General features: G+C 45.0%; 1 protein-coding gene across 1 annotated transcript; it reads right to left on the bottom strand.

Moving 5' to 3' along the window:
* Positions 1-7,562: 7,562 nt before the first annotated feature.
* On the bottom strand, positions 7,563-106,412 carry LOC119161570 (putative phosphorylase b kinase regulatory subunit alpha). The gene is made up of 30 exons (XM_037414110.2): positions 106,193-106,412; positions 105,707-105,865; positions 104,892-105,108; positions 101,564-101,646; positions 101,393-101,473; positions 99,523-99,621; positions 99,278-99,424; positions 99,028-99,081; positions 98,809-98,931; positions 98,480-98,575; positions 98,221-98,328; positions 98,057-98,135; positions 97,840-97,974; positions 97,640-97,749; positions 97,359-97,503; positions 96,798-96,870; positions 96,354-96,445; positions 95,912-96,112; positions 72,483-72,750; positions 32,254-32,335; positions 32,113-32,190; positions 27,778-27,854; positions 27,522-27,600; positions 20,476-20,605; positions 20,281-20,379; positions 18,614-18,657; positions 12,552-12,716; positions 12,398-12,451; positions 8,494-8,697; positions 7,563-8,251 (listed from the first exon to the last, which is right to left on the bottom strand). The coding sequence occupies exons 1-30, from the start codon at positions 106,268-106,270 to the stop codon at positions 8,048-8,050; spliced, it is 3,564 nt and encodes a 1,187-aa protein (XP_037270007.1). The 5' UTR covers positions 106,271-106,412; the 3' UTR covers positions 7,563-8,047.
* Between the last annotated feature and the right edge of the window lie 124,761 nt (positions 106,413-231,173).

Genomic DNA, 231,173 nt, shown 5'->3' with positions numbered 1-231,173 from the left:
ATCCTTTCCTTGACAATTTCCTGCTTAAATGTTCGATAAATCTATTGTGCGGACTTCTTAATCATGCCGATTCTCCACATGTCGGTCTCAGCTTCCTTCACCTTCTTCTTAACGGATAATTCTTTTTGGTTTGGCCCCCTGCTGTTTTCTAAGTATTTACCCCCTGCTAAGTATTGCTCCCTGCTGTTTTCTAAGAAAGTGTCGGTCGCGAGTGCCATCGCGCGGCGCTTGCTCAAAACTGAAGGCAGGTCAACTGCGCTGGGAGCGCGAGCCATTCCTCTGTTATCTTTCTCCAGGAGGCGTTGCTCGGGTTCAATACGATAATTCTGGAGCTTGGAATCCTCGCGATTCGTGACGTCGCGAATTAATTTTGCTTCGATCGACCTTTTGCAGAACAGTGATTCCGAAATGGACGCCGTTCCAAGCAGCACTGCAGAGGTGCCCGATGATGCTCGCTCCAGCCATTTTCGCTCGTGTGTCTCAGTTAGCTATGTTTGTGTGTTTTGGCGTGCAAAGCATTAGCTATCTCAAATGAGCATCAGCGGAGAAATAGAATACGTTTCCTGCTTGCCAGATTCCTTTTAGCGCCTCCATATGGTCCCAACTATCCAGCCTCTCGCGGTTAACACGATATTGCCACATTTACGTGAACGCTAAGTCTACAGATGAACTAAAATTCAACTATACCTGCGTGTTACTTGTTAGCAATGATATCTGACTATACGCTGTTCCACTTTTGATAGCTTGTGGTCGTGTTAATGTGTAACACATACGTGATATAAAAAGACACCCTCATTGCGCTTTTTCCGTGCTTCGAACTAGACGACTGCAACTTACCTGCAACGATTTCCCGACATGCTGACCGACAAGCACCCGTTTAATCATGCTCTTTTCTTTCGCCGTTGTTTTAAAAGTGGTTTTTATCTTCACAATTTCACGAAATCATTCAAATCAGACGCGACTAACGAGTGCGTTTCTGCGCTTCGGCGCCACGATAAGAACACTCGGATCGTACACGACATCGTTACTAGGGCATCGTCACTCAGGATCACGACCTCCTCTATAAACTTTATAGAGGAGGTCGTGCTCAGGATGGTATTTGTGGAATGTAGCACCGGTAGGTGTTCTGTGGTAGCACGCTGAACACGTAGCACTGGTGTCGATTTCGCAGGGCAGTCCATTTTCCGTTTTTTCTCCTAAGCTTTTCTACGCTGTTTGACATCGCGCCACGGATGCCGTTCAAATTTGGCTAAGAAGACCTATGCATACCAAGCGATCAAATGATGGGCACATCTCGATCTTGAAATTTGATGTCAGTGCTACTTAAAGAAAAAGCATAACCTTTACATATGCAAAAAACACACACACAATATTTTCAAAGGCCACAGGCCTTCCTTTGTTGCCAAAAATGCACCCAGTATCAAACTCGCTAAAATGGGATAAGTCCGGTGAAAAAATTGATCGAAGTCATTTCGGTACACCTTCTGCAGCAGCTGAAACCTCTTTGGAGCAGCATAACAGCCTCTGAAAACGTCTACCAAGCATACATTTTTAAACCCAGATATTTGTCTCAAAGCTAAAGTGGTTGTACCACAGGTTTAAAAAACCAATTCATGAGCACATGAACACCACAAAAGGTGAAATTAGGTTACTGCTCTCCGTTTTTTTCTGCAAAAATGACGAAGTTACCTAGGGCCCATGTACCTCGGAACACCTATCATTTTCCTGGAATCTACTGCATATTCGTAATCGAATATGACTTTCCCTTGCGCTCTAGAACTGGAAGCACAAGTTGTGAAAACTTTACATGCATTCTACTCTGTTCACGAACCAGAACTATTGTGACAGTGTTTACGCTTCCAGAACAACTTAACGCTGCATGGTGAAGTGCCTGATGTACTTGATGGAGAGGGTCATTATTATGATAATGGTTCATGGAAGAGAGAGAGGGAAAAAATGAGATGCGGAAAGGCAGGGAGGTTAACTGAAAGCAAGTATCTGGTTTGCTACACTACATTGAGTAAGGAGTAAGGGGGGGGGGGACGAAAAGCCAAGGAAGAGGGAAAAAGAGAAAGAAGGAGAGAACATTGCCAAAAACACCCCTGGCTACAGCCCTTCCTTCTTTTTCTAGACTTTTTTTTTTTGGCAGCATTGGTTGCGTCGGTGTACAAGCATTGACCCTTGTGTTCGCTCCGTCCTTATCTTATCTGCACGGCTCACTGGACAGCACTGCTTAGCTGCTGCTGCTGTATCCTCGGCACGTGCAACTACGTCACTGAATTTCAGCCGCTACGTTCGCCATCTACCGGACAAGGAGCCCTACAAATAGACCATCGTTTGCCATTGCTTGTCATTTTGGCAGCAGTGGTTGCGGCTGTGTACAACATTGACCATTCTGTTCGCTCCGTCCAGGTTCGTTGCTTCTCGGTGCACTCCTTTCTGTTTTGCGTTTTTTCTCGTTTCCACTGCTGCCTTTAATATAGTTTATATAGTTTATTTTCTTTTTTTATTTTGTGTCTTGTGTTCCGTATTTTGAGTTTACTTTTCTTCATTACTTATTTTGAGAATGCCGACTTGCGCGGAACTAGCAAAGGAATTACAGGCTCTTCGGCAGGAGGTCGCAGAGATGAAAACAAGCCTTGTGATGTTCAATGACCTCTGTGAACGTGTAAAGAATGACAATGAGGCACTAACTAAAGAAAACAAGGTCCTGAGGGATGAGAATAAGAAGCTCAGTAAACAAATGTGTGATCACACAAATGTGTGATCCCTTGCTTAAACATTCATTCTCTGTCATATGTTTATCTGAAACTTCGTTGTCTGGTAATGAGGATAACTTGTACGGATTGCCAGGTTATTATTCTGAATACTGTAATCGGGAGCTCTGTCGTGGTGGCGGTAGTGCCATACTTGTCAACTCATCCTTAACCTACACACGCCGTAGTGACATAACCTTCAACAATATTTTAAGTGAGTCTGTTTGGCTTGAATTCAACCATAGTGTTATACCATTGAATAGCCGTAGTACTATTATAGCTTCCATTCATCGGTCACCTTCATCGTCGTATTCCGATTTTTGTAATCAGTTAAGCATCATTCTTAATAACCTAGTGAGGGAAAATAAAAACGTCTTATGTGGTGATTTTAATATAAACATTATTGATCCTGATAGTGCATCATGCTTAGAATATATGAACTGTTTATACTGCTATGGCTTTACGTCGCATATCTCAGCACCAACTAGAAACGATTTACTAGGTTCGAATACCCTAATAGATCATATCATCTTCAACATTTCCACTGAACACGTTGCAGGTGTAATAGATCATAGCATTACAGACCATAATCCCGTATTTTTCATTCTGGGCTCCGAAAATACCAAGGCCAGTAACATCTTTACGAAACGCCGATTCGACGCGGACAAGTTTGTGCAAATAATTAGCACTGTAGATTGGACATCGGTGACTAATCTAGACTGCGCAGAAAAGGCTTTTGAGTCTTTCTCAGAAGTAATAGCTTCAGGTATAGATGCATGCACCACTTCCACCACTTTCACGAATTGGTATCGTTCACCTAGAAATCCATGGATAAGCAACTCGTTGTTGAAGTCCATTAGTAAAAAGAATAATCTTCATAAGAAACTGAAGTCGCAGCCTTATAACCTCGCATTAAAATGCTGCTTTCATAAATACTCAGCAACATTATCTTCCTTACTTAGGCGTGCTAAGTGCAATTACTACCGGAATCTCATTGTAAAAAATACAGGTAACGCTGCTGGGAAATCATTAAAAAATTTTTGAACATGAAAAACTGCTCAGAGCCCTCAATAAAAATAAAGCAAGGCAACGAAGTGTATACCGACCCTGTAAGAGTGGCCGCCATGTTCAGTGAGTATTTCTGCGCATCGGCGGTTACGCAGCAATCACCAGGTCATTTACGCAATATACCACGGTGTACTCATTCTTTTTATCTTCATTCCACGTCTGCAGATGAAGTCCTTCAGGTCATCACATCACTAAAGACCATAAGTGCTGGTTTAGATAATATTGATCCTTTTAAAGTAAAACTAGTTTCAAACTTAATATCATCACCTTTGGCAGTAATTATTAACAAGCTGTTTTCAGCGGGTGTGTTTCCGAGCTGCCTTAAGGCTGGTAAAATAGTTGCAGTTTTTAAAAAGGGTGATAAGACTTTTGTACAGAATTATAAGCCAATCTGTATCCTGCCTTTCTTCGGTAAGGTAATTGAAATGTTATTCCACATTAGATTAATGCGTTATCTGAAAAAAATTTAATCTTTTATCTCCACAACAATTCTGATTCCGTCAAGGATATTCAACTGAGCTGGCACTAATTACCTTAACGGAGGAAATTAAACAAGCTATTGATAGAGGGTTACTTGTGGGATCTGTGTTTATCGATTTGACGAAGGTTTTTGACACTATAAATCATCACATTCTACTTGCTAAAGTTGAATCATTTGGTATGTCTGGTCCGCCACTAAGTTTTATTCAGAGCTACCTCAGTAACCGGTCTCAAATGGTTCATGTTAATGGCCATCTTTCAACGCCCAAGTTAATTAACGTTGGTGTTCCACAGGGATCAATTTTAGGCCCACTTTTATTTTTGATGTTTATTAATGATCTACCTACCATTCTTACAAGGACCAAGTGCATACTTTACGCTGACGACACAACCATCTTTCAGTCATCTAAATCAGTTTCTTCACTCTAGTCTGACCTCAACACAGATTTACATAACATAACTATATGGTGCCAGGCCAATTATCTTCAGATCAATGCTACTAAAACCGTGTTTATGTTGTTCCATTCCCCGCGCATTTCACTTGACATACAACCTTCCCTTCACATTGGTAATACCGTCATAAACATTTCCAGTGAAGCGCGGTTTCTCGGCGTTATCTTAGATAGCAAACTAAAATTTCATAAACATGCAGTATCACTCGTTAAAAAGATTGCATTTGGTATTCACGTTATCATCAAGACACGAACTTATTTTCCGCCTCACATAGTACATACTTTGTATTTTGCTTATATTCATAGCCATATCTCGTATTGCGTATCATCTTGGGCCAACACATATTTCACGCACATCAAACGTTTGCAGAGACTTCAGAATCAAGCAGTTAGATTAATGACTTTCAGCCCATTTTACTTCTCCTGCAGCTCGTTGTTTCCTCAGCTTGACATACTCCCATTGAGACAATTATTTTGTCATAGAATGTCCATTGTCGCCTTTAGACTTATCACGCATGACATTTTTATTGCATGCATTGATCATCGTCACTTAACTAATGGTAACATCACCCGGTTTTCCCAATGCAATAATCTTCTTTTGCCGGCCGTAAGGACAAACTACGGAAAGTTCTCAACCTTATTTACTAGCATAGCCATTTGGAATTCATTGCCTTTCGAACTGAAATCATCGCATAACATCCATATTTTCACTTCGTACAGTAAGAAATATTACGTTCAGGAATTAATCAACTCATCCGATTTGTGTAATTAACTGTTGATAGCTCTCCACAGTTTTGTGCTATTTTACTACTTCAATTTGCCTTTGTATAATTGATAACACTGATAATGAAACTTGTTGCATTTGTCACGTAGAGTTCATTATATTGTTTTTTGTCTTCACTTGCTTTTGACTATTTTCTTGTTATTTTTCAATAGTGAGTATTACCATTATGTTGTGTATTGATCGTATTTTATTGTTAATCAAGATTATTCATTATTACTCACAAGTCCGTATACTATTGCTGTATTTTTTTTTTGAGTAATTACTCCATCCATGTAGCCATAGGAGGTCCCCCTGTCAGTTTCTCTGAAACTTTGGGACCTCCTGCTGTAATAACGCTAACCATGTAACTCAACTGAACTATTTAATAAACTTGACTTGACTTGACCATCACAGTATACACTGACACTGCCCTTTCTTTCTATCATCATGACAACACTGTAGTTGCAGAGGCTCTCTTGCTTGCCAAAATTTCTCGCTCCGTTCACTCATAACACAATAGCTCCAAAGAATGCTATGACATTGACTTTAATCTGGCCTCTGAAGGACAACAAAATAATTTTCAAATGCACTCAGTTGTAAAAACAGGCTTTTCCAGAAAACAAAGTCGATTTTTGCATCACTTGCCTTTGGCACAGCTTCTAAAAAAAGATGGCTGGCCCGAAAGCTTACTAGACTCACTGAAGTATGCAAGAGGGAGAAATGTCCTAAGGGCTCCCTTTCTGTATTATATGCAACTCATGAATCCAACAGACAATCAGGCCAAGGAAAGCATACAGGTAGTTATTTGTGACTTCTTGACTGTAGAGTAATGATTCTCAGATATACTAAGGGGAATTAAAGTGAATGAAAAACCACCCTTTTCTGCTGTTAGGATTCGAACCCAAAACCTTTGAATTGCATGCCCTTCATTGTCGCTCAAATAGTAAAGCATCAGATAGGTAATTCAAAGGTTCTCGGTTCACTTACTTAAATTCATTGTGATTGAGAATCATTAAACTAAAGTTAAGAAACCACAAATAATGTCCCCTGTGCTTTCCTTGCCATAATTCCTGTGTCATTAGTTGCACATAATGAAAGCAAGCTTCCCAGTATTTCAGCTGTTTTGTCTGCTGCTGCACCCTGCTGATCACTAAAACAATATCTACCAATATTACCTGTATAGTGTGTGCCTTCATACAAGTGGTTTGATTCAAGTGCAGGATACATGATGTTCTGAACAAAAAAATACATGAACCTTAATTCAACTTACAGACTGCAAAACTTCAGACAGACTAGAAAGAGTTCTGAATACACTTGAAGCTCACAATGTAAACAACCATAGTATTATTAAACATAGTATTATTAAGCAGGCATAAAATTTATGCCAAAAGTTATCAAAGTGCAGTACCTGCAAAAATGATAAATTTGTATAAACCTTGGGCCTATAGTTGTGACTCAGTATTTCTGGTACTGCATGCTATCAGCATCATCTTTGTTTTATTTAATGAATACACATCCAATTCTGCTTAGGAACGTTCCTTTCCCATGAAAGCTGAACAGCATAAACTTTTGGCACCTTCAGAGCATTTAGTAACCTCCTGGAGTCTTCAGAAAACTGAACCTTGCTTTTAAAAAGTTAATACATGCAACCTATTATTATACATTTTCACATAAGCTGATGTAAAGATTAGAGTAAAACAAAATGCTTTCTTCACAATGATCACAGAGCTACACTGTCAAGCAATAAAATCCAAATTTGCCCGGCCTTAATTTTGATAGTATAGCTATTGACCAGACCATCCTGGGAAAAGGTCTGTTGACTCAGGCACAAAAGAACTAGTACTTTTAGGATAAGGTATGTGTCACTCTATTAAAGGCCCTGCACTTCACGTTCAGAAGGTCCACAGCAATAAATTCTGGATTAAGTTGCGAAAAAGAGAGATTACTGTTCCTAAAACAGCTGAATGATGTTACACTACAAATTTTGGAGTATGTACAGTGGGAACACCACATGAATCAAGCAATAGTTAAAAAACACGTGACTAAAATACATGCATATATATTTCTGAAAAGTTTTTAAGCAGTGCTGCATATGTAAATAAGATTATTTAAGTTAATCTGTCGACAACAATACAACTTGCCAAAAACATTCTGCATAAGTACAGTGGGTTCACAATGTAGACATTCTATCAGGTCAAGTTTTTATTGTGTTGTTAATTGAGTGTATCGTAGTGACCCCCTTAGTTCTGGAAACAAAGGAATTAAGTGTGCTCTGCTCCAGAAAGAACTTAAGTTCCCATAAACACTCTGACATCATGTTGAAACAGGCTTTTTTCATTTGAACAATGCAGTGTAAACTTTTTTTCTTTTGCCAATTTCTTTCATTGCTTCAGTCTCTTTAATAAACTTTGTATATGCACATTCAACTTTTCTATATTTATATATACAATGTCAAATTATTCTTAGTACACGTAATGACACGAAGGATCAACACAGAGTGGTTAACATATTGTCTTACTGTAGTGAGTTTAACTAATTGTGCAGTCAAGGTTTGTGTTGGGTAGGTCGTCAACTGTCTGTGCCACAGCCTTTATGAGGTAGGTCATGGTACCATAACAACCACTAGGTGCAGAGTCATAGAAGTGCTGGCAAAGATTTGCCACTTTGTTGCAATGGGCTTTAGGGACACCATCTGTGGCACAACATAGGGTGGCATCACCATTGCAAAGTTTCTGAAAAAGAATGAATGTGAAATTAATTCCTATGCAGAAGAGGAGTGCATGTTCTTCATTCAACACTAGCCACGTGCATACACACACACGCGCGTGCGCGCACACACACATGCGCACACACACACACGCATGCACGCACACACACACACACACACACACACACACACACACACACACACACACACACACACACACACACACACACACACACACACACACACACACACACACAATGTGCTCACCTGATCATCCAAGAACACCTTGTAGGCATGCTGCACGAGGCCATCCACACTTATCACTTTGTTGATAAAAGTGACAACATTATGCTCAGCCAGAAGAGTAAGCACCATGATGGCTTCGACCATTAGCTGACGATACTCTGGCTGTGGGATGCAGTTCAGCACATGCTCAAACTCCAGGGCAAACTTGAGCTCACCCTGAGTCATCTGAAATTAAATGTATTTTACTAGGGATCATTAGGAAACATTTAACTCCTCATTCTAGAAAAATTAGGATTCAAAAGCACTGAACAGTGGTAAGAAAAGCAGAGTTTTGAATTCAAATACTGAATTCCTCTCTAATGGGCATCTGTATACGTTTATTTTAACAAAGCCAGCATTACTGTGCAGCTGAAATGGTTGGAGCATGTACATGTTACATAAGAAAGGAAACGGAAGCTGAACAGCCAGCCATTACTGGCCAGCACAAATGAAGTGCAGGTCTCACTTGATGAAGATTGTGCAAGTCCTAGGCACAAACAGCTTATCACACATATGACTGTCTATTTCAGCAACAAGTCAGCTCTCCAATCAAGATCCTGATGGCCGAACACCTTTGATCGACCATGAGTATTCACACAAGTTAATGCTAACATTTTTTCTCTCATAGCAGCTAAGCTGTGCCAGGTATCCCACCAGTGTGTTTGTAAATTGAGAATTTATTGTACTCTAGAAGGAATAAAGTATTGTGACTAGGCCAAATGCTACTCACATTATTTTCTTGCCTGCAAAAATTAATAATAGCATTTTGTTCAGGAAAGCTATACATATATGACTGGTCTCAAGCATCTTTTAAAGTGCCCCATGTAGTCGCAATCTGTTGAAATATAACAGTGGAGTAAAAACACTATGTTTCATAATCACGTCCAGATTTTAATTATTCTGGCAATCAGTATTAACATGTTTCTTGGATCCTGATGCCAAATCCACTTCAAAAATAACCCTTACATAAGATATAAAGAACATTCTTAATTCAAATGGCAACGTAAGCAACCCTTCTGCAACCCCCTCCTGTTCTGACCTTTTTCACTTAACCGGCCTGTGCAAGATGTAATTTTGTGAGTGCAGTCCACTAACTGAGCGAGTTTGAGACCTCCATGTTATTATAAAAGCTTGTATTTTTTTCAGAGACAATCGTAGCACTTCATGCCACCTAGTTATAACAGAATATAGCTGCCCCTTTCCAGGAGTGCTAAATAAAACTTACAAAAATGCATGATGAAATTCACTGTATGTTACATACCAGCATGGATGCTAGAGTAATGTAAAACATTTAGGTAAATGTGATAATATTTGGTAGCTTATATTTTTAGGGTTTAAAATCATCTACAATGTTTTGATGTGATCTAATTTTTGTGAAAGTTGTAATTTTACAGTAGAATTTAGAAAAACTAGTTGATATTTTCATTTCTGCTTAGTCTTGGCACACTCAAAAAATGGTTGGCAAAATTGAGCTACAGCACAGGAGTAGAAAAAATTTTCATCTCGCATAGAGACGAAATGACAAATGCACACACACACGCACAGAACAAGGGAGTGGGCAGGAGGAAGTGGATATGCTGACAAGGCATACGTAATTATAGGCTCGGTGTCTGTATTGGCTGCAAGATCAAGCACAGTAGCTGCCTGTTGGCTACTGGCTTAACAATGCACACAAAAATGCTTAAAATGCATACACAAAATGCTTAACAATGCATACACAAAATGCTTAACTTGACAATGACCTCCAGCATTGTCTGCTAGCTACAGTGTGTCTGCATGCATGCGCGCGTACATGATGCATGTCCTACAAGGGCAGTTTATTAATTTGTTTCAGCACCAAGTGAACTGCTTGTATGTATGCCTATCACAATGCACAGACGGATTTGGCTTTGTGGGCTATACATGCACTGTAATGAGATCAGTGAGTGCACTTGTCATAAAGCACCGTAAGGGATCCTTTCAATGCCTACTTTAACATATAAATACAGTAAACCATCATTAGAATGCCAGTGATTTATTCAAATTATCACTTTGATGGAAATTTTGGTCCATTCCAACTAAAATGCATGCATTATAAGCCACATTTGGCGAATCACATTAATCACTCACTATGATTACAGCAAACTGGTGAGATGCAGCCCCTGTGACAGTGGTCACACCGAGCCCTTTCTGCCTAATGTCTGTCACCATTGCTGGGGCGCACAAACGAGGAAGGGAAAAAAAAAGCAGCAGCGGACATGATGGAGAGACTTTAGCCCTAATGAGAGAAGTCTCAATCTGCCTCCCTCCATTCTGGGGATCCCTTTTCCTCCTTGCTAAACCCATGTTTGGGGTCAGGTGGCGTAGAGCAGGTGACCGGGGTAAAAAATAGTGCGCACAGAAATGGGCAGATACTACGGATATACTATAAATGACAGCATAGCACCAGAAAGATGGGACACGAAAGATGACATGATGGGCACTAACTGTTCTCTCACATCCCATCTTTTCAGAGCTATGGTGTCATTTATAAGAAAGAATCAACTGCGTAGCACAAAAACCTGCTCTCTTTAAGATGTATACAACTTTGCGAAGCATGCGTTGTGCTAGCTCAAGGTCACCCAACCACAACTCGCACTAATGGAGTTTGGCGGCACAGCCTGAGCAACGCGCTAGTTCTGCGGAAATGCCAGGGAATGTGACAATGATGACGAGACTTGAAGTGATCTCAAAGAGGCGGTGCATAGAATTGTCAGTGAAAAAGTGGAAGGCGACTTTGACTCATTAAAGTTGGCTTATGGTGCTGTTTCTCTTGTCGCTCCAGCTATGGATACAGGGAGAGTTCACAGTGACCATTCTTTGCGGCCCGACAGAGAGCCGATGGATGAGAAGCCAAATGAAATGTCCAGCATGGCGCAGACTATACAGTATCTCTGTCTGCTGCAGAACAAATTTTAAGGTGATTGATTAATTTGTGGGGTTTAACGTCCCAAAACCACCATATGATTATGAGAGACGCCGTAGTGGAGGGCTCCGGAAATTTCGACCACCTGGGGTTAACATGCACCCAAATCTGAGCACACGGGCCTACAACATTTCCGCCTCCATCGGAAATGCAGCCGGGATTCGATCCTGCGACCTGCGGGTCCGCAGCCGAGTAAACAAATTTAAAGGTGTGAATGGCAACTGTGACCTCGTGTAATGCATAATGCATGAGTAAAGGGGAGCAGGGAATCGCTTGCGCCTGGTGAAAACATGAGACAGACAAGGCTGACTGCCCTTTTTGTATTTCAATAAAAGTTTTCTTCTCCCAGTTATCTCACATTTAGACTTCCTCATAGTTGTGCGATTCGGGCACAATATATCTAGCTTTCATTTAGTTGTTGCTCTTATCAAATTAACACTTAGATATGGTATGGTATGGAAAACCGTTAGGTCCGTCGGGGATGTGAGCTAAAACGCAGTGGGCTGCTCTTATATTCATTTATTTATTTTATTTGTAAACAGTGCAGTTCTTTTAGGGGATTATAACAGGATGGGAATAACAGTCATGAGTATTGCAGGTAAACATGAATCTAAACATGAACAAAAATATGGAGACAAGATACAGTTCTAAGAGTTAAATCAAAATTTTTTTAATGTCCTGTTCACTTAATTATGCTAATGGTTTACTGTATGTAAATGTTTCATAATAGTTCGTAGGCATGTAATGAGGCATTCATACTCTGTAATGCATGCTCCATCCCACTACAAGCAATAGCATGGTGATAAAAGCCCAGTGATTGTATAAGATCATGCATTTAATAATAATGCAAGGCATCTACAGACTTAACAATGAAGCTAGTTAAGTTGAAACAGTAAAAAATAAAAGAAGCATAAAAATATCAAGAAATTAAATTTTACAAACCTCTCTCGTCAGGTGCTGAGAGAGAACTTTACCTTCTATAGAGAGGCCAACACACTGCAAGGAAAAAATGTTGGAATTTAACACCTGGAAAGTCTTATGTATCCCGTGACAAACCTAACAAAGATGACACCACAAGTGCCTGCTGTAGACTCACCCTCTCTAGCAACTTCCAGGCTCTTGGGTAAAAGCCCATAGGCACTCTATTAAGAGCACCATCTAGTCTTCGTCTACGGATCCACTGACCTTGGCGGTCAAAATTTTCATCCTGCTTCTTTGTACCTGTAGCCATACTATCTCTCATAGTATGCTGTAGGGCTTGCTGAAATTATAGATGAAAAAAAGGGGTGTTTTAATCAGCTAAAGAACTGATTAAACAACTTTCATCAAAGCAATAACATAGAGCTGGTTACAAGTACATACTAATCAGAGCTTGAAAGAAAAGAATAATTACTGTATTTACTTGATTGTACCGCGCCCTCGATTGTAACGCGCACTCAGTTTTCACGACGAAAAAAAAAGTAAGACATCGATTGCAACGCATTTTTCTCGTTGGCCCGCACGATCACACTACTCGGGAAAACGGCTCTTTTCGGGAGCGTCTTCCGTTTAAATATGAGGTACGGGGGAAGCTTGTGCCTATCTGACGTGCAACGGAGCATTGCCGTCACTCTTGTTTTACTGTGACCCCATGTCAGCATGCAAACTTGCTTCGCCCCTTTCTTCTCGACGGTTGTGGTGCCAGGCATGTCGAAGTAAAGAGGCGTCTGATCGGCATTCCCGATTTGCCCAAGCAGGTAGGCGTTGTTGTGCCGCAAGTTTAGGGCGAACCTCTGAAAACTGTGAAGCTTTTCTTCGTACTCCTCCGGCAAGTTTTGGCGCATGCCCGTTCGCTTTCGGAGGGAAAAGCCTTTCTTCTTCATAAAGTTAGTTACCCAGCACCTGCTCGCTTTGAACTGGCTCCGGGTTAGCCCTTTTTCTAAAGCCAGCTGCACCAACTGTATAGCCCGCACTTAGAGCAGTTCTGTCGTCACGGGCCGCTCGCTGCTCAAGCACATACTCGGCGAGCAGCTCTTCAATTTGCGGAAACCGACCCTGCTGTGGTCCACTGAAGCCTTTGCATGAATCTTTCACAATCTTCTGCTTTTGTTTTCGCCAGTCCCATACGCACATTTCGGAAACTCCGAACGACCGCGATGCAGCCCAATTTCCGTCTGTTTCGGCACATGCGATGACTTTTCTTTTAATAGCGGCATCGTGGTGCACTCGTCGAGTTTCTGGAGTCTGCCCTTCCATGCCGTCGATGCTAATGAACTACAAGATGACGAACTCCTCATCACACGTACGAAGTGCCGCACATGGGAAACACATAAGCAGAAATGGCCGACGCGCCATGCCGAAGCACGTAGGAGACGGCCATTTTGGAAATGCCGATGGCAATATAATGAGCGTATTCATTTTTTTTTGCACTCGATTTTAACGCGAATGCGATTTATGAACTCGCTTAACCGGAAAAAAGGTGCGCATTAGATTCGAGTAATTACGGTAAGCATCATCAAAGTTTGATTGATTTGCGGGGTTTAACATCCCAAAACCACCATATGATTATGAGAGACGCCGTAGTGGAGGGCTCCGTAAATTTCGACCACCTGGGGTTTTTTAACGTGCGCCCAAATCTGAGCACACGGGCCTACAACATTTCCGCCTACATCAGAAATGCAGCCGCCGCAGCCGCGAATCGAACCCGCGACCTGCGGGTCAGCAGTCGAGTACCTTAGCCACTAGACCACCGTGGCGGGGCCATCATCAATGTTTGTGCATTGTCTGTATGTGCACAGTTTCACTTGATCAAGCTCTCCGAATTCTTTCATGTTGCTCCAGAGCAATGTTCTAAAAATGTGAAGTGTTAATATAATGATACATTCAAGCACCGATATAAAAAATCAGTAAATGGAAAATTTATAAATGAGACTAACTATTGGATGTAATAAGTATTTTCATATCAGATTCAACTTTGTTTTAATGAGCTTTGACAGTACAAGCATTCTACAGTAAAAGCAAAATAAGAATTCCTGAAACTTCAGTTTCTATATATTTCATTTTTTTACTTCACACAATCCAGCCGATTTTCCACTTCAGATTTCTATCATAAAAGACTCGGCCACCAACCGTTTTATTTATTGATAATATTGACACAAGACTTTGAACACGTATAAGAAAAGTTATTTTTCACCTCATCATGTACCTTTCTGTGAGTTATGAACATCAGTACTCGTACCATAAATGTGGGACAAGGTTCTTATTTAATTACTGTCTACTCTACCAGCAAAAGCCAAGGTTGTACAGCAGACACACTCGAAACACCTATCTCGAAACGTTTTTTTCTTCCAAGGTTGTTGTACATTACTTTCGTTTTCTGCAGAATAATTTTAAGACCTAACCTTTCTGCTCCCCTTGTCTAGTTCAGTAATCATCAATAGCAATTCGTCCCCTGAGTTACTCAACAATGCAATGTCATCGGTGAAGCGCAGGTTACTAAGGTAATCTCCATTAACTCGTATCCCCAACTCTTCCTATTCTCAGCTTCTGAAAACCTCCTGTGAGCACATGGTAAATAGCATTGGGGAGATCGTATCCCCTTGTCTTACACCCTTCTTGATTGGTATACTGTCACTTTCTTTATAGAGCACTATAGTGGCAGTTGATCTGGTGTAGATTTCTTCCAGAATTTTTATATATGCTTTGTCGACACCCTGATTCTGCAGCATCTGCATGACTGCTGATATCTGTACTGAATCAAATGCCTTCTCATAATCTACGTAGGCTACAAAGAACAGATACTCGGCTCTTATCGAAACGGCAAAGCATGAAAGCCTCAATCATAACAGACAAAATAGAACTGGCAGAGCTTCCGAAGTTGATTAATAGTCGTAAGGTGTCCAATGTATGAAGGTATAACATAGAGAGGATTGAACATGCCACAAAAAACGGAGGAAATAAAGCGGTGAAGAGGATACTTCGAATAGGCGAAAACCAGGCGTATGCACTAAGGCAAAGTAAGTACCAATATGAATAGGATAGTTAAAATAACGGACTAGTTTTACAGAGATCTGCACAGTAGCCGGTACGATGACAACCATAATGTAAGAACGAGCATTAACCCAGATGACATCCCACCAGTAATGACAGAAAAAGTCAGTAAAGCCTTGGAAGGAATGCAAAGAGGCAAAGCTGCTGGCGTGGGTCAGGTAACATTTGATCTGCTTAAAAGATGGAGGGCAGATTGTGTTAGAAAAACTGACCACGCTTTTTATGAAGTGTCTGCTGACGGGGAGGGTACCAGAATCTCGCAAGAATGCTGACATCATCTTAATCCATAAGAAAGAAGGTGACAAGGACTTGGAAGAATTACGGGCCGATCAGCTTGCTCTCCGTCGTACATATGATACCCATATGAAGGTTAAGATACTTCCTTTTCCATCTCCCAACAGTGAGGGTCCTGATGATAGCATAGCTTCACGATAGAATCATTTCCAGCATTCTGAGGCCAAGTTTATGGGTCACATGAGCAGTGTTCCAGATGAGAATGGAGAGACTTCCAGACGAGTAAGCACGCAAGGGTATCTAGGAGAGAAATTAGATATCCTCAAAGGGCTTGTCTTCAATTTTTTGAAGTTTGTTTCGGGGTCGTCCGCATTTGGCCTTGTGTTGTACGCATTTTGTCTTTCGTCAATAGTGTCGGCTCTTCGCTGCAAGTCGTCGACAGATAATCTCTGCTTCCAAGTTTGAACAAGTCTGTTGTCTTTTCGCCTTGCCATGTTCAAATCATGGTTTATCGTCATTAGAACTTGCCGTTCGATGAGTTCGTCACCCATGCGTTTGTGGTCATTTTGGCATGGCAGTGCTATGGTCGTGCTACTGTGCCACAGTGTTTTTCCATGGTCGTTGATTATCTCAATGAGAAATGTCTGGAGGTAGACCGTGTTGTCTTTAGCTGGTTGGATGGTGTACAATGAATCTTGACATGAAGAAAGAATGTTTGAAGAAACACACACTGTGGCACTTCCTGCCGTCGAAACCCTCAAGTAATTGGGGTCGCACATGCTTGAAGCGTGTCTTCCGCCGCAGAAACTGCAGGTGAGCTTGACGTGGCATTCCTTCGCTTGGCGGCCTTTTGATGGGCAGTAGAAATACCGGTTGTCTTATTGCAGCTGCTCTTTCTTGACCACAAGAGGAATATCAGCGTTGCAGCTGCACATCCCTTGAGGATCAATACGGTGGAAGAAAATGTCAACATTGCGATATTCGCAATGTGCATCACGGATGCCCTAGGGACATCACTATGCACCTTATCCGTGCGAATGTTCGTGGCAGGTCTTTGACTTGAGAACGCATGCTGTTCTCTGCTTTCGAGCTCCTCCTGTATGAACAGTAATAGATCATTCAGCTAGGCGTCCGATGCAGCTGACACATCTGCTGGTGAAACTGACAAAGGAAGTAGAGCAGGACACACGTCAAATGACTGTGTCAAAGCGCGGTGCCGTTTTTCTCAAGTGAAGGAAAGACTGATGTCTTGCAGTAGAGCCTGTTGCAAGTGTTTGCAAGATGCTGACAAGAATAGCCAAATATATCAGTGTCAGCATGTTCAGGGCTCCAAGAAAGCGAATACTATTAAGCAGCGGAGCATTACACAATTTTCGTAAACCACGTTGTCGTTAGCCAAGGTCACCCTAGGGAGATTTCTCAGTGCCATCGGATGGTGCTGGATAATTGTCTCTTTATCGCCGAATCTTTCCTTCAACATACCTATGGTGTCGACGTAGCAAGATTCGGTCGTGCAAAAAAGCTGCAATCGCTGTTGCTGCAACACCAGACAGATAATTTCTAAGGTAGTGGAATTCAGAGGATAGCGTCAGGTCATTGTTCAGATGAATAAGCTGTTCAAATTGCTCCCAGAAGCCTGTCCGCTAGAGAAGTCACCTTTGAACGTTGGAATGTTCAGCTGCGGCAACCTGGGTGCCATAAACCTTGTGGGCGCCTCGTGCCTGAGAGCCATTAATTCTGTGTTTTCGCTACTGGCAGCTTGTGCATGGCCGGTCTGAGCTCGTTCCATTTGGGATATTCTGCTACCTATCTCGATGAGCATGCTGACTGCTTCAGCATCTTGGTATTCTGCTGTAGTTATATACTCCTCTTTGATACCTTCCATCGGGATAGACTGCTCATATTGCTCATTTATCTGCGAGAGCCCATCATGACTAGCAGAGAGTCGTTGCTTTAAAGATGCGAGCTTCGTGATGGCGACGCTAGTGGAGTCAAGCATGCTTCGTGAATAATCTTCGTGTTCTGAGCGCGTCGTGCAGATCACTTGATTTTCAGTCAATCCATTGGGAGAGCTCCACTGCTGGCTGACATCGTTGGCAACACTGATCCCCCCATTCACAATCCGCTGAGTTCTCGCCACTCCCGACACGAAGCGAGAGTAGAAGCCCTGTTCGCCGTGCGTAAAAGGAAGACTTGTCCACACGTGGGTTTCCAGCACCAAAAAATGTGAACTCTAAGAGGTTAAATGGTGCGGAAGAACTCAGCCAGAAGTTTATTATATCTTCAACATCCTGCCCTACCCCAAGAGCAGCAGGCATTCCTAGGTGATAAAGTTTCAATAGGCCTCTTGAGTACTACCACTAACAGATGGCACAGACAAAACACAAGCAGAACAGGTTAGTGTTCGCCCTATTACGCCCATGCAGTGCAATATTCCACCACATATATCAAGCTTCTACCAACTAGCCCACATGAGTGCTTTACTGAACTAGGAACCACTCCCCATCAAAACAGGACTACTGTTGCTAGAAGCAATCTTTGAATAAAGTAACAATCATTTTTTGTTTTCAAGGAACACGCTTATACAAAAGACAGAAACTTCAGACTTGAACTAGTGTTTCAAATTTGAAGTAGCGTTTCAAAGCTGCATTGGGAAGATAAATACTTTACTATAAAAGGTGAACTGCTCCAAATAGAGTAAATAAATAAATGATCAGCCAGGCATGTTGAATTTCACTGCTGGCATATTATGTACACTATAAGTCATAAATTTCTACATTTTACCTTTTTCAAGTGTGCTAGTACTTTCTTTAAATGCCTGAAAATTCTTTCATGTAGTTGCTTCATCAATGAAACAAGAATGCCAAATAGATTGAACAATAAATAGGCGCATACCTTATTTATTTTGCTGCCTTGCACAGAAACTATGCCATCGCTGCCTGAAAAAAATTGATACACAAATAAACCTTCCTTGTAACTTGAGTATGTACCAAAGCACTCGAACTAGCACAAACTGCAGGCCTGCTTGGCCAGCTATGCAAGAAAGATAACGAATACAAGAAAGATGGCAGCTATTCATTGTAATAAAAAAAAAACAATTCAAGGCGTTTAGTATTCTATAAGTGAAACCAAATTTAGATACTCTGGCTACCACAGTGATGCTGTTGCTGTGTTGGCCAGCAGAGGCATGTATAAACTCATTCTTGAATATAAACGGGGTCTGTTAGCACATTCGTTGATACACACGGTTTGCATGGAAAGTTGTAGGACTAAACTTTTTAGAAAAAAGTATTGACAATTTAGGCACATTAACTTAATATTTTTAAATGCCGATCCTGCATTAAAACAGCGCTTCCAGTGACTGTCAAAGATGAAAGGCTCCCTGGAATGCAGAAACAAAAATGCTCTTCAGCTCTCTCGCTACGACCTTTTGAATGGCCTAAACTGAGCCATGATGTTGTCCTTTGATGATCCTTTCAAGTTGGGAGAAGAGGAAAAAATTGAACTAGCGACATCTAGTCTGTAGGGTGCCTAGGGAAGCTGTGTGGTGCCATGCATGGCCAGGAAGTCCATCACAGGAATGGTGGTGTGGCTCGTGACTTTTAGTAACTGAAGGTTGTTCTGACCATTGCTAATTTTTAACTAGCTCTCTTCCACCCGGAAACAATTTGTCTCACTCTAATACACATTATTGGCGCACAGCAGTGCAACCATAAGCAGTCTTGATCATGCCATGGGTCTCACTAACAGTTTTGCCGAGTTTCATGCAAAACTTCACCGCACACGCTGCCCTGATAAACCATACATTGTCGAGATGACAAGGTACAATTAAAGGGGTTCACCTTAAACTCGATATACATTCCAGGCAGGCTATGAGACGACTAGTGCGCTGGTAGCTACGACCCCCACCACCCAACCAGCACAAGAACATCCCCCTCCTTCACCATGTATTTGCAGGGAGAAATCAGTCAGACTGCTTTCCGGACTAAACCAGTATATGCCACAATCTATATTCAATCTGAGATGAAACTGACATTGGATGACTATCCAGTACCCTTTTTTGTTATCATACGCTGTGCACATACATGAACCAGCTTTTTTTGCATACACAATTCCATGTAAGTTACCATTATTTCGCTTTATTTTTCCAACCATGCAGTCTGTAGTAAAAGCTATAGTATTTTCCATTCACTACTCGCTTTGTACTATCATACTTTGTTATTATAGTCTGGTTTGTTTATTATAAAAATACAGTTGCTTATTACCATAGTGAATGCTTTTTGCTTTTGTTCCTTTACCATTTCGATTTGCTCTTTTTTTACTCTGCTTGTAATCACTCCACAGCCTTCAGTTGCTTCTTGCATGCTACTGAGCAGCCAATTACAAAAGATTCCACACACGTTTTCAGCTCTTTTGTATGTCCACATGCAGTGTAAACTTTTATGGCTTTCTTCAATAATCAATGATACTATTAAAACCTCAACAACATCAATAAACTGAAACTGAAAGCTTCAAGACCAAGTCTTTATAGAGCACGCAATGAAATCAGCACAGGTACTCACTGTTGAATATGACAAACTCTTTGCCACTCAGAATTTGCCGCAAAAGCATTTTCATTTGAAATGGTCGCATGTTGAGAAGGTACTCGGATGCTTCATCAGCTGAAAAGAAAACACTGAGTGGTCAGACGAAGCCACACACTACACGAAGCCACACACTACACGAAGTCCTAAGCTATACTCGTACAAAACACTTACCAGAACACTGGAGTGAACGCCCAAGCTCAGTTACCATGACCTGAATGATGAGTCCCACACGAAGCCTCAACATCTCTTGAAAGAGCTCTGGTTCTGTTCGAATGAACATAGACAAATACACAAGCAGCTCCTGCAAAACAAGGCATAAAAATATGCAGTCACCCATTTGCAATGGTAACAACTATTGCAAATAAATTTAAACAAGTCACTGCCACAACATATAACTGAACTGCTTCATCAAGATTTGGTAATATGGCGCAGCTCTATATGCTAAGTACTATACTTAAGAACAGTGGCTGTTGCCAGCGCTTATTAATGAAATGATACATTATTTTAATGGACAGCAGCATTAGTATTAATTTTGGCAGTGAGAAAAACACTTATAATACATGTACAAGGTGCAAAAATAACTGCATCACTCTTCTACATTGCCCCGCCATGGTGTTCTAGTGGATTGATGATGATTGATATGTGGGGTTTAACGTCCCAAAACCACCATATGATTATGAGAGACGCTGTAGTGGAGGGCTTCGGAAATTTTGACCACCCTGGGTTCTTTAACGTGCACCCAAATCTGAGCACATGGGCCTACAACATTTCCGCCTCCATCAGAAATGCAGCCGCCGCAGCCGAGATTCGAACCCCCGACCTGCGGGTCAGCAGCCGAGTACCTTAGCCACTAGACCACCGCGGCGGGGCGGTGTTCTAGTGGTGAAGGTACTAGGCTGCCGACCCGCAAATCACGGGATCGAATCCCGGCTGCGGCGACTGCATTTTTGGAGGAGGTGAAAATGCTGTAAGCCCTTCTGCTCAAGTTTGGGTGCATGTTAAAGAACCCCAGGGGTTCAAAATTTCCGGAGCCCTCCACTACGCCGTCTCTCATAATCATATGGTGGTTTTAGGATGTTAAACCCCATGTATCAATCAATCAATCACTTTTCTACATTAACCTACAAATACAAAGGTACCAGTGCCTGGCACATTCTTTTTCTCTGTGCACCATACTTAGAATTCTGCAACTCTTTTTGGGGGTTACAGCAGGTTACGGCCAGTTATCGAGTGATAGGTCAGGTTCAAGGTATGAAATATTACGAAAGCTGTCAGAGATACCATAATGAAGACTTTGCATTAATTATGGCTACTTGAATTGCTTGAATGCGCATGTGAAGCTCAGCACATAGGCATTCTCATCCTGCCCAATCGCTGTTATAATGTGGCTGCAGTAACTGAGAAATCAATCCCACATTTCCCTGCTGAGCAGCAAGTGCATGTACCACAGAGCCACTACAGTGGGTATCACTCATTTACGCTGCTCTACAAAAACATCTGGGCTACAAATACTGCATGTTACCCCATCACACACATCACAGGATGTAGAACCCAGCTTAAATATTTACTTGTAATTTCCTGTTGGCGACTAAAATTCCTGCCATGCTTCCGGTGAAACGTTAACATATAAATGCTTTAGACCGCCGAATGGTTTTCTTCCACTGAAACGTCAACATATGAATGTTTTAGACTGCCGAATGGTTTTCTTCAACTACCACAGTGAACAAAACCTCATAAACAGCCCAAGCAACAGTGAGCAGAGCAGTGGTGAAAGCGTACCAAAGGGGAAAAAAAATTACCGCGGAGAAAACAAACCAAGTGAGAAATGAGCTGTGCACCTAAACCAGCCGTGGTTATCAAAGTACATAAGGAAATATAAGAAAACATAAAATCACAGCATGGCACCGAGAATTCCCGTTGTCATTGGAGAGGGGCAGCTTCCAGCATGCTAAGAACAGCAAAAGGTAAGAAACAGCCTTAACACCAGTGAAAGGCTACTGCTGGCTTTTCATCACTTTGTCAACCAGTCTGAAAAAATTCTGAGTGGAGAACATCAATAGGGCAGTGTTTTTTCCCAGATGAAATGTTTCAGCATCATTAGTTGGAAAATTCATAAAGGCGCTTTATTTATTGTGCTTCCCATTTTCCAAATTGCATAACCATTACAGATTTCACTTATTCATAAAAATCAAGTTATTGAAACACATCTCAAGTTCCTGTGAAAATACTTATTCTACATTTGCAGTCTGCTAAGGAACAAATATTTCACCAGCATTACATGGAATATATACTGCACCTTAAATTTTTTACCTTTTCCACGAAGCGATTATGAAGAAAGAACCTTTTGAGATAAAATAAAATGTTAACTGCAGTTTACCCTCATAACGGTTTTGTCACACAAGATGAGGTTTGCAGGCATACAAATTCTAATTTTAGTAACTACTAAATAAGTCAACCGTGCCACTAAGTACTCGTCACTGAAGTTACCGTAATTAAGTGAAAGTTGACTAGATCAAGAAAGGCATATCTGTTGCTTTCAAAGAACTAGTGAACAACAACGTTATAAAGTACTACAGCTTGCAAGACATAGGAATAAATGCACATGTTCAGTGCACACATAATAGCACTGATTAAACCTTCCTGCGCTAAGGACAGGTTTCACCAATTCAGGTGTGGGTCCAGTTTAAAAATTATGATCTTCAGTGTCTTTTATCTCTTTAATTTGGTGTACGAGCCATAGAACTGCATAAAGGAGAACAACCTGCTCTGCTCAAGATGCAACATGATGTTAAACTTAGTTTTATTGTCAGCACAAATGGTATCTGTTGATAAACAATTGTAATATTGATGTTGTTTTTGCTTTTTTTGTGTAGTGACATGAAATATAAAGTAATGGTGCTCATGTTAAATCTATGCATATATTTAGTGACCAATGCTTTGATGCATGTTTTTCTGTGCCACTTTACAAGGACCCCGGTCACTAGGTTTAGCAGCACTGCAAATAAAAAAAATTAATAAAAAGCATGCATACATTCCAAGAAACATCACCCTTTATATTGTTTCTGTAATCTTTCCTATATGATACTTTCAGACATGAGAAAATCCTTGACAGGAACATAAAATAAAGTAACAAATAAACTGGTAAGATTATAGTGTTAATGGACACAATACACTATAAATAATATATTAAAGATTTGCATTAATACTGATGGCTTTTGAAAAGAAATTTTTTCACAGAAAGGGTTAATGTAATGGACAATGAAAGGCTAAATGCAAGCGTGGTGCACAAGTAAAATTGAGTGTCGCTGCCAACGTATTCTACTTTCAAGTTTAAGTAACAATGGCTAAAGTTGAGGGCTTGACATAGTTCATGAAATAGAAAAAATTACTATTGCTAGGGTTTAATAGTGCAAAGGCTACAGCAACAACAAAGCACCAGGGCTATGAAATTACATGTACAAAACCATTAAAAATTTTGTTGTGAATAGATCGTTAGCACTCACATAACAATGTTATCATTAAAAATGTTAACAATGTTTTTTATAGGCCTGAGGAATATGGTGTATAACAACTCAACCCTATTAACATATTTGAGAAAGGCTTTTCATGAACTGAGGCTGCAGACTGAGGCTGCAAAGACACGGATAGCAGTACAGAGTCGCCGTTTTCTCCTCTCATGATTGATTTTTTCTCCTCTCATGATTGATGACACTTTATCTTCTGTTGGGTCACTGGCCCTTGCGATTGAAACGATAATCCTAGCCACACGGTGAAGGTAATCACAATGTTCTAGCAGGTACAGCTCTAGGATAGGCCTTGTTAAGATAAGGCTGCTCCTTGCTGTTTCCCCTTGCAAGAATGCAAGAATGGACATGACCATTTGACTTCTATAGATTTGACATCTAGACAGTACACTCAGTTGGACTTTGGTTTCGGCATTGTGCCTATTTGCTTATTAAAAATTGTTTACGAATTGGCTCAGCATTTCATCTATCGGGCATGTGACAAGTGTGTCTCAGAAATATAAAAGAACTATTACCTTTACATGATAAAAAAATTGCTGGAGTTGACCTTTAACAGGCTCAGTAAAATAAGGTCAAGTGTCATGTTGTCTTGATACCCTAAAACTACTTTATACTCTGATTGGAAGTCCTCATCAGAGATGATGATGCTCTCATTAAACATTTATCATGTCAACCTCAGCATAATTAATTTTAAGATTCTCGTAGATGGGGTCAAGCAGTTCATGCACCCTGGAGTCGTTAGAGGGAACTTGCCTCATTTAAGATTCAACTATTCGAGGATTGTCACAAAGCCTGCTTTGTTGTGTCAATTTTCATACAGGCAAGTTGTAGCCGTAAGTTGGTTTTTCTCGAGTTTTCCACTGTATTGTAGAATATCATTATATGGCATACAGTAGCTGCTGAATAACTTAATCCCATCAATATATTTGATAAACACATTTAGTTACACTCTCTGACGCTGTAAAGCTCATGCTAGAGGTCTAAAGTGCCGAATTTCTCTTGTGATTACCAACACTTCCTCTCTTGGTCAGGTGGCACTTCCAATAAAAACAACACCCCTCTATTTGCAACAGAGCAAGGTCCACTTTGAATTTGTAACTATGAAAGTGATCTGCCCTCAATGTTCTTCCTAAAAAACATTATATATAATTGTTAAAAAAAATACAACCAGCTCTACTCGGCAGATACCCATAAAACAGCAAAGCTAGCGTCCTTCACTACATCAGTCTAATGCATTTATGTTTTGCAAGTGTTGCAGATGTGTTGTATCACTGCTCTTAATTGAGCTCTCTTTGTTAAGCTTTTAGGTGGTAGTATAGCTTGTGGGGTTCTAACACCCCCTGTAGAGTTGTTTGTGCCTTGTGGCGCACGTATTTCGCACATAAGCCGCATTTCGGGTCCAAAACTATTGAGTGGTAGGTGGCGTTATGCTCGCGAGCGTTTTTACTACCATCATCATAATCATGGATAGCGCAGTTGCACCAGCAGTGACACCTGGCGGCAAGTCTGAGTGGCAGCACATGAGAGATGAGCGGTAAAGAGTTGCCAGTTCTGCTAATGGTAAGCAGACTTGGGCTTCTTTTTTCGTAGAGTCGCTTGTAGAATTTTCCAGCTGCTTGTCGCCCTTTTGAGGGCTTGTTTCCATTTCTCTAGCAAATATAGTTATTGAAGTGATCATTGTGTTCACTAATACACGTTTGTCATTCACTAGTAACGTCTTTGTTGATAACGAGTAGTTAAGTGCACCAGCGTACACATCAAGGGGGCGAATTTATTGCATCTTCCCCTTCCTTGTTAAGTTAATGTATGAGGCAGATTTTGTAAGTGAAGGGTGGAGGGGGCAGGGATACACTGATTTGCTCCCATGTGCACGCTGATGATTGAGTGCTGAAGTCACACGTACATCGGTTGAATCAACAAGCAACATTAATCATGCGCTGGCAAATGTGCCTTCATCCACATGAAAAGCTATCCTGGAGATATGCTAAAAAGTAGCCATGAGCTTTTGTTCATAGTTGTGCATATTTTAGCTTTACAAAATAATTAGGTGATTTTTTAAACTTACCTTAGTATCTGAGTGTCCTTTTTAAATCATAATTAAAAACATTGTCAAGAAGTAAGCGGCCGAACTCATTTAAAATAATGTTTATTCATTCAAGCATCGCATGGGAACATTCATTGCTTTCCCACTTCTTTTGGGCTTCTTTTGTAATTAGTATTAGCTTGTTTGATTAGTAGACTCTTGAAACACTGGGAGCGGTTCTCTATAGCACATTGGCAGTTAGCGCGAACAGTTGCATCTTGCGACGGGTCCACGGTGGATGGCACTGCGGGTCATCTGCCGTGGGCCCTCGTGACAAGTCGGGTTGTTGAGTGTTGTGGAATATTGTGTAAGGTTGCTTTAGCGTGTTGATCGTAAGTGATGTATTAATTTGGTTGGTGATATCGTCGTTCTAAAACTAATTGAATAAATGTGTCTTGTTTGCTTCGGTCCGACCACATCTGCTGTGTGTTTGTTCACTCCAAGAGCGTGTTGCCTCACTTAGAGACGCTACAAGTTTTACTGCATCTTGACTATACCACTCTTATGCAAAGGTTTATAAAAATGTTTCAACTGTTGCCTTCTTCATTTTTTGTGGACCAGTGGCGAGTAGTAAAATTTACCAGATTTCAGTGGCACATACCTGTTTGATGATGAGCTTTTTTTCTTCATTAATAGTGAACCAGTGGTGAGTAGCAGAATTGGCCCATTTAGTGTGGTGCATACATGCTTTTTTTCTTCATTTTTACTTAACCAGAGGCAAGTCACAGGATTCACCCAATTTCTGCGGCACATACCCACTTACGATCACCATTACGAAGGCCCCCTGACCTGAAATACTCAACTAAGAACAGCTTCACTGTTAAAAATAATGACACTCATTCCAACTACAACACCTTCAGATGCAAAAGCACTGCATCACCAGTGTGTAGCAATAATATTTCCGGAGATTTTTTTCTTCTATGCTGAACACATTTGACAAATTCAGATGTATATAACAGAGAGTTCTCATAAAGTTCCAACCTGTTCTTCAATTACTGCACATCCTTGTTAGACATTAAGGGCACAGGGTAGGACAAAGTTTGAAAATATCACTTTTTTTTCTTTTCAATTTCAAAAGGGTGTTTTTTCATGCATATTTTTCACATTCATGCCTTTTGTAAACAGCATTGACGAAACACCTTCACAATATGAAATGTTGGCCACAACACCAGCCACTGGACAAATCCTACACAAGTAGGTGAACTATAATAAGACTACTAATATGATTTCTTACAAGTGCACAGTAAACAAGATTGGTGAGAGTCTAACCAGACCTACCATGATGTTGCATTCAGGATACCCCTCCTTCTTCCTTAATCAAGCAAAATAAGTTATTTTACAGAGGAAAAAAAAACAAAAAATATACATATAACATAAGGCCATCAGTATAAAAAAATTAAAGAGCAGGCAAACATGCTGCACTTCTAACATAAAGAATAGCACTGGCAATAAGCTCCAGGACAAGGAGTGTGTGCCATTCAAGTGAATGATGGGGTGAGTACCATGCCATGCTTGAAAGAGTGCTTGCCACAGAAGAAGTGCCAGCAGGCAGGCAGGCAGGCAGGCAGTGGGAGCACACCTCAAGCTTCCAAGTGAACCAGATGCCTTACTTGGGTCAACATAGCCGCACTTTTATCAGCGCCATGGGCTTTGTAAATGATAATACGAAGCTGTTTCGCTGGCTGTGGCCTACAAACATCACAAAAATGTGTTAGTCCCTGAATCTGCCACCGTGAACACATTGAAATGCCACTAAAGAGCCCTGTATATGACAGATAAGGAAAAGCATAAAAGTGCATCTACTGCAACGTCAGAGAGAGAAATGTTAAGAGAGAGGCAAGCAGAGCACACCCACATGTAGCTTACCTAGTGATAGTGTATTCATTCAATGGTGGCATGCCTACTGTAACTTGCTTCTGCCGTACAAGCAGATCTGTCACCGCCTGTAGAGAAAAGCAATAGGACATAAAGGATGATGCTCGAGCGAGTTGGTCATCTATAATCATAATATGTATTAGCACAACACATATAAGAAAGAAACACGACACACACGTAAAGACAGGTATGCGTTAACTTAGGCTAGTGCCTGCCTGCCTCTACGTGAGTGTTGCGCTTATTTCTTACAAGCACCCAAATCAGTGCACACGGGCCTACAGCATTTTTGCCTCCATAGAAAATGCAGCCGCCGCAGCTGGAATTCAATTCTGCGACCTGCGAGTCAGCAGCCGGGTACCTTAGCCACCAGACCACTGCGTGAGGCAAGGTACTAGTTCTTACGGCTGAATCAAGACATCATGGTTTACACTTTTTAGTTACCCCTTCAGTCAGCAATTGAGCACTGTGCGGTTTGTTGTTGTGCGACGAGGCGCCGCATGAGAAAATTTCTCAGTTGTTTCATAGCTCTATGCATACAGCAGCTACTTTAACATCCATGCTACTAAAACCCATTCACAGGTTCAATTAATTGAGATAGGTTGACTTCATCAGAGAGCCTGGAATATTCTAAAAGAAGCCCTGTTTACAAAGCAAGCCTCGCAGTGGCTAGCTGGCACCACCATCCCATGCTTTTGCTACCCCCCCCCCCCCTTTTTTTTTCAGACGCAGCTCAGTGAGGCGTAAATTTGTTCAAGCTAGCTTATGCGTAAAACTCACTGTTGGGCTAGCTAGTTTGTGTATTTCTAAGAATCAATGGTCAATTTTGCACCAAATATAACCACCAGATGAACAGGAGAAGAAACACATAAATGTCCTGTCTATGTGTTTCCTCTCCTGCAAGTGCTGTCGTTATTTTTAACGTAAAATTGTCTATTGATTCCTAGCTTACGAGGTCAATTTTTAAATGTGCCGATATTTGGCAGAATAGCTGAGCACTACGTATCCGAATTTGACGCAGATTGTCACCTTTAGAAAAGGTATGCGATGGTGCATCGCGACCGATGATGGTGTTATGACAGCCTTCAGTGCAGCAGTAGCTGCATTTTTCCTTCTGCGACGACCAACGCTAGACTGTGGGAAAGCACGTGTCATACAAAGAGATAAATTTACTCAACTTTTCAGATGTACCACAATTGCAAGTGAGTAGTGCCGACAGAAATGAACAAGCACCGCAGTCCCCACGGCTGCTGCGGCCACGCGCACGTGGGTTGTCGCGACATATTGCATGCAGCTACTACTGACATTCGCTAGGGCGCTAGGCACAACTGAAAATCGCTGAAAAAAAATGTTGCTCGCCCCCCCCCCCCCCCTTTTTTTTTTCAAATCTATTTGTTGCATTTGTCATTTTTAGCAGATAGACCTTAATTCTGCCATGAAACACTGCCCTGCAAAGTTATCGCTCTGTATCATTTTAAAGTAATATTAATGAGAACTCACAGACAGTAATGCCAAAGAAAGTATAGGGAATGTTACTTGTAATAATTATGATGTAACTGTGAAGACAGTAAAGTGGGGGATGAGGTAACTTGCTGCTGGCAGACACCAAACTTGTAACCTACGAATTACGCCTCCGGTGCTCTATTGATTGGTTTATGATGGTGGTCATGCCCCTGTTAATTTCATTAGGTATATCTGTGCATTTAAACTTGGGAAGGTTCGTCAGTGCCAGCCATGACGGCAAGGGTGGAACACTTTTTCTGCCTGCTGGCGCCACGTAGCATTTGATGCTTTCACAACCTAGCAGCTGGCCAAAAATACCTTGCATAATACCTGAAGGCATCAAGTCTACCAAAATGAGACGCAATAAGTGAGATTTATATCGCTACAAAAAGTGCTAAATATATAAAAAATGCAAATTGGCAATGTGTGAAATAACATAATGCGAGCATATGATGTTCAACACATCCTATGCCAGACAAAAGCATACATCCCCAAGAGATAGACAAAAAGACACAAAACATTTACATCCAGCAACAATACATTAACAGGCCACAAGATTTGAAATTAAACTTAATTCCTGCTTAGACAGGGATGTGAACTTAAAAAGTTTTAGTCAGCAGTAGCTTTTGCGACCTACAGAGTCACGAAAAATTCCATTACATTTGCCAACTGTAACATGTGTCGTGAAGTTTTTTTACAAAGGTTACTGGAGAAAAATGCGGCACTTGTCCCCAAGACCTAAGAGCATGAATATTTAGCTAGCATGAGAATGGTGGATAGCACTTAAATTTGCCTCAACTTTGTTCTTTTGGCTTTTAGCCCTTCGAATGACTTGATCAAGTATGAAAACCTTTGACCATGCCAAAGTAAAACCATGTCAAATTTCCTGCAAACTCCCTACATTTCTTGAAATAATTAGAAATATCCAGTATCAAATATCCATACCCTAGCTATTCTAGCTACATAGAACTATACTTAACTATGACTGTTGGACAGCTTTGTTTTTATCGAACAGGTGATGTCCCAAAGTTAAGGCCGCTCAAATGTTCTTGCTTTGCACATAGTAGACTGGGGATAAAGGTGCTCATGCTGTTTAAGAAAATTCAATACTGTCTACAAACTCTCATTCAGTGGACATGATATTGATTGTAGGGCATCTTCAAATGATGATGAAAGTAACGAGGATACTCCTAGGCTAGTAGAACCCTAATATTATATTAATTAGTAAGCCTTAATTATTACAAGTTCTAATATTTCCTTGAATTATGAGAACAAAATGCTCAGCTAATGGTTAAGGAACATGCCACAAATAAATTGCATTTGAAGCTGAAACCCCTGCTTATGTTTTACACAAAGAATAAGTTTGTTTTGCTCTTGAAGGCCCTCTGGCACACAGTGCAAGAAAGCAACCCCAGCGACCACACTTTTGCCTGCAAACCCACACATTTCGTGACATGGGTGTCCCCACTGATGGTCACTTATATGCTTTTCCTCAGCACTTTCTTTCTCCTTGTCATAATTATTTCCCCCGAATTGAAAACTACCAAAATGCACCCTTTGCTTTCCTTGGGTTCATCTGTTGTCTTTATATGATTGTGTATAACAAAAAAAGGGGGCCCCTCTATCTGTGCTTCCCCCCCCCCCCCTCTTTTTTTTTTTTAAGGGCGAAGCTCCTTATGGCGTGGCTTGTGCGTACCCAGTAGTTGTGTGTAACCTGTGGCACATACCCCCCTACCAGTGGCACATACTCGCCCTCGGGCACATATCCGAAAGCGTTAGCACTAAGAGCATCGTTATTATGCTCTCGGTGTTAACAAAGCGCTGACAGCAGAAATGTGGTACATACTCCCGTTTAGTCCTTGAATTGTCCGCTAAATGGCGGTACTTGCATATGATGAATATATAATAAAAAGAAGCGAGATGGCAGTACTTGAAGTGTTCGCAAGATGGACGGATGGACTCACGAACAGACAGACAAACACATGATGAATAGATGAATAAACGTACAGACGGATGCACGAAAGGATGCACAAATGGGTGCACGTACGGATGGACTGATTCACGGACGGACGCACGCAAAGGTGCATGTACGGACGGACAGACGCAAAGAGGGATTGACAGACGCTTTGCCCCACACATCATCATTCATTCCGTAGATATGCTATAAATTTTATTTGTTCAGAATACTATACAAGCCACATTATCCACTACATTGTTAATTCTCTGCGCTACACCTCTCAAGTATGGTATGTCAGGACATTATCTAGTAAATGCCAATGACAGAGTGAGCAGACGATACCGCATGGGTATATTTGGAGGGGTGCTTGACTCCTGTTGCCTAAGAAGGCTGCAAGGCATTGCTGATGAAGATTACAGATTAATTGAAGCCTTACTGCTGTATACTTGTAAAAGCAGCTTACAGTTACAGTGCCAAACATTTGTTGCATCGCTTTATGGAAACTGGTACAGACTGGACAATAAGAAGATGCTGAGCAGATAACATGGCATAGATGAAAACATTCTGACAAGCTTTCACAGTTTCTAATGACCCCTGCAGATTATACAGGGCAGCAAAGGCCTACTGAGATAGAGAACCAGCCCCTGTCTCAACCATCCACATCATTGGTTCCTCAACCACGATTTTCTTACCTGCCTTACATGGCCTACAAGACGGTTGTCCTCTTAGTGAAGAAATAATGCTATTCTCACAGTGGTTTGTGTTTCTGCCAGATGGTGCAACAAAGGCAGAGTAGTTTTCAGGTAGCTTTAAGTGTTTCTGTTCATCCAATGAAATGTCCCATTCACTGATATTTCAAGAGGCTTTACCTTTGCCAGGTCTTCAACCTTCTTTCCCAGAAGGCCAGCAACATGTCTCACAAGACCCCACTTGTGTTCTTTGTATGCCTGAAACAATGACAACCTCTCTGAGTTAACAGTTCCATCTACAACAAATAAATCCTCTCCTACCTTTTCATACAGCTCCTTCAGAAGATGTCTTACTGTGATTACACGATTGCCATCACCCAGCTCTGTGTCCCACTTTAGGCCCCTGCAGAACATGAACCAAGAACAACTTCAGAGATAAAAAAAAAAAAAATTAAACCTATTATGCAATGAGCAGCAACTTTATGAAGTTGCAGGCAGTGGCGGATCCAGAGGAGGGGCAGTAGGGGCGATTGCCCTCCCCCAAATGTCTGTGTCAGCACCCCCCCCCCCTCTTCACTTCAGTGCTTTTGTCCACCTCCGATCACCAATTAGCACTAATGAGTGAAATACTGTGAGCAAACATTAACAGTATTTATGCTATGAAGGGGTATTTCTGCTAGAAAAAAACAAAAAAAAAGTCATGACCACGCCCCCCTTATCGGTGTTACTTCAGACAACCGCCCCCCCTCAAATGAGTGGCTAGATCCACCCATGGTTGCAGGTCAGTGTTACGACATGTTTATTAGCCATGCATGCGTCCATAGACACAAACATGCACACAAACTTAATGGGAAAGCCTAATGATTGGCTAACAATATCAACAGCCATCAAACCTTTAAAAACAGATATATGCTTCCAATACACATTCACAAAAATGTCAATCTGTAGCATGTACATTTTCAGGCATTTAGCATTCATATGGATTCAAGCTGGTAATTCAGAACAAAACAAGCTAACTTCTAAACGGTTAGTATTTGTCAGCATTAAGCAAGCTATACAATAAGGGCAAATTTAAGATCAAAATTAACAATTTCAATGGCCCCAGAGCTAAACAAGAAGTCTCCATCAACTATCCAAGAGCTAGAAACATGCTATCAGATAAATAAGAAAGTGATTGTAGCAAGTTTCACATGTACCACATAAGCACAACCCGAAAGAGGAAAGCCGAAAGAGGAACACAGGAGAAAGGTTGTAACAGCTGGAGCCACTGATGCTGTTTGTGATATTATACTTTTCTAACTACAAAGCTCCCCTCAGATCCTTCATTCTATAATCAGTCACACTGTTCAAAACTTGACCTGCACACATCTAAAAATACAATAAACAAACAGTATTCCTAGTACCAGTATACATATGAAGAAGCTTGATGGCATAGATTTTGCCATCATTGTTGTTTTGTTATGCTTTTATTGCTTCCATTTGATCTCTAACAAGCATCTACCTATTTCCCTGCCCCTTCTTCTAGTTTTGGTCTAACCACAGATCGTATTGACATGACAGGAAGGGGGGGGGGGGGGAAACACAGTTAGTTGTTTCACACAATAATTTCTATTTGGCTGCTCATTCTTCAATACATCTTAACGCATAAGCATTTCTTGGCATGTAGTCTGCTGGAAATTGCAGCAAAGACTATGTCCAAAACACGAAAAAGTATGATACCTTGTTTCCCATAGGAATACATAGGGCTTCATAGAAAATGCAAGGAAAAAGCATACATTGGGAGTGGGTAAACTTGAAATTTATGAAATTGGGGCTCACTTGAAAATTAGGAGCCAGGCCCATTGAAAAAAATTTGGGGGCAACTTGAGAAAATAGGGGGTGTGCCAATATTAAAAACATGGGCTTGAGTCAACTTGAAATTTGGGGGTGGGCTGACTTAAAAATTTGGGGTTGAGCTATAGCACATGTAATGATTGTAATATTGCAAGAAGTAACAGTAGATGACTGAAAAACAGCAGAGGTGTGTGAAAAAAAAAAAGGGTTGAGCTGTAGTTGCACCTCAGTTGATCAGTTTTAAAACATTCATATGCATTTGAGATTGAAAAACCCACTTGTACACGTGATGTCATATCACACGTGATACCACACATCACGCCATCATTCTGTGCTGTGTACAAGTGTGGTTGCACCACACGTGTCATACATAACATGTCATTGCTCATATTGCTGCATGGTTGCATTCCCTAGGACAGCTGCGACAATGTTTACACAACTTCTGCGAAAGCTCCGCGTAATATTCCACTCTTTAAGCACTTTACCACTAACTCACACACGCTCCACAATGAACCAGGTATTCAACTCATTTCTTCTGCCGATGTTCCTATTTTGATCTGTTGAGATGGTAGCCAAATCTACCAAGTCAGGCCAGGCGACGCGAAGGCAGTTCTTCTCTCCTGATCACTTCTCCCCTTGCATGGCCTAGCCTAGTGGTTGCGGCCATCACAGTTCCAAGGGCTTGTGTTCTACCTTTAGGAGCTATAGCCACAGTAGTACACCCACCAGTACTATCCAACCATAGCATTTATCCTGTTGTGTTCACCAAGCAGTCTAGTAGTAGTGTACAAAAGCATATACGAGAGTCAGAGACAATGCTAATAGCAGTTGGAATCTTGAAGAATGTTCAGGCAAGACAGACGTGCTGTGAAAACAGATGAGGAATGCTAACTGAATCAGACTGGGTGCAAGGAACACCAAGCCAGGCTGTCATAAGCAAACACGTGCAAGAGTCACAGAACCAAGGAACATCTGGTCAGATCATTCACCGGGAACATTTTTCCCATTGAGTTCAGCTGAAGCCTTATGTTCCTTTCTGACATCTATGAAATCTCGATTGTTAGCATAGAAATGCTTTCACAATAAGAATAAATAGGTGAGTACATTCTCTTTTAAATATAGTAATATAGAAAAAGATGCTGTTTTAGCATTGGTAACAAATTATGAGTAGAATTTTGCAATGAGAATTTATTAGGTGCTATTTCGACATCAAATCTTCGATATCTAAAGCTGCATAAACAAGTTTTAGAAATATGTTTAGTGTACTATCAGCGTCAAATGAAAGCCGCACAGCAGCAAGCCTTCACGATGGTATTGTGCATGCCACCCACTTATCACTATGAACAGACACGCACATATTCGTAGAGCTGCCAAACAAAATGTACGTGCCTGTCCATGGGGATAACTATGACAACACGCACTATACCATTACGAAGGCTCGCTGCTGTTCAGGGTTCGTTTGACGCTGATGGTAGATGAGCACATACCAGTCGTATTTGTATACATATTTGTATCAGTGATATGTAAAAGACCTCACACAGCAACAAATACCAATTGGTCCTATGTTTTTCAGAATAAGCATGCACACTGACTATCAGAATTTTACTTTCTTCCACAATCTACTGTCTCAATGCTTTCACTTTATTTTGTGCGTGAATGAACTAGTTATTGTTGCAGTGATTGGGGCGGTGTGACCTTTAACCTGGCAGCTGCTAAACAGAAGCAGGATTTCCTTGGCACATAATTGGAACGAGTTTGTGCTATAATGTACTGTTACATTAGCTAACTTGTAAGTTCCTGACGATTCCACATGTACCCAATGATTTTTTTATACCAAAGAGTTTAAATTCATTTTTTGCCTTAAATACCTGTCATCACTTTTTTGCAATAACTTGGTACAGCGGCGTGGCATTCGACTTGTCTGAAAAGTTTTTCCACATTTCTAGTGCACGAACGAATTCTTGGAAGCATATCTTTACTTTTTTTCTTCAGATAAAAAAATTCATACCACAAGAATTAATGGTTGAATACAGAGTTATACAGGGTTGTACTCTTGTCACATATTTATACAGAACTTCGATTTGGAAGACAGGTAGTATAGAAATGAATGCTGGAGCAGCACTATACACATTCCTCTAAACAGTAACAAAAGCTCATTCTTCGTTCCTTCTCAATTCTTAAAGAAGTTCCCTTCACAAGTTCCTGTTGGCGAAAAGTACTTGTTAAAATTACATTTAGAAAACAAGAATCTGTCACTTACATTATTGTTACATTTGAATTTTCATAAAGATATAGTGCCAGATAATCCGGAAGCTAGGTAAAGTGAGCAATTTAAAGCTCAGATCTAGCTACATATAATAAATGAATTTGACACTACTGACAGAAGCTTATACATAGATAAATGAAATAAAAGTAAACGCACCAAGATGAACTTTTCCCAGACCACTGGCAACACTACACATATCTAATTGCAACTTTCGTGCTCGTCTACTACAAGCCTAAGAATGAGGCACTTTTGTATGTCTCAGTTATATACTTAGTACAGACAGTGCGCTTCAGATATTCAAGCATAAATCTCCACACATGCACCAATATAATTAGTTTCCCGCATCGGAAAACCATATAGAAAAGAACAATACCTAGGTGTTTAGGGAGTGCTGATTCAATATTTTATTATGAGTAGAAAATGACGACTGGGATCCACATTTACAACTTTGTAAAGTTGCGAATGCTCCTGTACAATCAGTGAACATATTTTTTCTGTCTATCCTTTTCTCTCTTTCTTTCCTCTCTTTTTTTTTCTCTCACTTTATACTAGTTCTCCCCTACTCTTTTCTCTCCTCACTAACTTCTTTCCCACCCCCTTGCCATATATTATACGACACGAGGCTATGCTATGCTATACTCAGCTAGCGTGTGCACATGTTGCAGAAAAACGCACATTCTATAGTTCCCTCGACAACCCACTTTATTAGGATGGTCACTAAGTTAACAGATGTATACAAGCGAATGAAATGTTAGCCAGAATGGTATATTGCAATGGTGAGGTCTTCATTTTTACCATTGTTGTAATGTAGTATAATTGAAAAAGCCTGTTCCTTGATGTATTCACTTTAGAGTTGAATGCGAATTCTACAGTGCTGTGTGTTCATAATTGTGCCATGATACAAGCAGAATGAACATGTCAGTTCTCTGTCTGTATAGAATCGCTTCTAAGCGTCATATCTGTGTTGAACACCTTAAAAAAAGAAGAGAAAGAAAGAAAGAAACTAGATAGCCAAAGGGTTACGATGCTAACCTTTGGGCCATGGGTACACTGGTTTGAATCTTGCCCCACCTCACCGAGTAAAAACATATTTGAGGAACCCGACGACTGAGGACTGGCTTGATGGTCTGGCTCTAATGTCAATTCACTAGATACAAGTTAGTGCTGACAAACTTATCGCTATGTTTATGAATGACGCATGAAAATTCTAGCGTGAACCACTGTCTTCGACCAGGTTACATGTTTGTTTTTACAGCGAAAGCTGTATATGGCTAGAAGAAACGAAAAATTGTCTGGCAGCGCAGTCACAAGAGTTTTCCATTGAATGTATTATCAGTGACGATGTTCGCAGTATCGTTAACGAGCCCGTGCACCATTGGCTCCATTGCAAGTGACGTCGTCCATCCTGTCGCAGCCATGGTGCCGAGCACGCATGCATCAGTTCCTTCTGAAATAGTCCACATGGGTACGCCACGGACAACTCCAGAAGAGCACCGACAGTAAAAATGTTAAAGAACTCGCATTCGCCGGGCCGATGGTGCAGTCCGGGCATAAAAAACAGGCCCGGGAGGCCTAGTGCCGACAGCAACTGCGTACTGATGATCCCGCAGCCTTTCAAGCCGCGCTAAATCACGAATGGTAATGCAAGCGCCGGTGACGGGTGGATTCTGCAAACCATGCCGCCGAGTTGGCTCGCAATGTCAAATAAAAATGGCAACAACGCGGCGTTGCGGCGTCATTGTGATGATTGTGGGAGCGTGTTTGCTGGGACAAATGCCCGCTTTAGGCGGGAGTTTCTCCAGCAGCACACTGGCTTCAGTTGTGACGTCTTTGACCACCTGTGGTTTAAGAACAACCACTGTGATTAATGCATTGCAAAACGCATTTAACCACTCATTACACTCCTTCATGACCATGATCATGTGAGGCACAGTGTGCGGCATGTGGAATAAACACTGTAGTAAACCCAAGCCAAACGTGTTAAGAAGCATGAACATGTAACCAATAATTGTGAAAGGCATCAGTGCCATGTCGGGTTGAACCCACTGCTCAATACCGGGGCCGCACCTTTTAGCTTTTGCTGGTTAATCATATGTACGAAGTGCTTAGGCAGTCATTTTTTTCAGGAGCTTGCCCCTTAAGCTCCTGCCCTGTTCAGGGCCGCCAACGTGCACCCAGTGTTGCCAGTGCATGCTTCTCCAGTCACCACTCAAGGTCGCCTTTGGTTGCCTCTCTGGTGATTCCAACAATCCTCACTAAATGGCGTGCTGCCACCCAAGGCGTCATTTTACGATGGCCCTTGGGCTCAACTACTCGCAATTACGTGCACATCGTTGTCGTCGCTTCGTAGGCACGACAGCACGTGAGAAATTCCTACGATGAGTGTTATGCATGGGTACCGATATCCTCCCAAGCCGTCTCACCTGCCTGCTCGCAACCCTGCTGAAGAACGCCTGATAGTTCCATGTCTGCCATTTATGAGCGTAAGGCATTTGACTCATGACAGCGACCAATATGGCATTAAGGGGCAGGTGGTTAATTTGCCGATCGATGTGGCCAACACTGTGCAGTGACGGCCGCGGACCGTGCCCGACAACACTGCCTTCAACGTAAACATCAGGTGCCGGCTCGTTAACAAGCATTCCTACAAGAATGGTCTTGCCAATAAACGCCCCATGCACCTCCGAGCAAGCTCCTCTAAGATCATTCACTTTGTGAATATGGAGGCGATTTTTTTCTTTTGCACTGACCGTTATAAGGTAATACCATTGCACATGACATTCTTTAAAATTGCTTGCTAAAATGAATGTCAATGTTCTGTTTCTTTTGTGTCAGAAAAGCATCCAAGCTTTAGTTCTTTGTACGTAGTCCAATAAGATTGTTTTCCCGAATGTGTGGTGTGTTCTTTGTTTAAAAATTTATGCCATTAAATGGCTCCAGTTTTTCATTGTTTCACATGTTGTTCTAGCTGGTTGCGTACACTGAAGGCTTAAGAAATAAGTGCTGCAAGAGCAGCAGCGAAAAGATCATGCAGTGCACAGTTACTCAGCGTAGAGATATCAAAATACAATGAAATGGATGCTTACCCACAACTTGATTTTCGCGGGCTCACCTGACCGTGTTTACCTCGCCCTGTGACATCAGAAGGCTGCCCAATAAAATGAACTGAAAGCCCTACCGTACAGGAAGCTTGTGTGCCATATTGCCCGTTATGTCCAACGTATTGAGGACGCTGTTGCGATAGTAAGAAATAATGTGATACTTGAAGAGCGAACAGCAGCTCACGAATGCTTCTATAATGTTTTGTAGATTTACTAATCTTTCCTTTTGCAATGGTGTCTATATATCAATGCTCTTACATTTTTTCTTTTAGTTTCTTCAAACAACAGTGCCTGGAGTGTCCCCGGCGCATTTCCTCCTGCAGTGGCATTCGGCGCATTCTTTGACCGGCTTTGCAAAAAAAGAAATGCAATAGTAATCTTTATTTTGATGCAATGCCACGATAACATTTAACACTACATTTATCCAATCACAGGTCTGCCTCTTCAGTTGTCATTTCCGCTCGCAATAGTCCTGGCGAGCACCACCATGAGTTATGCAGTCAGCACCGATGTTTTGAAGCATTAGAGGGCCCCTTTAAGATAGAGTATGAGAAGTTCGGCAGAAAAAGCATCCAATATTTTTTTTTGCCACACATGCGTAAGTGGATGACCGGTTCTCTTGCATCCCGCCCCCCTCCCTTTTTCTTCTTTTTTTGTCACTCCATTTCCATCACTGACTCTGTATGGGGCTTCCTGGTCAAAATTATTTGCTAGGAAAGCATTCTTTCTGGTGACATGCACTAGCTTTACTGCAGCGTCAGAATTCGCCTTCCATCACTGATTAACTCGCCTCTTGTGCTGAATTCCACTTTGTTCTCATTTTCTTCTAACCATTAGGCACCTTCTATATTACTGGGCAACAATCTTTCTATTTGCCATGAAAAGACTTTCTTTCGAACATTTAAACCCTACTCCCCCCCCCCCCCCCTGAAAAGAAACTCTGGCTACGTGCCAGATTTTCAGTATATAAAATTAGAAGTTCTGTCTTCAAATAATGTTTACTGGTGTACAGTAGGACCTCGCTAATACGTTTCTGATTGATATGTGGGGTTTAACGTCCCAAAACCACCATATGATTATGAGAGACGCCGTAGTGGAGGGCTCCTGAAATTTAGACCACCTAAGGTTCTTTAACGTGTGCCCAAATCTGAGCACATGGGCCTACAACATTTCTGCCTCCATCAGAAATGCAGCTGCCGCAGCCGGGATTCGATCCTGCCACCTGCGAGTCAGCAGCCGAGTACTTTAGCTACCAGACTACCGCGGCGGGGCGCTAATACAATTCTGAAAAAAAAAAAAAAAAACGCGACAAATTAATGCATCTGGAAAAACGTATGATCCAAATCATAAGATCCAAATCGAGTTCATTTAATTCCCGCCATTGTAAGATTATATAATAAATTGCTGGCGTTTAACATCCCAAAACCACCATGTGATTATCAGAGATGCTGTAGTGGAGGGCTCTAAAAATTTCAACCATCTGGTGTTCTTTAACGTGAACCCAAATCTAAGCACACAGGCTTTAAACATTTTTGCCTTCATCGAAAATTCGGCCGTTGCGACCGGCATTCAATCCCGCAATCTGCGGGTTAGCAGCCGAGTGCCTTAGCCACTAGACTACTGTGGCAGGTGTGATTGTAAGCATAGGAGCCATGAAATCATATGAAGTGGAAACGTATTAACGAGGTTCTGCTGTATAATGCAGGATTGTATCATCGCTATAATTTCAGTGACTGCCTCACTTAAATTGCACTTGTGAACTGCAAAACACATTTCTGAATGCTAATTCTTCAAAAGTGACTTGCAGTCATGTAGTATATGCAGGCTGAAGTACAACTAATTACTATCCTAGGTTTGCTCTCTTTTAAATCACAACAGCCGTATTTGCCGTATTTTCTTTCTTTGTGACAACTAGTATATATAGGTTTTCTAGAATGACAAAAAAGCTAGTTGGTAGTTGGAATGACAAAAAACTAGTTGGTAGAAATTCATGATGAAGGAAAGTAAGGTGTGCAAAGATGGACCCATGAGAAAGGAATCAGACAACACAAGCAATATTTGTGTTGTCTGGTTTCCTTGTGTGTTTGTGTTTACATGTCTTACTTTATTACACTATGCGCACACTAGGCACTCTTTTTGTTGGCCGCAAGGGCATAGAGCCATGCCCGCAAGGGCCATGCACACACTAGTCACGGATCTGTTGGCCACAAGGGCATAAAAAATTACCTACTGATTTTACATCAAGCTCCAAAGAGTACGTTTAGAGTGACCTGAGCTACCAGCAGAACATTAAGAACCTCAACTTCCAAAAAAAGAGGGAGGAGGGGAGGAATCATAAACAACTGGAGCGCAGCAGTATTGGCACATACTGATGCATATAGCTAACTGAGCACAAGACAGCAAGCACTCTCCGCAGAATGTTTGCTTCTTGACCCTTCCTTCCCCCCCACCTGGCCTTATTGTGTTCCTTAATGCTCTGTCAAGCAGGGTGGGGTATCTCCTCTTTACTTCAATAGCAATCGACGGCAGGCCTTACACACGGCGTGGTGTTATCGCATGCCCCCTTCGTGAAACATGGATGGGTCGGCTTGTTCAATCTCTGCTTCAGTCACATTTGTCGCCCTCGCTTGTGTGCTTCTACCCGCAGGTAAAACGTGCAATGTGCGGGAGGATATCATTGATTTGTACTTTTTGTAGAACATGACAGTGATAGAAATGGCTATAAATAATAAAAAAAAACTGGGAGCGGCCATCTGGGAGCGGCCACACAAAACACAAACAATGCGTTCAATAGTGGGCATGCGAATCAACAGATGGCGCGACAATCTGCTCACTTCCGACAGAAGGGGCTAATGACGTGTCCGGATTTTGGTAAGAATCAAATGTGACTGGGATTTGTTGCAGGCTTCAAGTCTTTCTCTCTTCTTTCACCCAACAAGTGCACTGGAAGCTATACAGGAAGAGGTTACAAGAGGAAAGGAAGCTATATCAGTGCGTCCCATCGTCTTGAGCATTTCAGACTAGTGCCGTGCCAACACGTAGACAACCCATGACGGCCGCAGTATTTAGGTAGCACGAAAAGGCCGACTCTTAAGCTGAGGTATGGCCAAGCTCTGTGAGAACCTGCACTGGCTTTGTCCTGCATCAGCTGGACCGGTGGATAGTAGCCAAAGCCAGATTGCACATCTTCAAGCAGTTTCAATTGGCACAAGGCAATGTCTGCCAAAGCATCTAGCTCACAAGGCACACAGGAGAGTGCAAGTGTGGAAGAAACCTGGTAAACACACAAATGGCTTTGAAAAGAGACATAAATAAGTGCTGTCATAGTGGGTTAAGCACAAAGCAAGTAATCAGCTCGGGCATGAAGTGTTTGAAATAGCAACGGTGTACTACACCAGGTGCCACCTCACATGAATGTAGGAGAAAAAGAAGCAGTTAGCAAACGACTTTCGATCAAGACCAGAACGAAGAATATAAGACACTTTTCTGATGTTTTTATACATAGAGAAAGCATATTTTTATTCACTGAACTCAAAACAAAAAGAAGTAATAATAAGGATGTTTTCGCAATTACGAAATCGGCCAATGGCTGCGTCCATCCCTTCTGCTATACAGTCAGACTGTTTGGCTATGTACATAGTTTGCTGAGATGAGGGCAAGCGATTTTTGGCCACCTCTAAATCCAATGGTAAATTCCCTGCTTCATATAGTGCTACAATATTTGGCTCACATGTAGGAAGCTGCCTTGGCTACTGATTGGTGACTACATTCAAAATCTGTTGCAAGGCCCCTTTAAGACGCATGCTAGTGCTAGTTGTCTGTTACCGCCTTCTAGACACCCCCGTGACATTTCATGATGACCTTCATGAATCTATTAATTGCTTTGTGAATCACTATTGTTCATTACTATCTTGGCAGGTGATTCAGCTCTCCTGTACATATGTTGGAATGGCCTATTTCGTACCACCTTCATAAATTGACAAGGCACAAGGCTACAAAAAGAAGCACCTCGTCATTTCATGAAGCTATGCACCAACTGATTGATATGTGGGGTTTAATGTCCCAAAACCACCATATGATTATGAGAGACGCCGTAGTGGAGGGCTCCGGAAATTTTGACCACCTGGGGTTCTTTAACGTGCACGCAAATCTGAGCACACGGGCCTACAGCATTTCCGCCTCCATCGGAAATGCAGCCGCTGCAGCCGGGATCCGAACCCGCGACCTGCGGGTCAGCAGCCGAGTACCTTAGCCACTAGACCACCGTGGCGGGGCGAAGCTATGCATATATATGGCCCGACACAGCACACTGTTAACATATCTCCTTCCTCGAGGCAATGCTGTAGATTTCTAGAGCCTCACTCAGGCTTTTAACTCCCACAGCTTGTTAAAATACGAACTAGAACAGCTGCACAGTCTGCTAATACATTTGATCTAGTTAACACGATCTGCCCTCTTCATACTTACTTTGCCTGGGCCAAGTAATCATTCCACACAGCACTTAAACATATACTAAAAGAAGCCCCGCAACACCTTTTCAAGTAATCACCCAATAACCACACTCTTTAAGCTTAGTGCCCCACGAATCTTTTGCCCCAAAGATTATTTTTTTTGTCTATAAAGTAGAAGTGGAGTTTTCAATGATTTGTGAACACTTTTTCTCTTCTTTCATGTCGGAAACTACACAGAGATGATGAGGGGGCAGGAGGCGACCAAAGTGTGCACTATGGCCTTGAGCATTCCAGATTGTCACCATATGGCAGCCTCCCATAGTGGCTACAGTACCTATGTAGCACAAGAAGCATGCTTGTCCTGCTAGTCTGACCAAACTTTGCAAGAGCCTGGCACACACCAGCCTTGTTTGGCATCTCATTGATCCAATGAATAGTAGCTAAATCCAGAGAGTGCATATTGACGCCGTTTAAAAGAAGATGCGATTAAAAGAAAGTTATGTTAATGTGTAGCCTAGGCAAATAAAATTTTTGCTATATATATAGGCTTGTATATATAGATTTTTATGCTGATTTCAATTATGTAAGCAGCTTTACAGTAAGTTGCATAGTTCTTGCTTTGTACCATGAGAATGTGTAACGTTCATTTTAGACAAACATTTTATGCTACTACACTTTTATCGTTCTGAGCCATTAATGTCTCATATTGCTCTACATTGATTGTAGAATACAAATAACTATCACGAAAGCGTATAAAGGCGTATACAAGGCATTTTAATACACCAGAAAATTTGTAATTGATAATTCCTTGAATTCTCAGCCTATAATTATTCCTTACTTAGGGTTCATAATAATTATAAAGGCAGTTTCAAGTTTCAAAGAAGATACTTGGGTGATTCCATGTAAGATAGAACAAAGCTCGGCCGGTCGGCCTCTTAAATTTATTGTAAAATTTCATGCATTCTTGCCTAATGAGTGAAAAAACGAGATCCACTATTGGTTTTGCCAGAAAATATGTTTCTAAGCACAGTAAATCAATAATGACGAAAAGATGGAGTGTCATGCTTACCCACTTTTAATGTTTTTTCTGACTTTGGCGATAAATTATGCAAAATATATTACAGCTATGTTCTTAAAATTTGTTTAGCTAAATATATGCGTATTTGTGCTTACATTCCGTTATTTTTTGCTTCTCTGGGTAGAGCACATATTTTTATAAAAACTCTCAAAATCGAACCAGGAAACGTTTTTTTTTTGCCTGCTTTCCAGGCCTTTATTTTAAACAAAGCTTACGACAGAGCATTAAAAATTCCACAGTATTTTCTCAACATGCTTATTTATAAAACTGCCAAAGCTTAAATTATTAACAACTTTCAATAAAAAAGATACAGACATGCTAACTTTAAAAAAATAGCATGCAAAAGAAACTTCTGATGACAATTCAAAACAAAAAAAAAACCATTTTCGATTTTTCTTAAACTTTCTTCAGTTATTCTCTTGCACATCAGCTTTCACAATCAATAAAAACATTACATAATGTGGTTTCCCTTGCAGTTACGGCCGACAAAATGCCTTTGCGCAAGGATAGGCAACGGTAGATAGGACTTCCTGCCTGCTAAGTGTAGAATGCAGATCTATACATTAGTTTTTTAAAAGGCAAGCAGCACTGAAATAGCTGTAGACTGCAGTGAGGATGCCAATTTCGAAATGATTTGGTCACGGGAGTGGCTATGAGTGCTGAATTAGTGCTGAAGTGCATTAGTGCTGAAGTGCATTAGTGCTGAATTAGTGCTATGAGTGCTGAAGCTACAGACAGCGAATCTGTGACCTTGGCTGATGGCCTCTGTTCAGGCACCAAGCATGTGCGTTGGAATCCTGCCGTGCCCACCGTATAAACCGGAATATAAGTCGAGATATTTTCAATAAAACAACGAGCTAAAGTTGCCCCTCGTCTTATATAGCAGTGTCTAGCCGACAGTGCACCGCTGTGTGGTAACATGTTGCTTGCATGTGCATGAGAAACTGGACACGGCCATCTTCGCATTCAAATCCAATAGCAGGTTGTTGTTTTTTTCTCTCATCTGCTTTTTTGTGCTCGTAATTTGCCTCCGATCTGTTCTAAGTTCTCCCTCCACTTGACATTGTGTTTAACTTTTAGTGGTCTTTTTTTTTCGTTCACTGAATATGAGTAGCGGTATGAGAAGGCAGTACTCAGCTGCATTTAAACTAGAGGTTGCTGAGTTCGCTGAAGCCAATGGGAATATGGCTGCTCAGCACCGCTTTGGTGTATCAGAAAGAAGCGTGCGCTATTGGAGGGTGCAGAAAGGGAAGCTGCAGATGTGCAATCTTCGAAAAATGTCATTTCGTGGGCGAAGTGCGGTTCATCCACAGCTGGAGGGTACGCTAGCGAACTTTGTGTGGGAAGTTCATGCTTGCTCGCTGCCAGTGATCGTGGATACCATTCGCAAAAAAGCTGTGGAGCTCCCTCGAGAAGCTGGGCTCATGAGAGAATCGTGCACCAAACTCTTGGGTGCGTCGATTCATGGGCGCAAAAGATTTTCTTTTCGGTGGCACACATCCATGTGTCAGAAGTTTCCAGATGAGTTTGAGGACAAGCTTATAAACTTTCAAGGCTTCGTGAACCGGCTTCGGGAGCAAAACAACTACATGTTAGGGCAGATTGACAATGCCGATAAGACCCCCGTGTGGTTTCACATGCCTTCATCGACCATGATCATGCAGCGTGGCGCCAAGGATATGAAGCTGCTGTCCACTGGCAACGAGCACTCGCACTTCACCGTCATGCTGGCATGCATGGCAGATGGTAGAAAGCTTTTGCCCTTCATCATTTTCAAACGTAAGAGGGAAGTGTTCCCGCCCGGTGTTGTCGTTCGCGTCAACAAAAAGGGATACATGGACGAGGCCATGATGCTCGAATGGACACGAGTAGTCTGGAAACATCAGCCAGGTGCACTGCTTGGTCTTTGCAGCATGCTGGTGTTAGATGCGTTTTGTGGTAACTGAACCGACGCTGTGAAGTGCGCACTGGGCAATGGAAAAACGGACCTCGCCGTGATACCAGGTGGTATGACGTCCACCCTTCAACCGATCGACGTTGGGCTAAACAAGCAGTTCAAGAACCGAGTGCAGCTGGAGTACTAAAGTGGATGTCCACGACAACCCAAAGACACCGACGGTCCGCCTACAGAGGCCTCCGCTGGCGACTGTTTGTGGCTGGGTGCTTTCCACCTGGCGTTCCTTGCCAGATTCCATGGTGGAAAATTCTTTTAAAAAATGTTCCATCAGCAACTCACTGTATGGCATGGAAGACAACGCACTGTGCGAGGCGGCCAGCGACAAACTCTCGTCTTCAGAAGACAGTGGTGCTTGATCTAACGAATAGGAACAGTTGCGATGGTGATTGAGAGGAGCTCTGACGATCAGGGTGTGGTGTGCCCAATTTGCAAATAAATGTCGTTCGGCAATTTTGGGTTGTTTTCCTTTTTTTCTTTTTCGGTAACCTGAACTTGAGGGGGGTCTACCTATATTCCCACTTGACCTATAGTCCGGTTTATACGGTAAGTTACATCAGTCACCTCAAGATGCTTTTGTTTAAATATACAAGTACATATTGCAGACGTGCTTTTGTTTGCGTTCACTTCGAACACACAAATAGTGCGAACAATGTCTGCTACGTCTGCACTTCTCATGTGCAGTGTTAGCAGTGCGGGGCTGCGATGTGAGCAAAGAGCGCATGAAATAGTGACACTCCCACACGGGAGCATCGCTAACTTCCACATGCATGAAAGTTACTCTCGGCTGTATCGCAATCTATCCTTCGGAGGACATGAAAATGAGCCCTCTTTGCCTCAGAACACGCTGGACTGTGTGCACTTGCTTGCTTATTAATCCAGCCCTCATGGCCTCTCTCATGACTAAATCATTACGAAATTGGCGTCCTCACTGCAGTCGACTTCAGTGCTGCTTGCCTTTTAAGAAACTGAAGTATAGGCCCACATTGCATACTTAGCTGGTAGCAAGCCCGATATACAATTGCCTATTCTTGCATAAAGGCATTATCTCACGGGTCATAACTGTAAGGGAAACCACATTCAGCATTGTTTTTATTGATTGTAAAAGCTTATGTGCAAGAAAGTAACTAGGAAAAGTTTAAAAAATATCAAAAATGGTTTTTTTGTTTTTAATCGTCATCAGAAGTTTCTCTTGATACTGTTTTCTTCATGTTAGCGTGATTGTATCCTTTTATTAAAAAGCGTTATCAAATAAGCTTCGGCAGTTTTATGAATAAGCATGCTGAAAAAGTACTGCGGAAGAAGTTTAATTGCTCTGTCATAAGCCCTTTTTGAAATAAAGGCCTGCAAAGTGGGCAACAAAAATGTTTTCTGGGTCAATTTTGAAATTTTTTATAAAAATATGCATACACTCAGAGAAGCGAAAAAAAACTTAATGTAAGCACAAATATGCATCTATTTAGCTAAACAAATTTGAGTACATAGCTCTAATATATTTCGTGTAATTCATTGATTTGATTGATATGTGGGGTTTACGTTAAAAAAATATTAGTACTTATGTACACACATTCTTTTGTACATAAAATTCTTATGTACTTCCTGCCAAAAATAAGCCATATTTGCATAATGTTGTACAGTTTCACAAGCCGTCTAAACATAATGCTGTTCTGAAAAAAGCGTGTGAAATAGGTGAAAAATCGCCTATCTACGTAAATGAACATCTTTGCCCACAGCTAAAAAAGCTGCTTGAAATGACTGTGGCAAAAAAGAAAGAAATGAACTGGTTGCATGCGTGGACGAGAAATGGAAAGATATTAGCCTGGAAAACTGAGATATCTAGAGTGCTCCAGATAACGAGTAGCATTGATCTTGAAAATATCATTTAACATTCGCGAGATCTCAGCTGTGACGTCACTTTAGTTTTATTAGAACAGCCAGGCACCAGACGGAACGGCAAACATCGTCTTTACCGCTTGTCATAAAATTAGAAGAACGTTTATTGCTTACATATAAACGCTAAGTCCACTAGGAATGAAGAAGATGAATTAACAACATTGCTTGACGGTTTCACTTTCAAATTCTATGTGATTATGATCACTGAAACTTGGTACCAAGAAAATTCTGAAGCACTTCGCGTGTATGGCTATCGAACTTACAACATAAATTGAAATGGGAAGACAGGAGGCGGTGTAATGTTGCTCGTGAAGGATTCATTTGATTGTGACATAATTGACATTTTCGCTGTAATTACAGACGACTATGAAATACTAACTTTGCGATGCAATATAACTGTTTTTTGTATTGCATATTGTCCCCCCAAAAGTAGTCATAAAGCTTTTTTTTCGTTCTTTGATAGGTTCTGGGGTAGGTTAATGAAAACACTTACAAATTGATTCTTGGCGAAACTTGAACATTGATCTGCTACACTCCTACTCATCATGCAAAGAACTGCACTTTAGAAGCTAGTGCGTTTACTAACCTTATAGAACAACCTATTCGTGTACAACAAGGTACGTCAACACTCATAGATGTCTTTATCACAAACTCAACAAATGTGTCACTCAGTTCAGGCGTTCTTGAAACGCATATCAGCGACCATCTTCTCATATACGTAATACTTAGCAACAAAATGCTCCAATTAAAATACGTCAGACCAAATGTAGGCTAGAATCCATGGTGATAAGGGCTGCAGCGTGAGCACGAAAGTGCTAAAAGAAACGTGAAATGAAATGTAGGCACCTTTCGACAGATAAATGAAGGCACGTTAGAGGTTTTTTATAATTTACTTTCTAAGGTACCTTGAGAAAATGTTCTTACAACAAGAGATGCAGAAGAAGAGCACAACATCTTAGATAAATTTATAACTATTTATAATGACAGCTTTCCTTACAAAACTAAAAAGCAACCACGCAAAGCACACAAACCGTAGATTACCGTGCAGTGTTTGAAAGCTATAAAGCTAAAGAGGGTTCTTTATCAAACATTTTTGAAATCCAAGAACAAGGACGATCTAGATACATTCAGAAAAAGTAATAGGAACAAGACAAAAAGTCTTTTACAAAAAAACAAGAGAGTATTTTGAAAACCTGCTCTCGTGATATATGAAGCTAACACCAGAAATAATTTAAAAAAAGTTAAACACACTCCTAAATATATACCCCAGTGCAAATAAAAACCCCAGTGAAGCTAGTGTGAATGGTACAACTCACACGGGAGAGAATGTAGCTGTAGCTTTTAATGATCATTTCACATCCGTAGGAAATCGCCATCACGACCCGTACTGTCTCAATTTTATGGGCCCACCAATACAGAAAACGGCATTTTAATTACCACTAACTGCAGATGGGCTCGTGTCTACAATCATATCTCTAAGCAACATCACCTGTAGTGATGTAGATGGTCTGAAAACTCGGCCACTTACATACGTTGCTACTACCATAGCTCCTGTATTAGAGCACGTCATAAATCAAATATTTTCGTACGGCCAGTTTCCTCACCGACTTCAGGTCGCCAAAGTTATCACAATTTTCAAAGGTGGTGATAAATTTAACATGTCTAATTACAGGCCCATCTCGATACTCTGCAAAGTTGTCGAAAAACTATACACATACAAATGTCTATTCGTAAAGAAACACCCCATCATGACACCCTATCAATTTGGGTTTACAAAAAAAAAAAAACAACGTTCGACACAGAGCACTTTATTGATGCAAAAAGAAATAACCCTTAATGCCTTTGAACATGAGCGGTACGCGCTTGGAATTTTCATCAACTAATCAAAGACATTTCATCCCATAAATCATGTCACACTTTCAAAAAAGCTACAACATTACGGTTTCAGAGGTTGCTTCCTCTCTGTCATCAAGTCGTACCTACAGTACTGCCAGCAAAGCATGTATATTAACTACTTGCACTCATGTTTCAAACCTTTACTACATGGCGTTCCTCAAAGAAGATTTCTTGGTCCCCTGCTCTTCAACCTATATATAAATGATCTTGTCCATATACACATCAAATCATCATTTGTTATTTATACAGACGACACAAGCTTATTTTTGACATATCAGTCTCTCTGTGCTAGTGAAAAAAGCAAATGAGATACTCACTATATTAAGTACTTTCATCAGGTCAATTATTTAACTAAAAATGTTTCAAGGACAAAAGCAGATTTGTTTTGCCCTAAAAATAAGCCAATTAATTCATATATTATCTTGCACCTTGGTCTTTCAGTAATAGAACTGGTACCAGTAATAAAAACCTTGGGTATTCTTTTCAAAGAAAATATGCAATGAAACGCACACATTAGTGTTGTCCGCTCGAACCTTTCGCGGATAGTGGGTATTCTAACAGGCCTCCAATACTTTTTGTCGAAGCGCATCAAATTGCTTTCAGACATTTTCCTTTTCTCATCTAAATTAACATATGGATATCTGGTATGGAGAACAACGTCTAACTCAAACTTATCCAAAATCCATCGTCTACCGAAAAAGGCTGTGAGAATCATCTCAAACGAATCATATGTGCCCACATAAAGCCCTTATTTGAATATCTTGGTTACATCATTACCAAACTTGTTCAATGTACTTCTATTGAAACGATATCATGCACACCAAAAAATAATGACTCTTCTCTAGAAAAACTCACCACCCTGACTCCATTTGTAAAAACATATGCTACACGAAGCTGTCACACATGGAACATTTCCCTACACTCGTACAAATTATGGCCAAAAAATGCTTATTTACTTGCAGACACAGGCTCTTAACTCCTCCTTTAATATGATAAACTAAACAATTAAATAGGCTTCCATAGCTAGTGAAGTAAGTGCGATTTCTTCCACTGTGACTTTAGTTCTGTCACCCAAATGTGAATTGAAAAGTGTACCTATCAGTCATCCCTATGTTTATAGGCCTTTCCTTACAAGTGCATAATTCGTTGTTTACTGTTGTTTTTTTGCCTTGTGTAGCTTTGTAAACAGGGTGCTGGCCTTTGTCAAGTCGTTAGAGGCTTTTTGCTAGCCTCTGTAGCCTCACCAGTGTTGTTTTCCTTCCTATTGATGCTGAAAGAAAGTTATTATTAGTATTAAAACCACCATATAATTATGAGAGACACCGTAGTGGAGAGCTCTGGAAATCTCGACCATTTGGGTTTCTTTAACGTGCACCCAAATCTGAGCACACAGGCCTACAGCATTCTCGCCTCCATCAAAAATGTAGCCACGGCAGCCGAAATTCGATCCCGTGACCTGCACATCAGCAGTCGAGTACCTTAGCCACTAGACCACCGCAGCGCGGCTTAGTTTTTAGTAGCCAACATGTGCTATTTAAAAGCCATTTTAACGTACATGGAGTTTAATTAATATAATCAGTTATTTTGTCGCGAAAGTGGAGAAACTAAACTTATGAAAGCAAACAAAAACAAAAATTGTGCATTTTTAGAAATTCGAGTGTTTCGATTCCCATCTCCGCTTAAGTTCACTAAACACCAAGTGGTGTCTGTCAAGACATTCAATTTGTGGTCAGACGGTGCATAGGTAAGAATAGGCATCAGTTTTCAAACGTACCAGTGGTTTGGGAAGCAAACATGTGCACCGATAAGTACTGTCAAAATGGGATAAGTGCAAAACAAGTGACCAAATCAGGCACATACGGAGCTTGAAATAGAATGGTTGTAATATGCCGTGCACACATCCACACAAATGTAAAAGAAAACTAAACAATAAGCAGACGACTATCAAATGAGATTGAAAGTGCTACTATAAGGTACTAGTAGTGGATAGCGTTTTGGTATTTTTGAAGAAAGAGACTAATGTGTCTTTTTTATTCATTCAGCTCAAAATAAACAACAGAGGTATTACCGAAGATGTTTCTGTCATCATGAAATTAGCCAATATATATGTTTTCTTCCCTTCATCTACATACTCATTCCCTTTGACGAAATAGTTTGCCAAGAGGAGAGTAGGTGATTTTTGGCGGTCTTAAGAGTGAAATTGGATATTTCCTGCTGGATACAGCGCAATAATATTTTGCTCACATGTTCAAAGGCGCCTTGACTACTGATCAGCAGTATTTTCTGACTGTATCAAAAAAGCCTTGCGGGGCACCTTTATGTCACCCAACAAAAACTAAGATTGCTTGTGACTACACAAATAACTTTGATGGTATCATTATTGAAAAACTTCCGTTCATTCCAGAGCTTTTATTTAATAAAATTTGACCAGCAACCTGTGCAACAAAACTGGGATTTTCTCTCCACAAAGGTCAGAAACTTATCAACACCTATGTACCCTTATGGCATGTTCTCAGCGACACCAATGTGCCATGGTATAACAGAACACTCGCCCAGCTTTCTAATAATAAAAAAAAACCAATGGTTTCGTATAGCCTACATCTACAATGACACTTCTCAGTTGGAGTAAAAATTCCTGTTGTACGACAGTGGAATGTGCCAATTCAGTTAGTATAGCCAAATAGTGGCATCTAATGCAACTACCTAATGTGCTCCTGCATAACACAAGAAATTTTAGAGCATTGTTAATGTGAATGATGAGTCTGATAATTCTTTGTGTGATGGTTTTAGGGTGCTTATGTCACTAAATAAATCAATTAACACTCTCCTGTCCTGAATCAAGTGTTTACCAGTGCTTCATATGCTTTATCTTCAGAAAATCCTCTCCTTGATATTCTTGAGCTTGAATTTTGTTGGGGGTTTCTCTCATAATGATAGAGTCAAGTCAAATTAAAAAAATGACTGATTTATTAAAACTATTATCAGCACCTGGTCAATCTATTACATCCCATCTGTCAGCATGACAGTGGCATACAGTAACACAAATGGAAAATTATGGATGTGGTTCCATTGTGCAAGTTGGGTAACAAGAACTCACCTCTAAACTACTGGCCCATTTCACTAGCAAACATCTTCCACAAAATAAGAGAACTTGTAATACATCAACAAATGTTTGCTTTTTAGGTCTCAATCTATAGCTGAGCTTTGAGCAGTATTTTTTCTATTGTAAAATGTATCTGCTGTTCTTCATAAATTCCCAGCAAGTTAATATTGATATGAACCTCCAAGAAGAATTTGAAAAAGCGCTTAGCACAGGAAACTTTATATTACTCATGTTTAAATTATTCTACTATACTCTGGACCTAGCATCCTAGTCAGGCTTGAGTGCTTTCTAACCAAATTATTTCAATACATGACCACCAATGGCTAACAAACACCTATGCACTGGGTAAAAAACTGTTTCTCACAAGGCTAGACACAGGGTCCTTCATTTTGCTTAATATACATCAATGATTAGCCAAACAACTTATTCTTCTCGGTGTACTTATACAGGGTGTCCCACCTAACTTAGCCAGAGCTTAAAAATATGCCAGCACATGTAATTACGACACGACCAAATGCATGTTGCTCACTGTTGCCTAGAGTTAGACTATTTTTTGTGTTCTCAATTATTGTATAATTAGATCTGTTTAATTAACTAACATTGAAGGAACGAAGATGGATGAAAAATTTCAATGAGAAAGTTATAGATCAGTTTGCAAAATGTCCATATAGATAGTTTTGAACTTTATATCTGTTAAGTATTAGTCTTTTTCTGCGAATTACAAATGCTCACGAAATACAAAAAAATACCATGTGACAAACCCGCTCGCGCGTCAGTGCGTGCGATTATTCTAGCGCTCCCTAACCTCCCGCGTACGAACGACACGCTTCCCGCGCACCGGTTCATGACAGCGATAAGCAGTCACAGCGGTTATTGTTTTTGTGGCCGATAGCAAAATCTGTTCATCGTAAAGCCACCACCATCGTTGCGGCCCTGCCGAGACAGCGCAATGGGGCAACTGCTATAGTCCTTCGGACGTGGAACATTAGGGAGCACTAGAATCATTGTGCGCACTGGCGCACGAGCGAGTTTGTCACGTGGTATTTTTTGTATTTCGTGGGCATTTGTGATTAGCAGACAAACACTAATCCCTAACAGAGATAAAGTTCAAAATTGTCTAATCTACATTTTGCAAACCGATCTACAACTTTTCATTGAAATTTTTTATCCATCTTTGTTTCCAGAAATGTTGGTTAATTAAACATATCTAATTAAACAATACTTGAGAACACAAAAATATAGTCTGACTAACTCCAGGCAACGGTGAGCAATATGCATTTGGTTGCGTCATAATTACGTTTGCCTGCATATTTTTAAACTCTGGCTAAAGTTACCTGGGACACTCGGTATACAGACAACTGTCCATTACCATGCTATGTACAAGGTTAATGACATGATAATTTGGCATTGATATACAACATGGCTGACTGGTGGATGATATAAAAATGAAAGGCATACCTGCCAAGTTCAAGGATTCTGAACCCTGGAGATTTCCGCAATGGGGGGGGGGGGGGGGGTGCAATGAATTATTTGCCCCTATTTTTTTTTTTTGCACCAAAAAAGAAACCCGTGGACAAAAAAACGAAAAACACCGTGAAAAACAAGAGGGGTGGGGGAGGGGGTCTCATTCGCAAGCGCCAACATCAGTGATGCGGTTTTATACACAGTGTTCATGTGATGTCACTTCCGCCGTTGTCGCCATCTCCCGCCATGCCTGGGTACCTCGCTGGGTACCTACAGCAGTTTGCGTGCTGCAGCGCGGTTTCTTGAGGGCTCGTCATCTGTTGCTGTGCACGATGTTTGAAGAGAAGCCATATGGTTTTTGTTGTCATGCTTTAACGAGCTCATCGGGTCAGGAAGGCCTCGCTTGTTCACTCGATACAAGACCGGAAAATCAAAACGTGTGACACGTATACAAGCCACCGCGTACACCGGCTGCCGCCACGATCTACAAGGGCCTGTTATATCGCTTTCACTACAAATTGCGTGGTCTAAAAACAAGTGAAAGCTCAATCTCTCAAGCCGCAATTTTAAAAGTGGATGAGCGAAGCGCACAGCTCCTATTGAAAATGAGTCATCGTGCATAGCTAGGCAAGTTTACAGGAGATATATTATTAATACTAATTTTAATATGTTGCTGCAGCCCACACCACCAAAGCAGCAATGCGGCCTTCCGAGTGTTTTAAACAGTGATGATGTTGAGCATCTCTGACTGGAATTCATGGAAACAGCCAAAGAATATATTATGCAAGGTAGACAATTCGCGTGGTGCGTGCTGCGCTGATGCCTGTCACTTTTTTTTTTGCGTATGTTTTGACTAATTTTTTACCTTGTATATTACTTTTGTTATTGTGCACTAATGTACAGTATTGTCCCTGAAAATGATGCAGACCGTTTTAAGGAATCAATCGACCAATTTTCAAAAAACCTGACCCCCAACTTGAACCAATCATTTATATTTCAAATCACGAGTGAATGAATATTGTTTCACATCTATTTTCACACTTTATTTGAATGCAATACCCGAACTCCCGTGATGGCCTTCACAATTTTAACCGTCTCCCTGACACGCTGATTGTGCACGCAGCGGTCGCGGACAAGTTTGTATATACAGTACCTATCTCCGTTTGCAGGTACATGCTTCGGGTGTAACTTCATTACTTACCCGTAATGAAGTTACACCCGAAGCATGGAGATAGACAAGTTTGTATATACAGTACCTATCTCCGTTTGCAGGTACATGCTTCGGGTGTAACTTCATTACTTACCCGTAATGAAGTTACACCTGAAGACGCAAATATCATCGTTTATTCAAGTCGTTTTTGTTAATCTGTGTCAGCCTAACATGCCGGTGCTTTTCGGAAAATCGCAGTGTGCGTTCTCAATTTTAGGTAATAACTTTTGGCAAAAAGAACACCCGGACGCTCTGCTCGCTCTTCGTGTACTGTTATATCAACTGACCTCACCAGCAGCTAATAATTGCTCCAACTTGCATTGTTAGGCAAAACTGACCCTGACGCTCTGCTCGCTCTTCGTGGACTGTTATATCAACTGGCCTCACCAGCAGCTAATAATTGCTCCAACTTGCATTGTTAGGCAAAACTGAACGGGCGCATGCATGAGGAAACAACACCGCAGCGGTCGGCCATGGAGTCAGTGGGTACCCAGGCATATCGGTGGCGCATTTCGGAAGTGACGAATCTGCGCTGCGTGACGCACGTGCACACTATGTATAGTGGCTTAGAGTGGCCGAACATCCAAGGGTACGATTCCCACTAAGGTGAGAGTCTCAAAGGATCAACACAGGTAGCAGAATCTATTTCCTTCAATAAAACTCGTGTATGTCTTCCTGGGACACATGTGAACAGATAGGATGGCGCAGCTGGCTGCCGCAAAAGCGCAGGTCAAAGCTTTGCTCGCTACTAGATTCTTTTGACAGGAACGCCGAAAACACGTCTGGCCCCTTTTTATAGCGATAGCAATTATATGGACAGTCTAGGCTGGCGTTTTGCCGTCGCCGCCATCATTCACCGTATATGTATACATATCTATATACATATATATATATATGAGCGCTCAAGAAAAAAAAAAGCCGCCCGCACTCAGCGCTCAGCTCATCATAATGCGCCGAGGCGCGCTTATCTCTCGCGCGTACTATGCCCGCGAATGGGGGGAGGGGTAGGTGCTTGTGTACGCGTGCTTATCTTTTGTGGGGAGAATCGTGTGTCTTCAGCTTTCACTGGAACGATTGCGTTAGTTGCCCGGCCCAAAGGTCACTTCTGTCTCTGCACAGGTCCCCTCTGTAAAAAGAGCGCGCTTTTCATACACAGCGAGGTATAACTGGGACACTTGTTAGTTTGTGCTACTCATCTGTACTTGTGATTACGTGTCGTGCATCGTTTTTCTTTAAACAGCGCATTACGTGTCGAGCGGTAAATGTTGTTAGTTCGCTCTCGTCCTGCGTGTATCGTTTTCGTGCGTCACTTGTGAGTGAGCAGCGTGCCGCATGTTTCGATCTGCTTGCCAATCTCAGCGAGACCTTCTAAGTTGTTGCTGTCGCATTTATCGCTTCGCCCTTACGGTAAAACCGTGACTTTTTTTGACATATTTACAGCCTTTAATCTACCACTGCGTGTCCTCGGAGCTCGTAGATCGCTATTGAGTAGCCGCGACCGCGGTTTTGTGTGCAGCGGTTGCAGAAAACGGTAGTTCCTTTTACAATCCCAGTGTGCTTGGCTGCGCACGCGCCTTTAAAACTAAGTCGTTTTATGCCATCTACGATCGCATCTGTCGCCGTTTTGTCTGCAGAGTTTCCAGAAAGCAGCGTTGCTTGACTGGTCGAGCGCACACTTTCGGGGCTCTGTCAGTTCCGTGGTCGCCATACATGATTGCGTCAAGAGCGACCACGGTTTCGTCCACAGCGGTTGTGGCAACGACAATCACACGTACTGCAGAAGACAGTGCGAGCGGTGGTCGCACGCGTACTTCCGAAGCTTCGAGTATGCTGCTTTCGGCCTTCGTTCGACGATTTCCGTACTAAAGTCCATATCATCCGCCGCGATCAGGAAATGTGTTCGGAACATTCGAATTTAGGCCCAATAGACATACTAGAATTTGGCTGGGGAATTTCACGAATTCGTATCTGCCGTGGTTTCGCACAGCTGAGATTCTACTGTATGTTTAGATGAACACCTCTTAAACTCATTCGTAATAAAATGGGGTAGGTTAGAATAGCCTGCAGCGTTCCGAGCTGCTTTTTTGTCAATGCGGCCAGACCACGCACAGAAATTTCGATTTTCAGGAGATTTTCATGAAAACCGTACAAACGGAAGAAACGGTTCAAATCCAGGAGTCTCCCAACCAATCCGCGAGACTTGGCAGGTATGGAAAGGTACGTAATCCTAAATAAGTAGTTCAATATAAGGAGGGTTTTATGTCCCTGCACAATCCCACATGCATAGTGTCTTAAGGGGGCCCTGAAACACTTTTTTAAATAACCACAGAATGAATTCATTGGAAGAGCTTATTGCCTCATGAATACAACACCGCAAAAATTTTAAGAATACGTCCAGTGTGAGTAGAGTCACAAAGATTTGTTGCATGCTACAATTGCATTCTCTTTTCTCTCGTCACAACAAAAGTGCTGGAAGCTAAGCAGAGAGGAATGGAAGGGGCAAAAAAAAAGATCACACATGCCTCGTGACCTTGAGCACTTTTTTCTTTTTTTTCTTCGAATGCACGGTTTTTCCAGTGTAATCGCGCGCGCACGCATGGGCAAGTCGCGGTCTTCCACGACAATCTGTGTAACGACCGAGCGCGTCATGTTAATATCAGCACATGGCTGATAGATGGGCTTTTTTTTAGTGATTTTTGAGCGTCTTCCATCATTTGTTGAGAGAAGAGAACGCAATTTTTAGCTGACTTTGATAATTTATTGTGAATTTCAGGTCGTGCTGCTGCGCTATAGCATTTGGCTCGCATGTTGTCAGGAGGCTCTACTACCTATCGGTAGGGTTTTCTGACCATGCTCAAAAAGTGTTGCAGGGCTCCTTTAATAACGTTCCATTTGAAGCTGTAACCAGAAACTGCTATTTGGACCACCATACAACATCTAGGTCATTAACCTAACTTGGAAAGATATCTTCATGCTGAAAGGACTAACAGTGTGGTGGAATTCAATTTTGGGGTTTATAAATGGATGGTGTGGCAATGGTGACTGCAGTGGGATGAAATTTTCATATGTGGCACAATGCATTGAAGTCTTTGCAGGCTAAAGTCAGGATGCTTTCCAGAGCATGTTGTATATATGACCCGACTACAAGAATGGTCTCTACTGGTGACACGCGAAATAGTTGCACAAGAATCCCACATCTTCACTTCCAAAATGGGAATATTAAGGATCTGCTTTCAAGGCCAGCAGTGCCTGTGCACCAGGGTTGCCACGAACTTTTGGGTGAAATTCGCTAAACGGTGAGTGAAAAGTCGCTAAAAGTCACCATTTTGCTTTATATTTCACCAAAAATGTTGCCACTGTACATATGTGTGACTTGTCTAGCTATAAAAATTGCTAATTATGTGTAGTCAGTGCAGTACAATATATACCATTGGGCCTAAATTCGAATGTTCCGAACACATTCATAAACCCCTCAATTACATTGACGTTTTTCAGTCCCAGTCGCATCAGCCGCTTCACCATGGGAGCACAGAAAAAGGGCATGCATGTTCCAGCAGCGTTTAGCGCCTCATAATAAGTTTGGGGTGGTTTCAATTGTAGTGAATACAAAGAGCAGTATCTACAACAAGAGAGGGACGGCGTGCGTAGCCTTCCTGCAGATTTTGAAAATTTCGTTGCAGTGGAATCAAGTGTCCGATAATCGAACAACTTAATTACAGAACAACGAAAATAAATACATTCCAATGTATTGCGTACCCGTCACAATGCTCATACTATGACGAAGTGGCTTTGAAGAAAACAGAAAAAGAAGAGAAAAGTGCGTCATTGTGACATCTCTCTCTCATAGAAGTCACCTCAACAACGATGCACCAGGGGTGGGTAATAGGGGAGAGAAAGGCTCAAAAATGTGGGAAAAAGGGAAAGAGAAATAAATAAAAAGGAATAAGGAATGGGTCGATAGTGACTGCTATGGCCATGCATGGACGCGCGGTGCCCCCACACCCAGAGAGGAAAAAAATTGGTAGATCCCACGTACAGTGGAAATCGAAGATATGCTAAGCACAAGTGAGGAAGGTTGAATTTTCACATTAAAATCAGCACAACGTTATGGGGCACTTGTAAATTGTGTCATACATGACTTCCATGTAATGAACATCATGTTTGTGCCTGGAACTTGTGTCCATTCTTGTCGCATAATACCATGTTTAGTATATGTGAAGCTAGAGAAACAGTCGCGAGCGCTCTATGAGTGTAGTATGTAGTCCTCTTTTACGTGACATGCATGTCATGATTATCATGTTTGGATGTGTCATTTATCTTCGTCGTCTATTCACATAACATGATACCCAATTTGGTATATGCGAAGCTAGCGAAACGGCCGCGAGCGCATCATGAGCATGGTATGCAGTCATGTTCTTACATGATATTCATGTCATAATTATCATGTTTGGACGTGTCACTTACCTTCATCATCCGTTCGCATCACGCAATACCAAATTCGGTATATGTAAACCTAGCAAAATGGCCACGAGCGCATCATGAGCATGGCATGTAGTCATGTTCTTACATGATATGCATGTCATATTATGTTTGCACCAGTCACATACCTTTGTCATCCATTCACGTCACGTAATACTAAATTTGGTGTGTGGAGCCAGCGAAACGACCGCGAGCGCATTATGAGCGTGGCATGTAGCCATGTTCCTACATGTCACGCATACCATGATTGTCATGTTTGCACCCGTCATATACCTTCATCACCCATTCACGTCACGTAATGCCAAATTTGGTGTATGTGAAGCCAGTGAAACGACCGCAAATGAATCATGAGTGTGGCAGGTCGTCATGTTCTTGCATGACACATATGTCATGATTATCATGCTTAGACATGTTTTATACCTATGTCATGCATTCACATCAGGTGATACCAAATTTGGTATATGTAAAGCTGCCAAAACGACCGTGAGTGCATCATGAGTGTGGCATGTAGTCATGTTCTTACATGACATGCATGTCATGATTATCATGTTTCCACCAGTCATATACCTTCATCACCCATTCACGTCACGTAATACTAAATTTGGTGTGTGTGAAGCCAGCAAAACGATCGCGAGCGCATCATGAGCGTGTCATGTAGTCATGTTCTTACATGATACATATGTCATGATTATCATGTTTCCACTAGTCATATACCTTCATCATCCGTTTACGTCACGTAATGCCAAACTTGGTGTATGTGAAGCCAGCAAAACGGCCGCGAGCACATCATGACCGTGGCATGTAGTTACATGACACGCTTATGATTTCCACGTGAGGACCTGTCAGTTATGTTTGCCTTGCAATCATGTCATACTATACCATACCAGTTTTGCAATATGTCATGTGAACGAAACCACCTCAGGAGCGGCAAGACCCTGGCATGTAAATCATGACATTCATGACATACATGTAATGATTTTTATGTTATGACTAGTCACTTATGCTTGTTATACAGTCATGTTATGCAATACCAATTTTGGTATAGATCCCATTACCCAAACGGCCAGGACAGCTAAATGTCGTAGGCGGATAGATAGATAGACAGATAGATACGATCAAACTCTCCGAAGTTGGCTAAAAAATGCTTCGCATTTAAAAATAGCCGTCGGGCAGACTGACTGGGTGACAAGAATGTAAACACGGGAAGCTTACGGCTCTGCAGGAGGGAAAACAACTCACATATTCAGTGTGATCATGCTTACGCTACACATTCGCCTCAGTGCAGTTTCAGAAGGCTGCCTGAAGAACCCGATTTTGTGACCAGCCCAAAAAGTGTATTAATAACAAATTTAAACTCTACATACAAAATTGGTAGGTACTACAGTATTGGAGAAGACAACAAGCTATTCAGGACAGTTGGTGCTGTAGTCGGAACACGCAGCCTGTCACCTAGCCACCTAAGAAGTGAAGTATAAAGAAGCTTAAAGCTCTTAAAGCACCTGAAAAAGTTAGCATATACATCACCACCGCCTTACGGGACGCGAAGCAGTCCACTGACCTAAACTTTGCTAGGAGGTTGCTGGCAGACGCACCAGAGCATAAGTGTCTCCAGGACCTGGGTGAATTGAGGAGATACACAAGAAAAACAGGACAGATGTACTCAATTGTGCGTAAAGTGTGCCTTCTACTGGTGGGTCTCAAACTAAAAAAATGAAGAAAGATGATGTCACCCATTCGTTTTAAAGACACTGAGTATAGAATGCATAACTCAGTGATGACCTTAACCGAAAATCGCCAAAAATCCGTCATGTTGCCGTTCATAATTTCAGGTTGCCACGGGCCTCTGAAACTTGCCAATTTGGCAAAAAGTAGCCACCAGTGGCAACCCTGCTGTGCACCCAAGTTTATCAAGAAAGCTGGTTTGATGATGACTAGCGAGAATGAGTAGTCACTACAGTGATTATGTTTATAAATTTCTGTCATGGCTTGTGTGTTTTATTTATTTTGTTTCCTTTTTTGATGAGTGACATTGGAGGTTGACTTTTGTCCAAATTTATACCTTACGCATGTTCTAACAATACAAAACCCCCTTTTGGAAGGTTACTGTGAATAAGTGTACTCTAAATAAAGAAACTAACTACATCCAATAAGCTTTATGCTATCAAATGTATGTCCAATGACAAAAGTGGCATTATTTGAAACATTGAGTTCATGTGACTTAATTTCACAAAGGTGCATGTACCAAAACCATGCACCATTGTTTCCTAGAGCTAGCATATATTTACAACCACCAGGCCAAATATCTCACCAAGGACACAACACTCACACTTCTGAGCATGTGGAAGCAAAACAGAACGATCATTTAAAAACTCACAACATGTTACAACCCCATGCAAGCGCACTGGGCAGCCACAGCCAATGTGCCAACAGACACCATGCCAAAGGTACACAAACAATTTTGTACCTTCCCACACATTGTGTGCGGATGTAAGGGGAATACACTCAAGCCACGTTATACGTAACGGGATATAACAAAACAATGGATATAATGAAGTAACTGAAGTTCCCCTTGAAAGCTCCATTGGGAACCATGCATTTTAAAACTCGTAACAAAGTAAATTTGACCAGTAAATGGATATAACAAACTAAAATAGTCTGTCAAATAGTCTATAAAAAAAACGACCATAGTGTGTTAAGTATATAGTTTTCTGCGGAGTTTCACGCTCATTCGGCACAGCTCTTTCAAAACTCCCGCGCCGACCTTACAGCCACGCCCCACGCGGCCGAGAAAGCCGTCCTCACACAGCCAGCAGAGAGGATTGAGGAAGCGCTCAGTGGGTCGAATGACAGAGAAGTGGCACCGCGGTGCAAAGCGATTTCCCTCTCACGACGGCAACGACTGCGTCTCCGCTGTTACCATGGCTGCTACCCTCTGCACCGAGAAAAAAGGACTCTCTGTGACAGCTTTCTTTTTTAAAGATGATAGTCTTTCTTGGGGACCTTTAACGCAAAAAATTTGGTCTGTCTGTCTGTACTTTTGTCTGTTTGCCCCCCTTAACGGCACCCTAAAAGGCACCAGAGTGACCGGCCAATACCCCAAACGGCCGACCCCATCCTCAGCGCCCACCAATATTGCTCAATGTTCAGCGTTCATACTTGTGTGATTGTCAATTAAAAAGCAATTATTGCACATATCTGAGGCACCATAACAACACGTCAATATTTTGTATGTATATCTTTTACTAGACAAGGCATACATAAGCAATTCTAAGGACCGTAGCGTTTATCACGCTGCACTGACCATGCAACGCTTGCACGAAAGGCAAGTGTTTTTAACGCTTTGCTAAGATGACACGGTGGTGGCACCTACCCGTCGCCTTGCGTTCTACACCTTATCACCTCCGAGACGGGTGCGCACGCCATGCTCACGCTTCGTTTTCCAAGATGGTGCTCATGTCTCACGTTTGACGTGACTTGATGCGCTCGTGCGCCTCCGCTGCACGCTCAAGGCACTCTAACGCAGCGCCTCCAAAATACCATTTACCAATTTTCTTGCGCAGAACATCAAATAAACGTTTTGTTTACTCTATCTAGACGCAAGACTATCGTCTTTCGACGACATCTGCAGTGTAACATGCACATATGAGGCCGATTTTTTTCCCTCTCTCTTCGTGCACGGCCTTGAAAGGAGAAGGGTCTTTACTTGCAGAGATAGGAAAGGGAGAAGTGTGGCACAGGCGCTTTGCAGATCAACATTTGAGAGAGAGCAAACAATCTGCCAGTCTTTTCTTCCTCTTTCTTCTTTTCCTTCTTCGCGCGCAGCGTTGAGAGGCGCCGCCGCGGGATTGGGCATGGTGCTGAGAGCATTTTCGAAGCGTGGTATGTTCGAATTAACCGTCACAAGTGCTTGCGCGTTCGAATTATAGGGTGTTTTCGCTCATTGGAATGCACATAGCTTTGACGGGACCTTAGGATGAGTTCGAATTACCCAAAAGTTCGAATTAATAAGATTCGCCTGAGTTTATTTTGCGTAGCGGTACATCGGGCCGCGAGGTTTCCATCTTTGCATGCTTATCGGTGTGTGCCCATCTGAGCATACATTGCCACAAACTGTTATAATCGATATAACGAAATAACGGATATAGCGAAATAATTGTGGGTCCCCTTCAACTTCATTATAACAAGGTTTGAGTGTATATGCAAGTATGTGCAGGCAGTGGGAACAGTCAAAATTAGACAGCAGCAGCAAGAATAACCATGTGACCAGTCCTAGTGGAGAAGAGAGATTCCAAGTCCCAGCACTACCACTAACCAGTGTCTATAGGAAATACTTCGAAATTACAGAGGGCTGCTGGTTGTGAGCACACACTGGTGCATATTAAAGGACATTTAGAGCTCTTGAGCATCCTCTAGTGCATGGGCTTTTACTTATGCAGCGAGTCAATAACTGAGATTTGTTAACACCCATGTTATAGTTGTTGCGATGTAATCAGCTCAATTTGCACGAATATTAAGTGCTTGAAACTGCCTGAATTAAGAATAACAAATTTTTTCGTTTTGTCAACTCTGTGCTCTGACTTGGTCTTTGGACCACAACCAGCATTCCATGGCACATCAAAGGATCTACTCCAATTGTCTGTGTTTTCCTGGGGCATTTCTGAGGTAAGATACATAAGGCCCTGAAATTCACATGGTGATTGCATCTCATTGATACAGTGTTATACAAAATAATAATGAAAGAACAAATAAAACACACCACCTAAAAATTTACACCTAACTCACGAACTCTTGAATTCAGAATAATGGACATAAACATGAATACAAAAGCAAAGTTTAAAAGTTTAAAGTATCATTAGTATATTTAATTTGGGAAAAAAGATTTTATTAATCTACGTGTAAGCAAATAAATATTTACCAACAGTAAAATTCCGAGCACCGAGCAAGCACCCCCACTCATACAATCACCCCCTTCCACCTCCCCAACTTCACTGGCAATTTTAAATATCCGTGCCCTTCCAAGAAAGCCCCCCCCCCCCCCCCCCAAATCCAATCCAACTCAATCTTGCTTTGCACTGCAGCCTGATTGCTCTGCACATGCTCCACACCATTTGGTGCTTTGATCCTACTAATAAAATAACTGATCTTACTAATAAAAACACCAGGTTTACATACAACTCTAACTTCCTTTTAGCTGTCCTGTTGTACATACTAACTACAGTAAAATGACCTCCACATTAACTACCATAAAACTGTGGAATGATCTACCCCTGACCATCAAAACTTCATCATCTTTTTGTCAATTCAGATATGCCACCAAACGTTTTTATTTGCAAATGTAGATTTATATATTTGAGTATATCGCTACTTGTATAGGTTGTTTCTTTCTCATCATCACAATGAACCATTTGTGTTACATTAGTTTTGTTTGTTTGCTTTTTTTCTTAGTTATTGCATTTTGCCACTGTGTTTAGTCTATGTATTTAGTTTTGTGTATTACTTGTTTTTAATACCTTCTTTGTTGCTGTTCACCTGCTCGCAATTCTTTTCTTCTTTTTATACGTCTTGTTATCTATTATTAACCGAGGGTCCCGCTGCAGTATTCGACTATGGGACCCTTGTCTGTATATTTTTCTGTATGAACATTTTTGGATAAGAATAACAAATGAATTTGAATTTGAAGCTCAGTAATGAAACACCAGTGTTCAGCGAACACCTGGACGATGGATCTTCGAGTACCATGAGCGCGAAAGAAGTGCAGGACGTGCCGTCAGCAACCGATTTCTTTTCGAAGAGGCCGTCAAAATCGCCAACAGCATGCAGTTGGGAAACTTCAAAGCCTCCAGCCATTACATGAATTGGTGGAAACAGCGGTTCGGCATTGCAATGCGCTATGCTACGAACGAGAGCCAGAAGATGCCTGAGTAACTTTGGGAGGCAGCAAGTGCCTTTCGGTCTTCCGCGAACTCACTGCGACGGCGCAACAGCTACACCTTATATGACATGGCCAAAATAGATCTGATGATGGTGCAAATAGACAACCCCGCCGACAGGACGAACAACGTGGTCGATGAAAGCACAAACAGATTGGGAACACTGGATGTGCCCGACGGGGCTGCACGGTTTGCCTAGCTGCTTGCACAACCAGCCACAAGCTCCTGCCCTTCATTATCTTCATGGAGCGAAGCGGAAAATTTACAGCTAAGGCCTTTGCGAGACTTCGTATACCAGGTGAGCATAATTAAATTCTTTTGATGGAGGCGAGGGGTGACATTGTCGCCTAGTTCGTTTTATCACAACGCTGACTTTTTTTCTTATTCGTAGCAAATGTTCGTCTCACTGCCAAGAAAAATAGCTCGATGAAATCGGAGAGAATTCAAGAATGGCTGTTGAAAGTCTGGGGCCCAAATGTTAACGACGAGAATCACTTACAAGTGTTTCACCAGGCGCCCATCCATAAGAGATAAGCCACCACAAATTCCTCTGAGAAGTACGACACAGATGTGCTTTATGTGCCTGCGGGGTGCACAAGCATCCTGCAGCCTGCCGACGTGTATTGGAATAAGCCATTCAAGTCCACCTTGCGGCATTTGTGAGAGCAGTATACAGTCGATGTCCGATTTCCCGGACGCCCGAAATTCCGGACATGCCTGATTTCCCGGACTCATCTGTGGCACCGTCAAGTTCCCCATAGAGTCAATGTATTAAAAAGCCCAAAATTCCGGATGCTTATAGCCTACAGCATCCAATTTCCAGGACTTTTTACTGTTAACTTTCGACCCAAAGTCACGATCGCCGCCATTTTGGTTGTTTTCATATCCTCGAACTCGCCATACTCGCATCGCAGGTACGGCCAGCAGCACCACTGCGAACCGCTGCACCGCGCCGCGGCTGCCGTAACCTCGAAACCGCACATGTCAAATCCTTACCAGCCATAGCTTAGCGGCTTAGCTAAGCCAAACCTCACTGTGTTTGTTTACGTGTTGTTTTGCCAGCTCTGCGGTCGTGTCTGCGGTTGATCGTTTGCTGTTGCACGCTATCTTCAGTGATGACGTTTCCCAACCTTCAGCATCCAATGAGTTCCTAGCTGTCTTGCGCTGCGCTTTTTGTCGAGCGGATTTGCCATTTACAGCAATAGAACTGACTGCTTCTTCGTCCGTGCCTAAGAAGCGCACCAAGCCCCCTCGTAGCCCACAATGGAGAAGAAAGCCGCCATCATTGAAAAGGTCCAACGCGGTCAGTCGCAGGTAGAGATAAGGAGGGAGTTCGGAATTTCGAAGCAAACTGTTTTGGACTTCATCAAAAACAAGGCCAAGATCTTGGAAGTGGCTGCCAAATCAACTGGGGCTGGAAAGAATAGTGGGAGCCAGGGTGTTTACCTGAAGCTCGAGGAAGCAGTCGTCGCGTGGCTCGGTGCCATGATCGCTAAGAAAATCTTGGTGTCAGGCGACATCCTGAAGCAGAAGGCAGAGATTTTCGCGCTTCAGATGGGCGTGAAGGACTTCATGTTCAACAATGGATGGCTTCGCAATTTCAAGAGCCATAATGACTTGAAGTTCAAGAAGATGTGCTGGGAAAGCGGGGCCGTCGACGATTCCGTAGTCGCCAAATATCAGGATGAAAAGCTGCAGTCCCTCCTTCAGCAGTTTCCAGCTAATGATATTTTCAACTGCAACAAAACTGGACTGTTCTACAAGCTGCTGCCAGAGAAAATGCTTGCATTTGTTGGTGACCCCTGCCACCACGGCAAGCACAGCAAGAAGCGGCTCACTGTTCTTGTTGGCAACAACATGTCAGGCAGCGAGAAGCTTCCGTTACTACTAATAGGCAAGTCGAAGCATCCAAGATGTTTTAAGGGGGCAGTGACTCTGCCCGTTTTCTATGAAGCTAACAAGAAGGCGTGGGTAACGCAGCAGTTATTCGAAGCATACATGCGCAAGCTGGACAGAAGGTCCGAGCAGCAAAATCGAAGAGTTCTATTGTTTGTGGATAACTGCACTGCACATGGCAACATCAAGGACCTAAAAGGCTATACCGATTGAATTTCTGACGCCGAACACCACAGCTATCCTGCAGTCGACGAACCAAGGCTTGATTCGGAACTTGAAGAATCATTACATATCACGCATGCTCAGCCGCATGGTGCTCTGCTATGACAACAGGAAAAGCTACGCTGTTGACCTCAGGTCTGCCGTCGGCATGCTAGCGAGACCGTGGAAGGGGGTTATGCAAGAGACTCTCCGGAACTGTTTTCGCCACTTGGGCTTCACACTCGACGGCAAGACAGCCGTCTCGCCCCAAATGGACAGTGTGCGTGACGAACTGCCATTCGCGGATGTTGCCTTCGACGATATTCGTGCCTCCCACGTGTCGATTCCAGCCGGGATAACCTTTGAGGGCTTCGCCAGTGCTGACAAAGACCTCGAGCTGTGTGCGGAATTGACCGATGACGAAATCATTTGTCAAGTTACGGAGGATTCCGACGACTCCGACACTGAGAACGAAGCGCCATTTTCTACATAGCCAACGAGCTTCGAGTTGACGCGAGCACGAATGACACTGTCATCGGTGTACAGCGGCAACATATTGTTGACTGAAATTGAGGCAGACATGATCGTAGGCAAGCGGAATGCCGTGCAAAAGAAAACAGGTGACTTCCTTGAGCCCAAGTGCCGACCTATGAGGTAGTGCCGGCCACGTCAAATTTCTTTTTTTTTATATATAAATGGCTGCCACGTAAACGATACATTGGCTGAATTGCAATGGAGATCTTGTACTCTGGCCGTTACCCTCTCTGTCAGCAAAAAATACCTAAAAAAAAGGAGAGTTTTCACGTGTATTCGTTTTTCCGGACTGCCCGATTTTTCCGGACGTTTTCGCGGTTCCTTGAGGGTCTGGAAAATCAGACGTCGAATGTATGCCTGAGGAAGCACAAACACCGAAAAAAAAGTTGAGAAAGCTGTCACGGCAACATTTGCTCGATTTTGTTGCCGAGGCGCGGGCCGCTGTACCTGAGAAGACAGTGGCACGGTCTTTCAAGAGATGGGGCATTAGTAATGCGCCTCATGGCTCGGAGGACGGCGACCTGCAAAGTGGACTGGCTGATGTTGCAGTTGTGCCAGAAGACTACGGTGGACTTCAAGCGGAATGCTGCAACCTGTTTTTTGCAACTGACTTGGAGGAGTCTTCTGATGGTTTTGAAAGCGATTAAAAGCTACAACAAATCCTGGGTCCAAATAAAGTTCACTGTAATAAATTTTTATTTATGCGCAATGCATTTCTTTTTCTGGCGCGAAAATATTGCCGCCATCTAGAACTTTGCTGCCGTTCCGAGATAGCACCCCCCTCCCACACACACTTTGCCAGCAATTTTGACTTCGTTGGGGAGGCGGGGTGCTTGCTCGAAATTTCACGGTAGTTGCTGAACATACATATGGTCTGCCCTAGATTCCAGTAATAATGGCTTTAATTTCTTGGTAACATGCAGCTTGTCAGTGAAGAAACAATCATGAAGGGATGTGTCATTGCAGGCCAAGGTTTCATGAGACTGAACCATAAGGAAGACAGCAGGAATAAAAGTTGGCAAATTTTTATGGTGGTATGGTAATAAGCACTGAACCATAATGCACTCAATTCCCAGTTCAATGAACAACTGAAAAACTTGAGACGCACAAAAGGACACGTCATCTTCCTTATGCCCATGTCTTTTTCGTGTGCCGCAAGTTTTTATGATGTTTCAGCACTAACAAACCCATTCTTACATTCTTTCAATGAATGGCATACAAAGCTGACTGCTACTTATTCAACAAAAATGAGACTGTTGAAATTCATTGAATTATTCTGTGGGTCAAATTAAGCAAGAGGCACACAAAACAACAAAGCAGACCGCCAACTCATATGACAGCATTTGCCTTGACTGTAACATGCCAAATCAAACGTGCACCCATATATATTAGTCGTAGAAAGTAAAGAATTATAGTGCAAATGCCGATGTAGAAATCAAACACACAACTGAACTTTTATTTGAAAAAGCATAGCATCTCTCTCAATTTGGTGATAAGAAAAAAAAAAGATGAAACTTGTAAACTTGCCTTCCAAATAAGTTTTACTAGTTTAATCTGTCACCATAACTTTTAAGCAACACTTTATCACTCAAAAAAGCATGAATATGCTTTCATCCATGCACACAACAGCACATAAGCCCTTAATTTACCATCTGATCCCTAAATAATCTCAAGCGTTATTGTTGCCACCACACCTACACTGGTAACCACTTCACTAACCTGTAATACAATGTGATTGATTGATATCTGGGGTTTAACATCCCAAAACCACCATATTATGAGGGACGCCGTAGTGGAGGGCTCCGAAAATTTCGACCACCCGGGGTTCTTTATTGTGTGTACAAATCTGAGCACACGGGCCTGCACCTGTAATACAATGTGTGCAGCCCTCTAAAATCTCTGAAACATGCAGCACAATTTTTTAATGACAGCTTAGCAAATAAACTAACCCATTCAAATGTGCATTCGTTATCAGATTTAAAGCGGCATGTCATTATTGTCATGACATGCGTTCGAGCTTGTATTGTTACTACGCATGATTGCCAGTTTATTTTGCAAATGTCAATGCCACTAACCATAGTGACTCTGGCAATTGCGCTGCTATTTTGGAGCAATGCCTTCTGCTTCATTCTAGGCCCTCGCTGTTAACTTCTGTTCATGACAGGGTGATCACATTGATAACATGAGCGAGTCATGATACAGCTGTCTATGTTGTTACAAATGAGGGTTTAGCTGTAGTTTTGCATTTGATTTCACTACCTAAGCAACTTTTGTGTGCTTTAAAAAAAAGGATTACATTAAAATCAAGCATATACACTCTAACTAGATATAAAGAACCCAGATATAACAAAATATCCGTTATAACAAAGCAAATAAAGAATAGTCTTGCAACAGGTACAGTGCTAGGAATATGCCTGTATAACATATTTTCGGATATAATGAACCTACTTTTGTGTAAGATGCAATTTTGTTATAGTGAGGTTTGAGTGTAAAATATACAATAATTCATTGTGACCTGCCACTTTCATGTTAATATTTTGTGGGGGAAGGATGAGAAAGGGCGAGAGATTACGTCTGTTTGGCTTGTTCTCTGTACTTTAAGCACCACCAAAACAGATGCTGCCCATGATGAAATCCCCGCTAGAGTCACTACAGGAGTTGGAAACATGAAAGATGACCAGTCAAGTTTCAAGATTTAAGACTCATTTAAGGATCAAAATATTAATGGTTTGGCCATGTAGAATCGTATGACACCAATAAGCAACTCTTCTCATTATTATCTGTTCAACCAATAAATTGAATTAGTTGGAGTAAAGTAGCGTAAGTCTACTGTACCTATACCCGCTTCTGGCGCTGCAATAGTCCAATGTTCCCAGTTTTATTACAGCTAGGTTCTACTGAGCTGTAATTCATTATTAGTAACAGATTCGAAAATTTGATGTATATAGAATTTTCTAATTAATACAGATAAGTTAATCATGCCCAAGTGGAAATTGGGGAAAGTTGGCTATGCATAATAAGTTTTGCATAGGACAGCATAAATAAAGAAAGAAGAAAACAGGATGCACGATATACAATGCATCTTCTGTCCCCCTCCTTTCACAGCATAATATAGTGCTAAAATGTTCTGTTAAGTTAATCACTTCTTTCGTCTGGTAGGTCTGTACTTTAACAGCAGATACATTAGTGTGTAGAGTACCATTGTACACATTTGAAAGTCAAACTATAATAAATGGGTCGATGTGAGTAAGAGTGACCTACTTGTTAAGCACTAGGCAATGCAGTATGTCTCCATGTTCTTCAAGGGAGTCGCTCTCCTCAAGCAAGTCAAGCAATTCCTTCTCGGAAACCTTGTCTAGCTGAAGTTGGGAGAGACCCAAGATAGTGGCGTTGCTTGGCTGGTCCACCATCTCACACAGCTCTTCCTCATCTGTGTCGTAAGCTGGTGAGCCCGTATCCCCAACACCACCATACGAGTCCTCCGAGAGTGTTGGCAGCAGCTCCTCTGATTTTGCACTGCTTGGCTGGTCTGCACAACACAGAGAACTACAAATCACATAAAGACTATGCAAGTTAATGAGGCAAATATGGTTCATTGCAACAAAAAAGTGCCTGGCGACGTCTTCCCTTTCGAGAGCATTTCAGCCATCTACCAGTCATGTGCATAGCTGTCTTTTTCACCATTTATGGTACCCTCTTCATGAGGATGGCCACCAGGGGGCCAGGGAGTTCGGATGTGCCTCGCATCAGCTCCGCGGAAAGTTGTTTGGTCTGGTGGAAATTGTGCAGTTACAGCAAACAACTCCTATAATCTCCTGCCTGAAGTTCTCTGGACCATCTAGACCACGACTTCAGGACTGTGAGTACGTTTTGGGGCATTTTATGGCTATTTTGGCGTCGACTGCGTCTCCGCCCAGCAAAGCCTAACGCTAGCGGTGAACAAACGCGGCGGCTCGGCGGTGGCCAACGCCCCCGGCGTTCGCTTCAGAGCCCCGTTGTGGAGACGCAACGGCAATGGAGGTGACCGTGGAGGGTACTGAAATTACCCCTGAAGAATTGAGAACCGCTGACTGGATCACGAAAGTTGGAAAACATGTTAAAGAGCTGTGTGACGCCGCTAGAGGTGACAGACAGGGACGCCAAGATGGCAACGCCCGGGCAGAAAGTGGAGCCGAGCCCGGCGAAGACAGGAAGAAGACGGCGGCTGCGAACGCAGCATACAAAAAGCTGGGGCACAAGATCGCGGAGCGCTCGATTGCGTCGTACCTACCGCGGTGGCCGGCGAACGACTACAAGATAATCATTCGTCCGAAGTGCGGGCTGGCGCTCACAAAAATTCCGAACACCAGGCTCAGTGAGGCGGTGCGCATGGCAGCGCAAATTCCATGGTTTAAGGGACAAGAAAAGGAAGTGTTCATTGTTAACGACAAGCAAGGCACCCTGATTTTCAGCACTCCAGGCATAGACACTGTCTGGAAGGTGACCAGGATTAAGTCTATCAAGATTGAAGGCAAGAGCTATGACGTCACGGCGTACCTCGCGCCGCACGAGGATAGCGGGCGGGGTGTGGTGCGCGGCATCGACCCGAGATTGTCAGTAGAGGAACTGACAGAGGCTTTCGACAACTCAAGGAACCCACCGATACTTGGTGTTAGGAAGCTGGGGAACTCAAGTTCAGCGGTCATCATCTTCAAAAATGAGACAGTGCCCAGGTGGATGTACTCTTACGGCGTACCGCTGAAGTGCGTGCTTTATAAGAAACGATACGAGGTGTGCTACCGATGTGGCCAGCTAGGACACAGATCGGACGTGTGTATCAGCGACCATGTTCGCTGCCGGGGATGCGGAATGACAGCTCCACCCGAGGACCATGCATGTGAGCCCAAGTGTAAGCTGTGTGGCAAAGGTCATCTGACAGCAGATCGGAAATGCAAGGAAGCTTTCAGGACCCCTTATACAATAAAGAAGAGACAGTGGGAGGCCTGGCGGCAAATGGAAGGAGAAGAGCGGAAGGCGAAAGACGCCGATCCACAAACGTGCAGAATGGAAGAGATCAAAGAACGGTCCAGGAGCCGATCGAAGCATCGAAGAGGGTCAAGAGGAAGAGCAGGTTCCTTCCCAAGACTACCGGAAAGACAAGAAGGAGATCTGCCACCAATGACTGGTCCAGTAAACGAGGGGACTTCCGGCAGTGCTGTCCTCAACAGTGGGAGACCCACGTCGCCGAACCGCAAGGTGGGTTGGGGAGATAGGGCTTCCCAGGATAAACGCGATGAAGAAATGTTAGCCATTAAGGAAGAGAATCGCATGCTTAAAGAGCAGCTAGCAATGATGAGTAGGCAAATAGAGGAGCTTCAAATAGCTATTAAGTCGTCTAACACAACACCGGTTTCCCTACCACGAATGCCACAGAATCAAAATATAAAAATGCCGGAGGAGCAGAGCGCTACTCCACCTACAGCGAAAAAGAGGGCAAAAGAAGCGGAAAAGCCCGTAATAGAGGAGAACGTAGCGACAGTGATAGACATGAAAATAGCGCAACTGGAGGCAAACATTGAAGCCAAATCTACCCAGGACGATGAATGGCGTAAGGCCTTCGAGAAACGAATGTTTGAGATGTTTCAAAATCTGAATCAGCAGTTGTATCAGCGGGATAATAAACTTACCGAGGAACTTAAAACAGAATTTGCGAAGAGGGATCGGGCGTATGAGCAGCTCGCCCAAAAAGTATTAGGCAGGCCGATGAATCACCTTAGTGGCAATCATGGCTCACAGATTCAGTAAGAACACCGTTTGGCAATGGAACTGCAGAGGCTTCACGCGCAAGCGTGCAGTTCTGCAGGAATTCCTGAGGAAAGGGGATCGACCGGATGTTATAGCTTTACAGGAATGTGGGAGAAAGGCGACGTTGCCAAGTTATAAATCCTATGTAAGCGAAGGCACGAGTACGCAGGTGGCCACCCTGGTCAGGCGAAACGTTACGGCGGTGCAGCATGACATTGGTAATGCACACATCGACCATGTTCTCATAGAACTAATACCCCCAAAAAAGAAAAACGCTAGCTTGTTCGTATTAAATATATTCAGCTCTCCCAGACAAAGGCGATGCGACTTTGGGGATCTCTTCGCTTCTACGCGACGTAAGAGTAAGAACAACACATTGCTGATCGTCGGTGACTTTAACGCTCACCACACGGCATGGGGATATAAGCAGGCTTCAATTAAGGGCAGGAAATTGTGGGATGACATGCAAACTCATAATCTGGACTTGATAACCGACCCGTTGCAGCCAACGAGGAAAGGAAATAGTGTCGCGGTTGATACCACACCCGACCTTACCCTGACGGGGAGCGGCACTAGTGCCATGTGGTGCAACACAAAAGAGGACCTAGGCAGTGATCACATGATCATAGAAATAGTGGTAGAGGGAGGCCCGGCAACACCTCGGAAACGAAGGGTAGAGGCCGTAAATTGGGACTTTTTCAGGGACCTCAGGGGCGACCCGACTCCCATTTCCGACATTGCCGAGTGGTGCGATGGGGTGTTACGTACTGTTAAGGAAGCCACTGAAGTGGTGGAAACCGAGGAGGACAACGAAGTGGTAGACACGAGATTAGTAAATCTTTGGAATAAAAAGAAAGCTTTGGAAAACCGACTCCAACAGAGGAGATGGGATCGGAGTATCAGGAAACAAATAGCAGCTTTAAACAGGCGAATTGAAGAGCATGCCATCACGCTCACGAAGCAAAGATGGGGGAATGTCTGTCAGGAGATGGATAGAAATATAAGTACGTCCGGGACGTGGCGACTTCTTCGTCACCTTTTAGATCCGGAGAGCACGAAGACAGCGTCTAAACAACAATTGGAACGAATGGCGCACCAATTTGAAGGTACTAGGAAGGAACTCTTAGAAGAAGTTCGGAGCAGATACATTAATCCCGCCGGATCCGAACCTCTCCCAGATTATGGAGGGCGGGAAAACGCAGCCTTAGACACCCCTATCTCCCTGGCTGAGGTGCGAGCGGAGATTAATCGGCTAAGGACTAGATCAGCGGCAGGGCCGGACAGAGTGACTAACAAAATGCTCCGTAATTTAGACGATAGGTCCATCGCTAACCTAGCAACGTACATGCAGGAGTGTTGGGAAAAAGGGACGATACCGCAGGAGTGGAAACTCGCAAATGTAATTTTCATTCCTAAACCGGGTAAAAAACTCCGTTTCGAGAATCTTAGGCCGATATCGTTAACGTCTTGCGTAGGTAAGCTCATGGAGCATGTCGTTCAGACGCGGCTCAATAGGTACATGGAAGACAATGGCATGTATCCGGACACCATGATCGGTTTTCGACCCCGACTATCAGCGTGCGACGTGATGCTACAGCTCAAGGACCAAATTATAGACAAGCCAACGCGAGACACAAAAGTTATCGTGGGTTTAGATGTGGCAAAAGCATTTGACAACATGAGGCACATATCAATCTTGGAGAATCTGAGCTCCCTGAACGTCGGAAAGCGACTTTATGATTACGTCAAGGACTTCCTTTCGAACGGGACAGCCACTTTAAAAATCGGGGAAGAATCCATCGAGGACATTAAATTAGGCAACAGGGGGACACCTCAGGGCTCGGTGTTATCACCCACCCTTTTCAACATTGTGATGTTGAAACTGCCTGAACAGTTAAAGGATATTGAGAATTTAAATCACACCATTTACACGGATGACATAACATTATGGATGAACAAGGGCAGTGACAGCCAAATTAAAGGCTCTCTGCAAATCGCCATTGATAAAATCGTGGAGTACCTGGAGCCCAAAGGACTTAAATGCTCGGCCAAAAAGTCGGAAGCACTCTTCCTCATGCCCGCCGGAAAACGGCGGCTCCACAACAGGCCTGAAGTGGACATCCACTTGTATGTTAACGGCGCAGAGAACCCCGTGGTCGACAGTATCCGTGTCCTTGGACTAAGGATTCAGGCGAACCGTAAGAATTCTGAAACTCTTGCTAGGTTGGAAGCCAGTTCTAATCAGACATGTCGTCTCATCAGACGAATAGCAAACAGGCATGCTGGGATGAAGGAGGCGAACCTTCTTAGATTAGTGCAGACCTTCATAATAAGTAGGATAGTGTACGTGGCACCTTATTTAAAATTAAACCAAGCGGAGCGGGGCAAACTCGACACCATTATCAGGAAAAGTGTGAAAGTCGCGCTCGAACTTCCCCCAAGCACGTCAACTGACAGACTTATGAAGTTGGGGGTATCTAACACACTCGATGAGCTAATTGAGGCTACTGTGACTGCACAACATCAAAGACTACTCGGATCTAAAACGGGGAGAGCAATATTAAAGAGATTGGGCTATGAGCCCACGCGTGAGCAAGCGCGTTCAAAAGACATACCGATACAGATCAGGGACAGGATAAAGATACCTCCGCTACCCAGAAATATGAACCCTAACTTTCACGAAGGCAGGCGTAAAGCCAGGGCAGAGGCATTACAATCTAGGTACACTGGTCGCCAGGACGTCGCGTATACAGACGCTGCGGAATATGAAAGCAAAGCGGCACACACGGCAGTGGCGGTCAGGGGAGATGGTGGCCTAATTGTGTGCTGCACAGTACTTGGTGTCGAGACTGTAGAGGCCAAGGAAGTGGCCATAGCTTTGGCAATCAGCCAAAAGGGGATCAGGGTGGTCATCAGTGACTCCAAAAACGCTGTGAGAAATTACGAATCGGGAAGGGTGACGGAGACTGCCGTCCGTATATTAAACATGGTAGGAGTACCCAAAGAGCAGATTCTGCTTGTCTGGGCTCCAGCTCACCAAGGACTTAGAGGGAACGAGGAGGCTCATTCCGTCGCCCGACGTCTCACCTACCGGTCGACCCCTGGAACCTCCCAAGTTACCGAACAAAGAAGCGAGTATATGCGCACATAACATGAAATCGTCGCACACTACAGGCTGAATCGGCAAGTATACCCGAGAGCGGACAACTCACTAAGTAAGAAAAACGAGATTTTGTGGCGAAAGTTACAGACCGGGGTTTTTCCAAACCCCGCACTTTACAGCAAGTGGCACCCCGCAGTTTTCCAGTCCCAGTGTAAATTTTGTGATGAGGTAGCGAATTTGGTCCACACGGTGTGGACATGTCCAAGTCAAAATGATGGTTCTCGCACTGTAGAATCCTGGGAGGCCCTGCTCTGCAGCCCAGATCCCAACGTCCAGCGCGACATCATCAGTCAAGCCCTTGCTGCTGCCGCGTCCCAAGGGATTCCGGCCGACAGCTAGGGGCAACGGGCCATGCCTGAGCAATTGACTGACCTTTTAATAAAGTTTTCTCTCTCTCTCTTCATGAATACAGACACTCTCATCTTATTCTTTCGGAGATTAGGCACTTGGCACAACAAATTCTCTAAAAGGACCTTGTAGAAATTAAGGAAAATAAGCAGTTTTTTTTAAACCATAGCCTCATTTCCAGAACTGTGACTGTAAGAAATTTTTTCCCAGCAATACATCAAGCTAAGTTGTGTTTAATGTGCTTAATGCTCTTACAATGGGGCGATATCCAATCTCTGACAAGAAATCCTTACAAGAAAAAAAAATGCAAAGAAATGGTGCATGCCACACTCCTCACGTGACTTCTTGCCCATAACATTCTTCACAAAATGAACTACTGTGAGCATTTATTTTCTGCGAAATGGCAATCACACTATCTTTAGTGATAAAATGTCACTGTAATTAAGTACTAAAAGCCCAGCTAGGTGCATAAATAAATTTACTACTGAATCATATCGCATGTTCTCTAGAACAGCCATTTGTAGCAGCCTTTCCCACTACTATGTATTATAGCTTTGTATTATGTTTCATTAATATCAGTACCGTAGTTTCTCAATGTGGAAGGGGCCCGTGGAACCTAGGAGTTACATGGGCCCCTTCTTTGAGTTCTGTCATCCACTGAGAAATCTTCCCTAGCCTTGCACTCGCAAAGTCACCTCACCTAAACGGCGAACCTGAGGTGTGATTGATTTGAAGAACCTCCATTTCTCTCGCACGAGTGCCAAGCCCATCTCGGTGCACAAAATAAATGTGTGAGCTGTGTAATAAGTACTGGCAGGAGCTTGTAGCAAACCAGACTGAAAACAGCCCACGCAATTAAGCTACTGGACTTGAATCTTGGAGGCCTGATATTACCCCTGTGCGCATTTCTCCTATTCGAAAATAGGGGCTGAAGACAAAGCAGTGAGCATACTGTTGCCATTTCCAGCAATATATGATTGTGAGCAGGCACTCTTGACAACAATCTATCTGAAAAATAAGCACAGGAACCGGCTGAATTCAGCAGCTAACATGCGGCTGGCCCTGTGTGCTAATCTAGCCCTCAATGATGTCCAACATTTTTTAACAAGACTGACCTGCCCTGTCTTGTTGGTTGTGATGAAATCACAACTGAAGCTATACTTGCAATATTCTGAAAACTAGAAGACCACAAGAGGACTAAGACAGGTGCTCCATAGAAAGCTTCCTTACAATGATATAAAAGTCAGAAACTAATTATACTGTAACAAGAGGAATATACACACTTATACCATATCCACTGATAGCACTGTTATTATAAACTTCAGTGGCGAGGACATATGAGCAGAAGCACACTTAAAAGGCAATATGTTGCGAGAAAATACAATTTTTATCTCCAAAAAGATGTTTTCTGGCTATTGACTGCTAAATTAAGCGGTGCTGCCACTGGCTGAAGCATACTTTGTGCTGATTGCTTTCTGCGTTGTCTGCTAGCCATATTATGCTTGCCTGTTCACCTAGGTGATGCACGTTCTCAAAAAGCAGCATGCGCCATTGTGTCAGCATAATTTTAACTCCGTAAACGCATGCCTAACATAACGTATAAAAGCAATTGGCCTTGCTGGGATGTATGTATGTATGTATGAATGTGTGTGTATGTGTGTATATTATATATATATATATATATATATATCATAAACTAGTGCAATATAGGAGTAGTGCAATATAGGAAGCAAAACAATTATTTTATCCTAACAGTTTCAGCAGGTGGTCCAGCCTTCTTCGGAGAATGTAAGAGAAATGGTACAAGTTCCACAACCCGTAGCAGAAGGCTGCCCTCACAGTTTGGGGAAACCAAAAAAAGAAAAAAAAATTGGGGGACCCTTAAGCTTCGCTTTTAAGAGTTGAATGCGATAGCGAAATCCGGCCCCTAGTGCGCCCTTCAACTGCTAAGTGCATACTTATTAATGTGTTTGTTAAATACACACACATACACACACGCACACGTGCACACAGTAGATCGTGCCAACACACGCACAGGTTTTTTATCTAAAGGTTTATACAGGTTTTTTTATCAAAGCAAGAGTCGCATGGCCTCCAAGATACACGCCGCGCGCTCGCCATCTCAAAGGCCATAAAGAGTCTCACAATGCCTCACAAATAGCAACACATTATCTAGCGTTTGCTTAATCAACGTTTCTGGAAAGGCATGATATGTTTTCCACTAGATGGACACAGTTGTCCATTTTTAGACCTGTTTGAATGTTCCTGTGTGTTTTTAGCAACGATGGATGCACTATCCCGGCCTTTTTCTAAGTAGTTTGAGGCTTCCCAAATGCACCTAAAAATCGCCAAATGGGCTCGTTTTCGTTGTGACACCTGTCAAACAAAATGCATTAAAGAAGCCTTGAAACATTTTTTCATATAACCATAGAATGAATTCACTGGAAGAGCTTATTGCCTCACGAATTCAACGCCGCAAAAATTTTAAAAATCTGTCCGTTGCGAGGGGAGTTACACAGGTTTGTCGCATGCTGCAATTGTATTATCTCTTCTCTCGTCCCTATGAAAGTGCTGGAAGCTAAGCAGGGAGGGGTGGCAGGGACAAAAAAACTACATTACCAGTGCCACGTGACCTTGAGCACTTTTTTTCCTTCGAATGTGCGGTTTATTCAGTGTGATTGCGCGCGCACGCATGGACAAGTAGCGGGCTTCCGCGTCGATCTCTGTAACTTGCTTTTTCGCTCACCGATGCACAGACGATTTTTCGCTCTCAACCAATGGGGCCGACGCCGACGGCGGGATTTTTGCAACACGAGCTCTCTCATGCTATCACGTTAAAAAGAAAAAAAAAAGAAAAACAAACGAACAAACAAGACCAGCGAAATACAACAAAAAGCAAGCGGGTCGTCCGTATAGTATTGTCACTAGGGGTAGATAAGCTAAAGGAGGCGACCCACAAAAAGAGGAAAAATGAAGAATATTGCCGCTTTCTCGCATCCCACACGTCATCACCATCATCATCAGCCTGACTATGTCCACTGCAGAACAAAGGCCTCTCCCACATTCCACCACTCAACTCGGTCCTGTGCTTGCTGCTGCCAATTAATACCTGCAAACTTCTTAATCTCATCTGCCCACCTAGCCTTCTGTCTCCCCCTAACCAGCTTGCTTTATTAGAAATCCAGTTAGTTACCCTTAATGACCAACGGTTATCCTGTATATGTGCTACATGGCCAGCCCATGTCCATTTCCTCTCCTTGATTTCAACTATGATATCCTTAGCCCCAGTGTGTTCCCTAATCCACTCTGCTCTCTTTTTGTCTCTTAAGGTTACACCTACCATTTTCTTTTCCACTGCTCGCTGCGTCGTTCTCAATTTGAGCTGAACCCTCTTTGTAGGTCTCTTGTCGTAGCTAAGTACCGGCAAGATGCAGCTGTCATATACTTTCCTCTTGAGGGATATTGGCAATCTACCAGTCATGACTTGAGAGTGCTTGCCAAATGTGTTCCACCCCATTCTTATTCTTCTAGTTACTTCAATCTCGTGGTTCGGCACTGCGGTTAGTAGACATAGTTACTTACAACTTTAAGTGCACTATTACTTATCACGAAACGCTGCTCTCTTCCTCTTCTTTCGTTTTCTGCAAATTACATTTAAAACCTACTTTTCCGCTCTCCTTGTCTAACTCCGTAATCATGAGTTGCAATTCGTCCCCCGAGTTACTTAGCAATGCAATGTCATCGGCAAAGCGCAGGTTACTAAGGTATTCCCCATTAACTTTTATGCCTAACTGTTCCCATTCTAGGCTTTTGAAAACCTCCTGTGAGCACGTGGTAAATAACATTGGGGAGATTGTGTCCCCCTGCCTTACACCTTTCTTGATTGGTATTCTGTTGCTTTCTTTATGAAGCCCTATGGTAGCAGTTGATCCCCTGTAGATTTCTTCCAGAATGTTTATATATACTTCATAGACGCCCTGATTCCGCATTGTCTGCATGACGGCTGACATTTCTACTGAATCAAACGCCTTCTCATAATCTATGAATGCTATGTATAGTGGTTGGTTATATTCTGAGAATTTCTCTATTTCCCGATTGATAGTATGAATGTGGTCGATTGTTGAGTAGCCTGTTCAAAATCCTGCTTGTTCCTTTGGTTGATTGAATTCTAATGTTCTCTCAATTCTGTTAGCAATTACCTTTGTAAATAGCTTGTATACTACAGAGAGCAAGCTGATCGGCCTGTAATTTTTCAAGCCTTGTCATCTCCTTTCTGATGTATTAGGATGATGTGAAGCATTCTTCCAAGATTCTGATACTCTTCCCGTCAGGAGACACCTTGTAAACAAGGTCAGTAGTTTTTCTAAAACAATTTGTCCTCCATCTTTCAGCAGATCTGATGTTACCTGATCCTCACCAGCAGCTTTGCCTTTTTGCATGCTCTCCAAGGCTTTTCTGACTTATTCTATCATTACTGGTGTCATCTGGGTTACTGATAGTTCTTATATTAAGGTCGTGGTTGTACTGGCTACTGTACAGATCTCTGTAAAACTCCTCTACTAATTTTACTATTCATATTGATAGTTACTTTGCCTTCCTTGTCCCTTAGTACATACATATGATTTTTGCCTATCCCAAGCTTTCTCTTCACTGCTTTGACGCTTCCTCTATTCTTCAGAGCGTGTTAAATTCTCTCCATGTTATACCTTCTTACATCGGATACCTTACACTTATTAATCAACTTCGAAAGCTCTACCAACTCTATTTTGTCTGTCGTACTTGAGACTTTCATGCTTTGACGCTTCTTAATGAGATTCTTCATTTCCTGAGACAGCTTGCAAGTGTCCTGTTTAACTACAGTACCTCCAACTTCCACTGCACACTCCTTAATGATACTCGTCAGATTATCATTATCATTCATTGCGTCAACGCTAAGGCTGGTTTCCTTGATAAGAGCAGAGTACCTGTTCTGAAGCGAGACTCTGACTTCCTGTACTTTCCCTCTCAGTGTTAGCTCATTGATTGGCTTCTTGAGTATCAGTTTCTATTCTTCCTTCTTCAAGTCTAGGCGAATGCGGGACTGTACCATTCCATGGTCACTGCATCGTACCTTGCCATGTACTTCCACATCCCGCACGATGCCGGGGTGTGCACTCAGAATAAAGTCTACTTCGTTGTTATTTTCGCCATTAGGGCTTTTCCAAGTCCACTTATGGTTCCCCCACTTTCGGTAGAAGGTATTCAAGATCCGTAAATTATTGCGTTTTGCGAATTATACTAGTAGCTCCCCTCAGGCATTTCTAGTGTCAATGCCACAATCTCCTACTGCATTGTCTCCAGCCTGTTTCTTCCCTACTTTTGCATTGAAGTCTCCCATCAGTATAGTATACTGTGTTTTTACCTTACTCATTGCCAATTCCACGTCTTCATAGAAGCTTTCAACTGACGCGTCATCATGGCTGGACATAGGCGCATAAGCCTGTACCACCTTCATTTGTATGTCTTATTGAGTTTAATTACGATACTTACCACCTTTTCATTAATGCTACAGCATTCCTCTATGTTTCCAGCTATGTTTTCTGTGGATAAGGAGCCCCACTCCCAGTTCTCTTCTGTCAGCCAAGCCCCGATAGCAAATGACGTGCCCATTCTGTAGCACTGTATAGGCCTCATCTGTCCTCCTAACCTCAGTGAGGTTAGGAGGACAGATGAGTGCTTTCTAGCTTCTCGAATAGTACAGCTAGGCTTGCCTCACTAGATAAGGTTCTAGCGTTAAACATTGCCAAGTTCAGGTTCCAATGGCGGCCTGTCCGGATCCAGAGATTCTTAGCACCCTCTGCTGCGTAGCAGATCTGACCGCCGCCATGGTCATTTGCTTCGCAGCCGCTGGGAACTGAGGGTCTTGAGGTAATTGACGGGTGCATATGGGATGTAGTGGCCACATACTGCACCAGGGTGGCCAATCCTCCTCTGGTAGGGGAGTGCGTTGCCGGCAGTGGTCACCGGTGAGGCCGCACCCCAGGCCTCTTAATGCAGTTCCATCACCACGCGGACTTTTTTTTTTTAATTCTGTTGGGAACTGCACGGCACCGGGATTCGAACCACAGACCTCTTGCATGCGAGGCTGATACTCTAAACACTAAGCCATCGCTGCCCACTTTGGATTGGATCCCACACATAGTTACAAGTTCAGGTGGTTAGGCAGTTGGCCCATGGCACCGGGCCGTACATGCACAAGAAGATACATATGACCCACTCCAGCTTCAGGAAAAGATTGGCCCCGATACAAAGCTAAATGTACCCTCTCCCACCCTTGTTTTTCCTCCCCTCATCTTCCCTTTCTTGCAGAAAGTCGTATAACCAGTAATACTCAAAATAAATGAATGGATATTCTTTAAGAGATAGACAAACAAAAGCATAAACAAAAGAATAAAAAAACATGAAAAAATAAAGAAACTAATAATACTAACATGCCTAGGTTACACGTAGCATCGAATTCGTTTATTTTCACTGGCTAGATTGATCATCCCATGTGTGTGAATTCACGTATATATAAATAAATTGGTTAATTCACTTTCTGTGTTCTATGAGACTTCGCAGAGGCACGTCAGTTGCCCAGAGCTCTCGTTGATTTCATGGGCGAGTGATCTGAATTTCTTTATGAAATATGACTCCCGCTGTTCGCGCACCTGTGTATTCTGGAAGCCGGATTGTAGGAGTATGACACTTGTGCACTTGAAAAAGTAACCAGGCCGGTTGATGTGTTTGGAGAATGGCAAATTAGGGAGGCCCAATACTTGTGCTCTGTGATTGTTGAAGCGCAAACGGAATGAGGTTTCTGTCTGTGCCCTTGTTGAGAGCGCTGTGTGTGGTCATGATATCCTCCGTTCATCAGAATCATTTCAATTTGGGTACCACTTTGTGATCCAAGTACATCGCAAAGCATCACCTTAAACATGGGGAGTATTAAGTATGTGTAAATGCATGCTTTTAATGATTCAGTGGTATAAAAAAACAAGGCTCTAAACCAGGCACTTTTGCATTGTTTTTAAATGTATGACTGCGAGAATTTTGTTTATCTATTGTGCGGCGAGCTGTAGTTCTGCTCAGGATTTCGTTCTGTTATGCGGTCTTTGTCCCACTACAGTGTAGCCTGGTTATAACGAAGTTGTACGTAATCGGACATTACTTCGTTATAACCACCTTTTCACTATATCCGGACTCTAAAAAAAAATTAAGACATCAAGCAGACCAAGTAGAAAACTTTACACCTTCTGGAAAAAGTGGTCGAGGGGACCCTGCACGCATTTCATGAGCGGGCGTTTTAGAACCCTGGCTTCAACACTGTCCCTCAGAGCGCAATTGTCCGGTTCAGAACTTAAATACATTTGCAGTGCGTTGACAGCTTCGAGAGCTACTCTAAATGTCACTGGCTGGACTGCAGCAATTTCATCATCTTCGGGGTCCAAGAAGCTGTTATAGGCAGTTACTTCCTTTTCCGAGACACTAGTGGCGAGTTCGTTAGTAATGAGCTCCTCATTTGCGATGATGTCTTTATCCGCGAGAGCGAAGTCCATATAATCCAACCCGCTTGGGACAAGGCTTGCATTGCCAGTGGCCTCCCAAAGCTGCCCTAAGCTCGTCACAGTCACAGCACCAGCTGTTGCTGTTTCTTCTTCGGCAGCGCTGCCTTCCCGCGAGAAACCCGTTTTTTGGAAGCAATGAAGGACTGTCTGAGACTTCACGTCCCTCCAAGCTCCACTTGCGAAAAATATTGCCTTCACCAGCAGCACCTTCAAGTAAGACGAGTTATCAGCTGTTGAGATGTTGATGAGAAGACGCGTGATGACATGGTGGGAATATAGACTTTGAAGTTTGCAATCACTCCTTGGTCTATTGGCTGCATTTTGGCATGGAGGCGGGAAAAGGACCTCGACAGTCTTTGAGGTTTGCGATTACTCCCTGGTCTATCAGCTGCATTTTCGCAGTTGTGTTGGGAAGCAGGAAAAGGACCTCGACAGCCCTTAGATGTGCAGTGACATGGTGTGCACAGCAGTTGTCAAGCATAAGCAGCACTTTGCGCTTCCTTGAGCTTATTTCCTTGTCAAAGTCAGTGAGCCACTTACAGAAGATGTCTGCCATCATTCGTGCCTTTGTGTTGTATGTGTACACTACTGGCATTGACAGCATTTTGGCAAAGCCCTGCGGTTTCTCATGCTTGCCAATGACCAATAGGGGCCACTTGTCTGTGCCATCCATGTTCACGCACACCAACACTGTAATGCGATTTTTGCTGTTTTTTCCTCCCACGCATTTATCAGTTTTCTCCGTGAGAGTTTTTACTGGCAGTAACTGAAAAAACATCCACGCTTCATCAGTGTTGTAGATATCTTTCTCAGTGTATGTGTCCAGAATGTGGCCCCTATGCTCCTTCTTTTAATGCTGGAGACCCTCCTCGTCAACAGATGCAGCTTCACTGACAATGTTTTTGTGCCTTATGCCATAGTGATCTTTGAATCGCTGCAACCATTCGTCGCCTGGATTAAAGTTCTTATGGCCGAGCACAAAACTCAGATTTCTGGCCTGCACGAGCAGGATTGGCCCACTGAGAGGAGCGCTCTTTGCACGAGCATCTACGAACCATTTGTAGAGTGCCGCTTCAACATCGCCATAAATGGCAGCACGGATATGCTTCCACTCACCACTGCCAATGTCGTCATCCAAAACAGCATAGATTTTGCTGGCATTCTTTATGATGGTCTCCAAAGTAGACTGGGCTATGCCATACTTAGGCACAATGTCGGTCTTCTTGATTTTTCTGGTGAACTTTCATTCAAAATGGCGTGTTTCACATTGAGGGAGAGCACCTTTCATATGGCAGTGGATGAGGTCAATATTACAGGTATTGCTGGACTCGACATTGTCCAAGAGTTCGTCAGTGCACAGGGCAGGCCAAGCTGTAACTGCGGGAAAGTCCAAGTGCACTCTAATGACGTGCTTTTCACCAGTGAACAGAGCTGAACAAGCGTACGAGTGCTTCTGTTGTTCAAACTGTACTGCTTTGTTCGCGTACGCCAACCACGCCAACCAGCCCCGCCACGGTGGCCTAGTGGCTAAGGTACTCGGCTGCTGACCCGCAGGTTGCGGGATCAAATCCCGGCTGTGGCGGCTGCATTTCCAATGGAGGCGGAAATGTTGTAGGCCCGTGTACTTAGATTTGGGTGCACGTTAAAGAACCCCAGGTGGTCAAAATTTCCGGAGTCCTCCACTACGGCGTCTCTCATGATCATAGGGTAGTTTTGGGACGTTAAACCCCACATATCAATCAATCAAACCACGCCAACCACGCGAACAAGCACAACAAGCTTAGGCAGGCTTCGCTGGTGGTGCGATGCTGTCGAAAAAAAGCAATTTAGCAGCGCATTTACTTCGCTTCGTAGTCTATAGCAACGACGACCCACTTGTTGCCCGATTTCGACTCGGGAAAAGGACCAAGAAGATCTATACCAACACGGAAGAAAGGTTCGGTTGGGATAGAGATCGGTTGAAGAAGTCCAGCCGGGGGCGCAGTAGGTCGCTTCCTACGTTGGCGTTTATCGCAGGAGGACACGTAACGGCGAACGGACCGGGCGAGACCGCGCCAAAAGAAACGGTGACGCACGCGGTCGTAAGTCCGAGATACACCCAGATGACCAGCCGTTGGTTCATCGTGAAGCTCGTGCAGCACGGTTGAATGCAAATTTTTCGGCACGACAAGAAGGAGCTCAGGGCCATCTGGCTGGAGGCTACGATAGTACAGCGTGCCATTCAGGAGGACGTACATGCGAAGTGACGTGTCGTTCGGAGCAGATTCAAGATGGTCAATAAGTTGTCGCAGAGAAGCATCACGACGTTGTTCATCACCAATATGAAGAAACTGAGACATTGACATGACGCTGAGGCTAGGCTCGATGTCTGGTTCGTCGGGCTGATCAACAGGGTAGCGGGATAAGCAATCGGCGTCCAGATGGAGACGTCCATACTTATAAGCAACTGAGTAGGAATACTCCTGTAGGCGTAATGCCCAACAACCAAGTCGTCCAGTGGGGTCCTTCAGAGAAGAAAGCCAACACAGCGCGTGATGATCTGTGATGACACGTGATGACACGGAAAGGGCGGCCATACAAGTAAGGACGGAATTTCGAAACCGCCCAAACAAGAGCAAGACATTCCCGTTCTGCTATAGAATAATTGCGTTCAGACTTAGAAAGCAGACGGCTTGCGTACGCGATTACATGGTCGTTACCCCGCTGAATTTGCGCCAAAACTGCACCAATTCCGTGACCACTCGCGTGACCATTCGTGACCAATTCCGTGACCATTCGCGAGAATAGGAGGTGCCGTTAGAGCGATGATTAGCTGAGAGAAGGCGTCAGCTTGAGGAGGGCCCCAAGAAAATGGGACGTCTTGTTGGAGAAGGTCAGTGAGTGGCCGTGCGAGTTCCCCAAAGTTTTTCACGAACCGGCGAAAGTAGGAGCAGAGGCCCACAAAACTGCGAACATCATGGACAGAGCGTGGGACTGGGAAGTTTGTTACAGCGCATACTTTCGCCGGGTCTGGCCGTACGCCGGCAGCATCAACAAGGTGACCCAATACGGTAATCTGACGAAGACCGAAGTGGCACTTGGAGGACCTGAGCTGCAGGCCGGCCCGTCGAAATATGGATAGAATGGTCGAAAGGCGTTCAAGGTGGGTTGCAAGGGTAGGCGAGAAAATGATCACGTCGTCCAGGTAACACAAACATGTCGACCATTTAAATCCTTGTAGGAGCATGTCCATCATTCTCTCGAAGGTCGCTGAAGCGTTGCAGAGCCCGAATGGCATGACCTTGAATTGGTAAAGAACGTCAGGGGTAACGAAGGCGGTCTTTTTTCGGTTCATGTGATCTACAGCAATTTGCCAGTAGCCAGATCGGAGGTCGAGAGATGAAAAGAAGGTGGCACCATGGAGGCAATAAAGGGCATCGTCAATGCGTGGTAGAGGATACACGTCTTTTTTGGTAATTTTGTTGAGGTGGCGATAATCAACGCAGAAACGCCATGAGCCGTCTTTCTTTTTTACTAATACCACGGGAGATGCCCAAGGGCTCGTTGATGGTTTGATTACGTTTTTCGTAAGCATTTTGGCCACTTCTTTCTGAATCACTTCTTGCTTAGACGCTGACACGCGGTGCGGCCGACGGTGAATGGGCGCAGAGTCACCAGTGTTGATTCGGTGAGTGACAATTTCAGTCTGGCCCAAGGGACAATCGTCGGTGTCGAAAATGTCACTGTATGAGGCCAAAACTTGGCACAGAGCGTCGGCCTGGTAAGGCGACAGCTTTGATCCAATCATGTTTCGAAAAATAGCATCGTCTGAGCTGGGTGACCGTGAGACTGCGCTTAGATCAAGAGCAGATACAGCGACAACACTGACATCGTCCTCTGTTATGGCAGTTAGCTGGGCTAGAGACATCTGGCAGGGCAACACTTGAGGGGTGAAACCAAAGTTAAGGAGCGGAAGTAACACACACACAGTAATCCGCTATGGTCACGATGGTATAGGGCACAGTAACACTGCGCGTCAGCCGAACGTCCGTAATTGGCGTAACGATATAATCACCGTCATGAACGGGAGGGGTCGATCACAAAGACACGTACGTGACGGCTCGAGGTGGCAGGCGAACGAAAGTGGTTGGGCTCAAGCGGCTGGTGGTCTTTGCAGAGTAGTCGGCAAATATTGGTAGATCAAGGCTGAGGGTATCAGACGAACAATCAATTAAGGCCGAGTGTGCCGAAAGGAAACCAAGGCCAAGTATGAGGTCATGAGGGCAGCAGGCTAGCACGGCAAAAAGGACCACGGCGTGACGACCGGCAATGCTGACACGAGCAGTGCACATTCTGATTACTGGTACAGTACCACTATCGGCAACACATATTGCCTGCGTCGTAGATGGCGTCATAATCTTTTGTAAGCGGCAGCGTAGAGAAGCGCTCATAATAGACAGGTGCGCACCTGTGTCAATTAGGGCGGTCACAGGAACATGGTCGACTTGTACTTCAAGCAGGCTAAGGTGCGTGGAAAGCGTCAGTAGAGGATTTTCGGCCGTCATTGGTATTGCAGCTTCACCTCTATAAGCTGCAATATCTAGTTTTCCTGCTGCGGTCGTCCAGAGAAGCTCGGCGAGGAAAAGCGCCGAGGTGGCGGAGAGCAGGATCGGCGACGTAGCGGCGACGGGGAATGAGAGCTGCGGCGACCGGACGAAGGGGCGTCAGGGTAGCGGCGACCGGGCAAAGGGGCGTCAGTGAAAGGCTCATAAGATGACGACGAATAGAAATTGAAGGGTGTGGCGACTGAACGTCGAGGGGTCGTCGGATGCATGAGCGCCGAGGTAGAGAAAGTCTGACGTGGTTGGTTTGACCAACGGCGGCGGCAATAGCGAGAAACATGCCCAGGTTGGTGGCAGGAAAAACAAATAGGCCGGTCGTCGGGTGTTCGCCATTCCGAAGGGTTATGGAAGGGCATTGTTGGAGGTGAACGGCGAGCGTGTCCTCGGGAGTAGGACGGGACTTCAGGGCGAGTCAAGGGACATGCTGATGGAAGTCCAAGGTTCGCAAACTCCTGCCTCACCACAGCTTGTATTAACGCCGCTGACGGCTGTTGTTGGTCAGAGGCGAGCGTTGCGAAAACGGGTGGCTGAAGAGGAGCCGGACAGGCGGCTTCGATTTCCCGACGAACAATGTGTGTGACGTCATACGTGGGGGACTGGCGGATGGCTTCACACGATGAGGTCGCAGCCGTGTTGGGCAGCCGGGTGAATCGCTGAGTAATACGACGGCTCTTGGCTTCTTCGAACCGCCGGCACTCTTTAATGATGGCGTCGACGGTAGCAACGTCGTCGTAAACTAGAAGATTAAGTGCGTCATCTGCTATGCCTTTCAGCACATGGGCCACTTTTTCCGACTCAGTCATGTCCTCGTCAATCTGGCGGCATAGGGCGATGACGTCGTGAATGTACGCGACGTGCGACTCCGTCCACGTCTGTGCACGAGCCGCCAGTTGATTCCGTGCTGCGATCTGCCGCCCAACGGTGTCGCTAAAAAGGTCGCGGATCTTCTCTTTAAAGGAGTCCCAGCTCGTAATCTCCGCTTCGTGCGTCTCGAACCACACTTGTGGTGGGCCATCGAGGTAAAAAAGCACATTGGCAAGCATAAGAGTCGGGTCCCACCTATAGCTTGCGCTGACCCGTTCCTACCGGTTGATCCACTTGTCGACGTCAACGCCATCCTGACCGGAAAATACACCGGGATCACGAGCAGGAGGTAGAACGACATATGTAGAAGTCACGGTAGGTGCAGGTGGCGAAGACGATGGTTGTTCAACCTGTGACATGGTTGGACCTATGATGATGTGGCCGTTGCGGAGCTTCGTGATGAAGACGGGGAAGTATCCCGCACCTCCACCACAAAGATGTTACGTAAAAATGACACGAGGCGTGTCTATTTAAAATCTATATTCAAACTGATGCATATGGCGTTGACTTAAGATGGAAGACAGCACGCACAACCGACAGACCACTTCCTCGTTGTCGTCTTCTGACCGCTGATACGTCAGCTACATAGCAATATTATCAACAACAGTGCCCTACTTACCGAGAAATTAAGGTAAATGCATGAGAACAAATGCACCACAGTAGGACATTTGCAACATGATCCCAATGACGTCAGACCAACCGCCTACAATTAATCACTAGTAATCGATCTAGCTGCACTAAATAAAGAACCTTCCGTGCATCAAGAGATGCAATAAAATACTGCTTGTCCGTTTCTATTTGATTCATAAAAAAAAAAGAACTGCCAGATGATATTACAGAGAATGGCATGACTGGTTCAAAATTTTCACCTGGTTAAACTGGACAGGTCATACCATCTAGCAGGACCTAGTTGAACCAAGCATGTCTGCAATCTTGAAGTTAATGGCTAAAAATTGTTCAATGGCCGTTGCTGCTGCTGTGGCTCCTGCTACTTTTCCTCTGTCGCTACGATAGTGTCAGCAGCCACACATTAAAGCCGAGCAACATTGTGCACCACAAACGTGACGCCAGACATTGTTGAGACGGGTAACTTGTAGTGCACTAACGCGATGTAGACCACTAAAACGATATTTTGTTTCAAAATAAGCCCTTCCTTGGCACAAAAGTAACACTATGATGTTTCTGGACTGCTATTTTAATAATAAATGTCGACTTAATATTTAAGTGTCCCTTTAAGTGCCAAATGAATTTTAACACTAGCAAGTGCGTCTATGTGTGTTTCACAAAGAAAAAAATAATGCAAACTGTTATTTGAGGGCAAACATTTCAGATAGAAAATGTAGGTACAAATATTTGGGTATATTATTTTCGCACGATTGTTCCTGGAATGCACATGTGGATTTTGTGGTTGCTAAAGCTGCGGTGGCATTGAGCTATATAATCAAAGGAATTTTAAAAGTGTAGATTTTTAGGTTAGGAGCACAGGTTACCTCACTTGTATTCGACCAATTTTAGAATACGCTTGTACTCTTTGGGACCAGTCACAAGTAGGCTTGATTAATAAATTAGAAAAAATTCCCAACAGAGCAGCCAGGTTTGCCTTGAGTTGGTATAGAAAAATTACAGTCGTACCGAAATAAAAAAGAAATTGAACCTGAAATCACTTTCATCACGACGTAAAAAATTACATTTGAAGTTCTTATATCAGACATTTCACAATAAAACAGTAATTGACAGAGACTTTTTTTTTTAATATGCAATCTGGCTGTTTCAAAAAACAGCCAGATTACATATGTGAATGTACAGATCACATACACAAAATAAGGCCATACCAGGCCAGGACGAACCTGTATGTAAATTCATTTTTTATGAGAGCTATTAATCAATGAAACAGTCTGCTGTTTGAGCAAATGTGCAGTGACAATAATTTATTTTTTTCATGTTTGTAACCACCCTGCTATAACATCTCCAGGCAAAGCGGGTTATGTATGAATAAAGACACATTTTTGAGACTACCTCTTTTTTGAGATATTTGAACGCATAAATTTTGGTCTATCTGTTTGTCACATGATTCAGCCACCAGGCCAAAGTTCAAGCCCTTGTTGCACGCCCAGCCATTTTGAACTGGTGGCTAGGTTCATACTTGTGAACACTGTTGATCAAAAAGCAAACATTACACATATCTAAGGCGCAACCTCAATATGTAAGTATTAGTGGTGTGTTCCTTTACTAGAAAATATGTGGATACATAACTGTGAAGACCTTAGTGTGTTTTAGTCTGCACTGAAGAATGCAAAGTTATGCGTGATGAAAATGTGACGCTACGCATAAAAAAAGCCCTTTGCCGACGATACGGTGGGGTCACCTGGCAGTGGTGCCGGGTTCAGCACAGGCTCATGTTTCCCGAAACCACTGCCAGATGGCATACAGATCTCATGCAGCGCCATATCTCGTGCAGATGAGACCAGGACTCCTGTAGTACGGCCGGCAGGGGACTATCAACTTTCAACGAAATTTGCAGCGAAGCATGCTGGTACCCGGCCAATATTTACTCTCTGACAATAAAACACCAGGATAGGTAAGCTGCAAGGCTCTTGAGCATGAGACAGTCATCCAAACAGGACAGGGAGACATTCACGAGAAGAAAAACATGGTTGCAGTGATGAACAGTTGGCAAACAAGACAAACGTTAGTCCGAAGCCCATCTTTTTACAATGGTAACTGCCTTCATCCGAGGCCTAATAAAGACAAGTTGCATTGATGAATGTTGGAGGTTTTCCTCATTTGTCTACTGCTTATCATGAGGCTGGTCAGCAAAAAATTTTTATGAAGTAACATTTCATATAAGATATTACTGCTGCCTGAGAGTTTCTAATTTTGCATTTCTTGCTGCAGAAAACATGAAACTTTAGATTTAAGATGTATGTATAAATTGTGTCATTTGTACCTCCCCCTTTTTTCTACCGTGAAGCTGTTTTTTCTTGACAAGTGTAGTAGTAGTAGTAGTAGTAGTAGTAGTAGTAGTAGTAGTAGTAGTAGTAGTAGTAGTAGTAGTAGTAGTAGTAGCTATGCATTGAAATGCCATTGGCTGAACCAACAGGTCACGCGATCCACTTTGACTAATCAGCTTGCATTTTAAATCTGGTGGCAGATTCAAGGCTTCATGTGATCTTGCAAGTCAATCATATAGCCTCGTGCACTTTCCAAACCACATGCGATCTCACAAGCCAACCACACAGACCAGGCCAAATAAACTACATCTGATTCGAGGTGGATAGACCTTGTGTGGTCTGCACTGCTAAAAAGCAAGCTTCTTATGAGGAACATTGGCAACCGTGAACAGAAACGACATTCCCGTGCTGAATATGCAGCAGCACTGCAAGCTGGTTTACAAAGCAACTTTCCTGATTTGAAATTGGAAAACCTCAACGTAGCCTGCACTGTCAACGAGCAAGCTGCTTACGAAAATTTCAGCACGAATTCAACAGTGAATCGAAATGACATCACGATGCTGAGAGCACAGCACTGTGAGCTTGCCAACTGAAGGCCAAGCACCAGCACAGAGCGAGCAGACGTGTCTGAACTGTGAGCTTGCAAGCTGAAATTATTTGTCAGCAAAGAGCTGACATCTGTAAATTGCGACCAGCACCAGCACAGAGCGAGCAGACGTGTCTGAACTGTGAGCTTGCAAGCTGAAATTATTTGTCAGCAAAGAGCTGACATCTGTAAATTGCGACCTGAAATGATTTGCTTAGTTCAACTTGAATCTGCAACACTCAGTTTAACACTCAATATAACTAACACAGCTTTGCTGCCCTGCCATCTTTACAAAATAAACGAAGTGGCTCTAAAGTTACACAGCATGGGCCCTTCAAAAAACAATACGACATGAAAGAATAATTTCTGCATGATAGATGCATTTAGGAGTGACATATACATGATTATTTACACACTGTAAGCAACTAGACTCTTTTGGAAGATTGGAAGACAAGCAAATGCTATGAAATTGTGACCCCTAAAATAAATTGGTATGTGCCAGCCTTCAAATTTTCAAAACCAATGGTAAAAAAAAAACTGCATACCTTGGGTTTTGTTGTGCCACTTAAAATTGATGAAAACACTGATGAGTGTATATTTACTTATTTTTTTATTTAATCATTCTGCTTAGCTTGATGACAACACAGCAAGGAGGGGGGGATAGTTATAATTGTTGAAAAAAAAAACATCACCACCAACTTCCTCCATTGAACTGCCTTAGCTTGAAAAAATAGACATCTTTGATTTTGCTCAAAAAAGACTGTTTAATGACAGATCTTGCATAATGATGCAGTCTGCAAAACTCACCATATGAGAAGAAGTTTTCCACATGAATTGACCTTGATCTCTTCACGAGTCCCTTCACACCCAACTTCCCTCGAGTGCCAAACAATGAAGGGCTCTTTGGAGTGCCAATTATTGACTGCCTTCTCAGGAAGATCGAGTCTCTTCTTAAGTCCTTTCTGGTGAATTCTTTGTTCAGATATTCCCTGAGTTCAGCTGGAATACCTGCAAAGAGCAAAAACTGCAGTCAGCAACGCCCCTTATTTCAGGCTTGTGTTCAAAACATGTGCAGAGAGGAGTGAGAAAATGTGCTATGAAACTATGAATTAAAAAAAAAATGCCACACTGAAAAGTGGCAGGCTACACTATACGACAGGTGCTGAGCAAAGTTAAATTAAAAACACAAAGGCTCCAAGCTTTCTGACGAAAAATGAGGCATTCATATTTTAGTTTCTTAAAGACATACGTTCTGGATGTCCTTCCTCTTGACTTCCAACAAAGCTGAGGCTTGCAATACAGGATGTGCTCACAAATTCATCAAGAGTGCCTAAAAGAATGCTGAAAAAAAAAAGTACACAATCATCAGTTAATTTGCAAAGCTTTTATTTTCCCACCACCATGGGGCAAGACTGCTATGTAGGGTTATGTAGGGTGGTGCCAGAATTTTTTATACTGGGGTGTACCCACGACGACCGAGTTCCTGTGGTAGGGCAAATAAGCAAGGAACTTATGCCTGTTGTTTTAACAGTAATTGTTATTAAAAAAGAGAGGGGGGAGGAGGCAGGCAAAAATGATTAGGGAGTTGCAGCCTCCTCCTCCTCCTGCCCCCCTTTTCGGGACCCCCATGTGGCACCGCCCATGCTGCTACGCAATATACAGACCAATGTAAAATGAGAAGTTGGAAACGTACCGAGTACCAGTAGTATAACCACTTTTTAGCTTTTTTATTGTGGCTATAACTTCCCCAGGTATTTTTCCATTATCTGTAAAGGTAAAATCAATGAAGGTGCAAAACGTTTTACAATTTGGGTGTAAAATTTATGAACTCTTTTTGCCCCAAACAAAACCAGGACCCCTGCAAACAACTAACACCAAATACAGTGCACTGCAATGTCAAAATTGGAGTGCACTAATTTTAAAACTGAAATTCTATGGTTATCTGAAATTCCCCCCCCCCCCTCCTGCTCAACAAAGTGATGCACGAGATGCCCCGTTGGCTACTTATTCCAAGAAATATACATAAATAAATATATCTCACTTTGTTTTAGGCAATAACTAATTGCTTCACTAATAGTCATCCTCATATGAAGATATCTGAAAAGTGAACACAAAGAAGTGTTCAAAAATCTTTTGCCCATAAAGAGTATGATACTCCAAAATTGGAAGTGCATGCAAAATCCTTATATTCATACAATGTTTTCAGATAATGGAACCAAAGCAAGCATTTATAAAATATAGGTATACAACTAACGAAGAAGGTCCTGTGAAACAGGTAAGATGACTGTTGGCCTTCCAAGCATTCTCCATGCAGACTTCAGATAGGCGACCTCCGTCTTGAAGGTGTCAATGAGAAGGTCAGTGTCAGAGGCCAGATAAAATCGATGCTGATCTGCAAACTGAAATGAAGAAATTTTTATATGCCTTCGGAAAAAAAAATTATAAGAAATTGGTACAAAAAAAATAAGGGTGTTAACTCTTGGTATAAGGATTGGATGGAAGCAAGTTGCAAATGCACTTCTTATGGAAGCTTACCTGAGGAGTGAATACCAAGAGAGAATCCTTGAACAAGTACATTTTGCTTGTGCTAAGAATTCCCACATCTCGTGACTGTCGTCCGCTCAAGCCCAGTTTAGAGCTTCTTCCTACAGAGGATGTTAAAGAGGTGATTCGTGGATGACTCAACAAAACTACTCACAAGACAATGCTTTGAATTAATGAGAGCTAAAACAAACCTAGATATGTGTAAATGTGTCCCAGAACCCTAGCTGGTAGCACTTCAAAGTCAGGGACATCCTGTATAGTCTGCACAAAGATCTCATGGTGCATTAACTTCTCCTGAATGATGTGGTCTTCCGCAAGCACGACCACTGAAAAAAAAAAGTGCCAAGTTATTTATTGCATCTGCCATTCACTTAATAAACTAAACTTGCTGATAATAATGAAAGCAACCTTGCACCACCACATCAGGCTTTTTCTCCGAGGCCAGCCTACGATTCAGAGGGTCCAGCTCGCCAGGAACAATGAAACCCTACAGATAAGAGATGAAGTGGCACACAGAATAAGAACCATAAAAGGGCAGAAAAAAATGGGGGGGGGGGGGGGGGAGCGATCACCTCTTGTAGAAGTCGGCCAATGATGAATAGTGACTGAGCCCACATAAAAGGGGTCATGCCAACATGAATCCTTTGCTGACTGTGGGGATTCTTGTATTCTGCTTCCACCTACAAAGTAAAGTGCAGGTTGAATAGTGAGAAGCATGCAAAACGGATGCAATTACTACACATAGCAACATTACACGATCAGTCACACTTGGAATCTACTGCTAAACATCCGGTTAAAGGGCTCAATCATGTGCCAATTAAAGTAACACACCTTGTCAGCTGGTACAGCGTACATTTCTGGCACCAATTTAAGTCCATCTTCAGTTCGAAGGAGCACTTGCTCCAAAGCATCAGAGTACTCTTCCACCTAAAGTAAACCACAAGTAAAAGTAAAAAAAAAAAACTAAAAAATTGGCATGTAGAAACAAGACCTTTTAGCTACACATAGTGACTTAGTGACTGCCAATGCAATAAATAATTACTTCATCTTCGTACAAGAACTAGTATCATGGAGCACTAATTGAAATTTACTCAAACACAAAATAACTGCACCAATGCTCTTGTGCCACTAGCCAAAAAAATAAAGCTGGAATTTCTTACCTCTAGACGCTCCCCACGAAAGCACGCGTCAATCACCAAATAGCAGAGAAAGAGTGGCCACTCGCATTCAATGTTTTCAAAGTGTTGGAGCTCCCAAGATTCATAATACAGCCGGCTTGGATCCTGCAAATAAGACTGCAGCTACAAAAAAACAGCCACAACAGAACCTGAACAGCAAAAAATAAATGTACAGGCTTAGGAAAATGCATCATTCATTACCTCCTTTGCCGTCTTGTAGCCATCTCGAAGAAACCTTTTACAACCATATTTGCCCTAAGCGAATAAAATAACACCATTATTTCTCACATGGCAAGCCCTCCAGAAAGAAAAAGAAATGTCAGGATTTTCGTACTAGGAATTAGATATACTCTAAAGCTCATGATAGCTGCACGTAGCACGGCAGGAGTTAAAAACTCTACCCCTCTTCTTTTCACAGAGAGATGTTCCATGCTTCAAGTTAGCCGCATACCTTCAGTTTCTGCAGAATGCTTTTCCGCGTTTGAGCTATAAGCTCAGGGTCGTCCACAGAAAATGCTGGATAGCCAATAACTGAAAGAAGAGCTGCGTCTACTTCTTTGGAGTTGGACTCTCGTGGAAGCATAGACTGCAGCACAGCCTACATAAACAGAAAGCATGTTGTACAGGGTAAAAATGTGGAGGAAAACTGTTTTTCGATTCTTCCACAACCAATAGTCAGTTTAGATGCATACTAACATTGCATTTCTGAGCTTCATCGGCCAGGACATGTATTACTGAAAATGGACCTCCTTTGCCCCCAAACAAATCCAGGTCATCCAACGCTTGTAGAGCTGCCTGCAGTGCCATGAAAATAAATATGATGTGCATGAGCTGAAGCTATAAAGATTGCTTTGGCAGCACAGTAAACTTACCTGCCAACATTTCTATCAGTGGTACTGTAAGATTCATGCAAGCCTAAACAGTCTCAAGCCACGTTAGGCAATCAAGGGAGAAAAAACAAGCTTGTCACTATATGTACCTCTGAAAAGATGCAGCTTTACTGTCATACATTGAGGACGTCTATTATGACTGAAGCACAAAAACTTCCAAATTTCCTTTGGTGGGAAACATTCACAATGTGCATAAGGTACGTCTTCTTCAAATTCTATAATCTCTCATAAAGTACCAGCATTGTCAAAGCAAATAATCATTGCTTCACTGAAAGCACACTGTACAACTGTTTGTACAAAAGCTGACAGCTTATTTAATACTCAATTGCAACAAAATGCTGATAACAATTCATTAAAGGAGAACATTTTTTGATTTGGTGAGTAACCAATCATATAACTAGTTTCAGACATTCATCAAAAAGTTGCTGTTTACTTGACAGCAACTAAAACCTTAGCATGCTCCAGTATGTACGTTCAGCACTGCTGCCTCGAAGCCTGAAAAGTTGCTTTGATGCTTAACGACATAATGGGAATCATATTGTACTTGTACTATGTATTAGCTAGCACAAAGACTAGTATTCATGAAGCAGCACTCAGAAGCAGAGCAATGCTTAAAAATAAACATGGCCTCGCAAGCAATAATATTTTAATGCACAAATTAAATGCATGTATTAATGCTTTTGCACACTTTATTCGATTACTCTCGGTAGCATAAAATTCATTTATGCCCATGAGATTTACATCTGCCATTTATTTTTATGAGAAAAAAAAAGAACACACACAAAGAAACCAAAGGTCAGTGGGGGCCACAGAAAAAAATGAGTTTTCCCAAATATCCCTTTGAAAGTCAGTGCAATGATTGCCATAAATGATCCGAGACATGGTACCATAAGCTGCGGAATAGCAATAAAAGCAAATAAAATGAACACTACTCCTAGTACCACTTTCCCATAGTTTAGTTGTGATTTGGAGCTATCACTAGACACCAGCAGAGGATACAAGAATATTCACCTCGTAGACCAACATACACCAATTGTCAACATAAAAAAAGAGGTCATTAATTATTGTTATATTTCAGTGCAAAATGACACATACAAATACTACACTCAAATCTCATTATAACAAAATTGCACCTTGCAGGAAAATACTAAGTGTGTTATACCCAAAAATTTGTTATAAAGGTTTATTCCTAACACTATATCTATTGTGAGAGTTTTTTTTTCATTTCTCTTGTTATAATCAGTATTTTGTTATATCCAGTTTCAATATATCGAGGTATGAGTTTATTTCAGTAGATAGCCAATGCGTTGTCTCATTTTGTCATGTCTTTTTCACACCGAGACACAGCATTACATCAACCCATTTAGCCAAACAGCATGATCTTGTATTCTTTAAAACTTCCTTTACATTTCTGATACAGCACAATCCGCTAGATTGTTAAGAGGCTGATGTGCACCATATGTGCAACATCTTGCCCCCCCCCCATACTGAATTTTATTAAATCCAAAGAAAATGTATTTTTTACCATTTAAACACACAAAAATGAAAGCCTTAAATTTATATAGAAATAGATGGCAACACTGTAGATCACTGCAGCACACTGTACGCACTAATAGACTGCTGCATTGCAAACTAATATAAAAAAAGAAAAATGAGCAAGGCAGTAAACAACGTACTTTGGCCATTCCAATCGAGCTTGAGTTCAGTTCTGGCAGACCATGGTTTGTTTTGTCACCCCGTTCCCAAATACCATAGTCCTGAAAAGAGGTCAATACAAGTTGTGTGAGAGAAAAACAAAACAATAAACAAAAACAAAGTCCCACTGATACTGTGTGTCCACCACTTACCGGGATGCAGTAAGTGGCCTCTATGTAAAAAACCAGGTTTTGAATAAAGTTGACTTCATCCAGGTTGAATACTATTTGAAGACCTAAAAGGTGATTAAAAGGTACGATACTATAACATAACACAAAATAAGTGTGAAATGCACAAAAGCAACTTTCCTTAGGTGCTGGTGGTAAAGGAGCACCTAGGTGAAACATTTTTGTTCATTTACTACCATAGGCAGTTGCTTACCCTATAGCTAGAGTAAATAACTTCAGCAGAGAGTTTTAGCAAGCTTCTTACCATCTTAGTACGAGGTAACCACAACTAGTGCTTGCAAACACCAGATCTGTATTCTACAGAATGAAAAAAAAAGGCAGGAAAATCCAGAAGGTTTCTTTGTATTTTGCAATACATGGAGGCTAATTTATACTTTGGTATTTTCTGTAAAGTTACTTTGTGTTTACTTGCATGTAAAGCTTAACAATTTTATGCTGTATAAATGTTATTCATTGCGCATAAAACATTCAGAGTCTGTGTTCATTGGTCCAGCTGATAAGATGAGACACAAAAAAACTTGGACAATTGTAAGCGAATTTTTAAATCTTGGCAACAGACGAATGAACATGAAGTTGTATTTAAAATTCACAAAAAATAATTCAATAAGATATTTATGCATCATGTAGAGTGTTCACCTTACTTTTGTAGCCATACAAAACCTCTTCAAGAACACTCGAAGTTTTAAATGAGTTTCCAGAACGAAGCCGATTTCCAAGCTACTGGGGGCATAGAAACTATCTAAAACAAAACCTTTATGACATCTTTTTGGCAAATACAATATGGTTCATATATAAATCTCCATACAAATAACTAAAAAAAAAGCCGGTGCCAAGAGGAACCATTAGTATTTGCAATTTGACAGTTCGGGAAAAAGCTGGGAAGCTCAATATAAAATTGAAAAGGTTTCTCTAGATTTTGACTAATCTCTCCTTTTCCATGAGTACTAAGGTCCCTTGAATCTTAAAGAGGGATGTGGCATGAGAACTATGCGTTATTTATGGAAATAAAAAGATGAAATTTAGCATTAGGATGCGATTCATTATGGCAATATCATAACTGAAATTGGCCTTGAGTTATTTCTCATAGTTTCTGAGTTACAAACTTTGATATACTCTTACTGTCATTCTAAAATTAACATATCAGACACAAATTAGACAGAATCCGAATAAAATGTTAGCTAATGATGATATTGAGAAGTACCTAGGCATTTCTCACATGGTCATATATTGATCTCTAATGAAAAAAAATGTAAGCAAGTTTTTTTAGAACCACACCAATACTGATCTGCTGAATGAAGGGAATCTGGACGCAGATTCTGAAATACGTTTTTGTTCCACGGTTATGCTTTACAGCATGGTGATTGCATGGTGTGCCTCAAAAAAAGAATGATTGAGACCTATCATGTCCACGTAGCTTATGAACAAGCTTACTAAGAATAAAGAATGGGATGAAGATCGTCACATGCACGGCAAGCCGCTAGAAAGGTATCTGTGGGCCACGTGTCTGAGGCCCCTGCTATACGGTGTCAAGAAATGGGCACATCTATAGGTGTGCGCTAGGTTCTCTTTTTCGGGGGTCCCTTCCTTATTATGTCAATGTACAGGGCTGACCCTCTGCACTTCAAGTTGCAGCACCCTCCTCCCTATTATGTCAATGCAAAGGCTGACTTTGCGCCCTCCCCCCATTTTCTTAGCTGACTGCGGGGAAGGAAGGGGGGCTGCCCCCCTGCTTTCTCCTGTGCACCCCCTATGGGAACGTCCTATTCTATCATCGCTTAGTTGACAAAAGAATACTAGGGGTGGGCCTCCTTATCAACAAGAGTTTAGTATTTAAGATAGAGGCATTCTGCAGCATTCATGAGAGGGTGGTAGGTATCATAATTGAACTTAATATGAGGTACAAACTCAAGGTGGTACAGGCCTATGCTTCTCATCTAACCATAATGACCAATTAGTTAAAAGCTTTATGAAAGGGATACTAAGGAGCAAAATCATTTTTTGTGTATTAGTGAATTACAATTTCGAAATCTCAAAAACACCCCTCTTACCCTGACACAACACTTATTAAGCGAGAAAACATGCAAAAAGAAAATGCGGGTGGCGATGCCAGCTTGAGATTCCCCCACCAAACACCATAACGCAGAAAATGCTGAAGGAGCTTACTGGGTTCTACATAGCTTCCAATCGATAAAAATGAAGTCTGTACTCTCTTCCTTCTTGTCCGTGTTTTTTTTTTTTTCGCAAAATGTCATCCACATTAGAATACCAACTCGCCCAATGCTCGGTTCTTCTAAAATGAACTACATTGTAACCTGTGGGTGCCATAACTTAGCATACGAAGTTTCAGAAAATCACCCCCCCTCTCCCCAATAGAGAAACTGCTACAAAAATACCAAAAATACATTTTAGAATGTCTTATGTCACGCGAGAAGATTTTCGAGCAAAACCTAAAACTGAAACTTCAACTTTGATTTTCTCTGCTAACAATGAACTTATGATAGTGAAACATGTATCATTAGAGTTCTCCGAGCGCAGTTTTTCAATCTAAACCAACTCATTATTCCTCTCTAGTGTCCCTTTTTATGAGGATGTGGAATCAACAAAAAACAAAGTAAAAACACAACATACTGCACTAATAGAAGGCTTCAATTTCAATGTAAGCATATCATATCAGCATAAATTTAAGCAATGTCAGTTTTGAAACAACTCCAACTTCCAGTTTCACTTACAGCTTCCCTCCCATTGGCACCACTGGTTTATTCAGACTATAAAGCATATACTTTAGACTACTTCCAAACACAAAAAGTTGGTTATAGAATGATTACACATTGTTCTTCCATGTAATTGTTTTCAACAAGCATTTTGATTGTTTCCTGTTTGCATTTCAATTTATATTGATGGTCTAGTATTGGCGCCAGCATATACCAGCGCAGTGGTTTAACCTAGTGTTAAACAATACACGCTTTGTGGTGGTCAGTGTACAGCAATGCATGCTGATAACAGCGAAAGGTTACAGCCACTTTAATGCAACAATATCAGACTACAAATCATACCAGAGTCTTTCAAAGGACTTAACATTGAAGGACTCTGGCCATGAATACTATGCACGATACCAGTTATATTTTGCTTTTAGAAAAGCTTCCATAAGGACACGCCTTAGAGCAATACATACTCTAGTTCCTGCGTTTTAAGACACCTTTCATGCAGACTGTAAACATAAACCGTTCTGCTCTTTATCAAGACTTTATGTAACACTACAAGCACTCGTGACAATGGTTAAAGATCAACAAACCAGAGGCTGTCATTTGAGCCAGGATGAGCAAGTATAGAGAGGTGGCATCCAACTGAAGGTGTCCCCACTCACGGTCACCCACTACTGTGGCAGTCGTCTGCGAGCTGTACTTGGCATGAAGGGAGTCGGCAGGATTTTGCGTCTGCTTGAACTTTTCCACCTTGTCTTTCTGTCTCATCATGGCCAATAGCAGGCCTCGCATCATTTTAATGCAGGCCTGAAATATCAGCAGTACACGCATACTGTTTCTGTACCCACTATGTTCGAAAAGGCTACCAAAGCCCTCTGCAGCTATTAAAACAACAGACACACTCAGAATGTGATTACTAGACAGTAAACAAATACCAAACAGATTTACAAGCAAATTTGTGAAAGTTTGGGCACGCTCCTTCGCGATGAATTGCTTAAACAACTAGAACTATTCGAATGACAGCTTACATGGTATAGCAGAATAAGTTGCATACACTACATGTCCATCATGAGCAATAAACTTACAAATACGTGAGCCCAATTTTATCAATATATAAGAAACAGCTGAAGCATCGGCTGCAACTAATTACGGTGTTTCACACTTTTTACACTCTAAAACAATAATCCAGCTATGACGGGCACAGAAGTGGATGCTCCAGATTAATCTTGCACGCTTAAGATTGTAAACACGTCTCGACTTTCACCACAGAGCGTCTGCTCACAGAAGCAATCGAACCCACGACATCATCGCACTCAGAAACAGAAAATTACATTCAGGATAACTGTGCAGGCTTTCAGTGTCATCAAAACGTAATGCAGAGTAACTACAACTAGTGATAACGTACCTGTTCCAGTTCATACGTTTTCGCCCGGTCTTCATCCAAATCGGCGTTTTTTCGGTAGGCCATCGACAAAGCCCACACAGAGAGAATGGAGTATACATTGTCCCTGACCCAGGCATGATCATCTTGTTTGTGGCTTGGAATAAGACCTGTGACAGGGTCCTGAGAATCACAGTATTTTGTTGCTGTTGTTACTTTGGAGTTTCACGAGAACGATACCAACCAGCAAACCAGCACGTTAGTCAGAATCTACGCAAGGATCGGTGAATGAAATAGTTGAACGCTCTTAAGAAAAAAAGAAATCTATAAGCACGGATGCTTTCCTGACAAAATAAGCTGACAGAGAGCATTTCGGAAAATAAGAGTGAAGCGAACGTGTCAGGCAACTAAATATTGCATTACGCGCTGCATACGTGAGCGGCGTCGCGAGTGCAACGACATTCCTATGTTTAAGGGTGACTTTATAATAACAGCACCCTGTCTGCCTACCTGATGGTCAAGAATGGTACGGCACACCAGTCGCTGATAGTAATCAAGGCGCACTCCCGAATTTCTACGACTTCTCATGATGTGGGCACATGCAATGGTGATACGTTCACTTTTGCGTCCACGTTTTGAACAGCTCTTTCGTTTAGATCTCACTACAGAGTGCTAGCGAGCAGTTCGCACTTGTATTTGACCACATTGCGTCTATTTTTTGCCACAAGCTCGCATCAAGCGCCCAGTGCGGATGCCATGACCCCCGAAAATAAATGAAGGACACGGGAAACCAAAATCAGGGCCTGCCAAATGTTGCCATAACAGCGCAGTAGTTTTTGTACTCGAACATAGATGGCAACACTTGCACAAAATTCAAACAAAAATGTTTTTTTGTTGTTATAGTCATCATTATCACACACACACACACAAAAAAGATGCTTGGCCCATTTTTTTTTCTGCATTTTGTTGTTGGAACCTATTAGTCATGACAAGACGCATTGTCAGTAGAATAGCGCTTTAAATAATTAGTTACAGTGTGTATATTACCAACAAAGTTTAGTTTTGGTTTCGCAGAGCAAGCCAAGAACAGGCCACTGGTTCTGTGGTGCTCTGTGTGTGGTGCCATGTGTGGGTGCACACTTCCTCCGTGGCCGGCATCGTCTGATCACGTTCTGCCATGCCAGCCATGCCACAGAATACCGATGGCCATGCATGGCCATGCTGCGTTCTGCCGCATGAATGTTCTGCCGCACCTTTGCCGCACAGTGCTGCCTGATGGCGCCGCCTTCGTGTTTTGTTGTCGTCGCGGCGACGTTTTTTAGGCTTCCGGACTGTCTTTATATTCGTGAATGGCATGGACTCGTGAGCGCAGCAAACGAGCAATGCTTACTGTCATCATTACTACATGCGCGGCTGCGCCCCGGAACTTGTCTGCAGCCTGCAGTAGGTTCATAGACATAGAGTTAATATGCAACTTCATGCTCATGGAGGAAGGAAAAGCAATGGCTCTGGCCTTCTGCGTTCCGCTTTCAGCTTCTGAGCCAACGTTGGCTCTAGCTGTCCAAGCAAGGCTGGTGGTGGAGGAGTTCTACAGAGAGCTGTACAGAAGCCAAAACAACCAGGATTATAGTGACAAACAATTATAGTCCAGAGGAAATCGACGTCTTACCAGTAACGACAGGGCCGGGAAGTGAGGAGAGCCCTAGAAGGAATGCAAAGAGGCAGAGCCGCTGGTGAGGATAAGGTAACAACGGACCTCCTGAAAGATGACAGAGAAATTGTGTTAAAAAAAATTGGCCACCTTATATGGGAAGTGTCTCTTGACGGGAAGGGTGCCAGAATCTTGGAAGAACGCCAACATAATCTTAATCCATAAGAAAAGAGACGCCGCCCCGCCACGGTGGTCTAGTGGCTAAAGTACTTGGCTGCTGACCCGCAGGTCGCGGGTTTGAATCCCGGCTGCGGCGGCTGCATTTCCGATGGAGGCGGAAATGGTGTAGGCCCGTGGGCTCAGATTTGGGTTTGGGTGCACGTTAAAGAACCCCAGGTGGTCGAAATTTCCGGAGCCCTCCACTACGGCGTCTCTCATAATCATATGGTGGTTTTGGGACGTTAAACCCCACATATCAATCAAGAAAAGAGACGCCAACGACTTGAAAAATTACAGGCCGATCAGCTTACTGTCCGTTCTCTACAATTTACATCATTAATAGCTAATAGAATTAAAGTGACATTAGAGTTCAATCAACCAAAGGACCAAGCAGGATTTTGTACAGGCTACTCCACAATAGATCATATTCATACTATCAATCAGGTAACAAACAAATGCGCGGAATTCAATCAACTCCTATATTCTTTATAGATTACGAGAAGGCGTTTGACTCAGTTGAGACATCAGCAGTAATGCAGGCACTACGGAATCAGGGCATCGAAGAACCCTACTTAAACATACTGAAAGAAATCTACAGTGGATAAATCAAGCGACAGAATCCCAATAAAGAAGGGTGTAAGTCAGGAAGACACGATCTCTCAAATGCTATCACCGCGTGTTTACAGGAGGTTTTCATCACACTAGATTGGGAAGAGTTAGAGATAAAAGTTAATAGAGAGTATCTTGGTAACCTGCGGATTCGCTGATGACATTGCCTTGATGAGTAAATCAAGGCGACGAAATACAACTCATGATTACAGAACTGGACACGGAAAGCAGAAAAGTAGGTCTGGAAATAAAAATGCACAAAACTAAAGTAATGTGCAAATATCTCGGCAGAAAACAGCACTTTGTGTACGTGGAAAGACGCTGGAAGTTGTAAAGGACTATGTTTCCGACCGCGGAGTCGAACCATGAGAGTGAAATAACTAGGAGAATAAGGATGGGGTGGATCACATTCGGCAAGCATTCTCAAATCATGAATGGTAATCTGCCACTAACCTTCAAGAAGAAGGTAAAGAACAGCTGCATCTTGCCAGTACTTACATACGGAGCAGAAACCTGGAGGCTCACAAAGACGGTTCAGCTTAAATTGAAGACAACGCGACGAGCGATAAAAAGGGAAATGATAGGTGTTACTTTAAGATGCAAGAAGTGAGAAGAATGGGTCAGGGAACATACCGGGGCTAAGGATATCATAGTTTAAATCAAGAAAAAGAAATGGACATGGGCCGGACACGAAGAACGTAGGCAGGATAACCGCTGATCATCAAGGGTAACTGACTGGATTCCCAGAGAAGACGAACGAAGGGGAAACAGGAAGTTATATGGGCTGACGAGATTAAAAAGATCGCAAGTATAACGTGGCAACGGAAAGCCCAAGACCGGGTTGATTGACGGATCAATTCATGGGAGAGGCCTTTGCCCTGCAGTGGGCATAGCCACGCTGCTGCTGATGATGATAAAGCAAGGTTGGAGCCATTCTTGGACAGAGAAAAAGACCGCGCTCTTCTACACATACACGAAATTTCCCGCAACCTCAAAAAAAAAAAAGAAAGTTTCAAATTGGCACCATGTGCCTGTGGTATTCGTATCCGCTCAGAGTAAGCTGTCGAGGTTCGTGCCCGCATGTCTACAAAAGGTGTCTGGGCGACGTACGACAAGACGAACGCAAAGCCCTTTCTGCGTTGTGCCGTGGGCACTGTTTATGAAATGCCCCTAAGCTGTGGATATGTCTGTTGGCCAGACAGGGCGCTGTACGAATGACCATTTAAAGGAACATTTTTTTATCAATTAATAATGGAACAGGGTCTCATTTACCCTTCCACTGTGCTTCATGTGGCTGTACAACGCAGTTAGATCACACGTGACTGTTTGGAAGGAGCCGGGAAGTGCTGGAAGCGTTTCAAATCAGAAAGTAAGGTGTCTCTTGTATCAGCGTGCCTTCATTTTTGTTGCGCAATAGAAAATACCAACTGTTGGATTTAGGGATTTCCTTGTTGGCTTTGTTACGAAGTGCACGTCATTTTTTTTTTTCGATATACACGCTTGCCGTGGTTTGAACGGTATGCAGGTTTGTTTGTTTGTTTTTTTCCTCAAGATTTGACTTCAGATTTATCAGGTATTGCTGTTTCTCAGCTGTGGTTGTGATCTGAGTTTGATGCCTTGTTGGTCGTCCTGCACGCGCGGTGAAGGAAATAGTTCTGCGGATGTCCTACAAGAGCCTTTATACAATATAAATGCTTCACGAAAATGAACTTCGTTGTGAGTTAATTGGCGCTATTTCTGTCTCTTCGTTTTTCACGATTTTAAGTTTTCTCCACGTCTTTCAAGTAACGATGCACCAACTGGCTCAACATAGAGTAGTGTTAACCTTATATACACTCCCACATTAGAAACACGCGCGAACATGCTTAACGTTGCTTAACGCTAGACTTAACTTACAATAATAAAGGTTAAACACACGAATCATATTTGCTTTGAAAAATAAATATGATGTGTGCGAGTTATATGGCACTTTGAAAACTGATCGCAAAAACTTTTTCTGTAGTTTGTGAAGTCTTTCAAGATTAGTTTGTGTCGTCGTACTCCCTACCAAAAAACAATAGTATAAAGAAAACACAGAGTGTGTTGTAGAAAGGAAGCTTTATTTTGAAGGGTAACATACATCTGTGACGCGCCACCATACCAACTACTCAAGATAACTTAGCTAAAACTGATTCCACGTGTAGATCTCAAAGCATATTTTGTGTAAAGGTGAGTGACTCCCAGTACGTATTTTTACATTATTTACTACTTCAATTTTTTTCAAGTGCATAGACAAGGTTGATGTTATTACAGCTTACCTGCTTAGATTTTGGCCTGAAAATCACGGCGTTTGTCTTTTTTGTATTAATTTGAAGAACGTTTGCTGCTGACCATTTTGGGGAGGTTTTTTAGAGCGGCGTTGGCTTTGTTCGGATGGCTATCAAGTTCAGGTGAGGAAAAAAAAAGACTTGCGTCGTCAGCGTACATTACGTACTTTGAATCACCGTATATATTTACCAGGTCATTTCCGTAAACGATAAAAAGAAATTGGCCGAGAATACTGCCTTCAGGGAACGCCTCTACTGATATGTTTCAGATCTGAGCGGCAATCTTCAACTTGTATACGTATTGATAACGATGACCAAGGTAAGAATTCACAAGGTTTAGACTGTGCCAGCGAATACCGTAATTTTCAAGCTAAGCAACATCGAATGATGTATGCAATCAAATGCTTTAGTGAAACCAATGTAAAGGTCGAGCACAAATTTTTTGCTTTCGAATTGTGATAAAATGAATTCCTTTTGCTGAAGTAGAGCTAGTTCAGTGGACAAGCGTTTCCTAAATCCAAACTGGGCTGTAGAGATAAGATTATGCTTATCAAAAAACTTAGACATTTGCCCATGTATAAGCCTCTCCAGCCCTTTGGATAATAATGGTAATATTGAAATAGGTCTGTACTTTTTTATATCATTTACGTCCCCTTTCTTACAAAGCACGGGAACTCTTGCAATCTGCATCCTCTTGGGCAAGATAGCGCTAGCCTAATACAGATTCAAAATATGGGTGATATATGGGCAAAGAATGTCAAGCACATACGTGACTGGACGAACCTGCATGCCGTCAACATCACAAGTTGAGCTATTTTTAAGTGAACGAAAAACAGACAGTACTTCAGACTCTGTAAATAGATGAAGGAAAAGGGAGGATGGATTCTTGTGTGGCATGAATTTTGCATCATAGCAGATAGAAAAGCGTTACTGTTGCTCACAAAATAATCTATAGATTTATTTGCGAAATCATTACCCAATATTTCGCAGCCGTCAATAAGTAGCTTTTCTACACGTGGAGATGATTTACGGTGATTGAAGACGGTGTCTAGCTTTTGCCACAGCATGTCGGGTTTATTCAAGCAACTGTCAAACTGAGATTGAAAATAACATTTCTTGTGTGATTTTAGTGCTGCATTTAGTTCATTTCTATGCGTTTTGTACTCTCTCAATACGCTTGGATCTTCAGTCTTGATGAACACAGTGGGATTCGAACGTGGGTCCCCTGTGTGCCAGCCTAGTATTCTACCAGTGAGCTACGCAGATGCTTTGAACTCAGTTGCAAACTGATATGCAGGCCTCGTGTAGGGAAAGGAATTTCATAAATGTGCGTAATAAAGCATTTTAGAACAGCTAAAGAACCGCCAGGCGTCACACAATGTGAATTACGTAAAGCCTGGGTCGCCGAATAACTAACTTGTAACTAGTTACTATAGCGCTAGACATAATTCTTCACCTTGATTGATATGTGGGGTTTAACGTCCCAAAACCACCATATGATTATGAGAGACGCCGTAGTGGAGGGCTCCGGAAATTTAGACCACCTGGGGTTCTTTAACGTGCACCCAAAATTAGCACACGGGCCTACAACATTTCCGCCTCCATCGGAAATGCAGCCGCCGCAGCCGGGATTTGAACCCGCGACCTGCGGGTATAATTCTTCACCTTCGTGAGCCAAAGAAAAAATTGCACAAAACTCATTGCTAATGTGTAGTGGGCACCACACTTCTCCGAAGAATTATGAAGCGGCTCGAGGATTATTATGATATACTACATATACATTAATAATATACAAAATGTACATTAATGATACACAAAATGTACATGCGCCCAATACTAGAATTTGGGTGCATATTATTTTCGGGTGGCCCTGTGTACAAAACAAAACCTTTGGTTGTGTTGGAGCGAGAAGCGCTACGTTTGTGTTTGCGACTCCCCGGGTATGTCTCTATTATTGTATTATATCAGGAAACTGGAAAGCATAAAGGTAGATCGTAGATCGGTAATTGGAACTAAAGCTTTAAATCACAATATTATGATAGAATATGATGATATCCCCGCCCCCCTTATTTAAGTTCAATCTTCGACTTTTCAGAATAACAGGCTAGAAGAATACATAGCTCATGCGGAAATAAAGAACATGATAGCCACCACGGCTTCTGTGAATAAAGAAAAGGCAGCAGTAGGAAGTGCCTCTGATTACCTCGATTGGTCATTTTCAGTAAGATTGCCGAACTTCACTCTAGTTTTCGAAGCTGAGCTCTTGGGTATTATTTTGGCGCTTCGAAAACTGCCTTCAAGCGAAGACAGTGCAATGATCATTACTGATTCTCTTTCGGTGTGTACTGCTCTCACAGCTTCAGAACAACCAAAAGCCCTAGTGACATATAACACACATTAGTTCTACCCCAGTCCCGCCGCGGTGGTCTAGTGGCTAAGGTACTCGGCTGCTGACCCGCAGGTCACGGGTTCGAATCCCGGCTGCGGCGGCTGCATTTCCGATGGAGGCGGAAATGTTGTAGGCCCGTGTGCTCAGATTTGGGTGCACGTTAAAGAACCCCAGGTGGTCGAAATTTCCGGAGCCCTCCACTACGGCGTCTCTCATAATCATATGGTGGTTTTGGGACGTTAAACCCCACATATCAATCAATTAGTTCCACCCCAACTGAAGCACCTGGAGTTAGTATGGGTCCCAGGCCACTGTGGCATACAGTTGAACAAAATGGCCGATTCATTAGCTCGAGCTTCCCTTGATGGTCTTCAGATCTCGGTACTACCAGAAATAAAACACATAGTGTCGATCAGATATAGAAAATTGGCTATTTATAGGGATATGATGGAAAATATTACTAAATGGACGGACTATCAGCACCTAAGATATCCCTGGAAACCTGAGTGGAGTCAGTATAGAAAGTTAGAAGTTATTTTAACCACATTTCGATGTCGTGTCCCTCCATTAAACTTTTATTTACACAGAGCTGCTCTGGCGATGTCTACCCTGTGCCTATTCTACGAAGAAACAGAAACAATAGAGCATTACTTTATATCATGTAAGAACTATTCATTAATTAGGAAAGGGCTTCGTTGTTCCATTTTCCACAGCAGGCTTAAATTTGACTGCAGATAATGTTCTCAGTTTCGGAGCCTCTTGCTTGGGACATTGCCTCAGAAACGTATTCGATGCTGTGCGCAATTTTACTCAAGAATCTAAGCGCATGCCATTATAATGCCTGTTTAAATAGATTTTTGATGAATACTTGTGATAATGTGAATGAAAGCCGCACATTCATTCGATTTTGACTGGGTGAGATAAGCTCAACTGCCTGGTCTACTCAAAATTCCAGTCTTCTAATAAAGTATTAGCTCACCTTTTCTCTTACTGCTTCATCTTCATTTTATTTTTTAGTTTATTATTATTTTTTCATTTCATTATTATTTTTTATTATTTCATTATTTTTGTTATTTAAACAATTGACTCTCACTATATCACATATAGGCTACTATTAGATTTCATGGCCAATCCCCCAGAGTGGGTATGTGGCAGTACGTACAGGCAACAAACAAACAAACAAGCAAACAAAGAAACAAATGAATGAATGAATGCCTCCTTAACTGCACAAAAATTATGACGATTTATGGCGTAGTGGGTACCCTGCAAGTGTTCGTGTAGCAGCTACCCAATTAGTGTTTAATAAGGCTCTGAAAGGCCACTCTTCCAGATTTGGCTCTGTGAGTGTGTTGCGTGTTCCGCGCATGCCTGGTGTTTTTTTTCCTTTGTTTATGATGGGAATGTGCTGGTGGGAACGGGTGAGTCCATGTGGTCAAGAGTGCCATGACGTGACTACTCGCCCTGTTTTCGAATAAATAAACGTGCTCTGCCGGAGTGGACATGTCCATTTGGTGTACCTGTCGAGAATCGCGCACCTATAGTTGCATGGTTTCCGGGAATAAAAATGCCTTTAAATATAGATAAAAACAGACTATTATTGATTTCTTTCTGTTCCCATTTAAAGGCCAAACAAATCAACGTTCTTAGAGTATAGAATAAAGGTTGGTATTGTATTTTATACACGGAGCACGTGGCTAACAGTTTTTGAAAGGCGTTCTGAGTGCATTCGTTTTAGGTTGGCGCATCTGTACGCACACGATAAAACCATCAATTTTTTCTGCAGCTCTGCAGTGCTGGGCAGTATTGAAGGTATACGCGTACCTTAGATACTTTTTGATATATTATATCTGTATCGCAATACATATCGTAAGACGTGTATCATGCAGTATCTGTGTTTCCGATACATTTAGGAATCTATCACCTATACAAGATAATGCGATCGCAACGCCACCGTGCGAAACAATACTTGGTTAAACTGCACTTTTCAAGCTGCTACTGTTGCCATTCAGCCCCCGGAATGAAACTAAAGACGGTGACATTATTTTATCTTTCAACGAGAGCAAGCCTAAATCTGAGTGTCTCTACTGATAAGAATAGAGAAAAAGTCACATGGTGTCGCTCACGTTGTCTCGACAAAAAAGCGCGCGAGCCTCTATGCCCGACTAAGCTTCTGTTTTCTCAGTCTATATATTTTTTTCTTTTATTGCAATAGCAATTATACGTGCTATCTCGGCTTATTATCCCCGTCGCCAACGCCTTCATGTCCCAGATATGCATATGCACTTATATATGTAGAAAGGCGTAAAAAATGAATCAGGAGAAAAAAAATTCCAAGGCAATATGCTGCGAATTTGAACCAGCGACACCTCTCTCCGCAGCCCGCTGCGCTAGCCAACACAACCACTCGCCATGCTTGTGCCGGTGACGTAACCGCGAGCTGTGCACCGTTTACCACTAACGGCACGGATGTCTCAGAACAGCCTGAACGTATTTCATATCACCAACGGTTTTACTTCTTTCAAATTGAAAAATTCCATTGAGACACGCAAGAAAAAGTGGCCATTCTGTACCACTCATGATGTAAAAGAGAGAAAAGAAGGAACATGAGGCACACCACACACTATTCGCAATGCCCACGAGCTGTAGGTGGCGCGCCGTGCAATTCCAAGATGGCTGTGGTAGGAGGATCAACCGATGATAGGAAAGATCACGGAGGAAGGAAAGGTGGGGAAGATAGACATGGTCGCAGGAGTCCGAGGACGGGGCACCACTCAGCGCGGGTGCCATCGTGCCTATCTCTCCTATCTCCTCTTTACTTCCGTCGTTTTCAGTCGTTCGCTGTCCCTGCACCCCGCTCTATATATATTTACCTTTTAATCCTATCATTTTAATCCCTTCTTATCCCCATCCCTCGTGAGCTACTGTTGAGGTGTTGCACTCTGATGCAGACAGTTACGGGGCTCACTTTTCTCTTTAGGAATCACATAAGAACTCGCGTAATGGGACGCGTGGACGCACGCCCCGTGCCACTTTCACCGGATGAACTTTTGATCGTCAAATGAATGAATATCGGACCAAAGTACTTCCCCAAACGATAGGAACTGCTAAATGTCAGCTACCTCATTTTTTTAGATGCGGAGCATCTAATACTCGAGGCTTGTAGTGCGGCGCCGTCCGCAAGCTTCCTCCTCCTTCTTCCACCATCTGTGCATCCCTTCCTCCTCTACACACCGCGCGCGCTTCACTCCTCCCCCATCTGTGCACCCTTCCTCCTCTACACACCGCGTGCGCTTCTCCTCTTCACGAACATTCGCTAGCTGTATAATGTAGCGCGCATGCGCCGTCACGCTTCGAGAACATCGGCAGCTGACGCGCGCGCATGCGCCGTCGCGCTTCGAGAACATCGGCAGCTGACGCGCGCGCATGCGCCGTTGCGCTTCTCCCCCTTCTCGAACATTCGACAGCTGACAGTGCATGTGCCGTCGCGCTGTATATATACTCAAGGTCGGTGCTCGCTCGCTCAGTTGCCGCTCGTCGGTTGGTTTGTACGGCGCGTCGACGTCCGAGGTCGCAATGATCGACGTCCCTTCGACCAGCGCCAGCCAAAGGGTTGGCGGAACCGCAACCAAGTCGTCGTCCGAAGACAAGGCAGCGCGGAGAAGAGCTCGCGACGCCGAACGTAAACGTCGGCGTCGAGCGGAAGATGCTCAACTTAGAGAACGTGAAGCCGCTGAGAGACGTCAGCGTCGAGCAGCAGCACCGGATTCGGCCGCTTTGAAACGTAAGCGTCGACAAGAGGACCCGGACTTTCGAAAACGGGAAGCCGAGTGCAAGCGTCGGCGACGAGAGGCCGATCCCGATGCTGCCCGCGGGCGCAAGCGCGCACCAGCCGACCACCATTCGCGGAACCTGCATCGACCGCGTCTTTGCAAATTTCGACCTACAACCGCTGCAACCCGATCCACTCACTCTTCACTTTACCGACCAAAAAGCCATCGTGCTCAAAGTTCGTCGCAATAAATAAACACCGCCCTTTCGCATACGTGTCGTACGTGTTCACTCATTTAACACCCCTCCTACAATCACGTTAACCAATTTAGCCAGCGACCCAAGTAAGTCGCAATTTAACACCCCATTTCACAACCACGTTAACCAATTTAGCCATCGACCCAAGTAAGTCGCACTTTAACACCCCGTTAACCAATTATATGCTCCGCATCCTCCTCAGTGTTCCCCCGAGGGAAACTGCGGGCAATTTTTTTTTGCCTCCATGCGAAGGGTGGTGGTATCAGCTGGTCGACCGTGCATCAACAATGCCTTGCGTAATCCTGCGCGTGCTACAGAAAACTGCGCGAACCGTTGCCGTATGAACTGAACGGTACTCCGAGGTACTTGGTACCAAGCCTGCCTGACAGATCTGCCGTAGAGTTGTAGGTCACTAGCGAGTAGCGTGCCATCGTGGCTGCACGCGACCTAATGTTTAACGTGACGATGGTTTGCAAACATATTACGCCATTGTTGTTAGTTGCGCTGTCAGCCACATGGAGTTGCTCCTTCAACAGAACACATTTAACTTCCCATTATGCAGTACTTGTGTCACAGCCATGCTTAGACTCTTACCGCGCGCAATTCACGGCACTCGGATGTTGCAGGTTCCATCAGCGCGATCGAAACGTGGATATCTTAACGGGAATATATATATATATATATATATATATATATATATATATATCATGCAATCCACAAGAAAAATATCCTTTTATTTTGAGCTCGCTGAAGGTTATTATACATCAAATGCAATCACATTGACTTACGAGCGTGAGAAAACATTAACGCATGAGATGACGTGAAATGCAACTCGCTGCTAGTGAGTTAACAGCAGATAGTTCATCGCCGCTGTCAATCTCGGCGCATTGTATACGTCGAGTGAAAAATCCTTGACGTCAAGACGGTTTCATTGAACATGATGCCTGAAAGTAATATGAGTAATTCTCTCTGGCACTGTCCCCTTATCGTCTAGTACCACTGCTAAAACCTGGCAAATCACCATCGGAACTCTCTTCCTATCGCCCGATCGCATTGGCCAGTTGCGTGGGTAAAGTGATGGAGAGAATGATTCTCGGCCGACTCGAGTGGTACTTGGAGTATCATGAGATCTACCCAAATGTCATGGCTGGCTTTCGACGTGGTCGATCATCGATCGATAGCGTCATCGACCTAATCACGTACGTTGAACACGAGAAATGCCATAAGCGTCTTTGCGCCTCTCTGTTCCTTGACGTCAAAGGAGCTTATGATAACGTTACACATGAAGCCTTCCTTACCGCTGTTATGCCTGCGAGCGCGCTTCGCAACACCGCACTAGAAGAGATTGGAGTGGGTGGCCGAATGTTTAAGGGGATACGCAGTTATCTCCAAATGCGATCCTTTTTGTGAGTACTGTTACAAAGCAGTAACGAAGTCCTTGGGCCGGATGGCCCCAAGCGTGCCTTTCCGTCATCTCGGACATTCTGTGTGGGGACGGGTCGTCACCTGCACCGGCTCTGTTTGGCCCCAAGCGTGCCTTCCCGTCATCTCGGACATTCTGTGTGGGGGCGGGTCGTCACCTGCACCGGCTCTGTTTGGCCCCAAGCGTGCCTTCTCGTCATCTCGGACATTCTGTGTGGGGGCGGGTTGTCACCTGCACCGGCTCTGTTTGTCTCGGCTGTGCGCTTTGCCTGCGGGGCAGTGGCTACGGGCGGGCCCCTCTGGAATGTGCGGAAGGCCGGTTGTGTGCTACAGAAGGGACTGCCGTGAATTTCTCCTGCGTGGTCGCTTCCGAGTCCCCGCGCGTGTGCCACGTGCGTCTGCCACGTGTGTGAAGTGACACTTGTGTTGTGCTCTCCATGAGTAATTTGTTCCCCTAAGAGACATTCCGCCTATATATCTACGGAACTGCACGGCGAGGGAGAAGAGCAGCCCGCCAGAAGCAATCAGGAGAGCGTCGCGAGAAGAGTCGTCGTTCGGACGTTACTGTCCAACATGTTGCAAATAAACGTCTTGTTAAGTTTTCCTTGACGCCTGTCCGTCTGCCTCAGCTCTCGAGAGTTCTCAACGTCCACGTGGCCTGCGGAATGACGACCACCACCCAGCTCCATGCTACCCACTGGGTCCGCTGCGTCCACCGACGCGGCTCGTAACAACTGGATGGCAGCGACGGGATTCTGCTCACGCCAAGTCGCAACAAGCTCGGGCCAGCATCGGAATCGTCTCCGCTGAGATCATGGCTGCAGAGTGCGGTGAGTGCTTGACTTTTCTTCACTGAGATTTTACCAGGCTTTATCTAGAGTTTTGTAGGAAAGGTGGTAAATTTGGATAACTACTCTACGTTGACCTGTGCATGGGAACGTAGCGTCCTAGTAGTAGTGAAGTTAGCAGCACTTGTAGCAACCATGAATCTGAAGGCACTGAAAAAACCGCTTTTGCTAGAGTTAACTAAAAGTTTGGGTATGGATGTTCGTGAGCAAATGAGAACGCCAGAGATTATCGAGGCTATTGAGAACCTTAACGCAGACGACGACGAGCTCTCAGAGTGTCTAGAGCTGATAGACGAACATGAAAGGCGTAAAGCTGAAGAGAGAAATGAGAGGCTCATACGCGAAGCAGCAGAAAGGGATCTTGAGATGAAGCGCCTTGAAATCGAGCTGCTCAAGGCTCGAGGTAGTAGTGAAGGTAGCGAATCGTCTAGCGGAGTAGAACGGAAGTCGTTCAGGATGAAAGACCTAATGCAACTTTACCGCTCCGGAGAGGACATGGGTCTGTTCTTGGTAAATTTCGAGCGCACATGCGAGAAGGCGCGTGTTACCAAAACGATGTGGCCGCACTGCTTGCTTACCCTACTACCCTGTGAGGCTGCCGAGGTAATTGCCCGCTTGACAAAATAGGAAGCAGATGATTACGACCAAGTTAAGTCGATCCTGCTAAAGAAATATAGATTGTCAGCAGAAGCATTCAGGCAGAAGTTCCGGAGCGCCGTAAAACAGAAAGACGAGTCGTATGCTGATTTCGCATACAAGTTAATGTCTAATATGAGGGAGTGGCTCAAAGAGGCTAAGGCGTTCGAGCATAAAGAGAAAATCGTGGAGTGTTTCGGACTCGAGCAGTTTTACCGTCGTTTGCCCCAAGACGTTAGGCTCTGGGTGCAAGACAGGGAGGAGGTAACCACTGTGTCGAGGGCCGCGGAGCTAGCGGAGGATTTTGTTTCGCGCCGCGCGCTTGATAGAAGAGAAATTCCCCAGTGGGAGGGCCAAATCAAAAAGGCAACTGGGTGGAGGGGACATTCAGTCCAAGAGAATCGAGAGCGCAACACTGGTCCCGAAAAGCAACGGGAGGTAAGTAATGAGACCACAGTTGAGGAAAAGCACCAAAACAGTGCGTTTGAAAAGAGGCGACCACTTGTGTGCTATAAATGCCACAAGCCAGGTCACATTGCGGCCGTCTGCAAGAGTCCAAAAGTTGTTTGCTTCTCAGTCGACAGCGAGGGTGAAAACATGCGACTGCTGGAGCCATATATCAGAGAGCTGATAGTAAATGGAAAAGAGTGTCGCGTGCTGCGGGATTCGGCAGCGACAATGGACGTGGTCCATCCCTCGTATGTTGAAGCTGAACATTTCACAGGAGAGTGCGCTTGGATTAAACAAGCAGCGGAGCCATCAAGCGTATGCCTTCCGATTGCTAAGGTATGCACCGAGGGCCCCTTTGGCGCATTGCACACAGAGGCTGCAGTATCTGCTTATTTGCCAAAGCAGTATGCATACTTGTTGTCAAACAGATCCAATTGGTTACTAGGACAGAAGAACCTAGCGTACGGGGATGGGGTTGTGTGCGCGCTCACTCGCTCAAAGGCGCGAGAACTCGCAACTAGAGCCGCACCGCTCGATGTTCCTTCGAGAATCACCGAGAAAGCCGGAGACGGAGAGCCCACGAACACGGTAGACACGATCACAACAAGCACTGATCAAGTGAGCGATGAAGGCGCGGATGAAAACGAGGAAGACCCTCTTGAATCTGGAAGTGTGTGTGAGGAAATGATTACTCCAGCATCTAGTAGCCTGCAGACTTTGCTGAGAGTGGATCTATCGTCCCTTATAGAGCAGCAAAGAGCAGACCGCACTCTTCAAAATATAAGGAGTCAGACTAATGAGGGTATTTCAAAGAAAAACGTGATGTATCAGAACAGGGCCGGGATACTTCATCGTAAGTATCTAGATCGCAGACGGGTGCAGTTTGATCAGTTAGTGGTACCGGAACGTTACCGCCGTGATCTTTTACACTTAGCTCACGGTAGCTCATGGTCGGGTCACTTGGGGGTCAAAAAAACGAAGGATCGCCTGCTGCAGGAATACTATTGGCCGGGTTGTTTCCGGGAAATAGAGAATTTTGTCAGAACCTGCGACACCTGTCAGCGTGTAGGAAAACCAGGGGATAAGGTTCGTGCCCCAATGAAGCTCGTGCCAGTGATCACTGAGCCCTTTCGACGACTCGTGATCGACGCAGTAGGGCCTCTTCTAACAACAACATCCGGTTACCGTCATGTCTTAACAGTAATTTGTCCCGCGACCAAGTTTGCTGAGGCAGTGCCTTTAAAGGAACTGAGCTCGGTAGAAGTGGTAAACGCGCTGTTGTCTATTTTCGCACGCGTTGGTTTTCCCGCTGAAATACAGTCCGATCAAGGGACCGTTTTTACGAGTGCACTGACTACAACTTTCTTAGAGAAATGTGGAATCCGATTAATCCACAGCTCGGTGTATCACCCCCAGTCAAACCCAGTAGAAAAGTTACACTCGGTAATGAAACGCGTCCTTCGAGCACTCTGTTTCGAGCGCAAAGTTGACTGGGATGTGTGCTTACCAGCAACCATGTTTGCGCTCAGGACTGCACCTCATGAAGCCACTGGATTTACCCCGGCAGAATTGGTCTACGGTCGCTCTCTGCGATCCCCATTCCGTATTCTTCGGGAGTCATGGGAAGGGCGAGCGGAGGACCCTACGGTGGTTGAATATGTGCTAACTCTGCTAGAAAGGTTGCATAGTGCACAGGAGCTGGCAGGGGATGAGATGAGCAAGGCACAGGCTCGGGCCAAACGCTACTACGACAGGTCGGCAAGATCACGCCGGTTTGAAGCTGGAGATCAAGTAATGCGGCTGAAACCTTCACCAATGAATAAGCTAGAAGTCCAATGGGAAGGTCCGGCGGAAGTCGTTCAAAGGCTGTCCGACACAAACTATCTGGTAAGGATGCCAGGTAGACGTAAGACGCAGCAGATCTACCACAGCAATCTGCTCAAACCGTATCGAGAGAGAGAGGTTGTCGTAAACATGGCGGTAAACGTGCCCGAAGAGCCACCACTAGATTTCCCCTTTTCGGGAGCGGAAATAAAGGAGGATAACGCTGGTCAAACGCTCATGGACATGGTTGAGGTAGCTGAGCTCACAGCTAACGAGAAGCGTGACCTAGAAAGCCTCCTGATAGAATATGAGGACATGTTCTCGGAGAAACCGGGCCGAACAAATTTGGTAGCGCATGACATAGAGCTTACGGCCACTCAGCCCGTGCGGTCAAAGGCGTATCGAGTGTCGCCGCGTCAGCGTGCCATTATTGAGACCGAGATTAAAAGAATGCTCGAGCTCGATGTGATTGAAGCTTGTGAAAGCGATTATACCTCTCCGCTTATATTAGTGGATGTTCCTGGGAAAGATCCGCGACCATGCGTTGATTACCGGAGGTTATATCACATAACGAAGGATCAGACCTACCCCATACCAAATATAGAGGAAAGAATTGAGGCAGTAAGCAGTGCTAAGTATATCTCTACCTTCGACCTCGTTCGGGGTTATTGGCAGGTGCCTTTGACCGAAAGGGCCAGCAGATATGCGGCGTTTATTTCTCCCATAGGAACATACCGCCCTAATGTGTTGAGCTTCGGCTTAAAGAATGCCCCCTACTGTTTCTCGGCTCTCATGGACAAGGTATTGCGGGGTTTAGAGGGGTTTGCCCTGCCTTATCTGGATGATGTAGCAGCATTTTCAGGGTCATGGTCCGAACATCTCACCCACTTGCGAGCAGTGCTTCAACGTTTCCGCGAAGCAGGTCTGACCGTGAAGGCTCGGAAGTGCCAACTTGGCCGAGCAGAGGTTACTTACCTGGGTCACATAGTGGGGCAAGGCCACCGCAGGCCTTCCGATGTCAAAGTGGCGGCAGTTAATAATTTTCCGCAGCCCCGGACAAAGACAGATGTGCGGTCGTTGCTAGGATTGGCAGGGTACTACCAGCATTACATTCCCCGTTATTCAGAGCTGGCCAGCCCGCTTACTGACGCTCTTAGAAAAACCGAACCTCAAATTCTGGAGTGGGATGAGAAGAAAGCGAGGGCATTCTTAGCGCTGAAAAATGCGCTCATGAGCCAACCTGTACTTCAAGCCCCCGACTACGCTAGACCCTTCGTGGTTCAGTGCGATGCAAGTGACCGCGGCATGGGCGTAGTATTGTGTCAGAGAAACGACGCAGGAGAGGAACATCCCGTGCTATATGCAAGCCGCAAACTAACTGTAAGGGAGGAAGCCTATAGCGCTTCAGAGAAAGAATGCGCCTGTGTTGTATGGGCGGTTCAGAAGCTCGCATGCTATCTCGCGGGATCAGAGTTTATTATCGAGACGGACCACTGTCCCCTCACGTGGTTGCAAACGATGTCGCCTAAGAACGGCCGGCTACTTCGCTGGAGCTTGCTATTGCAACAATACTCTTTCGAAATTCGTTACAAGAGAGGCAAATTGAATGGCAACGCTGACGGCTTAAGTCGTTGTTTCTAAGGATCTTGATGGCGTCAGGTAATCTGGCTTGGGTATTTAGGTTCCATTTTTTTGTGTGTGCGACGGGTTTACAATTGCTTTTTTTGTATTTGTGCTTTATCACGACACGTGTTTGTGAATTTGAGCAGCCTATTTCAGGTTGGGTTGTTAGAATTGCTGCTGCTATTGTAATGAAGAACAGGTCGTTTTGGATGAATTAAAAGCCTGGTGGGTCTCAGGAAGAGAGTATGGGCGCTTGCCTGCTTGGCAGTTGTGTTTCTCACGTGGTGGACACATGTGCTGTCTTTCGAGAAGGAATGTTGGCCAGCAGAGCGGGAGCCTTTCTCCAATTTTGGACGACGCTACCAGAGGCTGCAGATCACCAGGGTGCCAGGGGATTGCTGCAGAGCCGCATCGAGGTGTCCACGGCTTCAGCACACCAGCATTGTCTTCATCAACCTCTCCCCACGAAGGTGGATGACCTTCGTACGTCGAGGTCTCGGCCGGCCACCGGGGAAGCTGTTACAAAGCAGTAACGAAGTCCTTGGGCCGGATGGCCCCAAGCGTGCCCTTCCGTCATCTCGGACATTCTGTGTGGGGGCGGGTCGTCACCTGCACCGGCTCTGTTTGGCCCCAAGCGTGCCTTCCCGTCATCTCGGACATTCTGTGTGGGGGCGGGTCGTCACCTGCACCGGCTCTGTTTGGCCCCAAGCGTGCCTTCCCGTCATCTCGGACATTCTGTGTGGGGGCGGGTTGTCACCTGCACCGGCTCTGTTTGTCTCGGCTGTGCGCTTTGCCTGCGGGGCAGTGGCTACGGGCGGGCCCCTCTGGAATGTGCGGAAGGCCGGTTGTGTACTACAGGAGGGACTGCCGTGAATTTCTCCTGCGTGGTCGCTTCCGAGTCCCCGCGCGTGTGCCACGTGCGTCTGCCACGTGTGTGAAGTGACACTTGTGTTGTGCTCTCCATGAGTAATTTGTTCCCCTAAGAGACATTCCGCCTATATATCTACGGAACTGCACGGCGAGGGAGGAGAGCAGCCCGCCAGAAGCAATCAGGAGAGCGTCGCGAGAAGAGTCGTCGTTCGGACGTTACTGTCCAACATGTTGCAAATAAACGTCTTGTTAAGTTTTCCTTGACGCCTGTCCCTCTGCCTCAGCTCTCGAGAGTTCTCAACGTCCACGTGGCCTGCGGAATGACGACCACCACCCAGCTCCATGCTACCTACTGGGTCCGCTGCGTCCACCGACGCGGCTCGTAACAGTACGGAGGCCGGAAACACGTCTGCACATTTCAGTAGTTGTGGCGTCCCTCAGGGTGGTGTACTGAGCCCCGTGCTATTCAATATAACACTAATCGCTCTCCATACGCACCTACCCAACAATATTTATCTATCAACAAACGCTGATGGCACGTGCATCTGGACATCTGCGGTAACTCGCCTGCAGTTACGAACGAGAATACAGAGAGCTGTTACTGCAACTGCTTTGTATCTCCGCAATCGAGGCCTGGAAATTTCCTCCGGAAAGTGTGCTCTTCTGGCATTTACGCGCAAACCCATGTCGAATTACAGAGTGTCAATTAACGGTCAAAATATACCATATCGTCGATCTCACAAACTTCTGGGTGTCGTAGTCGACAGAGACATATCATGGAGCCCTCATGTGTCGTATTTGAAAAAGCGATTGACAGGCATATGCCATGTTTTCAAGTTTCTCGCTGGAAAGACTTGAGGAATGCAGCCTAATGCTATGTTACGACTGTACAGGGTGCTTTTCCTTGGCTTTTTACGACACAGTCAGCCTGTATGCATTATCAAACGCCAGCAAAACAAGTCGACGCATGATACAAAGCGTTCAGGCACAGGCGCGTCGAATATGTCTAGGTCTGCCTCAGGGTGCCTCAACAGTGGCGACTATAGCTTTAGCCAAACACCACCTCGTGCAGACCCATATTGAAATTGAAGCTTTGAGGACACACATAAGGCATGTGGGCCAGACTCCCCATCACTACCTAGCCTCTCTACCAGCGGATAGACCTCATACTTCCTTTTGTCGAACAATAACTACGCATAATGACTCCCTTCCAACTGGTTTTACGCCCGCTGCGAGACCTTCAATTCCGCCATGGTGCCTCAAACAGCCAGCCATCAACCTGACAATACCAGACATCCAGAAAAAACGAGATTTCTCGATACCAGCCCTCAAGCAGCTCGCCTTACTTCTGCTGTACGAGAAGTACCAAGACTGCACCCACGTCTACACCAACGGCTCCGTCCTGCCAAACAGCTCAACTGTGGCGGTCGTTATTCCAACGCACGCCACAACCATCAAATTCAGGACAGCTCATGCAACCACAACAACGGCAGCAGACCTTGCAGCGCTTCGAGCTGCGCTGCGTTTCATCAACGACCAAAGCACGCAATGGTGGACGATTTTCTGCGACTGCAAGGCGGCACTGCAGTCACTTCTGTCAAATCTACGCCGTGGTCCACACGAGCAGTTGGTATTTGAAACAGCAGAAATGCTACTCCATATAACAGAGAGAGGGCACCACGTTATATTTCAGTGGTTGCCAATCCACTGTGGAATTATCGGTAACGAACGAGCTGATCAAGCTGCCCGTTCAGCCCATACAGAAGACAACAACCAGTCAATACCTCTCTCAAGGACGGACGCTGCTAGGAGGCTCCGCATACTTGCTCGCCAACGCTCCATGGCTCTTTGGAATGAGCCTCTCTTTACGCATGCAAGATTACGATCCCTTGATTCAACGTTAAGCTTACAGCTTCCAACAAAAGTTCGACGAGGTGACGCTACTGCTCTGAGCAGACTAAAGGGTTGGGAGTCGCGTTTACCCGTGCGTACACGTTCCGCATAGGGATGGCCGGCACCGCCGACTGTGCACACTGCGGAGATGAAGAAACAATTCGACATATTTTGTGTGACTGTTCGAAATACAACCTGGAAATACAACACTGTTCTAATACACTAAACAGGTTAGATGACCAGCCGCTGTCCGAAGAAAGTATGCTGCGCCATCGTCATGACTCATCGTCACAGAAGAAAGCCGTGCAAGCGCTACTGGGCTTCTTGCAAACTACTGGCCTATCGGAACGCCTCTGAGTGGACTGATTTTGTGTTTGCGTGTGGGTCGGTGTTTTTTTCTTATTTATTTTTTAACTCTCTCTTTCTCTTTCAACCCCCTATTCCCCAACCACAGTGTAGGGTATACCATACCGGATACTAGCATCTGGTTAACCTCCCTGCCTTCCTTTTTTCTCGTTTCTCTCTCTCTCTCTCTCTGCCGATTGACTTCGATAACACCAACAACGCATCATTTACCACGCACAACACCCACACGGCGTCTGCGACGTACTGAGCCTGCCTGACGGACTTACCGCTAGCTATATAGTAGCGCCATCACGGCTGTACGGGACCGTATGTTATACGTAGCGATGGTTTGCGCGGTCGTGTTTACTTGCGCTGTCAGGAACATGGAATGGCTTCTTCAATCGAAACACAGGCATTTAACATCATATCGCTTGTGTCACAGCCATGCTAAAAATCTAGCCATGCGCTATTCACTGCACTTAGATGTTGCACGTTCCATCAGCGCGATCGAAACATGAATATCAAAAATAATACATACGTATGCTTTTAGAAACGTTGAAATTGCGAAAATTCGTCGAGCAACGCCGTTGTGAAGGTACCGGTGATGTACAGCAGAAGTTAGCAGAGAGACGTGAATCGTCGTAACCGGATTTTTCATCGCTATAACCATTTCTCTTCGCTGGTCGAGCTCAAGCGTGTTGGTGGCATCTGCGCTCCATAACATCCACAGTTGCAGGGCTACATGCAATGCACAAGAAAAACTATGCATTTATTTCGACCTCGCTGAGCCATATCGTACATTAAATACAATCAAAGTGACCTAGTAGTCAAGTCCGACTCGCTCCTCGTGAGTTAGCAGCTGATCGTTCATCGTCGCTGTCACTCCTAATGCGTTGACATCCTTCTGCGTTTACTGAAAAATCCTCGTCGTCAAGATGGTTTCTCTCGACATCACTGCTGAGAGCAATCTGAGGAATTTCTCATAATCACGTTTATCTGGGCGAGGTGAACATTTCGCACTCAAACGCGCCAACACGCCAATCAATCGCAGTGTGCGGGCATCTATCAACAAACGCACAAAACAAGCAGTCAAACTTGGCCGAGTTTTGGAACAAGTCGTGAGCCCGCGCACTTCCCGCGTACAATGTTATTTGATTCATGCCCTACAAAAGCACTGACAAATTTAAGCGAGTTTTAACTGCCAAGGTCCAACGACAATGCATGTCACTAACCTACGTGGCTACAGAAAATCTCGCGATGGTGATATATATACTTTGCGGGCTATCATTGAAAGCATGAGTTGCGACGCATTTTCACGAAAACTCCCAAGCATTTCCCCGAGGGTGAACATGGTTAAGTGCGAATGCACGGGATGATGCTATGAGGGGGAGTAAAGTTAAAATCCGTCGTCTTGACGCCGGCCTTCATCGCCCTTCTCCGCCTGACGCTTGCGTTGTCGTTCCACTTCTTGGGCCGTGTTCGCGGCTCGATGCTGACGCCTCATCTCGGCCTCGCGAGCGCGCAGTTCACCATCCGCTGCACGCTTCGCCCGCTTGTCCTCGGCCTCGCGAGCGCGAAGTTCGGCATCCTCTGCACGCTTCGCCCGCTTGCACTCGGCCTCGCGAGCACGCAGTTCGGCATCCGCTGCACGCTTCGCCCGCTTACGTTCGGTCTCACGAGCCCTTCGCAGCGCCGCCTTGTCTTCCAACGTCGGCGAAACCACCGCGGTACCATCACCTCCAACGACGGGTGCAGTGCTGGCATTCGGTTGTACTGCATTCGTTGTTGATGGTAGCGTTGCCTCCGGGACATCCATCGCACGACCCGCTCTCGACGGGAGACTGAGAGAGAAGGCGGGCGCGCGAGGGAGAGGAAGCGCGCGCAGCTGCAGCGAGCGAGGAGAGTGGAGGAGCGAGCGAAGGGGGAGGGGGACGCGCGCAGCGGCGTTAAAGATATAAGGCGCGTTACTGACCCCGATATCAGCGTCGCGTCCGTGGCTTATTCGGTTGAGCGTCGCGCTGCGGTCCGCCAAGTCCTCTTTCTTTTAAAGATAGAGAGAAGACTGCGGACGCCGCCGACGGCGGTGGATGGTTTGGGGTCGCTTATAAAGTGTATTCACACTTAAAAACTTCGCGTCTCGCAAGAACGAATTATATTTATCGTGTCACGGACGGTCCTGTTCGTCCACTGGTACAGGAAACATGCAAAGTGAATCATGTTCGCTTCTTGCTAACGTGTTAAATATGAAGTGACTGAGGCTAGCACAGCAGAACAAAGGAGTGTCTGCCTACTGACCATCCTTCAGAGGACGCTCCCGAATTCCGCTTGGTAGCCCGAATGTTATAGGCATTACCAATACTGTAAATTCGGGCTCACGGTCGAGACCAAAAATATCTTTAGACTCAAAAAATTTTCAGACACCGCAAACGTCCATTGCCATGACGTTTACGAAATTTTAATATTGTCAACTGTATTGTTCACTCGGACCAAGGGTTCACTTTCGTCTTCCGAAATAATTTTTCGCAGTTTTACTATAAGTTTGTAGCCTTTTTCTTTTGCTGCCGTTCTCGCTCGCCAGGACACATTATGGTTCATCCTTGTTAGAATATTATGAAATAACGATTCCAGGCAACTGTCCCTTTCGGTCCAAACGTCTTGTTTTCGTTTTTCATCAAATCCCAAATCCCTTTCAAACACAAAACAAAAGTTATCAACATGGGCAATACGCCGGCAACACCAAAGATGCGTGTCTAAACGAATGCGTTGTAGGCGTGATACAAAACACACGTAGACAAAAACACTTTCTGTGAAGACACCGTTAAATTTTCTGGAGCAGTGGCATAAAGGCCATGCGCAGTACTATGGCGTGATATTGCACACATCAAGAAAAATCAAATTTTGCGTAATTTTGAAATCAAATAAACGTGTTCCTTTGATTGTTTCAGAGAGCTGTTAGAAGTGCTGCCGAGAGCTAAATAGTTTGAAAACGCTGTTCTCCTCTCATCATCGTAAACGAAGCATTTGAAAAACGACATCACTTCGGGACGGCTTTCTGCTCTCCCATTGTAGAGCGCGTGCATGGCGCTCTAAATCGTTAAACACTTTGCTAAAGACCATATATATATATATATATATATATATATATATATATAGAGAGAGAGAGAGAGAGAGAGAGAGAGAAATAATTTGGAGATGGGTCAAGCGACTCACCACGGCCCAATTTGTTACGCCCCTATTTCTTTGTTGTACATAAACCTTGTTAACTCACCGTCGTTTCGTCCACTCGTCTATCAGCTCTGCGCAGAAGCAGTCGCGAGCTGAAAGACCTACGCTACCAAACGGCTGGTGACCGTGTCGGCAGAGATCGGAGCAGTGGCGCTTTCTGGACCGTGTTGGCGTTGCCGTCTTTCGTAACAGTGGTTGGCAGCTGCGGGATCGGCCGGCGTCAGCGACATCGATGTGGTGAATGCCTGATGTTTTCCCCTCAGTTCACCAGACTACTTTAGCACAGGTTATAGTAGCTTAGAGAAGGTCTGTGGGAAGCATTAGAGTGAGCTTTGATCGTTTCAAGCAAAGTCGAAGAACTTTTTTTTTCAGTTTCAGTTTCAGTTTATTATTCATTTCAAAAAAGTAGTACAGTAATATTAATATACAGACGGGGGTCCCAAAGTTAAAAACTGTAACGGGACCCAGATTAACTTTGAAACAAAAGTTAATCTGGAGGGTGTAAACACGGGAGTTTAAAAAAATTGCTTGCGCGTTTTGCTAGTAGACTTATAGTGGGTACGGCAAGTAGATCCTTAACAGGGACAAACAGCAAGAGGCTAGTGTGAACGATGGAGAGAACCTTAAAGTGAAGGAACTCATCGAAATTTGTGAGGAACTCGGCATTACTTTGGGCCGTGCGAAACGAAAGCAAGCGATCCTTGAGATCATGAAGGATGAAGGAGTGTCGGCTGAGGAAGTCGATGAGGCCTGGGCGGATATCAAAGCACGCCGCGAGGAGGCTGAAAGGCGAGAAGTTCGCGAGCGTGAAGAAGCTGAAAAGCGAGAACGCCGTGAGGAAGCCGAGAGACAGGAGCGCCTCGAGTTGAAACGAATAGAATTGGCAATACTACAGTGTTCGCAGGCGCCTAGTGTAGCTTCTCCAACAGTTCAGGTCAGCGGTTATAGAATTCGAGACCAACTGCCACCGTTCGTAGTAGGCGAGGACATGGCGAAGTATCTCGTCAAGTTTGAACACGTCTGTGAGCGAAATGCCTTGGAGCAGTCTCTTTGGGCGCAGAAACTGTTAGCTCTTCTTCCCGGCAAAGTGTCCGACGCGATAACGTGCTTGTCGAGAGAAGCATTTGAGAGCTATCACGAGGTTAAGGAAGTGCTCTTGAGTCGTTTTACAAGTTGTCACCCGGGGCTTTCAGGCAAAGGTTCCGGTATGCTAAAAAGGGGAATGAGTCACACGTTGATTTCGCGTTTCGTCTTAAAGCCAATTTAATTGAATGGCTCAAGGGCGGAGGTGTTTATGACGATCGCGATAAAGTGGTAGAATGCATTGCATTGGAGCAATTCTACCGCTGCATCAAGGACGATGTCAAGCTTTCGCTGCAGGACAAACTTGGTGAAGTACAGCTAAACAAAGCGGCAGAGTCAGCTGGGGAGTATTATACTAGCCGAAAGTTGCATAGCATAGCTGTGCGCGTTGAAAAGGATGAAAGGAAAGAGGGCTTTTCAAAAAAAAACCTGATCAACGGAAGCCGCGAATCTGTTATCTGCAAAAAGGAGAGTCACATCGCGATAAACTGTAAGCAAAAGTTTGCAACTATCCGAGAATAGAAAAATAAACGGAAGCCGCTAATCTGCTACAACTGCAAAAAGGAAGGGCACATCGCAATAAACTGTAAGCAAAAGTTTGCTTTCGCAACAATCCCCGAATCGGAAAAGAACATGCGGTTATTAGAGCCGTATCTCCAAGAAATTAGTGTGAATGGGAAAACGTGTCGAGCACTTCGAGTCTCAGCTGCAACCATGGACGTTGTACATCCTTCATTGGTGTCTCCGGATGACTTTACAGGAGAATGCGGTTGGATCAGGGAAGTCGCCGAAGAGCAGAGTGCTTGCTTACCAATCGCTACGGTTGTCATTGAAGGCCCGTTCGGTAAGCTTCGCACTGAAGCGGCTGCGTCTGCCGCGCTTCACGATCGTTTTCCTTATCTTTTCTCTAACAATTCAGAGCAGCTTCTCAAAGAGCAGGGTAAATCGTTCTTCCCCAACTTAGCGTACATGGCCCTCACGCGATCGCAAGCGCGGAAGCTTTCGCAGGAGCTTGATCTTGTTCAATGCTGTGAACCTTCAAGTGACCTTGGCGGCGAGTCGACGGAACCTCAGAGAGGAAATTTTCCGTGTGAGTCATGTGAGCAGTCACCCGAGCGGCCCGTCGCCGAAGGGACTGGCGCGGTCTCTGTAACAGGAGGGGACGACATGGCGCCATTGACTCAGAGCGAGAGGGGTGCAACGCTCTCGCCTGTTGCGGAAACTTGGAGTAAGCTGTCGAGGGTTGATCGAGAAACGCTCATTCGAGAGCAGCGTAAGGACCTCTCGATTAAGGCGCTAATATAAAACGTAAACTTGGGAAAAAAAGAAAAAGAATGTTTCTTTTTGAGAAAGCAGGGCTCCTGTATCGGAGCTACACAAATGCGCAAGTATAAGCAGCTCTTGGTGCTACAAACGTATCGTCACTAACTATTGAAACTGGTGCATGAAAACGCGTGGGCAGGGCATCTCGGGATAAAAAAAGACCAAGGCTAGAGTTTCCCTTGAGTTTTATTGGCCGAAATGCTGGAAGGATATCGAAGACTTTGTACGCTCAAGCGACACTTGTCAGAGAGCGGGGAAATCCACGGACAAGTGGAAGGCACCCATGAAGCTTGTGCCAGTTATCACAGAACCTTTTCGGCGCCTAGTAATTGATATCGTCGGGCCATTGCCAGAGTCAATGCAAGGTGGTCGGTTGTCACACCGGTCCCGTTAATTAGGGGAGGCGATCGCCGGGCTAATTCCAAGGGCCGAAGTATTGGCCCCCCGAACCGCACCACGAAAGCGTGGACAATTTAGAAGTGGTTCTTTTTGGCGCGCCAGCGGACGCCGGCTGTGGCCCAAAGAACAAGTCAGAGCCGAGAGTTGATAAACAAAACAAATACTATATTCTCAAAAATGGCAGATCGAAAACAATACGCAAGAATGCACACTCCACAATAGTTACATACAATACGTCACCAAACAGACAACGTACTACACAGTACAATCAACCACACTTGAAACAACGGACACAGACAACAATACGCACTACCATGCAGTCGCATGCATTGAACAACCAAGACACTTAAAGACTAAAGAGATAGAAAACTTATTCAGTCCAGAGTTCTTGGAACCAAAGTCTGGATGATACTCTTCCGAGAATCACTCACTCAAAGTCCAGCGTTGTTGTCGTTCCGCAGCCCTCGAAGTTTCTCTTCCAGGAAACCTCGCGTCTTCAATTGGCCACTCTCCAAGCTCCAAACTTCTTCGCCCGAACACGTCGGCTTCACACACGCAGCTGTCGCCACGTGTCTTCGCTCGATAGCGGTAAACACACTCTCTTGCCCGTAGCTCGAGCCTTCACCCCTCAGGTGGAAATCCTCTTCATCTCCTGCTTCGTCCCTACGGACAAAACCTTCGCCGACTACACGGCGGAATCCCTACGCACTCTGGCGCTACTTCCGTCTTCTCCTGATCTCTCGTCTCGGCTGCTCGGTTAAATACCTTGGCGCGACATTCCAGAAGGTTCTCATCATTTCGTCGGCGCGATACGCAGCGAAGGCTGGGAAGAGGACGAGACGGTTGGAATGCCCTCCACGGCCGATGACTCAACTCGGTATGACCACGCCCCTTTCGTTCTGGAACTTTCGCGGGCTATCTCGGCCGCCAATGTGGGGCGAGGAGGTTCGTCGGCGAAGCCACGCTTCCGAGGGGAGAGCGCGCGCCCCGGGGAGCCTTTAGATGTTTGTTTTCTTTTTCTTTTTTTTGACCTCGCGGCGTTTCTCCCGCCCGTTATCGCAAGAATTTGGTGGTGCGCCCATTTTTAGCGCCCGTTCTTTGACATCGGTACATCCTGATGGCTCTTTGTGTAGCCACAAAATTTCCCGAAGCGATACTACTTAAGGAGCTCAATACCCCTCATGTCGTGGATGCACTGCTATCTATATTTGCACGCGTCGGATTTCCTTCTGAAATCCAATGCGACAACGGCAGTGTCTTTACCAGCTGCCTTACTTTTACCATTATGGATAAATGTGGAATAAAAATAGTGCACAGCTCGATCCATCACCCGCAATCTAATCCGGTAGAGCGTATGCATTCCGTGCTGAAACGGATACTGCGAGCTCTTTGCTACGAGCACGAATGCGACTGGGAAGAGTGTATTCCTCCCGCTATGTTGGCTTTGAGATCACCTCCTCATGAGAGCGCTGGTTTTAGCCCTGCAGAGCTTGTGTATGGCAGAAGTTTGAGAACACCATTGTGAATGCTATGCGAGTCCTGGGAGGGATTCAGTGAGGACCCTAATGTAGTTTCATATGTTCTAGACCTCCTCCAGAGGCTTAGAAAAACGAAAGATCTAGTGGAAAACCACATGAAGGCTGCACAAGTGTTGTCGAAGGAGTACTATGACCAATAGGCGAAGAAGCGCGCTTTTGAAGTAGGAAGTGAGGTAATGCTGCTGCGGCCGTCCAAAAAGAACAAGCTTGAGGTTCATTGAAAATGGCCCGCCAAAGTAATATCGAAGCTTTCTGATACCACTTATGAGGTGAAATTAGGAAGGCGGCTGAACAAAATTTATCACAGTAACTTGATGAAATCACACGTTCAACGTCAAGCGGTCGTAAATCTGCTGTTGAATACTTCACAGGAAGAGGGAGCAGAAAGTTTGAGTTCTAGTGATGTCATCGAAAGGGGATCGGAGGTAATCTTGGAGCAGTTGAACCTAGAGCCTAGGTTAAGTGAAGTCCAGTTAAAACAGGCCCTAAGCGAAAAGTCCGTTCCCATGGCACCCAATTTCTCTAAGGGATTTGTGATTCAATGCGACGCGAATGATCGAGGCATGAGAGCTATATTGTGCCAGGAAGACAGTGCTGGTAACGAAAGGCCAGTTTTGTATTTAAGTCGAAAACTCAGTGGCAGGGAAGAGGCATAGAGTTCCTCTGAAAAGGAATGCGCTTGCCTCGTGTGGGCCATTCAAAAGCTAGCTTGTTACGTCTCCGGATCGAGGTTTGAGGTCGAAACGGACCACTGTCCTCTAACCTGGTTAAGTAACATGTCGGCTAAAGTGGCCGGTTACGGAAGTGGAGCATGATACTCCAACAACACAACTTTGACGTTCGCTACAAAAAAGGAAAGCTAAACGCTAATGCAGACGCATTGAGCCGTGCGTTTAGTTAGTACGTTCTCCACCTTCCGGTTTTTCGCTGGCGATTCTGGGCAAAATTTTGTCCTCATCACGGCCTGTGCTGAGCGCTCTCGTCCAGAGTGATCTCAAAGAGTCAACTTTATGTTGTATTCTACTTCGTTACGTTGTTGTACGTGTAAAAATGTGAGTTCTCATTTTAGGAGTCTTGTGTCCCACATGTGCCTCTAGATGTAGAGGGAATGAAGTTCCCATAGACACACATAGCTATGTATATGTTGTACTATACTTTGTCTGGTGTTCTGTCGGGTTACCGAGGGCACTTGCTTGTGTCGTGTGTTGTCAAACCGTTCTTGACAAGTTGCAGAACCATCGACAAGTGCTGAGACCAAAAATCGCTAGAAGAGACGAGCGAAGCTGGCCGACAAGTTGTCGCGACAAGCCAGTGGAGCTGGGATCCGTCCTCAAGAATTGGATGTGTTCCCGGAACAGAGTCTGGAACTGCATTCTCCCCATTCATGGCCCAGGAGGCGAACCTGGAGGGACCTGGCGAACGAGCGCGCCTGACATCCGAGCCACGTGGAAGGAGCTCGTCTTTTCGGCGTATTGTCTGGCGGTGGGGGTGCTGTTATGCCTGCGAGTTTTCACCGAACGTCCATGGCTCTGAAAAAGGCAATCTGTGTCAAGGCCAGCACGCGAGACCGCCTGACGCGAACAACTCAACGGCGTCATCACGCAGCAGTGCCGTTCTGTCGCACAAGGCACAGTGAGCCCCCACAGTCCACGAGCCCGTCGAAGCGATCGGCGCCTTCTTGTCTGGCGAGTCTTACTAAATGTGTGGCGACGTCACTCGTCCTTGGTTGCAACCATGCGCAGTGGCCCTGGATTTGATGAGAATGACGTGGCCCAGCGGCGAGCGCCATTGGAGGATTCTGACCTCACGGCCAGCGGCGCTTCTGGTTGGACATTTGGTTACTCAAAGAATCCACCCAGTGCCTATAAAAAAGAAAGCCCTGCGGCGCGGCGCGAGCAGTAGACCTATGTGTCAGAGAAGAGAGCTCGGCTCTTCGAGTCTCTAAGCTGTCGGCCCCAGTGACGCGTATTTGTTACGCCCCTATTTCTTTGATATACATAAACCTTGTTAACTCACCGTTGTCTCGTCCGCTCGTCTATCAGCTCTGCGCAGAAGCAGTCGCGAGCTGAGAAACCTACGCTACCAAATGGTTGGTGACCGTGTCGGCGGAGGTCGGAGCAGTGGTGCCTTCGGGACCGTGTTGGCGTCGCGCTCTTTCGTAACAGTGCTGAATGGCTCCGAACGGCTCAGCTCACTTATTCGGTTGGCTGCCCGGTTCCCCTGGTTCAGGGTTGTTAGATGCCCAGGCTAAAGCACTGCACAGGCTCGAGCTTGGCCGGAACTGGCCCGGCCCGTGAGCCAGGCCAGCTAGGGTAAAGTAGTTTTCACGGCGGGCTCGGGCCTGAAGTTTCTGGCATAGGACCGGGGGCCAGAGTTTGAGGGTTTGGGTTTTGCTGAGTTATTGAGATAGTTTCAGATACATTGTGTATACCAGTGGCGTACCAACTCTGTCGCGAGGGGGGGGGGGCATACCTACCGCACCCGTCAGAAAGCATATATATATCAACATGTAGTAATTTCAGTTGTCACCATGTAATCCAGCTAGACTAGCCACCGATCACATTACCAGCGGCTACCTATAGCAGCTGGAGAGATGGACTCATGTGAGTATAATAAAGTATGTTCACTTGCAGCATAACAGCGTTTAACAGTTTGTGCGCGTAAGCATCTCTGGGAGCTCACCCTTGTTGAGGAAAGGAGGACGAGATAGAAATAAGCAACGCTGCACGTCTGTGCTTCTTTATTGTGTGAATTGTATTGTGAGCTATAAAGTGCATTTCAAGTTGAATATAAACAAACTAGCCCCACTCTTAATGAAGCGTTCTTGGTGCTAAAACCGTGGTTGGTTTTTCACTTTCTTTTTGGTCTGGCGGGTCAAGTTGCGGGGCAAGCTTAGCGTCCCACTGAGCTCAAGTTAACTGCTTTATTCGTAGCCACTTTGCAAGATGCCGCCATCGCTCCAAGTTGCCATAAGCAAGGCTGATCAGATTTATCGGAGGCTAAAGCGGAAACATTTCTTGGCGCTTCCAGTACGGCAAAACTAAAAGATTTAGAAAGAATCATCGCTATCATCGTCTCACAGCAGCTTCATCAGAGCAGTGGTGATGCTAATCTTTTTCGATGGAAGAAAATGATTTACCCGAAGCAACAAATATGTGACTGGTTCATGAAAAGTTTGTTTGTTCCCATCCATAACTGCATCGGTCAGTCGCAGTAGAATAGAAACATGAACAAGTTGAGCAATATTATAGAGCCCCTGTTCAGCGCTGGGATGCTCTGCAGTGCTACAGCACAGGGCGGAATGCATCACAAAGAGCCTTCAAAGAAAATTGTCACTGCTCAAATGTTAGAAAGCTGTAACATTCCCTTGTAATATTTTCTTTCCTCGTAACAGTATAACTGAGTGATTACTGTGGTGAAGGAAAATTTCGCCTTAAGCGCGAGATAGATGTGCGATTTTCCGTGCGATGCCGCGTGCAGCGTCGCATGGTGCGGCGTGCCGCATGCGACGTTTCGGGACACATGGGGGCGAAGAAGCTATCAGCGGCAGGCTCCACCCCCCTGCGGCGCCTCGGCATGCAGGGTCGAACGACTTGGTATCCTCGTAATGAGGCTCAAAACAAACAAGATTACACAGCCACACGTCGTTCCACATAAAAAAATAATTAATAAATCGCATTCGTGAACGACAAGCACGTCGTAACCACGGCAACAGCTGATTATTCACGACACCGACAGGTAGGCCTAGCATCGCGGGCGCCGGCCGTCGCCTACGCCGTTCACACGCGAGCTCGTCTTTGATCGCTTGTTTTTGACAACAATATCAATCATTGCGCTCGTATGTAATGCTTTAGCATACCTTATTACTTTATCGATGCCATCGATGTGAAGAGCGAAGGTGGAAGCGAAGCGAGCCAGCGCAGAGACGCCGGTAGCTGTGTTTACCTGCGAAATGACCTTGCATCGCTGCTCACAATCTCTGATCCCGCTGGCGGTTTCAACACGGGCGTTGTCGTGCAGAAAAGGCACACTTCAAACATCACTTTATTCAATCTAGAATATCACGTCACCAGGGAAATGTACTCGATGTTTGTCACGCCGCCGCAGTCGGCGATGTCAGCAAATCCACGCTCGCACCGCTCCATCCAATGGCGGAGTCGGTGCAGCCGACCGACTTCGCGAGCAAGCACTCGACCCTGGCGTAGAGCAAATCCTCCAAATCCGCCATCGGAACACAACCCGCCCTGCTGGAGCAAGGCGGAAGCTGCCGCGTTACCCAGGATACGTTGCGCGTGGTCTCTTCCGCTGTCTGTTTCCCACGTAGTTTACCAGCATCGTCGCATCGTTCGTTTGCTTGTTCAGCGCTATTCACCTGTGTGGAATGGATATCACGCCAAGCGTGCAACAGCTATGGTCCACGATGTCTGCGATGGTGACCACACAGTATGCGGAACAACATGGTAAGTGTCTCCTCAATTTCAACACTGTGCTGTAATTGTAAGTTGAATGCAACACACGTGTTGCGTGGAGCGATTGTCTGCACGCGCTATGTTCATGTTGCAACGTTGCTCTACTGCTGATGCGATCGTGTCACTGAAACGCATCGTATGCGTCATACCGTTGTTCGTTTGCCTGTGTCCGTGGAGAACGAAAACATTCGCCGCATTGATTGCACAAACACCGCTGTAAATATACAGCCAAAAGTAAAAGTGCGCGCGACGCCGCTGTTCTTGCACGGAACGGCGTCATTAGTAAGAAGCGACTTCCTATCACTTTAGAATGTAGCCACACGAATAGAAACGAACCGCGTTGGTGACCAGCATGTTTGGTATAAGGGCAATTTGACCGATCGTCCAAAACAATTTTTTTCTGCCCCCTACTCCGCTCCCGCGGTGAGTCTCCCGATTTCCGAAGTCCCTAGGTTGGCAGGTACGCATTTGCGGCGGGATGCCTCCAAAGTAACGCTTTTACCGCACAAGCACAACGCAGCGCGAGCGTTTCAGTACTGCATTACTATGTGGCAAGTTCCAGTGCACTCGCCTTTCAGTGGAAGCGGCGCAGAAGCAGTTGTCTGCCTTTATATGTCTCGAGGAAGCTATAAGCCAGTGTTTCGCACCCGAGAATTTGACTCCCAGGAAATTTTAGCTGAGTGCATGTTCTGCTATCTAATGGGTTGGCAATGTTACCAAGGTCAGGACATTGAGCACATCCAAATTAGGAATCAGTCTCAGTCCACAGAAATTACGTTGCTTTTCCTGGAGTGTCACTGCCTGTTTCAGGCCTGAAAGATCGTGCTTCATTTTGATTAACAGTCAGCTGATCAGAAACTCTGTGCATCATGATGAGAGTGTGTAATTCAATAAAGAATGTGCACAATGTGTTGAGCTACTGTTGAAGAACTTGCATGCCACCATGTATGCTTACGTGAAATTGTAATTCAAAATTTTGTTTCGTGATGAGATAGCATAGCAAACATAGAGTTACTGTTTTGTGAAGCTGTGTTAGGAAGCCTCACATGGCTTAGCTTAATTGCATACATAGTTGCATGAAATTCACATGGTGCTTTAATGTACAGCAATTTGTGTCACAGAACACAAATCGTTGGTCGTTATGTCGCTTCATGTATGCCAGCTGTATGAATAACAATGCATTTCGTTTTTCCACACACAGTGCCGGAACACAGCCAAAAGAGCGAGCAACGCAGTGAGTCCATTTATTTATTTATTTAGAGAATACTGGAGGCCCATTTAGAGGCCCTAGCAGGAGAGGATACAAATGCATTCAAGTAATGAATTATACATGATATATACAGTTAGATAAGTGCAAAGAACACCAAGCACTGTAACGACAAAAATCAAAGTAGAAAAATCGATATCAAGACAAACTAAAACAGGTTGGTGCTTATATATGCCTATAAGCTCTACATTAATAGTAACACAGCAGAATATCACAACTCTCTAACACCTGTGTCGGGTGACGTGCAACTGGTAACGTCTGTACAAATGTCTCAAGCACTTTTTCTTTTCAGGTACAGGCTGTGAGTGGACGGCGGGAGAAACAAAGCTGTTGCTCGACTACTACCAGCAGTATTTTTCCCAAAAAGGGCCAATGAAGAAATTTAAAAATAAAAAGGCAATGTTTGCCAAAATAGCGGCCAACATCACAGAGGCTGTCGGAGTCCCTAAAACAGGGGACCAGTGCTGCAGCCGCTACAAAACAGTCATGCGACGAAAAAGAAGCGCTGCAGCACATAACAACAAATTCTCCTTGCGACATTCCCTTTGAAGACGACATAGCCAAAATACGTTGGCTAGATTACAGCCTTGAGCCAGAAGGGCTCAGGGACAGCTCTGGAATAGTCTCTATTAAAAGACCGCCCAGCCAAGCGTCGACGAGCCAATCGTCGACAAGTCAAGCATCGAGGAGCCAGGAGCTGACAAGCCAAGGTTCAACTAGCCAGGAGTTGCCCAGCACGACGAAGGAACCTGAGCCCAAAAAGCCGAAACTCTCGACTTCTAGAATGCTGGAAATGAATCACTTCTTTGATGAAATGAGCAAAATTCAGGAAGAAAAAGAAAAAAAAAACGAACTGAACGCGAGAATGAAAGAAGGAAGCGTCATGAAGAGAGGCAAGAACAGAAGGAGCGCATTTGGCAAGAAAAGGCAAAACAGCATGAAGAAAAAATGAAGCTTTTGAGCCGCTTTCTTGGCTTAGACAATGAATGATTCCAGTGGCCTAAAATACTATTAGCATGTTGAAATAAAATGTGCAGTGCAAAACATGTGCTTGTGTATATTGCCGCGAGGAGTCGCCGTAGCGCTAGACGCTACGGCGACTGTATCTCGGATGGTGAAACGCGCCTTGCGTCCCAGTCGGACATTCTGTTCCCCGACGGCCGTCGAACGCGCTGTTCGCCACCCGCTAAGCCGGCGCGTCTGTTTTCCTTTAGTGGGCGCAAGTCCGCCAAATAAACGGATCTCTTTCTATTTCTACTAACCTCCAGGTCTCCTGTCTTCGGGCTACCCTCACTCTTACGTCACATCTGGTGGAGGTGCTGGGTATGCACAAAAACGACCTTAAAACAGCCACTGCAGAGAACGAGGACGCTGAAGACACAGATACTCGAAGCAGTCGCCGCCTCCGAAACCTGCCACCTGAGCTGGGACCGCTACCGGACCCCACGCGACCACAAAAGGACGCTTCCACAGCCACCATGAGCACCCCGCAATCACCTACCCCTGTCATGCTGCAGCAGCCGCGGGTGCCCCCAACTTTCCATGGTTATGCCGCTGAAGACCCAGAAGAATGGCTCGACCAATTCAAGCGCGTGGCTACCATAAACAGGTGGGATGAAGAAATTAAGCTGCGATACGTTTACTTTTCCCTGGACGGCACCGCCAAAACGTGGTATGAAAACCATGAGACCACACTGACCACCTGGGAATTTCTGAAGAATGAGTTGCTCAGGACCTTCACCAGCATCATGCGAAAAGAAAGGGCCCAGCTGCTGCTAGAATCGAGGACCCAACAGCCCAATGAGACCCTAAACGTGTACGTCGAAGAAATGAAACGTCTTTTTAGGCGAGCGGACCAAGACATGACCGAAGACAAAAAGGTCGGATACCTAATGCGAGGGGTGAAGGAGTCGCTTTTCGCCGGTCTCATAAGTAACCCTCCTAAAACAGTCGCCGAATTTACTGAAGAAGCGCACACCATAGAAAGGACCCTGGAAGCCCGGACTCAGCAATATAACCGCCCGTTTCAGCTCAGCTCGCTCTACTCGGAACCGATTCGAGGTGGGCTAACCACCAACGATCTGCGGGAAGCTATTCAAGAAGTGGTTAAAGAAGAACTACGCCGATTGCTACCTCCTACCCCCCAGCCCCCCCCAAGGAGCATCTCTCTTGGACATAGTGCGTGATGAAGTCAAGCAGGCGCTTGGATCTTCATCAGCGACGACTCGAACACAGGCCGAAGCAATGACTTACGCCGCTGCAGTGAACACTAGGCCACCCCGACGAAACGAGCCCAGTCCTCGACGGTACGCTGCAGCCCCAAGTAACCATCCGCCCTTACCCGCCCACCCTACATACGAGAGACGCCCGAGCCAAAGAAAATGCGACACCTGGAGAACTCCCGACGACCGTCCCCCATGCTTTCACTGCGGTGAGGCCGGCCACATTCTTCGACACTGCCCCTACAGGCGGATGGGACTGCATGGCTTCTCATCTCAGGCACCACGGCCACGCCCTGGACAACGACCCACGGCAATCGAAGACTACTTGCGCCATACAGAGTACTTGTCCAGCCGTTCTCCATCACCGCCATCCCCACGCTTCACGTCACCGAACCTCAGCAACAACGAACGAAGAAGGTCCTCAAGCCCCCGTAGGGGAAACTAAAACCAGCAACCTTTGGAGGTGAGGTTGCTTCAAGAGGAAAAGCCGAAGACCCTCCACCGACGACCATATATGACGACAGCACATCATCTACGACGACGACAACGCACAACAACCCAAGCCGTGAGACGAAGCAAAACGAAGCAACAAGACGAAGCCGTGGCCCGAACCCAAAACCAACGCGCAACTCCAGCCCACGTGCCACCGATTTTGAAGTATCTATCGACGGCCACCCGGTAACTGCCTTGATTGACACAGGAGCTGACTACTCGGTCATCAGCGGGCCATTGGCAGCACAACTGAAGAAGGTTAAGACGGCTTGGGACGGCCCGCAGATCCGCACAGCGGGAGGCCACCTCCTCACCCCATCGGGGCGATGTACTGTAAGAGTGACATTCGATGGTCACACATACCTTGCCACTTTCTTGGTGCTCCCACAGTGCTCCCGTGACGTCATTCTCGGCATGGACTTCTTGACTCAACATCACGCAGTTATTGACCTGGCGTCCAGATTCATCAAACTATTCTCGGATGAAGCCATAAATTCATACTCGGCACCACATAATCGCGCAGCCCTCCATGTGCTCGAGAATGACGTGAGCGTCCCACCCCGATCAACGACCCTAATCTCCGTAACCACTGGTACTGCCGAAAATGCTCATGGCGTCGTCGAAAGTAACATACAGCTTTTGCTTGGCCGTGATATCGCAATCGCAAGAGGCATTGCGGACTTCCGGAATGAACAGAGCTCAGTGCTGCTAACAAATTTCAGCCAAGAACACCGTAACCTGGCCAAAGGCACGACCATTGCCTTTCTCGACGAAATCGCAGAAGTCAGTGACACCCTCGCCCTTTCGAATCCAGCGACCGTCACCCCACAGACCCACAACTCGCAGCTGTCATTCGACATTAACCCTTCCTTGCCTCAATGCAAGCAGCAACTGCTCCAGAACCTCCTTCGACGTTATGACGACTGTTTCGCCACTTCTTCACAGGTCCGACACACTTCTCTGGCAAAGCATCGAATCATAACACAAGAAGACATCCGCCCTCTCCATCAAAGCCCTTATCGTGTGTCGGCACGTGAACGTCAGGCCATCCGAGAGCAAGTTGAGGAAATGTTACACAACGATGTAATTCAGCCATCGAAAAGCCCATGGGCGGCACCAGTCGTCCTTGTCAAAAAAAAAGACGGAAGTCTTCGGTTTTGCGTCGATTACCGACGGTTGAATAGTGTAATCAAGAAGGACGTGTACCCTTTACCAAGGATCGACAATACCCTAGATCGTCTTAGTGATGCAAGGTACTTCTCGTCCATTGATCTGAAGACAGGGTATTGGCAAATTCAGGTTGATGAAAGAGACCGAGAAAAGACCGCCTTCATCACGCCGGATGGATTGTATGAGTTCAAAGTGATGCCATTTAGACTTTGTTCCGCTCCAGCAACCTTCCAGCGTCTAATGGACACAGTACTGGCAGGTCTCAAGTGGCAAATATGTATCGTATACCTGGACGATGTGGGCGTCTTCGCCTCCAACTTTAGCGACCACCTGAAAAGGCTCCGGACGGTACTGGACGCAATTAAGTCATCAGGGCTGACACTGAAGCAAGAAAAATGCCATTTTGCCTATGAAGAACTACAGTTCCTTGGCCATGTTATAAGCAAAGATGGCGTAAGACCAGATCCCGAGAAGACAGCCGCTATCGCACAGTTTCCTCAGCCGCAAGATAAGAGAGCAGTGCGCCGATTCTTAGGACTGTGCGCCTATTACCGGCGCTTCGTCAAGAACTTCTCACAAATTGCTGACCCTTTGACGCAGCTCACCAAGTCGGACGCCCCTTTCGAATGGAAAACTGAGCAACGTGAGGCATTCAAAGAACTTCAACAACGTTTACAGTCGCCGCCTGTGCTGGGTCACTTTGATGAAAATGCCGAAACTGAGATACATACAGACGCTAGCAGCGTCGGCTTAGGTGCCGTTCTCGTTCAGAAGCACAAGGGCTGCGAGCGCGTCATCGCCAATGCAAGCCGCTCACTGTCGAAAGCGGAAGTGAACTATTCCACGTCTGAGGAGTGTCTTGCGATAGTATGGGCCACCTCGAAATTCCGCCCATACTTGTATGGCAGACCCTTCAAGGTCGTAACGGACCATGATGCGTTGTGCTGGTTGGCCAGTTTGAAAGACCCTTCTGGCCGCCTCGCTCGATGAAGCCTAAGGCTTCAGGAGTTTGACGTGAAGGTAGTCTACACATCTGGTCGTAAGCACTCTGACGCAGACTGCCTCTCAAGAGCCCCTGTCGGCGCACCACCAAGCCATGAAGACGACGATGCCTTTCTTGGGCCTATCAGCAGCAGCACCTTTGCATTACAGCAGCGCTCAGACCCGATCCTACAACAGTTGATCAACTACATCGAAGGAAAGACCTCCATACCGCCTGCACTGTTCAAGCGTGGGATATCCTCCTTCTGTGTGCAAAACGGGGTGGTAGTTAAAAAGAACTTCGCACCGAATAAGGCAGCTTACCTTCTTGTCGTCCCAAGCAGTCTCAGAGAAGAACTTTTACAAGCGCTACTTGACGAACCCACTGCAGGCCACCTCGGTTTTACACGCACACTCCACAGAATTCAAGAGAGATACTACTGGCCCCGCCTCTCCTCAGATGTTGCGCGGTACGTCAAGAGTTGCCGTGAATGTCAGCGCCGGAAGAGACCTCCAACAAAACCAGCTGGATTTCTCAAGCCAATTGAACCCCCGTCGAGACCATTCCAACAGATTGGTATGGACCTGCTTGGACCTTTCCCCACGTCAACATCCGGTAACAAGTGGATCATAGTGGCCACTGATTACCTTACCCGATACGCTGAAGCTAAGGCCCTTCCGAACGGCACAGCCGTAGAAGTTGCCAAATTTTTTGTCGAATCAATTCTCCTCCGTCATGGCGCACCTGAGGTACTAATAACAGACAGGGGAACGGCGTTTACGGCTGATCTTACTCAGGCAATCTTACATTACAGTCATACAGATCACCGAAAAACAACTGCGTACCATCCGCAGACAAATGGTCTCACGGAACGCTTGAACAAGACCATTGCCGATATGCTCGCTATGTACGTGGACACAGAACACAAGACCTGGGACTTAATTCTGCCTTACGTGGCCTTCGCCTACAACACCGTGGTGCAGGAGACCACTAAAATGACACCATTTAATCTCGTCCATGGGAGGGATGCCGTTACTACCCTGGACGCCATGTTGCCTAATGTCACCGATGAAAACAACCTAGACGTGGCCGCCTATACCTTCAGCGCGCAGAAGAAGCCCGGCAGCTTGCTCGTCTGCGCATAAAAGACCAACAGCGAAACGACGCAAGACGCTACAACCTGCGGAAACGCGATTTCACATACAGGCCAGGTGACAAAGCCTGGCTTTGGACGCCCGTTCGCCGCCGAGGATTAAGTGAAAAACTCATGCGCCGTTATTTCGGCCCATACAAAGTCATCCGTCAAGTGGGTGAAGTGGACTATGAAGTGGTCCCTGATGGGGCTAGCTCATCCCAACGACGCCGCGCACGACCAGAAGTGGTACACGTTCCCCGTTTGAAGCCCTATCATGCGCGCTAAAGGAGGCTTCCTGTTTGCATCTCTTGTTTTGTTTATGTGTGCGTGATTCGTGCTCATTTGCCATTTACTTTCGCACAGGCTGTCCTTTTGTTTTGGTTTTATTTCAAACAAAGCATCGGGTCGATGCTTACGTTGAGGAGGGGAGCAATGCCGCGAGGAGTCGCCGTGGCGACTGTATCTCGGATGGTGAAACGCGCCTTGCGTCCCAGTGGGACATTCTGTTCCCCGACGGCCGTCGAACGCGCTGTTCGCCACCCGCTAAGCCGGCGCGTCTGTTTTCCTTTAGTGGGTGCAAGTCTGCCAAATAAACGGATCTCCTTCTATTTCTACTAACCTCCCGGTCTCCTGTCTTCGGGCTACCCTCACTCTTACGTGACAATATAAAGGGGGCTGCGCATTGGTGCACACACACAGCCTCCCAACTACTGTGGGGAACTAAAGGGCTAGTTCAGACAAAACAGAGAATTATGGTGTTATTTCCCACAATCACTTCACAGGAGCTTAGTCAAGACCTTTGCACGCTTAATTTCGGCAAGCTTGTGCAAAGCTCGCTCCTCATCAGTTTTATCACTGTGGTTATCAGTGCAGTTCTCCCACTGAATAGCATTGGGTGCTCCATCATCATCATTATCATCATCTGGCTTTTCATCACCGTAATCGATGCACAAGTTATGAAGGATACAGCAGCTTATGATAAACTTATTGAGTCAGTGGATAGTGTGCAACTCCAGGTACATGAGCTGCCTTAAGCGCTTCTTGAGTGTGCTGAATGCATTTTCAATGAGCACTCGTGTGCCTGAAAACTTAAAATTGAAGCCTTTTTGTTGCTTATTCATTGCACCGTAATTCCTGTATGGTGTCAGCAGGTACTCCCACAGCGAATATGCTGCGTCCCCTAATATATGATAACGGCCCTGACATACTGAAGCTATGTTCTTTGAAAGAGGCGATAAGCTAAACACATGAGAATAGTGCATTTTTCTGGAGGTTCCAGTGAACGCATCGAGGAAGCGCCTCTTGTGGTCACAGACGACTTGCAGCGTTAGTGAAAGGTAATGGTGCCTGTTGCAGTATGTGGAGGCAACCTTGTTGGCTGGGCACTGTATCTTGACATACGATCCATCTATACAGCCAATAACAGAAGGCATTCCAGACACCTGCAAGCAAGTTGCACTCTTCTAATGAGTGATATCATCCATGCCTGAGCAAGAAATGAGCATTTGCGAGGAGTTTTAACACGAAATACTGGTGCTCAAGCCCATTAACTCACAATCACAGCATACGCTTCATGACTCAACACAAAATATTTTATGTTAAAGATGCAAAATGCAAACCAAATTCAACTTTTGGAACTAGTTAAGATAACATACATTGCTGTCCACACCATATACTACACGTTTTCTTGCTATCCACCTCCCTTTTACAATGGTAAAATGGGAGAGAAAACAAAACAAAGCCTGCGTATGTTTTTTCCTAAAGGGAGTTGAAGTACGTAATTGCCATTTAATTCTTAAATTTAAAACCAAACCTCGTCCATATTATATCGTACATCTGAACAGAAATGACAAAGCATGCAGCATCATCCGCATGCAAGGAATCGACTGTGACTGTAGGAGAGACATAAGTTGAATGTTTCGACCACAACTGGATGAAGCTCGGTATTACCATCTCGACCTATCACATTTTTCTTATGTTGAATTCCAATGGCGGAGGCGGTGCAGCCGACCGACTTCGCGAGCAAGCACTCGACCCTGGCGTAGAGCAAATCCTCCAAATCCATCATCGGAACACAACCCGCCCTGCTGGAGCAAGGCGGAAGCTGCCGCGTTACCCAGGATACTTTGTGCGTGGTCTCTTCCGTTGTCTGTTTCCCACGTGGTTTATCAGCATCGCCGCATCGTTCCTTTGCTTGTTCAGCGCTATGCACCTGTGTGGAATGGATATCACGCCAAGCGTGCAACAGCTATTGTCCACGATGTCTGCTGTCGCTATCGAGTAGCAGAAGCATTGCCGCACGCTTTGCCGAGGTAGCCGAGCCGTCCATGCCGTCCGCCATTATCAACACAACTCGCGCCGCACCAGCCGCGCCCACAAGCAGGCAAACGTGTTAAAGGAAATGCGTCACGCTGAGTTCCGGTCCACTCCACCGATTTCGGCGGAGCAGTTTTTCCTGCTCCACGGAGGGACTCCCGCTCTGAATCCCCTCCGGCTCTCTCATTGGAACTTTTGACTCTCGCTTTCACTCTGTCATTGGAACACACTTGCTCTGAAAGAAGCAGAAAAACTTGCTCCGACTCCACCATTGGAATTCAACATTAAAGTCCCACCTCAGCGTAAAATTGAGCTTGAAATAACCCACAATAAAATGTGCACTCGTGTTTGTGATATGATCAATATAGCTTGGCTGGCCAATATTATTGGTCCTCACGATAAATAAAATCAAAACAAACCTTCTCAAAACTGCTAGTGAGGTTCTCAAAGTCTGCGGGAAACTTGATCATCGATGGTCCCAGCGTCATCAGGAACTGCACTACTCTCTGAAGAACTGTGTACACGGTGCTTTCTGACATGTCGAAACGGCTTGCCACGTCTCGCATGCAGGTTTTGTTGGCCACGTACCTGCGCAGGGGAATTACAGGTACCCGAAAGAAAGAAAAAAAAACAGCTTCAGATCACACTGCACTGTGAGCAACGGGCTCACAGTCAAATGCGTTCTTGTACAGGAATCGTACAAAGAAAAAAAAGGGGTGAAGGTGGGGAGGTGTAACTAACCAGATAGATGTCAAGACATGTGTTTCCGCGGATTTCGCTTGAACTCCTCCGTGTGTGCTCGAAGGGCACATTGACGAAACAGCAAACTCCGCGACCAACTTTCGGGCCCCAGGTCGAGCCAGCCTAAAGTGCCTCCGGAACTGCTCATTGATTGATATGTGGGGTTTAACGTCCCAAAACCACTATATGATTATGAGAGACGCCGTAGTGGAGGGCTCCGGAAATTTCGACCACCTGGGATTCTTTAACGTGCACCCAAATCTGAGCACACGGGCCTACAACATTTCCGCCTCCATCGGAAATGCAGCCGCCGCAGCCGGGATTTGAACCCGCGCCCTGCGGGTCAGCAGCCGAGTACCTTAGCCACTAGATCACCGCGGCGGGGCTCCGGAACTGCTCAAGAAAAGAAACAAACGAAAACACCACAACGTGTTAAACCTTGAGCATAATGCTTTCCTTCTTTTTTTCTATTCCTTTACATCGTGGTCCGAGTACTGCCGAACGACGTCCTCGATGAAACCGACGACTTTGGGCCTCTTCGCGGGAATGCGGAACAACTTGTTGAATTCCCGCTCGTAAGCGCAAGCTTTAGCGTTGCTGTCACTGTCCGACGAATCACTCGTGTCGGTACTTGAGCTTTCCGACTCAGAGCTGTCGCTATCGAGTAGCAGAAGCATTGCCGCACGCTTTGCCGAGGTAGCCGAGCCGTCCATGCCGTCCGCCATTATCAACACAACTCACGCCGCGCCAGCCGCGCCCCCAAGCAGGCAAACGTGTTAAAGGAAATGCATCACGCTGAGTTCCGGTCCACTCCACCGATTTCGGTGGAGCAGTTTTTCCTGCTCCACGGAGGGACTCCCGCTCTGAATCCCCTCCGGCTCTCTCATTGGAACTTTTGACTCTCGCTCTGTCATTGGAACACACTTGCTCTGAAAGTAACAGAAAAACTTGCTCCGACTCCGCCATTGGAATTCAACAATAGACTCGCCTGGAGCAACGCCTTCTGCCTGGAGCCTTGGACCACGGCTACAGTGTACTAGAATCTAGTACACTGTACCAAGGCTCCGGGTGAGTCGATGGAGCGGTGCGAGCGTGGATTTGCTGACATCGCCGACTGCGGCGGCGTGACAAACATCGAGTACATTTCCCTGGTGACGTGATATTCTAGATTGAATAAAGTTATGTTTGAAGTGTGCCTTTTCTGCACGACAACGCCCGTGTTGAAACCGCCAGCGGGATCAGAGATTGTGAGCAGCGATGCAAGGTCATTTCGCAGGTAAACACAGCTACCGGCGTCTCTGCGCTGGCTCGCTTCGCTTCCACCTTCGCTCTTCACATCGATGGCATCGATAACGTAATAAGGTATGCTAAAGCATTACATACGAGCGCAATGATTGATAGTGTTGTCAAAAACAAGCGATCTAAGACGAGCTCGCGTATGAACGGCGTAGGCGACGGCCGGCGCCCGCGATGCTAGGCCTACCTGTCGGTGTCGTGAATAATCAGCTGTTGCCGTGGTTACGACGTGCTTGTCGTTCACGAATGCGATTTATTAATTATTTTTTTTATGTGGAACGCCGTGTGGCTGTGTAATCTTGTTTGTTTTGAGCCTCATTACGAGGATACCAAGTCGTTCGACCCTGCATGCCGAGGCGCCGCAGGGGGGTGGAGCCTGCCGCTGATAGCTTCTTCGCCCCCATGTGTCCCGAAACGTCGCATGCGGCACGCCGCATCGTGCGAGGGGGGGGGGGGGGCTGAGCCTTACTAACGTTTTTAGGTGGGGGGGGGGGGCTTGCGCCCCTTTTGCCCCCCCCCACCACTTATATGCCTAAGGTGCATACATTCTGTACGTTATACGTATTGTAACTCGGGAAAAAAAGACATTTTCATGTGAAGTGAGCTATTTGGAGAAGTATGATTAGAAAGAAGTACTAGACTTCTTTTCTAGGGACTGGGTTACTTGATGGACTAGTGCTTGCATAGTTAATGCCCCAACATAATAGTTTTTATCTCCCGTCGTTTATTGACGAAAGACGCAAGCCTTTTTTTGTTGTTAATTCTTAAAGAAAAGGCACTTCTCTTTATCTTTCTCTCTACAGCCTCTTTTCTATCCGCTTGATAGCGGGAGTTTGAGGTGAAAGCTTCGTGCCACGTACTTTGTTTGCGTCTCCCCCTCCCGAAAGTAAGTTGTTAAACAACGATTTCAAATCTCAGCTCCAGCAAAACGCTCACAGCTAAAAGGAACAGAGGAGAACCTGCAAATCTCGGGTGCCGCGCAGAGCAGTTAAAAAAAAAAAAAAACGCCGTCAGGACGGCTGCCACGTGCAACAAGTTTCGGCGCCGGGGACTCGGTGCCCCCATCGCACAGTCGGGGGGGGGGGGGGGGGGGGGGGGCTCCTCGCGGCTCTTCATAGCTCCCTCCCTCTAACTTTATCATCTCTCGGGGGTGGCACGAGGTGGCGCGTCGGTTTTGGTCTTGACCAAGCCGAAAGGAAAACACGGCCCGCGCGCAGTGTCGCCATGGGATCCCTCTTCGTAGTATGTTCCCCACGTGCGCTGCAGGTGCGCCCGCCTTGCGGCGGGGCGACCTCTGGAAGTGTCGCCTGAGGGCTACGGCGCACCCGAGAGCTCACTTTGCAGAGAACAGCCCAAGTCGTATGGAGGATGCGCGTTTCTGAAAAGAAACTGCCCGGAGGAACTCAGAGCACCCTGGAACTCCACAAAGCGAACAATTTCTCGAATCAAAAAAGGAACAAAACAAAGCTGAAAAGCGGCCCCATAAGCGTAATGAAACAATACATTGGTGTCGTCATCCGAGAACAATAATGTTACCGCGGTTTTGCAGAAGTCTGCGCAGCTCGACCTGCGTCCTAAAGCGCCGCTGTCTCGAAGGTTTGTATTCACGACCCAAGCGCATTCTTGTTTTTTTATGTTTACCTCACGTTTCTGTACACACTAACTGCGTTGCATGGGCACAAAGCAAGTAACAAGGAAAAAAGATAACTGGAAGATAGCTTCGTGAATGCCGGCCTACTTCGTTTATCAAACGCACAAAGGACACAAAACGCGTAAAGAAAAGGCGATAAAATTATATGATTGGTTCGTCAATAGCGACCGATGCATAATCATGCGGCTCAGCAAAGGGCCGCGCGTGATGTCACTCATTTTTCCCGAGTGAGCTCGCGTGTGGGAAGCTGTGAATCTATTGCCACCCTCGTCTCCCGTTAAAAGAAAAAGCATTTACGGCGAGTTCTACGTGCTCGACATTTTTATTATGCCTTTTCCGCCAAAAAGACGCTGGTTGTATTCTATCACGATTGACACCATATGAGAAATTTATCTGTGAGCCATTTCTTTTACGAACGTGTGGTCCATCTATAAGAGAAAAAATTTGATGGGCCATCCAAGTGGCGAAGTAAGTAGGGTAAATTTGATTTCTTATTTACTTGTTTACACGCGCCCTGCCACGGTGTTCTAGTGGCTAAGGTACTTGGCTGCTCACCCGCCGGTCGCGGGATCGAATCCCGGCTGCGGCGGCTGCATTTTCAATGGAGGCGAAAATGCTGTAGGCCCGTGTGCTAAGATTCGGGTGCACGTTAAAGAACCCCAGGTGGTCAAAATTTCCGGAGCCCTCCACTACGGCGTCTCTCATAATCATATGGTGGTTTTGGGACGTTAAACCCCACAAATCAATCAATCAATCAGGAAAGTGCTTTACCGTAAGTGTCTTCACACATCTGAATTTCAATGCAGCATATTAGGCGAAGGTGCTGGCAAGACTGGTGTAAAATTCTAATACCGCAATAGAGGGATTGGAACACCGGCAAGAAAATACCATGCACAAAACTGATGCACTAAGCAATGAAACAACATTTTTTTTTCATTTTTCTCAGCCAAGTAAACAAAAGTAACACAAGAAATCAACTGCGCTAATCGCCAATAGCAAAATGTTTAGTGACCCTGTAGGAAAAACGCGTGTTCTGAAAACGTACTGTTACGCGCGTTCATTATTTTAATAGGGAGTTTTAGAATAGCACACCGCGAGCCCTTACGGTGTGGTCACTGCTACTGCGCATGCGTCGTAATGCGAGTCGGCGTTCGCGTTCGCGGCCCGCGCGCAGAAAATCCGAAATCGTTTGCGGCGATCGCGGCCCGCATGTGACCCACAAACGCTGGTTTCGAGGCTACATGTCGCTGTGATCGTGCGTTGCGGTTTGCAGCAGGGCAAACGCTATTCTAAACTCATATGGCACCCGCAACGCCCCAGCGCTTGCCAACGAGGGATTAAACGAGAACGCTCGCAGCTTCGGTCCCTTTGCCGCGACGATTCACCGTGTAGCATCGCCCAACCGTTCGGATTTGCAGCCGTACAAATTGTCAATATACAGTGCAAAAAGCACATCGCAAATCCACGCTGCAGTTATTCACGGACACAGAAAACACGTGGTCTTCTCGAGTCACCAACAAGCACACCAGCGCGCCACGAAAACGTTCGTCAGGCTTGGCAATCGATATCTGTCGAGCGACGAGAGCAGGCGGAGGCACGTTTGTGCAGCGAAACACACCGGTCTAAACGGAGTGACGTCAGAGCCCGCTCAAGCAACAGTGAGCAGGCCTGAAATTATCTAGGTGGCATTGGTTCAACCTCTGGTCGTGGCGGTCACGTCTCTCCGGGAAGCAAGGGTGCGCGTGCACAATGCTTTCGATAAGGGCACCAAACCAGTGCTTAAGCCCAGTATAGTCTTATGATACTTACCTTTGGACAGTAAGGACTCTGCTTCAAACCTCTTCTCGCTATGACAATTATTATGTTTTTATTTTCCCATCCACTCTTCCTTTTGCAGCACCACCTCCTCTACCCCATTCGATCTCGTGAGTTTTAGCGAACGTTACGGATGACGAGCGATATCGGCACAGCACCCGCCAAAGACTGCTTCGCCGTAAAACGCCTTCGCCCGAGTTTTGTAGTGACATAAGGTTGTCTCACTTGTGGCATTAGGCACAAAATTTTTCGCTTCAGAAATGCATAATCTGTAAAACAACTCATGCTCCTCCGTGGTGGTGTTTATGGCACTCGACTGACAACCCGATGGTCACGGGATCAAATCCCAGCTTCGATGGAGGCGAAAATGCTTGAGGTCCGTGTGCTCACATTTAGGTGCACGTTAAAGAAAACCAGATAACCCAAAAAACCACCCCTCGGGCTCGGTGAAAAAAGCGCATCCAGAGGAACGGAAACCCTTGTATGGAGGAGGAATCAACTTGATTCGCACTGAAGGCGCGTTCCTTTATTCACGTGGGCAGCGATCCTTCCGTCCCGGGCAGCAATCGCTCAGTGCTTTTCTTTAATGGAAGCGCTCGTCTGTGCTCAAACACAGAGCTTGTCTGTGTTCTATGTGTCTCCTATGGTCCTCGTCTAAATTGCGCTGAAGCCTATCCAATTATGTACCAACTCGTTCAAGTCAAAGTGTTTTAATGGAAGCTTTAATAAGTTCCTCCCACGCTGCCCGTGAGCGAACTGGCAGGAGCATTTTGGGAGGAGGAAATCCTTCACGTCAATTAATCTGCCGAAATTGTAAAACCCGAGAATCGGCCACAAGACCCAGCTACGAACAGCGCGCTGAAATCTTGCAGTAGTGCACGCCACGACTTTAGAGATAACTCGAAAGGTTGCCATTCTTAGGGGCGAAGCTCCTTAGGGCGTGGGTCACTGCATCTTTTGTATGTATGTAGTAGTACGTAGCCACCGGTGGCACATACCCTTCTCTAGAGCGGTATGTGCCACAAGCATTCCTTCTAGCCACCATACCACAGGGGATGCGAGATGGGAGATGGCGGTACTTGAAGTGTTCACTAGATGGACGCATGGATGGACAGACAGACTAGCAGACAGATGGATAGACGCGCGGACGTACGGATGGATGAACGCACACACACGGCGAACCGACAGACGGATGGACGGACTCACGGACGGATGCATGGACAGATGGGCGGACGCATGGATGGACGCACGGATGGTCGCGCTGACGGACGGACAGAAGAACGAACGGACGGACGGAAGCATGGACGGGCTGACGGACACTTCGCCCCACTCATTATCATTCACTCCGTGGATATGCTGTGATTTTTTTCGAATAACCCTGTTTAAACCATACGGAGGCTAGTTCACTCTCTTCGGGGCTTCCTGCGCCTGCTGTTTGACGTCGAACAGCGAATAGCATGCTATTCGCCGATAGCCGACATGAGCAGCGTTTGGATGAGATGTGTTCCGTGACGCAGTGTTGCCGCCACCTGCTGGCGCCGCGCTCCATTACATTTCAAGAAAAGAATTCCACGCAGCGCCGTCCTCGCTATCATGGCCTCACGCTCCACTACATTCCGATAAGCCATAGCGCACCACCTCAGCATCACCTGAGGCATACGTCCCCGGCGGTGGCCACAAATGGCCGCAAGCTCATATCACCATTGCTCGTAATATCACCATGCAGACGAGCGTAGCGTCATAATGCTCGCCCAACGCTGCTGCCACATAGTTGAATATACGGTCGTGTTTTCATGTGGTCATCCGTCCTTCCGTCGACAGAGCATCCCAAAAACGTAGCCCCGTTTACCAACCTGCCTAACAAGCAACTCTCTTGAGCCGTGCTCCATACTTCGCTAACATTGCTCAGTAACCACACTCGCGCGCTTAGGAATCGCAACGGGAAAAAACCATCGTGTTTCTTTGTGCGCACTCAAGGTCATGACATGCGCTGACGTAAATTCCTTCATCCCTCGCTGTGTAGCTTCAAACGCGCTCGTAGGGATGATAGATAAAAGCATGCGACAAATCGCTGTAACTCCGCTCTTTCTTTACGAATTCGAGAAATTTTTGCAGAAATCTATTAGTGAGGCAATAAAATATGATACTGCTGTAGACCAAGCACCTGTGCGAATATAGGTTCCATCCAATATACATTTACACTGAATTAGTATATACCCTTAGATATGCCAAATGGGAGGGTATATGCGTCTGTGCTTATTTTCAAACTGTGGTCATAAGAGTGGTTATAACCTTTTGGAAGCAACTGGACTATATGCGCGGCTATAAAATTTTTCTCGACTAGAAAGATTTCTATATACTCACCTCTCTATCTCACCATCGTCATCCTTGCCCCGCCGCGGTAGTCTAGTGGCTAAGGTACTCGTCTACTGACCAGCAGGTCGCGGGATCGAATTCAGGCTGCGGCAGCTGCATTTGCGATGCAGGCGGAAATGTTGTAGGCCCGTGTGCTCAAATTTGGGCACACGTTAAGGAACCCCAGGTGGTCGAAATTTCCGGAGCCCTCCACTACGGCGTCTCTCATAATCATATGGTGGTTTTGGGATGTTAAACCCTACATAACAACAACAACAACAACAACAACAACAACAACATCATCGTCATCCATTAGTCTTTCTTCTCCCCTTTCCCCTCCCCCAGTGTAGAGTAGCAGGCTAGAGCAAGCTATCGCTCAGGCCGACCTCTCCACCTTACTGTAAATAAACCTGTCTCTCTCTCTCTCTCAAATGTATTGCTGTATCTAGAGACAGGAAGTTGCCTGTACCACATAAAAAGTAACAAGTTATTAATTTCATAACCCTCTTTTTCCGCCAACATCACAGAATCTATATGATTACTGTACATTTACGTGTTTCCAGAAGTATTTCTGTTTCCAAATCTTTTTTTCGTGCTCTGTGTATCATAGGCACTGTCGCTTCTGCGCCATGGAACTGTAGGTAACAAACTCTATAACCACCTGTGGTTTGACCGATCTTCTGTAGTTGGTAATCGCAATAACTTCAGAAAAACGAGGCAAATGAAAAACAGCAAGTTCAGAGACGAAGCGAAAGGAATCACTGCAGGGAAATATGTATAGCCGACTATAGCTTCAGCAACAAAGAATCACTGAAATCTACTGTCTTCTTTCATACGCAACTCTTAACAAAATTCGCGCCTTTTGACTACTAAGAATATGTCGAGTGTTACGTCACAAAACCGCGATGTGATTATGAGAGATGCCGTAGTGAAGGGTTCCGGAAATCTTGACCATCTGGTGTTCTTAAACGCGCACTGAAATCACACACTAGTACACTGGCCTCTACCTGTGTCCATCTAAATGCCGCGGCCGGAATCGAACCCACGACCTTCGGGTCGGAAGCTGAGCACCATATATAGCCGCTATTCCCCGAGGTGGACTCGGTGGAATAGTGGTTATGGCCTCCAAAGTGTAAGCCGAGCGCGCCATCGCATTGGATTACTCTTTTGAACTCGCGCATACAAATGTGTTCAACACGAAAACTCGTTCCGCACAGCGCTTTCAAAGTGCCATCGAAGTCGAGAAAAAAAAAAAAAACTACTTATTACTTAACTAGTGGAATAATGTGCGCTCGTTGGAGAGGTAGCTCGCAAAGCAGCTCAACTTTTAGTCGCGCCTGTAGAAATCGTGGTCCTCAATATAACATCGAGTTTCTGACAATTCGTTGTCTGCCGGTTGCTTGGAGCAACTCCGTGCTCTTCGTGACTGCAGGACGTTTGCACAACTAATAAAGCTGAATGCCCCGTGGCCTGCTGCGTTTCTCTGCCGCTGCAGCGGCCACGGGACGCGGTTTCTTATCGCTGAGCAGGTATAAGGTGTCATATATGGGCCTGCGCTTATGTACAAAACAAAACGCGATGTACACCCAATGGTCCCGAACTTAAGAAACGGCGCAATTCCTCGACATCTGCTTCGCAGATGTTTTTTTTTCTTTTTTGTGTGTATACGAAAAGGCAAAAAGAAAAAAAAGAACACCAGGGAGGCTACGAAGAAAAAGCCCCAAGGTAAAGAAGGCAAACAAACGGCATACGCCCAGCAGAAAAGGGAGCAGACTCAAGACGAATAGGTAGTGGTAAATCGCGGGCTTGTGGGGCCGCGGGGAGCAGTGAGGTCAGGTTGCAGAAGGAGGCTTGAAGACGGCTAGCAAGGAGGGCGGCAAAGCGCACGCGTTGAAGGGCCCATCGATGTCTCTCGAAGAAAGATAATAAAAAGTGGCAAAAGAGGAGGAACGGATAGAAGAACCGCGCCTGTAGTCAGCGCCACCTAGAAGTGGTGCAGTAGAAATGAAAGTTAAGGTGAGAGAGGGGAGGGCAAGGTGGAGCGTTTGGAGAGAGAGAGACGACGACGGTAAAAGCGGAGGGCGGCAGCAAAATGGCGCACGAAGCATCCACTCTCAGACCGCGGTAGGGTAGCCACCCTCATCGCGTGAGAAGCCGGCTTCCGGAGCGTAGCTGCGCCGGCCGGCTGAGCCAGCGCCTCCTGTTCTAGGTGGCTTTGGCTGAGCCAGCACCTCCTAGAATTTGGCCTTAACCTGTTCTAGGTGGCTTTGGCTGAGCACCGTCGTATAATGGCAGGCACGAAGGAAGGAAAGATAGGAGAGGCCCTGACGTCACTCGTTGTGAAGCCGGGATGAAGCCGGAAGTCGGCCATATTGACTAGGCAAATTCTCCTCGCTTGTTTACATCCGAATGTAAAGCAGAAGGCACGACTCTCTCTCCGGCTCGAAAAACACGTGGGCTGCGCAGCGCGTGTGTCGTGACGATCCGAAACTAATGGAACGGGGCTCATCACTCTGAGCCAGCGGGACACCTTCAGTGAAATCGCTTCGTCCGAGTAATAACAGGGAGTAACAGCTCGCCGACAACGAAGCAACTACGAGAGAACGCGCGCTAGATGCACTGACAACGGCGAGTGCTTTCACGTCATTAATTCAACAACTGTACAGACAACACGATCGGTCGTGCGCCTTCTACGGTTGCATTCCGCCATGCGGCTGACGCAGCGCCCTGCCACTGTGTCCGTGTTCCGCGTGAAACTCACCGGCGTCAGCATTCTGCGACCGTGGGGACTTTGAGCACGGTGCTAGTGACAGTTGAACGCGGTTGCTGTAACGTTGAGATTACATGCAATGCTGGTGAAGGGTGTACCAAGCGGAACAGAAAAGGTGTTTTAATACGCACATGCAAGTTGTTACTGTACACACACAACACGAAAATACGTATGTGCACATGGTCCTCATGGCGTCTTGCTGGGCTCAACAGCGTCGTCCGTTGTCACAAGCAGGAGCACTGCTCAACCGTCACTGACCTGCAAGGCGTTCGTCGTCATTCAGCTTCGTCATGGTACTCAACGCAATTTCGCTGAACACTATAACTGCGTCATCCACGTCATCCGCCGCACGACACATGGATATGCACTTGTTCTACGCACTGTTGAAACCCCGTGATGGATTAAGGGATTTGTAAACGTTGCTAAGAGTAATGTAACTGCCAGGAGAACACTGCGTAACCAATAACGCGGCGCAGAGCACAGATATTGTCCGACACGGCTCAGCGCGAGACCTGGGGAGGCACACTTTCCGCCGCCAGCCGCGGCCGCTCACTGCTAGACCAGCTCCACTGCGCAACACGTAACCATAACAACGCCGCCATTGTGCCTAGTGAATATGGCCGCCATGATGTCATTTCCGCCACACTTTTCACGCCCCGCGCCGGCTGGGCATGCCCTCTTCTTACCTTTCCTTCCTCCGTGATGGCAGACCACGAGCAGACCGACAACATACTTCCTTTGCATGCTTTCTGCAGATTTGAACACAGAAGGGCGCATTTGCCTTTGATAACACCAGAAGAGCAAGCATTCTTTCGGCACATTCGAATTAACTTGTCAGAAAAAAATTCCATCTCGTTACGACTTTGCAACTTTGCACCTACCAGTGCACTTCGAAGTAGCACTTACAAATGAACATCATTTTCTCATGCGAATTTTTCACCATATGCAAAAAGAAAAAGATTGATTGATATGTGGGGTTTAACGTCCCAAAACCACTATATGATTATGAGAGACGCCGTAGTGGAGGGCTCCGGAAATTTAGACCACCTGGGGTTCTTTAACGTGCACCCAAATCTGAGCACACGGGCCTACAACATTTCTGCCTCCATCGGAAATGCAGCTGCCGCAGCCGGGATTTGAACCCGCGCCCTGCGAAAAAGGAAAAAAAAAGAAAAAGACTAAGATGCTTAATCAGACGTATTCTGTATTTCCCGCAGAAATTCGACATGCTTACTGTTGGCAGGTGTAATTTCGTCTGAAGCATTTTGTGCGTGTTATGCCAAATCAGACAAGAAGAAAACGGGGGAAAGTTGCATACAGTCAACTTTATTATCTGGCGTGGCAGCTAGACGCCACCGCAGAAAGCACAGCTAGGGCTTCCAACCCAAGATGCTGCAGATGCGGAGTATGGTAGTGAGCAAAAGCCCCATGTGAATAAATAAATAAATAAATAAATAAATAAATAAATAAATAAATAAATAAATAAATAAATAAATAAATAAACACCAGTTGCAGTCACACGCTCTTTCCTTGATAGTTTAATGGGGGAAATTATTCACGCTTTATTATTATTATTATTATTATTATTATTATTATTATTATTATTATTATTATTATTATTATTATTATTATGTTGATGCTGAATTCTGTTGCCACAGAGCGGGTGAACGTAAATGCAGCTGGAAATCTGCCGCATACTTGCACAGTAAGCGTGACTCTTTCTTTGTGCAGCAACGTGATGTAAAGCTAAAACGGTCGGGAGCGTTTTTTTCAAAGAAATATCTGCAGTGGGATGGGATCGGGAATATCAAAAGATTGACAAGTTGACTGTCTAGTTCTTCTAGTCTATCTAAATAATTTAAAAACACACTACATAGGAAGGACAACTCTCGGCCCGTACAATTCACCCATTCGTCGCAGCATTCATATGTAACAGCAGAAATTCTGATAACGCTCACTTCTCTGCACTATATAAGCAAGTGGTATATATACGGTATGCATCGGGCTCGCAATATCTGTGGATATGATTCTTGTGCCCTTATTTGGTAACCCTTTTCTATTGAGCGCAACATTAATTATAGTGCCACTCTTATTTGAGCCCACACTTATAGCATGCATCGCCGAAGAGCCGAGAAAAGTTGACATTTTACATTTATGTGGACGACACAGATTCCACACGTCCATTCTTCAGAAACTTCTTCGTGCGCTGGAATAAATTTGCTGAAGTGTGCAAAACTGTAGGTATGTAACAAAAGATACAGAACAGCGGCAGTATAAAAAGAGCTCTTGCAGTGCGTAAATACTTTGTCGGGCGCGTTCCTATGACATTTATACTAGAGACTGAACTGAGTAAATCATAGGTGCTGGTGGCCAAGTGTGTCAGGTAGCCGCGTAGCAGCACCGTCATCATCACCGCCACCACCACCAACAAAGATACTGCGAGTGCTTGTGAATAAACCAGCTCAGACAAGGGAATTTCCAAAATCCCCCTTTTATCGAATGACTGCGCGTATACAGCGGCATAGATACTGAGGCTCGTCTGAATCTTTTTGTATTACAGAGGGTGGCTTGTTGAAGATCAAAACGAGACTGTGGGGTGTCGTGGACGAGGAAGACATCACCCATCCGATCCCTATAATTAAAGATAACTTCTTGGGCAATCTGCATGTCTTCTAAACATTATAGCGCAAAGTTCGAGAATTAAGGAAAGAAAACAGAAGCAAGAGAGTAAAAACAGGTGCTGTACACTCTTGACTTTCTAGGTGTTCTAAGTGAACCTATAGTATAGGTGTTCAGTGAGCTCGTCGAAACGTGCTTGTTGCGCCGAACGCTGTCATCATGGCAGTGTTCAAGGACGGGTAGGATCTTCGGCCTCTTGTTGGTGGAAAAAGCGCAGCTCCGGCTCTTCGCGCGCATATGCCGCAACAATCGAAGCGTGCCAACGAAGTCTTACGACTTTTTACAGAATGTATACAGAAATAAAAATTCGTTATAGAGACTAAACAGTCACGGTCTAGTTGTCAGCAGTTGCGCATACTTTCCAATCAATATATCCGTCTTATAGTTACATGAGGCAAAAAGCTCTAACCAGTGTTGAACATTGCGACAACTATAGAAAAGTGATACCCGAACGCACAAAATACTAGTTTTTTTTTTCGGTAAGAAAATTTTCGCACGGATATTTTTCTTCGTGTTGGTGGAGGAATAAAGAAGGATGGAGGCTGGATGGCAGATGAAACTGCGTCATTTCTAATTGCCGAGGAAGTATAATTCTGGTCTGAAAGATTGATCTATGCGCCAATATTTCACTGCGTAGCAAACGGCTCACTCAAGAACCTTTCAAACACCGAAGTGACGTCGTGGCAATAAGGTTAGCGAATAATTTGGTTAATAATTAACCTAAACGTGGCTGGAGTAGATAAATGACTACGATGCGAGACTGCTAACAAAATATTGCTTGTTCTAGTCGTGAATAAATCGTTCGCAATGTATATGGTTTCGCAGAATTACGTATGAGCAAACCAGCCAGCTCAAAAACTTTTGGAAAAGCGACTATACGTGACTCCCTTGTAAGTACAGCGTGTGGATTGACGTATAATACAAACCGCTTGCACGCCAGTTTCAGCTGTGGACGCAGAAGTATACCGTCCGACAGATTAAGTATTACTGGTGCTAGCTGAAAAGGACGGATGAAGACTGGCTCACAAACTGAACGCGATATGCAGTGTTGCTCAACGCCGCGTACTGAATAAGGACGATTTGACTGCATGAAGCAGGATCACGCAGTTGAGCGAAGCAAAGAGAGGCTGGCATACGGGCTTAGCGTTCGGTGGCAACGCACCGCTGTTCTAAAAAAATAAGGCGAAAGCATGCATCCAGGAGTTCGGGGCGTTCGTGATTACATAATTTCGTCACACCCAATGACACCAGAGAAAAATTCAAGATGCATAAACGTGTGAGAAGTAACGAAACATGTAATTTAAAAAGAGATTGGAATAGGAGAAGGGGGAGCGAGGTCCCACTGGCATCAGAAAAGACTCTCAGAGACGATGTTGACACAGGTCATATGCATTATGAATGAAAAAAAGGGGGGAGGGGGGAATTTATGCTTTCGCGCCAGGGCGTTGTCTCGTGGCAGCGGCTACCGGCAGTTTCGTCGTCGCCATATTCAGAGACTGTTTAGCATTCAGCGGGTACCGTCTAGAACTGACGCCGCCGCAAAGAACTTGCTTTCACTGCAAAAAAAAAAAAAAGAGGGGGGGGGGTGGCAGCTAAAGCGAATGGAAAAGAGACGGGCCTGTTTGCTTGTTTTTCACTCGTCGGCTTTGGCTAAAAAGCCTCAACAGCATAGATGTGCAAATATAGAAGCCACAAGCTCCGCAATTCGCGATAAGTTGCACTCAATTACCACATTGTCGTCAGATCGAAAATCGCATCATGGATGACATGATTGATTGAATGAATGATATAATAAATGATTGACGTAAGAAATTTATTAGGAACCGAAATCCAGGCAACCACAAGCTCGGGTCGCGTGGCTACCGTTGACGATGTGGCTTGCTCTCTTGGCTAATTCATCGTCGGCTCGTATTACTCACTGCATAACATTTATTATAGTGGACTGATTTGACACCTTTCGTCTTGTTATCAAGCGAGAAGGGACTATTGAGGGTCCAATACCTGCGTCCTAGTAATAATAATAATCACTATAGTCTTACGTGTCAAAATCACAATATGGTTATGGAGCGCGCAAAAGTGGGGCGACTACGGATTACTTTTGACCACCTGGGGATTCTTAACGTGCACCCAAATCTACTAAGCACGCGGGTATTCTTTGCAGTTCGACCCCATTGAAGCGGCCACCTTGGCCGGGAATCAAGCCCGTGCGCTTGAGACCAGCATCCTACAGGCACATCAGAAGAGGCAGGAGAGCCTTCTGGCTTAAGCCTCTTCTTGGGTAGACCAGCTAGAGCACAAAACAAAGTTTTGTTTCTCTTTCTCTCTTCTTGGGTTGATGTTAAGATGGTGGACCAGCTAGAGGTACTCGACGGGGTCATATGCGCGTAATCGCATTGGAAAGTTCTACAATGATCTCGATGGTTCTTAGTGAATCGGCGTGGTTTGCGCAAGGCAGCACTTACACGTGGAATGGGACGATAACAAAACTTGAGAATGGAGTGTGGAATTCACGTTCATTAGAAACTTATAATTGTTCCCCACATGATAGTCACCACTGACGGCATCTCCCCAACATTACGGTCCTTATTTCGGGATGGCTCAGACGTCCTCATGGGAATAAAAGGCACAATAAAGGAAAAAAAAAGAGAGGGAGGGCAGATTGTACGCATTCTGGGAATCGATGTAATGCGAAGCAGCCACCAAAGAGCAAATCATGGGATGCATAATATGCAGGTAATTATTTACTTGTTAGTACCTGTCATTTAAGTTCGCCATACAGCACTGTTGTACGGAACGGCGTCCCAAAAAACGACGTTCCAGGAATTAGTTCTTTTTTGGAGGAACGAAGGAACGCCACTGTTCCATTGAGGATTTGTGGAACTGTAACAGTAAGGCGCGTTACGTTTACGTAAGAATGGTGGAAGAAACGGCGCTCCTTTTGTAAACTTTCCTTGGCATTGAACAGGTAGCGCGTGATGCAGAACGGGGCGGAGTGGCGACTGCGAGAGGTGAAACACTCTACTACCCGCCTGTTACTTGAATGCTGCATTCTGGTTTTGCCTTCAAGGTGCCCTCCGGGAGTGCAAGGAAGTGTGCGATGCCGTGACCGAGCACGCGAAGGCAGAACGTGTAGTTACTTTTCTTATTAATATTTATAATCCAGTCTGACGGCAATAAAGGGTCGTTCTGGGGTGTAGGAGTGTTGGCATGCACACCTTGGAGAATATTTACTCGACATTTCAGAATGAGCGAACCCCATTGCAGGGCTGCCACCAGGAAAGGGAGCACTATTTTGAACCTCGGTGACTTTTCCGGTCGGCCAACTGATAAGTAGCTTGTGTGTGTGTGTGTGTGTGTGTGTGCGTGTGCGCGTGTGCGTGTGCGTGTGTGTGTGTTGTGTGTGTGTGTGTGTGTGTGTGTGTGTGTGTGTGTGTGTGTGTGTGTGTGTGTGCAACGCGTCCATTTCTTAATTGCGCATAGAACCGAGGAACCAATCACAACGCTTAATTGAGGCACAGAAAGTGAGTAAAGCACCGATGTGCCAACCGCCGTAATCCCGTGTAGTGACCTCCCACTGCGCAAGAATGATCTTGGGCCCCAACGTAACTGTGGCAAAGCTACACTTTGGATTCTATCCCTTGGAAGTGAGACCCCTTGCCACGTGCAGTGTACGCTTCGGACATTAATATATGTTTTGTGTTCGCGCGCTCACGGATTGCAAAACTTTGACCTAGTTCCTGGAAGTGTTTTTCTCGTCGCGTGTACTTTAGCTGCTCATGGCTCAATCGCACCCTTAGTATCTCGTGCATGCCGCTGACAGCTGTCAACAAATCTGTCTTTTGACACTCGGGTGCGTGGATGGCAGGGAAAAGGACCGAAACGTAATAGAACCGGGTAGCGCAGTGACGTGTGTCCGGCGCTTGGGACAGTTGCGTTTGGCCAGGCGTCTATTCAACGTGCCAGTTATTTCCATGGGTATCGGTCAGTAATTTTTATTGTCATTCATTTCAAGAGCTACCGCACAGATAACGACTATCATGCAACAAACAATAGGCGTACATTCAGCGATACATTCTCCTTGCACCCGCTGAGCCTGCCCTCATACCTCGACTGACTTTGTTCTTATTTGTGTACAACATGTGTTCCTATTTGTGTACAAGTATGCTGAACAGCGCTTGTCCCGTCCTTTTCCTGTCCACCATGTATTTTGTCGTGCTGTTAAACCTTAAGAAAACAAAGCTTGTCTGTCGTATACCAACATCGAGATGGAATACTTGCTAAGTGCAAACAAGGGTCTTGCATCTTGAACATTATTTTAAATAGTCACACTACAGTATAGAATCAGCACTCATTAAACACCTACGTATTGTTCCTTCCGATGCGGTTTTCTGTGCAAGAAACATATTCATATTCGTACATGTGTTGCAATTTCTATTTGAGGAAAACATGGATGACGCTTGAAGTTCGCCTTCAAGAGTAGAGCGCGATAGCGTAATCGGACTCCGTGTGTGTCGCCTCATCAGTTGCTATAGCGTGACTATGGTTCTCGGTGTATGCTTCAACTATACAGTGCCACAAAAAAAAAAAAACGAGCGTTGATTATTGATTGATTCGTGGAGTTTAACGTTCCAAGGCCACCACGTGATTATGAGAGACGCCGTAGTGGAAGGCTCCGGAAATTTCGACCACTTGGGGTTCTTCAACGTGCACCCAAATTTGAACACACGCACCTACATCATTTTTGCCTACAGCGAAAATGCAGCCGCCACAGCCGGGATTCGATCCCTCGACCTGCGGGTCAGCAGCCGAGTACCTTAGCCACTAGACCACCGCGACGGGGCAAGGAAATGTACGGTAGCTCACGTAACATTCGCCGTTTCAAACTGCTTTAGAATGCCTACACACTAAACAAAAATGACCTGAAATAACCTCAAAAAGTGGGTAAACCATTTGTCCTCTAGCGCACTACCTTTCCTGGGTTTTTTTTACCACCTACTACCGAGGTAAAAATTTACTCTCGTGCTAACTGAGTTTTTGAACGTAGGGAGAGTAGTAAATATTTACCCCAGTGAGGTTTTTAGCGAGTATAGAGGGAGTAAATTTTTACTACCTTCACAAGGTTTTTGAGGTGATTACTGGGAGTTATTTCTGGTGGTAAAAAAATAAAAATTGACGGGTGCATTCGGCCAGAGACAACAAATTTATTGAATAGCAGAACTGATTGAATTTATTGATGATGATGATGATATGTGGGGTTTAACGTCCCAAAACCACTATATGATTATGAGAGACGCCGTAGTGGAGGGCTCCGGAAATTTAGACTACCTGGGGTTCTTTAACGTGCACCCAAATCTGAGCACACGGGCCTACAACATTTCCGCCTCCATCGGAAATGCAGCCGCCGCAGCCGGGATACGAACCCGCGCCCTGCGGGTCAGCAGCCGAGTACCTTAGCCACTAGACCACCGCGGCGGGGCATTGAATTTATTGAACGGCAGAAATGGTGACACATAGATTCACATACAGACAAACACGCACACACAACAAATGCAGAATAATACACCACTAGAACAGACTGCACGCGTTGCTCGTCTACACTTCGACAATCTGGTATATATATAGGCACGACTTTTTGACCGGCCAAGTAGTACCGGTAGGAGAGCTCTTTTTTTCCATCGATTAACAACAACGCTTGAAGGTGCAAGCGTAAGCTTCAGGTGGGCTGCAGGGCACTAAATGTCACACCGACCTTTTATTATAAATCTACACGATCTCACCTTTTTGATTATCCAATAATTGCTTGGCACACCGGGCTCTTTGCCCCACGCGTGTTAGCACTGCTGATGCACAAGTCCATAAAATATACCTAAGTACACACAAACAATGGTAGCTCAATGATTTTAATTGAGCGACGGTGCACAAACACAGTAGCAGCACGTATTCATCACAACGGGCGTAGAGGAGCGGTGCACGCCTGCACACAAGCTTCTTACCGATGGCGTTCTAGGCCTTTTCGAGGAGCACGGCTATCCGATGAAACACAGCTGGCGATCACAGAACACATATCCTGTGCGAATTTCGTCGTCCTTTCAGACACAGATGAACACGTGACCGCTATCTTGCGGAGACGGGGCGGTGTATGCATACTTCCAACGAAAGACCACCATCCGGGCAGGTCCGGGTTTTCTTCGTGCTCACCGGCCGCCGCTTGTTGGTTCCGTCTGCCTCTTATCGGCTTCGTGCTACATGTTTGAGAACAGTTGGTGCATCAGGTGGGCAATTCGGGCAGCACTTTACTCGTGCAGACATTGCCTACTGTGTAACAAAATATATGCGATGCTTCTTTCACCTGCCCCGGCGACACACTCCCACTGGTCACTGGTGGCCGCGGCTCGGTGCCGACGACAGAGTGAAGCATTTTGCTTATTGCTTCTCCAGCAGGCAAGCACGGACGATGACACCAGATTGATTTTGTTACCACTGGCAGATCTGGAGATATCCGCGAACTGGAGATATCCGCTACGTGCAGGTTCGGAGGCACTCGGAAGAGCACGGTCGCTCGATGATGTAGGAAACACGTGAGATCCATCAGCCCAACCAGACACACAGATACCGAGCTTCTTGCACTGTCTGTCTCCAAAGCCACCGCCGAGCAAAAGCAACAATTTGCGAAAATATGCAGGACAACTTTCCTGCGAAAATATGCAGGACAACTTTCCACAGCAGGTTTTCTTTCTTTTTTTTCTCTTTTGAGAAGCCCCCCTCCGTCTTTTTCTTTTTTTTTCGTTCAAAGAATGCTGTTCTCGCTTGTTGTGCTTATGCTGCCCCCAGTTCCAGTAAAAGTGCGCTGACTCGAAGTCGGTCCAGAGGCACGGCGATGCAAAACAAAAAAAAAAACATCTTTGGGCTTCGCGTACATTCAGTATTCACTGAGAGCGTCACAAGGGGGGTATGGGGCAAAAGCCGCCGAAGCAGCTGCACCTTGCAGTCACGTGGTACTAAACTCTGAAACGCAGGTTAAAAAACACGTGATAGAAAACTCCCTAAGTGGTAAAACTGGATTTTGACATCCTTTTACTACTTGCCTGAGAGGTGGTGGTAAAACTATGTCATGTACCATCTTTTACTCCTACGCGAGGTAGTAATTTTAAACGCGAGAGAGTTTTCAGAGGTCATGAGCCGGAAAAACCCCAAACTCGGATAGTTTTTGCTTACAGTGTATACTGCAAGTAGACTTGCAAAATTCCCACAACGCCATATTTCTTTGTTTTACATATCGGGGAAGAGTTCATTACGCGTCGGTTAGGCAAACGCGAACGCGCGCAGCTGTTGACTTTGTCTGAATGCTTGGTAATTGCGCAATTTTTGTGTTGAAGCCTGGCGTAATTTTACGCTCATGCCTATATGCGATTCGTCTAATTGCATGATATTTGTACTTGTTTTCGAAAACAGTTTGAAACAGTTGCCTGAATGTTAGTTAGAACGCCAGCTGCTTGTTACGTAAAAGGCTTGGGTTCCATTCGCACACGAACTGATCTTTTAATCTTTATTATGGCTATAGTTATTTCAAATTTTTAGTTATGGACAACCCTATTTTTTCGCTCACGACCAACAACGCTGATGCCGACACCCCAATTTCAGCTATTCAAGCTCTTTAACGCTATTATGTTACTATCTGAAGTGTTATTTCAGAATCAGTTAATATCAGAATCTCTAATATTCTGACTGCACATTTGAATGTTGATGTAAAAAGTTCCATATGTGCTACTAACAGATCGGAACGCTAAAGTTACCTTTAGATATAATTGTATTATGGCCGGTGACCTTTAAAACGTTCGTCTATAGATCTTTTCCTTACAATCCTTCTATCTACATATAACCTGTCACTTCAAATGTTATATTTGTGAAATATAAGCAGCGCTAAATGAATAATAAATTTCTCACTCTACTTGGCCTCGAGATTATGAAGCGATATATGCCGATCAAAAGTTCAAGTCTAACGTTAACGTTAACACACGTTCAATTTCTTCAAATGTAACTGTAACGAGTTATCTTATCATTTAGAGAACTTGTAACGGGAACTTGTTCCAATATTGCGAAGGAACGAGGTTTTGTTCCTGTTTTAGAGGAACGTGTACAACACTGTCATACAGTCACGTCACGCAATACCAATTTTGGTGTATATCAAGCTAGCGTAACGGCCGTGAGCACACCATAAGCATGTCATGTAATTCATGATGCCGTGAATGACATGAATATGAGGATTTTCATGCTACTACTCATTTATATATATATATATATATATATATATATATATATATATATATATATATATAGTCGTCATACAGTCACTTCGCGCAATACCGACTTTGACCGCAAACGCACCATGAGTGTGGCATGCAAGTCATGCTGACAGACATGAATCTCATAAATTTTATATTAGCACCTGCAATTTATGTTCATCATAAAGGCTCGTCACGCAATACCTAATTTGTTTTATCTCAAGCTTACAAAATGGCCATAACCGCACCATGAGTCGGACATGCTGAACGTGAGATGAATGTCATAATTTTCATATTACCACTTGTCATTTAAGTGCGTCATACAGTGGCGTCACGTTATTCCAAATTTGGTGTATATCAAGCCAGAGAAAAGACTCTGAGCGAACCGTGAGCGTGGCATGTAAATCGTAGTGAACATGATATAGACATCAATATTTTAATTTTGCCATCTGTCATTTATGTCCGTGATACACTTACGTCACGGCACAGAGGTATTGCTGTTATCAAAGCGAACTTGACGTGAGCGTACTATTAGCGCGGCATGTAAATCATGCTGTACATAAAATGCATATCATAAGTGTCATGTTACCACCTGTAATTATTGTTCGTAATACAATACCTTCACCCAATACAAAATTTTATGCATGTCAAACTAGCGATCCAGCCACAAACACACTATAAACATGCCATACATGTCATGGTATACACGGTGCGCACATCATGTTTTTCATGTTAACACTTGTCATTTGTGTTAGTCATACAGAAATGTCTCATCATGCTGATCTTCGTATATATAAAGTTAACGAATTGGCTGCTAAAGCAGCACAGCCATGACATGCAAAACATGCCGTTCATGACAATTGAATCATGATTGTCATGATATGACCAGTCATTTCGAGTCGTTATACAGTCATGTTATGCTATAGCAATTTAGGTATAAATCCCAATGACGACACGGTCAGGAGAGCACAAAGTCGTAGACAGACAGACAGACAGACAGACAGACAGACAGACAGACAGACAGACAGACAGACAGACAGACAGACAGACAGACAGACAGACAGATAGATAGATAGATAGATAGATAGATAGATAGATAGATAGATAGATAGATAGATAGATAGATAGATAGATAGATAGATAGATAGATAGATAGATAGATAGATAGATAGATAGATAGATACGCTCGAAGTTGCCGAAGTTTATTATGACATGCTTCGCATTTATTACTATTCGCTAAACCGGACCAGCCGTTTTTCTACCACTTGAGTTCGAGGAGCAGATGGGGCGAAGGAGGCTCGCGCAATGCTTATCCACGCGTAGTCGCGCCGCAGCGACCATCGCCCCCTCTCTCGGCGTCCGTTGCTTTCACTGCGGTGCAAGCGCGCACCTGACAGCTGTCGGCTGATACGCGAGTGGCGTGGCTGCACCTGGTCTTCGCCGCCGGCCGGCACCTGCCCCCGATGTGGTGTGAAGACCACTCGAGAAACAACGGAAGCCAGGGGACATTCATCCTCAAAAGACTGTCAAGAAAACTAGCGTGCAAGTTAAAATGATACGAAAGGATTACTGTAGAATCATTTGGAGGAGGAGAGATGGAGTTAGACATGAAATTCGTCGAGGTCAGCGTGAGGGAGGAGCCCACATCGGAGCGAGTCACGATTGAGGCGCTGGAGATAGAAGTTGTATCCTGTGACGTGCTACCATCGCCACCGTTGGCAATACACGAAAGAGCAAGATCGATGGGAATTTGTTTGGCTGATGACAGTGAGAAGACGGACAAAGAAAGAAAAAAAAACACGGAAACTTCAATATTAATTGGAGAAGATTATTATTGGACCGTAGTCACTGGCCGCATTCGCGATATTCATCCAAAAGTAATAGCAATAGAAACGATGTTGGGATGAACGGTCCAAGGTCCTGTAGGACTTCATTGTGTGCCAATGAAATCTTTAACGGTTATGGTACTCAAGGTCAGTGCCAAGTCGGACACGACTGTGGATGAACTGCAGAGATTCTGGGACTTGGAAAACATGGGCATCAAGGAGAAACCAGCAACAAAGATGAGCGATGAACATGTGCTAGAGTACGTCCGACAAACAATGGAGTTCAAGGCAGGAAGATACCAAGTGCGGCTACCATCGAAGGAAGATGTAACATTGGGCGACAGCAACACCACTGCAGAGAAAAGGCTTATCCAGGTGACAAAGAAGTTATACAAGGATAAAGATGACCTCCTAGCCTACGACAAGGCTATCCGAGAGAACTTCGAGCAAGAAAAAGCAGAAAACGTCGAAGAAGATGCCGGATCAGATATACAGAACAAATTTGTATACTACATGCCGCATCAAGCGGTAATCAAAAAAGACCGAGCAACGAAAAAGATACGGATCGTCTTTGACGCATCATCAAGCCGGAATCCAGGGGAATCCTTGAATGACAACTTGGAAAATGGGCCAAACCTTAACCCCGACATCACAAGTTTGATGATGAACTTTCGACATCACAAGATCGCCATGTCAGCCGACGTGGAAAAAGCTTTTCTACAGATCAAAATACACAAAAATGACCAAGATGCACTGCGATTTATGTGGTGGGAAGGAATACCCAGAGAAGATATGCCAAGCCCGAAGATAAAAACGTAGAGGTTGACGAGGGTTACTTCCGGAACTACACCAAGTGGCTTTCTTCTAGCAGTCACAATTCATCGACATTTGTATAAATTCGAAGAGAAATATTCTGCAGTTGTGGCACAACTCCGGTAAGGAATCTACGTCGATGACGTTTTACTAGGAGCCGACGAATACTCGACATTGACAAAGGTATACAAAGAAGCAAAAGACATTTTTCGTAATGCGGGAATAAATTTAAGAAAATGGACTTCAAATGACGCCGAACTAGAAAAAAACTATTTGATGAAGAAGGAGATGACCTGGATCGAGAGATAAGATAGAGGGACAAATAAAGATTTCGGGACTGAAATGGAATTTCGTAGACGACGTTTTGAGCTTTCCCGAGACTACATGGTGAAATGACAAAAACACGAGACAACTCTCAAAAAGACAGGTTTTTGCAAGCCACGGCAAGGCTATACGACCCTCTAGGTTTTTTGACACCATTTTCAGTTTGAGCAAAAATATTGCTGCAAAAAATTTGGATGAAAAAAACTGAAACGGGACGACCCGTCACCAAGCCATAAGCTTAGAAGGACTGGTCGGAGGAGCTGCGGCACTTACACGACTTCACCGTTAACAGATGCTATGACAACAGGCAAGCTTTGAAAGAATCGACTCTACGCGTGTTCTACAATGCAAGTCCAATGGCATATGGAGTAGCAGCATACATTTTAACAGAATACCCAGATGGAAGCAATGAAGCCAATTTAATCATTGCAAAAGGTAGAGTCACTCCAAATAAAAAGATTAAACTAGCAAGAATGGAGTTGTTGGCTGCCATAATATCAGTCAGATCGGCCAGCCATATAACTGAGAATTTCATCAGAAAACTAAGGAGCGTGAAATTCTGGACTGACGCTCAAGTTGTGTTATGCTGGATAAAGCCAAACAAGACGAAAGACCTGTTTGTTCGCAACCACGCAGCAGAAATCAAGAGCAAGTCCAACGAGAGTCAATGGGGTTATGTTAAAAGTGATGAAAATACTGCGGGTTTGATGACAAGGGGAATGAAGATAAAACGTCTGCTGAAAAGTGAATTATTGTGGAAAGGCCCCACGTGGATCAAGAATGAAAAACAAAGGCCTGATCATGACATCACGCAAGAATCGGACAGTGATGACAACAAAGACGAAGAAAAGACCGTGGCGAGCTTAACTACCACCATGGGTGAAGAAAAGATAATTGATGTGAGCAGATTTGGATCATACAAGAAAGCGTTACGAGTTACCGCGTGCGTGATGCGTTATATAGGAAACCAGGTTCGCTCACAGGAGAATCATTGGACAAGGCAGAGTTTGTGCTGATAAAGCAGGAGCAGAAAATGTTACAAAATGCAGTGACACGAATATATGACAACATGAATCTGTACGGCACGAACATCTTCGAAGACGATCAAGGTGTACTAAGAGTAAAAGGGAGGCTTCAGTGGAGTGATTTGAGCTTTGATGAGAAGCATCCTATTGTTTTACCAAGAAAGAGTCACTTTTCAGAACTCCTAGTTCTGAACGCACATCAAGTGACAATGCATGGTGGCGTTGCGGCAACATTGGCACATCTAAGAACGAGGTTTTGGATTGTGCGTGGCCGACAGATGGTGAAACATGTTATAAAGAAGTGCATCACATGTAGGAGGTTTAATTGTAGACCAATGGCACAAGAAATTTTACTACTACCGGCTGACAGGATAACGCAGACGAGGCCATCCGACACAGTTGGTATAGACTTTGCTGGACCGGTAATTGCTCGAGAGGAGAAAGGCAACAAAATTACAAAATTCCACATTGTGTTATTTACGTGTGCAGTAACAAGAGCCGTACAACTAAAGTTGGTCAATAAGATGTCATCAGAAGCGTTTATACAAGCATTCCGAAGATTCGTAGCTAGAAGAGGATTCTGTACAACAATTTACAGTGAAAAAGCAAGAGCGTTCAAGACACCAGAGAAAGAGATGAACAAGATTTTAAAGATGGAAGATGAAAGGGTGCAACAGTATACCAGTAACCTGAAAATGAAATGGAAGTTTATTGTAGAGTTAGCTCTATGGTGGGGAGGATTTTATAAAAGACTGATCAGAAGCTTTAAGACGTGCATGGCCAAAATTATAGGTTCTCGAATTTCGGATGAAGAAGAACTATGGACTGTGGGTTGCTAAAGCAGGAGTAATTAACAACCGGCCTCTTGCTTATGTGTATGACGATCCTAACGAATCACAAGCCATCACACCGGCGGACGTTATAGGAGGCAGGCAATAAATGAACAAGCAGGAAAACAGCAGACTCGGAGATTGAAGTTTTCTGAATTACTGGAGTGCAAGAAAACAGACAATGATAACATGGTGGACAAGATGGGAAAAGGAGTACCTGAGGAAGCTTAAGTGTGCCAGCAGTGAAATAGAGGGTCACACAAATATACAATGAGGAGACGTACTTCTGCATAGAGAAGCGCGAAAAAGAACACAGTGGAAACTCTGCAAGGTCGAAAAGATTTTACCAGGCAAGGATGAACTAGTGAGAACACGCTTGCTTCTTACACCTGAAGGAAAACTGGTCAACAGGGCGATTCAGCCGTTGTATACGCTCGAAGGTTGCTTCGGTTGAATGTGGTCGGCGGGAAGATTTAAAAAACAGAATGAAAATGGAGCTCGAAGACGAGGAAGAAGAGATGGCCAGGGACACGCTATATATATATTTTTAATCTAGTTCATAAAGCCAATGTTAACAAATACTAAAAATAAACAGCGGGTCAAAAAGTAATTCTCGAAATGGGGTTTGGCAAAACCAAACCCGATGGCAAAGCCAAACGCGAGCAAAGCTGTCTGGTCGGCTCCCAAAATCAAGGTATAGTTATTAGTGCCTATTTTCTAGTTGATTTTTTTCTCACTCTCTGAATCTTTGTTTTTTTAATAAACTGTTTTATTTCTACAACTTTTTAAACTTTTTTTCTTTTTTTCTTGTAAGCAATAGTGCAGTTATCGTCCATATGAGATATAAGTTCTCTTGGCCGATTCCCCAGAGTGGCTATGAGCCATGGATTCTAGGCGACAAACAAACATATAAACAATAATCTCGTTCTCAATGATCCAAGGACCATCCTCATCATCAATCTCGTTCTGTCAACAATAAACCGAAGACGCATCGGTTCTGCGGTCACTCTGGTCTTTCTGAAACACCATGCCACAACAACAAAAAGAGGAGGCCACGGCGTACACTGCGACGATTCATGGTGAGCGCGACTGCTTTGCAGCCCATTTTATTTTGAAATGTTCCTATCATTGATGTACGAGGATCAAACTATACAAAAAACACGTTTGTGATAGATTTTCAGTCTTAGCTTTCACGTTTTGCGGCCCACTTCAGGTGTCAATGGACTTATCTGCCATGGGGGGAAGACAATGGCGTCTGATGTGTCCCCTGTAATTGGGGGCTTTCGACTAATCTTACGTGTGACCATCGCCACAGTGCCATTGGCTCGCGCTGAGCTTTGCATTGATTTTAATGAAGTGCGCAGAACAAAACTACGCGCTCATATAGGAAATCCTCCTTTAACGCTCAATCGCTGCAATGCAGATGCTCTATCTCCATCTGTCGGAAAACAGAGTGTTCTGACGTGCATATAAAAGTAGTTCAAGCTTAGAGACTGAATCCTGGCACGACACAGTTGTGCCCAAGTTGAGTACAGCTGTACCGCGCTTCATAGGAATAATTATAACCGCATAAAACATTGAAAGATAAGCACCCTTGGCCAGCATCAAAGGATAAAACCGCGCAAGAACAAGCTAGACGGAGAGTTTTCAAAGGCAGTTTCCGCTGAAAGCACAACGTTTCCAGAGACGGCAGGCGCTGGTGAAACCGTCTATTGGTGATGTTGCCAGAAAATGGTATCGAACGCAGGATGCTTTATACGCAGCAAACACCCCCGTTTTTCTCGGCGCATGCTGCGATGACAAGTGTCTTTAATTTAGGGTAATTACTTGTACAAAAAAGCCTGACTTTGGTGAAAGTCGACCGGACAAGCTGGATACGATGATCGGTTATTACTGCACACATTTTGTACAGTAATAACCGTGTTCCTGCACATATTTTTTACGAATGCAATGGAGTCACCATGAGGTAGTAGATATTGTTGCAAGGAAATAGACTTGCTCCATGCATTCAAGTTCAACACGGAGCACAATAAGAACACAAGAGCAAAATAATACAATGCGATCGTCAGTTTCTTCTTGTTGCGCCTTGTAATTAAAGACTCTACCATTCAACCCAATCGTGTGTCTTCTGGATATGTATAGCACATGTCTTCAGATTAGTAGCGCCTTGCCATGGCAAGACGACTGAAAAAAAAAAAATCTTGGTTGATCCCTTTTTTATGTATAGGAGCTGCTATAACACGAAAGTAAAACGTATCCTTACAGTATTAGTTCAGTATTTACTGCACGTTGACATGAGAGAGGTTGTACAATGCCTGTCGATATGTGACAGCTAAAGAACAGTTTGATTTAACGCGGATGCATCCCCGTTGACGCTTAGTGATACAACTTCATCTCAAAAATTAACGTCCATGATTATTGATTAAACATACCCAAGTGGTATTTATAGTAGTTAAATGTCCAAACATGCTTTTATTGCTATTATAAAATGGTACATATCGTCAAACATATCAAATTTGACGGTTTACATGCTCGCATACATGTCATTGAGCGCGAACAATACATGTACTCCTTTGAGCGTTCACCGAGTGAAAAGTTTACAATTTTTTATAATTAAAAACGATGTAGTGAGTGCTTTTATAGCTTTATGACATGCTTGCACTTGGTATGATTCTTAAACACCGAACAAAATACTACATATCATGCTAGGTTTGGGATGAACGTGAAACTGGCACAGTTTTGGTTTCGCAAGTAATGGGTGGTCCAACATTTTTGCTTCTATATTTCAAAGAAGCTGAGTAGATAGAAGCTTTCTGCAGCAAAATGAGGGGCGATAATTTGGGCATTTAACATAACGACAAACCAAAAAATGACATTTTGAGAAAAAAAATTGCTTTTCTCCCTGACCTTACAATTTAACGGTGAGAGCGCAAGCGTTGTGACAACCAGAAGTGCATGCCTGATTGTACGCCATGCTTGGGCTAAGGTCGCTTGCTCGCCGCATGTTAGAGTTACTGAACACCACTGCCTGATTAGAGGGAAACGCAACGTGCGTTGTGCCTTCCTTGTTGGCCGGCTGTGATTTTACGCGCGCCGTGCGTTAATGAGAACTCATAGTTGCAGCCGGGAGAAGAAGGTGAGTTGCAAAGCTATTTTTGTTGTGGTGCATGCTATGAGTAACGCCGAAGCTTGGAGTAAGGCCACTGACTTGAGGTGTGTCAATGCAATGACAAAACTGCACTTGTTCCATGGGAAATGCACGCCATACGGCTCTCTGAAGAAAGTTGATCTTCCTGAAACTCCCTGAAAAGAGTCAAAGGACTCTTTTCAAAAACAATCTTTTTCATTTTGGATGTTTGAACGCGCAAATTTGGGGTCTGTCTGTCTCCCTGTTTTTCTGTCTGTTTTTTTGTAACACGATTCAGCCACGCGGTCAAAGTTTGAGCACTGGCTGAAAGCCCAGCCATCTTGAACTAGTGGCTTCGCTCATACTTCTGAACATTGCCGATAAAAAACCCAATTATTACACATATTTGAGGCACAACATATACGCTAGTATTTGGTGGTAAGTTCCTTTACTAAAAATACATAGATGGAAAAATTTACACAGTCTAGTGTTTTTTACACTGCGCTTAAAATGCAACGCCATGCACGAAAGAAGGCTGGCAGGATGCTATCGTTTTTCGATGGAATTTACAGCGAAGCACGGAGATACGCGGCCAATTGTTTATTTGTCTTCTGAAAGCGTGAATTAATTTTTTACGAGATTTGACTAAAATACGTCAATCAAGTATTGGTGGACCCCGACATAACACACGTTCGTGTTAAAATAAAGTCATTTATTACCTTTATTCTAAATACACTAATCTAAAAAATTATACCGATCCGCGTGCGCCGCGTGTAACTTTTGAAATACGTAAAACAGAGCTGAAAGGTTGGAACAACTACGTAAATGAACTTTATTTACGTGTGAAATGGAGTGCGAAAAAGAATAACGCGGAAACGAACTAGACGCCCCGCCGCGGTGGTCTAGTGGCTAAGGTACTCGGCTGCTGACCCGCAGGTCGCGGGTTTGATTCCCGGCTGCGGCGGCTGCATTTCCGATGGAGGCGGAAATGTTGTAGGCCCGTGTACTCAGATTTGGGTGCACGTTAAAGAACCCCAGGTGGTCAAAATTTCCGGAGCCCTCCACTACGGCGTCTCTCATAATCAAATGGTGGTTTTGGGACGTTAAACCCCACAAATCAATCAATCAATCAATCAAACGAACTAGACAACACAAGCGCTGAACTATGAACTATATTTTGCATTGCACGGAGACAATACATAGACAAGAAAGCCATGCGCCAAAGCGCACAGTCAAAGCGAAGACAATGAGATGCATCTTTTTTGCGGCGATACAAATCACAATACTCAGGAGCACCTTCTAGATACGCGATCTCCATTCTTTAGAGGGATAACGACGGCATGTTGACACACGATTAACCTTTTTTGTGTAGATAGCAAAAGCATCTTCTATCAAGCGCACAATTTCTTACCGATGCCTACTCAAAATGCTGCCAGCGAGAAAGTTTGCAGAGTGCGGCTACACAGTGCTAAGCCAAGTTGCTTCCCTGCTTCTGGCGAAAATTGTAGTTGTGTTCTCTGAGACGAGCGTTGAGGCCTCGACCGATGCCTCAAAACTCGGTCGATGTTGTACGTTCTTCTGCAGGACTAAGGGACTCCGTACTGTTACGAAAGACGGCGACGCCAACACGGTCCCGAAGGCGCCACTGCTCCGAGTCTTGCCGACACTGTCACCAGCCGTGTGGTAGCGTAGGTTTCTCAGCTCGCGACTGCTTCTGCGCAGAGCTGATAGACGAGCGGACGAGACGACGGTGAGTTATTGCAAGGTTTATGTACAGCATGGAGGAAGGAAAAAGGTAAGGAGAGGGCATGCCCAGCCGGCGCAGGGCGTAAAAAATGTGGCGGAAATGACATCATGGCGGCCATATTCAGTAGGCGCAATGGCGGCGTTGTTATGGTTACGTGTTGCGCAGTGAAGCTGGTCTAGCAGTGAGCGGCCGCGGCTGGCGGCGGAATGTGTGCCTCCGCCGGTCTCGTGCTGAGCCGTGGCGGACAATATCTGTGCTCGGCGCCGCGTTATTGGTTACGCAGTGTTCGTCTGGCTGTTACATTACTCTTAGCAACGTTTACAAATTTCTTTGTCCATCACGGGTTTTCAACAGTGCGTAGAACAAGTGCATGTCCATGTATCGTGCGGCGGATGACGCGGATGAAGCAGTTAGTGTTCAGGGAAATGGCGTTGGGCACCATGACGAAGCTGAATGACAACGAACGCCTTGCAGGTCAGTGACGGTTGAGGAGTGCTCCTGCTTGTGACAACGGACGACGCTGTTGAGCCCAGCAAGACGCCGTGAGGACCATGTGCACATACGTAGTTTCGTGTTGTGTGTGTACAGTAACAACTTGCATGTGCGTATTAAAACACCTTTTCTGTTCCGCTTGGTACACTCTCCACCAGCATTGCATGTAATCTCAACGTAACAGCAACCACGTTCAACTGTCACTAGCACCGTGCTCAAAGTCACCACGGTCGCAGAATGCTGACGCAGGTGAGTTTCACGCGAAACACGGACACAGTGGCAGGACGCTGCGTCAGTCGCGTGGTGGAATGCAACCGTAGAAGGCGCACGACCGATCGTGTTGTCTGTACAGTTGCTCAATTAATGACGTGAAAGCACTCGCCGTTGTCAGTGCATCTAGCGCGCGATCTTTCGTAGTTGCTTCGTTGTCAGCGAGCTGTTACTCTTTGTTATTACTCGGACGAAGCGATTTTGCTGAAGGTGTCCCGCTGGCTCTGAGTGATGAGCCCAGTTCCATTAGTTTCGGATCGTCACGACACACGCGCTGCGCAGCCCACGTGCTTTCCGAGCCGGAGAGGGAGTCGCGCCTTCTGCTTCGCATTCATATGTAAACAAGAGAGGAGAATTTGCCTACTCAATATGGCCGACTTCCGGCTTCATCGCGGCTTCACAACGAGTGACGTCAGGGCCTCTCCTTACCTTTTCCTTCCTCCGTGATGTACAGCATAGAAATACAGGCGTTACAAATTCGGCACTGGGACTGACAGCTTAGAGACTCGAAGAGCCCAGCTCCCTTCTCTGACACATGGGTCTACTGCCCGCGACGCGCCGCAGGGCCCCCCTATAGGCATCGAGTGGATTCTCTGGGTAATCGAAATCCAACCAGAAGCGCCGCCGGCCGTGACGCCGGAATCCTCCAACGGGGCCCGCCGCCGGGCCGCGTCATGCCCACCAAATCCGAAGCCACCGCATGCGGCCGCACCCAAGGACGAGCGACGCCGCCACGCACCGCGCAAGACCCGCCAGACGGGAAGGCGCCGACCGCCCCAACGGGCCCGCGGGCCGAGGGAGCGCGACGCGCGCCGCGTGACAGACCGGCGCCGCCGCCCGATGACGCCGACGAGTCGACCGCGCCAGGCGGGCCCGACCGCCTGCCCCGACACAGACCGCCCCAGCAGAGGCACCGGCGTTCGGTGCGGACTCGTAGGTGTAACAGCACGTTCCAAACTTTCTCGATTGCAGCATTTTGAGTCGGCATCGGTAAGAAACCGTACGCTGGATAGAACGTGCTTCTGCTATCTAAAAAATAAGGTTAATGGTGTGTCAGCATGCCATCGTTATCCCTCTAAAGAACGGAGACCGCGTATCTGGAAGGTGCTCTTGAGTATTGTGATTTGCATCGCGGCAAAAAGATGCTCTCATCGTCTTTGCTTTGAGAGGGTGGCCAGGTGGTCTGAGAACTGGCTAACCTCCCTGACCTTCCTACCCCTCTTCCTCCTCCTCCTGCTTATGAAGGTGGTTTCTTTCAACATCATTGCTGAAAGCAATTCGAGAAATTTCCTCCTCCAAACGACTTAGCAAACACCAACACCGTGCCACTCACCACGTTTATTTGGGCGCAGAGAACATTTCGCTCTGAAACCCGTCAACAAGCGAATCGCTTAGAGTGTGCGGGCATCCATCAACAAACGTACAAAAACAAGCGGCGAAACGTTGGTCAAGTTTTGAAAGAGCCAATCGCGAGCCCACGCTACTTTGCACCTACAATGTTTTGGCATTCAATGGCATGCAAAAGCACTGACGAAAGTAATCAGCATTTAAAACAAGGCGAGTATCAACTGCCAAGGTCAGACGACATTTCACTAACCTACGTGGCTACAGAAAATTTCGCGATGTTGATATGTATATTTTGTGCGCTATCATTTAAAGCGTGGGTCCATGCATTTTCACGAAAACTTCGCGGCTTTGGAAGTTTTGGAAGAGCTAGTAAGTCGTGAGCCCGCGCACTTCTCCCGTACAATGTTATTTGATTCATGCCCTTCAAAAGCACTGAGGAATTTCAGCGAGTTTTAACTGCCAAGGTCCGACGACAATGCATGTCACTAACCTACGTGGCTACAGAAAATCTAGCGATGGTGATACGTATACTTTGCGGGCTATCATTGAAAGCACGAGTTGCCACGCCTTTGCACGAAAACTTCGTGTCTCGCAAGAACGAATCATATTTATCGTATCATGGACGTTTGTTCACTGATACAGGAAACATGCAAAGTGGTTGGTGTTCGCTTCTTGCTAACGCGTCAACACTGAGGGGACTGAGGCTAGCACAGCAGAACAAGAGAGCGTCTGCCTACTGACCATCCTTCAGAGGACGCTCGCGAATTCCGTTCGGCAGCCCGACAGTCTAAGGGCATTACCAATACTGTAAACTCGTGCTCACGGTCGACACCAAAAATATCTCTAGGCTCAGAAAATTTTCATACAACGGAAACGTCTATTGCCATGACGTTTACGAAATTTTAATATTGTCAACTGTATTATTCACTCGGATCAGGAGTGCATTTTCGTTTTCCAAAATTAGCTTTCCGCGTTTCAGTAAATAGATTGTTCAAGCTTGTCAAAATATCATGAAATGACGATTCTCGGCAACTGTTCATTTTGGTGCAAACGTCTTTTTTCCTTTTACATCAAACCTCAAATTCGTTTTGATGCAAAAGAAAAGCAATCAACACGGGGAATACGCCGGAAACACACAAAAAAGCATACGGAGCAAAGCAAATGCGGTGTAGGCTCGATACAAAACACATGTAAAAGAAAACACTTTCTATGAATACTTCGTTAAGTTTTCTAAAGCAGTTAAATAAAAGCCCTGTGTAGTAGGACATTTTAAATCATGGTGAAGTACTGTGCACATCAGGAAAAATCAAATTTTGCGAAAATTTGAAACCAAGCACACGTGTTGGGTTGATGGATTGATAGGGCTGTTAGAGGTGCTGACTAAGCGCTGAACACATGAAAGTCACCGTTCCATTTTCTCTCAGAAGAACGTTCTTAGAGAAAATGGAATGGTCACTACATATAATAAAAAAGAAAGAACAGTATAGAGACGGTTTAAACCAGGCCCCTTGCATGTTGCGAGCTTTGCGGCCACAGCATGAGGAATCACCACCATCGAAACGACGACAGCGTACCTGGCCGCGTAGGCAAACAAAACCAAACGGAGTCTTCATTTGGACAATTTTATTTGAAATATTTCGGAATGCTAAGCATAAAAAACCCTTCCTCAATTAATTTCAGGCATTCCGAAGCATGCAAAGAGGGAATGCGTAGAAAATTGGAAACCGACGCACTTTAGTTGGCAGTGCGGACCAGGAAACAGTCTCGCCGCACTGCTCGTGAAAGGCACGCAATTATGTTGATACCAATTACAGAAAGTTTACCGAATACTGTCAACGATTTCTTGCGAAATCTTGAGCTACAAAAGTGCAGGGACGTAAGCGGTATGCATACCTTCACTTACTGCAGCGAAGGTTTCGTGCAGTGCGAAGAAAACACTTTTTATGAATACTTCGTTAAGTTTTTTAAAGCAGTGAAATAAAAGCCCTGTGTAGTAGGACATGTTAAACCACGCTGAAGTACTGTATACATCAGGAAAATTCAAATTTTGCGAAAATTTGAAACCAAGCACACGTGTTAGGTTGATTGATTGATAGGGCTGTTAGAGGTGCTGACTAAGCGCTGAACACATGAAAGTCACCGTTCCATTTTCTCTCAGAAGAACGTTCTTAGAGAAAATGGAATGGTCACTACATATAATAAAAAAGAAAGAACAGTATAGAGACGGTTTAAGCCAGGCCCCTTGCATGTTGCGAGCTTTGAGGCCACAGCATGAGGAATCACCACCATCGAAACGACGACAGCATACCTGGCCGCGTAGGCAAACAAAACCAAACGGAGTCTTCATTTGGACAATTTTATTTGAAATATTTCGGAATGCTAAGCATAAAAAACCCTTCCTCAATTAATTTCAGGCATTCCGAAGCATGCAAAGAGGGAATGCGTAGAAAATTGGAAACCGACGCACTTTAGTTGGCAGTGCGGACCAGGAAACAGTCTCGCCGCACTGCTCGTGAAAGGCACGCAATTATGTTGATACCAATTACAGAAAGTTTACCGAATACTGTCAACGATTTCTTGCGAAATCTTGAGCTACAAAAGTGCAGGGACGTAAGCGGTATGCATACCTTCACTTACTGCAGCGAAGGTTTCGTGCAGTGCGAAGAAAACACTTTTTATGAATACTTCGTTAAGTTTTTTAAAGCAGTGAAATAAAAGCCCTGTGTAGTAGGACATGTTAAACCACGCTGAAGTACTGTATACATCAGGAAAATTCAAATTTTGCGAAAATTTGAAACCAAGCACACGTGTTGGGTTGATGGATTGATAGGGCTGTTAGAGGTGCTGACTAAGCGCTGAACACATGAAAGTCACCGTTCCATTTTCTCTCAGAAGAACGTTCTTAGAGAAAATGGAATGGTCACTACATATAATAAAAAAGAAAGAACAGTATAGAGACGGTTTAAGCCAGGCCCCTTGCATGTTGCGAGCTTTGAGGCCACAGCATGAGGAATCACCACCATCGAAACGACGACAGCATACCTGGCCGCGTAGGCAAACAAAACCAAACGGAGTCTTCATTTGGACAATTTTATTTGAAATATTTCGGAATGCTAAGCATAAAAAACCCTTCCTCAATTAATTTCAGGCATTCCGAAGCATGCAAAGAGGGAATGCGTAGAAAATTGGAAACCGACGCACTTTAGTTGGCAGTGCGGACCAGGAAACAGTCTCGCCGCACTGCTCGTGAAAGGCACGCAATTATGTTGATACCAATTACAGAAAGTTTACCGAATACTGTCAACGATTTCTTGCGAAATCTTGAGCTACAAAAGTGCAGGGACGTAAGCGGTATGCATACCTTCACTTACTGCAGCGAAGGTTTCGTGCAGTGCGAAGAAAACACTTTTTATGAATACTTCGTTAAGTTTTTTAAAGCAGTGAAATAAAAGCCCTGTGTAGTAGGACATGTTAAACCACGCTGAAGTACTGTATACATCAGGAAAATTCAAATTTTGCGAAAATTTGAAACCAAGCACACGTGTTGGGTTGATGGATTGATAGGGCTGTTAGAGGTGCTGACTAAGCGCTGAACACATGAAAGTCACCGTTCCATTTTCTCTCAGAAGAACGTTCTCAGAGAAAATGGAATGGTCACTACATAAAACAAAAAATAAAGAATTGTTTAGAGATGGGTTAAGCCAGCGCCGGACAGCTTCTGTGCTCCGGGCATCTGCGTCGGGGCTATGCATAGTACCATGGTCCCTTAATACTTGAGGGACCATGGTAGTACGTATACCTTCTTTGCACGTGAACGCTGATGCATGCACAATTTTCACTGCTGTACGTGGTAAAATGTTACTTGCGTGGCCATTATTTTGTGTAAACATTGATCGATTGACTTGCAATAAAACAATTTATTGTTGCAACCTTGTGTGACCAGCGTTGTCATTTCACTCGGCCTGTATGCGGCCTCACAACTTACTAAAGTAGGTATGCAAGATATTTAAGAGCTTATATTGCGCAGTTTACTGCAATGTACTATGGGAATCGATAGAAATTGAGAAAGAGGGCTGCTACAACGAGGCGGGGTCAGCCATGACGCAGAAGCAGACGACGGCGATGTCGTCTGCTATGCGGAAGGCCAGCCGCCATATCGAAACAGCCTGGTGCTTTTGAAACCTATTTCAATTTATACGCAATTATAACTTATACAAACAATATTCTTAGTTATATTTGGTTTAAAAATATATTTATGTGTAGAAGGTAACGAAACCTTTTTCGCTTATTAGTAAAATAGTCATTTTGGAATCTTTTTACGATTCCCTACAGAGCCTAGACAGCACTACCGTTGCTTCCAAATTGCTGTCCCGATTGGCTCTATGGACATGTCAGTGCACTGGTTAAGCGACACACTTTCGTGATGAGTGGGTTCGAACGGCTCAGCTGACTTATTCGGTTGACCGCTCCATTCCTCTGGTTTTTGCCAGATTCCGAGACTTGAACACTGTACGGGCTCGAGCTTGCCCGGAAGCGTGTTTCCATATAATATCCCAAGAAATGTATGAAAAAAAAATGCGGCACCACGATTGGCTGAAAGTGGTCACGTGATCTAAACGTGCTTTCGGTCTTGCTGTTTTTTTTTTTTTTTGACAATATGGCGGCGCCCACGGAGACTGGTTTTGCGGAGCTGGTTGAAGCCTACGCCGTAAACATTTGGGTTTTTCGTGGACATGTGTTACGCGCGGCTGTGCAGATCGTTTTACGATGGAGGAAGTGGTGCTTAACATTAATCTGGTAGTGTGTAGTGAATGCCCCTTTGACTGTAATCATGCTTTTGACACGACGCAATAAACTTTCGTTTGCGCTGCCGTGCTGAAGCCATGCTCCGTACAGCTTGACCCGTCCGTGGGCAGACATGGCGACGCCGGAATGTTCGGACTTTTAACTGCCAAATGATTTCGCGGCTGCTGGCAATGTATACGCAGATTGTGTCACGATTCACGACGTGGTGTATGCGCGGATTTTGTTGCGATGGGCGAAGTGGTGCTCAACGTAAATCCGGGAGTGTGTGCATGCCCCTTTGGCGTGATGATTATCATGAGATCGTGCCTTTTGCCACTAGGCAAGAAACCCTAAGACTCAATTTTTCTCGCCTATATGAGTGTAATTTTATTCAACTATGGTGAAAAAAAAAGACAAGAGGCGATTTGTGAATATTTGTTCATTTATCACAACTCCACTCGATGTCATTGCAATTACTCTGGATTCTACAAAATGTAAAAAAAAGAAACGTGTTTGGCGAATAGCGTCATTATAAACTTCTAAGCTGCTTCTGGTAAGTGTGCCTCATTTCGCAAAAACGGGGAGGACTCATATCTCAGCCTTTCATGTGAACTAATTTAATTCATCTGTCACAGTGAAGAAAGCAAGCGTAACCAAGTAGTAACTTCAATTGATTGCCCATCAGGACCGTAGTGTTGAAATAAAAGAAAGAAAAGAAGTACATTTACGGACTAGTTATCATAGTTAGACACAGTATTAATGAAATATAACAGACAATCATGCTAATCGACATGATGGCCTGTTAGATCTCGTTAATACTGCGTGCAACAAAAAAAAAAAGAAGCCCTAAAATGCACTTCTTTCCATCATTCATAGTGAGGGTCTCGTTTTGACAGACTTGGTGCCTTCAGGTAGTATACGAGGGATTATCGGTCAGCTGCCAGCTCATAATAAGCTCACGGAGTATACGACGCAGAACAGCCACACAAAAAAAGTGTTCCCCACTGATCGTCATGGCTACTGGCGGTGCTGACTCCCATTGCCGAAAGAATTAAATATGTCATGGTATTTCAGCACAGGATCTTTCTAATTAATGGAATTTTGAAGGTTCCCTAATGGCATTATTTTAACAATGCGAAATTCCATGCCCTCCCAAAAAAAGTGTTACTTTTTCTTTTACACTCGTCCAACAAAAAAGCACACTGTTTATTCAGATATATGCATCATTACTTGCCCAACAGCACATATTTCTTAACTGGAAACCAAAGACAACACATATATTTCTTAATGCGAACCCAACACCCCCTGGAGCATCTTTGACATGTAAACTTTCTGATATGTTCCCCCCTATTAGATTTCCTATTCAATTGCCTATTGTGCCTAGTTTTTCATCAGTCTAACTTATTACACCGCTAAGTAAATTGCTAGTACAATATCGCTCGCTAAAGGCTCAATACTTCTTGAAAGATGTGTTGTTTTATTTATGAAAGTATAACACATAAAAGCTTCTTGGTGTAGCCCAAAAGATCATTGAAGGTGCTTTAGTAAGCGATTGCCATCTGTTATTACAAAACAAGCATCTGTTTTCAAAGTAGGCAATAAATTATATGGACGCAGTAGTAATTTTTCTGGGGAAATTATTGACAGCTTTTAAACAAATTAAACCAGAATAATTAACATGTCACATAAGCTCTCTATTGAATAAATTATGATGCAGTTGGCATTACTTGGCACCAACCAGTGCATTTAAGAGAAGACGTGTATATGAGGTGGGTGGTTGAAATAGAGTTTACTCATGTCATGCATTTTAAAAGGCATCTGTATCTTTTATCACAGATAACAAGGTTCCCTATAATTGCCATGACATGACGGACAGTCACTACAAATTAAGACTGCTTTTAGATTTCCTGTATTTATGTTACCTGTAATACATTGGATGATATTTTTTCAGGAGGGACAAGTCACCACAGTAACAAAGCTGAGCCATTTCGTTTGTATTCCTGTTAAGAGACAGGACATGCAAAAGTGAACTCCAGAGAAAAATAAAAGTGCCACAAATTCCAAGAAACCGAAAAGATGTACAGCAGCAGAAAAGAAAGCAGACATGCAAACTTGTCTTCCTCGTATCTCATGTGTCCGTGTTTGCATGCCACTTATTTTAACTTTGCCCTTGTGATACTTAAACTAGAGGTAAAGATTCTAACCTACACATTTTCAGTTCAGTTCAAGCACTTAGTCGTATTTCTATTATACTTCTGTGCTAAAATTCTGCTCAAGTCCTTTTTCCGAAGAACCATCAAACATGAAAGCATTTCTTGTAAAACTTTTGTAGAAAAATTGCAAGTAATCCTTGACTTCCTACGTTTCTTAGGAGCCCTAACCAGGTGAAATGTTATACATTAGCCTATAAGAACATTTTATTAAAAAAACAAAGCTTTTATAAGTTTAAATGCACATACATACATAAATTCACTGAAGGAATTATGTTTCTATGTTGTCCTATGTCTCAATAGATATTGTCAATACTTGTATATCTCAGCAGACAAAACTTTTTTTTCAGCGACTCTAAGGTCATCTACTCTATCTTGACATGCTGTGTCGTGTACACAGTGATTTTTGTAAACTCCATACTCTTTTATTACGAGACAGTAGGATTGGGCGTGTTGATTTGATTGATTGATATGTGGGGTTTAACGTCCCAAAACCACTCTATGATTATGAGAGACGCCGTAGTGGAGGGCTCCGGAAATTTAGACCACCTGGGGTTCTTTAACGTGCACCCAAATCTGAGCACACGGGCCTACAACATTTCCGCCTCCATCGGAAATGCAGCCGCCGCAGCCGGGATTCGAACCCGCGCCCTGCGGGTCAGCAGCCGAGTACCTTAGCCACTAGACCACCGCGGCGGGGCTTGGGCGTGTTGGTGTAACATGATAAAGAGTGCTTACCAGCGCAAACGACGAGCCCTACCAATGAATAATGGCTGTTTGATACAATTGTAAGCTTATCGTGAAAGAAATCGCATACTTGGGCAGTGATTACAGCATAACTTCTAGCAAAAGCATGTAATCTTTAACCAAATTAGTATTTGCTTGAACCAAGTTAGGCACTGGGGCTATTGTTTAAATTGTGTACTTTCGAGCAACAATCAACCTCACATTGTGCGCTATGACCTTTCTGCACGAGTCGAAATTGACAACTTCCTCTCATAGGTCGGCGAACCCACTCATGAGTCGACTCACTGAAACTCAGGTCGAGCTGTGACAATGAGTGAGTCCGAGTAAGTAAGTTTTCTGTGAGTGTGAGTCTGAGTCTGATTGAAGAAAATTTCAGTGAGTGAGCGTCCGAGTGCGTCCGGCTCAGGAAAACTTTGGCGCATCTGTGTCCGAGTGAGTCCAAGGCGCAACATATTGTAACGAACAAATACAACGCCGGAAGCTAAAACAGCTACTTATTTATGGCGAACTTGTGCCCGTGAGCTAAATACACAAAGGTTGTCCTGAGCTTGCTAGTGAAAAACCTCGTCAACTTCTTTTGCGTCTCGCCGCGTGCCGCTCCTTCGAAAAACCGACAGCCTTCTTTTTCCAGCGCGTGGTGTGGTGACACGTGTAGCTAGCGTTACATGTCGCGTTTAGCTTGGCGCGTTTGGCTTGTCAGTTGGTGTGGCAGAATTCATAAGAGCAAGGAGTGGGCAATACTTTGGTTGGTGCCTAACAACATGTGGCGTTAGTCCCCCTCCCGAAACGCATCGTCGCGATGCGTACGCTGACGTCGAACAGTTTTGTAAAAGAGTATTAATCTGATGCTTGAGCACATTTATGAGTTGTCTCGTTCACTGCCTTTCGTAGTACGGTTTCATTCGTACTACATGTACGACTTGTGGTCGATTCCTGCGTCGGGTTCAGGAATAGCCTTCAGGAATTACTTCGTAATTTAGCGTGCCTAACTGGCGATGTACTTTGTAAGGGCCGAAATAGCGCCGCATCAGTTTTTCCGATAGGCCAGGTGCGCGTACAGACGTCTACACCCACACTTTGTCTCCGGGGTTGTATATATAATGTACGTCTCTCCGCTTCAGATTATAGCGACTTGCGTCGGAGCCTTGTATAATGATACGATGCCTTGCCAGTTACCGTGCCTCTTCTGCCCTTTCTATGTAGTCGCTGATGTGCGGGTCACTCTCATTCGAGTCGTTGACAGGAAACATCGTGTCTAAGGTCGGTGTGACCGTCCCGACCATAAACAAGTTGAAATGGCGTGAAGTGTGTCGTTTCTTGTACTGCGGTATTGTACGCAAATGTAGCATATGGCAAAATACTGTCCCATGTCTGGTGCTCAACGTCCACATACATCGAGATCATGTCGGCGAGAGTTCTGTGGAGTCTTTCGGTTAATTCGTTTGTTTGCGGATGGTATGCTGTAGGCCTTCTATGGTTGGTGTGGGTGAGCTTCATAACAGACTGCATCAAACGGGCAGTAAATGTTGTTCCTTTGTCTGTAACGACAACCTGCGCTGCGCCATGTCGTAGCACAATCTGAGTGACGAAAAACTGGGCTACTTCGTTCGCCGTTCCTTTTGCGAGAGGGGATGTCTCAGCATATCGAGTCATGTAGTCTGTTGCTACAACAATCCAGCGCTTTCCCGATGAATAGAGAGGAAATGGACCAAGCAAATCCATTCCCACTTGCTGAAATGGCCTTTTTGGTGGCTCTATCGTTTACAACAGAACCGCTGGTTTCGATGGTGGTATTTTGCGTCTTTGGCAATCCCGGCATGACTTGATATCATGATGCACCAAATCCCTTAATTTCGGCCAATAATACTTCCGGCGGATTCTGGCCATAGTGCTATTACTACCGATATGGCCAGCCGATGGGTCATCATGACACGCTTCTAAGATTTCTGCTCGCAGTGATGATGGTGCAAGAAGCAGAAACGTCTCATCGCTGTTTCCGAAGTTGCGCTTGTATACGACGTCGTTCCGGTGGACATAAGATGTCAATCCACGGATGAAAACTCGTGGTACCTTAATATGGTGACCCTCCAAGTATTGGATAAGCAAACGTAGTTTCGGGTCCATTCGCTGAAGACGAGACATCTCCGACACATTCAGAACTCCAAGAAATGCATAGGATGTCTTGTTTTGGGGTAGATGATGAAGACTCAACAGGTGCGCGAGACAGGCAATCTGCATCACTGTGCTTGAGACCGGACTTGTCGACCACAGTTATGTCACGTTCCTGCAGACGCAGACTCCATCTAGCAAGTCTTCCTAAAGGGTCCTTGATATTTGCCAGCCAACACAATGAATGAGGACCACTGTTTGATCGAAACGGTCTCCCGTAGGGGTGTGGGCGAAACTTGCTTATGGCCCATATAACTGCGAGACACTCTTTCTCTGTCGCTGAGTAATTGGACTCAGCATTCGATAGAGTGCGGCTCGCTTAAGCGATGACCTTTTCTTCTCTATTCTGTCACTGAACGAGGATGGCACCGAGACCAACCTTACTCACTTCGGTATGTATGTCTGTAGCGGCATCTTCATCAACATGGGCAAGTATTGGAGGAGACTGGAAACGGCGTCGCAACTCTGAGACGCCGTTACTTCTTGTTCTTCCCGCCAAGAGAATGGTACACTTTCTTTCGTTAGCCGTGTCAAAGGCTCAGCGACCTTAGCAAAGTTTTCAACAAAGCGTCTGTAGTAGGCACATAGTCCCAAAAATTGTCTGACGGCCTTTTTGCCTTGCAGTTTCGTAAAATTTTTAACTGCTGCAATCTTTTCCGGGTCCGGGTGAACGCCTTTCGCACTAACTATGTGCCCGAGAAACCGAAGCTGACGAAATCCAAAGTGACACTTTTCCGGTTTGATGGCCAGTGCTGTCACGCGAATATCATCCAGTACAATTCTAAGTCAGTGGATGCGCTGCTCGAAGGTAGAGGAAAATACCACTACATCGTCGAGGTGGACGAGACACGATTGCCACTTGAGTCTAGAGAGCACAGTGTCCATCATCCTCTGGAAGGTAGCGGGAGCAGAGCACAAACCGAAAGGGAGCACTTTGAACTCGTATGGTCCATCTGGGGTCACAAACGCCGTCTTCTCGTGATCTCATTCGTCCACCTCTATCTGCCAATATCCACTTTTTTAAGTCCAATGATGAAAAGAAATGAGCATTGCGTAACTTATCCAAGGCATCATTGATGCGCGGAAATGGGTAAACATCACGCTTTGTGACTTGGTTCAGCTTTCTGGAGTCAACGCAAAATCGCAGAGTGTTGTCCTTCTTTTTCACTAGCACTACCGGTGATGCCCACGGACTGTTGGATGGCTGGATTACGTCATCGTTGAGCATTTCCACCACTTGGTTCTTGATGGCTTTTCTTTCTTTTGGCGCTACTCGGTATGGGCGCTGATGTACAGGTCTAACGTGTTCTTCGACCACGATACGGTGCTTTGCGACGGGAGTACGCCCGACTTTCGACGAGGTGGAGAAGCACTCGGCGAACTCTCTGATGAGGTCAGAAAACTGTTGTTTCTGAGATATCGAGAGCTCTCTGTCAATGCCTACGGATTGGAGTACGTTATCTACTGTCTCTGAAGCTTTATCAAGTGCAAACATCTGAGACTTGCCCGTACTCATGCAGCGATGCTACGGATGTTGTCTTCGACATGCTGCAGCTCATTTTCAAAGTTAGTTAATAGGACATACGCACATCCATCACGAAGGCTCACCAGGCCTCTTGCCACGCATAGTCCTTTTTCTAGTAGCAGTCCGATGTTTCCATCCGCTAATCCGACACAGTCACAGAGAGCTTCACTCCTCACAAGAACGGTCACACTGGAACCCACGTGGCGGCACGGTTACATCTTCGTCCACAATGCGGAGAGGTAGAACGATTGCTTTCTCCGCATGACAGATGGCGACGGCATTCTCCGTAGAAAACGAAACCTGGGACTCTTGCAAATCAATGACTGCATTGTTTGTTTGCAAGAAGTCCATGCCTATAATCAGTTCACGGGAGAATTCAGGAAGTACAATAAAGCTGCTGACATACACGAATCCTCTTATTCCTATCCTTGCGGTGCATAACCCCACGGGACTAAGCGCCCTCCAGCGGTACGTATAAGGTTCGGTCCATTCAGTCACCACCTTCTTGAGCTTCTTTGCGAAAGCATTACTGACAACGGAATAGTCTGCACCAGTGTCCATTAGAGCAATGGCCTCAACGTCGTCGATCGTTACTAATATCTCGGAAGTGACGTCACTACTACTGCACCTGTCCGTCGTTGTGTAACTGCCACTGTCCTGTCGGACTAACAATGGAGGGTCGTTAGTTATCTGTATATCAGGGGCCTCACCTCCAGAGGTCGCTGGCTCTAGTTCTACCGCCGCGGGCTAGGTGAACGTGGTCTTTGGAGATTCGATGTCGGACGAGGACTCGGCGACCGATTGCGCATCGGTGCTATCGAACGTGACTCCCTTTGCTGCGTGCCTTGAGGTGAATAGCGTGAACACGAGTACTCTTCGATTTCGTAGGGCCGTTTACCGTTCCGCGGGCACGGTGCATTGACTGAAAAACCGCGCAATCCCGCTCGACGGCACTGGCACGCCCGATAAAGATGACCTGCTTCTCCGCAGTGGTAGCAGAGTGGCCGTCGTTTTACAGAGCACCATACATCGCTCTTACATGGTCTTGCTTTCGGCATTGGTAGCGGTGTACTCAGAGAAAACGTCGGAGGCATCACAGCAGTCTTAGCCATCCGATTCATGCGTCCGAGGTCCTGTCGTAGAAATTGCGCGTACGACAACTGAGGCGAAGGTTCCAGTTGTGCGCGCTGTAGTACCTGAGGTTGTGGTTAAAGAACCACTTGCCGAAGTTCTTCGCGCACAACGTCGGCAAGTGAGGACATCGCTGGGTGACCTTGAGTCATTTGTATTTTCAGAAGTCCTTCCCTTACGACAGCCCTCATCATTTCACGCAAGAGGTTAATGTTATTTGTGAGGGTTGTCGACGCTGATTAGATGCTTACGTCCTTGTTGTATTGGCGCGTCTGCTGCTGGAGGGTCTTTTCTATCATTGTCGCCTTTTATCTGAACTCAGCAAGAGAGTGGGGTGGATTACGCACCAGGCCCGCAAAAAGCTTCCCCTTCACTCCACGCATCAGGTGCCGCAACTTCTTTTCCTCAGCCATATTCGGGTCGGCTCGGCGGAACAGTCGGGACATGTCTTCAATGTACATGGCGACGCTCTCGTTGTTCCGTTGGTTTCGCATCTGAAGAGCTGCCTCTGCCTTTTCTTCGTGGTCCGTGTTAGGGTACGTAGCAAGAAACCATCTTTGAAAGTCGTCCCACAACAATAAGGACGCTTCGTGTTTTTTGAACCAGGTACGCGCTGTTACGACCGGCCCTGGGGAGCCAAGCAGCAAGAGTTTGGGGGAGAACCGGTTCTTGACCTGACGGTGTCGTCCACCCCCACCTCCCCATTCGGGTTCCTCCTCGCCGGGAGAGCTACGGGGTCTGCTGTGCGTTCGTGACCATATTTGGTAACATTTTGGGGCGCCGGGACCATATATGGACCTCGTGTTGGGTTGTGCCACTCCTTGTGTTGTGAGAGGTGTTTTCCCCTCCCTCGTGGCCGAGGTGCCGGCGACACCGTATTGGCTGACGATGCGGACAAGGCGCCCAGTGTCAACAACGTGGCGCTATAAAATGCCGAAGACGTTTTGTATCGCACGCACTCTTCTCTCTTTGGGTCAGTTGACCACTTCTCCACATGTAAATAAATCTCTGTTGTTCGTTCGGGCGCTTCTTCTCGCTGAATTGTTGGACGATGGATCCTGCGACGGAGCCAGCTACCGAAAACGAGACCGGCAGGACCCGGAGTCCCAACAACTGGATGGCAGCGGCGGGATGCCGATAACCCCGAAAGCGACCACTGGACGGAGTGAGCCCGAAGTTCAACAACGGGACGACAGGAGAAGGAGGACACGAGCTCATCGACTTCCAGAGGGAATCGAACGGCACTTCTGAGAGGCACGACGCCGGAGACATGACTGCGAACTGGGTGAGTGCCGGCTTTCTCTGTTAAATTTTACCAGGCATTTACTCTATGTGTTAAGTAAAAGCTAATAGAGAGGGGCTGTCTTGGTCATTGGGGTTAACAGGTAACTTGCGTCAGGCAGAAATTGTGTGATAGCTTGGTTAAGCTCTTTCTGTCAGTGGCGTCAAGGTTAACAGTGACAGGGTAGGATTCCGTGTAAGAGCTTTTGAAGCTTTATTTGTAGACTAAGTTAACGGAAAACTTGAGGCAAGGCAGGTATCTAGAGCTGTCGTTGCCGTCAAGGTTAATTAGTTGCAGGACAGGAATCTTTGTGGAACAGAGACAGCGGTACTGGAGGCAGCCATGAATCTGAAATCCCTGCGAAAGTCCATGTTGTTGCTTCTTGCAAGGGAGTTGAATCTGGAGGTGTCGGACTCTCAAAGAAAGCCAGAGCTGATAGAGGCGATTCTCGCATTGGGGGCGGAGGATGACGAGCTGTCAGAATGTGTCGAGGAGATTCAGGAGAGGCAAGCGGCAGAGGCCGAAAGAAAGGCGGCCGCGGCCGAGGCCGAAAGAAAGGCGGCAGCGGCCGAGGCCGAAAGAAAGGCGGCCGCGGCCGAGGCCGAAAGGAAAGCGGCAGAAGCCGAGGCAGATAAGATGCGAAAGCACGAGCTTGACATGAAGCGCCTCGAGCTAGAGATTAGCCATAATAGTAGAACAGGAGGCAGCGAGGCATCCGGTACCGCAGAGCGGGTCAGGTTCAAAATGACGGACCTAATGAGATCGTACAAGCTAGGGGAGGACATTGGGCTGTTTCTCGTCAACTTTGAGAGAACTTGTGAAAGGCAAGGTTTCAGCCAGGATACGTGGCCTCAACGCTTGTTGTCCCTACTTCCGGGGGAGGCTTCAGAAGTAATCGCGCGCCTCACGAAAGAGGAGGCTGACGAGTACAGTGAGGTAAAGTCGAGCCTTCTCAAGAAATACAGGTTGTCAGCGGAAGGTTTCAGACAAAAATTTCGCAACGCCGTAAAAGAGAACAATGATTCATACCCGGAGTTTGCTTACAAGTTAATGGCCAACATGGGGGAGTGGCTCAAAGAGGCAAAGGCGTATGGGAATCATGACAAGGTGCTCGAGTGTATCGGTCTGGAACAATTCTATCAAAGGTTACCAGAAAAGGTGAGGTTCTGGGTGCAGGATAGACCGGACGTGAACACAGTAACGAAAGCCGCAGAGCTCGCTGAAGAATTCGTTACGCGCCGCGCCCTTGGGGCAAACAGCGAGCCTAAAAGGGAAAAATTCCTACTACCGAATAAGGCGCCGTTTAGAAAACAACCGACAAGTCTCGCACAAAAGGGTGAGGAAAACAATTCATCTAACCATGGGGCGTCGGCAGAGGCAAGCAAAAGGAAATTTGAGGCGAGAAAACCGGCCGCTTGTTTCAATTGTCACGAAACAGGGCACTTCGCGAAACACTGCCCGAAAGAAAAGGTGGCCTTTCTATCTATAAATGAATCCGACGAGAACATGAAGTTGTTAGAGCCCTATATGTACGACCTTACCGTGAACGGCAAGCAGTGTCGGGTTCTTAGAGACTCCGCAGCCACTATGGACGTAGTTCATCCGTCTTTTGTTCAGTCCGGACAGTATTCAGGAGACTGTGCCTGGATTAGACAAGCCGTAGAAGCAAACAGTCAGTGCCTCCCCGTAGCTAAAGTTGTCCTTAAAGGCGCATTTGGTACGTTGGAAACGGAAGCCGCAGTATCGCCATATCTACCCCCTCAGTATCCTTACTTATTTTCAAATAAGTCAGATCAAATGCTGAAGGAGAAAGGTCTAACGTTGGGAGAAGGCATAGTGCAGGCACTGACTAGATCGAAGGCACGTGCGCTGGCTGCAAGAGCAACATTCACTGAGGCAAACAAGCCTCAAATCGACAACGGGCCTGGTTGCGAGTTGGACACCACGGTAACAAATCGACTTGTGCGAGAACAGGCTGCAGAAGCCGTAGTCGCGGAAGCAACCATTCCTAAAGGCGACGATGAACCTCCTCCCGAATTGGAAGGGGTCAATTACGCCTCGTTGACCGAGCAAATAGAAAATGCCGTTGCTCCCAAGCCGATTCCTGGTAGTACAGAGGATAGCACAGAGGGTGACACATTCCAGGTACTAGGAAATACAAAAGAGTTGTGTGTCATGCCAACTTCGGATAATTTCAGTCGGCTGCTGCAGGTGAGTCCCGCTTCATTAATAACCGAACAAAAGGGGGACCCGACGCTTAAGCAATTCCAGGACAGTTCGAAAGAGGGAATCGCCAAACGAAATGTGAGATTCCAAGAGAGGAGCGGCATACTCTATCGAAAATATCTAGATAGGCGAGGAGTAGAGTTTGACCAGGTAGTCGTACCTCAGGCGTATCGTCAGGATTTGCTTAGTTTGGTGCATGGAGAATCATGGTCAGGCCACTTAGGCGTAAAGAAGACGAAAAATCGTCTTTTACAGGAATACTACTGGCCTGGATGCTTTAAAGATGTAGAGAGGTTTGTAAAATCTTGCGATGTGTGTCAGCGAGTGGGTAAGCCGGGAGATAAGGCGAAATTTCCAATGAAGCTGGTACCCGTAATCACTGAGCCCTTTCGTCGGTTGGTAATTGACACAGTAGGTCCTTTGCCCAAGACAACTTCAGGCTACCGTCACATCCTGACCTTAATCTGCCCAGCTACTAAATTTCCAGAGGCGGTCCCGCTAAAAGAGCTAAGTTCCGTCGAAGTAGTGAACGCACTCTTCCCTCTTTGGGTCAGTTGACCACTTCTCCACATGTAAACAAATCTCTGTTGTTCGTTCGGGCGCTTCTTCTCGCTGAATTGTTGGACGATGGATCCTGCGACGAGGCCAGCTACCGAAAACGAGACCGGCAGGACCCGGAGTCCCAACAGCGCAGAATCTTGCAGTGCCACGTAGACGTAGCGAAGTTTCCTGTCTTCGTTCCAACCGTTCACTCTGGCGACGCTTTCGAAGCCTTCGATCCAGTCCTCGGAATCCTCGAAAATATCCCCGTGGAAGACCTCTGGTATTCGGGGCGGGTCCATGACGATATGAGATGGAAATGAAGTCACTTGTGCGGCCATTGCAGGGGCTCCGGAACTTGTCTTCCACTGGTCTCGAAGAATCGAAAAGGACACCAAACTCGGGCGTCTCACCTCGTAGGCGGCGACTCGTGCGTTGATGTACGGGAGTCAACTGCGCTGGCTCCAACCTTCGGGGTTCTGGGCTATGTTCCCTAACCTGAGATGGGCTTGGAATCATACCCAGCACTTCCACCAGTTTTTAACGAACAAATACAACGCCGGAAGCTAAAACAGCCATTTATGTATGGCGAACATGTGCCCGTGAGCTGAATACGCAAATTTTGTCCTGAGCTCGCTAGTGAAAACCTCGTCAACTTTTTTTGCATCTCGCTGCGTGCCGCTCCTTCGAAAAACCGCCAGCCTTCTTTTTCCAGCGCGTGGTGTGGTGACACGTGCAGCCAGCGTTGCATGGCGCGTTTAGCATGGCGTGTTTGGCTTGTCAGTTGGTGTGGCAGAATTCATAATAGCAGGAAGCGGCGCAAGACTTCGGTAGGTGCCTAATAACATGTGGCAATATATTTCTTGAGTGAGTTTAAACAAGTTCCACTTATGTTTGCCGACCTACGGTGCTATCTACTCATCTTCATTATTACTATGAGTCTTACTTGGATTCATTTTATACTCACGTCTACACACGAGCGAATCAAAATAGTATCGTTCTCACACTATTGCAATGTTCATTATTAGATGTGTGAATTACGTAGGAGGATGCCCTGTACTTTCCCTCTACCAACTCTTCCGGTGAAGTTCTTAATAAATATATCGTATGTTGTCATCTCTTTCAATAAAAATTTCCTTGCCTGTTTGCAACCACTCGCAACTCGTATTCGAACGTGCTATATCGAAAGGTACCAAGAAGAGCACCGGTTACACGAGATATTGGTGTCAAAGAGTATTATATTTAATTATAGACTTACCGACTCATGAGTCGACTCACTCGGATCGAGTCGTGAGTCTGAGTCTGGCTGAAAAAACTTTTAGGTAGTGCGAGTCCAAACGAGTCCAGCTCAATGAAATTTTGGTGAGTCTGTGTCTGAGCGAGTCCTAAGCGCAAAATGTATTTCATTAGTGAGTCTCAGTGAGCTCAACAATTTTTGCCGACCTATGCTTCCTCACGACGAAAACAGAGCAATAGGTTTTAGGAGGCTTGCTTTGTGACGAGGAGAATCTGAAAAGACTTGACAGAACTAGAGCTAGCTGCTGTCTGAGCAATCATGCACAATACAGGCACTCAGCACTTTTTCCGTGGCCCATGGAATAGTGAGAACATGCTTGCTTCGTACACCTGAAGGAAAACTGTTCAATAGGGCAATTCAGCAGCTGTATTTGCTCGAAGGTTGCTTCGGTTGAATCTGGTTGGCGGGAAGATATATATATATAAAAAACAGAATGAATTTGGAGCTCGAAGACGAGAAAGAAGAAGTGGCCAGAGGCATGCTCTCTCTATACATTTTTTTATTCTCGTTCTGTCAACAATAAATCGAAGACGCATCGGTTCTGGGGTCACTCTGGTCTTTCTGAAACACCATGCCACAACAACAAAAAGAGGAGGCCGCGGCGTACACTGCGACGATTCATGGTGAGCGCGACTGATTTGCAGCCCATTTTATTTCGAAATGTTCCTATCATTGATGTACGAGGATCAAACTATACAAAAACACGTTTGTGATAGATTTTCAGTCTTAGCTTTCACGTTTCGGCCCACTTCAAGTGTCAATGGACTTATCTGCCATGGGGGGGGAAGACAATGGCGTCTGATGTGTCCCCTGTAATTGGGGGCTTTCGACTAATCTTACGCCTGACCATCGCCTCAGTGCCATGAGCTCGCGCTGATCTTTACATTGATTTTAATGAAGTGCGCAAAACAAAACTACGCGCTCATATAGGAAATCCTCCTTCAACGCGTAATCACTGCAATGCAGATGCTCTATTTCCATCGGTCGAAAAACAGAATGTTTTGTCGTGCATATAAAAGTAGTTTAAGCTTAGAGACTGAATCCTGGCACGACAAAGCTGTGCACGAGTTGAATACAGCTGTGCCGCGCTTCATAGGAATAATTTTAACCGCATAAAACATTGAAAATAAGCACCCACGGCCAGCATCAAAGGATAAAACCGCGCAAGAACAAGCTAGACGGAGAGTTTTCAAAGGCAGTTTCTGCTGAAAGCACAACGTTTCCAGAGACGGCAGGCGCTGGTGAAACCTTCTATTGTCTGTGTTGCCAGAAAATGGTATCGAACGCAAGATGCTTTATAGGCAGCAAACACTCACGTTTTTCTCGGCGCATGCTGCGATAACAAATGTGTTTAATTTAGGGTAATTACTTGCAGAAAAGAGCCTGACTTTGGTAAAAGTTGATTGAACAAGCTGGATACGATGATCAGTTATTACTGCACATATTTTGTACAGTAATAACCGTGTTACTACACATATTTTTACGAATACAATGGAGTCATCATGAGCGTTTGGTAGTAGATATTGTTGCAAAAAAATAGACGCACCATGCTTCAAGTTCAACAAGAAGCACAATAAGAACACAAGAGCAAGAGAATACAACGCCATCGTCATTTTGTTCTTGTTGCACCTTAGAATTAAAGACTCTGCCATTAAACCCAATCGTGTGTCTTCTGGATATGTATAGCCCATGTCTTCAGATTAGTAGCACCTCGCCATGGCAAGACGACTGAAAAAAAAAAAAACATGGTTCATCCCTTCTTTATTTATAGGAGCCGGTATATAACATGAAAGTAAAGCGTGCCCTTGCGGGATTAGTTTAGTATTTACTGCACGTTGACATGAGAGAGCTTGTACAAGGCCTGTCGATATTTGACAGATAAAGAAAAGTTTGACTTAACGCGGATGCATCCCCGTTGACACTTAGAGATACATTTTCATCTCAAAAATTAACGTCCATGATTATTGATTAAACATATCCATGTGGTAGTTGTTGTAGTTAAATGTCCAAACATGCTTCTATTGCTAATAATAAAATAGTACATATCGTCAAACATATCAAATTTGATTGTTTACATGCTCACATACATGTCCTTGAGCGCGAACAACACATGTACTCCTTTGAGCGTTCACAGGAAAGGCAAAAACAGGAAAAACAGGAAAAACAGGATGGCAAAAACAGGAAAGGCATGCCCCAAAGCGCACAGTCAAAGCGAAGACGATGAGGGCATCTTTTTTGCCGCGATACAAATCACAATATTCAGGAGCACCTTTCAGATACGCGATCTCTATTACGCGTCTAACCGACGTGTAAGGAACTCTTCCCCTATATGTAAAACGAAGAAATATGGCGTTGCGGGAATTTCGCAACTCTACTTGCAGTAGACATTCTAAAATAGCTTGAAACGGCGAATGTTACGTGAGCTACCGTTCATTTCCTTGCCCCGTCGCGGTGGTCTAGTGGCTCAGGTATACTTGGCTGCTGACCCACAGGTCGCAGGATCGCATCCCGGCTGCGGCGGCTGCATTTCTGATGGAGGCGGAAATGTTGTAGGCCCGTGTGCTCAGATTTGGGTGCACGTTAAGGAACCCCATGGTAGTCGAAATTTCCGGAGCCCTCCACTACGGCGCCTCTCATAATCATATGGTGGTTTCGGGACGTTAAACCCCACATATCAAATGCCGCTTCTACCAAGCGCCACCTCCACAGAGCGTGGCCTCTCCTGTGCGCAGGCTTATCACAGACTCGTAATTCGGGAGAGGACGAAAGTCACTTCGCACGCAGCCGCGGCCATGTTTACGAAAGGAGCGCGCTGCTGACACACGACGCAGCCTTGTACTGTGTATACTAGTGCGCTCGTTTCACGTGATGTTATTCTTGTTTGAACAACGCGCTTTAACTGTTAAGCTGCGACAGTTGTTAGTCCGCGTTCATCCTGTGTATTCTAATTTCGCGCTTTCTTCTTGAGATGTGCGCAGCAAGTTTTTAACTGTTTGCTGTTCTTAACATGACTGCAATTCGTTGTTGTTGCTAAAGAAATGCGCATTAAACGCTCAACCACCTCTGCAAAGACACGCTTCATTCACTTTGTATTATACCGATTCCTATACGGGGGGATCAGTCATTTTTTTTTTTTTACAGGAGTTCGGTATCATGTCGCTACTTTTATTGTGTCTTTTTTCTATTATTTATCCAAAAACGGCAGAAGCTGCTGAAAGAAGTTTCAAATAATGAAAAATGTTCAAGCACGGGTTGTCGCTGGAGCCTTTAGAAGTGTATGCGGCATATGTGTTGATACAGCCGTGACAGTACACATCAGTTTAACAAAGGGTACAGCAGCAAATTATCATCATAATCTTCACCTTCCTTACAGTTCTTACTCACTTCCGCCGTCGGAGCACTATCACATTTGTGAGCACCATGCGCTTAATTGCGCTTTGACAAATTGGTACGCTCTTGAATTACTCTCGAAGTACGACAAAAACAACTGAGGCCGTATAAATAAGCAAAAATATGCTCTATACGATGGACATTCAAGTTTATTATTATTTGCTAATTTTCAGATCCTATATATATGAAGGTGCATCTCTAGCACAACAAATCGGGAACATTAGCATCGATTGGCGCGCCTGGGATAAAAGTCACTCCTCATCATGCACTTACACTTAACGAAAAGCAGCTTTTGATATATTGATGACTCACTAGTCGCGTCTACCAGTATTCAAATTCACACAGGTAAAAAACAGACATGATGGGCGTGACAGTGTAGCTGCATACTCGGAATGTTTCCTTAGATAACGCGCACATGTACATACACTAATCTAGGCAGTATATCGTTGGTCTTGCAGCAATATCCACCTGGCAAGCCTTTCCTAACCCGGTATACTCAAAAGCATCTTTCATTCAATGGTGTGAGCGCAAATTAAGAATTTCTTGAAACTACGTGTAGCATGCCGATGGAGCAAAATGCTGGACATTTTGCACTGTACAACTACCTGGCACGCTAATGCACTTAAAGTGTTTAGTATTTCCCGGAGATCTCATCTGCAGCGTTTCAAATAGTATATGGGTCACATCGGGATGTTTAATTCCACAAAACAAAGCAAAACAGCGTGCAGACGACTATATACCGATACGTATGGGACCAGGCCCTAATTCGGACTTACTCAGGCCCGGTTCCGAAGCTCACAGGCCCGAGCCAGGCCCGATCCAACAATCTCTTACCCGGCCCGGCTGGCCCGCAGGCCTGGCCAGGCCTGGGCTTTCGGGATGGGCCAGGCAGCACTCTTATTCACAGTTTCTGCCATGCTCCCAAATGTACTGGCTGCTGAATATCGTTTAATAATAATAATAATAATAATAATAATAATAATAATAATAATAATAATAATAATAATAATAATAATAATAATAATAATAATAATAATAATAATAATAATAATAATATAATAATAATATAATAATAATAATAATAATAATAATAATAATAATAATAATAATAATAATAATAATAATAATAATAATAATAATAATAATAATAATAATAAAGACATGAAGTTTTCTTCCAGTAATCATGCCATAATTTTATTACATGCATGGTCTTACATGATTAGCTTACTCCCTCCAAAATGTTCTCTAAGGCCCCAAACTTCTGGCGATATGCCAGGTGAAGTGTGCATTGCAGGAGGCGTGTGGCTGGCATTCGTGAGGTTACGCGGGCAGCTGCGATTGCCGCGCCAGCTGAAGGCTAGCCCCTATGCCATCTCCCAAGTTGGTCCGTCCACGAAAGTCCGCAAATTGGTCGGGTTCTGCCCATAATCACCGATCGCTCCGCCATTGTCTGAAGATAAGCGCGACGCCATCACAAACGACCTTCGTTTTAACGATCGTCGGCCACTCGTTGGACGCACTCGTCCGCTGCCAAATATGCGGAAACATCCCTCCGTGCCTCCTCGAAGACCCGACCGTGAACTCTTAGACGTAAGATTACCGAAGCTTTTAGCGTGGATAGAGCAATAAATATTGCGATAAACTGATACGTGCGGATCTCGAACAATATACACAGCAGGATCGCGCTCAGCAAGCGTATACAAGAGCAGCAAGCGCTTGACAAAAAAAAAATATTAGAGCGTTAGTTCGACTGCGGCGCCTATATTATAATATTGAAAGGCCCGGTCATTTTTTGCAGAAAAATTTTGCATTGACTACGACCATCGCTGTCTCACTCGGCATGTGCGATGCATGACTCGATCTGCGCTCCCTATACGCGGGAATTTTTCTTTTCCAGTGCTACGCACCACGTCAAGGATGCAGTTTACTTCTTTCTATTCACCGTGGTTTTCGCAAGTGTGATTTCAAAACGACGTTTGGCGAGCTGTGAACTCCGCAGTTATGCCACAAACTTCCTACAGATATCTCTCGCATCACGAGTGGCGCACGAGGGCGCAAGTTGGGAGCGTCCTGTAAAAATAAATTACGCAAGCAGTGCGCAGTTGATCATGAGCTGGGCTTTTCTGGAAGACAGAGAACATATCAGAATTGGCTTCTAAGACTCTGGAACACTGATAAAAAAAAAAAAACGAGCAGCGAAAGTGCACAAGGACCTCTTCGTCCGAACACACGTGAGAAAACACGTAAAGAAAGTAGGAAAACTATGGGTAGAAAGTGATTGAAATCATAATTAATAATAATGTGTGCGGTTTTAAACCCCAGAACCGCGATATGATTATGAGAGATGCTGCAGTGGAGGGCTCCGGAAATTTCGACCACCTGGTGTTTTGTAACGTGCACTGATATTGCCCAGTACGCATGCCTCTATACCATTTCGCCACCATCGAAATGTGACCGCCGGAACCGAACCCGTGACCTCAGCAGCCGAGCACCATAACCATGGCGGACTGGAAATCGTAATTTTAACCAAGTAGACGGGAACAACTGAAATTGAAAGATAAACGATAAGCCATCGAAAAGAAATTAAGAAAATCAAGGCATGTAGCTTCGTTGCGCAGAATGGAAACAATAACGACCAACGGAAATGTACAAATAGGCAATGAAAACAAAAAAAAGAAATAAATCAGGAGGGAAAACCTATACAATACTAGAGAGAGCATTACTTTGCCGTTTGGGCCGAAACACAGAAAGGAGCAAACACGCGCAAAAGGACGGGGCCTGTGCCACGCTTCAAGCAAAAAGAGAAAAAAAAAACCTTGGAGTACTCTTCAGCTAAGCAATAGCTTATAGTCAGACCCGGTTCGTATTGCCTTCTCATTTTCTTGCTTCTAGCTGGACACCTTAACCATGCCGTGAGGCAAAGAACTTTCTTAGAATACCTTTACTGGAAGTATACGGTTCCGAAGTGCCCACTACGTCATAAATCAACATTTCACGATTTAGTGAAGCAGCCGCTACGCATACGGGAGGTGATACGCACACTTGCGCACCTGAACGCTGCTGATTTTGTGGCTAATGATGCTTAATTTTGCCTGAGCGCTTTGTAATCGCTAGGCCTTTCAACCATTCACTCGAAGCGCGATTAACACGATTGTCTGAATAAGCAGTAATGAATGTGTTAACGATACTGATCGCATTACGTTGTACATGCTTAGTTGTTTTTAAATGCGTAGCATTTCTTAGCAAACTTCGGCCACCTTAAGCGTATCTATCTATCTATCTATCTATCTATCTATCTATCTATCTATCTATCTATCTATCTATCTATCTATCTATCTATCTATCTATCTATCTATCTATCTATCTATCTATCTATCTATCTATCTATCTATCTATCTATCTATCTATCTATCTATCTATCTATCTATCTATCTATCTATCTATCTATCTATCTATCTATCTATCTATCTATCTATCTATCTATCTATCTATCTATCTATCTATCTATCTATCTATCTATCTATCTATCTATCTATCTATCTAGCCGCTTACGTTTGAGTGTACCTGTGGTCTCCCCCCCCCCCCTCCGTAACTTGGCGTGAACCAAAATTAGCATAGGAGGGTAAGATGCTTTGATGAATATGACGCACTGGTCAAGACATTAAGAATGTCACAATCCCGTCGCGTACATCGTCAAACCCTTTCCGCCAGACAATGGCACATAGCCACGAGCAGGTATGTGCCGCTGGTATACGGGTATGTGCCGCTGGTATACGGGTATGCGCCACAGGTATTGACACTTAGTATCTACACAGGAACAACGAGAACACACATGGACCATTTTAACACGGGAGTGTTAAGCAATACCCGACATCGGTAGAGTCGACCCAACGAAGGCATAGAATAAATGTCAATGTAAAGAAAAACCTGGCATAGGCAGCGTTGACTCCCCGATGAATTCAAATAATAAACTTCAGGATCCCAGCCGGAATCGAAACCAAGCATTCTGCGTGGCAATGAAGCATTTTACCACGGAGCTACGCCAGGTCTCGGAACTAATTTTCAAATAGACGCTAATCTTCGAGAAACTTCAATAGTGGTTGAAGTACTGCCTACCCGATATTATAAACATTACAAACGCACTCCTTTGACACAGCCGTCACATCGGGTTAACGTCAATTGTGGTTAGGTGCCATCCGCTGAAGTTGATTTATGGAGCAGTGTCCAGGGCCAGCATCCTCGCGAGCATCAGCGATATCAGCTTTTAGTGTTGCTAATACGCATGTTCCAGTTGGCATCGTTGTGCGAGTACAAACAACTGGTTATATGAACATGTGCAACTCTTCAACATATATCTGTGCGTGCAACATTTGTACATATATTTAGCGTAATTTCATGGCGTGTCACTAAATAAAAAAAAAATGCAACACGGTCACCTTCCCTCTACATGCTTCTCAAAACGTCGATTCCCAGGTACATGGGATCTGCCGATTTTTTTTTTCCAAGGCGATTTCGTACACCAGTGTGGATCTATGGGAAAACACAAGACTGCCTCGCAAAATGTCTGGGTTCCTTTCTGGCTCGAACCCCCTAACTTTCATTTTTTTGCATCCATCGCGTTTTTGATCTCAAAGAAAACTCCCAATTTTTCGCTTGCAGCCAACGCCGCTGATTCCCGACACCAGAATTTCTGTGACACGAACTCTTTGAGGTTATCACATCAAAAATTCCGAAAATATTCTGAACATCAGAAGTGAATGCTAAGATATTCAGCCGGCAAGATCAGGAGGAGCTAGGCACCCACCTTAAAGAGCTGCTGAAATGATGTAAAAGCGATGAACTAGTAAATAGCAACCGTCAGCGAAAGGCATTGCATGTGTATTGGAGGGGGAACAACACAAACAACCTTCCACGGTGGTCTATTGCTTACGGTGCTCAGCTGCTGACACGAAGGTCGCGGGATCGAATCCCGGCCGCGGGGGCCGCAATTTCGATGGAGGCAGAAATGCTTCAGGCTCGTGTACTTAGATTTAGGTGCACGATCTATACGAAGTAAGAATTGAGACAGTTGTTTGTCCGTGCTCGCCCTGTATTTGCTAACTTCAAGCATGCTTTCTGCTTAAGGCGTACGCTGCAAGTTTTGAGCTGTTTACCGTTTTTCGCACGTTGCAATTTGGTAATGCAACATTCATTCATTCGACCTTGTGGCGAAAAAATGCACAATGGATGCTCAACTTTAGTTCTACGAGGACACGTTTCACTTTCGTGCTATCCCGATTCCTAAAAAAAAAAAAAAAAATGATCCACCACGTTGTTGTTGTTTTTGCCAAAAGGTCGATGACAAGACAAGGATTGCAGCACCACGCAACCTGGCTGTGCATTTGTTGTTGTGGAATTGCTGCTTTGCGATTATCTCACTCGCAATTATTTTGCACAATTGACCCGTGTCCGATTTCCAGCACATAATTGATCACGTGGGCTTTATAGGTTGAGGGGCTCATATTTGACGCGTTATAGCTTGCTAGCAACGAAAATAATGAATCTTCTTTTTTTTTTCTTTTTTTTACGCGCCCCGCCACGGTGGTCTAGTGGCTAAGGTACTCGGCTGCTGACCTGCAGATCGCGGGATCAAATCCCGGTTGTGGCGGCTGCATTTCCGATGGAGGTGGAAATGTTGTAGGCCCGTGTGCTCAGATTTTGGTGCACGTTGAAGAACCCGAGGTGGTCAAAATTTCCGGAGCCCTCCACTACGGCGTCTCTCATAATCATATGGTGGTTTTGGGATGTTAAACCCCACAAATCAATCAATCAATTTTTTTACGCAGAAAGGTAGACAAATTTCGGCGTTTTTGGTATATGAACGACAGCACAATAATTAAATGCAAAGGTGAGAGCGAAACCCACAAATTATTTTGAAAAAGAAATTGTGATTATCAACGGCAAGTTGTACGCAATTTCATTGTTCTCTAATTGTCTACAGAAATAAATTCCTCAAATACGGATATTGTGTGCCTTTAATATATGCTCGTGATATGTTCCCTGAATGCTCATATACTATACCAAACGTTAATAAACGCTCCTGGTTGTACTTCACTTGTTTGATGGGGATATATGTTGTGACAAACGAGGGCGTAAATTTTTTTTTTACTTTTCCTGGATGGGGTTCGGGAATCAACTACCCTTTATGCATGTATGCCCTGTGTTAGTACATGTGCTTCTATATAAACACATGCGGGGATAGTTCGAACATCCCCTTCCACTTCTGGTTACCCCAATAGTGATAAATAATAAATACAGTGCTTTTTTGCGAGGTATCGCTATAGAAATCGCGAAAGTCACAAAAAGGTGCTTTGTGCGGCAAAAACTTGCATATTTATTTTAAATGAACAATTATTTATTTTTTGGAGTACTATATATATGGACAATCTCGATGGGTTTTTGCCATCGCCGTCATGTTCCGTGTAAAGAACCAAGTGGTAACATCGCACCTCACATCGTATATTCTACGCGCTAGTAAATGCGCCTGGGCGCTGCAGCACGTGCGAGAAAATGAAAATAACCACTCGTCTCCGTCACACGAAGGGCACATGCAATAATATCGCACTGTATCTAAGGCTTGGCCTCAATGGCTCTTCAGGCTGAAAGGAAATGTCCCGCCCATGTTTCGGCGGACTGTGTGTGTGGGTGGGGGGGGGGGGGGGGCGTCGCTTGAGCAGCAACTGCGAACTTTGACAGCGCTATCTAGATAGACATCACTAGGCAGCTCGTATATACGGGATGGGTTCTCACCTCCTTGCGTATTTGTGTAGAGAGGCCAAGCAGCACAAAAACCACTTCACTGCCTGAAGCAGCCGCATTCGTTTTAACCAACGTTTTGTAAAATTACACGCAGACCCGTAGCCAGCCATTGTTTTCGGGGGGGGGGGGGGGGGGGGGGGAAGGTCACTTGTTGAAGGTATTGAACAAAACCTATGCACCTATTTTCATTATTGGTGCTCCTAAAAACACCCTTCCATTCAAATTTCAGGAGAAGGTAGCTTCAAGGACCCCCCCCCCCCCCTCTCCTATGGCTAAAACCTGGTAATACGAGATCGGAGCCTAAAGCCTTACTTCGTACATTTTAATTCGTTACTATCGCATTCATGGCTTCACTTAAGTGGCAAAGCTTGAAGTCATTGTTCTGGTTTCAACACCTTCGCCGATCATTACCACCGTAGTTCTGAAAAATCTAGAACCTTAAGGAAGTTTCTGGAGTTTATAGCAGAGAAGGGTGTTCTCTTCCGGCTTAAACAGGGGGCCTATAGAAAAAGATTGTGAGCATATATGACCATCCAGCAGGCCCACGAGGTGGACTGAGATAGATCTCGACGTCACATTGTGGAAGACCTGAGCCCGTATCGCCGAAAACCCTGCCAAATAATCGAATAAAGTCACCACCAGCCACAGACCAATAGCAACTATACTAAGCGAAGCTTGTGTTGCTTCACGTGTGTCGTTGGCGTTGTGTATACGTGTGGGCAAAAAAAAAAGTGCGAAGAATGGGGCTCTCGAATGTGCGTTGGTCACATGTGTATTTGTAGTACAATTAAAGGGCGGGAAGTTGGAACCTAACGGCTTAATTGTCCCCTCTTCTTCCTTAGTGTTTTGTCCATTTGTTTGCTATCCAAAATGAACACGCGTGTATGTCTGCGCCGTTTTCCTATAATCGATGCTCTCTCAAGCTCCCCAGGCCTCAGACTTATACTCTTTGAATGCTGCGGACTGGGTCCTATCCCAGCCTAGCCTGGGTAAGCAGGTACGCGGGCTCGTTCACGCCCGATCGTTGCGGAGACCCCTTCTGCACTTAGAGCACATGCTCTGCACGCCAGTGTCCCTATATAGCTCGTTGCGGGACCACGATCACATCACCACGGAATAAGAGGGATGGGGGCACTCAAGGGTTCCAACCTCGCCGCTCAGCAACGAACCGTCTAGTTCAGGGGTCGCAAATACTCAGCCCGTGGCCTGCACATGACTGCCTTCTCCCCGTACGTTTTTGTTTTCTAAATAAATACGTTCATGAGCTACACAGGCATGACTGGTATAGTCTAAAGCATTGTTTTCGTAGGGCACGTGCCCCATGTGGCCCCCTTGTGTTGAAACATAATCGGGACACAAAAAGTATACTTCAGAATTGTCATCCAGATTTTAGCCATTTTTCAGATCGGTGTCAAAGCATATTTCGAATCCTGGCGCCAAATCTACTTCAGAAGTGACTTGTATATGAAATGTGGGAAAAGTTTGCTTTCAAACCTTGAAGTGGCTACGTTTGCTGAAATTATGACAAGCCCAGCCCCCCCCCCCCCCCCGCCCCGTCCGCTTTCACTAAATTGCGTGACTACGGCCCGGCGCTTGAGGAGAGTTTGGGACCCTTAGTCGAGAGGGTCCCGCGACGCGGTGGTAAGGCATGACCTGCGCTTCCCCACGTAAGAGCCACCCGCGGCGCCTCCTCTGAGTCGGCCCTGAGGACCCTCATTAAGTTCGTTGTCTCTGTGTATCTCAATTGTGGGCTTGTCGGCGATCACCCGTTTCTGATACAGCAACCTGATCTTTTATCGAGGTTACCGTGGTGACTTGTAATTTCACCTTGCCCCGTGTAATTGTTGCGTTGAAGTGAACGCACAACCGTCATTTTTGCCTGTGGCAACTGAAGCGTTGCTCTGCTAGACCTGTAGATTACGGTCCAATTGTAGGCACGGATGAAGGAAGCAGGATGAAGCATTGCACCATCTGAAAGAAAGAAGGAAAGAAAGAAAGAACGAAGGAAATAAAGAAAGTATAGTAAGTAAGAAAGAAAGTATAGTACGTCATCCATGCCCACGCAAAGCATCACTTGCCCCCCCCCCCCCCTGCCCCCCTTTTTCCCGACAGGGCAACGGTTCCTCAATGTTCTAGATTAGCAGCATGTTATCACAATTAGCAAGTACGCATAAACTGACTACTCCGTTACATGCTATTAGTCCCGATAACGAACACTGACGTCGCTGCAGTCGCGGCAAAGTGAAGTCACGGCAAGGACTCGCCGACTCCGCCGCCGACGCATGCCGACGGTCGCTTCTTTCCGAGCCCGCCGTGTACCCGCTCTTCAGCGATACGGTGGTGATTTCTTCTCAATTTCGAGAAGTAGATTACTAAAGGTACAAAGGCATTTATTGCTGTTGAAAGTTAAGTAGGCGGCAGAAATAGTATTTTGAATATTGAGGTGCAGGGCAGCTGGCCATCAGTTGTCTTCGTCATGCACGTACTCGACGAAATCAATGCTAAGAAAATATTCCTGCTAAATGAGTATCACTTCATTACAACTTGGCATAGGCTACACGATTAAACTTTTGTCTCTAAGTATTACAAATGAAATTGGGACGTTTTCAATTTACTCACACCAGTGCGATTTACCGTGAAAGTTATGTCTGCCCCTGCAAATAATGTAGCCCATCAAACAGAATTCCACTTTGGGATGAAAGATGGATCTGTCTTTCTTACACAATCACTTATAAAAGTGAGAAAGAAAAGTAACACTGCAAATCACAGAATGGTTTCCGGAATTCTGAGAATTAAGTCGGTATACTCGGATCTCGTCTACAGTTTTCTTCTCAACAGTCGTCAGAATTACCTAGTCGCATACCCCGATTTACTCGAACAGCTGACTCGATCTACCATCACGTCATAAACGGTGATGTTCACTTCACGCAGGAGCACTGCTGATAGCAATCGTCTGCACACACACACACACACACTCACTCACACACACACACACACACACACACACACACACACACACACACACACACACACACACACACACACACACACACACACACACACACACACACACACACACACACACACACACACACACACACACACACGCACACCAGGTCTAAATGAACTGTTTCAATAGCGCATGCCACTTCGTGGCCCACGTGATAAAGAAATGCCCTTTACCTCAGTGAAGCAACCATTAGTCTCGCATGTCACGTTCATATACATATTGACGCTCATCTGGGGTAATCAATCGTGGGAAATATTTATTCATCAGGTGCCTATCTAAACTGGTATTTACAAGCGTGACAGCACAGTTGCTAGGAAGTTGCACGTGGACACTGTACGAAATCACTAGCAGTTTCTGCAACTAACCTCAACATATTCTTATAGTGAAATGGAGTGCCGACATTATTCTCAAAAACATGAAGCTAAACAACCTGAGGAAACATGAGCAACTACACACTAGAAAATCTAACGCAACAGGTGCGGCGTTATTCTCGGGCGAGTGCAATCGAGATATTTTGTGACCCTCGATAACAACTTAAGCACGCGCACACAAGAAAAAAAAAAGCTGCAAGCAGTTACCCCGATGCGTCCGATACACATAGCAATTGAGGAGGCGGAACAATCCCATCTTTTTAAAGGAATCACCCGTGAACAATGGAACCTGAAATGCAGGTATCATGTCGTCTACATTTCAGAAACGTGACATTATTGCAAGGCACGCTGTAAAGTATGTGGTCACCTCGCATTTTTTTTAACCTGCTCCACATGTATTGTCTTTCTGTTCACCCCCGTCGGAGTGCGGCTAACATGGCCGAGAATCGAACCCATCTTCGAAGTAAGCAGCGCGACACCGTAGCAAACCTCATCAAAGCGTGTACGCTGGAGCGTAGACACCGTTGGGGATTCTACTGTAAAAAAAAAAAAAATGTTTAGCTGTTCATTGTTTAACCAGGAACATCATCGATACGGCTTCCGCCATTTATTTTATGCGTAAGACAAGCAAAAAGTTGGCGCTGGTAGCACAACGGCGTTTCAAGCGAGCGCGTGTTATGTACACGCGCCACAGCATGATTCGAAGAGTCCGTGCCATGACGTCACGCAAGCCTCCCACCAGGCGACGCCACTGTAACTTCGCGGGGCTGATAGTTGTGTTTTGCACGGCCTATAATGGAACTGCATTGCGTAAGAGAGGCCCTGCCATGCTTTTCCAAGTTATCGTTTATCGGCTTTGTGAAAACAGCTTATTGTCTCACGAATCCACTGCTGCAAAATTTTTTAGAATCTATCAAGTACGAGCAGACTTACTACAGTGCCTAGAAATACAGTATATTTCTAGACACCGTAGAGTTACTTTAGGGATTTGACGCACACATTAAGCGCATGCTCTTTTATATGCGAAGCATCTTATCAGCGAGCGTGATCCGGTGGTTGTGGTGGTGGTAGTGGTTAGAAGATGAGAAAAAGCGCCTAATTTCTTCTACCCGGTCGGGAGCACGGCGCAGTGCCTCCGGTGGCGCGCGCACTCCACTGCACATGTGCCTACTCTCTTTCTACCCCTCTCTCAACTCGCAACGTTGACCGACGCTGGCAGCGTCTGCTAGCTTACCCCTCTCTCTTATCTAGGCATCCCTCCCTGCTGTGTTTAGCCCTCGTCCTCTCTTTCCTCTCCTACGCTCCCCCTCACTCGCCTCGTAACATCCACGCAGGCAGCGTCTGCTAGCGAGTTTCTTGACTGAAAAAAAAAAAAAAAAAGCTCGCGCTGCACAACTATTCCCTAGCCACCCCCCATACATAGGCACTGGATCTTGACCGCCAAGAACACCTATATACTACGATTGAAGGTAGTGCCAGTGTGAGGTTTCTCCTGTGAGTTGTTCAACAATGAAAATTCGCCGCGCGCGCATTAACTAAAAGCGGACTGCGGGTCTCTGTGTCCGCTCGGAGTCATTCATTTCTCATTGCTCACTCGCAGCAATTGCCATGTTTCAGTAGGAAACAGCGGTCCATCACTGCGTGCTTAGCGCCTCCCCAGGTTTCTCTACTGCGCAACGCTGTGATGAGCGCCAGCGTGAACGCCGCCACCAGTGTAAGCGTTAGCGCCCGCTGCTTCGCACATACACATGGTTTCCTTTAGCGGGAGATTGCATACTTTTTCTTTCGCACCAGCGAGCGCGCTGAAAGCTACGCAGGGAAGGTAGTGACAAGGGGACGGGGGACGGGTTATCAGCTTGAGCACTCATTTTTTTTTTGTCGAACGCGTGGCTTCCTTTCAGTGTGATTGCGAGCACGCATCACGCGGCGGCTGCCGTAACTATGCAGCTGACAAGGCTGAAATCGGACAACGGCCGTGGACTCGGGTGTATGCCGCAGCGAAGACAGGGCTATTTTCAGCTGACTTCAAGAATTAACGGTCAATTATGGGCCACGTGCTGCGCTATAATGTTTGGCCCGCGTGTTCTCAGGAGCCTCTACTATTCCGATCAGCAATGTTTTCTGATCATGCTGAAAAAAAAGCGTTGCAGGTCCCTTTAGTTAACTGCCCTATATACTCTTCCGTGCGCGTTGTACATCCACCAAAACAGCGTGGTTGTATACAATGAGTTTTCATGGAACGCGCTTGGTGTACTTGTGATCGACACAGACATGATGACTGCAAGCCCCGTGCGTGCCCATTTCCGGCACGGTTAGCATATATATATATATATATATATATATATATATATATATATATATATATATATATATATATATATATATATATATATATATATATATATATATATATATATATACACACGCAAGGACACGGGTATGTGCTCATTTATCCAGAGCGCAACCGCTCCTGGTCGCCGCGAGCGCAGCCGAAGGTTCAATACCACGTGCAGTCGCGTGTGAGAGTGCCGCAGAGCAATAAACACGCTGGTTCATGAATTGACCCTGGCAACGTGCCATACACCCCGCGCGCATACTAAGCGATCGATGCTGGCGAGAGTGCGGGCGGCACCGTTCTCACGACCCAGAATGCACTTGCGGGTGCTTACAGCCGCGTGCACTTCCCATAAGAGTGGAGCAAGGAACTCGCACCAAGTCCGCCATCCGCGAAGTGTTGAGCAGCGCTTCGGGGATGGAATCTCTTCTTCCAGTGGGTTTATCAATCGCTATAGGAATTTTGCCCTCCGGAGCTCTTCAATTGAGGCTTGCTCATGTCCGCGGTTTATTGAGGTCCGATGTAGCGCGTGATTTGCCTCGGGGGACCAAAATAGGCATGAACGTATCCTCGAATACCACACGGCAGAGCACTTAATGATGTTTTAAGTGTGTGTTCGAAGAAAAATTATTACGGCGTTCATTAGAGGACAATGCAGGTAATAAACCGCGAAACTCGTTCAACATGCTTAATTCCTTCTGACTGGAGCAGTGTTCGATTTGCTACCCGACAGTAGGGGTTGGAGAAGTGGTTAGAAAATTAAGACGAAAACAAGAGAGATCACTGGTCACAGAATGACGCTGGTCGTTCGTACAATTTTATTAATAATGATCCCAGTAGTGGATGAACTCCCACTTATGCCTATATGGGGCTCGACTGCTGACCTGAAGGTCACGGGCTAGAATCCCGGCCGCATATTGATGACTGCGAAATACCAGAGGCCTGTGCGCTCAGATATAGGGGCACATTGAAGTATACACAACATTGCAGTGGCGTAGCCAAGGATTGGCACACCAGGCCCATGCCATGTAGCCCCCCCCCCCCCCCCTCTTCCCGACCAAAAATGTTTTTCGCCCTGACATACGAGGCGCAAAATTACCAATTCAATGGGGTAATTCCCTCCGAAATCAAGAGAGTACCGCCTCCCTACCCCACCCCAAACAAACAACAAAAAAGACCGAAACACAAAAAGAGTTTCTTCATACGCTCCTGACCAGATCGTCGAAATGTTTGGAGGCCTCCACAACGGCGTCCTTCATTATAATATCGTGGTTTTGGGACGCAAAACCTCAACCCTTATTTCTGCCCTTCTTGCGCGCCCGTGTCTCCTTCGGTTACCGATACGGTACACGGCCGCTTGTACCGCAACAAAATCCACAACAGTGCTGGTAGTCTGTCTGAGGTACTCGTTCAATTGTGCCCAGTGCTTCGGAAACAGTTAGGCACTACAGCTTAGTATACACTGCAGTGAGCACGTTGTTCTATATTGGCCTTTCATATTATTTTCCTCCTTTTTTCTAACTTACGCTTACTGCGAAGCTGTTTATACGGTCAGATGCAGTGTATAGAATCTGCGTTCTAAATGATGGCCAAGGTTAAGCGAGGAAAAAAAAACATTGGGGGCTCACATGTATGCTATGCATTGAACTTTGTCGTTGGTGTTGGGAATGCCATCATGACGTACCACTGAAAAGTGAGTGAGTCGGATTATTAGGTGATTGGGCTTTCGGAAACGTTGACAGTTCTGGTAATGTTGTGGCACGTATTCCGATGCGAAAGAAACCTCAGATCATTGCACGTCGTGTAGGCGGCGGGAAAATTTTGTGCCACGCTATCGAAGTCATTCTCGAAGCCTAAGAAGGATCTAGAGCTCTCAGTATGTTCACAGCGTATCAGTACGCTTAAATCTATGGCTATAGCTATATAAGATAGCTATAAGTTTGGTGAGATGAAACTATGCGTAGAAATGCGTGAAGTCTGCGCTGTGAAATGTGCTGAAGTAATTAAAGGTTTGTCACTAAAGTTAAAATTTGTCAGAAAAGTCGTTGAATACCGAGAGAAAAGATTCCAACATAAGCAACAAACGCATGAGTCATTAGTATATTGCAACGGAAGACCACAGTGGCGGGGGCGGCGCCAGGATTTTTTTGTTTGTTTTTTTACTAGGAAGTGAATTGGAAAGGAGGGGACGGCGGTGTATGAGTTGTGCTTTCAACTATGAATGTTAGCTCTTGTGGTGTAAAGAGTGGACAGGCCAAAAATTTGGAGCAACCGCACCCAAAATGTGTAAATTAAGTCATTTTGTTTCATTGAAACAAATAATTGCATTGTCTCTTACAAGCAGTACTTTGTGATGGGCACTTCTGTAGTTCTAAGCGACATAATGTATAGAGCCGGAAAAAAATAGGAACAGTGTCTTAGCTCTGGCACCTGCATGGAGATTTACGATGAAAATCGTCACGTTCGCTACACTATATGTATACAGTCATCTCCACTCCCTGAAAATAACATTGACATCTACTGCGTGCACGAAAAAATCACGCTCTTTGCGCACATCAGTCTTTGCTGCATCTGCGTGATTAGGCACACAAAGGAAGCATGCCGAGACACTGGCGCACGATTTCTGAAACAGTGCAAGAAACGACTAATTCTAGCAATGCTGAAATGCTGGAATTGGCCATCTCTGAGAACACCACACGCGCCTTGTGCCTTCGGTGAAAACGGTGATTCAAGTAAAAACCATGACAGGCGATTAAGTTGTAGGTCACGTTTATATATACCAATATATGTATATACGTATGCGCAAGCACGAACGTGCAGCGTTTTCGCAAACGATACACGTGCCCGGGACGCCTTGACCAAACGCCAACCGTCACGAGCGTTAAAACCACTAAACGCGTTTCCTGACTCATTCTTTCAAAGTACAGCATTTACGCATGGCCAGTCGGTGTCGTGTAAGTTCCTTTCTTGTTTTATTTTTTTCACTCGGAAAGCTGCGCTGTCTTGAATATTCAAGAACCACGCATGCGGCTACCGCGGAGCCGCCTCATGACGCATACAGATGCACGCGACAACCGAGTTTAGCATAGAGACGTCCATTTGTGTATTCATGACTTGGGCGCCCCCTGCCTCACCTACCAAGTCGAGAAGTGGATAGGTGACACCACAATGTTTTCAATTTTAAGTAGCGAGCAAGTGCCGGAAATAGCCTGTCAATTTAGTGCCCTGGTAGGAATAGCGGCCAGTGTCACTGCGCACCCACTCGCTGCTGGCGGCTGCGTCACAGATGCGGCATTCCCCTCCCCCTTTCTCTCCTTCTCGCTCGCTAAACTGAGGCACGTGAACGCGCGTGACCAGTGAACAATAATAAAACAGCGATGAAACTTCATCTTTACGTCCAGTTTCGTAACACGTGTCCGCGTATAGAGCCCTGCTCGAACTGTTGTCTCCTCACTCGAGCCCAGCTGGCACGAGCCCGAAATGAGCCATGCACTGCTTGCCCGAGCTGAAATCTCGGACTTCAAACGTGGCTCGTATACACGGCCTGCGTCGGAAAGATACAAACCATGCCTGACTCGGTTTTTCCTGTTGCCTGTAGATCCTGGATGAAACGTCATCCAGCTCAGGATAGATGTTCGTCGACAAATTACACATATATCTGAGTTTGTCGATTCCTCCATCCAATGGGTTATAACTAAAATAAAACAAAACAATACTTTCAATCTGTAATACTCGTGCTTTACATTTCGGTAGCAACGTTTGAATAAAGTTGCTATTCATAAAATATTCGTAAGCACAAATATATACAGGGAAGACACGTGTGACCATAGTTATGTACACATCGCCAACCCCTTCGTCTCACTTTCGAATCTCAAAAAGCCGTTGCAACTTACAATATCTGTAGAGAACTCAAACTCATTCCAGTGAGCACGGCGAAAATGGAGAGGCGCAGTTTTCCCACTTATCCATGGTGTAAAGGGAAGGAAAGGAGTGAAATTGTTGCGGGCAGTGACGGAATCCGATGTAGTGAAGCGTTGAGAGAGGCACACAAAAGTAAATAATGGTTGTGATAAGAGTTTACTTACGGTAGATTCATTCCAGTAGTATCCTCAGAAATTATTTAGGTGTCACTGGATATTTTGTAAATAGGAGGACCGCAGTCATTTAAATTCTTAGTAGTGGGGTGTGTATGTGCGTGGCGGGGGGGAGGGGGGCAGCTGCGCACTTGCTTCTTCGATTCCTCCCTCGTTATCGACTCTGGATGGGAATGTAGATTTGCATGTGTTAGTTTTCCAAATTTCACTTAACACATTCCCAAGAAGTCAATATAAAACGGTTCTGCTCATCTGTTTCCAATCATCATCGTCATAACCGTCATCGTCATGACGTGTAATGGGTGCCTTGCTTGTGCTCTGCCGTGATGGCAGAAAGAGAATGTGAGCACAGAGTTTCCTAATATACACTAGGGGGAACTCTGGCGCTAGTGTCTACGGGAGCTGCAACGCACGGCGCTTCAGCGAGCATGGGAATGCTGGGTAGTACACACATTTGTCTAATTTTCGTACTTCTGGCCTGCTTCTGGCTCCGTGTGTGTTCGTGTGGCTTGGAGCTGTTTTCTCACGAAACAAAAAAAATCAGCAAATTTTCAGCAGTTGTGCTTAACCACATCATTTTTTTAAAGCTTACCTTTTCAAATGGGGTCACAAAGTTCAAAAGGGTTCGTTCTTTCCTTCAAAACAAAAGCGTAACCAGCAACAAACGAAGCCGCAAGTACGATTCGCCGCCCGCAAGTACGAAGACTAGGCAAATGTGTGTACTACCCATCATTCCCATGGTCGCCAAACGATCGCAGCGCCAGAGTTCCCTCTAGTTAATTTTAGGAAACTCTATGAATGCGCGGTATCGAACGTGCTTCTTCTTCATTGTCATCACCATGACGTATAGTGAGTAACTGAATGCAGGAACAGCGCAACCTAGAAGTAGTTACTTCGTAACTACGGAAGCGACAAAAACACATATAGTACATATATGTACACCACTCCGATATTAAATCTTTGTTGAAAGTCAGCGCTCTTTTCTGTCCTTGCGCTTTTTACGCTTCCGTAGTTACGAAGTAACTACTTCTAGGTTGCGCTGTTCCTGCATTCAGTTATGTCCTACCAACTTGCCCAAGTTTCCACGCTGTATAGTGGGTACCTTGCTTGTGCTGTACCCTTGATGGCAGACATGTCTCGAAGGTGCTTGTTATTCATCGTCGTCAGAGTTATCGTCATCGTCACTAGAGGTGGCTTGTACGTTAATTGCAAACGCAAACGAACAAGGCTTCGCCCCTAAAATAAGAACGCGCGTGTATGAATATTTATGTTAAAATCAAAGAACTCAATCTGCTAGGGCATGCGTACGGGGAGGAAGCAGGGGGGGGCTCTCATTTCATCAAAATAGGGACGCCTATGCGACCCCTTTTATTCAGCTGGTTGTTTCAGGTAATCTTTTAATGTGCAAGGTGTGCCTCAATTTATTACTACGATATGGCTTCGATAAAGGCAAAGAACAGTGAGTTGTATGCAAGAACTGTTTACTTTATAACACTGAAAGGTGGGGCCAATGGCAGGCCTTTGTGAGAAGTACGTCATCACCTCATTTTCAATTTTTTTTGCATCTAATGCGAAATTCGTTTTCCTTCGGACTCAAAGGGGGGATGGTGGTGCGTACGCCCTCCCCTCGCCTCTCCCCCCCCCCCCCCCGCGGTGGTCTCAGTGGCTAAGGTACTCGGCTGCTGACCCGCAGGTTGCGGGATCAAATCCCGGCTTCGGCGGCTGCATTTCCGGTGGAGGCGGAAATGTTGTAGGCCCGTGTGCTCAGATTTGGGTGCTCGTTAAAGAACCCCAGGTGGTCGAAATTTCCTCAGCCCTCCGCTGCGGCGTCTCTCGTAATCATATGGTGGTTTTGGGACGTTAAAGCCCACATATCAATCATATCAATCAACCAGCCCTCCCCTAATGAAGCACCTTGCGCTATGCTCATCTGACCACAATTAATCCGGAGAGTCCTACTACAGGCGCGCCACACAATTATTTCGTTGTTACTTTCCGTTATTTTTTCGTGCTGAAGCTCGTTACTCGATCACTTGTGTGCCTTTTCGGGCAGAGCAGATCGCGATGGTGAGATTCTTGAAAAGTGTGTGCTGATGTCACACCCAGTCGCCTGCCCTCTCGTCACCTCTGAAGCGTCTAAAGGGTGATGTGCGCGACAGTTTGACCACTAAGAAAAGCAAACACTTACATTTACAGCGAGTGTAATTCTTTGAGTGTTTTTTTCTTTTTTTCCATATTTTACGGACTATACGACATTTCTATTTTTTTAGTTTTTAACACAGTTCGAATCGCGCGTCTTTTAGTGAATAACAGAATATTCCATCAAGACAGACGCGGACCCAAGCAGGCTGGTGCTCGACACACTTGAAGGCTTTTCAGGGCTCACGGAGTGTCTCCGAGCCGTCATCACTGAATGTTCGTGCAGTCAGACAACAATAGAGCCAAAGCGAAAGAGAGGGAGGCGCGTGTTCACGGGAACACGCGTCAGCGCAAGGCCTGTCGGCGAAAAGAGAATGGCGCCATTCAGGGTACTCGGGAGAACACCGCACCGCCGAGTGTTTCTAAACACGGCAGCGCCACTGTGCAACCCGGAATCACGTCTCGCAGCTATTGTGCGGCGGTGAGACGGGCTAGGCGCCTGGCCCCACCCAAGAGGCAGGAGACGATGTTCTGCTCTCCCTCGAGTGAGCGCCCGTCCGGATGCGACTATGGCGCCACCGTAATAACAGTCGTCAGCTTGTCGCTGCCATCCACACACTCCCGCGCTTGGCACTTGAACACACTGAACGAATGGCGCGACAACGAAAGTGGTGTGGCGCATGCGTATCAGCGGCATAACATGTAGGCGTGAAAGGCCAAACATTTAAGGGACACTCTTACTGATTCTGGTTGAAAGTGAAGCCAATATTTTTGAAATACCTTTTTTGCCAAGTGGAGATTCCCTGAAGTCGTGCTTCCGGCCACTCGTTGTTAGGTGACGCAGTGACACTTACAATAGCTGCTCACGCTGATGTTTTTTTTTTTTCTTGAAGGAACACCAAATTCGTGGGATAGATAGATATGTGGGGTTTAACGTCCCAAAACCACCATTTGATTATGAGAGACGCCGTAGTGGAGGGCTCCGGAAATTTCGACCACCTGGGGTTCTTTAACGCCAAATTCGTGGGAGTCGAGTGTAAAGGTAGGAGCCAAAATACGGACACAAACTTTAGTACACAATAATCGCAGTTTCGCCGCAAGGGCGAAGCAACGAGTGAGTTAGCACCAAATTGTAATGTTTTACTAAGTAAGGCTAACAACTAACTATTTTGCCTCTGATCTCGCGTAACTCTACTATTTATGCGTGGCTTTAAGTGACTTATGTCGTAGAGGGCCATACAGAGTGGTGCTGATGGAAAGCCTCAGGGATGAAATGCTAACCGAGGCAAAGCTAGGTGAACACGGGCATGGTTTAGCACTGAAGGAACCTCCTCTCTACTTAGGCATGTCTCCAACCTCCAACTTGACTCCCTCTTCTTCACTTCCCTTTCCCATCCCGTACTGTGGAAGTGAAAGTGAGGAGGGGACGAGGGAGATCATAGCATAGCAATGTAGGGTATACTACATGGCTATGTTATGCTCCTCCCCACCCTCACTTCTATTTGCACCTTGTTGTTGTACTTCACATATTCATGCCCAACTTACGCCTCTCCCCTTCTTTATATATTCCTAACCCTAATTTCTCCGTACGCATCACTTTGCTATGCTGTGCTATACTATACATGGCCATGCTATGCTTCACTCCCATCCCACCACCTCACCGTTCTTCGCTAGGCTGCCGACGATACTTGAGCTGATTGAGGTCCACTTTAACAACTTCGCTGTAAAACGGTGGCGTAAGGGAATACGACCTTTCCAGAAAGAGAAACAATTTTTTACTTTCTGTTGTTTCGTCCTCTCTGTGGTAGAGGGGACATCTGTTGTAGAGCACCTGACTTCCATTCAGAAGGCCCATGGTTCAATCATAGTCCCTGAATAGCTTGAGGAACAATATGGTGCAATTCAGGCTCGAAAGCCCAAATATTTTTATTTTGGCTCGCAGACAAGACCAATTTTCTGCTCCCAGCCATCGCCACCGACATCGACACAGGCATTTCTGTGATGCAGGCTTTTAACGCTATCGCATTAAAAAAGGGGCATGGGAAGACCGAATGGTGAGAAACAGTGACGCTCGGAAATGATTGCAATTTCTCATTATGAGGAGCGCAGGTCCTTACGCGCACAACTCGCCATCGCAGTCGAATCACCATCGAATTATTAATATGGAATCACCGCTCCCCGCCATATCACCGCTCACACCCATTCCACCTGTTTCCCTCTTCCTCTTTCTTAGTCTCTGCCCTTGCCCCCAAACCAGCGAACGCGTTGGCTGGGCTGGCTGTGCTGCGCGCGTCGCACACTCCCTCGTTCCCGCCATCGAGCCCAGCAGACGCTCTCCCCACCCTTCACGAAAGCCAGCAGCGAGATGTAGTCACTCGCGTTCCATTTCGAAGGAGCTTCGCTCATCGGTTGTATTCGTACACGAAACTGCTAGATTTTTAAAAATATTTTTACGATGAAAAATTAAGATGTGCCGGTGAGAATGTGTGTCTGTGGAAGTGTGTGTGTGTTTGTGTGGTGGAGGGGCAGGGGGGTGATGAAAAAATAGTCGTAGAAGCGTGACAAGACGTAGCAAACATGAATCGGAGTGGAAAGTTCGGAAAGGGGTGGTTATGAACAGCTTGTGAAAATGTATATATATTTGAGATCATGATTGGTTATATGTCAGCCATTGAACAAAAGTCGAGGTTAACCACTTATATTACGTCATTTTAGCTCTTAATTATTTAAGAAGAAACTTTAATTATGACACTACTTTTAGCGATTTCAAGTTAAAGTTATTTATGAGGCACATATGACTGAAACATATTTCGTCTCACGCGGGAACAGAAATTTGTTCGCAGAACACAGTTTTGTTGAGGTTTTCATCCTGCAGTAATAAGTAAAGTGATCGGCTTTTATATTAAATAAATTTTTATTTAGTGCCCAATGATCGCTTTTCTTTGTTTTCTCTTTCCCTCTTTTTTCTGTAAAACCACAGCCTCATTATGAGGTATGCCGTTGCGGCTTAATTTCGACCACCTGGTGTTTTTAAAAACAGGAACGTATTTGCATTTCACCTCTTTCGAAATGTGGCCGGGCGAGTAGTTACGGAGAAAGATGGTGAGGGGTAGATACGTAAAAGCACACGTTGTAGGAAAACTGGCATGCAGCACGCGTGCACTTGCAACATGCGATACTCAGCATCACTAGTAGCCTACGCAGTGAGCGTTGCAAGAGTTGCACTTTTAGCGTCAGCGCGGCTTTGGCGAACACAGATTCACCGCTACAAGTTTGCACATTGGCGTTGTCCAACGAACGTAGATTATCAATCACTGTATGGGAACGTGGGTTGATGATGATTATATGTGGGGTTTAACGTCCCAAAACCACCATCCACCATATGATTAGGAGAGACGCCGTAATAGAGGGCTCCGGAAATTTCGACCACCTGGGGTTCTTTACCGTGCACCCAAATCTGAGCACACGGGCCCAAAGCATTTTCGCCTCCATCGAAAAGTCGGTTCTAACTTGAGCTACATGTCGCAAGAACCTGTTTTCGAAGAACAGAGCAGCGGCGGGCCCAGCCATGGAGGTCTAGGGGCCAAGGTACTCGGCTGCTGACCCGCAGGTCGCGGGATCAAATCCCGGCATCGGCGGCTGTATTTCCGATGGAGGCGGAAATGTTGTAGGCCCGTGTGCTCAGATTTCGGTGCACGTTAAAGAACCCCAGGCGGTCGAAATTTCCGGAGCCCTCCACTACGGCGTCTCTCATAATCAAATGGTGGTTTTGGGACATTAAACCCCACGAATCAATCAATCAATCAGAGCAGCGGCGGGAATTGATTACGAAAGGTTGCAGCACGAGGGCTAACCGCCAGCTGAAACTTAATGTCATAAGCAGAAAGATGAAGAAAAATGGGTGAAGACCCCACGACGTGTCACCATCTGCACTCGTGACACATCGCACTTCACACTCACTGCTTTTGACCGGGCTGCTTGCATTTTACTCGGTGACGAAGTGTGCTTATGTAGTTATCAATACGAAGGTGTAGTTTTGTAAATTAGAGAAATAATTATATATGAAATTTTACATCCGGAAACCACGATATGATTATGAGAAACGCTGCAGTGGAGGACTCCAAAAATTTTGGATATCTGGTGTTCTTCAACTCGCACTGACATCGCACAGTACACGGGCTTCTAGCGTTTCGTCTTCATCGAAATGCGACTGGGATCGAACAAGTGACCTTGGGGTCAGCAGCCGAGTAACATAAGCGTGGTTCCGCTACGGTTGTCCCTTCAACGAAGGGGACTACAAATATTAAAAATGCTGCAGCTTGAGCCCATAGTTTGCGCGTGATACTTGCAAGTCAAGTCTCGTGTTTTGATTCAACCGTGCATTTCCCCTACTTACTACTTCTTAGAGTGAATGCGCTTTTTTCAGTTTTTATTTTAAATGTGCCTTGAACAATAAACGAACCTTAATTGTATACTCTATATGAGAACGATCCGAAACATATACGACGTGCATTAAGGCGAAACCTGATGAAACTGGCCCTCTCAAAAGCGTGTATTGGTCGGATGAAAAGCGTACGCGTTACCCAAAAGCACCGTGTCCCAGAATTTATCACGACCCACCATCATCCATGTTTGTTGAATTCGACATAACGGCGCCTGATCAACCAGTGCTAAAACACTTCAGATTAACAGCTCTACCTCTGGGGAAACAGTGTCGCTCGTTGACGCGGTAAAGTAACGACGGTAAGAGAAATAAACGAACACGTTCAACGAATAATGAAAACCAGGATCCCTTGGGGACGCGATCGTAACCAATGGCGTAGTTTTGCCCTGCCGCGGCAAACTAGTGGCTAAGGTACTCGGCTGCTGACCCACAGTTTACGGGATCGAATCCCGGCTGCGGCGGCTACATTTCCGATGAAGGCGGAAATGTTGTAGGCCCATGTGCTCAGATTTGGATGCACGCTAAAGAACCCCAGGTGGTCAAAATTTCCCGAGCCCTCCGCTACGGTGTCTCTCGTAATCATATGGTGGTTTTGGGACGGGTAACCCGTTATATTAATCATTATCAAAAGTGTAGGTTGGAACTTTGAGGTTCCACTCACCCAGTGACACCGATCCTGGCTCCACCATACTTCTTTCCATCCTTTTGAAAGTGCTCCATAAAGGCTATATATATATATATATATATATATATATATATATATATATATATATATATATATATATATATATATATATATATATACGTTTCAGGAGGAAGCATCTCTGCGAGCGAACCAGATAGAAGCACAAGAACGGTTGCAGTGCCCTGGGAACGGGTTGGTGCCGATGGAACTCAAGTATAGGACGCGTGTACTATAGCGGATTACACAGCAAATCATTTTCTCTAATACGACACTACTGTATCGTGCAGGCAACGCATGCGTCGCATGTATCAGCTAGTTTGAAGAGACGGGCAGCAAAGATTAGACAGCATGTGCCGCTGTTGTCGACGGCTTGTGTGTCCGACATAAAGCACTTTTTGATTATTGCCTTCCGGCTGACTGATGCAGCTACAACGAAGCTCCCGTGGCGATTCCTGAAACGATGTTCCCGCACAAGATATGTTTGACGGCGGCCATAATATTTGAACCCGGCTCCTCTGGACGCATTTTTGGGGCTCGTTTTCAAAATGCAGCAAATAACAAGCATTAAAGACTATACATTTTATCTTTTACCTACGTATTGCTTCGTTAGACAGAAGCATCGTAACGTGTTATCCTGCAACGCGAATCTTCCAGAATGACCTGGAATAATTTTTTTCTTTTTATGAAGAAATTTTGCACTGCATTGACGCAATAAACTTTTGCCCCGCCGTGGCGGTCTAGTGGCTAAGGTACTCGGCTGCTGACCCACAGGTCGCGGGTTCGCATCCCGGCTGCAGCGGCTGCATTTCCGATAGAGGCGGAAATGTCGTAGGCCCGTGTGCTCAGATTTGGGTGCACGTTAAAGAACCCCAGGTGGTCAAAATTTCCGGAGTCCTCCACTACGGCGTCTCTCATAATCACATGGTGGTTTTGGGACATTAAACCCCACAAATCAAATCAATCAGCAATAAACTTTGTATCGTAATTTTGGTTTCACTGTGCTGAAATTGAGTCCCATGCGGCACCAGCCAAACGCATGCGCATCGAAAGTTGAGCCATTCTGCTCAGAAGACCAAGGCCAATCATCTGCTTTCCTGCCGTAACTAAACTGAATGTCTATAGTATATACCTCGCTATCTGCAAGGAGGCTTCCAGCAAACTTTTTTCATTTTCTAGCTTAGCTCAACTTTAGCCATCGTATATATGCCATCACTCAGTGTTTACCAACATGTGTGCCTTGACACACGTAAAGCCAGTGAAAAGCAACCGCGTGTCTGAATTTGGGGCCGTTTTCACACCGTTAATAACGCTTCTCGGTTCGCGCATCGACGCGACGCTTGCACAAGCGAGTCGGCGACCTTCTCGGTCGTGGCGCGTAAATGTTTACTCACGAGCCTGACTAATCTTTTGCCCCGCCATGCACTCCATATATGGGCGAAGATAATAATAATAATAATAATAATAATAATAATAATAATAATAATAATAATAATAATAATAATAATAATAATAATAATAATAATAAAGAAGGGGGAAGGGAAGCGGGTAGACAAGAAGGCGAACGCACTACATGGTCGTCCCGCTGGTAAAAACACGCGGCAGGTGCGTGCATAATGCGCCTTCCCCAGCCCCCGTGAGTCTGCTCTACGGTCTCGTGCAAAGACGAGAGTGAAAGAGAACACGACAGGCTCTGCGACGGCCCGGGGTGGCGACCCCGCGGCCGTCAGCCAGCGCGCCCATCAGCGCTGACCCGTGGAGACTCCGCGGCGTTGGGCGCCGCAGACGCTCGGACAGAGCAATGACTGCCTCGGCCGGGTCAGCTGAAGGAGACTCGCCAGAGAGGCAAACGCCGCGGCTTGGACCTGTGCGTGCTCGGGTCGCCGCGCTCACTAACGCACATCGTCTCGTTCCCAGTCGGCGCCTGGAGTATAGCCTGTACGACGGCGCACGACGACGCTGTCCTTCGCTGAGGCTTGTACGCGGGCGGAATTGTAGCCACGCTTGTCCAGAGCACGCAGCTCCGTGGCGGAATCGGTTCCCAAACGCAAAGCGCGGAGTCAACTGCGTGCGACGAGGACGCGGCGATTGCAGTCCACCGCTCTCAAGGACTTTACATGCGACGTAATATAATCAATGTCCAATGACTCAATCAATTTATGACTCAAATCAATCAGTGATTTAAATGTTATTGCTTTCATTCGTCCAAAATCGGCTTTTATTCCGTACTTTCTTCACCACATTTCATGAGATTGATCAACATCGCTGCCTCAAGCTTGCTTTGGAACCTCGCATAAAAATTAACAAAGTGTAAAACAAAAGCGCTTACAAAACGAGGTACAGAGGGCAAGTGATTCGTGCTCTCACACTGCGTAGTCCTTCGGCCTCCGACTCGTGCCCGACCGCGAGGGCATGCTCCCGATATAACTGCGACGGACGAGTCATTCGACTGCTGGGAAAAGGGATTCGTGGAAGCAAAGCCCGCACATAGCCCCGAGCGTAATTTCCCTTTAATAATTGCCCCTACTTATTCCTCCGGTGAGCACGCCATGCACGCCGCCCCCACGCGACCGAGAGTGAGCAGGAGAGGTCCAGCCTTAGAGAGAGTAAGAGAGGGCCTCCCTCCGATACTCAGAGTTCACGGCCCTGCCTGGACAAAACAAAAGCGCCGGTCGTCGAGGCCATTGTTGCCTCCGCAGGTCCACGGCCGCGGTTTAAATGGCTGCGCAGCGTGGCGCTGCCGCGGAGAGTCGCGCCTGTCCACTTGCCTTTAGGGTGCCTGAATGGTTTCCCTCGCCCGCCGCTCGGCGGCGAGGGAAACCATTCAGGCACCCTACTTGCCTTAGTGTGGAGGAGGATTGCGACCAAAAAGCGCCCACGTCAGCGACCGAAGTGCAGGCACACGTTACTGCCCCTCCTCACCACGTCGTCGCCGCTTTTCTCCTCAGTCTGCCATTCTTGGCTGCCGTCCATAATATAAGTGCCGTCACCTCTGACACCGTTCATGTGAAGCCATGAGCCAAGGTCCCCTGGCTTAAAGGAAGACCGAAAAGTAGTCAGCTACAGTGTTGTCGGTAACGCGATTTATGTTACGCCGTTACAGCGCTTTGCTTTTATTGGTAATTTAGTAATGCGCTCGTTGATATTTCAGAACTGAAACCGGTAACGTACCTACGTTCACTCTTTGTAGGTTCGCCTATGTTTTCGTACCTACGAAACAAAAAACTGGCTGTGGTATAGGCATATATATACAAAAGAAATAGTGTGAAACAAACTACATCAAAATCAAGCCAGTAGTTTACTGAAGAAAGCTCGCGAGAGTGTTTTCAAAAGTGGGAAAACTGTCCCCCTGTCATGAAGGCTTCACTTCGCGATTGCATCAGCTGTTATTTCGGATGAAACTACCGAAACAAGCGGCACTGATGAGTGTCCTTTCTCAAGTTGGAAAGAGGAAAGTTGTGCGGACGTTATTTCAGCGTCAGATCACCTGCAGTTGCTCATTTTGTGAGCCTTCCTAGCGCCGTGGTCTTTTCCTGTAAAGCTTACTTCATCGTATGCACCAACCATTTTTCTTTGTCCATTTTGTTGTCCTTGCTTTTGCCGTCAAAATCAGAGAGTACAGCTGTTGTCCCGAATATGCGAAAAATTTCGAAGAGGTGCACGACATCAGGACAAATTCTATGCACCAATTTCCGCAGTTTTGCTAAGGGATGAGTGGGGTCATTTAGCAGGAGATCGTTATTATACATTTATCAGTTAAATTATCGCGCAAGTTTACAAAAACACGTTATGACAAGAAGCTAATGCCACCTCACTGAAAAATTATAAAAAAAAATTGTCCGGAAATTTAGTTAGCAATATATATATATATATATATATATATATATATATATATATATATATGGGGGGAAGAAGTGTATACATAAGAGCTCTTTTTTGTGTTTTGACACAATATTACTGAAATCAAAATAATGCAAGGAAAATATAGGGGGAGTTATTAGACCGAATTGTAAGGTAAATGGGAAGAAAGAGATGTGGGTGAAAAGATAACTTGCCATGGGCCGATACCGAGCCTACAACCCTCGGATAACGACCTTCGAATATATATATATATATATATATATATATATGTGAAGTAGGGCGGCAACGCGTTCTTGTGCGGTAGGAGTAAAGCGGAACGAATGTTGTAACTTT

The sequence above is a fragment of the Rhipicephalus microplus genome, chromosome X (assembly GCF_043290135.1).
Source record: "Rhipicephalus microplus isolate Deutch F79 chromosome X, USDA_Rmic, whole genome shotgun sequence".
Taxonomy (NCBI): Eukaryota; Metazoa; Arthropoda; class Arachnida; order Ixodida; family Ixodidae; genus Rhipicephalus; species Rhipicephalus microplus.
Note: the sequence above shows the minus strand (reverse complement) of the source record. Positions and strands in the feature narration are given on the sequence as shown.

Excerpts from the sequence above, each read along its gene's own strand:
- LOC119161570 (XM_037414110.2), bottom strand. The coding sequence starts at position 106,270 with ATGAGAAGTCGTAGAAATTCGGGAGTGCGCCTTGATTACTATCAGCGA. Across the intron at positions 97,750-97,839 it reads ACACATTTACACATATCTAG|GAAGAAGCTCTAAACTGGGC; the intron begins GTTTGTTTTAGC and ends CATCCTCTGTAG. Across the intron at positions 27,601-27,777 it reads AATGAATACACTATCACTAG|GCCACAGCCAGCGAAACAGC; the intron begins GTAAGCTACATG and ends TGATGTTTGTAG.